This window comes from Malus sylvestris, chromosome 6 (assembly GCF_916048215.2).
Source record: "Malus sylvestris chromosome 6, drMalSylv7.2, whole genome shotgun sequence".
NCBI classification, from domain to species: Eukaryota; Viridiplantae; Streptophyta; class Magnoliopsida; order Rosales; family Rosaceae; genus Malus; species Malus sylvestris.
The window spans coordinates 1,777,849-2,061,328 of record NC_062265.1 but is presented as its reverse complement, the minus strand read 5'-3'; the positions used below and the strand labels follow the sequence as shown (position 1 = coordinate 2,061,328).

At 38.0% G+C, this 283,480-nt stretch overlaps 23 protein-coding genes, 3 long non-coding RNA genes and 4 pseudogenes across 59 annotated transcripts in view; 19 read left to right on the top strand and 11 right to left on the bottom strand.

The window, feature by feature from the left end:
* Window positions 1-4,538: 4,538 nt before the first annotated feature.
* On the top strand, window positions 4,539-7,963 carry LOC126626777 (uncharacterized). The gene is made up of 5 exons (XM_050296174.1): window positions 4,539-6,574; window positions 6,666-6,731; window positions 6,888-6,974; window positions 7,064-7,169; window positions 7,271-7,963. Exons 1-5 carry the CDS (start codon window positions 4,539-4,541, stop codon window positions 7,961-7,963), a joined length of 2,988 nt encoding a protein of 995 aa, XP_050152131.1.
* A 1,004-nt stretch (window positions 7,964-8,967) lies between these two features.
* LOC126625937 (uncharacterized) lies at window positions 8,968-10,281 on the top strand. Its single transcript, XM_050295064.1, has 5 exons — window positions 8,968-9,114; window positions 9,194-9,412; window positions 9,485-9,577; window positions 9,676-9,777; window positions 9,970-10,281. The coding sequence occupies exons 1-5, from the start codon at window positions 9,013-9,015 to the stop codon at window positions 10,009-10,011; spliced, it is 558 nt and encodes a 185-aa protein (XP_050151021.1). The 5' UTR covers window positions 8,968-9,012; the 3' UTR covers window positions 10,012-10,281.
* Window positions 10,282-12,399: 2,118 nt separating this feature from the next.
* Window positions 12,400-13,492, top strand: LOC126625938 (uncharacterized). Its single transcript, XR_007624526.1, has 2 exons — window positions 12,400-12,541; window positions 12,638-13,492. It is a non-coding gene; the product is annotated as an uncharacterized LOC126625938 (long non-coding RNA).
* A 3,998-nt stretch (window positions 13,493-17,490) lies between these two features.
* Window positions 17,491-18,965, bottom strand: LOC126625935 (F-box/kelch-repeat protein SKIP25-like). The gene has a single exon (XM_050295060.1). It carries the CDS (start codon window positions 18,789-18,791, stop codon window positions 17,637-17,639), a length of 1,155 nt encoding a protein of 384 aa, XP_050151017.1. The 5' UTR covers window positions 18,792-18,965; the 3' UTR covers window positions 17,491-17,636.
* Window positions 18,966-29,858: 10,893 nt separating this feature from the next.
* On the top strand, window positions 29,859-33,893 carry LOC126625933 (urea-proton symporter DUR3). Its single transcript, XM_050295059.1, has 9 exons — window positions 29,859-30,321; window positions 30,911-31,018; window positions 31,138-31,233; window positions 31,347-31,429; window positions 31,548-31,768; window positions 31,876-32,138; window positions 32,248-32,486; window positions 32,569-33,218; window positions 33,311-33,893. The coding sequence occupies exons 1-9, from the start codon at window positions 30,133-30,135 to the stop codon at window positions 33,616-33,618; spliced, it is 2,157 nt and encodes a 718-aa protein (XP_050151016.1). The 5' UTR covers window positions 29,859-30,132; the 3' UTR covers window positions 33,619-33,893.
* A 975-nt stretch (window positions 33,894-34,868) lies between these two features.
* LOC126625932 (formin-like protein 14) lies at window positions 34,869-45,285 on the bottom strand. 2 transcript variants are annotated; one of them, XM_050295058.1, is made up of 19 exons: window positions 45,129-45,285; window positions 44,684-44,821; window positions 43,877-44,577; window positions 43,523-43,744; window positions 42,186-43,173; window positions 41,492-42,131; window positions 41,053-41,179; window positions 40,252-40,323; window positions 39,118-39,216; window positions 38,731-38,772; window positions 38,575-38,655; window positions 38,446-38,496; window positions 38,284-38,365; window positions 38,070-38,164; window positions 37,648-37,719; window positions 37,425-37,541; window positions 36,813-36,881; window positions 36,644-36,710; window positions 34,869-35,479 (listed from the first exon to the last, which is right to left on the bottom strand). In XM_050295058.1, the coding sequence occupies exons 2-19, from the start codon at window positions 44,754-44,756 to the stop codon at window positions 35,325-35,327; spliced, it is 3,753 nt and encodes a 1,250-aa protein (XP_050151015.1). In that variant the 5' UTR covers window positions 44,757-44,821; window positions 45,129-45,285; the 3' UTR covers window positions 34,869-35,324. The 2 variants fall into 2 exon arrangements, with proteins under 2 accessions (XP_050151015.1, XP_050151014.1); XM_050295057.1 differs by having other exon boundaries at window positions 41,492-43,173.
* A 15,074-nt stretch (window positions 45,286-60,359) lies between these two features.
* On the bottom strand, window positions 60,360-61,315 carry LOC126625929 (uncharacterized; annotated as a pseudogene).
* Window positions 61,316-70,661: 9,346 nt separating this feature from the next.
* LOC126625925 (uncharacterized) lies at window positions 70,662-74,002 on the top strand (annotated as a pseudogene).
* Window positions 74,003-77,163: 3,161 nt separating this feature from the next.
* On the bottom strand, window positions 77,164-80,017 carry LOC126625930 (acyl-CoA-binding protein-like). The gene is made up of 4 exons (XM_050295056.1): window positions 79,844-80,017; window positions 77,707-77,824; window positions 77,539-77,601; window positions 77,164-77,411 (listed from the first exon to the last, which is right to left on the bottom strand). The coding sequence occupies exons 1-4, from the start codon at window positions 79,853-79,855 to the stop codon at window positions 77,332-77,334; spliced, it is 273 nt and encodes a 90-aa protein (XP_050151013.1). The 5' UTR covers window positions 79,856-80,017; the 3' UTR covers window positions 77,164-77,331.
* A 165-nt stretch (window positions 80,018-80,182) lies between these two features.
* LOC126625931 (uncharacterized) lies at window positions 80,183-83,300 on the top strand. Of its 5 annotated transcripts, none has more exons than XR_007624523.1 (5): window positions 80,183-80,401; window positions 80,637-80,729; window positions 81,242-81,294; window positions 82,095-82,199; window positions 82,784-83,300. It is a non-coding gene; the product is annotated as an uncharacterized LOC126625931 (long non-coding RNA). The 5 variants fall into 5 exon arrangements; XR_007624524.1 differs by lacking the exon at window positions 80,183-80,401 and adding an exon at window positions 80,429-80,523; XR_007624525.1 differs by lacking the exon at window positions 80,183-80,401 and adding an exon at window positions 81,874-82,008 and having other exon boundaries at window positions 80,429-80,729; window positions 82,106-82,199.
* A 13,450-nt stretch (window positions 83,301-96,750) lies between these two features.
* On the top strand, window positions 96,751-132,712 carry LOC126625923 (probable polyamine transporter At1g31830). 14 transcript variants are annotated; one of them, XR_007624518.1, is made up of 6 exons: window positions 96,751-97,065; window positions 101,145-102,622; window positions 105,929-106,007; window positions 106,122-106,170; window positions 131,579-131,708; window positions 132,404-132,475. XR_007624518.1 is itself a non-coding variant. In XM_050295052.1 (5 exons), the coding sequence occupies exons 1-4, from the start codon at window positions 129,841-129,843 to the stop codon at window positions 131,665-131,667; spliced, it is 603 nt and encodes a 200-aa protein (XP_050151009.1). In that variant the 5' UTR covers window positions 129,757-129,840; the 3' UTR covers window positions 131,668-131,708; window positions 132,404-132,712. The 14 variants fall into 14 exon arrangements, 2 of the variants coding, with proteins under 2 accessions (XP_050151008.1, XP_050151009.1); XR_007624509.1 differs by having other exon boundaries at window positions 105,929-106,024; XR_007624515.1 differs by lacking the exons at window positions 131,579-131,708; window positions 132,404-132,475 and adding exons at window positions 113,038-113,167; window positions 113,808-114,052.
* LOC126625926 (alcohol acyl transferase 2-like) lies at window positions 121,058-123,690 on the top strand. Its single transcript, XM_050295053.1, has 2 exons — window positions 121,058-121,637; window positions 122,575-123,690. Exons 1-2 carry the CDS (start codon window positions 121,197-121,199, stop codon window positions 123,511-123,513), a joined length of 1,380 nt encoding a protein of 459 aa, XP_050151010.1. The 5' UTR covers window positions 121,058-121,196; the 3' UTR covers window positions 123,514-123,690.
* On the top strand, window positions 128,060-129,293 carry LOC126625928 (probable polyamine transporter At1g31830; annotated as a pseudogene).
* Window positions 132,713-133,270: 558 nt separating the features above from the next.
* Window positions 133,271-134,738, bottom strand: LOC126625927 (uncharacterized). The gene is made up of 2 exons (XM_050295054.1): window positions 134,514-134,738; window positions 133,271-134,048 (listed from the first exon to the last, which is right to left on the bottom strand). The coding sequence occupies exons 1-2, from the start codon at window positions 134,627-134,629 to the stop codon at window positions 133,445-133,447; spliced, it is 720 nt and encodes a 239-aa protein (XP_050151011.1). The 5' UTR covers window positions 134,630-134,738; the 3' UTR covers window positions 133,271-133,444.
* Window positions 134,739-139,824: 5,086 nt separating this feature from the next.
* Window positions 139,825-160,535, bottom strand: LOC126627196 (protein CYCLOPS-like). 7 transcript variants are annotated; one of them, XM_050296639.1, is made up of 12 exons: window positions 160,055-160,535; window positions 159,676-159,932; window positions 159,334-159,383; window positions 159,028-159,168; window positions 158,860-158,908; window positions 158,725-158,777; window positions 157,901-158,577; window positions 157,419-157,462; window positions 157,264-157,312; window positions 156,909-156,957; window positions 156,315-156,443; window positions 139,825-140,315 (listed from the first exon to the last, which is right to left on the bottom strand). In XM_050296639.1, the coding sequence occupies exons 2-12, from the start codon at window positions 159,871-159,873 to the stop codon at window positions 140,192-140,194; spliced, it is 1,563 nt and encodes a 520-aa protein (XP_050152596.1). In that variant the 5' UTR covers window positions 159,874-159,932; window positions 160,055-160,535; the 3' UTR covers window positions 139,825-140,191. The 7 variants fall into 7 exon arrangements, with proteins under 7 accessions (XP_050152596.1, XP_050152589.1, XP_050152592.1 ...); XM_050296632.1 differs by lacking the exon at window positions 160,055-160,535 and adding an exon at window positions 155,719-155,858 and having other exon boundaries at window positions 139,825-140,157; window positions 159,676-160,036; XM_050296635.1 differs by lacking the exon at window positions 160,055-160,535 and adding an exon at window positions 155,719-155,858 and having other exon boundaries at window positions 139,825-140,157; window positions 156,909-156,954; window positions 159,676-160,036.
* Window positions 148,281-150,695, top strand: LOC126627199 (uncharacterized). Of its 2 annotated transcripts, none has more exons than XM_050296642.1 (4): window positions 148,281-148,674; window positions 149,046-149,150; window positions 149,509-149,875; window positions 150,566-150,695. In XM_050296642.1, the coding sequence occupies exons 1-3, from the start codon at window positions 148,653-148,655 to the stop codon at window positions 149,868-149,870; spliced, it is 489 nt and encodes a 162-aa protein (XP_050152599.1). In that variant the 5' UTR covers window positions 148,281-148,652; the 3' UTR covers window positions 149,871-149,875; window positions 150,566-150,695. The 2 variants fall into 2 exon arrangements, with proteins under 2 accessions (XP_050152599.1, XP_050152600.1); XM_050296643.1 differs by having other exon boundaries at window positions 149,509-149,915.
* On the top strand, window positions 150,557-155,061 carry LOC126627197 (uncharacterized). Its single transcript, XM_050296640.1, has 8 exons — window positions 150,557-151,209; window positions 151,448-151,971; window positions 152,501-152,551; window positions 152,660-152,767; window positions 154,113-154,208; window positions 154,329-154,427; window positions 154,511-154,570; window positions 154,652-155,061. The coding sequence occupies exons 1-8, from the start codon at window positions 150,708-150,710 to the stop codon at window positions 154,715-154,717; spliced, it is 1,506 nt and encodes a 501-aa protein (XP_050152597.1). The 5' UTR covers window positions 150,557-150,707; the 3' UTR covers window positions 154,718-155,061.
* Window positions 160,536-161,389: 854 nt separating the features above from the next.
* LOC126627200 (protein BUD31 homolog 1-like) lies at window positions 161,390-163,458 on the bottom strand. Its single transcript, XM_050296644.1, has 4 exons — window positions 163,295-163,458; window positions 162,661-162,761; window positions 162,370-162,557; window positions 161,390-161,822 (listed from the first exon to the last, which is right to left on the bottom strand). The coding sequence occupies exons 2-4, from the start codon at window positions 162,752-162,754 to the stop codon at window positions 161,667-161,669; spliced, it is 438 nt and encodes a 145-aa protein (XP_050152601.1). The 5' UTR covers window positions 162,755-162,761; window positions 163,295-163,458; the 3' UTR covers window positions 161,390-161,666.
* Window positions 163,459-164,356: 898 nt separating this feature from the next.
* Window positions 164,357-179,421, top strand: LOC126627194 (RINT1-like protein MAG2L). Its single transcript, XM_050296631.1, has 5 exons — window positions 164,357-164,931; window positions 165,011-165,109; window positions 166,201-166,310; window positions 166,421-168,281; window positions 178,689-179,421. Exons 1-4 carry the CDS (start codon window positions 164,637-164,639, stop codon window positions 168,269-168,271), a joined length of 2,355 nt encoding a protein of 784 aa, XP_050152588.1. The 5' UTR covers window positions 164,357-164,636; the 3' UTR covers window positions 168,272-168,281; window positions 178,689-179,421.
* A 473-nt stretch (window positions 179,422-179,894) lies between these two features.
* On the bottom strand, window positions 179,895-192,816 carry LOC126627198 (uncharacterized). The gene is made up of 5 exons (XM_050296641.1): window positions 192,392-192,816; window positions 191,902-192,032; window positions 191,284-191,409; window positions 190,981-191,108; window positions 179,895-180,558 (listed from the first exon to the last, which is right to left on the bottom strand). Exons 1-5 carry the CDS (start codon window positions 192,582-192,584, stop codon window positions 180,258-180,260), a joined length of 879 nt encoding a protein of 292 aa, XP_050152598.1. The 5' UTR covers window positions 192,585-192,816; the 3' UTR covers window positions 179,895-180,257.
* A 418-nt stretch (window positions 192,817-193,234) lies between these two features.
* Window positions 193,235-196,838, top strand: LOC126627193 (replication protein A 70 kDa DNA-binding subunit E). The gene is made up of 2 exons (XM_050296630.1): window positions 193,235-193,734; window positions 194,121-196,838. Exons 1-2 carry the CDS (start codon window positions 193,436-193,438, stop codon window positions 196,429-196,431), a joined length of 2,610 nt encoding a protein of 869 aa, XP_050152587.1. The 5' UTR covers window positions 193,235-193,435; the 3' UTR covers window positions 196,432-196,838.
* A 14,688-nt stretch (window positions 196,839-211,526) lies between these two features.
* Window positions 211,527-212,586, bottom strand: LOC126627524 (uncharacterized). 2 transcript variants are annotated; one of them, XR_007625034.1, is made up of 3 exons: window positions 212,467-212,586; window positions 212,211-212,332; window positions 211,527-211,830 (listed from the first exon to the last, which is right to left on the bottom strand). It is a non-coding gene; the product is annotated as an uncharacterized LOC126627524 (long non-coding RNA). The 2 variants fall into 2 exon arrangements; XR_007625035.1 differs by having other exon boundaries at window positions 211,527-211,815.
* A 2,516-nt stretch (window positions 212,587-215,102) lies between these two features.
* Window positions 215,103-216,439, top strand: LOC126625347 (uncharacterized). 3 transcript variants are annotated; one of them, XM_050294446.1, is made up of 2 exons: window positions 215,103-215,779; window positions 215,855-216,439. In XM_050294446.1, the coding sequence occupies exons 1-2, from the start codon at window positions 215,120-215,122 to the stop codon at window positions 216,077-216,079; spliced, it is 885 nt and encodes a 294-aa protein (XP_050150403.1). In that variant the 5' UTR covers window positions 215,103-215,119; the 3' UTR covers window positions 216,080-216,439. The 3 variants fall into 3 exon arrangements, with proteins under 3 accessions (XP_050150403.1, XP_050150401.1, XP_050150400.1); XM_050294444.1 differs by having other exon boundaries at window positions 215,103-215,968; window positions 216,055-216,439; XM_050294443.1 differs by having other exon boundaries at window positions 215,103-215,968; window positions 216,023-216,439.
* An 11,205-nt stretch (window positions 216,440-227,644) lies between these two features.
* On the top strand, window positions 227,645-232,875 carry LOC126625852 (probable methyltransferase PMT21). 3 transcript variants are annotated; one of them, XM_050294959.1, is made up of 8 exons: window positions 227,645-227,977; window positions 229,334-229,604; window positions 229,695-229,843; window positions 229,974-230,169; window positions 230,446-230,656; window positions 231,190-231,865; window positions 231,979-232,056; window positions 232,226-232,875. In XM_050294959.1, the coding sequence occupies exons 2-8, from the start codon at window positions 229,356-229,358 to the stop codon at window positions 232,446-232,448; spliced, it is 1,782 nt and encodes a 593-aa protein (XP_050150916.1). In that variant the 5' UTR covers window positions 227,645-227,977; window positions 229,334-229,355; the 3' UTR covers window positions 232,449-232,875. The 3 variants fall into 3 exon arrangements, with proteins under 3 accessions (XP_050150916.1, XP_050150915.1, XP_050150917.1); XM_050294958.1 differs by having other exon boundaries at window positions 227,645-228,029; XM_050294960.1 differs by lacking the exon at window positions 227,645-227,977 and adding an exon at window positions 228,902-229,112.
* Window positions 232,876-235,239: 2,364 nt separating this feature from the next.
* Window positions 235,240-241,710, top strand: LOC126625913 (cyclin-dependent kinase F-4). Of its 3 annotated transcripts, none has more exons than XM_050295038.1 (19): window positions 235,240-235,436; window positions 236,461-236,501; window positions 236,677-236,980; window positions 237,078-237,680; window positions 237,755-237,833; window positions 237,920-237,988; window positions 238,074-238,163; window positions 238,259-238,397; window positions 238,799-238,901; window positions 239,007-239,059; window positions 239,171-239,237; window positions 239,459-239,567; window positions 239,898-239,963; window positions 240,076-240,144; window positions 240,244-240,307; window positions 240,389-240,502; window positions 240,711-240,742; window positions 240,861-240,951; window positions 241,165-241,710. In XM_050295038.1, the coding sequence occupies exons 4-19, from the start codon at window positions 237,625-237,627 to the stop codon at window positions 241,386-241,388; spliced, it is 1,425 nt and encodes a 474-aa protein (XP_050150995.1). In that variant the 5' UTR covers window positions 235,240-235,436; window positions 236,461-236,501; window positions 236,677-236,980; window positions 237,078-237,624; the 3' UTR covers window positions 241,389-241,710. The 3 variants fall into 3 exon arrangements, with proteins under 3 accessions (XP_050150995.1, XP_050150996.1, XP_050150994.1); XM_050295039.1 differs by lacking the exon at window positions 236,461-236,501 and adding an exon at window positions 235,626-235,776; XM_050295037.1 differs by lacking the exon at window positions 236,461-236,501.
* A 4,213-nt stretch (window positions 241,711-245,923) lies between these two features.
* On the top strand, window positions 245,924-251,004 carry LOC126627484 (growth-regulating factor 5-like). 2 transcript variants are annotated; one of them, XM_050297049.1, is made up of 5 exons: window positions 245,924-246,082; window positions 246,193-246,398; window positions 246,560-246,914; window positions 250,206-250,630; window positions 250,725-251,004. In XM_050297049.1, the coding sequence occupies exons 2-5, from the start codon at window positions 246,206-246,208 to the stop codon at window positions 250,736-250,738; spliced, it is 987 nt and encodes a 328-aa protein (XP_050153006.1). In that variant the 5' UTR covers window positions 245,924-246,082; window positions 246,193-246,205; the 3' UTR covers window positions 250,739-251,004. The 2 variants fall into 2 exon arrangements, with proteins under 2 accessions (XP_050153006.1, XP_050153007.1); XM_050297050.1 differs by having other exon boundaries at window positions 245,960-246,082; window positions 246,200-246,398.
* A 9,682-nt stretch (window positions 251,005-260,686) lies between these two features.
* LOC126626773 (uncharacterized) lies at window positions 260,687-262,222 on the bottom strand (annotated as a pseudogene).
* An 8,964-nt stretch (window positions 262,223-271,186) lies between these two features.
* Window positions 271,187-273,692, bottom strand: LOC126627509 (cadmium-induced protein AS8). Its single transcript, XM_050297092.1, has 3 exons — window positions 273,323-273,692; window positions 272,900-273,181; window positions 271,187-271,453 (listed from the first exon to the last, which is right to left on the bottom strand). Exons 1-3 carry the CDS (start codon window positions 273,561-273,563, stop codon window positions 271,440-271,442), a joined length of 537 nt encoding a protein of 178 aa, XP_050153049.1. The 5' UTR covers window positions 273,564-273,692; the 3' UTR covers window positions 271,187-271,439.
* A 1,647-nt stretch (window positions 273,693-275,339) lies between these two features.
* Window positions 275,340-276,846, top strand: LOC126626769 (agamous-like MADS-box protein AGL103). Its single transcript, XM_050296165.1, has 2 exons — window positions 275,340-275,846; window positions 276,280-276,846. The coding sequence occupies exons 1-2, from the start codon at window positions 275,340-275,342 to the stop codon at window positions 276,844-276,846; spliced, it is 1,074 nt and encodes a 357-aa protein (XP_050152122.1).
* Window positions 276,847-282,418: 5,572 nt separating this feature from the next.
* Window positions 282,419-283,480, top strand: part of LOC126627476 (protein PAM68, chloroplastic) — a 1,350-nt gene continuing 288 nt past the window's right edge. Inside the window, exons 1-2 of the mRNA XM_050297038.1 lie at window positions 282,419-282,640; window positions 283,074-283,480. The exon at window positions 283,074-283,480 is cut by the window's right edge and continues 288 nt beyond it. Coding sequence (XP_050152995.1) covers window positions 282,542-282,640; window positions 283,074-283,480 — 506 coding nt within the window. The 5' untranslated portion in view covers window positions 282,419-282,541. The remainder of the gene's footprint in view (window positions 282,641-283,073) is intronic.

Below are 283,480 nucleotides of genomic sequence, written 5' to 3'. Positions count from 1 at the left end.
ATCAAGGCGTGCTGGCCGTCACGTGGGCGTGACGTAACCAAAAGTGCGATGCGGAAGCAAAAGATAAAGGAAATACGAAGGAATAAAAACCAACTACTAGCAATAATATCCAACTAACATGCTAGAGTGAGTTTAAGTGTGAAACACACAAATTCAAAGCATAAGTACTAGGTGCAGTCAAGTAGGACCATAACTAAATTACAACACCCGAATGTGAGTCCTACATTTATGTAGTCTGTCAGTATGCCGCGGAAATCCTCGTGGGCCACCAACGCTACTAACTAGAACCTGGAGGGGCGCAAAACAAAATTGAGTGGGTCAGTAAAATAAAGTTTTTCGAAAACATTTCATTTAATAACATTTCTAACCCCTCGCTGTAAAACATGTATACTTTCCCAGAAAATAACATAATATGCATATAATTCTTCAAATATCTCAAATCACCAATCTTTATCAAAAACCAGAAAGTATGCCATGTTATAAGCGTCAATAACAGAATAAGGATGCAACATTATAACAGGTGAAATAAGGAATCAACCGAAGACCCTGCAGTTGGTCATGTACGGTTAATTCTATAGCTCAATATCCAACCAACTGGAGTCACCACAGTGACCTGTACGGCGCTACTCTGCACATAAATCGGAACTACCTGAAGTAGTCTGTACGATAAGAAAGGTGTAAGAATACGCTCTAGTGCTTCTCTCATCAACAGCTGTATAATAATCTAAAATCACCTACAAGTCGGAACCACCTTTAATGGTCTGTACGACATGCACCTACTTGGATCCAAGGTGAGCGTGTGGTGCGGGTGAGTAATATAAGCACTAACACCAGGGGTGCATGTTATGAGCTCTCAACACAATTCACATCATCAATAATTCACATGAATAACATAAAACTCACCTGATACTCACCTGTGCGCCCACAGCACCATTTCATATATATATATGCATCAATTACTAACTCAGATATTTCATAATATGCATGCATGGCATTTTAAAACATACTTTCATTTAAATTCAATTTCTGGGAAAAAAATCAATAGTATATAGGTAAATACATAAAATACTGCCCACTCACTGGTAAGTCGATGAGTCGTAACCCCCGTGACGCCCTTGAATACGCTCGTCCTCGGGATAGGTATCACCTATATGCGAAACAACTATAAAATTGTTATTTAAAGCACATAACCAACAATACGTAATAACTTCTCATACGATGCTCAATTTGGGTATATGAATATACCACAATGACCTACTCGACGTCACGGACGTCGAGGTATTTTTAGAAAAAAATTTCAATGTTGCATGCGCCCCCACGCGCATCATCTTCTTCCTCCAGTCGCCGGACTAGTTTCGCCGGCGCCGAAAAACTGGAGATTTTTCAATCTCCTTGTTCTCCGTCATTTCTCAACCATTTCTTACAAAATTTATACCAAAATGAAACCCTAAACATGTAGAATCACGATGCACTACTTTAAGGCTAAAAAACACACGAAATCTCACAGGAGAAAATCCAAGAAAACCGGCCAACTTCGAACCCTACGATCCCGACATCCAAAACCTTCAAACTAAGTACACCGAGCTTCCTTGGGACCTCACTAAGCTCCCTGTAAGCTTAGAATTCCCTGAAAATCAACATTTCACGTGTGCATGAACAATGATTTCAAAATGGGTTACGGGTTCGATGTGATTTCGAAGGTTTCCAGTTCTAAAATGGTACCATTCAACTAAGGAGGTTGCAAGGATGAAGAAACTCACCTTTTTGGCGTCGATTCGTGAAGATTTGAGGGTTTGGTACCTTGTCCGTACGGTTTCAAGAGGAAGAGAGAGAATGAAACTGAGGGGGAAGAGAGAGAGGGCACAGGGTAAGGGAGAGGGCTTGTCCCGTGCGTGTGTGTGGTCAACCCAAAACAAATCAAAATTTCTTAAATCCCTAACCACACAAAAATGCATACCATTTTAAACCACTAAATTTCCAAAACTTAGGAATGTAGGTTTTATTCCAAATAACATGTCACACGTACCTTAGCAACCGTTAAGGCAAATCTGTCATTTCATACCCACGGATATGAAATTCCGGGACTGGCTGTGACAGCTCTCATAGAGAAAAATAAGTTTTTTTTATTGATGGATGGTGATTTTGAAGTTTTGAATCCTCCAATCAAGGTATGACTCAATTTATGAATTTTTTTTTCGTTTGATTTCAATTTTTTAGAGAGTAGAAGTTATTTACTGTAATTTTTTTTCAACAAATACAACGAAAGCATCCTACCTTCCGCTAAAACAACAACGAAAGCATCCAACCATGAAAAATGTCCGGTGTGAAAATACCCAGTAACTGGTTGAATTGGCAAACAACTAAGAGAAGTCAAACTCTATGCTCCTTTTCTTGCGGTTCTGAAGCGAAAACCACACACTACTACAATATTAGCTTTAGGTGTCGGATGATGGTGGCGGTTTATAAGTTATTCTGACGGATAAAGATATCCGACACGTATTTTATTTAGTGTCGGATAAAATCTCATTTCTGTCGGATTTTTCCGACAGAAATTTCTGTCGGATTTTTTCTGGTGGATTTAACCGCCAATAAATTTCTATAACCCTCAGTAATTTTGAATTATTTTTTTTAATATTTTTTTTACATGTTCTGGCGGTTTTGAAGTTAATAGTGGCGGTTATAACCGACAGAAATTAATTTTTTATTATTTTAGTATTCTGACGGTTTTTATTTTAATATTCTGACGGCTATAACCGACATAAATTAAATATTTTATAATTTTTCGCCTAAAGCTTTTCTATTTGTTGTTGATTCAGATATCTTTTGCTTCCATTTTCTCTTCTTCATCTTCAATCCTCATCTTCAATCTTCAATCTTCAATCTTCAATCCGTTTCTTCTCTTCATTTCTTTTGCTTCCATACTTTTCATCTTCTATTTTTTTCTTCATCAAGCACTTCATCTTTTTCTTCTCTTCATCTCACACAGTAAGTTTTTCATTTCTTTTGCTTCCATACTTTTCATCTTCTATTTCTTTTTTAATCAAGTGCTTTGTGACTTATTTTTATTTTATGATTTGATTTTGCAGGGGCTTTAATTAGTTAGCTGACTACGTAAAGAATAGATCGACAACGGAATTCTTCAATAGTTCAGGTTTTATTACTGAACTTATTGATGTTTAAATTGTTTGTTTAACACACAAGATTATTTATTTAGAGATTTTAATTTAATTAGTAAGATAAATTAGGAATATTTGTGTTCTATTAGTTTATTTTATTTACTTAAATTGTTATGAAGAAATTGAGATAAATATTTATGTTAAATTGATAATATTTAATATTTCATAAATTTGTAATATTTAGTAATATAGTTATATATTATGTTAATTAATTAAATATTTCACTCTAATTGCTATGAGGATAATAAAAACTTAAATTTAATAAATAATCAAGAGTATAGATAAACATATTTTGTTAACCTTTTATTGTAATTTTAATTTGTTTTACTATGATAGGTGTTGGAAATTAAATTTCTAATAGTTATGCCTACATGATAGGGATTAAATATTGTATTTTATTTACTTAAACTGTTATGAAGAAATTGAGATAAATATTATTTGGAAATATTTATGTTAAATTGACAATATTTAAATGCCATAAATTGGTAATATTTAGTAATATAGGTATATATTATGTTAATTAATTAAATATTTCACTCTAATTGATATGAGGATAATAAAAACTTAAATTTAATAAATAATCAAGAGTATAGATAAACATATTTTTGTTAGCCTTTTATTGTATTTTTAATTTGTTTTACTATGATAGGTGTTGGAAATTAAATTTCTAATAGTTATGCCTACATGATAGGGATTAAAATATTGTATTTTATTTACTTAAACTGTTATGAAGAAATTGAGATAAATATTATTTGGAAATATTTATGTTAAATTGACAATATTTAAATGCCATAAATTGGTAATATTTAGTAATATAGGTATATATTATGTTAATTAATTAAATATTTCACTCTAATTGATATGAGGATAATAAAAACTTAAATTTAATAAATAATCAAGAGTGTAGATAAACATATTTTTGTTAACCTTTTATTGTTTTTTTTATTTGTTTTACTGTTATAGGTGTTGGAAATTAAATTGCAATTGTGATAGTTCGAGGTTGAAAAATAGAGATTGAAATTTCTAATAGTTATGCCTACATGATAGGGATTGAAAGATTGTAGGCATCTTAGTTTCAACGTAATATTTGCTCTCGTACAGTGGTAAAACATGGAAAAGAATTGGTTGACACTACCGCGAAATTTGGAAGCGTATACAGATGGAATTAATTTATTTTTGGATCAAGCAGTTGCGAATGGTGCTGGCCCCGATAAGTTTAGATGTCCTTGCAAAAGATGTTGTAATCGATATATTTTTGTTAGAAAAACTATTGTCGAACATCTTGTGTTGTATGATATGGATAAAGATTACAAAAATACTTCATGGCGACATCATGGGGAGCCTTTAATTGGAGAGTAAAATATGGAGATTGGAGAAGAAGGTGTTGGGCCATCTACTGAAACAGGAGATCGGTTGACTGGTATGCATGATGTTCTTAATGATGTATTTGTCCAACCATTAACTGAAGAAGGTGTTGGGCCGTCTACTGAACCCCTTTCTGGGGAAGGGCGTCCAGAAGAGGTCGAGACTTTTTTTAAGTTGCTTGAAGAGGCAGATCAAGATTTGTGGCCAGGTTGTAAGGAATTTAAAAAATTAGAGGCAGTTGTAAGATTGTATCAGATCAAGTGTTTAGCAAGAATGTCGGACGGGATCTTTACCACGTTACTTGAGTTAATTAAAAAAATGCTGCCTGATGGAAATTGTTTGCTTGAATCTTGTTATAAGGCAAAAAAACTTATAAATGACTTGGGTCTGACGTATGTAAAGATTGATGCGTGTCCCAATAATTGCATGATCTATTGGAAAGACACTGCAGAGTTGACCGTATGCTCAGTTTGTGGTGAATCAAGATATAAAAATGTCAATGAAGATGATGGCTCTAGAAAAAAAATCGCAGCTAAGGTTATGTGGTATTTTCCTTTAAAACCACGATTGCAGCGGTTGTATATGTCGAAGCATACAGCTGAACATATGAGGTGGCACGCAACTGAATGTCCTAAGGATGGGTTTATGAGACATCCTTCAGATTCTCCAGCATGGAAGCATTTGGATAATTTATATCCGGAGTTTGGATCAGAAATTCGAAATGTCCGATTAGGGTTGGCCAGTGATGGATTTAATCCTTTTGGAAAAATGAGGCAAGACTATAGCACATGGCCTGTGGTGCTTTCAGTTTACAATTTACCGCCCTGGATGTGTATGAAGCAACCGAATTTGTTGTTATCTCTGTTAATACCAGGACCGCGTAGTCCCGGCAAAGAGATTGATGTGTACATGCGTCCATTGATTGATGAGTTGAATGAGTTGTGGGAGGTGGGCACTCCTACTTATGATGCGTATTCCAACCAAACTTTTACGATGAAAGCTGTCGTTTTATGGACTATAAGTGATTTTCCGGCTTATGGAATGTTATCAGGATGGAGTACACATGGATATAAAGCTTGTCCACATTGCATGCATGATAAAGAATCTATTTACTTGCCGGTGAGTCGTAAGATTTCCTATTTGGGGCATCGACGCTTTCTTCCTGTTGATCATAGGTTTCGAAGACAAACCACATCTTTTAATGGTCGGCGAGAGCATCATAGTGCACCAAGGCAGTGGACTGGTTTACAATGTCTTGAAGAACTTTCTACTTTGAGATTTACTTTTGGAAAGCCAAAGAAGGATGCTTCGGTTGGGCAACGCAGAAAACGAACTGAGAGCAGTACAAGTAGTAAGAGTCAGTGGAAGAAGAAATCTATTTTTTATGAACTACCTTATTGGAGGCATCTATTGATTAGACACAATCTTGATGTTATGCATATTGAAAAAAATATATGTGACAATGTAGTTGGAACATTGTTAGATATAGATAAAAAGTCCAAGGATGGATTGGCCGCACGTGCAGATCTTGAAATCTTGAATATAAGACCTAGACAACATCCGCGTAGGAAAGGAAATAGAACATTTCGACCTCCAGCATTGTTCACGTTGAAAAGAGAAGAAAAAACTGCATTTTGTGAAGTGTTGTCTACTATTCGGGTTCCCGATGGATATTCATCAAATTTGTCGCGATGTGTGCATGTGAATGAAAGAAAAATACATGGATTGAAAAGCCACGATTGTCATGTTTTAATGCAGCAGTTACTCCCGCTTGCAGTACGTGCGGTTTTGCCTAAATCCGTTACTATGATATTATTAGAGTTAAGTGCCATTTTCAGACAATTGTGTAGCAAGAAGGAGTCCGAGGAAGGTTTCAAGCAATTGAATTCAAGAATTGCCTTGACATTATGTCAATTGGAGAAGATATTCCCGCCGGCATTTTTTGATGTAATGATGCACCTCCCAATTCACTTGGCAGATGAAGCAGCTATTGCAGGCCCTGTTCCATATAGATGGATGTATCCAATTGAACGGCAATTAACAAATCTTTATAAAATTTGTTAATTTATAATGATAATTTTTATTAGCAATTATAATAATTTGTGTTTTGTATTATAATTATAGGTTTTTACAAACACTGAAGCGATATGTTCGTAATATGGGTCATCCTGAAGGTTCTATTGCTGAAGCGTATTTGGTGGATGAGTGTTTGTCCTTTTGTTCCATGTATCTTAGAGATGTTGAGTCTCGTCGCACTCGTAGAGGTCGAAATGAAGATGGTATTGGACGTGGAGTATCTGGTGGGTTATCAATTTTTGACTCTAAATGATGTTATATGGGTTCAAGAGAAAATGTGGAGCTCAAGTTAAATGTTCTTGATCAGTGCCACAGATACATTCTAAATAATTGTGATGAGGTTAACCCATTTAGAAGGTAAAATCATTTAGTCATACGTCTTAATGTTTTATCAATTTTCTTTACTTTGAAAAAAAAGTTAAGCATATTTGGACCTGATTGGCTAGGCAACATGAGGAATTCTTGAAAAATCAACATCGTCGAGCAAGGCTAACTGTGCGACAAATCAAGGAGCTAAGCAAGAAGGAATTTCCAGAATGGTTCAAGCAACATGTGAGTTAATATAACAGTCACATTAGTATTTTTTTTTTTACATTTTAATTATGACGTGGTTATATTTGTCGTGTCAATTTTTATCATTTTACTTATTACAGATTAATTCAATATGTCATGCTAATGACATCTTGATATCTGAAGACTTGCATTGGCTAGCCAATTATCCTAGTAGGGTTGTGACGAAATATAAAAGTCACATTATTCATGGGTTCAGATTTCGTACAAAATATGTGGACGATAAGCATAAGAATCAAAATTGTGGTGTCTTTGTACCTGCAAATGTCCCTGGTGCAATTGGGCAAGTGAATTGTTATGGTAGAGTCATAGACATGTTTGAGGTTAGATATTGTGGCCCTACTGAAGCAGGAGACAGGGGTCGAGCTGTGATGTTGTTTAAATGCGAATGGGTTAACAGTGAAAGTCCAAGAGGTATGAAGACCGATCAATATGGATTTACTTTAGTAAACTTCAATCAATTGAGATTTAAAGAGGATCCTTTCATATTAGCTTCACAAGCATTACAAGCATTTTATGTGGAGGACACAATTGAAAAAGATTGGCATGTTGTTGTTCGAACGCAGCCAAGAGATTTGTTTGACGTATTAGAGGATAATGATGCTCTTGATGATTATGCCATACCTGATTTGGATGATCGTGTACTTGACAATGAAAATCTGCATACAAGGGTTGGCGTGGAAGAGACTCATTTTCACGAAGTATTACCATTGCCTACCCAGTTTCCTGTTTTTGTTAATGCCGATGATGACCTAACAGAAGATGAAATGGAGTAGTTTTATTATTTACTTTATGTTTTTTAAGTATTAATTAAACTATCTTTCAATTTGTGTGGCCTTTAGTTTGTGTGGTAAAATTTAAAATGTTATAATGGTTAAAAAAATAAAAAAAAACACTTTATTTAATTTTTTTATATTTTGTGTGGTGACTTTTATTTAAAATGTTATAATGGTAAAAAAAAAAAAACACATGGTTTATTTTATATTTTTTTTGGTTGGGTGACTTTTATTTAAAATATTTTATTTTGTGTGGTAAAATTTAAAATGTTATAATGTTAAAAAACAAATCAAAACAAATTTTTTTTTTTTCGTTAACATCCCTGTCGAATATAACCGACACAAACTGACCAAAATTTTGAGCGGGAATTTTCCCGCTCGTTAACTTCGAAAAAAATTAATGAAGCACAAAAATGTAACTGAGGAGAAATTCCTGGCGGTTTTTGGAAATTTTCTGACGGTTTTATATAATTTCTGTCGGATTTTACCAACACTACACTGACACATTTTCAATATTTTAATTTACTGGCGCTTTTATTGGCGGTTTTAATGGAGTTTCTGTCGGTTATAACCGACAATATATATTTCCCTCAACCACCCTATCTACTAACTGACATTAACCTGTCATTATAATACGTTATGACATAATAAATATCTTACTGACCGTTGTTAGTTCCTGACGGTTTTAGATAATATCTGTCGGATTTTACCGACAATACACTGACACATTTTCAATATTTTAATTGACTGGCGGTTTTATTGGAGTTTCTGTCGGTTATAACCGACAATATTTATTTCCCTCAGCTACTTCACCCGTTCCTCTTCTTCACGCATTTTTACTCTTCCTAATCTGACAACCATTTTCACTCTTCCTCTTCTTCACCTTCTCATTTTCACTTTCACTCTTCATTTTTCACCTTCTCATCATGGAGGAACAAAGTGAACGTAGGACACGTGGAACTTGTATTCCGAAGTGGAAAGGGAAGCAAGTTTGTCTATTTGACTCGACAGGGAAATGTGTAAGTGAAAATTCCTCTGATTTTTCGAAAATGGTAGCCTCAGAGGTTAAGGATCCAAGACATATTCCACTGAAGAAGGATTGGCGTGGGGTTCCTGCAAATGCTAAGGAACTTATGTGGGAAAGAATTAAGGTATATATTTTCGTTTTGGGCCTTGTAATTTTCGATGTATATATTCCAAATACTAACATGTATATATATGTGGATATAGGGTAATATCTTGTTTCTTGATGAAGATCAAGATAGAATGCCAATTATTCGCAACATGACTCTCCATGTTGCGGATCATGCATACAAGGAATATCGTAATTGGTTGAAAGCAGAGTATTACACCAAAAGGCAAGAGCATGAGCGCTCAGAACCTCCCCCTGGTGTGGATGGTGGTCAGTGGGCCGAGATGTTAGCGTATTGGGATGATCCTAAAACAAAGGTAAACAATTAATGGTTTGATATTTGGTATTGAAATATGTCCTTATAAGCGTTTTTTTTTTCAAATTTTCAGGAGGTGGCAGAGAAAAACAAGATTAATCGTGTGTCAAAAAAGATGAACCATACTACTGGTTCAAAAACATTTGCTCGGGTTCGTGAGGAGCTTGTAAGTGTTGCTATATTCTTTTATTTGAAGTGTTTTAATTTTTTTTATTTATAATGAGGGGTTAATATGTATTTGTTGTTCTTTTAACATGTTTAAAGAAGAAAAAGCATGGGAAGGAACCAGATCCTATCACCTTTTTTCGAGCTACCCATACCCGGAAAGACAACACTTGGATTGATGAATCGTCACAACAGAGAGGGGTAAATGATTTATAACTTTATTCAGATTATGACTGTTTTCAAGTTTTATTTGTCTTTGGATTGTTGAATCTTTGTTGAATCTGTGTTGTGACAATCTAATTTTGTGAAACTTGATGAAACATTGAATTTCAAGATTCTGTATTTTTTTCTCTTAATAATTTTTATTGTTTTGTTTTTATATTATATTGCAAGATATCTATGGAGAGCCAAGTTCAGTCAATTGTTGAGTCCTGAGAAGAGGACACGTCTGAGATTAGAACACATATTTATGTTGAGCAGATGGGGTCTGAGACTAGAAATAGAGTTCGTGGTTATGGTCATGGGGTGATTCCGGATATGGTGTCATATGCAAGTTCTTCAGATGCTAGAGCTTCTAGGAAATCATCCAAGGGTGCATTGGCCAGGATGGTAGATGAGAACAACGAATTGAGGAGGAGGGAGGAAGAAGCCTCTAAGCTGTTGGCGGCGGTAACGGTTGAGCTTCAGCAATCAAAGGAATCGTAGAACCAGGTGAACCAGCAACAGCAGGCAATGATGCAGCAACAACAATTATTTATGATGCTAATTCCACAACATCTGCAGCGGCCACCACTTAGCCCTCCGGCATCACAGCATTCGGCTCCCAATCAGCCACCTGTGTCTGCCTATCCCATGCAATATATGTCTTTTCAGCCGCAGTATCCAACGCCAGTATATCGACCTCAGATGGCTTTTCCCGGTGATCACTCATATATTTATCCTGGTGTTTTTAATGCCGGATTATCCCCGGGTTTACTTTCTGGAATGATGTCGGGTAGCCTTGATGGCGATTTGCTGAGGTATTTGGGAGCCCATGCAGGATTGGCAGAAGGCACAGGAGCACAGGGAGGGCCGGCCGAAGGCTCGGGTTCAGTTGAATAGCTTGTTGGTATTCAAGACGACTATGTCTGACGTCTTATTTATATTTTTTGTTTAGTTATGTATTATGGCGGATGCAGATGACCGTGTTGTAGGTTAGTTTATATTTAACGTTAACTTTATGTGTTATGATAGATTCATAAGACAGTATTCTAGTAAGTTAATTAATATTTGAATGAATGTTATGTTTGTTATAAGCTTTATTCACTCATTGATTTTTTTTTTTTTATTCATTCTCTAAAGTAAGAAAGTAAAAAAAAAATTCCTATTTTTTTTAATTATTAAATTTTTGTTTTATTCAGTCAGTAAAAGAAAAAAGGAAAAAAATGGTTTTTTAAAATACTAATATTTTCCTGTCGGTTATAACCGACGGAAAATAATTGAATTAATTTTTTAATATTTTTCTGTCGGTTAGGACGGACAGAAATATATTGATATTCGACAGTTTTTTTATATTTTCTGGCGGTCATGATCGACAGAATGTGGATAATATCCGACAGTAATTATCCGACAGAATATCCGTCGGTTTTAGGGCCTAAACCGACAGAAACTTCATTTCCTGACGCCAGCAATGCTGTCGGTTCATATATCCGTCACTGCATAAGATTCCTGTCGGATTTTACTAAATTTCCGACAGAAATATATGTTTTTTGTCGGTTATTATAGCGACACCAATAATCTATTTTGTAGTAGTGACATTCCCTTCCCTTTTCAAGTCTGTTACGAAAACCCACTGGGCTCGAAGGTCACACGAATTCGTAAGGAAGCATTTCCTGCGAGCTTCGATACAGAGCTTCTATGGAAACAAATATTGATCATGTCATTCAATCTCATATTCTCCCAAGAGGAGACTCATCCGCGTGATCATACCAGCCATAGATCATAATCATAGAAGCGTTTTATCTTCTTCTCAAAACCCAGGATATAATTATTGTGAATTATAACATGCATCCCTTTAGTTTCTCGCACCCACATCTTGTTCTTAAAGTATAATCCTCCAATTGGGAATGCTGCATGTGGCAGCAGGTAGAGATCCACTTTGTTAACGAGCTTGTTGTCTAATGCCTAGTTAAAAGCAGGTTGATCATTTGCTTTTTTCTCCCTGGACCATGGTTGATCTTTAAGTTCCTCGATCCACTTCTTAATAACCATCTTTAAGTTCATGCAGGTAACAAATGAATTGTCAGCTTTTGTGTTGTGGAAAACCATGCAAAGAACTTAGGTCTAAACACATCAAATTTAGCTTCTAAAAATCAAATGGGTGTAAAAATAAATCCACATATTGAATTGGGTTTATGAGGATATATTAGGTATTAAATTTGGGTTTAAAGAGATATTAATAGTTTAGTTAAAAATCAAATTGGTTCAAAGAGTAAGTTAAGTGTAGAAATATGTTAGATGGGTTTAAATAAAATTTCTCTTACAAAAATGTGTGTCAAAAATATGTGGGCGCCAAATCCTATATATATCGTTGCTATATAAGAGCAAAGAAAAAACCTAGCAACGGTATTTCCATGCTAAGCCGGATGAATGACATTTATGACGAATAATTTTGTTGAAAAATTATTATTTTTGCTCTAAAAGCAAAGAAAGTTCACTTTGGCTTTACAACTTTGTTTTGGTTTGTTTATGTGAAGGATACATAAAGAAAGAAAGGACTTGTCAAACTCTAACTGACCTTGTTCCTGTTCTGGTTATCGTGTTTGCTGGCGACAGCGGCAGTGAGGACGACAATGGTGGCGCATCTACCAGCGACCAGGTGGGGGTGTCGCGTACGGCGGCGTGCAGCGACGAGTGATTGTCTGTACAACAGCGTGTGGAGACCTGAGATGTTACTACAAGGTCATTCGAATTCCCAAATCATGTGGTATCCTCCATTTTCACTAATTTGAAGTCTTTTCTCACGTGCGACTTAGAAAATCTTAAATTTGCTTGGAAAAGTTACTAAAGGTGTTAATTATAGGTGCAAGCTTGACTAGCGTTGACAAGGGCAAGGCGCCTGTTGTGGAATCACGATCCGAATTTCTATGAATGGATCCGTTGAAATGTTTGATAAAAAAAATTTGATAAACTTACATGCCGTAGATATTATTCTTTTGTGGAGTCACGAGATGCAAGTTGTTAGATGTCATGGAAGCAAAGGTATTTGTCAGAAAAAGGAACAAAATAGAGATCACAATCTACAATAAATTCAAGATAGCCATCTGATATCATTGAAGGACAAGGATTCTCTTTCCCCACTTTTTTCCCTTCCTTTTCATGTCTTCTTGATCAAGATTTCATCTTTGTGGAGAAAGAAAAGGGAAAAAAAGTAGAAGGAGAAAGAAGTAAAACAAATTGTGAGAGGGGAGGGGGGAGGGAAGGGAAAAAAGGAGGGGGAGAACTTATTCCTCATTGAATTAAACTTTGTCCCTCGATTTGATTCGACGGCGACTCCGCCCCTTGTGCCGTCGGAAGTTGGAAGGCTGGGTTGCGAATTTATCATGCTAGGCTGGGAATTATCAAATTATGGATCATTTTTTTTCCGAGCGATCGTGAATTTCGTCTTCTTGGTCTTCTTCGTGGATTTCATCGTCTTCTACAACGTAGTCAGGAATATGAAAAAGATCTGAATCAACGGTCCAGATGGTGATTTTGGAGGCTCCGGTTCAAAAGATCCAAAGAAGATATGAATCCCTTTTATTACCTTCAAAATTTATCTTGTGGCATTCTATTTAGGATTTGACAACTCGTTGGAAATGCTGGCTATAGTTGCATAACTTGCATTGATATCTGAACATCTCCCACGTGACCCTATCAAAATTGGAAGGGCCAAAAATTGTTTCCAGTGTTATGCCAATTTCCAAGCACTAGTTCTTTCAAAAGTAGACAATTCGCGCTTTCAGCGTTTAAGAGCAATTAAAACATCTCTCTCCTTTTCTCCACCAAAAGGATTCGTTGCCTCACAAATGTTAAAAAACAAGGAAATGAATCCTCTCTGGATCCTTTCCTCTTAATCCATCAAATCAGAAAATTCGTATCGTTGAAATTTGATCAAACGGCTGAAGTTATCATATCTTTTATCGTGAGCCCCTGTTTGTAGCCGTTGAATCAAAATTCAACAGTACAGATTCCCTGATTTGGTGGATTAGGAGTAAGGAATCCGGAAAGGATCGATCCCTTTCCAAAAAACAAAACAACAAAATAAAAGGTTAAAAATACATAAATAAATAATCAATTCGCGTTGCTCATTCAAGGCAAGATATGGATCGCTACCGCCTCTAGCCGATATTTTGCCGTCTAAATTGCATAAAAGATTTGGATTCTAGTAGATAGGGTGAAGTACATCCGGTATTTTTTTTTACAGAAAGTTAAATTATCACATAAGTCATCAAATTCACTCTTTTAAATTGGGTCATGAGAGTTCTTAGCTTGAAAACCCAACATAGTATAGATCAATTGCGACTGCTCTTCAGTGCTTGACTTGATCAAAAGAAGATCTACTTTTGTTGTTAATTTGGTTTGTCAGATCATGCATTCTACAGGGAACCTCATTTTCAAGTTGTGAGGAGGTGCGACCGTGAGCGAACGTGTTTTGGACTCATAACGTGCGACCGTAAGCGAACGTGTTTTGGACTCATAACTAATGTCAATCGACAAGTTATGAAACTTGTGCTATTCTGGACTTGATTTCGAAATAAAAAAATCAGTCCATGATGCTATTTATGCATCAAACAATGATATGGGACTTGAATCATTTTAATGATTCATAGCATGTCCCTTCCGGCTTACCAAACGGGCCCCTTCTTGATCAATTGGAGTAGTAAAAGACTTCCATTGTTGCTCCATCTTCAACATAGGCAGAGTATAGATCCCTTGCCAGCTAATTATGTATGTAGCTAATATTAGGGCTTGTTGGAAAAAAAAAAAAACAAAGATTAGGGCTTGCTTGGGATGAATTAAAAAATAGACCATGAGGTTTAAATTTATCATATTACACCCTTACATATTGAAATTATACAAATTTGTTGTGCATTCGATGTGATTGACTATATGATCATTCATTAAAGTGTACCCTTTTGTGTTCTAACGTGCAAGTAATATTTGCACTTTATTGAAGAAAAAAAAATTACTCATCAATTTAATGGAGGATTAGACATTCAAAGAGACAAAAAAAATTTTAATTTATGCAATTTCAAAACCCCAGGTGCAATGTGATAAAATTGGAACTTCATGACTCATTTGAAAACCACCTTAAACGTGGAGATTGTAAAATATTGTTAGCAGTTAAGATTAATTCCCGGAAGATATTCATACCAAGTCATTGTCCAAATCTCGATTTCTATGAAAAATGCTAATTAGGAGAATTTCTCAAAAGTGAAACTCTATGAATTCTCTGTCATCTTACAGTTTAACATCAATTCTCATGTCAACATTATAAAACATTGTACCAAAGACAGGAGGTGGCAAAGAATCCATGAAAATCTCATTTTGAGAGAGTCTCCTTAACGTTCTCCAATTTATATTAAGGATTATATGATTTTATTAGTTTGTTAATAAGTTGACTTTGTACTCCGGTCTAATGATATTCCTATTCACTTGTAAGTGAGACGTCTTAAGTTCGATTCTCGTCAAAGGCGAAGTTGAACCACATTAGCCCTCTCTCACACTCCCTTAGTGTAAATACTATCGTGTTAAATAATAATAATAATAATAATAATAATAATAAAGGTTGACTTTTTCTGATTAATAGGATGACTTTGTTAACCAAATTTCCTATAAATATATTGTTAAGGTTAATATATTTTTATTTTTTTTCAAAAGAAATTTGGGGACTCCTAGAGGTGGATTGGGAGGAGTTGGATTGGATTGTTAAAGGAATGCTGTTTTGTTCTCTTGTATTAATAATTGCTCCATCATGCTCCAGGGAAGAAATTTTTAGTTATGACAGGAACACAAGTGGTACACCATGTGTTTTAATAGGAATGGTAAGAAATTTTATTTTTTAAGTTATTAACCTTTTAGCACACATATCTCACCATTTGTTTAGCGACATGTTGTGTATTATCCCGTGTACCGGTCACACTGAAAAATCTCTCGCTCCAGAGACCAACATGCGACTTTATGTTCTTTCGAGGTGGAAATTAGATAGTCTCATGCTCACAACTCAATGATACAACTAATGGGTTCTAGGTGAACAACCTGATTGAGTCTAAAAGTTTTGGTCTTGTCTACGGGTTTGTCTTCGGTAGTCAAACTTATCAAGTAGTCCGACTTAAAAATAAAATTATTGTACGATCATTTAGAGTCAATCTTTTATCGTTCATTTTTCGAGTTTTGAAGAATATTTTTTTACAAAGGAGTACTCCCCAGTGATGAAACTTACGTTTTTTAAAGGTCCGCACAACCTACTAAATCTTAGGTCGAACACTTAATTTTTCGAGCATGTTCATGTTATGTTATCAAATTGTTTTATGAGTTGGCCAAAGTATAATGTAGTACTAGAATCTAGTCATTATCCAAAGAAAGCAACTTCTAAAAATGATGACACTGTATTGAGAAATTTTTTCATGCACCTGAAACACAAGCCAATGTCCTTTCACTTGTGTTATGACACGTACTGGCCTAAGCTCTGGATATACTAAAAAAATAAACAATACTTGGTTACTTAAGGATGAGTAAAAGCTCATACTTAAAATTCTCTACGTTTCAATCATAGAGTTTTGTGCTTATAATCAAAACCGTTCATATTATGAATTACTCTGTTAATATCATCTTTGCAACAAAAATGAATTAAAACTAAGAAAAACTAATGAAAAATGGCTTAAAAACTTTGAGTTTTAACATTAAGAACAAAATAAAGGGTAAAGTGAATAGTGCCAATTTTGACTTTTTAGTGTAAAAATGTGATTTTTTGTTAAAATGAACAATACCAAGAGCTTTTCGTTAAAGTTTCCTTAAAACTAAGGTTGTTTGGTCCATCTATTGTAGCACAATATTCATAGGACAGTTCGTAATGTTTTTACTAATTTCGTTCATATGTTTTTATATAGTTTCATGACTAAATTACCTTTATTTTAATTAATTTTATGCAGAGCCGATCTTTAAAGAGTTATTTATAATATAACCGATTCTAGCCATAAACACAAAATTCTATGAATCGATGATGAACAATTTTGAATTATTCGATCTTTGAATAGCCAAGTATTATTCTTCAAAACTTTTGCATTACAATCCATTAAATTCGTTACACTTCTCTTTTAAGGATTTGGATCCCATCCGGATCCAAATTGTGGGAATTCTGTAGATCCTTACATCTTAATCATTCATCGTACATCGTGTGGTTATAAATTATTTGATTTTGTTTATTTAAAATTAAACATAAATAATACCTGACGAAAACTGATCGCACGATGTATAATGAACGGTTAGGATGTGAGGATTCCTAGGATTCCCACAAAGAAGATCATCATCCCTCTTTTAATACCATTATTTTGAAAAGCCACCTCACAAGTTGGCTAACATGGACATGGATCCAGATCCATTGGTCCTAATCCACCAAGTTACATCATTTGGACCATTGAAATTTAATCCAACGGTTACAAAAAGGGATCCATTTTAAAAGTTATAATAATTTTAACCGTTAGATTAAATTTCAATGGTTCGGATAATGTGACTCGATGGATTAGAACCAATGGATCCGGAGAGGATCCATGTCCGGCTAACATCTCCCACGTGACATTATCAAAATTGGAAGGGCCAGAAATAATATCGATTCAACGAACTGTATCCAGTTCTATTCCAACCACTAGTTTTCAAAAGTAGACAAATTCTAACTTTCACCTTTTAAAGAACAATAAATTAATTAATTAAATATTCAATTGGAACATATCTCTTCTTTCCTCAACCAAGAAGATTCGTAGCCTCACAAAAGTTACAGAACAGAACAACGAAATAAAAAGTAAAATAAATAAATAAAATAATCAATCCGCGTGGCTCATTCTGGGCAAGATATGGATCGCCACCGCCTCTAGTCCCGGAGGCGTTTCCACAGCCCAAAGCCTCGGCGTCGCCGCCGACACGTCAACCACAAATATCCCACCACCACAAACAACGCAAACTCTTCCGCCTCCGGCAGCGATCTGATCAGCTCCTCTCAGCCTCTCGGACTCGAAAACCTCTTCCCACACATCCTTGTTGGGATCGTATCTTCTCAAGGCACCCTTGGCCTCGTCCACCACGTACATCACGTCCTCATCCATGGCTGCCACCGGTCCTCTCCACCCTGCAATCATCCCTTCCGGCATGTCTTGCCACGTGCCCTTCTCCACATCGTAGACAGCTCCCTCTTTTGCAGTGTCTCCCTTAACATTGACCATGCAGAGCATTCCTCTCCATCCCACTGCGTCGATCGCATCTCTGCTGAATCTCCCATCTCGAAGCCCGCTCACTTTTTCCCAACCATTCGAATTAACTTGATACTTTTTCCATTTGCTTAAGTCCCACTTCTCAACTGAACGCGCAACATCGATCGAGAAATGGGACCCGATCCCACTCGCCACGTAGACAACGCCGCTCAGCGCTCCGACTGCACACCAGCGGCGTGGGGTGGTGAGTGGAGGACCGAAGGCCCAGTCTCTGGCAGCTGGGTCGAAGACCAGAGGGCGAGGGAGAGCGGGGAAAAAGTTGTGGGTAGTGGCGGCGAGGAGGATTAGTTTTCCAGACGCGGAGACGGATTGGATGGGTAGGTTGCGGGAGATGAAAGAGGGGTGGCTTCGGAAGAGGAGGAGAGGCGGGTCGGGAGGGGTTGAGGGGAGGGGATGCCAGTTGGACGAGATCGGGTCAAAGTTGTAGAAATGAATGGAATTAGAGGAAGAGGAGGCGGAGGCGGAGGTGGAGGAGGAGGAGGAGGAGAAGAGGGCGTAGAGAGAGAGAAAAGGAGGGAAGGAGGACGAGTAGATAAGGCGGCGCCATGAGGTGCAAACGGAGAACAAAACGGAAGGGTGGACGAGGGAGAGGCATACTTGAGCTATGTGGTCCGGCAGACCAGGCAGGAGGGGCTGATGTTGGTCGTCTTTTTGGCTCTGTTTTGTGCGCTTTGAGGGAGATCTGGATGTCTCTGCCTCCGCCATTGCCATTTTTGTACCAAGAGGAAAGAAGGTTATCCTTTTTTTGCCTTTTCCAAATTACAACTTCGTTCTAGTTTGTTTGCGTGAAGGATGCAAAAATAAAGAAAAGGCTCGTCAAACTTAACTGACCTAATTGTGGTCGGCAGTCCCACACAAGAGGAAGTGGGGAGTCATAATAGTGTCAGTACCCGATATGATAATAAAAGACAAAAGCGGATGAGAGTATGACAATACGCTACTTTTTGTGTGTGTTTACTTGGTCCACCCAAAAGCCAAAATAGCAAAACCCTAAAACGCCTAATTATTTGGATAATGATCTTTCTAAACTAAGGGGGTGTATTCAATTGGGATTTTAAAGTATTTTAATTCTTTTAATGAATATAGGGGTATTCAATCAGGATTTTAAGTGATTCTCTGAAATTCTAGGTGTATTCAATTAGAATTTTAAAATAGTTTATTAAAATCCTTAGAAATCCAGGTGTATTCAATTAAGATTTTAAAGAAGTTTATAACATTCCAGGTGTATTCAATTAGAAATTGATTTTAAAGAATTTGAGAAAGTTAAGGAATTAGAGGGAATTGGAGAGATTTCGTAGTGTATTTTAAGTATCCACAAATCTCACCTCTTCCCATGAGATTTCGAGGGAATTGAATCAAAATTTTATATGGAATCTCTACAAATCAATTAAACTCCATAAAAATCCATGGATTTATAAATCCATTAAAATCTCTCACATTCTCAATTGAATACACCCCCCTAAATGATGTACCATCTTATATTAATAGGTCTAACAACAACTCCCAATATTTAACAAGACACAATTACACGGATTTGGATCCTCTCCTGAGCTAATGGAGAGGATCCTCCTGACCACTAATCATGGGCCGTTGGATTTTTATCCAACAGCTACAAACGGGGGCTCCCTTTAAAGTTATAATAATTATCTCTTTAAAGTTATAATAATTATAGTCGTTGGATAAAAATTCAACGGTCCATGATTAGTGGTCAGGAGGATCCTCTCCATTAGCTCAGGAGAGGATCCAAGTCCCAATTACACAATACAAAATAACATGAAAAAATTAAGTGTATAATTTGAAACTTAACGAGTGAACCCATTAGTAGTCTATTAATTAACAGGTATGCTCGAATCACCCAACATGTATTTGTTTCAACTCCTTAAGAGTAGGATTAATTTAGCAATTTTATTCGAGAATTCAATCTCATATATTTAGTTACTATTTCATTTCAATTTCATACAACCATTAGAAAATCTGCTAAATCAGTCATTAAGTGGTGACGTGTCAAGCGTGAAACCTACAATTTGCTGATTTAGAGTTCAAATTTGTGCCATGTGGTAAAAAAATTAGAGGAAACTTGATATAACTCCAATTTTTTGAGCCAATAGTAGGAATAGTCCAATTTATTAGAATAGGTCCAATTCTTTAAATTTAATTATTTTATTATCAATAATTATCTCTTAAATGAAAAAATTTATTGTAAAAATCAAATTTCTTCCTAATTATCTCTTTGATTATTTCTTTTTATTTATTTATTTGTTATTTCTTGTTCTTCCTCGTGCTTTAACCCATTTATAAATTTTATTTTAATTCTTATAATCAACCTATATCACAGGTTAATTGTATTTATCTACCTATATAACAAATTCTTTTTCATAGTCAATCTGTCACAAATGAATGTGTCTTACTTGTAGGTATATTATGTTTTTTCTACCTTTTAGTTAGGTTTCATATCTCACTTATAGGTATAATATACATTCATATATTTGCTACTTGAGTTAGGGTATAGTGTTTTGTAGATAGATTTATGTTAGTATATTATTATTTTTTTTGTTATAAGATATTAATTAGATATTTTGGAGTTGAAAAATGCATAATATTAAAAGATTTTAATTGATTTTTAATATTTTTAGAAAATATAAAATGAGTATAAAAGAAATAAAAACATATAATTTATTAACTGGACTCACTCCTAAAAACTCTCTGACACACCCCGATCGAGATCAAGACATGTTGGCCGTCACGTGAGAGTGACGTAGCCATGTGCACAGTGCGGAAGCAATAGAGATAAGAAATATACGAATAATTAAAAACTGAATTACTATAGTACACTACTAAACAGGAAGTGATAGGAGTTAGTTACAAAAGTAAACACTCCTAATCAGAGCATAATAAGTCTAGGTGCAGTCCAGTAGGACAAGTACTAGTTATACAGTACCAGGAATGTCCTACTATTATTTAGATAGGTCAGAACTGCCGACGTCCTCAAGCCACCAATAGCAAGCTTACTTAAAACCTGGAGGGGCGCAAAACAGAAAACTTGAGTGGGCAAAAACAAATGTTTTACAAAATCATTTCATTTATCAACATATCTAACCTCTCGCTGTAAAACATGTATAATTTTTCCCAGAATCAAGATATAAGCATGTACATATATATAGATATGAAATCATATCAATTCAATTCATACTTCACATAATCATTTTCATATGTATGCCATGCCAAGATATAATAGAGTAAACAATTCAGGTAAAATTAATTTCATAGGAATATAACATGTGAGCCGAAACCCCTAAGGTAGTCTGTACGGCTGAATTCATAGCTCAAAGTTACTCTAGCCGGAGTCACTACAATGACCTATACGGCAACATACTGCACAAGAGTCGGAACCAAACAAACAGGTCTATACGACAATAATGGGTGTAATACAATCATGCTCAAATCTACTCTCATATAATAGCTGAGCGATAAATCGCTAGTCACCTACAAGTTGGAACCATAAATAAAGTCTGTACGACAAGACTGTGCACTTAAATTGGATCAAATATGAGCATATGGTGTGGGAGGTGACATAATAAACAAGCATATGCCGTATCTATGGCTAAATCACAATCACCCTAAGTGCAGTTTTATGAGCTGATAGGAGTATATTTATGCGACTGAGTTAGCTTGTTCTCATGCATTTATGTTGTTATTTCTTAGTTAATTATGTATTTTAAGCTATTTTCGTATGTTTGTAGGTCCATAGGCCTTATGAAGCAATAAGATCCATTTTGGTGCATTTTGGAGCAGTTTTGGGCTTGGAATGAATAGCACATGCATGGAGCAAGGTGGATGGACGAAATTGAAGACTAAAGAGGCTAGGAATGTGTTAAAGAGAAAGAAGAATTAATGTAAAAAGGACAAAGAGCTCAGCCACAAAGGGGTGTCACTCCACCATTCACATTTCCATCATTGCCGTGCACCACCATTGCACTCTCTTTGGATTCCTATGCCGTGCTACACCATTCCTTGTTCCCTCCATCATTTCAGATTTCATGCATCATTACATTGAATCATTGCACTCAATTGCTACACTATTCCTTGTTACCATTCCTTATTCCCTCCATCATTTCAGATTCATGCATCATTGCACTTAATTGCTACACCATTCCTTGTTCCCTCCATCATTTCATATTTCATGCATCATTGCTCTCAATTGCCACACCACTCCATGTTTCCCTCCATTGCCATGCACTTCCTCTATAAAAGGAAGTGTGTGTAACATAAATTGAGTTTATACTTGGTTAGATCATTCACTCCCATTTCAACACAACCTTCATCCAAACACATCCATTCATCTTCACATCCATTCCTCCATACAAACAAACCTTCAAACACTCACCAACACCTTGTGCCGTAGCAAAGGAAGGGAATGAAAGTGCTTGGACGTGCTTGCTGTCCAACTTGGATCGTTGGAGCGTTTAGGTGTTTTCTTTCTTTTGTTTCTAATGTTTAAATTCATTTCCTTTCGTTTTGTTGTAAATATGAGTGGCTAAACCCCTATTGGCTAGGGGTGATTTCAAAGCCATGATTATGTGTGCAATATAATTTGATAAATTCCAGTTATGAACTCTTGAATCGTGAATGCAATTGGCTTAACTATTTGATTGATAACTTATTTGTATTTGTTAATTAAGGGTCGACACTTAATTAGCATGCATAAATCTGTTGCTAGAATATAAGGAAGTTTCACATAATCGTTACAAACTTATATTCACATGTAGTGAAGGTCGCTTATAAACGATCGGGTCCTAGCATGAGTGACATGATGTCATAGTTGCAAGTGCTTTGTCAACGTTTATGATTTTCATTAAACGTAATGATCTTTGATTGTATCTCTATTATGATGTCATGTAGGGAACTTTAGAAGAATGTTTTGGGTTGTCGAATGATGTCATCCAATCCAATAAAACAAGGAAAATCTGAAAGTTAACTAGTGATATCACGGCTAATTTGGAGCATTGTCGTTCATAATTCAATGAAGTAGTAACTGGAAATCAAATTATTTGCATACATGTCATGTGTGGAGAAAAAGCCTCTAGCTATCCCATCCATCATCTTATTTCTCAAATTTGTTTTACAATCTGTCTAGTTTTTCATACTTGTTTGTTTGTTTCAACTTCATCCCAATCAAACCCCCCCCTTTTAGTTTCTTGTTTCAAAGTGTTTCAAATCTGTTTTAGTTTGTGTTTTGAAGTGTTTTGATTCAAGTAAAGTCAATTTTCATCCAAAGTCATTCCTAGTGTCAAGTTTAAGTTTATTTGGTTGTTTTAAGCTGTTTTGAGTATTTTAAGTTTGCTTTGAGTCTTGTGAATCTTGTTAAGTGTTTTTAAGTTTAATTTTATGTTTTTGAGTCAGTTTAAAGGTTATTAGCAATCCCTCCTAATCCCCGGTCCAGAACGATCCCTACTTATACTTGTACTACAATTGTCAAAAGAGGGTTAAATTTGTGTGTTAAGATAATTTTCACATCATGAGCTCAACATTATTCAATCACATATCACATCATCGATGATTCACATAACTAAACATAACTTACCTGAGCTTACCTGAGCCTCCACAACACCACATTTATACATATAAAGTATCACACACCAATTCATAAACGAATTATAATATACTAAAAACCAAAAGTCCACTCACTGGCATAATATAATTCACAACACCACATTCATATGCATGGCATTCAAGGCATAATCATTTAAACATATTTTTCTGGGAAAATATCAAGTATATAATATATACTGAAAACCAAAAGCCCACTCACTGGTATGTCGAAGGGTCATAGCCCCCGAGTCGCCCTTGGATACGCTCGTCCTCGGGATAAGTCTCACCTATATGCAAATTAACTATAAAAACGTTATTTTAAAGCACATACACAAAACTAGCTAATAACTTCTCATACAAAGCTCAATTTTCCTATATGAATATGCCACAGTGACCTACACAACCTCAGGATCATCCCCAAATTTTTAGATAAATTTTTGGAAGCCTCACGTGCCCCCACGCGTCAACAATGGCACGGCCAGACGCGCTCCCCACGCGCGGCCATGTGCCAGGCACACTGATGGCGTCAGTTAACGCCATCAGGAATATTCTAGGAATATTCCGTTTAATCCTAACGATAACTATCCAAACTAACTGACAACGTCAGTATATTTCGTCCAAACTGACAGAATATTCTATCTTCGTCTCCGACGAGTCGTCGATTGCCAGAAAACTGGGTAAAACTTTAAAACCTTTGTTCTCACTCGATTCTTCACCAAAACTTATGAAATTTGAACCATTGGAAAGCTAACAACATGTAGAATCACATTATACCATTTTTAAGCCTTGAAATCCACTAGAATTTACCTAAGGAAGCTCGATAATCCGGTCAACTTTGAAAAACTTCGATCTCGGCTCTCCGACGTCCAAACTCTTCCAATGAACCACCCCGAGCTTCCTTAGGACCTCCTAAAGCTCCCTATGAGAGCTTCAAATTCCCTGAAACAAGTAGTTTTACGTCCATGTGAACAATGCATGAAACTTTGTTTCTCGGGTTCTCGAGGTGTCAAAAGTATCCTTACCTGAAATGGATATCAATCAACTCATAGCACCACGAGGAACACAATGGTGCACTCAAAACCTTCAATCTGCGAAGTTTGCGGTGTTCTTGCCCTTGTCCGTACGTATAGCAAGGAGAGAGAGTGAAACCGAGAGAGAGAGTATGGGAGAGAAGAGAGAGAAAGGGTAGGGATGTGTGTATGGTCCCAAAATGCACACCAATCTCAACTAAGGGAACTCTTAGTTCTAATTGGATCCACTAAAAGAGGAATATAACTAATTGGTCCAAAAAGTTTAAACCACAACATCCCATAATAATTCTCAACGTCCAAGGATATTTAGGTAATTTCACACCGTCAATAACATAATTAACGTACATCTCCAGGACAGGCTGTGACACTCTCTATGTTTTTTGACCTGGATCTAAAAGCCCCAAAAAATTAAAAAAAATGTCCCAATTTGCAATTTATGCAAATAGACTGAAGTACAAAAAAAAATCAACTTTTTTGGTGTGAAGGGTTCAATGACGTCGTTTCTATGGGTAGCTCCTCATCTTAGACGCGCATTGATTAGACGCCTCTACAACCCAAACGGCATCCATAGCGCCATAATTTCCGATTAAATAACTTATGCATCTGGAATCAAGGACATTCCGATTGATATTTCCAATTTCAATTTAATGGTCACAATTTTTTGGGCGAAATCACCGATATGGGTGGAAGATATACCTTCATCCCCTATTTATGTCAGACCTAAACATTCTGACCATACATGCGGGTTGCGGCCATCTCAAAGAGAGGGCAGCTCTCGCATCCATTTTCTTTAAACTTATCGTAGGTTTTGACGATCCGGCAATGGAGGCAAGGCCTAACCTCGTGGACAAAACTCATCGAAATCTAGCCAATTCCGACTGTGCGTTTATCATCTTCTTCACTGCACTTTAACACTTGTGATTCTTTATTTTAATTATTGCGTATCACAACGTGGATCCCCGAATCCTAGTCTATATATATACATATATATATATTCATTGCTCTGTATAAACTCAGAAAAAAACTTTATTGGTATTTCCCTGCTACAAACCGGATGTATAGTGTCCAATTACAATACAATATGAGAGTGGAGATACAGCCTCAATATCGTTTTATTAACAAAACATGGAATTAAAAGGGAGAGAGCACCATCCATCCCATTCTTCTCCCAAAATACCCGAATACAAGTGGATTGCCTTTGTGAGTGAAGTACTATCTTCAATTATCAACCAATTGCATTCCGGTTTAAATCAACCGCTTCCTTTAGTGTTGCTTATAATCATAACAAAGCTTTTGTAACGAAAACTGTAGAAACAAAAGTTTAACAAGACGGCCAAGGAATGTGTTTTTGTAGGCTACAGCTTAATACTTGTCTTTATGGTCGTATGGTCGTCTTCCTACTATTATCTCTCTTTGTACATTTGGGTGTATGTGTTATCCATATCTAGAGGCTTATACCGCTAACAAATTGCCATCTCGTTCCAAAGAATGTGTTTTTGTAGGCTACAGCTTGCAGTACGAAGGCTACGATCCTCATACTATTCGTGGATACATCTCTTGTCATGTGGTATTTGACGAAAGAACTTTTTCCTATGCTCGGCCTCCTCCGTCTGGCACTGTTCCAGCCACAATTCCTGTGGAAATTCAGACCCCAAACCATGCCTTGGAATCTGCACCAGCCACCAGTGCATAGCGCACCATCCTTAGCTCCTGGACCCTTGCTATTGGCCAATCTTCCAGATTACCAGACTCTGGGCCCGTGCATCCTATTCTACCTGCGCCGGGGCCCACGCCTCCCACTCTGTCTGTATCTGGACCCAAAGGTAGTGGGCCTTCTTCCACGCCTGATCCATCAGGCCTCGGCCCCACGGTCTCCTCTTCTGCTCAACCCTCTGAGCCCATTTTTGCAGCAACAACATTGGAGCATGTTGTTGCTGCTCCTCCCGTCTCCAGCCACACCATGGTGACCAGATCACAAACTGGGCACTCTCGGCCCAAAATTCGAACCAATAGAACAGTACGCTACCCTTTACCTCATGCTCTTACTGTTGCTCTCATTGCTCCTATGAAGCCTACTTGTCATGTGCTGGCAGTTCGTATTCCTGAGTGGCGTGTTGCTATGATGGAGGAATTCAATACCTTACTTAAAAATCAGACTTGGACACTTGTGTCACCTTCTCCTCATCACAATGTTGTTGGTTGTAAATGGGTCTTCAAGATCAAACGACTTGCCGATGATTCCATTGAAGGGTACAAAGTCCATCTAGTGGTCAAGGGATTTCATCAGCAGCAGTGGGTTCAATTATGATGAGACCTTTAGAAACCTGCTACAATCCATATAGTTCTAGCCTAGCTGTCACTCATGGTTGGTCCCTTCGTCAGCTGGATATCAAAAATACCTTTCTGCAAGGCTTTCTGCTTGAGGATGTCTATATGGTGCAGCCACCCGGTTTTGTTAATCCAAAAAGGCCACACCATGTCTGCAAACTTCACAAAGCTATTTATGGTCTCATGCAGGTGTCTGGTTTCAACAATTCAATTCCTTTGTTATTCGTCAAGGGTTTGTTCAGAGTCCAGTTGATTCTTCCTTGTTCATTTTTCATCGGTGTACTTGTACCTTGGTATTATTGCTTCATGTTGATGATATAGTTTTGACTGGTGATAATAAGGATCCTCTTACTCGGTTCATTGCTCTGTTGGCCAAGGAATTTGATATAAAGGATCTTGGGCCGCTCCACCACTATTTTCTTGGCCTCCTTGAGGTGCTCCCACATGCTCCTTATGGCCTTCATTTATCTAAGACCAAATATGTCGTGGATATTCTCAAGTGGACTAACATCGTTGATTGCAATCCGTGCTCCACACGCATTGCTAGCTGTGCCCAGCTTTCCAATCAGGGTGACTCCCTGCCCACTGACTCCATAGAGTTTCCTCAATTGGTTGGTTCCCATCATTATCTCACTTTGACACGCCCTGACATTGATTTTGCGGTTAATCATGTTGCTCAGTTCATGGCTAATCCTCGTGCATTACATCTCATTACTGCTAAGCGTATTCATCGTATATTAAGGGCACTCTCGAACTTGGGATTCAGTTTCGGCCTTCCACTGGCCCTCCACTGTTACGAGGGTTCTTTAATGCTGATTGGGGTAGATGTCTTGATACGCGTCATTCTACATCTGGGTACTTAATTTTTCATGGTCCTGATCTTCTAACTTGAAGCTCGTCGAAACAACCGACACTTTCTCGTTCGATTGCGGAATCAGAATACATGGCTCTTGCTCGTGCTTGTGCGGAATCGATTTGGTTGTCTTATGTTCTTCGCGAACTTCATAGTCAGCTCCTGGACCTATTCTTCTCTTTTGTGATAACTTAAGCACTACTTGTATGGCTGCTAATCTGGTTTTTCATAGTCGCACCAAACATATTGAATTAAAATATCATTTTGTTCATGAGCGTGTTCAGTTGGGCTTTCACAAGGTCCAATTTATACCATATGTGGATCAACCCGCTGGTGTCCTTCTCCTTCCCTTTAGGAATTATTTTTTGTTTAAATTTCCTGATTCTGTATTTATAATTCTTGTATCAAAAAGAAATGTTACTTGTACTTCAAGTCAATGACTTGTATATATTTACTCTACCCATATCAATGAAATCATCCAGTGTAAACTTTCTACAAAAATATATTTTTCCATCCCTACGTTAGTTAGAACCGATCGTATCATAATTCTTCATCACTACGTATTACTTCCATCTACATAGTATACTCTCAACAAGGATAAGGTGCTTTTTCCTCTTTAGCCTTTTTAAGGCTCTAGTTTCAGTTTCTTCTTCTTCTTTAACCTCGTCAGGCTGCGCCCGAATCTGCATGCATTGTTGCTTGTTCAAGGATTCTACTTCTGTATTTCTCCGTCTTCACTTTTCGAAATATATTCTCCCACCGCAAAGAAATTAAGTATCTTTTATGCATCAATTCAGGCTGACACCTAGCCCTTGTTTGCATAGCAACAACACAGTTATTGCATAAGATACACTGCACTGAATTGTTCAGCGCTTCATCCCCCCGCGTCCCTTGCTAGATTTTCAAATCAGACATAGATAATGTACAAAATCTGAAATAGCAGCATAGAAATATGAATACATTTCTTTGACAGACAACTACGTCGGGAACAAGCTCCCACCAGAAGCTGAATATTTTTGTTATGTATCTTGAATGGAAGAGTAATGTTAATAAAACTAACCAGTTCCATTGAATTTGGCTTCTGGGCACTTATCATGCTGATTTGTTGAGTAGACAGAGCAGAATGCTGAAATATTCCTCCATGATCTGACGAGAGCTCCTTCCTCAGCTCGTCAAGCTTCAACTCCAAAATAGAGGAAGTTCGACTGTTTTTCACTGATCTTATACCGGCTACATTCCTTCATCCACTAGTCATTTCAAGCTTGGAGTATAATGTTGTGAAATCGACAGTATGCGTGCAATGAAATATAAGGTAAATAAGCCACAATATTTACAAGGTTCGGCAAGTGTGCCTACATCCTCGGGGCAGTAGTTGTTTATCATATTATCTTAATTACAGGAGTACAAAGATAAATCTCACTATTTTTCTCTCTATCTTTCTAGGCTTGACATAGCTTACATGAATTTCTCTATTTTGTGTTGTGTTCTTCAATGATAAAATATACCTCTTTATATAGAGGTTTTCGTTCTTTCTTGGTCATACTTAGTTGCTCGTGCCTTTCAATCCAACAAACTTACAAAGCCACTTTTTTTGAAAATTTTGTAGAAAAATGGTCATTCGTAGTTGGTCACATTTACATGGCATTCACACATTACAACATATAAAACTTTCTTTCCTAAAGGTTACCATGGGTTTTGGTAGTTTTACCGATGAATATTACTGAGTTAGGAGATCCAAAGTCAACGGAATAAGCAATCATTGGTGGAACGATGATTCTTTCAATATTCAATGAAACTTAAAAATAATAATAATTTGATTCTTTCTATAGCGTTTCATGCTTGTTAACATGTCTAGCTATCCTATCAACATTAGCAAATTACATGAATCTCCTCATACTCCAAGACAAATTACATCTACTCAATAATATCCATACAAAGACTTGGAACAGTTGTGAATTGTGATTGGGATAAACTATAACGCCATTGGACAGACAGCTTCCTTGTTTGACTCACACTTCACACGCACTTGCATTGCTTAGAACTCAGGACAAGAAGAAAGCAATATCTCAGCCCTCTCTACATATCCGTTGTTTGTTAGTTTCTAGTCTGTGGGTTTTGTCTTTGATGACGAACAAAGGATAAACCGGTAGCCAACCAAACAAGTGATTAAGTAGTAGCTGGAGTCTGGAGTGGGAGGAGGACTAATTTCCTGCATCCCTGGTACGCCACCACCGGCCTTCTGACCATCTTCATGGCTAGCTCTTGGTCTCAGTGTCCGCCTTTCGAGTTTTCGAGCAAGTACTATCACGTGGCCGGAGACGGAGGTGGCTGTGTGAGGCAAAGCAGCTTCTTTGGAGGCAAACCAGTGCTTAATCAGGGCGTAGGGTATTCTGTTATTCTTGGCTTTGGAGCCTTCTTTGCTGTCTTCACATCTTTCTTGGTTTGTGTTCCTTAACTTTTTATTCCCATCTTTTTTGGATGAGTAAAAATTTGTCATTGGTTACCCTTTTAATCCATTTACTCTAATAAATTGTCGCATCTCAATATGTTTACTACAATATTTCTCCACCTTTTAGATGGGCTAACTGCTATACTGCACAGTTCTTAGATTAATCTAGTAATCCCGTTTTGAAGCACCCCAAATATGAGCTTAATTAGAGCACGAATATTTGCATTTCTGGTGTTAATTAGTGCAAGAACTTTTACCTTTCTTGTTTACTTATAAATTTGGCAAATTGGCAATGACTGCAATCTGAAGAGATGTACAAAGGCGATTGAAAGAATTTGAAAATCGATGAAAGTACCCGTTATCTATATTTGTTATCGCAGTTCCAGATTGCAAGTAAATGCTTGATATATTTCCAGATGCGTTGCTCCAATGCCGACACTAGTTTGTTGTGGTTCTGTTCAAGGGGAAGAATGAGAAAGCATTATATATTTGTATTTTGTAAGGAACTAGATAACTAGACGGTTAATTGCTTAATTGTTTTTATCAACAATTGCTGATTGTATGTTTATCTTTCGGTCAGGTATGGTTGGAGAAGCGATATGTTGGTTCCAAGCACACATCTGAATGGTTCAACACTGCAGGAAGAAGTGTTAAAACAGGACTCATTGCCAGTGTGATTGTCTCCCAGGTACAGTACAGTCCCTAACTAGAATCGGATGCAACCGTTCACAAATTCTTAGGGGAAAATTCTGTGTTTAGAGGCAACTTTGATGAACTCGTTGCTCTCCTTTGCGAAAACTTGTACAGTGGACTTGGGCTGCTACAATCTTGCAAAGTTCAAATGTTGCTTGGGAGTATGGAGTAAGTGGACCTTTCTGGTATGCTAGCGGCGCTACTATTCAGGCATGTCGAATCTGTTTCCTTTCTGTCAATTGCTTGCTACAGTACTTACAGTCTAATTATATCACGGAAAACCAAGGCATGCCAGATTAATAATTTAACGTTTCTAAACATAGGTACTCTTGTTTGGTATAATAGCCATAGAGATCAAGAGAAAGGCTCCTCATGCTCACACTGTATGCGAAATCGTGAAAGCTCGGTAAGTGTATAGTTCAATAAACTAAATTATATGATTCATTGAGTTCCATCCTTTACTATGATTGGTTTCCTAAAGCTCATAGTTTACTAATATATTGAATAATGTTCCTCTTCTTCAGCTGGGGCACAGCGGCACACATTGTCTTCCTCAGTTTCTGCTTTTTGACAAATATTATTGTAACTGCAATGCTGCTGCTCGGAGGTTCTGCTGTCGTAAATGCACTTACAGGAGTAAACATTTATGCTGCTAGCTTCCTTATCCCTCTTGGAGTAATCGTCTACACATTAGCTGGAGGACTAAAAGCGACGTTCTTGGCAAGCTACATCCATTCTGTTATTGGTAGTCACTTGAATTTCTTTCACATTTTCCCTTGATGTTATTTATTATGTTTTCGTCCTTTCATGTCAGCCTACGATACATTTTGTTCTTCGTGTATTTGGTTTCAGTTCACGTGGTACTAGTCATATTTGTATACCTTGTGTATACGGCAAGCAGTGAGCTTGGTAGCCCTAGCATCGTGTACAACCGCCTTGTAGAGGTAGCGAGTAAATCAAGGATTTGTAAGGAGCCAATTTCTCATCACGGCCAGTCTTGTGGTCCTGCGAGTGGGAATTACAAAGGGTCGTACCTAACAATGTTGAGTTCTGGAGGACTAGTCTTTGGGATTATCAACATCGTCGGAAACTTTGGCACTGTTTTTGTTGATAATGTAAGATGATCAAAAGATTAGAATTGCAACTTATTAGCGGACATCTTTTATATGTTTCAATTCAGAACTTTATTTGTCACATTTGACAAATTAACATTGAAAACTTCAGGGATACTGGGTAAGCGCCATAGCTGCACGGCCTTCGTCAACTCACAAGGGCTACTTGTTAGGTGGGCTTGTCTGGTTTGCAGTCCCATTTTCTTTGGCGACATCATTGGGACTGGGAGCACTGGCCCTTGATTTACCACTAACCGAAAGTGAAGCAAGTCGGGGACTTGTTCCTCCTGCCACCGCTATAGCTTTGATGGGAAAAGGAGGATCTGTTCTTCTTCTTACCATGCTTTTCATGTAAGTTCTTGCCTATATGTTTTGGTGCAAAACAACATATAACGTGCTTTTCGATCATTCAACTTTGTTATTTATTGAGCAGGGCAGTGACTTCTGCTGGTTCATCAGAGCTTATAGCAGTATCCTCATTATGCACGTATGATATCTACCGCACGTACGTAGATCCAAATGCAGACGGAAAGAAAATCCTCAAGGTATCAAGGGGTGTGATCCTTGCTTTCGGTTGTTTTATGGGGCTGCTAGCAGTGATACTGAATAAAGCTGGAGTTTCATTAGGTTGGATGTATCTGGCAATGGGAGTGCTCATCGGTTCAGCAGTTATTCCCATCGCGTTCATGCTTCTATGGAGAAAGGCAAACGCAATCGGTGCAATCCTAGGAGCAACTGTTGGCTGCGTTCTTGGGATCATCACATGGCTATCGGTCACGAAAATTGAGTATGGCCGCATAAATCTGGACACAACAGGTCGAAATGCACCAATGCTTGCAGGAAACCTCGTCTCTATACTTAGTGGTGGAGCCATACATGCTATCTGCAGCTTCTTGTCACCACAAAACTACGACTGGGGTACCACTAAGAAGATCACCGTGGTTGAGAAGGCAACGAGTGATCTTCCGGCAGAAGAGTACAAGGAAGAAAAATTACAGAGAGCAAAGGCATGGATAGTGAAATGGGGTGTTGGCTTTACTGTTGTGATCGTTTTACTGTGGCCCCTTCTCTCTCTTCCAGCAGGTAAATCCAGCAACTTAGCGAACTTAAACGTCGGTAGGAAGATGAACCTTTCTTGTTGCTTATCTCATGTTTGGGTTGTGAATGCAATGCAGGTGATTTCGGTATAGGGTACTTCACATTCTGGGCGGTCATTGCAATAGCATGGGGCACAATCGGTTCAGTTGCAATCATCGCTTTACCGGTAATAGAAAGCTGGGAAACAATCCAGAGCGTAATTCTGGGAATGTTTACAAATGACAGGCTCATGGAGAAGGTTGAAGAAATGAATCTGAAGCTGCACACAATCATGTTGGCCATACCGGAATCGGAGAAGATTTACTTGCTTGAGAAGGAGAAGGCTAAAAAGAAAGAAGCATTGGAGCAAGGAAGCCACTCTCTTTCTGCTGTGGAACAACCATGAGAAACTGAGAATTGGGTTGCACACCCCTCTTAATCGTGGCCCTTAATTTTCTTTGATTTGTTTCAATCGAATGGCTCAGAAAAGAGAGGGTTGTGCAGGAGGTGAAAAAGGGTGTACAAATATCGTTTCCTGACATGTAATCACACGCCACTTAATGTCTCTGTGTTCTCAACATATTTGCATTTGATAGGATGATTGAAGTGTAACTTATTATACGTAGAATCTTTTTACACGTAAAAAGAACGAGAAGAATGGCAGCCCAATTCAACCGGGAAGTGGTCGAGGATAACAGCTACTCACTCTTTCTTTAACAGAGTGTAGGACTAGGCCTGGCATTTTGGACCTAACCCGTTAATATTTGTATTTGGGTGGATGCTTAACAGGTCGGGTCGCTAACGGGTGAACCCGTTAACAACCCGTTAAATAACGGGTCACTTTGGGTCAACCCGTTAGACCCGTTAGGACCCGTTAACATCCGTTAGCAACCGTTAGTTGAGGATATTTTAGTAATTTTAGTAAGGTCTTAATAACAAAAAATAAACTTTATGCAAAAATAATAATAATAATAATTGTTAACGGGTGAAACGGGTGACCCGTTAGCTTAACGGGTTGGGTTCGGGTGACCCGTTAACTTAACGGGTCGGGTTGAACCCGACCCAAACCCAATAAACCCGACCCGTTTACAGGTCTATGTAGGACACAGCTAAAAGCCACTTACCAGGAATTACAGTCACGATCAACACCACATGATTGATCTACCGTTGTTCCAGCTCAGCGATAAGTTTCGATTTTGGTTGAAGAGTTCAAACCAAATTATTATATCAGATCCGTTGTGTGGCTTATTATGATCCCTAACCTCTTTAGTGTAACTATATATCGTTGAAAAAATGCATCTTTGATCCAAAATTCCAATTCTTCCTATCTGATAGAGAGTTTAATGGAGAAAATGTTGATACTGGGGTCTTTGAATTACATGCTGCTTAAGTTCGATTCGCGTCGATGACGAGTTCAAAACTACAAACCAAACTCTACTATAGTTGGGTCATTGTATAGTCCAACTCCAAGTGCCCTATAACCTCTTAGTGTTAATATATCGTATGGTCTTCAACAATTCCTGAGTAGAGTTCAAACCAAAACATGTTGCCCAAGTGATCAAATCTAAGATATGAAATAGCTCAGTAGCTTTTGCTCATGTGACTCAAGATGTTTGATGGATAATTCATCAAATATCATCCAAAGCCAAAAAGAAATATTCACAAAACGTAACCCTTTCCGATGAGATGGTACAAAACCTTTCGACATTAGTGACGAAAAGATTACAGTGCTAGCATCTAGCATATCTAGTTATAATATTTACAGCTCGAATACAATTGAGCAAGTTGTATTTAACCATACGCATAATTTATCCCTCTGAAGAGGATGTACCTGAACAAGAAAATGTCAAGTTGCCGTCGAGTTTCCAGTTTCTTCAAAAACAGAGCTTAAGGGTAGACAGATCTTGACCTGTACGGCAGGCTTCTGAGAAAGTAAAACCTGCCTCGAAACGAATTTTGGGCATAAGGTTTTGAGTTCGAAGCAGGGGTAATTTGCGTTAACTTGGTCGAATTAGGGCGTGAAGTAGAAAATGATTCTTAAATCGACCACCAGTTTCTGGCAACAAATGACCCACCAAAACATCAACTGTATGATGTAGATTTCATGGTGCTCTATTTAACATCATCTTTCCTTGCAGATGAATTGGTTACTGTCCGGTCTTTAATGGCTTCCCTTTCAAGCTTCTTTTTTTCGGCCTCAGCAAGTCTTTCATTTTCCTCTCGTGACTTTTTGAACATCTTGACAAAAACGAACAAGACCTGTGTCACTGCAAGGCCAAGAAACATTATATACGATACATCAAAATGTTATTTGATTCTACATGAAAATTAAATAGTTAAAACATAAATCAACAATAAAAATAAAAAAAGAATTATAACCCGCATATCTGTAATTTGCTTCACCTTGAATATTTAAGTTTGTACTAGGAAAAGAAAAACTAAAGAGGTGGAACAAAAATTTACAGAAATTGAAATACTTATAAGGTCTTCCACATGGTTTATGTGAGTTTGATTCGCATATATAGAAATCAAACTCATGAGACCCATATGTTACACTCAACAATTGAACTCCCCCCATTAGAATTTACCGGCCCAGCATGTAAGTTTGATTCCAATTTATGGGCATCACTCAAAATTTTTGGCCCACTATGAAGGTTAGGCTTTGATATCTGAGAGGACAAAAACATATGAACTACAGATAATCGAAGATAAAGATTCAAGAGAACAGTTTCTAGATGTTAAGAGAATAAGTGACAGAATCATAGCAGTAAAATTGGGAGCAAGAAAATAATTGAAAAGCTAGCTGAAACCAAGAAACATAAAAATAAGATGTGAAGTAACTAAATTAGTCTGTGAAGACTCCAATCATACAAATGGGAAACTTTTTCAACTTTGGTCTCACTCTTTCATTACCGTCTCATAGGCTACCTCACACATAATTGGCATTTATATTCCATCTAGAGAAATAAAACACATGGAAGCAAACAAATAAAGTTTCTTGTTGTACCAAACTCATTTTCTAGCCTTCTATAATTATCTAATTATTTTGTAAACTACTGCAGAAAGACTAGGTTCATACAAATGGAAGATAAGTCTTTAACAGGTTGGACATGTCAAGTTACGATAGAAAAAAAAAAGAAGAAGAAAAAAGAAGAGTGGGGTTTTCAAGAACTTGATCCCTAGTCACTCTAGTCTCAACGGGCTTTCAGCTTTTCCAAATAATAGGTTAAGAAAAGTGAGACGAATTCCCATAAGTTGAGGTGGGCCAATAATGACCTCTTTGTCCACAATTCAAGATTCAAGAATGCACATAAGTTTTTTTTTCTAATTCTTTCATTCAAAAATCGTTGTCCATAAGATTTGAACACATGGCCTCCTCTAACAAAATGGAGACTCTGTGGTGTATTCATGAGGTAAATAAAGTAGCAGACCTTGTTCAAAAGGACACCGAGCTGGATCCTCCCCGAAGTATTGAGACAAAGAATCTGCATTTCTTCCCTGCAAGAAGAAGAATTAAGCCATTAGACCTGTAAGCTACACAGTACAAACTACAAAGATATCTACCAACAAGATAAAAACTGTGATATGGACTGCACTCACCACTTCAGAGTACAAGGAGATTAACGACCTTACATCAGCTTCAGCAGTATCAAGAAAATTCTTCAGCACCTGCAGAGGAGGAAGTTTTTTTTTTTTTATGTAAATGCAGAACCACATCTTAATCATCACCCATGTTTCTTTATCTGAAAAATATACTAATTAAAAAATATATATCTTCAAAGAAGCAGTCATGAATGAAAAAGCATGGGCATAAAGAAATTCATTATGTTTGCTAATAGTACTTTGTAGAACATGCATTTTCAAGCACCAGAAAGAGGTCTTAAAGGAAAATCAATAAGATCCCTCCTACGCATAAGGATAATGCTCGGGCCCAAACTAGTTAGGACCTCTACATCACTACTGTGTGCTCAGATTATAACATCTACCAACAGAACATCTTTTGTAGATTGTGAAACATTTTGTCTCACGACATTCTTTTTTCACTTCAAAGTTTCAAACAAAAAAATATGATATAACTGAAACATTTAAGAAGTGTGACTAGTTTTCAAGAGGAAATTGCAAACAGCAATTAATTAATTAATGTTATCCTTATAAGTGGAAAGTAGTATATATCGTTTAGTTAAGGAACCAAATATCATCGGTATTTCTCACTTTTTGGAAACCAACAGAGATTGCTCCATCGTTTTCTGAAGCAGCAAGTTCTTGCTCAACCTTTTCCAGACCTTTACTCACAGCTTGCATTTCTTCAGCCAAAGCTTTCAATTGAATCTGGTTATTTGACGTTATGATCAAATTGAATGAGCTCTGAATTAGTTACGAACACAAGTTACAGTACCATCAGAAAGAACCAATTCTAGCAACATAATCAGCTTACCTTAGAAGCAGCTTCTAAATGAATCAGATCTTTATCAAAATCCAGCAACTCTGGCATTTTCTCAGCAAGGAGCTAATGGAGAAAAAAGTTGATTAAGACTACATAAATATCCTAAAACTAACACCAACTACAGAATGTGAAAGATAAAGCAAGACATTTGTGCAGATATAATATTCACATCAACAACTTTGACAATGTTGTAGATGGAACAAACTTAACAAACAATAAATAACACCGACACAAGTTGATGTTTAAGGAAAGACCACAAAAGAATTCAGGTGATATTTTAGTATCTATCTATATAACACCCTTTTATTTATATGTGAGGATCTCATAAAAGAAGTAACAGTCAGTCCTAGCATTATTGTCTTTCTTTTTCTTTTTAGTTTTTAAGAGTAAGGTTTAAATTTCAAATATTATACCTTACACAAATAATGCATTAAAGTCATTTTATTGTTTCTTGCACGGGTATCAGACAATTTAAGAAGGCTGTCCAATTTGAATCCTACAGCAGATCCTGCAAAATAAAAAATAAATTGTAGGCTAAAAAACATAATGGTAATAATATTAATACCAAGAAATAAAACGGCAAAATAAATCATAAGAATAAATAAAACACGCATTAGACAGTGGTACCTCGAGCAGTGCCTTGATTCAAGGCATTTCCCAAAGTAAGGATTGTCTGCATTATCTGTCGCAATTTCACAGATTCCTTCACCTGTACATACAAGTGGCTTTAGATGAGCGTAAAAATATGCTCATATACACTAATTTAATAACCATTAATTATCATGATACCTCATTAGCAGCACCATTGATTGTATTCAGATTAGATCTTAAATCATTCACCTGATTAAATTCAAGCACCAAAATGCTGTTAAGCTTGTACCACGAAAAATCAAATAAAGAAAACAAGCTAGAACTTACCTGACTAGAGAAGGTAATTTTGAAAGCAAATACTCGTAACTTGGATTCTACTCGTGGAACCTTCATTAGCTCTACGAAAAACTGAAGATAAACACACTGTTAGTAGGAAATCCGAGAGAGCACACATACATCTAAGATGACGGCATCAGAAAGAACCTGTTCACACTTCCCTAGCATTTCCTTGTCGCCTGCATAGTTCTGGGAGTCAAAAAAAGCAAAATCAGCACTCTTAAAGAATTAACCCTCTAAACTAGACAACCTCCGGAAAAACAAAAAGTATATAATTTGGGCGTAACTCTTGATTCTTCTTAGAAACAAAATTAATCAATTAATCTTGTATGCATTACTAATTAGAACATCAAGAAGAAGAAAAAATTATCTGCCATGAGACTGCAATCCTTTTTTTTTTCTTTTTTCTTTTTTAATTTCTATTATTATTTTTTCTGAGAAAAGAAAATTCTATTTAACAGCTAAAATAGTGATACGAAACTTAGTGAACTAATAATGAAGAGTGACTTATAGTGGAAAGGAAGAGTGACTTACCTTCAAAGTTTCCATTTCTTCTTTGGTAGGACAAAATTTAATGAGATTCTCAACCTGATCAATGTCAAGAACAGAAGAATCCAGAGCTAGAACTGCATTCTGGAAGCACACGTATCTAGTTTCAGCACCATACTCCAATAAACAAATAGCATCTATGTACTAACCACTGCCAAAATTGCCAAAGTTTACTTTTTTTCATTTTATCTTTTTTTAGAAGATAATAACGAAAGAAAACAGAGGGCGAGCTTTGGCGCAACGGAAAGGTTGCTCCTTTGTAAGGTCATCGGTTCAAGCCGTGGAAACAGCCTCTTTGCAAAGCAAGGGTAAGGCTGTGTCGATAGATGTTCCCCCCCCAAAAAAAAAAAAAAAACCCACAAAACCGTCGCAAAGTGGGGAGCTTTGTTGCTTGGGGTTGCCCTTTTTTTAGTAATGAAAGAAAACAAGTACAGCTACATAATATTTGAGGAAGGATATCCAGCCTATTTAGCATAACAGAATGCCCTATTACTGTCATACAAGGTCATACAGTTTCTGGCAGATCTACTCAACGTTGTTATGGTGATAATAAAGGACGAAGTGGGGCTGGTCATGCTGGTGACTGTAGTCCCAGGAGGTGTTTGTGAAGTCTGACTCTGCAAATACTCTGGTTAAAGATGGTAAAGCACGGACTATGCACGTTGATATTCCATCCAAGCATGATATTTCTAGCCTCGCTTTTACGATGCACTTGCTAATCGGATATGCAAAACTAGTTTAAACAACAATACATGTGCCTTCTGGTTATGTAAGACGCATGACAATTGATTGTCTTACAATCTACAATATAGCAATTGTAGCTTGATTCTACAGTTACAGGTCCAGAATTCTATCGTCAATCCAATTATAAAATGTCATATTACATCAGAACAACAGAATGGTTTCCACACCTGAATGAGACAAAATGTCACCAGACATGAGGACATCAATGCTAAAGCATTGATGTGCTCAAGAGTAAACAAAAAGACTAGACCTAGAGAGTTTATTTGTCTATCCACATTCCCCCAAGGCATGATAAAGGAGGCCCACAAAACCAGAGGGAAACAGATTTTTCTGGTGATATATATGAAATGTACATGAGTAGGAGGAAGAACTTACAATCATATCTGGCAAGGGGATCTTTACTTTTGAAAGCATAATTTCACAGTTATACGCACGTCGCAAGTCAATCTGATAAATAGAGAGAAACATAGCAATAAATTTAGTTTCATATATCTCCATGGAGCATAAAGCATAAGTTTACTCAAAATCTGCACAAAGTTGGTCTCATACATCTCTATTGAAAGCATTGGTCTGCTCAAGAGTAAACAAAAGAGAGAGACAAAGCAACAAACTTAGTCTCATACATCTTTATGTCTAGATAAACCATAAAGCATAAGGACCCTATGGAGCATTATATTCATCTTTTCTCAAAGTCTACACAAGTTTCAGCTTTGCAAACTTATAAGTGTTGAATCAGGAATCATAATTTGAAGAACTCTTATCTTTTACTAGGTTTTTCAAATCAACAAACGAAAACAAGTAACACTTGATCTTAGCTTAGGTTATCAACTCCCATTGCTTAGGCAAGTTTTAGTATGCAAATAAATGCCTACAGCACCCCATCCTCCCACTACTTCGGTGCTTACATATGATTGAAAAATTGGCATACAGAAAATGTGCGTTCAAATGAAAAACTAGAAGATCCCGTTTCCCTATCCTCCTATAACTTGGTGCTGTTACCAAGTACACATATATCACTGAAACAAATTATAATCACGAATCAATTTATCAATTTACCACATACATACATGTCACTGAAACAAATTATAATTATGAATGCCAATGACAAAGCATTGAGCACGGTAACATTCTAAAGGAGACCATAACCTACTACATGGACAAAGAAAGAGAGCTAACCAGTTGCACTTTCTCAGGTTTGGTAATGTTAGGACCACGTCGACCAGCAGTCTTACTGCCATGCACATCTGAAGCAGCGGCTGCTGAGAACAGACTTTCAAGTTCTGATATATCTATTTCAGGAGCCCTGAGAAGAACTTCCATAATGTTACATCAGAAGACAAAACGGAGAAAACAAATTGGGCAAAAATAGAGAAAGAAAGCCACGAGGAGAAAGAACATACACAGAAGCAAAAACCAACACAAGTCAAATTAGCACCACATGTGAAATAAAACGAAAAATACTGTGACACTTTACAATGACTCCACTTAATTCATCACAATAAATATCATGTTCCTGCAAAACCATTCATTTAACTAAAGTGACTTTTCTTAGTGCTAGTGATCTTTTTCATTCAGTGAAAGTTAATTGTCTAGAACAAGTTCTATAAGAATGCACCTTGGCTGATTGCCTTGTTTCTGAAAATCCTCCCATAAACTCTCTTTCATTGCTCGATTAACTTTCACCCAGTGTAAGGGCTTTAAGGAAGTTTTCTTTGGGGCAATAGAAGTAGCACGGCCTTTTCCAACAATCCCCAGCCCAGAAGACGCTTTGCCCCTTCCAACTGATGGTGGCGGTGGTGGTGGTGCACTAGAGCCCTTTGGTCCAGGTGGTGGAGGCACAGATGTTGTTGCACCGCGACTTGGTGGCATTGGTGCTGGTGGTGGAGGAGGTGGGGTTGGCCTTGTAGGTCCTGAAGGAGGTGGAGGTGGGGGTGGTGGCCTAGTATAATTACCAACACTACCACTCATAGGAGGAGGAGGTGGAGGTGGGGGTGCTCCAACCCCAGAACTAGAAATGGGCGGTGGAGGAGGAGGAGGTGGGGGCGGTGCCCTACTATTAGTACCAAGGCTACCACTCATAGGAGGAGGTGGTGAAGCTGGCGGTGCTCCAAAAACAGAACTAGAAGTGGATGGTGGAGGAGGAGGTGGCGGGGGTGGTGCCCTATTATTAGTACTAAGGCTACCACTCATAGGAGAAGGAGGTGGAGCTGGAGGTGCTCTAAAAACAGAACTAGAAGTGGACAGTGGAGGAGGAGGTGGCCGAGGTGCCAATATCGGTTGTAGATTGTTACTTACAGGAGGAGGGGGAGGCGGCGGTGGCGGTGGCGGTGGTGGCGGTAGCTTGTTAGTTGTACTTCCCAAAAACGGAGGAGGTGGAGGTGGTGGTGGTGGTGGTGGTGACGGCAAAGGCTGCTGACTAGACTTAAAGGGAGGAGTCGGTGGGGTCGGCGGTGGCACTGTAGAAGAAGTTGGTGGAGGTGGGGGAGGAGGTGGCAGTGGGCTTTTGCTAGAGACAGAATGAGATGGAACAAGGGGTGGTGGTGGTGGCGGCGGTGGCGGCGGTGGTGGACTTCTTGTAGTAGCCAAATGTAAGCGGTTCACAGAATCTTTACTGGATATGCTAAGGGGTGGAAGTGGTGGGGATGGTGAAGACCCTCTACTAACACCAATAAAAGGAAGTGGTGGCGGTGGTGGCGGTGGTGGCGGCGGCGGTGGAGGTGATGGTAGAGTGTGAAGAGCAGGACGTAATGGTTCTGTTGATAGGGATTTTGGTGCCAATGATTCAGGGAATGAACAAGGTGGAGGTCCTTTACTTGTATCTAATGATTGCTGATGAAGAGAATCCAGGACGGGTCCAAATGACTCTTGATCAGGAGGCTCTGAAGTAAAGTTCGCATCAGGTGGGCCATCATTCTCATATGATAAGGGGACAGAATCAAAACTGTCCAGCATCAATGCTTTTGTTGAATCTGCTGAAGCCTTGGAAACAGTGTCAAATGCTTCATCAGCACTGTCAGCAGTGCTAGATGCATTATTTTCTTCTTCAGAGTCAGCAGGTGATGAATATAAACTCATTTTGTTTTGAAACCTTGACAATTCTTTTGCATCACTTAGGACAGAGAGCTGTTTAAGAAACCACAAGGCCGCATCATCATTGCTATCAATCCACTCAACTCCATTGAAAAGTTCTTGAACCCTAGAAAAAGTATCATGGGGCAATCCACCTTTCTCCTCACCATTCAAAGTTGTAGTCGGAGCTCTCGGAGGAGAAATGCTCTCAAACTCCCCAAACAATACCTGAATAGATGAGTTCATTTATGGTCAGATGGAAGGATAACTGATATGAGTATAAATACATAAAAATAAGGAGTAATGTTTTCTTGCCATTCTAATTATCTAGACCATTGATTAGGATGATTGTTGCTATAATGTGTCGTCCAGATTCACAGTCTGGCAACAAAGCATTTGTCTAGCAAATATGAGTACAAGTCTAGCACCCTCAAGTCAGACCAAAGCATCAGCCACTACTTGTAACTTAGAGAGAAAACTAAAATGAAGTGCACTTAGTTTCTTGACAAACCTAACGTCTCAGGCACGTTTAATCTTATTTCTAATAAGCTAAAACAAAGGACTCAATAATGGTCACCTCAGCTCGGAAGCCCTTTGGATAGCGCTCCTTTGCATCCCATAGAATGTCCAAGTTATCAGAATTCAGCATCAGTATGTTGGAACGAATAAATGCAGTGTTGAACATAATACGGAACATCATAACTTCCCTCTCTGGATCCAAATCCAAGTGGACACACTCCAATACAACATCTCCTTGCACTAAACACTGAATGTCAATTTTGATGACATCACAGTCTGCCTGCAAAGAAGGAACACTCATAACAGAAGTAGTTGATATAACTTATAAGGAGTATTGACTAATGCGAAAATGTAGAGTAATAAAAATCAAGTGGGATTATGCTGAGAACAGTAGTTACAGTACAAATCTTACTTGACGGTAGTTCCGAAGTGTCTTCTTCCTAGGCATGGAGAATATCATCTGGGTTGAAAGCCCGCCCTTACTAAGGAGATTCCGACCAAAAATTCTGATAACTGGAGTGCAGCCTTTTTGGGTATCAAAGTTTGGAATGGCTCTAAGTATAACACAGTCTAAAGAAAGTGCCCGCTCAGGTGGTGGCCACTCTGGAGCTATATTTCTCCTTGCCACGTACTGAAGGTACCGCAGCTGAGATGGGAGAGGATTTAAAGGCGACAAAAGCTGCAATAAACCTTTAGGAGCTTCTCGATGTACAATTTCAAGCGTCTTGCGTTCCCCACTATGCAGTTTTCTGAAAATGAGAAAGCTAGCTAAAAGGAAAGCCAAGAGTGGCCAACCTCCCCTCTCACAATGGAGAAGAATAACATTTTGTTGCTTGTCATTCAAGAGCCAACTCTCACAAACACGAAGAAAATGTTGAATAAGAGATAATGGAAGGAGTGGACAACCCTCGTACTGTCGCGGATAATCCATAACTGTAACATCATATTCGCATAATATCTCAGCAAATTGGCTACGTTTCTCACCCTCCCGAAAGTTGAATGCAAGGAAGGACGAGTCGGGGAATTCTTCATGTAACTCAGTAATGATTTCATGTAGATATATTTGGTACATTTCATCAGGCAAGACTTCAGTGGAAAAACAGGAATCAAATACTGCACATATTTTCATGAAAAGAAAAATACCGAATTCAGCCAAGTCACACACAATGCCATAGAAATAATAGCAACACAAGATTAAAGAACGAAAAAAGAATGTTACCGTATACTCTCTCTACGAATTCGAGCAACCCATCTGGGGGTCTTTTGTAAAAGAATCTACTCAGAAGTGACATTTTCCTCTTATTTTCTTTAATTTTCCCAACAGAAATGCATGTGTGAGTTTGCCAATTAGCTAAACCTGAAAAACCAAAATTATACAGAAAAAAGGCACTAATCACTGATACATTAAAACAAAACACAACAAATATATCAAATCACCGATTGGTAACAGGAAAATTGATTGAATTGAGTTAAAAATTTGGAAACTTTCCGCATTAACTCAAGAAATTCCAGCAGTCAAGCTAATATAACCCTAATTACAGAAACCCTTGCCCGAAAATTCATCATTTTCTTTCATTTTCTCAGCAACCAAACAGGGAGTGAACTTTACGCGGTATCGGTGCAAACCCAGATAAAAAGCAAGACGTCGGAACCAACGAGCTAACCTGAGATAACAAAAGCGCGAACCGGAGAGCGGCGATTCCGGCGGTGGAAGTCGAACCAGTTCCCCCCACTTACCGGCTGCTATGAATAATGAGAGTTCAGGATTTCAATTTTGAATTCCTTTTTCTCGCCAAAGTTTCAAACTTTAAAAAGCAGGTGGTTTTTTTGCATACTTCATATTTTCCCCCAACGGGGACCCAAAAAAATCAAAAATTAAATTTTATTTATGATATTTTCCTTATGTAATTTTTGCATCAAGACACGTAGGGTGTTTGTTTGGACTAAGGTCTAAAATATTGATGATATTGGAAATATCAGTAGTTCAAAAACAAGAAAATTTCAATGAAAATATCGGGATATTATCGATATCGATAAAAATTGAATAAAAACCACAGAAATTGTAAGAAAAACTTGGAAATTTGTATTGAAACTTTGCAGGATGTTTATTTAGTTAATTATCTATTAGTTTATCACAAAAAATTGAAAGGAAATGCATTGCATGATGGATTTAACTGATTTAAGTTGATTATATAGCGAGCTGGCAAACATTGTGAGTGTAGAAAATATGTAGTAATTAATGAAAAAAGTTTAAACACACTATAATCATTTATATATAATGAATTAGTACAATATTTTACACTTTATACATTGTATGGTAAGATACATGAGTGACTTAGTACCACATAAAGCTCCTATCAAGGTCTAAAATATCGATGATATCAGAAATATGAATAGTCCAAAAACATAGAAATTTCAATAGAAATATCGAAATAATATCGATATTTTAGACCATGGTTTGGACTCACCGTTTTTTACTAGATTAGACTGGACTAAGTTTTAGTCCAGTCTTGTGCTTGTTCCCTACCCAGACTAAGTTTAGTGGGATTAGCAAGGACTCTCCTCGACTGAGTCCTTCGCTAACAGGTATCCCAATTCGTATAGGACAGTTAAGCCGCCCTCTAATCCCGTCATCTCCCTTCTCTTTCGCACCTTCGTACATCAACCGTAGCAACTGCAGCTTGCTCCGCCGTCCCCTTCACACCTTCGCCTTTTCCCTTCTCCTTACTTGTCGCATCACCTCGTAGCTGTCCAACATATAAACAATCAACGACGGACCTGTATCGCTAGCAATGGTCTTCGTTCGGTGCTTTTTGATGCGTCGTGAAATCATAGCCCCAACAGCATAAGGAAAAGAAGACAAACAAGTCTACGTTGGATTTAGGTGGCCTAGCTTTCTAATTTCTAATTTCATTTGGATTTTCTAGTCTTTCATGTCGATCTCTGTTGAATTGTAGTTGGGTAGAGATGCTTAACGAACTCAAAGGTGTTTGAACTCTAAATACCTTTTTTCTACATAATATTGATTTCTTAATTTTCATTTGCTAGGTTAGTGGATTGGATTGTCATCTTAGTTTGTGTAATTTAGATTTGCTTCATTTGAAATTTACAACTCTGATTGGGGTTGGATTTTAGGAATATCTTCCGTTTCCGTTTTTTCGTGTTGAATTTCGGTGAATTTCCTTCAGATTTGGGAAATTTCCATCTTGTCATTCATTTCTTTGATATTTGAAGGTTTTTTTTCCTGATATGATGCTGATATGAATCTTTGAAGCATAAAAGTTTGTGTGAATTCATTGATTTTGATGTTGAAATAGATCTTTCAAGGATTTTTTCTGATAACATACTTATGTTGGTTTTTTGGTAAGAGCTAATTCGTAATTCTGATCTGGTCGATAAATACTTATGCTGGCATTCAATTAACATAATCATATTATTTGTTATGTGTTTGTGTACAATATGAAGAATATATTTAGGTTTCGATATGACCGATACATACATAGGTATAGTCATTTTCTCCAACCAAACTGTATAGTGTCTATTATATAAATAATGGGTATTTTGCAATTTAGGATTTGATTGTGGGTTAGTTAATACACCATATTGGTGTATAGAATTCCTTTTTTGTGATTGTTCAAGTCCATTTTTACTGATTTTCATTATCTTACTTCTTAGTTCGACACTGCACTAAACGCTTCACTAAGTCAGTGGCCGACATCCAATCCCCAACTTTTGCTCATTGACATCCAATCCCCACTTCTTATGTTGCGCCGTCACGAGGGTGTCGCGATGCTTGCTCTTTTGTGGCCCAAGTCGGGGGGGGGGGATTTGGCAACTATAGCTCACAGCCTAGGCGACGCCACTATCGGTGGACATCACGGCCAAAATCGGCGTGTTGGTGGAGAACATGCTCACATTACAAGCCGAGAAGCGAATTTCGAGTCCCTGGTTGAAAAATTGCATTGAATTTGAAGAACTCAAATGAGCGGCAAGTCTTCAAGCTCTATGGAAATTTCAGTGCTTTCTCCCTCTTTTCTAGAAAGTAGATGTTTGGCTTCATGTTGCCCTGAGAAATTTGCAGGTTGGGTTGGATATTAAAATTGGGAAAAACGAAAAGGGGTTGAGTTTTTGGGGCATATTTGACAGTTTGAGGGGGGAGGGGGAGAGAGAGAGAAGTGGAGTTTGAAAAAGGGGTAATTTGGAAAATGAGGAAAGATTGAAAATCAATGGAAAGATGAGTTTGAAAGTTCGAAAAATCAAGTTCTTCTAATTCATATGAGTGGTAATTCAATAGAAAGATGAGTTCCCAATTGAAAAATTCCAAGGGTTTTCAGTTGGGCTTTTGGGTTCCATTGATTTATTGGAAAGTTTTGTTTTTGGGTTGAGAGAAAGTAAAATTTGAGGGTTCAAATCACATTTTTTAGAGAATGTAAAATTTGGTTGCTAGGTGTAGTTGGATTCTGTAGAAAATTTTGATGTTGGGTTCAGTTTCTTTGCATTAGAAAATTCTGGAGAAAGTATTGTTAACAAATTTTTTTTTTGTCCTTTTTGTCCTTAATTCTGCTTCTTAGTCCGACTCTGCACCAAACTCTTCACTAAGTCAATCCAGCTTAGTCTAGTCTAAGCCAATCCAACTTAGTCTATAAAGCTAATCCAGTTAGAGATAGTCCGGTGCAACAAACGCACCCCAAGATGCAAATTGGATTAGAAATTTTGATTCCTACCACTTTAAGAAAAAAGTTTGTTTCCAACTTTTAAAAACCCAATTTAAATCCGAAAATTTTGAAATTCCAAAGAATGTTGAAATGAAATTGAAATCTATATTAAATCTAAATTCTACAAAATACTGGAATTTTTATAAGCAATTAAGATGTAATTATTTGGTCATAGCCGTCTCGACAATCTCGTTTACTAAGGTAATGATCATAATTGTATTTTTTTTGTCGCAATTTTTCAGGATTTAATCTTCTTTTTTTCGGTATCAGTTTGTCTATCTTGTTATTTTGTTATTTTTTCTAGTTTTAATTCGTGGTTTTTTTTATTGGAGTTTCAACCTTGAATTATCGAGAATGACTAAGTTCAACCAAATATTGTTTCGATCGGATCAAAGATGACGTAGATGTCGATGCAAATTTCCGCCGTCTTTAGTCTTGACAAAAATGCACCTGCAAAACAATTAAGGACCTAAGCCTCGCCCACGAGGTGGGGAGGGGGTTAGGGCAATGGATCTCCAATGCTATGCCTAAGTTAGTTTCTCTGAGAGAGTAAAGTGTTTAGGGTTTTTTTAGGGTAGCAAAAACTTATGAAATTTGGTAGAATATGGCGTATATACAAGGGAGAGGGTCGGTCATAGTGTTAGGGTTTTACCCTACACATGGCGACATCCTATTAGCCAATGTTTATGGAGAAATATTCTCAAGATATTAAATAGAAATAATATATTGAGATAATAGAGTAATTATCCCTAATTGATTTAAATTGAGATTACTTACTTGATTGAAGTCAATCTTCAATTGGGAATATATAAAAAATAGGATTTGGGTAATTAATCATTATCTTTAATGCTTTGACTTTTCCTTGCTAATGGCAGGTGAGTTGTGGGTAGTCGTATTCAACTGCTGAGACCTTCAGGAGTGTGAGTTGCACGTGAGAATATATGAAGGGTCCGCCTAGTTACTGAGGGCAATCTTATTTTTCTTGAACAAAAGTCCACGTGTCGCCTCTAGAATTTTTGGAATTATTTTGGGCTCCACAGTAGACGTAGAATTAATAAATAGTACTGTAATTTTCAGGATATGGAATCCCTAAACTAAGGAAAACTAACGAAAAGTTTAAAAAAAACTTTAGTTTTAATGAAAAATGACAAATAAATGTGTAGTGAATAGTATTAGGAAAAGGTAAAAATACGGTTTTTCGTTAAAAGTGAACAATAGCAAAAGTGTTTCGTTAAAACTCTCAATAAACTAATCATGGATAAATTCAAATGAATCTTTCTTAAATCCAAGCGATCTTTTCATACATGTTTGCATGCTCGTATATGATGGTTTATTTATGTTTCTAGTGTGGATATCAATCTTAACCTTGTTATTGGTAATTTGGTAGACATATTAAACATTCTAGTTAATCTTTTTTAATTTTTCATTTTAAAAGAATTTGAAATAGAAAGTTTTAACGAAAAATCCGTGGTACTGTTCACTTTAACGAAAAACCATATTTTTACACTAAAAAATCAAATCTGGTACTATTCATTTTACCCTTTATTTTGTTATTATCGTTAAAACTCAAAGTTTTCAAGCCATTTTCATTAGTTTTTCTTTTGAAATATTGAGTTCCATGAAATTGCTTGAAAAATTTTAAAATTTTGAAATTTTCGAAATTGAAATGGATGTTAATAAACCAAAACTCTTTGGAATTAATTGTAAGTCATTTCTCATCCAGAAGATTGGAATGGGACCCCTTAATTTCCATCCCATCCGTTCAAACATCAGACTTCAGCTCCTTTAAACTGATCAAATCTAATTTATCATGTCATTATTTTTTTTTAGTCGTGTCATTTTCTTATTGGTTATCACAATGCAACTTTATAATTTTCAAGATCAAATCTTTTGTACCTAAAATGAGTGTGACCTCTTTATGGCTCCAATCAATGATTGAAATATATTAAGTTTCTGACAACAAAGTTAAAAAAAATTAAATTTGTAAAAAAGTGTTAATCACTGATTGGAACTGCAGAGATGTCGCACACATTTTAGATGTAGAAGATTTGATCTCTAATTTTTCTAACTACACAGCACTCTTATCTGATTTGACCCACATTTTATAACCTTTTTTGTTGTGTAAAATGACTTTCAGAACAAATTGTTAGATTTTTTTTGTGTTAGGACAAATTATTTGGAATCTAGGATAGCATTTCTATCTACACCCATCACAAGCTATCGTGTCACGCCTCAGATTTGGTCCAAACAAAATCCAAGTAAGTGACTTTTCACATCATTTTCAAGAATTAATTTTTGTGTTAGGGAAAAGAGATAGCTACAAAGTTTAATATTTGAATATCTTTTTTCTTTTGATATTACTCTTTAGTAATATTTAATGTAGAAATAAACTTTTTTTTATATATTTAGCGAAGTAATTTTTATACATATCAATGTATAAAGGGTTGAGGGTCAGAAAACTCTGAAGCCCCACTTCAAAGGTAACCTTGGGCGCCTAAATTTATACAGCCGGCCCTAATGTGGTGGAACACTCGGTGAGAGTCTGGCTGCAAAAACCAAAGGTACAATTAGCCTATGAAATAATGTTTCGTGCACAAACTTCTTGACATTAGGTTTATATCCCTAATTGTTGCTGTTTAGCTATATCGCATCCGAGTTCATGCACTGATGTATTTACTTACTTAAAAAATGAAATGCACTTGATTTATAAAAATCAATGGTATAAGTTGTAATTTAAACATTAACTATGATATTTTTGATAAACGCAACTGAAAAATCATAGTTGATAGAGAGATTTTCTAGTCTGTTGAGAAATGGCTTGATGAACTAAGCGTAACAAAAAATAAAAAGACGATTTCAAGATAACAAGGCTTATCACTTAGTATTAGGGGTGGGCACTTGGAACCGAAAACCGAAACTGAAACACGAATCGAATCAAACCGCACCGAATGGTTTGGTTTTACGGTTTTGAAACGGTTTCGATTTCGAAACCAAACCGCGGCAAAGAAACCGGTTTGGTTTCGGTTTTGGGTTTTCAAAGACGCACCGAAACCGCACCATATAATAAAATTAATAAATAAATGTTATATTTTAAACTTTTAATTAGTTCAACTAGGTTACTAGACTATCATTATCATCTAGTTTTGAATCTTTAATATGGGGCGAGATGAAACATGTTCTTTGACCTTTTTTTTGTCGGTTGGGGAACCCTTATAGACAAGCTGTTACATTTTATAAATATGTGTTTATTGGGTTGGGAATCATACAAGTTTCATCATGGAGAATACACTAACTCAATGATAGGATTAAATGCACACCATAAAGTAGCACACAAATGTCCTATTGATTTTCCTTATTAACAAAAAGATTTGTCAATTGTAGCATATGAAAATAAGGGTATTTCCCGCAGAAGATTGTTTTATCTAACTACTTAAAATGTCACAAAAACTGGTTGTTGTCCTTACTGACCAGCCACCGAAAAATAATTATTAGACCGACTTACACTTATCTAAATTCTACGAAATTTTATATGCAGATACTAGACACAAGGAGCTATACTCACACAAATGTTTGGGATTTTTGGAGTTGATTTGTTATTTAAATTAAATCAAACAAAAACAGGACAGAAACATATATTAAGTAGTTCACAAATTAAGAAAAACGAGTTAGGGGAATTGCTATCCACCACCAAATAATCATGCAAACATGTTATGTTTCATTCAAATTCCTTTTATTTCCGGATGAAGATGCTCAAGTTGGCTCAATGTTAGAACTCAACCTATTACTCTTTCTTACGTAGTATGTTAAGAGAATGACGTTTTCAACTTAACTTAGTCCCTAGCATGTAATCTAGAATGACGTGTTCATAGATTTAACAAGTAGAAATCATTAAGAACAAAAAGAGTTTGAGTCATCACAAGGCATCGTAAGTACTGGCGTTGTCTTACTTATCCTAGAAATTGGTTCACATGTTAATCGCAATTAACAAGTACTACTCTAGAATATATGTAGGTCCTCATTCGACAAGGGCATGCACACACATATTCATAGCATTAGAATCCTATATATGCTTACTACGTATGCATCCATAGAAAACAAATAAAGAATTCATCAATGAGACAAGTAGTGAACCAATTTTTATCCATTCATAAAAGTAATTCAACGAAATGTCATAACAAACTTGCAATCATATTCGGGGCTTCAAAATAGCCCCTAACTACTAAAAATTTAGTTACACACAATCCTTAAGTTAAAACAAAAGATAGACATGAGTTTGAGAAGATAGAACCGAAAGAAATCGACCGAGGCCTCCTCCCCTCTTCCTTCCTTCCCTAATGCTGCTTTTAAACTAATTCTTGCTGCATCATTTTCTTCTCCTTAACTCACCCACTAATAGCCATTTAGTGATGACAATAAGTGAGAGGAAATGTGGTAAAACAATTGTAACACTTTAGGTAGCCTTTGTGCCAATTACTCCCTCTTAATCCTCATTTTTAATTCCATTTTCGGCTGACTTGTTCTTGGCTGCATCAGTTTTGGCTGCTAGTTTTATTGGATTTATTGCCTTCAATGCAGTTACAAACTGTTCAGCGTCTTGGAAACCTTTAAGTGTTAAAACGGCCATAACTTCTTCTAGAAAAATGATATTAACAATCCGCGAAATGCTCCAGAAAATAGACATCCGTAGCTTTCCAAGAATATAAGGCTCATTCTCTAATTCATTCTGAGTTGTTCGCAACTTGCTTCCAAAGTCAGCTGATCTGCACAGGCAGTTTTGACGAATTTGTTACTTAATATCCAACTTGTGATATTTTTCTTTTCTTTGCTTGACAAATCCTAGAAAACACAAAAACAAAGTAAATAACTCAAAAATATAAGGAACTAACTAAGAAAAGACAAGTGAATTTGATGTAAAATATATATAAATATGAGCTTATCACTCAAACAAATATTTACTGGATATGTGATTCAAATAAGCAACTCACTTTGAGCCTAAATAAACAAATATTTACTGGATATGTTTATTTCTGTTGTAAGCACTGAGTAATGACAATGAGCATTGGTCATATTGAATTTGAGGGGGCTGGAATAACAAAATAACATAAACACTTTCTTTCTTCGTTTGTTTATTTCTGTTTTGTTGTTCTCTAGTAGATTATGGCATTGAATTATTTTGTTATGTTCTATTTTGGAGCACTGGTGGATTATGGTATTGAATTCAACATGCCAATCTGACAAAAAAAAACTCATTAATATTATGGCATTGAAATTCAAAGTTAGGATAGTACTTTAGTAAGTATTAATATTAATCAAAGTTAGGACATAAGACCGTCTTAATTAATATATGAGGAAAATAAGACCGTCTTATGCATAAATAAGTGTATATTTTAAATTGTATATTTTTTTCTCAAAAACCAAACCGAAACCGTTTGAAACCGCACCGAACCGAACCAAACGGTTTGGTTTCATTTCGGTTTTGGCTTCAAAATCGCACCGCACAAAATTTCAGTTTCGGTTGTGGTTTCACTCGAAACCGTACCGAACCGCACCGCGCCCACCCCTTCTTAGTATGCGGTATCGTGTTAGACTGATAATTTGCCTGTGGGACCCTATAACCGCACTAACAAAAGGGTATTTAGGTCTTTTCGAACATCATGCAAGAAAAACGATAGAAACTTGCATTTTCTCGTGAAGAAGAAACGCCATGTGCGTTTGCTCACTACCCTTCAAAATAGTTCATGTTCCACCTGATGAAATTGAGGTTTCACCATAAAACCAATTGGCAATATGGAGAGTAGCCCAAGACTATATAAGCATATAGCAAACCTTGTCCCTCACCAATGTGAGACAACTCTCAACACGCCCCCGCACGTGTGGCGGATTTTCAAGCCTACACGTGGACAACAACTGGGTGACGTGGAGCGCATGTGGCCGTTTGGCTTCACACGAGGGCAACCCGCTCTGATACCATGATGAAATTGAGGTTCCACCATAAAACCAATTGACAATATAGGAAGTAGCCCAATACCATATAAGCACATAGCAAACTTTGTCCCTCACTAACCTGGGACAACTCTAACACCACCACCGCCTCCAACTCCCCTCTCTCTCCCTCATTTCTCGTGAAGAAGAGGCACCAAGAGCTACCTTCCACCACCGCCTCCAAACTCATCTCTAAAGAAACTCACGCATCACATCTTAGTCTGACTTGAAAAGAAAACGAAGCTCGCTCTGTTTTTTGGAAACTGAGTTTTGGACAATCCTCTATCTCTATTTTTCGAAACAGATTTTGAGAATATTTTCTGAGAGAGAATCGATAAGAGGTATCAATGGCGTCAGAACCAAGCAGAACACTGGCGTTGTCGCTGTTCTCGCTTCCTTCCCAGCCACTGGGGCCGCCGTGGATGCTAACTACACCGCTACAAACCTCCGCCTTGGTTCCATTCCAGTAGGAGAAAGCTCCGGGAAAGCCGAGGAACTACGGCAGCATCGCAGAATCCAAACCCATGTGCGCGACATCCTTGGAGCTGCCTCCGTCTAGTGGCGGCGGTGGCGGTGGTGAAACAAAGTTGATGATCATAAGAGTGAGGAGGAGAGCTAGTTTCTGTAATGTTTCCAACAAGATCACATCTCACATATGTGGGTAAGTAACCAAGTATCCAACTATCCATTATTGACTAGCTCCCACACGCTGAATTATTAAATTTGATTAAGTTTTTGCTTGAAATAAATAATTGTACTATTAAGGAGGTTAATTCTCAACCAAAATAACTTATTTTCATACAACAACATTAGGAAATTTTTTCTGAATCCAATCAATCATTCATAATCTAAACAACCTATTAATAAAACTCTGTTTATCAACCCAAATATCATAAAATTACTATTCTAACCCTCTCATCAAAACTACGCAAATAAAAAAACATGAACAATTTAGTAATTACATATATATATATATATATATAAGAAGTCTTTAAGGAAAGGGATCCCCATTTTTCAAAAAAAAAAAATGAGGACAACTCTTGATCGTTAGACTTGGTTTTAATGAAATTCTGTGGTTGAGATTCTATGACCTATGATTTAATCTCAACCACATAATTCCATTAACATTAAAGTCAAATCTAATGGTTAAGAGGGTGTACCCATTTAAAAAAAAAATGGAGATCCCTTCCCTTAAATTAAAAAAAAAAAAAAATATATATATATATATAATTGAAGTTGTACTTGTTTTATAAGTTTGTACCAATATTTAACTTTCAGTCCAATACAAGAAACATCGAGGACATAGCACCCTCGTCGTCGATCAATTAAAATCACTTAGCGTTGGCCTATTTCCTTCAATTTGGTCAATATCTACCATCGCCAACGCAACTAGTTCATAGTGTCTCACTCACCAATCTACACTCATTGAAAAATTACTCAGAAAACTAATTGATAATTGAAAATTCAAGTCAAAAACAAAATTTGCAACATCAAACACACCAAAACTGCATGTATCCTTCTCCGTGGTCTCATCATCATCATCTTTCTCTGGGGTTTCACCGTCCACACCCTCCGCCGTGGTCTCAGCATCCCACAATACCCTTCAAGGCGAATCGTTTCATCTGTCTGTGACTTTCCACTATTCAAGGCGAATCATTTCATCAGTCTGTGACTTTCCACTAGGATGCGAACTGATTTCTCAGAGGAAAGTGTTTGGGTTAAAATTGGAATTTGGGCTCAAGGATGGAGTCGGCCCAACAGAAGGCCCGGACAAAACTTAGGGGGGCAGGAAAAAGGCCACTTGCTTACCTACCCCAAGGACCAAGTGGTGTAGACTAATCAGACTGTACAGCCCATAAAGTACTTTAGGGTGGCATTTATGTAATAAAGCTGATGAGTCATCACTTTCAAACCGTATTCGGGCAAAGCTGCTGCTACAGGAAGCCAAACCAAGTCCTCTATAAAAGGAGGAAGAGAAGACAGGATTAAACACACTCAAACAAACAAACAAATGCAAGCCAAAACTCTGCTCAAAAGCCATATTTGCCTCCAAACGAAGCTGTAGTCAGCCCAAGCCTTCATCCCATTCGGGACAAGCCTTTATCCCCCGCGGGATAACCTTTTCTTCTAACCTCTGTAATAGCTCTGCTACCTTGTTCAAAACTTGCTGTAATATCGATTCACCTTTTGTATTCTCCTTTCCTCCCTCCCTCTAAGCTTTCAGACCTTTGACAGAAACACAAAGATAGGGACTTGCAAGAAGACCAGCCTTAACTGATAAGGTTTAATCTTGCCCGACCTGCTTTGTTCTGTCTTTGTCTCTTCTTTCTTTAAAAGTCTAGCAATATGTTGTATACTTCCAGTTATATGCAAGTTACTTCTAGCAAAATCATGATGATAAAACTTTTTCAGTACTTGAACCCGATTTGAATATATCTTCAGTATTCAAATCAGATCCAAGTCCTAAGCCCTCGGGCATGTAAATCTGATCAGTTTAAAAGTCCTTGGCCTCAAGGCATAAAAAAGAACTTTATGTGGACTTAACCCATCCACGACAATCCTTGATAAACGAGAAGTCCGAAGTTACTTGGGGCGCAATTAATCGACCTACCTCTTGGTTTTGTTTCTATTATATCATGATTATCATAGAACGCTCAAGTATGGAATGAATTCTGATAGGAAGCCTCAAGGCCTACACCTAAGGCCCCACAAAGGCACTTATTTGGATTCATTCTATTCTGCGGTCTAGTTGGTTTGAGTATAAGAACGGACTCTAATGGGAAGCCTCAAGGCCTACACCTAAGGCCCCACAAAGGCACCTATTTGGGTTCGCTCTACCTCTCAGACTCGGATAATCTGAAATATAATAGTTATAAGACTCCGACAAACATGAATTCAAATATGATATGTTCAAGTACTGGTTTAGTTTAACAGGAAGCCTCAAGGCCTACACCTAAGGCCCCACAAAGGCACTTGTTATATCTAAACACGGTTTCTCGGGCATATGCGTATTCGCAACTAAAACTTGACATCTATTCAACATCTGCCATACTGAAGATGGCAGTGGCACGCCTGAGCACCTACAAAGTTAATCTTGACTGTGAGCCTCAAGGCCTATACCTAAGGCCCCACAAAGGCACCTTTCAAATTAACTTTGTCATTCTCTTTCAGCACAGCCCGACGAGCCTTGCCCGAAGAGTCTTGCCCGATCAAGACCTGCCCGACTAAGCCCGATAAGAAAGCAGAAGCCCGACAGCAGCCCTCAACCGGCGCCGACCTCCCAGGGGAGCTGTGTGCTCGTTGGCCAGGAAGTCATCCCCGACGGAAACTCCTGCGACGAACATAGTTTTGGCACACCCGGTGGGATTTATACTATTGCATGTCCAAAAAGAAAAACCATAAACTTGCCAAGAAAGAATTCAAGAAAGGTCTTCTCCAAATGGCTGAACATTCGGAAAATCCTTCTTCCCCATCCGGACAGATGGTCTCAGACAGCCCGACTGCATCTGAAAAATCACAAGGAAAGGGAACTAATGAAAAGCTGTAAGCTACGATGATTCAAGTGTTAAAGAGCATGGAAAGAATCTCCCTGGAGACGAAGGGAGAAGTGAGCAGACTCTGTATGCTTACAGGGAATCTACAAAGAAGGCTGGATTTGGAGTTCTCTACTCCAAAGGATGCTCAAGGAAGTGGAATGAGTCAGGTTATCACGAGAAATGAGCCAATCATTCCCTTATTCCCATTACTAGAAGAAGAAAGGGATAGGGGAAAGAAGAAGGCGATTCCTGAAGAAAGTCAACCAGTGATAGAGCCAGTTCCGGAGAAGGAGTTTCCCAGCTTCCCATTATTATCATTTAATAATAGGAGGCAGAACGAACAAGAAAGAATAAGGTTCGGACTGCCAGTGATGATGGGAGAAACTAGTGGGAAGGGTACTACTACTACTACTTCAGATAAACCTCCACCCTATAGGCCAACCCCGATGGTCAATAAAGGTGGAGGATCTAACTGGAGAAAGCCCGAACCTAGGAGGGAAGTGAATGCAGGCAATGACCGAAGCCCGAAGATTGAATCAGCTATCATCGGTCATAATGATAATTTAGCCACTCAACAACAAAGGGAAGAATTGGCTGAGTTAAGAAGAACGGTGACTCAAAACGCCCAGCCGCGGGCTCGCCCAGTATTTAGGATTACTTATCAGAAGCCATATCCTGAATATATCGACGAGTTGAATCCATTCCCTCTCAATTTCAAGATGCCCGCATTCCCAACCTTCACAGGTGAATACAGCAGTGTGTCTTCCAGAGACCATATTTTCAAATTCTCTAATCATTGTGTGGCGTATGAAGACAATCCAAACTACAAATTGAGGTTGTTTGGAAATTCATTAGCAGGGTTGGCATCTCAATGGTATTCTCTATTGCCCCCCAACTCTATTGCCAACTAGGGGCAAATGGAGATGGCTTTCCATGAACAGTTCTATAGAATAAAGCCAGAATTGACCATCAATGATTTGGTGGAAGTAAAACAGTATGATCATGAGTCCACTGAAGACTTCATGATGAGGTTCAGGAGGACAAGGATGAGATGTCAATTCCCTATCAACCAAGCACAACTCATATCCATTGCTTAAAGGGCTTTAAAATTACCTTTGAGAAAAAGGTTTTATGATGCACAGTTTAATGAGCTGCAAGAACTCGTGATTGCTGCCACGAAGTATGAAAGGCTGTTGCAAGAAGAACAGCAAGTGAAACATACTTCCAAAGTCCCCCTTCTACAAAAGCAAGGCTACTATTCACCATGTGGAGGTGGGAGAAACCAGGCCCGAACGCGAGGATGGTCATGAGGAAGAAAATATAGATGTATGTGCTGCTGAGATGACCACACCTTTCAAACCATTGACGATCAAAGGGTTAGTCCAACCTGTCAAGGATCAGAAGATTGTAATGAATGATGGTGGTTTCGTCCCCATGAAACCCCCAAAGTATCAGAGTTATTCGTTCGATTTAACCAAGGCACCGGAGATCTACGAAGAACTGGTGTGGGCAAGAGTAATTTTTGCCCGACAGTGCCAAAAAGATGCCCAAACCCGAAGAACTCAGGGGGAAGAAGTATTGCAAACTGCATTATACCTTCAACCACTCTATAGTTAATTGTGTCCAGTTTAGAGATTGGGTACAAGATCTTATAGTGAAGGGGAAACTGCTACTTGATTCACCCCAGACCAGTATGATGGTGGACACTAACCCTTTCCCGGAGGCTCCTATCAATATGATCAACCTCATTTTTTAAGGAGCCAGGGTTATCGGCTGAGTAAAAGTGCCATGAAGGGACCAGGGGACCAGGGTCAGATTCTAAGGTCGCCAACAATAAAGGTGGAGAAGAAAAACAAGTAGACAAGGGGGCAAAGAATTGCCCGAAGCCAGTTCAAACAGAGCAAAGCAGGGAGCAAATTACATATCCATTCCAATACAAATCATTCTTACAAATCATTCTATTCTAAAAACTTTACATCTTCACATAGAGTGATTATTCTAGAATGATATGTCCGCATGATGGCAAAAATCCTATTAGGTTCGGCCAAGATAGTATGGCTATTTACAAGTTCGGACTTAGCCTGCTCTAACTCCGAAGTTGCTTCTTCTACCCCTTCGATTTGGTGTTCAAGGGTATCTAGAAGAGTTGCTTGTTCTGCCTTAAGGGCAATCAATTGCTCTTCTAACTTCTGGATTTCAAAAGAAACCACTTTAACCCTTTCTTTGGTCTGCATACTTTCTTCCATTAGCCAGTTAACTTGGGTAGAAGAGTTTGATTCCTTCTCCATAAAGCATTTTGCTCGGTTAGCCTGTCTATCCGCTCTCTGGTATTGTTCCCTAAAAGCCCTCGAGTTCTCGAAGAATGAGAGAAAAGAATCGTGCTGAGGCTTGGACAAACGACCAGTTTTGAAAAATTTGGTTATGACCTTCTCAAGATCACAAAGAGCCTTGAGACTGAATGATGCAGTGAATTCTTTCTTTGCCCATTCCTGAAGGATTTGCCGTTGCTCTGAGGATATGGAGGTTGCCGAAGGCTACTTTGAAGATTTCAACCGCGTCTCAAGTCGCCCGAGCACTTCAAAGAGTTTGGGCAACTTAGCAGGGTCAGAGGATGGGAAAGGAGGAGGGTCCGGCGTGACAGTTCCCTCCGATGAGATAATGCCTATTGAGGGGGCAATATCTGTCTGTTTAGTCTGCTCAACTCCAGAGGGGGAAGTATCAATACCTCCAGAAGATGAATGAGGATGAGAGCGCTTTGATTTACGGGCCAATGGAAGAGGGGAAGTTTCTTTTGGAGCTTGCTGCAAAAACCAAAGGATCAGGTCGAGATAAACTGAACACAAGTCAAAGAAAGAAATGGGCTCTGGAGAGAAGAAACCTACTTGACTCAGCCCCGGAGTTTCAACAGAGAATATACTAACTCTTTGTTGAGGAGGAGATCCTTCACCACCAACAGGAGAGGAGAGAGCTGCGCCTGAACCTGTACCAGCGTCCTAGAAATATCCAAAGAAGGCAGTAATTGTCAGTAAAAAGGTTACCAGAGGAAAAAGCAAGAAGAAAAATATTCCAATACCTGAGCCTGATCATGAGAAGGAGAAAGAGGTTCATCAACAGCCGGGCAAGCGAACGTTTACGGAATTGCTGCATCTGAAGTAACAGGGATCTCAGGAACTATGGGTTCCTTATCCGAAACAACTAGTGAGGGAGGTGGCTCATATACTGGAGACGGCTGCAGGAAACATGAATAGGAGTTAATTGGGTAGCCATGTGCAGAGTTTCAATAAGGAAATAATAACTTACCAAGGTATCATCCTCATCCACAAAATGCAACATAACTCATGTGGATGGATCAAATTGAGAAGACGGGGTCGCATCCAGAGCAGTAGAAGAAGTCATAGATCTCAGAGGAGGTCCATGACTAGGCAAGGAGGCAGATGCACCAGCCTAGGAAAACAAAATAGAAGGAGAGAAAATACCTTAGCCGTTAGATCCATAAATTGGAGAGATATCCAAAAAGTAGAGAAAATACCTCAGCAGGATTGGTATGGGAGGAGGAAAGGTTTTTCTCTCGGGCAGGTTGTGGAGAAGCCTCGGGTGAAGAGAGTCTTTCCTCTCTTGCAACCTGAGTTAGAGTAATCAAATTTAGAGTTGTATGAAAGTAAGGAAGTATATAATAATATCAGCCATACCTCGAGTTCCCGGAGGGTGGTGTTTCGCAATTCTTCGGCCTTTTTAAGCATAGCGGCCCTTAGTGGTTCCTCCTTAGAAGCAAGGATTGGCCTTTTAGATGCTTGAGGTCCTGTTGATCGATAAAAGGGACAATTAGATAAAGGAGAAAGGTAGCAGTTTGATATAGAAAAAGAAACTCACTTGATGATTGTTGCTTATTTCTGCCTGCCTCAGGAACTGGAGCAGATGGGACTGATGATTCAAGAGGAATAGTAATCCTTGCCCGCTTACTCTTTCTAGTGAGGGTTGGTCTTGTGGTTGTTGGAAGAGGTGTAGAATCAGGGTTTGAATCTTTAGTCATGGCCGCTTTCTTTCGCTTGGGGGCTTTGGTGATTGCCTTGGGCGTTCCTTTGGCTCCTGAATCCCCAATGGATTCTGAGACATCCGTCCCCTCCCCGGCTTCTCGTCTCTCAGCCTCTGCGGCAGCACCATGAAGAACTACAGCATCAGCGGAGTCATTCTCTGATTCAATGGCTTCAGATTCAATATCCACTAGAGCTGCAGAATCAAGCAAAAGTAAGGAAAGATAGACATCAGAGGAGAAACAAAATCAGATGGAAGGAGATATACCTATCAGAAGTAACCGGTTTTTCTCTTTGATCATCTCCTTCCAATTTGCAAGCTCGCCCGAGCCAGGATATGATTTAAGAGAAAGCTGGTTAAAGATACGATCGTGAGCCGCATTCAAGTCTTCTCCATACTTTCTAGTCCATTTATCCTCCCACCAAGAAGAGAACAGCGAGGTATATTCAAAATTAAGAATGACGGAATTTCGGGTTGCTTGACTCATTACATCAAGGCTGCGTCGGGCGGCTAGGAATGTCACTTCAGTTAGGGTTTGTAACCGGAATGAGGTGCCACAATGGACAGAGTCGAAGAATGGGACAAGTATGGCTTGCCTAAATCCTAACTGCCTGCTGCAGAAGTTAGGATGGTACACTTCCAAGCCTCGATCATATCTATTGCCTCGAACCCCCCAGGCCAAGTCTCTCGGTTGAATGCAGCTGATAAACTTTTCCCTGCAAAAGGGTGTAGCATCTTCACCAGGGGCATCTTGGAGGGCTTGGTCAGAGAACCAAGGATATCTTCTCAAGACTGACGCACCCCATTCCAAGTCTGATCGAGTCCTGCAGACTCTGAAAAAGTAAAAGCAGGCAAAGGTAGAATGATCTACAGGGGGAGTTCCAGCCAGAATTCGGGCAGGAGCCACACCCTCTGGGAACTCCACATTAGCAGCCCGAAATTCTGGAAAATACCATTGCAGCCAGATTTGTATCATCCAGATAGGTCCATTCAAGTTGGTCTCGAATGGCTCATCTCGAGTCATTTCAAAAAGAAGGTGATAGAGATGGGAAAGAAGGAATGGACCTGTGGCTACATCATTAAAATTGTGAAGAACCTCTACCAAGGGGATCCATTCTACCCTCACTCCTTTAGATTTATTGGGGAAGACGTGCTTGTTGAGGCAGTATAGAAGAAAGTACATATGCTCTTGATCTTTGTCAGCCCGAGGGGAGCCTGCCCCAAAATTTTCCTTTACGAAAGGAATGAATCCTTTAAAGGAGGTCCCATAACTCTTGAAAGTGGCGGAGTTATAGCTCAGAGGAAGGAAGGGAGAGGATGAACTCGAGCTCCCGGTGGTAGGGGACGGAACCCAGTCTTGAGTAACGTCCACTATCCTGCCCGATGGCCTTAAACCGAAGACCTGGGCCATATCAAGAATGGTGGGAGACATGGGGCCCATACGGAAATCGAAGGTATTTGTGCCCGTATTCCAAAAGAGGAGGGCAGAAGTAAGCAATTCGGGCTTGGAGACAACGGAAGTCTTCGAAAGCATAATTAGTTCATAAATACCGTTACTCATCCATTTCTGCTTGAAGGAAGGCTCTAATTCGTCAACCCACTGGGTCCAGGTAGGATCATTCATCAAGGGAAAGCCTCGACGATGCAATGACCATTTAGAGGAAGAGATGCTCGACCCGGCCAAATAGGGATTTGGGGTAAACCAGTTCTCCCTAGGCATGTTGCTTTCCACTACTGAGGGGACCCGAGAAATCCAGGCGGGACCCAATGACTGTACCCCATGCGTCTCAAAGAATAACTCAGAATGCAAACCTGCCCGCGGGCGATGCAGCCCATTAAGTAGACGGCGTAGAGTGGCGATTCCGTCGCCGGACTCGTAAGATGGTAAGGTTTGGCTGGATCCTGAAGCCATTTGATGAAGGTCGAGAGAGAGAAAAACAAGAAAGAAGAAGATGCAACCTTGTCGGGCAACAGAGAGGAATGGTAGGGAGAAGTAGGAAAGTTTTTAATCGCAGAAGGATTTCTTTCTACGGAACACGGAAAAATAAGAAGTTCAATCGCGAGGGATTCGTGGGTTTAATAAGGAGTCTCTTTCAATTAATATTGGCGCCTGGAATTCCAGGTTTAATATCAATTGAAGGGGGCACTGTTTGGGTTAAAACTGGAATTTGGGCTCAAGGATGGAGTCGGCCCAACAGAAGGCCCGGACGAAACTTAGGGGGGCAGGAAAAAGGCTACTTGCTTACCTACCCCAAGGACCAAGTGGTGTAGACTAATCAGACTGTACAGCCCATAAAGTACTTTAGGGTGGCATTTATGTAATAAAGCTGATGAGTCATCACTCTCAAACCGCATTCGGGCAAAGCTGCTGCTACAGGAAGCCAAACCAAGTCCTCTATAAAAGGAGGAAGAGAAGACAGGATTAAACACACTCAAACAAACAAACAAATGCAAGCCAAAACTCTGCTCAAAAGCCATATTTGCCTCCAAACGAAGCTGTAGTCAGCCCAAGCCTTCATCCCATTCGGGACAAGCCTTTATCCCCCGCGGGATAACCTTTTCTTCTAACCTCTGTAATAGCTCTGCTACCTTGTTCAAAACTTGTTGTAGTATCGATTCACCTTTTGTATTCTCCTTTCCTCCCTCCCTCTAAGCTTTCAGACCTTTGACAGAAACACAAAGATAGGGACTTGCAAGAAGACCAGCCTTAACTGATAAGGTTTAATCTTGCCCGACCTGCTTTGTTCTGTCTTTGTCTCTTCTTTCCTTAAAAGTCTAGCAATATGTTGTATACTTCCAGTTATATGCAAGTTACTTCTAGCAAAATCATGATGATAAAGCTTTTTCAGTACTTGAACCCGATTTGAATATATCTTCAGTATTCAAATCAGATCCAAGTCCTAAGCCCTCGGGCATGTAAATCTGATCAGTTTAAAAGTCCTTGGCCTCAAGGCATAAAAAAGAACTTTATGTGGACTTAACCCATCCACGACAATCCTTGATAAACGAGAAGTCCGAAGTTACTTGGGGCGCAAGTAATCGACCTACCTCTTGGTTTTGTTTCTATTATATCATGATTATCATAGAACGCTTAAGTATGGAATGAATTCTGATAGGAAGCCTCAAGGCCTACACCTAAGGCCCCACAAAGGCACTTATTTGGATTCATTCTATTCTGCGGTCTAGTTGGTTTGAGTATAAGAACGGACTCTAATGGGAAGCCTTAAGGCCTACACCTAAGGCCCCACAAAGGCACCTATTTGGGTTCGCTCTACCTCTCAGACTCGGATAATCTGAAATATAATAGTTATAAGACTCCGACAAACATGAATTCAAATATGATATGTTCAAGTACTGGTTTAGTTTAACAGGAAGCCTCAAGGCCTACACCTAAGGCCCCACAAAGGCACTTGTTATATCTAAACACGGTTTCTCGGGCATATGCGTATTCGCAACTAAAACTTGACATCTATTCAACATCTGCCATACTGAAGATGGCAGTGGCACGCCTGAGCACCTACAAAGTTAATCTTGACTGTGAGCCTCAAGGCCTATACCTAAGGCCCCACAAAGGCACCTTTCAAATTAACTCTGTCCTTCTCTTTCAGCACAGCCCGACGAGCCTTGCCCGAAGAGTCTTGCCCGATCAAGACCTGCCCAACGAGACTTGCCCGACTAAGCCCGATAAGAAAGCAGAAGCCCGACAGCAGCCCTCAACCGGCGCCGACCTCCCAGGGGAGCTGTGTGCTCGTTGGCCAGGAAGTCATCCCCGACGGAAACTCCTGCGACGAACAGAAAGAAAGTGACAAGACACACCAATTTGCAAGGATTTCGTTCGAAATCCAGAAAAGAATTCGTCGCGTTTATATGACAACCAAATTCTTTCTTAGAATTCAAACAAAATCATTACAAATTGGTGTTTGATTCCTGTTTGCCACTTTCCTTCCTCTGAGAAATTGGTATGTTGCTTGGTGGAAAACCACTTACGGCTGAAAAACGATTCGCCTTGGAGGGTAAGACTGTTGTATGCGATGACTCTGCAGGATGCGACGGTAGACCACAGCAGAAAGTGTGAGCGGCGAAACACCGGAGTAGGATGCAGACAATGAAACCACGGACGAGGATGCAGACGGCGATTCTGGTGAGCTTGATATTGCAGATTCTAATTTTAAATTGAATTTTCAATTATGAATCAGCTTTCTGGGTAATTTTTCAGTGGGTTTAGAATGCGTGGGTGTAGATTGGTGAGTGAAGAATTGTGAACTAGTTGTTTTGGCGATGGTAGATATTTCGGATCCGGCGACCAAATTGAAGAAAATGGGGCAACTCTGGGGATCCAATTGGTCAACAGTGATGCTGCGATGCCGTCAAACGTTTCTCATATTGGGGTGAAATTTGAATTACATTTTTGGTTAATCTCTGTTTACCATCCTCATGTTTCGTGGTTTTCAATATTTTGTACATCAAGTTTTTTTTGTTCCAAAATCATATCTAAAGTCTTAATTTTGGGACAATTTCATACATCTGTTAGTCAAACTATTAATTCTCTCTTTCAGTAATGACGTGGCGCCCATGTAGACAATGACTAGACGCCATGTGTCATTAAAAAAATGAATTAAGTAAAAGTTAAAATAAAACCACATCTTTTCTCCCCCTGCCCCCCAACCCAGAAGAAGAAGAAGAAGGAAAAAAAAACCCAGTCCCGCACCCAACCCAGAAGAAGAAGAAGGAAAAACACAAACCCAATACGTCCCACCCCCCCCCCCCAAAAAAAAACCCAAAAGAAGTAGAAGAAGAAGGAAAAAAAAAAGAAAAACAAAATAACAAAACTCAGTTCGTCCTTAAAAAACCAAACCCAGTTCGTCCTTTTACCCCCCCCCCCAACCCAGAAAAAGAAGAAGAATAAGAAGAAGAAGAAGAAGAAGGAAAAAAAAAAGAGATGGAGATCGAAAACCAAACTCAGTTGAGAATTTCAAATATTTGATCAGGAACAAATAGAACTACTTCTGGAATTGGGGAAAGAAAAGAGGACCCAGATAACAATTACATGAGAAGAAGGGGGAACCCAAGTCACAACGGCGGGAGGGAGACTTGGCGAACGGATTGCAGAAGAGGATGGAAGAGAGAAGGAAGGGAACGGGTGCAGGTTGAAGAATAGAGAAGGGAGGGAGAGGGTGCGCCGGGGGGGGGGGGGGTGGGGGGGGGTGTTGGCGTTGCAGAGTAAAGAAATGGGAAAGGTAGAATACGGGGAAGCTTTTAGGGTTTTTATTGTTTATTTATTATTTATAATGAATTAATTTTTAATTTTTTTTGAATTTTTAATTTCCACGTGGCGTCCAGTCATTGTCCAAATGAGCGCCATATCATCAGTTAACTGGGGACTTAACGGTTTGATTAACGGATGTATGAGAATGTCCCAAAATTTACACTTTAGGTATGACTCTGGGACGAAAATAACTTGATGTACTAAATGTTGAAAACCACGAAACATGAAGGTAGTAAAAAGAGATTAACCCTACTTTTTTAATTTTGAAAATTGAATTTAGGCATCGACTCAGGACGAATTGGAACGATGAATTGGCGCAAATTTCAGACGGTCCTTTATTCTCTGGCAATTGAACTAGTGCAAATGAGGGAACAAGTTTCAAAATGGGTTAATTCAGCCTGAGTTTACACGGATTGTAGGATGAGATTTCAAATAGTCTGTAATGTTTGAACAATTTGGTGTTCGCGGTAGTTTTGGGTTATGCAGGAAAGTTCTCCGATTCCGACTCCAAACTCTTGATCAAAATGTTGGTTCAATATTCTCCTTATCCACCCTAATTTCTTTTCAAGGTAAAAATCAGTAATAGCGTTGTTGGATTCGTCACTTGACGAAGAGGAAGTCTCAAATGTACTATGAGACATTCTTGGAAAATTGGGCGAATTGTTACGATTCACGAAAAAACTAGCTTTGAGGCCAATGATGAAAATAGGGTAGTGAACAAGATTGCGAGACTGATCGATCACAATATGATATGAGGATATGAATAAGAGAGTGAGAACATTTATACATTGAAATTGAATGCTTTGACAAAAAAAGAATTTGGTGAATATATAAATATGAAGTACCATTTTTGGAGGAGTGGTAACTTCTCTCCGTTGAATGCCACTATTCAGTTATATCAAATAATCATATCCCTTAGAATGAACTAATTAAAAATATAATTTAACTAGAATCAAACGTATATTGGTAAACCATAACAATACACCAATATTGTTATGGTGTACTTTCACACATGATTATACATACTGTAGAAACCATGTCATCATAATTATATTCCAACAGCAACATGCACTCCAAGAGCAGCACAACCTTCCCCGCTACAGAGACTTGGTGTGTGTTGAGTAATTAGAAGGGTTGAGGGTTAGGTTGATAAAAGAGCAGATGAGATCGAGGGAGTAAGGGAGCGGGTAAGTGATTAATTTTTTTTTCTTCCAAAAATCATGTTTGCATAATTAAACCTGCTTCCAAACATAAAAGAGCAGATGAGATCGAGGGAGTAAGGGAGCAGGTAGGTGATTAATTTTTTTTTTTTTTCCAAAAATCATGTTTGCATAATTAAACCTGCTTCCAAACATACTGTTTGCATGATTATGCTTCCTTCCAAAGACCAAACAGTAAATCTTACACTAAAAAAATTTCTGATGGAACCTTCCGGAGTTTTCGATATTTTGAATTTTTTTGTTTCTAAGTGGCGAAATATTGAGATACTTTTCATTTGTGCGAGTTTAAGAATTTACTTTTCCGACTATTCGACTTTTGTGAGTTCTTATTCCGACAAAATCTCTTTAACTTAAACATACTCTATCTTGGAGTCTATCTCCGTAACTACTCGATTTTTTTTGAACAAACGATATTATCTACACTAAAGGGAAAAGTGGGCTTAACCTCAATTGACTAGTAATAATGTATTTTAAATTCATTTTTGGCGAAATTCTAACCTAAAACTAGACCATAGTAAAGTGACAAATAGATGAGGCTTTTAAGTTAAGGAGATTTTGTAGGGATAAAAACTCACAAAAGTCGAGTAGTCGCAGAAGTAAGTTCTCAGACTCGCACAAGTGAAAAGTATCTAGAAATTTCGTCACTTTGTAACTCAAAATATTAAAAAAATTCAGCGCCCTTTTCTCCAGAAGGTTAGCCCAAAAAATTTTAGCGTCGGATTTATGAGTTTGGTCTTGAGAAGGAAGTGTAATCATGCAAATCGGATGTTAAGAAAGTTTTAAGATTGGGAATATGGCGAGGCTTTTTTTTTTTTGGCGAGGCCAAGGCTTATTTCTTTCTAGGATAAATTACACTTTATCACCTCAGATTTGAGGTCTATTATAACCTCATACAACATCTTCAAAGCATTTCACTTTCATACCTCACATACTATTTTATTTCAATATAATACATCTGTTACATTTTTCATCTATTGATCCGTTAAGAGCTGACGTGGCAGCCACATTTGTGCCACGTGGCAAATTTTTTTTTATTCATTAAAAATATTATACTAATTTACCCTTAAAAAAAAAAAACACACACACACACAAAAAAAAATTGAAACCCACCTCCCCACAACCCCTCACCCCCGTAAACAAACCCAGAAACCTTCCCCCCGACCCGCCTCCTTCTCCTCCACTCTCTTCACCACCCCTCCCATCCAAAAACCCACCCCATCCCACCCCACCCCCACCTCCCCTGCTACCATTACATTACAAAAATACAATCCCAAGTCAAATGTCAGAAAACCCTAATTCAAAATTTCCAGGCAAAATCCAATGTCTTCTGCCTAGTTCACAGAACCCTCGAAAGAACAAATTTAACAACCAGAACCCCAAAATTTGAGCACAAATCAGATAAAAAAAACCCACTGCCACTGCCGTTGGTGCGTCTTCTCCGAAAAGGTGGGGTGGGCTTTTGGATGGGAAGGGAGGTGAAGAGAGTGGAGGAAAGGGAGGTGGGTCGGGGAGGGGGAGGGGGGGAAGGTTTCTGGGTTTGTTTGCGGGGAGGTGGGTTTCAGTTTGTTTTTTTTTTTTTTTTTAAGGATAAATTAGTATAATATTTTTAATGAATAAATATTTTTTTTTGCCACGTGGCACAAATGTGGCTGCCACAGCTCTTAACAGATCAATGGATGAAAAATGTAACAGATGTATTATATTAAGATAAAATAGTACGGTATGAAAGTGAAATGTTTTGAAGATATTGTATGAGGTTGTAATAAATCTCAAATCTGAGGTGATAAAATGTAATTTCCTCTGATTTCTATTTTGCTTAACAATGTGTTATATCCAACTTTGAAGCTTGTTTTAATTCCCGTCATTTGCTACTTGCATCATCCTCTCTGCAAATACACTTGTTTTTACATGTCCCACTCAAAACTTATGGTTGTCAAAAATTAGAATAAGGGTAGGCCAAAAATGGAGGAGAAGACGAGATTAGCAGTCCTTTGTTTTTCAGGGATCTCGTTAAGACATTCTTTTTAATCTCAGTGAACTAAGTTCAAGCACGTAACAAACATAAGACTACACTAATATGTAGTCCGGTCTAATAAAAGTTAGTGATGTTAAACAAAAGCACCTAATCTTTGTTTTTGTTATGAGATAAGTCAAAAATAGGCTGAGAGAATAAAAAATACGTCAACAAGACGGAGACAGCTCTCTTTGAAGCAGGTGGCTTTTCCAAATTACAATGTAGAGCAATATAAATATTATCCTTTCAAACATGAAAAGATGAAAGAGTAAAGCTACTTACATTTACCACATTTTTCATATATCGTTTATACCATTTTTCTAATAAAAATGGGGCCGATAACATACGTGGATTAGCAGTAGTGTTGACTAAACTTGAAAGAATGAACTAAGTTTTATAATGAAGTAGCAATAATATGATTCAATTTGGAAGATAAAAAGTTTAGAAAGGTGAAGACATTACATGACATGTCCTATGCAGCTATGCCCAATCCCAGAACAGCTGAGTAGTGACAAAAGCAAAAAGCTTCCTCTCTTCCAAACCCACACAACCCCAGACCCCAGACCCCAAAAGCTGCTTTTCTTTTGGTACCCTCTCCCTCTCTGAGCTCTCACCTCTGTTACCCACATTACCAGAGTCTTCCTCTCAGTCACAAACACGCACGGACACCCAAAAGCGACTCACTTACCGGTCCAACACAATCCCAAAACCCAAAAGCGACTCACTTACCGGTCCAACACAATCCCAAAACCCAAAAGCTCTCTCTCTCTCGATCCCTCTCCAGTCAGTCATGGCTGAAAACGGGCACAAACTACAACAGCAGCCAGAAGAAGAAGATGACACGAAGAAGCTATTGTGCTCCTACCTTGGCCTGAGCCTGGGCATTTTCCTGGCTTTAGCTCCCGACAACTTCCAGGAGCTCCAGACCCAAGTGGGCGAGCTCTCTGCCCGGCTGTGGCAGGCGGAAGAGCAAGTCAGGCTCATGACTTCCCGCCGGAAAGAGGACTCCAAAGCCAACGCCAGGGTCGTCGAGATCTTCGCCAGCCACCGCAACGCTTGGCAAGCCGAGGAGAAGCGGCTGCTACACCAGATCGACGCCGCCCATCAAGAAATTGGCCACCTCCATGCCAGGATTCTGGAGCTGGAGAAAACCCAGGACGATTCCAGCGCCAGAATTCGGGATTTGGAGAGGGAGGTTGGGGAGAGGGACGACATGATTGGCTTCATGGCCACCAGAGGCGGAGGAGGAGCTGACGCTGAGGCTGTTGACGCCGACCACCACTGTCACCGCCACCAAGGCAAGGAGGAAGTCAATGTCTACGACAATGCCGTCGCCTTCGGCTTCGACTCCCACTTGGTAGCCGATGCTTCCAAGCTCTGGCAGGTTTGCCTCCATTACTTGCACACATTGGGGCTTCGATTTCGTATGGATTTAGACTTTTAACAGTTTGATTTTATGTTGTTAATTTAGCACTTGCATGAACAAAGACAGCAGTTGACTAACTCTTAAGCCATTATTATTAGGCTGTTTTTAGTCATGACACTCGAATTCGATTTTAATCTCAATTTGTTACTTATAACTCAAAAGTTATCTCTTTACTCCTTGAAACTCAAAATTCGCTTCACTTTGCCCTTGAAACTCGATTTTGATCCTATTTGCCACTTGAAACTTAAAAGTCGTCTCTATGAAACTCAAAATTTGCTCAACATTAGATCTGTTAATTTCTTATGTGGGTTTGATTTGGGTGAGCAAGCTAATCAATTTCTTTTTTATTTTTTTCATCTCTTCAATTTCTTTTAAACCTGATTGTTGAATGTTGATGCATGATGGAGATTTATAATTAAATTTATTATACATGTGGCATAGTCTTATTGGGTGTTAGGTCCCACATATGCTTTAGGAGGCGACCTATTAGTTCCAGGAAGAAGAGAGTTCACGAGTCAAAGTGGAATGAATTTTGCGTTTCAGGGAGTAAAATGGTGACTTTTAAGTTACATTGTAGAAATAGAGTTCTAGGGGGCGTAGCTAATAAGCTTTATTATCATTAGCATCCTATATTAGCAAACAAGTTACAATTTAGAGGTGCATTGTCTCCTTCATCACTACCAAACAAGTTGCAATACGGAGGTGCATTGTCTCCTTCATCACTACCAAACAAGTTGCAATTTTGGATTTGGAAGGCATGTGTTTGCTTCCATATGGAAAGCGAATCGGCTTCCATATGGAAAGCGAATCGTTATCCCGAAATTATGTAACTTGGCATCTCAAGTTCACCACTTTTTTGGCACTCATCGCTGTAGTAAAGTTCCAACACCAATATTCTCTGCAATGATTTGATCAATTGTTCTAGCTTTTTGGAGAAATGAAAGAAAAAAGAGAAGAAAGCTTGTCCTTTTCTTTTCCCTCATGTCTCCTCAAATTTGTTTCTTTGTTCGTACTTCCTGTTTTCTGAAGTGAAAGTTTAACTTAAATTGCTTTTTAAGAGATTCCATCTGAGCAATCAAACGTCAAACACAATTGGAAACTATTAAAACGCAATCCAGTGTGGTCTTCTTTCACCGCGTTGATGGTTTAGTTCTTTGAAGTTTTTCTTACTAAGGTTATGTTGTATATGTTCTCTTTTCCGAATTTATCAAATTGGAAAGGTATGTAGCTTGATTTTATCCTTTGTCCTCCTTATGCAGGATGTACAGTATGAATCCCTTGAACCGTTGTATCACATGAAGCATTTTGTACCAAGGTATGGATTTGACAGCCTATTTACTGATCATTTCAAAGGTGGCTAGTTAATGTTCTGCAGCTAATTAAAGATCAACACGTCTTTATTTCATAGGGAGTCGCCTTGGAAGCTAGATGGTGAGTGGACCAGAATATCCTCGAAGCTAAAATTACTTGAACAGGAATTACTGAATTTGGAAACTATTGGAAAGAGTGATCTTTCCAAGGTACCTTCATTGATGAGGAAGCAAACCAAGAGGTATCAAGCTCTTGCGGGGAAGATAGACGATCTGTGCAGAAGAATGGTAGTGTTTTATGTTCCTTGTTTTACTTTTTCCATGCTATTTTACGTCTGCTAATAAGAATTAACGGAAGAATTAGTTAACCATAGACATCTTTTAGTTGATTTCACTTAGTTATCGCTGCACCCCGTGTGTAGGATGAACTAATTCTTCGTTGGGCAAGTACAAGTTCTGCAGTCGCCCCATATTCTACATTTTCTTTATCTGTTTTGAATTGTGGCATTTTCGGTACTTGTCTCCGGGGATGCTTGACAGGCTACAATTTGGGTTGTGTTGCTGGCTAAATTTTCTTGTTTTTACAGCAAGGTAGTGATCCCTCCGAACCCACACTCAGTCCAGAGTTTCGTACACAAAGACAAACAGAATTTTTACTCGAATCATTTAGACTTCAACAGCGTGCAACGGAAACCGGACAGAAGCTGATGGCAGTACAAACGGAGATTGGGAAGAGTTCTTATGGGGACGAGCTGGGGAACCAGGCCAAACACAACACACGACGGTCTTTGGATTCAGTCAGAAACAACTTGAAAGAAATACAAAGAAATTTGGAGATATGGCTGGCCCGAATCATCGGAGATCTTGAAGGTATTCTGGCTAGAGATGGCGCTTCTCGTGTAGGGGAATATTGTATCTCTAGATATCCTTTTGTTCAGTAGATCTGTGGATATGAACTTAAATATTTCTCCCAAATTGTTTTACACTTTGTAATTATCCTGGTTCCTGGTGCAAATGTAATCATTCCACTTTGTTTATGATAGCATCTGTGCATGCCCACGTCCAATGCGCCTCTACCACTATTACTGTTGCCACCAACCCTATTTACCACCATCATCTCCGCCGTCACCATCACATGGCCAAGACAGTGAAACCATTGTTGTCGTTGTCGTCGTCACCTAGCCATGACCATGAGCACCGCCATCATTCTCATCGCAACCGCCACCACCCAACAACCATCACTGTCTTCATCATGACTCCCACCACCTCCACTTCCACTAGCATGAAAGCCAATTACCATAATTCATTTATAGATGGATGAATCTAAATACGCATTATACTTTGTATTAGCTCATTTCTATATTCGAGTTAGCTTAATAAGAAATTTCACAAATTCTAAAAAAAATAACTTCAATATTTGAAATTCCTTATTATAAATCACTCTGTGATATCATTTTTGTAAAAAATAAATAAAATATGAGATCTTTTAGCCTTCGGATTGTATAAAAACACGTCGAAATCGGTAAAAGTATAACAAACTCTCTCTATTATTACAGTTCATTCTAAACGACATTTGTTTTAGTTTTTTTTTATATTTTTTATTTGTAGAGATAATATGTTCAAAATGATATACAATAGTAACAAGTCTGATCACCAACACAGAATTTTGTGAATAAGTAAAAAAGCGCTTTGAGGAGGAACTTCTCATTCTTAGCGAAACATCATTCATAACATTATCTATCTATCTATTTATTAGTCATTGATTAAAAAACATATTTTAATTAATTTTTGGCAAAAATTAATTTTACATGATGATATACAAAAGGGATTTTTGAACTTTAATCCTTCAAGAAGATTAAAATTTAAAAAAAACCTGGTGTTAGATTAAATATTGATTTTAGTCCCTAATGTGTCCTTAATTCAAAATAATTAATGTGCATTTGATTTAATGTCTCCTATTAAATATTTAAATTTATTAATACACAAATTTTAATTTATTTTTTGACCAAAAAAGAGTTTTTTAATTTATTAATTTTATTTAACATTCTTCAAACTTGAATGACTCAATTAATGTACCTAAATGTTAGTACTGAAATGTATCTACCTAAATATATGCACCGAAATGTATTAATATTAAATTAATTTACCTAAATATGTGTACCGAAATGTTAGTACCAAAAATGTATTATATTGAATTAATGTACCTAAATGTTTGTATCGAAATGTATGTACCGAAATGTGTGTATCTAAATGTATGTACCGAAATGTATTATAATGAATTTAATATACCTAAATGAAGAAGATGAATTACATCGAAATATATTGTATAACAAAAATTAGTTTATCTAAATGTTCACAACAAAATATATTACGATGAATGAAATGAAAATAAAAATTATAATGAAATAAAATTAATACATTAAAAATTAGAAAGAAAAAGATAAATAATTAAAAAAATCAAAATATAATTAATAAATGAGGTTATTAATGGGGACTAAAATTAGATTTTGATCTTACTCATGGTTTTAATAAAAAAGTCATCTTTGCCAATGATTAAAATGAAGTTTTCTATATACAAAATTAACAATTTCTATCATAAGCACAAAATTCTATTAATCGAACGAGTAATGCTATTCATATCATGTTGTTGTACCACATTTTCATACTATGTTAGGTGACATTTGATGTGAACAGTTATATTATTTGAATTAATCAGATTTTTAAATTTAGTTCATTATTTAATAAATTAATAATTAAGAAAAGCTAGTTAATTTCCTTGTGTTTTGCAAATTCTTCAAATGATATGTTTGTTCACATCAGATATCACCTATTGTAGTATAGAAATATAGTATAAAAACATGGTATGAATAACATTACTTTAATAAACCTTCTCGTTCGATTTACCCAGTAGGAAATGTGGACCACTACCCTGTTTCCCAGTTTTCGTTATCTTCGAAACAGTTATCAGTTGGATGGATGTTGACCCGTCAATCCTATCTTTCCCTTGGGAATCGACCAGTCCAACTACCTTCTTCCGGTTCAAGCTCTGTTATCTTTTTGGTAGCTGCGTAGCAATTATTAACAGTGCTTAACATTATCCTTCGCGGATCACTTATTACTATGATCTAATAATATTTTTCTTCACTTGTAAGTGAGAGGTTTAAAAAAAAAAAAAAAATCCTCTGAAAAAAATTAACCAAAAATACAAATATCCTCTGGACTGTGGAGAATGAAACCCTTCATTTCTCCTTACCCTAAACATGTCATTTGTGGTTTTTATACGTATCAAACTACGATTTACACAAAAAAATATGTAAGAGGGAAGAAATGACTCGTTATAAGGAAGGATCAAAGTAATGTTCGTTTTGTATTAGTGTACTTTCACCCGTTTTGCCAATGTGATAAGCAAGTTAAGAACAATGTCAGCTACTATTCGCTCTGAAGAGTTGCCCTGATCAACCCAACGTGGCAATCTTGATATTTTAGAACTTGGAAGCTGCCTTCAGCCAGTGTTTAAAATATCGATGAAAGTATAAGTGAAAATATCGATATGCAATTTTATGAAAATATCGATGGATATCGGTTGCTTTTGATGAAAATTAGAAAAAAATGCAATTGAACGGGTATATCAACTCATTCAAATTTAGATAAAATTAGAAGAAAAATAATAAAAAAATTAGAAGTTTGAAATTTGCAATGAGTTTGGCAAAGTTTTTGGAGTGAATCGGTAAATATCATTAATTTTTATTTATTTTCCTATATCTTGCCGATATAGGGTGAAGTTTGTACACTTCCCCCTTTCCATATCAATCCTTGCTTTTTTGGATATTTTGACGAAAATATTGAACACTACCTACAACATGATAGAATTTCACCTTAGTTACAAAGATGCAGCAATATTGATGGACGTGCAGGTTAATGTAATTGTGTGTATAAACAACCTAAAAGACAACTTTTTTCTGTTTAATTAAATACAGAGCGGAGATTCGAACTTATCTCTTCCAAAACTGGGAAGAGTCCAAAAGCTAGTCCGTTACAAAACTAAGCATACTTAGAAGCATAGTAAAAGGCGCCTGGCCTTTACCATAGTGGTGGAAAGGTGTTGAGTTCTTACATGACGGCGTGAGTTCAAACCAACAAAATTTATTGTTTAACAAAAAAACAAATGCATTAGTAAAAGCAATTTGGGCAACTAAAATTCACTAGCACTGCAAACTCCTTCAAGCATTGTAAACCAACAATAAGTAAAACCATTCTACCGAAAGTATCTCGTAGATTTAACATTCACACACATTTAGATATAAGAGAGTACCAGTACGAAAGAGTACAATGTTTATTTTGATTCAAACACCATCTAACAAAAGCATCAAGTAGAAGCTCCGGCCTCTCCAAGCAGGTGCTTCACCTTCGTGATGTAGTCGCCCATAGCTTCCTCCTTGGATCTCCCTGCCAAAACGAAAAATTATACGTTAGAATTATTCTAGAACACACGGAAAATTATACCTTAGAATTATGCTAGATTATACGACGAAGATTTACATATAATAGAAAATGATATGCTCAGAAGTATCACCTTCAACAGCCTTCCATGCATCCCACATTACTCTGTCCTTCATATTGAACATTCCCGGGCGGCCTGCAAGTCAGCCACAAAGAAACTCATAAATGAAAAATTTGTATTGCAAGTGAGAGAACGAAAAATAGCAGATTCTCAAAATTTTCAAGGGAGCATTATACTAACTGGTGCTCACTGCTCCAACAGTGGCTTGCTTGTAGAGTCCATAGAGATTGAGCTTGTTCTCATTGGTTGTTGACTTTGGAAGGGTCTTGGCTTTCTCAGCATGTTCATCAAACTCCTCCTGCATGACCCCCAAATCATCAAATGTCATACAAAACAAAAACTTTCATCGTTGTTCCGATTAAAAGCATATAGAACAAAGTCATAGAGAAACTTTATAAACACGGATGCTAAGAACGCCAAAAACTGTGGAACTTCAGTTGACTAACAAGTAACCATCCATCATTGACAAAAGAAATCGGAGGATGAGCAAATGAAAATAAACGCTACGCATTCAACAAGTGGAGATTTTATCACCTAGAAGGTAGATATGCATTCCACATGTGCACATTGTGTTCAACTTTACTGTCAATGTAATACTAGTCAAAACAATGAAATTCTCTTGTAATTGATTACATTAGGAAGCAGATCATACATTCAGACTATCGTGAAGTGACAATTTATTGCCGCAAAAGCAAGCTTATAACTAGCCAGATCTATAACTGGACGTGTTTAACTGAACACAATACGCTTTACTTCCACGATAAATTTAGACAGTGTTCCAGATTTAGACAGGTATAACTAACTCACAATTCCCAAATCAATAAACATAAAAGGACCCGACCATATACCGAGCTTCTTTACTCTCTAGCCTTAAGAGTGTTCCAAAGTCGAAGCTGCCTACATTTGACACTAAAACTTGCTCGGCTTCCTCAAGCAATTTGGGATATGCAAACCCCATTCATTACGATAATTTTGAAAGTCATAGACATGCTAATGCAACACGAAGTATATGGAATTATGAATAATAACGTTATAGGTTTAATGTTTTAAAAGGTGAAGGCGAAGTCAAGGAGTTTCATGGATAGCCCCGCCTAAGTGAAAGCATTGAGGTGTGAGACGAAGTCACACGGAACCTAAAGTTATATATATATATATATACAAAATATATTATAATCAACAATAAAGTCAAAATCAAACATTATGGAACAATAATAAACAGTTGAATTATGAATAATAACGTTATAGGTTTAATGTTTTAAAAGGTGAAAGCGAAGTCAAGGAGTTTCATGGATAGCTCCGCCTAAGTGAAAGCATTGAGGCGTGATGCGAAGTCACAAGGAACCCAAAGTTATATATATATACGTTATAATCAACAATAAAGTCAAAATCAAACATTATAGAACAATAATAAACAATTGAATTATGAATAATAACGTTATAGGTTTAATGTTTTAAAAGGTGAATGCGAAGTCAAGGAGTTTAACGTTATATATATATATATATATATAATATATATTATAATCAACAATAAAGTCAAAATCAAACATTATAGAACAATAATAAACAATCAAATAAAAAATTTATTCACTGTAGGTGAGATACCCTAACAAATAATAAAAAAGCCCCAGCTGACGCTTGAGGCTCCTCAGGGGCTTAGGCGCGCCTCGACCAAGCCAAGGCAAGTTTAAGCCTACTTCAGCTGGGCAGATGCGTTTTCCTCACCGTCCCCCGCCTCGAAGGCCGCCTAGGCACGCCTCAAGACTCCTTTTTTTTAAAACACTTATCAAATGATGGCTTTTGATAAATATTGTTTGGGAAGCTCATTGGAAACTAGTAGATTGGACTTTAGATTTCAACCTGCTTATCACAGATCTTAGACACTGCGTCATTTCACATTCAGTTCAAGAAATCAAGCAAGCAGTAAGGAGGGAAAATAGTCGAAAACCCTCATTAGACGGCTATCTGTACGTTAATAACATCCGGATTTGAACTAATTGGTGTCACAGTGATAAACACTAGTTACAACTTACAAGAGCTCTGATCTACTATACCAGGATCAAAATCTTGATCCCAAATAAACGCAAAACAAGTAAAATACATAAATTAAAGAGAACCCACGATAATTAACTATAATTCTGGCTGCTTTACCTTGACCAATTCATAAAATTCAAAACAAACAAAGTAGAACACAGATCTGAACTAATCACACCACTGAAACCCAAGAAAAGTAGCAAATTTAACGACAAATGGATGATCTTTCATTGATAATATGAGATTGAATCGATGTTTATGGGAAGGGGAGAGAATGAGAGCATACCTTCAAACCCATCTGGTTGATCTGCAAGACGAATTCTGGTTCGCTTGGATAAACGTTGGAGTGTGAGTGGCGTGTGTGATGGGGAAGGAGGTGGTAAGCTGTAATATATAAGCATTCAGATTCTCCCTTCACGTTCTCCTACTATTTAATTAAGCGTAAAAGTAGATGAAAATTTTAAAATAAATCTGCAAATTACTTTAGTCTAAAGTAGGAGGGAAATTTGCACTATTTATATGAACAGTGTTTTGGACCACATTTCAGTTTATTTACAAGATAGCCACTCGGATGCTTTTAACCCACTTTCACTTAATTTACAAAATTGCCACATTTCATGTTTGACTCGGCGAGAGAGAGGGGAGGGGAACATCACGCCTGACAAATTGGAGAGAGACAATTGCTCTCATTTTTTACTCGGAGACAGTTGGGTGTGCCGCTGGCGAGCGGAGAGAGGGGGACAGAGCAAATAAATTATCTACTCTATTTATTTCTACTAAGCAATATATCTTTGCACCTAGTAGGCTTTCATTTCGATATAGCCTTTCATTTTGTTTTATATAGGTTAGGCTTCTTTTTCACCATTAGCTATCTTCTGAGCATTGATAGTTTAATAGCACTTGGGAATTCAGCGCAAATAAATTATCTACTCTATTTATTTCTACTGAGCAATATATCTTTGCCGAGTAATATAGTTGCCCGTTTCTCTGTTTCGATTTTATCTGATAAGAACTCATAAGTTGCCTATGTTTAAAGCTACTTCATTTGATTGGTGCTTTGGTTTGTGTGGTTTACCCAGAAGGAATCTACATTGTAAGAAGTTGGATTCTGGTGGAAATTGGACAACTTTGTGGGGATTTCAAGGTCTTTCTGAGAGGTGAATGTTTGGAAGGTAATATATTGTGTGTGTTTATATATTCTCATTGCCATGTAATATTTTGTGTTTAATACTTTTTATTCTCCTTTATTTTTTAGTTGATTCTTACCCACTATCACTCTGCCCCAAACTTAAAATGCCTAAAATCAAGTCAAAACTTACGAAAACTCACATATATCACTATCTTTTTTGCTATGTTAATACCAATCTATGAGCATTTAACAAATACCTTCCTCGCTGCCAGTTTTGATTGTTGTTCACTTTTTGCACCAGTGCATACCAAAAGTACTATAGAGATTAAAATTTAAATATCTTAACCAAAGGCATCCAAGGTATGATGGGTGCATAACTCAAAGATTTAAAATCATAAATGTGAGCTTTTTCAGTAGGTGTGTTTTGTAATTCATCATATTTGTAAATTTCCTTTGTTTTTTGGTCTATCTTTGGTCATTTAGCTAAAATTTCTTTAGATTTGCTCTTTAAATTTGAAAGTCTCTAAGTTGCTAACAAATCTACATTGTTTGCAGATTTTATAAATTTGGATCATTCAAGAAAGAAGTTGGTTTCATCCTGTTTTGAGGTATATAATTATACGCCATCATTTTTGTTCAAAGCCTATTTAGCTATCTACCTTTTTTAATTTATATTTGTGAAGCTTTGATGCTTAGATTTTAAATATATAATTCAATTTTTGTCGTTTGAGCTTACATTGGAACTGAGTTTCTTTCTATTTAGTGTGCGTATCTGTATCTGTTTATTAATGTCAAGGCTGAGATAACTAAGCATCCATTGAAGTTTAACGAATGCTTATATATACATTTAAGATTTGAAAGGAATGAAATTGTTTTCTTATTTAGTAATCGCTATATATATATATATACACACACACACACTTTTGGTAGTGTGTCATTACCATATGCTTTTGGTCCAACGATTCTAACCTATATTATATCATTTATATACTTTTGGTAGTCTGTCATTGCCATTTACTTTTGCTGGAAATGATGTATCCCTCCTTGCTTTTACTTCAACTACTAAAATCATCTGCTACCCCATAATTTTCACCAACCGTACTCCACATTGAACCATTATTTGCTCTATTTAACCTATTCCTTCTGAAACCAACGTTCTCACACTCTTAACCCCTGTACTAATTCAGAACCGACTGGGATACCTCATGCTTGCTTTGGGCCTTTAAATTAATATGGTGACAGATGATGCATTCCCATTGTTAGCAGCTTTTCTTTCGTGAAATGTAAATTTGTCGTACATTAAGTCCGTTGAACTGTCACAGGTAGAGTCCATTGCACTATCGCAGATTGGGTTACTTTTTCTGTGTCCATTTGGTTGCGCTTCAAATTCTGACTCTCAGTCTCACAGATTTGTTGTAGCTTAGATCAAAGTCTCATTACAACGTCGTGATCTGCTCTTCTTGGTGCCTTTGATCTAGGGGTTCGGACCTATTGCATTTGAATCAAGGCTTTGGTATGTCACCTAAACTAAGATGCATTGCTTCCCCATGCTTTCTGTTTGAGATAATGCAGATTTATAATTTTTCAATTGATTGTTTCATTTTATCAGCTTATGTCATTCGTTTGCTCTTTGCTTTGTTTCTCATTCTTGGTTATCTCTGTGATCCTTTGATACTTCTCGAGTTCATTGGTTTCTTTGTTTTTGTTGGTTTTAATTTAGTCTCAACCGTTCTATTATTGTTCAAAGGTGCATTGGTGTCATTTGTGATTTTGCTTTAACCAGGTGTTCCTAATTCTTAGTCAAATGTTGTTAGCCATTTTATATGTTTTTTTGTCAATTGCTTTCTTGGTTGGTGTTGTTGGTGTTTTCGTTAGGTTTTCCTAAGAGTCAACCCTCTCATCCCTCCCAAAGTACTTTAATGAGTGCTATTAATAACTTCTCTCTCCGAACAAACCTAACTTATATCCAAAAAACTCATAGCTTCTATATTTGAGTTTTAAAAATCTTTTACAATGTTATTTTAAGACCTACAAGCTAACTATATTTTTCTTTCTAAAATACATAAATATTAACATTCTATTTAATTTGTCATTCAGGGTTAATAAAATGGTGAAAGAGATTGATCGAAGCGAACAACAAATTCTAGGAGGCGTTTTGGTAAAAAATTCAAGGGAATTGATTAAGGCTCGACACGATGAAAATAATAAAGGAACGATAAAGAAATATTCCGATACTACCCCAAGACCCAATTTGCTTCAACACCTCATGTTCTTTGCTTTGCATGTTTGTGCTTGGAAACTTAGATGCTAGAATGAGAACAAAACAGTCTTTATCTTTTTGGTCAACTACTCAAACATGTACCTAACCGAGAAGATATATATTTTGTCACCTTGGCTACAAGGGCAACATGTCTGTGAACTATATGTTACTTCTGTTTCTTCTATATATTAGGGAACTAAAATGTTTCATTTCGTCCTGTTAATTGTACAATGCAGTTCAAGGTGATGCATTCAAGCCCCGCAGCATTGCGCGGGCATTTTTTCTAGTTGATACTAATAGAATAAGCACGTGACTAATTTAATAAAATCTATCGTTTAACAAAAAAAAAAAAAATCAACACTTAAGCAATAATTTATTTATTAACAATCACATTGTCAAGTTGCTACCCCACGACATAAATCCAATTTTGACATTTTCAATATTTGATGTTGGAAAAAAAAAAGAAAAGAAAATATTTTGTCTTCAGTTTTCTAAGCAATAATAGAAAGGAAAGTAAGAACTGATTTAAGGTGATGGAAAAAAGTTTTTTATTTTATTTATTTTATATATTTTTAAAAATGGAAAAAGCATATTCCGTGTGATATTGATGGATAGATTTGAGGGATTCATGAATGGGTTTGGGAATTGCTATCTACTTTCTCAGGGTTTGGCATCCTTTGAGATGTGGTGGTGATATATGTTTGGTTTATGCCGCTTCAAATTAGGATTTTTCTTTTATATTTTTTTTTTTGCTACCTTCGTGCCTATGTATGGGATTCTCATTGTATCTAGAGTTGCAATTCTCTTTTTGCTTGAGCGTTTACTTTATCGATTGTTTATGAGAAATCTTTTGGTCTATCTCTTGCTTGTGCTAGTTTTTTAATGTAAGTAATACAAGTACGTTATTGACCAAAGTTACTTTTTTAATTGTAGCTACTAACTACTACCTCTAAATTAATACAAGTACGTTATTGACCAAAATCATGACAGATTGGCCCCCATATTTAATACAAGTACGTTATTGACCAAAGTTACGTTTTTAGTTGTAGCTACTAACTACTACCTCTAAATGCCGATCCATCTACCAAAGATATTGCACATTGTTTTTAATTTAATTAATAAATAAAACAAAAAGGTATTGCATGTTTGACAAGTTTTTGCATACGTGTCTTGTTGGATCTAAATTTCTGCATTTTTACGTGTGAATGATAAATTTATTTTCTCACCGAATTTAAATATATCATCGTCTAAAAAAATATAAAATAGAAAAACTTGTCTCCATCTAAATCCAAATGTGATTGATATTTTTGGGAAAATTTGTTTGCATAAATTCCGCATTGGTGCGTCTGCGTCCCTAACCTAATGACTATTTTAAGAGCATAATGTGTGCACGCATCAGATTCCCCGTACAACTAAAGCACCTGTACTGTGCTTTACACCACTAATTCACACTGATTTAATGCTGTATAACAACCACCTGAAATTCGGTATCTACTTTTTGAGGTTTACTAATACGAAAGATAAAGGGAAATGTTATTGGTATTTTAAAAATTTCACTCTACATTTCTCACACATGTATTTTTTAATTCTAAATATAGAAAGTTTAGAGTGTAGAATGAGAATTTTGGAATGCCAATAACAATTCCCAAGATAAATGATGAGTGAATTCTCTTAAAACGGGATTTTTTTATGAATTTTTTTACCGTTTACAGTTTAACGTCAATTATTGTGTTAATATTATAAAATATTGTGTTAAAAATATGAAGTGACAGAGAGATTAAAGAGTTCAATTTTTTAGAAAGTCTCTTAACATTTTTCAGAAAAAATTAGAGGTCATTAGGTTTTAGAGTTAGACCAATTGAAGGTTTGGTATGTGGACTAAAATTCGTGGTATTGGTTTATGAATTCATTAAAACATGAAGTATGATATACTTTCGGGTGCTAACACTAAAATTTTCGTCTAAAATAAAGAGTTTAATGGGCAAATAAGATAGGGAAGTTTTTAAACCAAAAAGACTATTGTTTAACACCATGTCGAGTTCATAGACCAGTACTTAATGATTTTAGTGAAATGATTAAAGCTCTAATTGGATAAAATCAATGTAATAATGCTCCAATTTTCTCTTTCTAGTAGTATGGGTGTATACCATACATCAACACATTCGTGTTTGTTAGGGTTTTTAACGAACATACAAAATGTTTCATTAATTCGATTATGCTGTACAACAAAAAATAGTAGAATTTTCATTGTTTTGTTGGAGCTGACTTTGTTATTTTCCTATTGGATGACAGAGCGAGTATATTTTTTTTTCTCAAACAACGTATTGCTATTAGTACATTTCAAATTTTGTTTGTTATGTTAAAACTTTTATTTATTTATTTATTTATTTATTTTTATTTTTATTTTTATAACAATAATACTATTTGTAAGCAAAAAATTGACACATTTTAACACATCCTCTATATAGATGAACACTCTCGTTGAAACGTGTATCAACATGTATATTGATTTTGTGTGTATAATTAGCGTTGTCGTTATGATAAATATAGGTTCTTTTACACACAAAATTGAGTCGATATTCTCTTTGGATCTTTGTATCTGGTGTCGAAGAACTTAGAGATCTAAACCATTGAAGAGAGAGAAAGAGATATCCAGACCCTTGATTTGTGTGAAGTGGGCATTATTTAAATTTTAGAATGAGTAATTTAGATCTCCGAATCCTTCGGCTCCAGACATAGAAATCCAAAATGGATCTCAATTCCACAAAATTGTCTTCAAAATGAAAAGTAGAGTTAATGGCCCTAATGACTGTATCTATAAGATTTCAAACTTAAGTTGAAATCTAAACGCTTTAGGGTTGCTTTTGTTTAAGGGAATTGTTATTGGCACTCCAAAAATCTCATTTTACACTCCAAATTTTCTATATTTAGAAAGAAAAATACATTTATGAGAAATGTAGAATAAGATTTTTAGAATGTTAATAACACTTCTCTTAAATAAAAGCAGCCCTAAAGCATCATCCTCCACAACCCCCAGCCAATTTGTTCCTCAGAAAAAAGAAAACTTACTAAAACCTTGAGTTGCACGACAAAGTATATAAATTGATAAACAAACAAAGTCTTCCTACTCATTTAACTAAAAAGTTATTCCACTCTCTGCCCTGGTCAAATCCCACCGCCACCTGCCTCCACAACCCCCAGCCAATTTGTTCCTCAGAAAAAAGAAAACTTACTAAAACCTTGAGTTGCACGACAAAGTATATAAATTGATAAACAAACAAAGTCTTTCCACTCATTTAACTAAAAAGTTATTCCACTCTCTGCCCTTGTCAAATCCCACCGCCACTGCTGACTTGTCGGCTGTCTCCGCTGATGTGTAAAAATTGGAGCTTCCTTTGTTCTTCAATGGTGGAAATTAGCAACCCCAACCCACCTGGAATTCAATGGCGTAGCCAGGAATGACTTGATTGGTGGGTTAAGCTAAAATTATTACTATGAAATCAGTTTTTCAATCTTTTGTTATCTATATAAAATTATATAATAGTAAACCTGAAAGTAACAATTGAAGCAAGAAATTTATACTATGTTTTCTAAGCTTCTAGCCTCAAAACTTTCAAGTGAAAAAAATAAGGAACAATTTGTAGTATAAAAGTTTTAACTTATTACTTTTAAATTATAATATTGGTTAAAGTGATGAATTTATTTAACATTTATTAGCTCTTATTTTCCTCAACAGTAGCATTCAAAATTTTAATTTCCCAAGTAAAATAACCAAAAGATTAATATTTAACATTGACAATGCTTTGTATCCGGTTCTGTTTCTGGACTATTTGAAGTCGGCAATCCCAATGTTAGGTGGTGGCGTTCCAAGAGTTGCAGCGGTCTTAGTTTTGACATTGTTGCTCACTTACATGAACTATAGGTGTCTGACCATCGTGGGTTGGGTTGCTGTTCTTTTAGGAATTTTCTCAATTATTCCTTTTGTGGTTATGGAAATGCTTGATTAGATGTTGAACTATCTGTAACATTAATTGACTAGGGAATTATGTGAATTTGGTTTAAAAAATATCATGCTTGAAGGACATTTGCAGAAACTTTGAAATGTAAGATGCATGTTGTATTAAACTTAGTATTCAATAATGTTTTATTATCTATCTCTTGCTGCAATGGACAGCAGAGTTTATATACACTGTTACATACACGCATGCAATAAACAAATGCAATACAAGTGGTGTCCTTGCTGCCCACGATGCAGCAACCAGAACACAGGTGTAGAAACCATGTGGTAGTCTAGCTGTCAAGGAATGTTGTATCCATGTGCAACATTCCTTCTGTCCAGGCTGTACAACTAGTGAATTCTTTTTCCTTTAACACTCCCCCTCAAGTCGGAGCGTGAATGTCAACAACGCCCAACTTGCCTAGATGTGTATGAAAAATAGGCACACGAAGTGGCTTAGTAAACAAGTCTGGGACTTGTTCTCCTATTCTGACATAGGAAGTTTTCATTTCTCCCTTTTCAATCCTTTCACGAACAGTGTGGCAATCGATCTCAATATGCTTTGTGCGTTCGTGATACACAGGGTTTGCAGCTATGTGTAAAGCCGCTTGGTTGTCACAAAATAACCTTGCCGGTTGGGGATGCTTAACACGTAAATTTGGCAGTAAATATTGCAGCCAACTTAATTCACAAGTAAGTGCAGCCATAGATCGATACTCCGCTTCAGCGGAGGAATGAGCTATTGTAACTTGCTTTTTTGCTTTTCCAGGACACCAGTGACTTTCCAAGGAAGATACAATAACCAGTAACTGATCGACAGGTAATGGGGCAACGTGCCCAATCTGCATCACAGTAACCAATTAAATGCAATTCACTTTAGGAAGAGAACATTAAGCCTTGTCCAGGGGCTCATTTGAGGTATCGAAGAAGTCGATACGCTGCATCGAGATGGTGTTGTTGTGGATCTTGCATGAACTGACTTAACGTGTTGACAGTGTATGCTATCTCTGGTCTTGTGATGGTCAAATAAATTAATTTTCCAACCAAGCGCCTATACCTTGCAGGTTCATGTATTGAAGTGCTACCTACGGGAATTAGGACCAAATCGGCCTCCATTGGGACCTTCGTGGGTTTGGCGCCAAGAAGGCCAGCCTCCTCCAATATGTCCAATGTATATTTTCATTGACAGATTGTGACTCCAGCTTTCAACCGTGCGACCTTAACTCCAAGGAAATATTTCAGAGGTCTAAGATCTTTAATTCGAAATTGACTGATGAGGAAGGCCTTTAGGTTCTTGATTTATGCCTCATTGTTGCCTGTAATCACCATGTCGTCAACGTATAATAATACAATAGTGAGTGAAGTACCCTTGACTTGAGTGAACAGAGAATAATCTGCCTTGGATTGGCAGAAACCAATGGTACATATGGCTTTAGAGAATTCTCGAAACCAACTTCTGGATGCGTGTTTAAGACCATATAGAGATTTGTGGAGTTGACATACGACATTCTCCCCCTGTCGATGACAACTCGGAGGAGGCAACATGTAGACGGCCTCATGAAGTTCACTATGAAGGAAGGCATTTTAAACGTTCATTTGATGTAAGGGCCAATTGCAGACAACAGCCACAGTCAAGAGGCAACGCACAGTAATGAGTTTGGCTACTGGTGCGAAGGTCTCCTTGTAGTCGATACCTTCATGTTGGGTGAAACCTTTGGCAACAAGACGTGCCTTGTAACATTCAAGAGTGCCATCAAATTAGTACTTGAGTTTGTAAACCCATTTGCAGCCGATGGGTCGTTGTCCTGACGGAAGAGGGACAAAACTCCAGGTTTTATTGTCTTCTAGAGCAGTGAGTTCGGCCTTCATTGCTGCAACCCAGTGAGGATTTTGACAAGCTTGCTCATAGGTAGTAGGCTCCACCAAGTGTGAAATATGAGAAATAAAACGCTGATATCCAAGAGATAAGCAGGAATAGGAAACGTATTGATGCAGTAGGTATCGCGTGTTGGACATGGACCGAGAGAGGGATTCTGAGGGCGTGAGCAAGGTGGAGTGATGAGCCACATAATCTTTGAAGTGAGCAGGTGGTTTGGTAGGACGAGTGGAGTGACGTATTGGAAGAGAGTTGCGGCAAGTGATAAGTGGCAGGTTCATGTGGTGTGTCGGTGGTGTCAGATTCATGTGGTGTGTCGATGTTGGCAGGTGTCACGGGGAGGCTTAAGTGGGGTCGATAAGCTTCAAGGTTGGTCGGTGGGAAATACTCAGGTTCATTATGATGGAATGTTTGAGTAAGCACCGTGGGATGTGGGATTAATGATGAGTTGGTGTCATGTGTGGGATGAATAATGGGAGTAACGTGCTCATGAATAATGGGAGTTGGTGTCATGTCGGTTTGGTCTATGATTGATGAGGAATTGTAAAGGAAAACGTGCTCATGAAATACTACATCTCGTGAGATAAGAAATTTTTGTGTGGCTAGATCATATACCTTATAACCCTTTTGGCCAATAGGATAACCAAGGAAAACACAACGACGAGCACGGATGTCAAACTTATTGGTGGGTGTGAGATTGGTCGCATAGCTTAGACATCCAAAAACGCATGAGCAAGGGTGTAGGTAAACGATTGATTAGATAACAAGCGGTTTGAATACTTTCCCCCCAAAACTCTAAAGGTAAATTGGCTTGAAAGCGTAATGCACGACCAACATTCAAAAGGTGCCTATGTTTGCGCTCAACGACCCCGTTTTGTTGAGGAGTGTGGGCACAAGTATGTTGAAAAATGGTGCCATGAGTGTCTAAAAATGCATGCATTGATACAAATTCACCCCCATTGTCAGCACGTAAAGCTTTAATTTCTCGATTAAATTGTGTTTTGACCCAAGAAAAAAATGATTTCAACAAGGCTTGTGTATCGGATTTAAAACGTATGAGATGAACCCATGTGAAGCGAGTAAAATCATCTACAATAGTTAGGAAATAATGTGCTCCGGTGTGTGTATGAACTCTGTGTGGTCCCCAAATGTCACAATGAATCAAATTGAAGGGTGCAACCAATTTTATGGAACTTGAAACAAAAAATAAGTGAGTTTGCTTTGCTAAAGGACGAACCTCACAAACATGTTTGGAATCAAATATGATTTTTGGGATGACTTGGGATAAAGAGTGAAGAGGGGCTGATGATGGGTGTCCAAGGCGTTGATGCCAAAGTCCTGAGGTGCGGTTAACATGATTAACTAGGTGAGGATTTTGGCTTGATGTGAGGTAGTAAAGCCCATCAAAATGCTTGCCCAGGCCAATCACCCTCTTCGTCTCCATGTCCTGCATAACACAAAAATTGGGATAGAATGTCACTTTACAATGCAAAGCTCTTGTCAATTTACTAACAGACAATAAATTGACACGAAACTTTGGTACGTGAAGAACTTTATCAAGAGAGAGATCATGCGACAATTTCATGGAACCGATATGTTTGATTTCTGCTTGCTCCCCATTTGGTAAGCCAACGTACTCATGCTGAGCATTAATGATGCTGTGTGTTGGTAGTGAATGCGATATATGGTCGATTGCTCCTCTATCAACAATCCAATATATAGTCGAGTGTGGATCTGTTTGTGCTATGTTGAATTTGGGTGAGAAAATACCTGTTGCATTTGCATGTGGTTGATCTTTATCGTTCTTATTATGAAGGAGAGCCATGAGTTGACTGTATTCCTTGGTTGTGAATATTGGATTGTTGGCGGTTTGTGATTGAGGTGCTCGCTGACCATAGCCTTATGGAGTGCTAGGTGACTGAGCGGTTTGTCCATAAACTGCAGGATTTGCAAGAGTCTTTCTTGTTGGAGGTGCTCCATATTCAGTGCCATATGCAGGCTGAGCCAATGGTTGGCTTCCATAACCAGTTTAAGCAGTTGGCTGCCCAGTTCTCTTGTTGTTCATGATGGATGTGATTTCTTGATATTGGGTATCAGAAAGTGATCTACGCCAAGTAGAATGATTATCTCAATTGGAGACGAGAATGTGAATAGAAAAATGGATTGGATGCTTTTGGCTTGTATCAATCTTGTAAAGCTGATTTGGTTGCTGCCTGCTTCCTCCTTTATTTTCTGCTTCGGTGGCACTGGTTTGAGTGAAGCTGAGTCGGCGGAGCAATGACGTAATGAATGCGTAGCAGGTAATGCAGCGACGATGACTGTGTAGTAGCTGTGCGATGGCAAGGCAGTGAGTGTGCAGCTTGCAGTGCAATGGTTGTGCAATAGCAGGTGTCCCTGTGCATAGTATAGTAGCGGAAGAGTGAAGGCAGAGCAGAGCAAAGGATTAATCCTGCTCTGATACCATATTAAACTTAGTATTCAATAATGTTTTATTATCTATCTCTTGCTGCAATGGACAGCAGAGTTTATATACACTGTTACATACACGCATGCAATAAACAAATGCAACACAAGTGGTGTCCTTGCTGCCCACGATGCAGCAACCAGAACACAGGTGCAGAAACCATGTGGTAGTCTAGCTGTCAAGGAATGTTGTATCCATGTGCAACATTCCTTCTGTCCAGGCTGTACAACTAGTGGAATTCTTTTTCCTTTAACATGTTGTGACTTGTGGGAGGGATGTACATTGCATGTCCTTCCTTGGAAATGACATACAAAAATAAGAAATTTCACAACTCCTATAACTTCTGAGTTCTAATTTTATAATTTCATCATTTAAAATTTCATGTTTAAATCCATCAATATGATTCAAACGTCTTGAATCAATATATTAAAGGGGTGTGCTATCCACACACCCCAAATTACTTCTCACACACCCCCTTGTTAATTTCTGTCCGTTGATCTTCTTTAATTCATTCGATCTGACGGTCGAAAATTAAAAGGGTGTGTGAGAAGTAAAATGGGGTGTGTGGATATCACAACCCTATATTAAACTCATATAAGAATCATATTTCTATCGTAGGTTATAAAATTTGAGTGGTTGTTAACGCCAAAATCTAGTGGAGTTGACAAACAATGATTTTAGGGGATAAGGTGGTTTTAGGGGGTTGTTGCCTAGTTTGATAGAGGGCTTGACGGGTTGGCATGTGGGTGCCCCAACTTGCGGAAGCTTGTGGTGATTGAATTGCACAAGTACAGCAACAATGTGCTGCGTGGGATTGTGGCGTGTGAGAATTTGCAGGTGTTGAAGCTGGTTGCAAATGTAGAAGGGTTTAGGTTTGGTGCTTCGATTCTTCTGGTTCTGTCTTGGGTAGTGAGGAGAGAGAGAAGCAAGGAGATTTTTTTTTTCATTAAGTTTAATTTTGTTCAGATAAAAAATTTCTTAATTTATAATATTTAATGAATTTTTCAATCTAGTTGGCCAGGGGCTTTGTCCCTGCCACCTTAGCAGCTAACATATAAATTGATAGACAATGAGATAAAGGTCTAACATTGCAACAAATTCGTAAGTTAATATATGACATTCTAATGTTAAAAAATAGTGTATGAGTTTGCTATGTGACAAACATTGAAGTAGTAAGATGTAATTTTATCCAAAATTAAACAAAGAGCAGAAAATAAGAGAGAAAATAAGGAAATACTCAACTGCATGCCAAATTTGTGAGTGCTTTATTACTGTCTCCTTGTCCTTAGTGCATGGCCTAGAGAAGGGAACAATGGACGAATTAACTAAGCACCCCGTGGCGGTTGGGTGACTCAGCGGTTGCAGACGAATTTTAGACTTGTGTTTTATACGGCACGTTTTGAGTTCGTTTTCTGACGCTGGCGAATCGCACAATAGTGATCAAAGGAGGCTCAAATGTCTCAGTGAGTCTTTTCGACCTCTAAAAGGGTGGACTACCTAGCTCGTCCCTTTTTTTTTTTTTTTTTTAAGTGCAATAGCAAAACGACAAATTCATGCCAAAACAAGATGGAGAGAGAGAGAGAGAGAGAGAACAAAACAAGTCCATCAACTTCCTTATATAAGTTGACAAAAATTTTTACTTGAAAGTCTCAAATCTGTGAGCATATAGCTTCAATTCCTACTGATGCTCATCATGATGCTGCACAAAGAGAAGGAGAAGCCTAGAAGGAATCTGATTCCTGCTCATGCTCCTGCTCAAGCAGAAGCAGAAGTTTGTCCTCCATCTCATGATTCTCATCCTAATTCACACCCTAAGACTACCGAGTGTAACTCTGACGCCACACTTGAGACCTAACCAGGTATGAGTCTTATATTTTTACTTTTCATACATTATTCTGAAATTTTGGTCGTCAAATTGAAGGAATTGAAGAAGATCAATGACCAAAAATCAACAAAAGTGTGTTAGAGATAAAAATGAGTGTGAGAATAGCACTACCTAAGAATAACTTAACATAAGCATTACATTGGACCATGCTTTGCTATTGAAAGAAAAGTAGCACTTGCTGCTGCTGAAAAACCAATCACAAACGGGCACGTATTTGAATAATTAAAATTAAAAACTATGATTTTGTTCAAACAAAAATTAAAAACTATGATTGGACACTTTGTGAAACCCCGTCCTCGATTTATCGTATTTTTTACTATCAGATTTATGAAATTACCATTGTACCTTTGAGTTGACTTTCGTTGACCATCTCATCAAAACATGTAGTTTTAATTTAATTAATTTATTTGTATCGTACTCATCATCATGAATGCATAGGCGTGAATAGATTCGAATTCTGATGTATAACGAAGATTCTACGTTCAAACCGTCAAACGTTTTCAGATATTTTGTGTTTTGTCTTATGCATTCTTAAATTACGAACCAAGGAGACCCACTTGGGATTCTTGTCCCCTTAACCTTACCCAATCCAGATACTTCTCCCCTACGTTTCAGATTTTCTTACTTTCTTATCTCTCTCATCCTCACTTTCTCTCCCTTCCCTTTTAACTCTCCTCGTGCCTTCTCTCTCCGATCTCCTTTCCTTTCTCTCTCTGAGTTCACTCTCATAACAACAACAACAACCCCAAGACTTAAGGCTTGGATGTTGGACCTCAAAACCCTAGGCCAAACTCGATACTTCAGCCGTGACAATCACGGTGCACCATTCCCCGACAAATTCCAATGACTTTTGTGAATTTTCCGACATGGTTAAATTCCTAGAAACCCTTGGGATATGTTTTAAGGTTAGATCGAGGCTTGTTGTAAGTTGTTTAAGCTTGTTAAACGCATAAATAGCTCAGAGTGAGTTTTTCGACTAGCACTGCCACTTTCGAGGCATTTTCTGGCAAATCCACGGTGAGTTAGCCATCGTGAAATGTACCATTCTCTTCATCCTATTAAGAACTACAACTTTCATTTTTTGTATCACTTGATTTGGTTGAGCATTGAAGAAGTTATGAGCGCTTGAAAGTTTGCCCAGAAATTGGCCGATCCACGGCCTGAAATCGGGTCGACCTGACCCGATAACCCTAAAACTCAGATCCAAACCCAACTGCTACCCGGCCTAAACCTTTGGGCCATGCTACTGGCCTAACCCAAAGACCCAGTCCACTGAGCCAAGCCCAAACCCAAACCCTTGACCTAAGCCCATAAACCAAGCCTAACCCAAATTCCAGTCCGCACGTAGGCCTGCGCGTGGAGCACACGCGCCTCTACAAGAAGTACTGTGCTCTGCAGCCTTCCACGACGGCGCCGGCGACCCAACTCGGCGGGTAGCGGTGAGTGGCGGTCTAGGCTGCTGCTCCATGGCGACGCGTGGAGGTACCCGAGGTTCCCCCTTAGGTTTTTTGACATCCTAAATCCATTTATGAAGTTAGTTTTCCAAAATTCAATCGTTTTAGTATAGTTTTATTAATTGGTCCCTTTATGTGCTTAGATGTGTTTTTTAGTGGCGTTTCCGTCTTCCTTAGTTCGCAAGGTTCTTCAACGACGGAGTATCTGTGGGTGGACCCCTTCTAAAATGCATGATTTTACTATTAGAAATGCATACATGAAAAACATGATTTTTATGGATACGTTTTATGAAATGTTTATGAGAAAATTGGATTCATGCTTCACTAAATTTATGCTTATTTAGATATTCACGAATATGATTTAAGATATGATGTTTGAGCTATTGAGTTCCGTTGATATATATATATATATATATATATATATATATTTTTGGAAATATTATGTTCATGTTTTTATTGTGCTTATTAAGTGGTTACTTATACTATGTGCCTAAGGGCAAATGATATCTATATACGGCTTCGGTCGGGTGCTGTAGGGGCCTACGGGCAAATGATATCTATATATGGTTGCGATCGGATGATGTAGGGGCCCACAGACGAATGAGGGCCTATGGGCAAATGATATCTATATATGGCTTCGGTCGAGTGATGTAGGGACCTATGGACGAATGAAAATATTTATATGGCTTCAGTCGGGTGATGTAGGGGCCTACGGGCGAATGAAGGCCTTCAGGCGATTCTAATACCACTATTAAGCACACTATATATGATATATGTTTATGAAGTTTTATGGCATGCTAGGGTTTTCGGAAAACCTATTACCTATTATACTATTGAGTTTTCATAAACTTTGGGGGTTAGTATATTGATGAATAACTGTTTTAGTATTACTTATATATTAACTTGATCCACTCATGTTTTGTTTTGCGCCCCCTCAGGACCTAGGAATGAGGCATACGATCCGAGCTACGAGGCATTCCCATATTAGTGATTTTGTGTCCTTCTCTCCGCTTGGACATTCTTCTTTTAATAGCACCTTCTGTTACACCTTCCACTTGTATTTTGAATTAGTAGTATGCTCTGATCATGTCGTGCATTATCACTATTATTTTGTTGGCAGTTGAACTTATTATATTATTTTGTGAAGGTTGTATTTGAATATTATATTGCGTAGTTTGAAATTTTTATGCATGTTTCACATGTCCTCGACATATGCATTCATAAAATCGCTTGCGTCACCTCCGGTGTCGACCAACACATGGCCATCCCGTTGTCCTTCAGACACCGGAATCGGGGCATGTCATACTTAGTCCATTTGTGACTGGAATCATGGTTCCATTACAATTGGTATAATATGGCTTACCTTGTTCTTGCTGAGCTTGGTACTCGGTAGAGGTCCAAAGGAAATTGGCTTAGCAAATTACACCCCACATTTACATTCGTTTTATTTCACCATTGTAGAGTAAACTTTATGATGAAAATTCTCTCCACACACTTTTTTTTTCATGCGTGAACAATTGAGATTTAAGTAATTAAAATTTAATTAAATTTCAATTGTAACACAATTAAAAAAAATGCGCTGTTGAGCAAAATCGATTCTCTTATACACACATTAAATTAAGGCTTTTTAGCCAAAATAGTCACCGAGATTGGCATAACTCCTCACTTTGGTCCCTAACATAGAACTGGTTCCTAAGTTTGTCTACCATCAATCATTTTGGTCATTATGTGAAAAATCTCCGTTAAATAAAGAAAAAATAACAAAGTCCATTGTTTATTAAATTGATGGTATTTTAATCATTTTGATCTTTATTTAACAAAATTTTTTCACGAAATACCAAAATGATTGATGGTGTGTAAAGTTAGGGACCACTCCTATTAATTTCAAATCTCAGTAATCAAAGTGACGAGTTATGTCATTCTCAAAAATCATTTTAGAAAAGAAAAAAAAAACTTAAATTAAAGTCCGTAAAGATCAGTAACGTTATTCATGTTCACAAATATTATAGCACTTTCATTCAGTCTCTTTAATAAATTGGATTTGATTCATAATATCGTATGTCAAACTCATCAGTATTATATAGTGCGATGATGAATGAAATAAACGTGTCTTTCCAACAAAAAAGGTAGAAAAAGTGGGAAATTTTAAGGGAAAACTTTGGATAGCATGCCAATTTCGACTTCTTAAAAGTTGATTTGGAAATATGTACTTATATATATACATGTATATCGATCAGATAGGCAATTAACCAAAGTAGTCTTGTTCCTACTGCTGCCGCTGCTTATGATGGTGCTGCACAAGGAGGAGGAGAAGGAGCAGAGCAGCGGCAGCAACTCTCTCTCTACAAGTATTATTCCCACTGCTGCTGGAGAAGGAGAAGATGCTGCTGCTTCACACAATCAGACTACCGATCACCGTAACTCTGACGCCAGCCATGACCAGGTATATATGAGATTAATTGTTTAATTAATTCTGGGAAAATGTGTTTACCTTATCGTTTCCGTTTACAAAACAATTTTTCTGTCTTTCTGTGTGGACAGTCGTTCCTCTTCAGCATACTGCGTTGCTGTGCCATCATTTTCCATGGTGTCTCTCTTTTTCTTTTTTTTTTTTTTTTTTTTTTTTTTTTTTTTTCTTCTGGTCAATTTCAATTTTCTGAATTTCTTGGCTCATCTTCTTTGCCAAATGAGATAATGTGATCATTTTAATTTAATACAAATTCTGAATAAATCCAAATGGAAAGGATACGTTTGGGTGAAATAAATAATAAATACACACATTTTTTGTTTTTGTTTTTGGCATTCACTTTAAATAAAACAAATGAAATCAATCGACAATATTAATAATAACACCGTGTGAAGGGTGATAAAAGGAGTGTAGTTATCGGTTCCCTATAAAAAATCTGCTTGCACTTTACCCTACTTGATGTTTTTTACCTTTACCGACAAAAACTATTTATTTTCGGCATGGATTTTTCTGATCTAAGTTTCTCTTGTTTTTACCATTTATAATTTTCCTTGGTTAATAGTTGTATCAATATTCGCGGGTTCCCTTATTTTCTTTCTCTCTCATAGAGGAAATATGATAATTAGGTGGTATACTATAGGTATATGCATAATAGAACTCCTTCTAACATAAATGCAAAAGGATAATACTTGCACGTATTCAACCATTTACAAATAACATAAATTTATTGTATAAATATTATAATTCAGATTTTAATAATTTTTGTAAATAATATTCAAATAATAATTATAAAAATTAAACTGTTCGAATTAATAAATTTATTAAGTAAATATACATTATTCGTAAAGGCTGGAATACACCCCATTTCTCATGAGATGAAAGTATGTGTCATACCCTGATGACTATTTTAAGAGCATAGTGGTGTGGATGCATCAGATTCCGCGTACAAACTAGGGCATAAGCTAATTCATAAAGATTTATGCTGTTCGGCAAACAGATGCTGAATTGGGCATCTATTTTTGAGATGGAAATTGATTTTCACGTCTATTTTAGCCTCTTGTACATTCTTGTTTAATTTTGGCTGTTAATTTTGTTTGATTGATTCGGACGATGACAATATATAAAGAGGTGTGTGTAAGAAGTTAAAAAGTATGTGTAAAAATCACTTCCTCTTTTGAGATTTTAAAAAAATATCTGTGTATACTATATAACAACATCTGTAACTATTAAATTACAGTTTGACTCTAGTCCACACATACAACGCTTTATATAAGAATTTTCGCTATCCTTGTTGAAATGACGTTTGTGACTACTAATAGAATTTTCGCTATCTTTGTGTTTGGGCCCAAAATAATAGTTTGGGCCGAAGGTAGGATCATCCTCGGCCCGGGAGGCCGTGCGGCGAGAGGGCCATGAATCGTTCAACTCGTGGGCTTCCAAGCCTAGGTCGGATAGATCATAACGCAAGTCGAGTCCTAGTACAATGAGGAGTCTCGGTGGGATCAGTAACCTAGAAAGCGACTCCGGCTCAGTTAAGGACTAGGTTCACAATCCTAGTGAAGATAGGACTGGTCGAGGTGGTGTTGATCCGGAGAGGAAGACCTAGTCCGAGTAGGATTTTAACTCGGATTCAAGATACATCGCTATAAATAGGGGAAGCTGTGCGTCAGAGAAACCCCTGCAAATCAATACAAAATTGCCCTGCGCAAATTCTCACAACTTGTGATTTTTCTTTTTCCTTTTTCGCTGACACATCTTCCGTTGGCATCAACAGTACTGTGGAAGCAATTGGTGATATCTTAAGTCGGCATAGATAGCTCTGTCACCGTAGAATCAGTCGGTCTCGCAGTATCTTCCGTTGGCATCAACAGCACTGCAGCGAGAACGATTGATTACCTATCCAAGTCTCGGTCGAGAAGGATTTCTGAATCCTTGTTGGTCGAGGTCATCTCATCAGCCTTCTCGGCGAAGTGAGGTGTCACAAGTAATTACATTCGGCACGTTGAAAGCCGAATTTGATATTGAACTTCGTAAAAATAGTAACCTTGTCTTCAGGTTCGAGAGCCCAAGAGGCCGAGACGTGTTCCTTTCTCGGCCGCAATCGCAAGACGCAGAGGTCAGCCGCGCACCCAACGCAACATCAATAAATTTACTCCTCGGCCATACTCGGCCGACGAGTTGGCACGCCCCGCAATCACCGAAGGACGTAGTTAGCTTATAGATTACTCGGCCTGCGCGCCACGTAGGTTTTGTAGTTTCTAGGGTCAACACTTTGTTAAAGCTTTTACATGTTTAACGCTTACACTCAATCCACTACAATAGAATTTTCCCTATCTATGTTAGTGCTTTTACATATTATGTTCCACAAAAGCGTCATACAAAATGAAGTCCTTAAAAAGTTAGCTGACGTGTTGAAGTAAATGAGTTTAGACTCCTTAGAGTTGAAGAATATCTACATTGAAGACGATTGGATTTTAGCCAAAGCAATATAGTTTAAAAAAAAAAAAAAACCACTGTGAAAAAAACATGTGGGTGTTTAGTAAACTGCTTAAAGTATTTTTAGCAAAAAAAAAAAAAAAAAAAAAAAAAAAAAAAAGAGGGTAGTATTCACAATATAAAATTTTCATTAAATAATACCATTCTCCTATCTTCTATAAAAAAATTAAAAAAAAGTTTTTTTTTTTTTTGAAAAGTATAGGCAGAGCCGCTTTTATTTTCAGCCGATATACATCCATGATTTTGAAAAAAAAAGAGAGTTTTTTTCCATCTACCAAACAATTTTCTTTTAAAAAAATTTGAGCAATCTCAAACCAATCCCGGATCTGCCACAATAATTTGTATTGAACTTCTCATTTCTATTCATTAATGAAACCTTTTTGTTAACCAAAACATGATGAAAAGATGGTGAAAAGACTACTTAGTCTTTTATCACACAAAAAAAAAGATGGGCAATAATGTAATTTCATAGATCCAAAATTTTTTTTATTGAAACCTCATCTACAGATGATTTTAAAATACCTCAAATATTAAAAAAATATAACCAAAAACAAAAACCTCCCACTTCCCCACGTTCTATCTCTCACTCTCTCATTCTCATTTTCTAAAAAAATATGTTCATACATACAAAATGTGTAAGCAAATGCTAGTTAATTACTAATTAAAATCAAATAAAAAATGCCTAACTTACAAGTGAAATAAACTTTTTTTTTTTTTTAAGAAAGTGAAATAAACTTTTTGGTAACTGAAACTAGCACGTGGAAAAGCATTAAAAGGTTGCATTTTCTCTTCTATCCCCCTTTTCTCATGAATTTAAAAAGGACTAAAATTTAAGACCTTGAGTTGCACGCACAATAATTTATATGCCTTCACTCGAAGCCTACCGCCACTGCTGACTTATCGGCTGTCTCTCCTCCCTGGGCCGCTGATGTGTAAAACCTGGAGCTTTCTTTCTTTCTTCTTCAATGGCGGAGATTGTCTACCCCAACCCAGCTGAAATCGTTGCCTTGTTTTCCTACTCCTGGTTTGTTTATTTTTCTTTCTTATGATCATGTATAATTATTTTTTTCTGTTCAAACATCTAATTTTGTTGCACTTTGTAAGCGACTCTTCCAACTTGGTTGTGTATTTTCATGTTACTGTAATTACCCATTTTTTTTATTTTGATTTATGTTGCTAATTAATTTCTTTAAATTGAAAACAACTCCAGAGTTGATTAATCTGTGAGTTCAAATTGGTAGATTAGGCAGAAGTTAGTGTTGAGAGAATGAATCTCATGTATTGATGGGACGTACTCTCCATATTACCGATTGGTTTTACGGTGAAACATCAAGTTACTTCAGTTAGTGTCACCAGATTTTGAACCCCCGTCCTCTTAGTTTACTGTTATATAATTTACTGTAGAATATCGCTTTTCAAAATTGGAACTTTGGTTTTGAACTTTTGATTGACGAGGATAGTTAATTAATGTACTTGCTCTTGTATATATAAACACCTTCAAAGTATGCCAGTGAAAACCGAATTAATATTGTTATGTTGAAAAATTATGAAAAATGCAGAAACTGAGGACCACAGAAGAAAATAGGCAATCTTCCATTGAAATGGGAGAGTCCAACGGCAACGGCAACGGTGCTGAATTTGTTTCAGTTGGTGAAGTACATTCCCCTAGGCCTCGGGTAGACAACTTCAAAAAACTCTCACTTCTGCCTCTTGTCTTCATCATCTTCTATGAGGTATCTGGGGGTCCATTTGGGGTTGAGGATAGCGTCCAGGCCGCTGGTCCGCTTCTAGCCCTCCTCGGGTTCTTGGTCTTTCCACTCATTTGGAGTGTTCCGGAGGCCTTAATTACCGCGGAGATGGGTACCATGTTCCCTGAGGCTGGGGGTTATGTTGTTTGGGTTTCGTCGGCTTTGGGTCCCTACTGGGGGTTTCAGCAGGGTTGGATGAAATGGCTAAGCGGGGTTATTGACAATGCTTTGTATCCGGTTCTGTTTCTGGACTATTTGAAGTCGGCAATTCCAGCGTTAGATGGTGGCGTTCCAAGAGTTGCAGCGGTCTTAGTTTTGACATTGTTGCTCACTTACATGAACTATAGGGGTCTAACCATTGTGGGTTGGGTTGCTGTTCTTTTAGGAATTTTCTCAATCGTTCCTTTTGTGGTTATGGGACTCGTGGCAATCCCCAAGCTGAAGCCTTCGAGATGGCTAGTCGTAAATCTACACAATGTGGATTGGAATTTATATCTGAACACTCTCTTTTGGAATCTAAACTATTGGGACTCGATAAGTACACTTGCCGGAGAGGTAGAAAACCCAAAGAAAACTCTCCCAAAGGCTCTGTTTTATGCTTTGATATTAGTTGTTCTTGGATATTTCTTCCCGCTCTTAATGGGTACTGGGGCTGTTCCACTCGACCGTGAGTTGTGGACAGATGGATATTTCTCAGATATCGCTAAACTTATTGGGGGAGTTTGGTTGAGATGGTGGATCCAAGCGGCTGCAGCAGTGTCGAATATGGGGATGTTTGTTGCTGAAATGAGCAGCGACTCCTTCCAACTTCTTGGGATGGCAGAACGAGGGATGCTCCCTAAGTTTTTTGGTAAGCGGTCTCGTCATGGAACCCCAGTGATTGGCATTTTGTTCTCAGCTTCTGGAGTCCTTTTGCTATCTTGGTTGAGCTTCCAAGAGATTGTAGCTGCAGAAAACTTCTTGTACTGTTTTGGAATGATTTTGGAGTTTATATCATTCATACGGTTAAGGGTGAAGTACCCAGCTACATCTCGTCCTTACAAGATACCCGTTGGAACAGTTGGAGCCATTCTTATGTGTATTCCTCCAACCATACTGATTTGTGTAGTTTTGGCTCTTTCGACACTTAAGATCGTGGTTGTGAGCCTTGTCGCTATATTGATCGGCCTTGTGATGCAGCCCTGTCTCACTTACGTCGAGAGAAAGAGGTGGATGAAGTTCTCCGTCAGTGCTGACCTCCCAGATCTTCACGGTGCTAATCAGGAGGGTGTTGGCTCCATAAGACATTAGTAAGTCCTCAATATACATGCAAACCCATTGTATACTGACTACTGCAGTCTACAGGACGTTGGTGTTGAAGCGATGACTGCTCGCTATGGTATACAATTGCATTGCTCGAACACAGATCCAGAGAGGACATTTGCAGAAACTTTGAAATGTAGGATGCATGTTGTGACTCGTAGGAGGGATGTATATTGCATGTCCTTCCCTGGAGGTGACATACAAAAATAAGAAATTTCACCAACTCCTAGTCTCCTATAACTTCTGAGTTCTAGTTTTATAATTCCATCATTTCAAAATTCATGTTTTAATGCATCATTTGATTCAAAGATCTTGAAATTACATTGAATTCAGAATTGCCAAATCTTTCTTGCAATCAAGGTCTAAAATATCGATGATATCGGAAATATCGATAGTCCAAAAACACGGAAATTTTGATAGAAATATCAGGATATTATTGATATCGATAAAAATTGAATAAAAACCACGGAAATTATAAGAAAAACTTGGAAATTTTTATTGAAACTGTGCAGGATGTTTATTTAGTCAATTATCTATTAGTTTATCACAAAAAATTGGAAGGAAATGCATTGCATGATGGATTTAACTGATTTAAGTTGATTATATAGCGAGCTGGCAAACATTGTGAGTGTAGAAAATATGTAGTAATTAATGAAAGAAGTGTAAACACACCATAATCATTTATATATAATGAATTAGTACAATATTTTACAATTTATACATTGCATGATAACATACAAGACTGACTTAGTACCACATAGAGTTGTTATGAGGTTTAAAATTTTCACTATCTTCATCATCTCTATGTGTAGAGTATGTGTATTTTAGCATATTTCCACAAAAACATAAGTGATATGGTGGTCAAGGTGTTGAAGGAGTAAAATGGGAGGGGTTCGAATCCCCTTGGTGTTTTTTTAAATATAGAAATTTATCCTAGATAATAAATATTAGCTTGCAAGCCTTGCAGACATCTTAACGACCATATAAATATTACAGGTTGAATATGTAATCACAAACACATCTGTAGCGAGTTGGATAATCCCAAGTGTAGGGAAGTTTTTTTATTGTATTTTTAATTTTTTTAATTTTTCATTTCACTTGTATAATGACATATGACGTATGTGCTCATATTCCGAGCACACCAAAAAACATCTTTGTATTGAGAAAGGAACAAATAAAAACGAAAAAATCATTCACATTTAGAGTCGTAAATCAATATACCAGCACTTGAGACAGAGATTAGCGAATCCACCAAATCGCAAAAGCCCAACCGTGTTGTGCCTTGGCATTTTCTAGCTAGAGCAAACCATCAACTTTCTGAAAGATATCAAACTAGTGCAGATTGAGATGGTTCCGGCATGTTTCACCACAACAATGATTGGCATTCAGCAATCTCTTCAACGATTTAGAAGCATAAACTTGTCAAGGAACATAAAGCTTTTGCAGATCCCACTTCCCCATTCAATTTCTTGTTTCGAGCTCTGTCCTTCAAACCGAGTTAGGGAGGAAACTGAAAGATGATGCAGCCAGAAAGAGGACGAGAAAATAGGATAGGTTGATCTCATGTATCAATCCCATGGCATGTTAAATTCCTGGTTGTTGGTGATAAGATGTAGTTTTGTGGTTTGATAGCTATAAGATGTCGTTACCTTAAAGTACGAAGTCAGAAACAGCACTGCAACTCTGCAAGAAAGCACAATTCTAGTCCCACATCAGCCAGCTGAAGAATGTAGGAGAGTTAAGACGTGTACAAAACTGAAAGCCCAACACTACCACAGGCATAGCTTAATCGGTCTACGAGGGCCAATGGTCCACACGATATTATTGATAATATTGATAATATCGTGATATATTGACGATAATTAGATGGATAATTGTAAAAATATCATCTTCTCACAAAAACGATATTATCGGTGAAATATTGCCGATAATATCAATATTTTGTACCTTGCTTGCAATTGAAAAACTCCGTAGTTCTTTGAATTTGCAACACATTTTTCTTTTTGACAAAGCGATATTCCTTATGTAGGAGAAATTTGAACTCAGGTGAAGGAGCAGACAAATTGAGTTCCCTCCAAATATGCACAAAACACATCTTTATGGTGTATCATTATGGTGTTTCAAGTACCTTCACTGTTATTAAAACGATATACCAAATACAATGTTACTTATGATGCACTGAAATAATAATAAAGATTGTTGAAGATATAATGTGATTCGTTAAATATCATCTGTACATTTTACTTTGCATCAAATGTAACGTTCTAGTGTAGATTTTGCAACTTCACCTTTTAGTTAGCAAATAATATCCAACAAAAGAAAATGATAAAATTCAATGAAGGTTGATACAATTATTATTTTTTATTTCTGTATTTTGTTAGCCCAAAATTTGCATATAAAATCCCGTACATATAAATAGACACCTGTCAAGGCGCCAACTCCATTTTCTTAGAAAATTTGAAATTTTCAAAACACAGAGCCGAGAGAGGAAAAACTGAAAGAAGACGAGTAAGCGACCGGAGAGATGAAGAAAAGCAGCGGAAGCGGAAGCAGAAGCGGAAGTCGAACCCGGAGATGCTTAACCGCGAACTTTCTGGAAACGCGGTTACAATTTCCAGTGGTTTCTTCCCCTGCAAACCAACCGTCACCGAAATCGCCAACTTTCAATACCAGCAGCAAGCGCAAGAGGGCGGCCGTCGCTGCCGGAGGAGGAGCCTTGGCCTCTGTTGCTGCAGCGCTCATGGAATCCCCCAAAAGTAACGCTTTAGCTTCGATTCCTGATCTCAGGCTCCTCGCCTCCTCTCGTCTCCACGATCTCAAGCTGCATGTCGACCGCTCCCACTCTGAGATCCTCAAGGATGTTGATTCCTCTCAATCTCGCCTCCACAAGCGATTCAAGGTCTCTCTCTCTCTCTCATATTGATTCTCTGTTGTCGTACTTTTGCATTATTTAGTCTCGGAGTTGGTGGATTAGTGTCTGTTTGGTTGCCGAGAAAATACCTGAGAAAACAGAAATTTGAATTTTCGCCAAATAATAACATTATGTTGATTTAATCTCACTTTCATATCATAATTAAATCTCATTACTGTTATAAGGTCTGCTAAAGCAAAATAAATGTAAATCCAATTAATTCTTAATTATAATTGAAACTTAATGTCTATTTAATATAAGGTTTTGTCTGCTGTATGATGAACTAGTACTCAGGGGTAGTAATAGTTAGGGAAGAGGAGCATTAGAATTCAGTCTAGGGCACGATTTTTTCACCTAATTATACGTCTCTTTGTGCCGTCAGATCCAGAGCCAGGCATGCCAACAAGTGTTGGATGAAGCAGATAAGGAATACAAGAAGATGACCCAAAGGATTACTGAAAGTCGGGAAGCAATGGCGGTATATTAATCTAGTCTTTCTTTGTTTCGTTTACTTACTTCTGATTGTATGTTTGTAGTGCTTATTCATCAAGTGCATCCTACTGCTTTTTTATCAGGCTTCATATGCAGAGTTCATGGCAGATGCACAGACCACCGCTTCTCGTGGTATGTCTTCAGTTTAAAACCTCTCTGACATGCTTAAAATATGTGGATTTTTTGTAAGTTATGTCTGTTGGATTTATCCAATATAAATCAACCTTTAAGTGGTCTACTACATGTAGGAATGTAATATTGGAGAATAATGTTAATTGTGATTTGATCTCTTAAAGATATCAGTCCTATATAAGGTGTCTTATATTGGAAATAGGATTGATGGAATCCTTAATTGAATATGATTATGATACTTGACTTGGAGGCTAATAAAGTAAGTTTAGGTTTCCTTTATGGATGGAAACCCTAGCTTTTAGCCTATATAAAAACACCGGTCCCTATAAGCCCTAGAACACACAACATTATGCTTCCCATAAAGTAGTTGTATTCGGCTAGGAGTTTATAGAAGATCATGGTGTTGCCGTGCTCTGCTACTTTTGTGCTCAACTTCCATGGCCGCCATTGGAATTAGGTTAGTCACTCTTTCGTTTGTGTTTTAATTGTATAACCTTATAAGGCTAACAATTGGTATCAGAGCCACTAGTTATATGATTAAAACCTATTAGGTTTGAAGTTTGATTATATAATATCTTTTCTTTTGGACTGCGGTTTTTTAAATCCAAATTGTGATTGCATTCGGCAACATCACCATGTTGGACCTGCTTGAAAACTGCATAGTACGGTTCTGCATATAATTGTATATACTTGGCATATTAGTATGATATGCACGGCACATATTTTACATCAATTCCTATTTGGTCTTAGAGACCGAAATTATCAGTTAAATTAAACAATTACATAATTGGATAATCTGTTTTTGCGAGTGGTGCCAGTTGAGTTCAAGTTTTCTTCCACTGCCACCACCCTTCAATTCCAAATGTGGGCTTTTCTAATTGAAGCACTAAATGATGATATTGAATTAACTATAAAAAAGGAAGATTAAAATAGTTGGTTCATTATTTCATGGAATTGTATAATTGGAATTACCATGGTGCTTAACGTTTTCTATTTCAATGTTCATATTAATGTTTTGGTTCAATTGAAATAGTCATTTTGTTCTAACCATGCACCGGAGAATTTGAGTTGATCAGCAAAGCCAAATAAGGAGGTTCATATATGCATCGCATATGAGATCCTGATGGAGGTCGGTTCTAACCTTGCACTGGAGAATTTTGAGATATATCACTCATAAATTGGTAAACTAATAATTGTTGAATGGTAGGTTTTCAAGCACTTCAAGCTTCCTTTCTTGTATTCAGTTCTCATAAAGAAAGATTGGAACAGTTTGCTTTGCTCATCTTTACTGAATTAATTATGACTGGAAGAAGATGGCATGCTTTAAGCTTTCTTTCGATATTCATGCCAATGTTTTGGTTGAATTGATTTAGTGGTAGATACAACTTTTTGGCTAACGTTGTTGTCAATTTTGTAAGCATATAGAAATATGTACTTCTGTACTAATCTTGCCAAGGAAGACTATGAAGCATCTCAAGTCAACAAGCTCGGTAAAGTCTCCTATCAAAGCAAACAATATTGATCATTATATGTGTCAATTGCGAATTAATTAGTTGATCATGCATATGGTTAGTTTTGACTATTAAGTTTTAAACTTGGTTATCAAAACAAAGAGAAAATATATGTTGTGAACATGATTAATTCTGCATACAAGTGGCATATAGAACGAGGGAAAAGTAGATTTTTTAAGATATGCCAAGATGCATGCATATAAAAGTGCATATATATCTTGCTTGTTCGTGGCTTTTCGTTAGTAATATGCATGAGTGAGCCTATTGGCTGGTCCCAGCAGCTCCAGTCACTGCTTCCAGGGTGGAAAGGCAACAAGGGGACACTAAGCACCCCTCAAAATATAATTACATACCTTATAAGGTTTTTGGAATTACTTCTTAAACTCCAAATCTTTATTGCCTTTGTTATCCATTTGAATAAGGACTAATATTGTTTGCCATGAATTGCAATTGCATAAGTGCCAGCAATTGTTTGATCAAGCTAAGTATACGTAATTTTCTAAAGCCAATTATGTATCTAGAAGTTCACATTGCATGTGTAAAATTATCATGACACCAGTATCTAAATGGTATGTATATGGTAAACATGCGGAGAAGCATATGTAAAAATGCATAAATTATTTTATTGTTTGAGACTATATTTTGTACAAATAGTCTGGGTGTTTCGGCATTAGTACAAGAGTAAGTCTATTGCTCTGTTTTTCATGGGTAATAACTAAAATGGACATATGGCATGTTTTATTAAAGGGATTGGGTTGTCCTAACACAAATGTTTTGATTAGTAATGCAATATACTAAGCATGATGGGGGATTAATTCAAGTACGGTTTATAATGATATTAACTCCATGCGGAATTTGCATGACTAATCAAATTAGTTTTGTCTACAATTTTGCTTTCCTATCTCAGTATAGTCATTTAATTGTTCATGACTAATGCATAACTTATGGATTGACTGAGAATGACAGAAAGCATCCAATGACAAGAATAAGGGTATAATACAAGTGAATAAGGTTTGTAGTAATTATGTGACAATTCTCATTTGTATTTTAGCTATTTATTTGAGAATTGTGGTTGGTCATGTGATTATAAATATGTTTATAAAGAAGTGGTGAACATATGAAGGCATAAGGTATGTATTTCATTCAGAGCATGTGACTAAATTGATAAGCATAAGTCTTCAAACTTGTATATAGTTTATTAGTTTTTCCCATGCCTAAAGAATTTAAACAATGCTTTAATCAATCAATTTTTATGTGCCATAAGGGGAGAAGAAAAGAAATTAATCAAGGCTAATGTATGGCATGTATTGGAGATGTTTCTTTTGGAAGAAAAGAATTTTGGTAGTTCCTTTATTTAATTTGGTATTTACAAGGCTAATGCACGATTTTGATGCTAATGTTTTAGGAGCCTTGTATTACGGAAAGAAAGGTACAAAAGAAAAGGAACCCGTTTGACTTAAGAAAACATTTGAGCAATTTAGTTTTTAAATTAAAGGAATGTATTGTTCTTTTGCATTACATAAAGTATTTCTATTTCAAACAATTGACTCCATAATGATAAGTATTGACATTCTTTTGGTGGAATAAAATTTGTTCTATATGTGATTAATCTCTTTCAAGTATGTTGTTAGGTTTCTTGAGATTAATTTAATGTCAAAGAGAGTCATGAAGGAATTAGTGCCATTTGTTGGCAAGACTCAAAACTCGAATCAGGTTATCATAATTTTGTCACTTACAGTTAATTAATCCATGTGACTTCTTGTATCGTTTCAGGGCGGAGTTGATCAATGCCCTTTCAACTAAGCAAGCCGCAACGGCTTAGTTGATGATGAAACTGTGTTTTTGAGTTACTTCGGTCAATTTTGCATCTTAATTAGAATAAAAGGGATAATCTTCTTGCCTACAGGTGTGGATTACTTCTTTTAGTTTAATTGAGATGGCATAGTATGAGTTTTATTTCACAGAAGTTGTGAAAACCTTCATCTTGCCTACAGGTGTTGAAGTTTTTCATGAAGGAACTTTTGTGACATAAAATCTAGTACTAGAAACTAGTTAATTTTCTTGCCCACAGGTGTAAATTAATTTAGTTTCATGAAGTTAATTGGGATAAAGTTCCATGCCATTAGGGACAAATATTTCCACAATGAGCCCCATAAAAGGTTGTTGTTTGAAGGCATGGAAATCGGTTGCATCATGATGTATTTTGTATCTCTTTACGAGACTAGTTGATGCAAAGTATTGGACCCATGAGGGTTAATCAAGGATTGCTAAGGTACGCATTGTTTAAGTCTTATGCTTGTAAATCTTTTCAATTTGAACTATGATGTCTGTTTAGAGGATGAAATTTGACTACTAAAGTTTCCTTTGGACATTGAAATTGAAATGATATGAAATTGAATTTGTTATGGATGCATAAATTCACGATAGATGCACATAATTGTTTCTGGCAGATTGCGTGTCTTGATTTAAATCGGATGAATGACATGTCTAATGGTCACCAAATGACCTGAATTTTGGATATGTTCAACAGATAAATGTCTACTATGTGTCTGCGAATTTTCGTAATTTTCTGCCATGTATGTTAATTATGGTGAATTTACTAGTAACCCATGATCGTATAGACAGTTTTACTGGCAGATTGTGTTGGTCTTTTTGAGACGTGACTTTAGACTACTATTTTGACCCAAAACGGCTCTATAATTTTATTTTATGAAGATTAGTATGTCTATTTTGATTAGTATAAATTTGGTAGCAATCAAGCTTATAAATTAATTATGATTAATTCTAAAGTAAGTGTAACTCGTTGCTGAAATTCTGTTTGACAACTTTATGTTGGTTGAGATGTCTATTTTATTATGTCTAAAATATAGAGCAATTTTCTTTAGGAACATCTTTGAAAGAATATATTAACGAGTGTTTGCCCAAGTGGGAGAATTAGTGAACGAAAACTCTGAAAACTTAGTGGGAGTTGTTCTAAAATTTTGAGCACTAAGTGGACTTGCATGAATCTATTAAAGCATTATTCTATCTTCCATGAATTTGTGTTACTTGAATGTCTATAATATGTTTAAGTTGCACGAATGGATACTTGGTATATGCGTACATTTTCTATTACTTGCAATCATTTGGATTTCTTGGTTGATCATTTATTTTGGGGCTCATAAGGACTTAGCATAAATGTGGACTTATTAATACATATAAGATGGTTGTTGGATACATGTTTTGTGTAACAGCAGTGAATGCTTTCAAGCTTAGTTGTACCTTTCATTGAGGTAATACGCATTCATTGACTAAGTAAGGCTACTCCCAAAGGCATATTTTCAAAAGTATGATTTAAGTATTGATTTGCAAATTAAGTAACGATGTTGCAGATCAGTGGGAGTTTGAGTTTCGTGTTAGTAATGCCTTACAGTTGCAGATGACCTATAAGGTATGTATAGAATCCATATATTCATTTTAATCTCCAGTTGGATTCATTAAGTCACATTTTTTCGTGTGCTAGTCAATCATCTGATAAAATATATATAAGATATCAAATTGTTATCAAATTGCATATTAAATGGCATGACATGGTTTATGTACTACCTCAGTTGTGAGGATTTTCATCTTGCCCGCAGGTGTTGGAAATCACTATGAAAGTAACTGGTATGGTGCATAGATCAGTGTCAGAAACATATTAATTCATCTTGCTCACAAGTGTTGAATTAATTTGTTTTATGAAGTTTTTGGGATATTTTAGTTGGACATGTGCCTATTTGGTATTTTCAGTTGTGTTCGTTGGCTACAAACATTGTTTGTATTATTACTGATCTAATGAAAGTGATGCATGATTGTTTTGGAGATGTATTCAGACCTGCAGGTTATGGTGGTTTCATTAGATGAAGGATATCTGCATTGGCAGATTTAAGGCTTCGAAGAAGCATAAAGTGTAACTTGTGAGTTACAATAAAGTGGACCTGAGATGATATAAAGTAAGACATTTTGGTTAATTTAAAGTTTATTTAAAGTTTCATCTCTTGATCATAATTTGTGTTTCATGTGAATGAGGATCTTAGCATGTGTGATTATGAAGGTTCTGGGTTGTGTCAACCCTACAACCTTGTTAGTTCCATGTTAAGAAATGCATTTGACAGAAATTGCATTAAGGACGAGATGTAATCACTCTTACATGGCCACTAAAGTGACATTAGTCTCCAATCTCAAGTATAAACGTGAATATTACATTTTGTAGACCAAGTGGGAGAATGTTGGATTTATCCAATATAAATCAACCTTTAAGTGGTCTACTACATGTAATAGGAATGTAATATTGGAGAATAATGTTAATTGTGATTTGATCTCTTAAAGATATCAGTCCTATATAAGGTGTCTTATATTGGAAATAGGATTGATGGAATCCTTAATTGAATATGATTATGATACTTGACTTGGAGGCTAATAAAGTAAGTTTAGGTTTCCTTTATGGATGGAAACCCTAGCTTTTAGCCTATATAAAAACACCGGTCCCTATAAGCCCTAGAACACACAACATAATGCTTCCCATAAAGTAGTTGTATTCGGCTAGGAGTTTATAGAAGATCATGGTGTTGCCGTGCTCTGCTACTTTTGTGCTCAACTTCCATGGCCGCCATTGGAATTAGGTTAGTCACTCTTTCGTTTGTGTTTTAATTGTATAACCTTATAAGGCTAACAATGTCTTGGTAATAATGTCGTACTGATGGAGTCTGGATTCAATCATCTCTACTAACCAACATTCTATGTTGCATTATCATCAAAACATTTGAGAGACGTCGTTCATTTTGAGGGTTTGACGAGTGATTATTGTGTCCATATGTGGAAATCGTTTCTAATCTCATGTTCGAAGTGATACAGGTTGGATAACATTTCTTTATCTGTTAAGTTTCACATTGCTATTAAAACTATTGGGGCGATAATGGCTAACTATTTAGTGTGCTAACTTAGGTTCTTCAGTTTGTTAGCTGTTTTGTTTTCCGTTTAGTGTCTGGCTTTCCGTTCTCTTCGCTGCTCCCTTTTAATTAGTTCCTGGCCCTACGCTGGAGCTTGTTCAGGTGGGGTTTTAGGCTGTCCCATTTGAGTTTTCTTGTTTGCCTAGTTGCCTTTGTTATAAGAAGTGAATCATTGATCAAAAACAAGATATTGTATAACTGCGGAGAAGAGAAAGAAGATTGAACAAACAAGAAAAGAGTGACAAATAATAAATTGCCTCCTATGAGTCATTAATAAGATTTATAAGTGCTTGGTAACAAACTAACAATCTAACTTGAGCCAACAATGTATAAACTACTGTTATTCATTCTGAGTACTTTTTCTCTGGGTTGTATTTCATACTTTTCAGGTTGCAAAACATGAATCGCTGAGCTTTCGCAGTCCTTTGAGAAACAAATTGATGCTTTTCGCAGCTGTTATGGCATTTCAACAAATTAGCAATCAATTGTCCATGCAATATTATCTACTGAAAACCTTAGGTGAGTGTTCTACTTTTTAAAACTGTTTACTGCTGGTGGGATAATTCAGTTTTATGTGTTTTTAAGCCTCTGATTACGCTGTTTTGTTTTGCTGCATATACTATACATAAATTTACATTCATTACAACCTGAACTAGATTTGAGAAAGAACAAAAGAGGAGAGAAAGTAGGTTGTCAGTCTTAGAGTATCAGATGGATGCTCGTGAATGGATATTAATAAATTGCTAGAACAAGGAGACATCTTTTAATAGATTCAAAGGAGTTCAGATGCTTGTGCTAATTCATCTATTTTGGTGGAACATTGGTGGATCAATTAATCTTCAGACCCGTAAATGTTGACCTAACAAGCAAATATAACACTTAATAAACAGCCGCACAATTCATATCTCCAAGTTCGAGTGAGAAATACGACATTACTTGCATATCTCCACCTATGTTTGAGTAAGAAGTATGACAATACTTGCGTGTCTCCAAACTAGACGGAGACAAGCGATTTGGGGAGGGGAATCGAATTCAGTTTCTATTTCAATATAACCAGCAAAAGTATTTATATGAATTATGATACGCTGTGCTCGTTCATAGTTTATTGCCCTCGTACCTTCATACGCAGGTTTTTTACATTGTTGGTTTGTGTTTTCAGGCATGTATAGTGGTGACGATAGCAATCGAGACTCCGACGAATCTTGAACAAGAACGACTGATTGGATCAAAAGGGATTTGAAACCATAGCTTGTTGCGGTTTCATTACTAAACAGAAAACTGCATTTCAAAGTATATTTGTGGTTACATGATGAAACACAAAGTCATTGGGTTGTGAACTTGTGAATGAGTGGTTGAATGTTACGCTAGTAAATAATTTAGACCAGTGCTTAGCTTTGTGCCTAATGTGCCTATCGAGTTAAGCCCTAAATAATTAATTAGTTCACAAAGTTTCCTCCCAGGGCCCGCGTGCCAGCGAGAGGCCTGGCCCGAGCTGGCCTCTCCTACTCTCCCTCGCTCCTCTCGCCTGCACGGGCTGTGCCCAGCGGCCTTGAAGACCCGACCCAAGCCGGCCTCCCTGCGCCCCAACACGCCGATCCCCTTGGCCCAGGCCAGCTGACCCTCTTGCCGCACCACCAGCAGTCCCATGGCATCCTTGCCACGTCACTCATGCCTTCTCGGCCCTTGCCAAGCCAATTTTTCAAATCCCAAGACTTCCAAAAGATTTCAAAAAGAAAATTCAATTTTTTCTTACTTTGGTGTGGCATAGAGAAGAAGAACAACAACCAGAGAGGATTCTTTGCAAGCGCAAGAGAAGAAGAAAGCTTGGGGAGGGGGAAGAAATTTTTCCTTTGGCTTGTTTTCCTTGTTGGAATAATGATTGCTCTCCAAATTTATTTAATCCCCTGCTTCAGGCAAAATTAAATAGGTATTGGGGGCAATTGATTTCCTTTTCCTAGAAGAAGTCTATTTGCAAAACCAAAAAGGAGATCAAGTTCAAATTGGGAAACAACTTTACAAGCCCAAGCGGTTTGGGATTTCTACGCCTACTATCCTTTTCCTGCGTGCAGCTTAGTAGGTGGGGGGGGGGGCATTTGTTGTGAAATCATATGCCTGGATTTCACTGTTATAATCTACGTGTTTATATTATTGAGATTTTATACTATTTTTTAGGAATTTATATTAATTTATTTGAATTTAGATTTTAATTAAACCAGTTACGAAGTTTGAAGTTTGGAAATTAATTATTTAAAATTCGTTGACCTTTCGAGGTCATAATTAATGTTTTCAAATAGATCTTGAAACCACGAGAGCAGAGGTGAAAGCTGTTTGCAATTCCGGATTATAATGGTATAGTTATGGACATTTGAAATCGTTCACTAAACTATAGTTTTTAAATAAATAATTCCCACTTTGTGGGAAAGAGGTCAATCATGTAAGAGTTAGTGTGTACCAATCAGAAAAAAAATGGAAGGGACCAATTAGAATAAAGGTGGGGGCAGCTAATCAGGAGGAGGACCTCCCTTTTCCCGTCGACCACACCCACAACAAAACCAGTTTCGACCCGGTTCTAATTGCAGCCAATTTCTACCATTTTTCAGGCGAAATTCACCAATCCAACACCTATAAACTAGTCCATAACCTCCCCTCTACCACCTCTACCCAAATTTGAGGGTTTTTAGGCCCAAAATCGTGAGGAACTCCACCGGAGCATTGGAGGTGCTCGACGGTGATTCCGCCGTTCCAGCGAGTTACACCACCCATCACCACTCTTAATCAACTCCCCTTAGACCTAGGAACAAGACCCAATCAGTTGTAGGGGCGTTGGAACACCGAGGAAGGAGAATCGAAGCTCACTCATTCTAGGGTTCCAACAGGTGCGAGCCAAATTAGGGCCTTTCCCGGCCAAATTGGACTTGGCCACAGGTATAAAACTTGCTTTACTCATTGAGATTTTCATTTCTATAAAATTTGGTAATTTTTGGAATTAGTTGAATTTTTTGGTGATTTGGGACGGCCGGCCGATGTGTGCGGCAGCGCATGGAGGCGCGTGGGCCGAGGCATCCCTGACCTTTTTAGGCTAAATTTGATATTCCAATTTCATATGTGAAGTCCAAATGCCGAAATCTCATCGTTTGAACATAGTTTTATTAGAGACCTCCAATTGATTATTATGTGAATCGATGATCCAACCGTTGGATTATCATCAAGCTTTAATATATTATAGAACATAATATTTGAGGATATTAGGAATTTACGGATTGGGAATCCGACGTACGGATCTTTCCAAATTGGGTTTGTAAGTTCGTAAAATAAAACGTCAACCGTCACCTAATTCTAGCAATTGGTGGAGATCCGACTGTCGGATTGCAATGAGAATTTAATATGTTGTTCTATGAGCATAATGTGGACCTTTAGAAGTTACGGATCTGAAATCCAACATACAGATCTTCCGGATCGAATTATGTAGGATTGTGGACCTTACCGTTGACCGAGAGTCAGACTTTTGGTCAACATGTCTCGAAAAGTTCTAAATACTAACATGAGTACTACGGGAGACTTTAAGTGAAGTCTAGTGGGCCTACATTGGTTAGAGAGTGACTTGAACATATGTGATATGGCTATTACCTTGATTTCTTATATTAGTATTATTTGTGAATATGACTTGGTTTTATAATGTGATTTCTATTGAAATGTGATTTTATATATTTAGCCATAGACCTATGTTTATTAAACATGATTTGGCTTGTGTACTAATGATGATTATGATATGTGATTTGACATGCATATTTGAAATGTGATTGATTTGCATAGATGGTATGATACGATGAAATGTGAGGGCTAGTAATGGGCCGTTAACCCATTGCCATGGGGTTTGTTGCTCCGAAACTTCTTTCATATCCCATTTCATTATTTCATTTCTCACTTTGTTGACCATTCTAATTTAATACTTGTGATTTGTTTCATTTCGTTGAGCCATTGTAAATTGAGCACTTAATTCATGAGTTGTTTCTTTGAGTCGTTGATCTGTTCCTTGGTCCTCCGCAATTCTGTTGAGTGATGGTTTGAAATCTTATCCACTTGGATTCCGTTGAGTGATGGTTTAGGATCCCTTCTACTCCGCGATTATGTTGAGTGATGGTTCAGAATCGTATCCACTTGGATTCCGTTGAGTGATGGTTTAAAATCCCTTCTACTCTACGATTCTGTTGAGTGATGATCCGGAATCATATCCTCTTGGATTCCGTTAAGTGATGGTCCGTAATCCCTTTTACTCTGCAATTCCATTGAGTGATGGTCCGAAATCGTATCCACTGACTTGTTGGTTCTTGGGATTTGATATCAGTTTCAGAGATGTAGGCTTTGGTCGAACTGTGTCGTTCTAGTCCTGCATTTCAGCGTATGGTATGTGTTAGTGATTGGGGTGATTATTGGATGATGTTAGAATTCATAGGTATGGGTGAATGGCAAAATGATTAGAGAATATGATTGTGCTTCGTCGTTTGTTCTTTGACATATTGCATGATATGCATTGTGGTATATTGTTGAGACATAACGATTTATGTGATGATTGTTAGAGTATAGTGAAGGATGAACTACGAATGACTTGATCCCTGTTTAGGGTACGTAGGCAGTCTAACGAGGAGGTTAGATGCAGCCATAAAGTGTACGAAAAATTACTATGCGATTTGATTCTCGAGTTGTGATTTGCCATATCTCGGAGGCGAGGTATGTTGAGATACGGATATTTGGTGACGTCATGTGTTGATCATGGACGTATGTCGGGATCGGGGAGTGACATTTGTGGAGCCTAAAATAATCTCAAAAATTCTAAAGGCGACACGTGGACTTTTTTTCTCAAGAAAGACAAGATTGCCCTCAATAAATGTGTAGGCTTCTCAGATGCTCCCACGCGTAGCTCACACCACTGAAGGTCTCAGCAGCTGAATTCGACTGCCCACAGCTCACCTGCCCTTGGCAAGGAATTAAAGATAAGGATTAATTACCTAAATCCTATCTTTAATACATTCCCAATTGAAAATTGACTCAAATCAAGTAAGTAATCCCAATTTAAATAAATTAGGGATAATTACTCTATTATCTCAAGATATTACCTCCTATTTAATATCTTGAGAATATTTTGAGAATATTTCTCCATAAACACCTTGGCTAATACGATGCCGTCATGTGTAGGGTAAAACCCTAACACTATGGCTGGCCTATAAATACCCCATATTCTACCAAATTTTCAGAGCTTTTGCTACCCTAAAAAAGCCCTAAACATTTTATTCTCCTTAGAGAAACTGACTTAGGCATCAGAGATCCATTGGCCTAACTCCCCCCCCCCCCCCCACCTCATGGGCGTGTGAGGCTTAGGTGTTTGATCAAAGGTGTTGATTGTTTTGCAGATGCATTTTCGTCAAGACTGAAGACGGCGGAAATTTGCATCGACAATGTGCATTCATATAGGAAACGAGAATCACATCATTGCATATCTTGAAGATTATAATATCAATTTACTTGCCTAGTTTTAAGAAATAAACCCAATTTGATTTTATTCTAGTAATTCCAGTTTCCTTTATTCTAGGCTGTTGGTTTCATAGGAAATAAGGCCTATCATTCATCTTTGCTTGGCTATAAGATGTAAGCATTAAAGGTTTAAAGCAAAGTTCTTAAGTGCTAGGTTAGAAGAGTGATCTTAGTGAAACACTTCATACCTTTCATATTATTCATCATATTCATTTGTGTGAAGAAGTTGTGTCCATCTATGTGACGAAGTTGAGTGCAATCTCTTGAGTCGTGAGAAGAACCTGCTGAGTGAGTCGTGTTCATCCAAAAGAGAGCAAAAGAAAGATTGTGTGCTATAAGATTAAAAGTACCATAGAAAACTTCAAGTTTAGTAGATGTCGGTCTTGTTGAGTCTTGTAAAAGTACTTATTTCTTAATGGTTCTTTAATCGGTTGTGTGCCCATGAATTATATTGTTAGTCTTTTGTTCTTTTTTCTCTATTTCATTTTGTTCTTCACTGTTACGTAGTATGATTGAAATCGTACTTAAATCCTCGTTTGGAATTTTACTTGAGATTATTTATCTATTGGGTTTGGGTTCCTCGACCCAGCTATGTTTTCAAAGTAGATGCTATATCACTAAAATTCAACAACACCTTTGTAATTGCCATAACAAGATATCATCTGATTCACTAAAAAACAAAACATGTCAAGAGGAACCATCACTTTATTAGAGATCATTTGTACGTTAGATAATGTGATTGAATTACTCTATTGCAAATATGAGGATCAAACAGTTGATATATTTACTAAGGGTACGCTAAAAGAGAGTTTTGTATACCTCAGGGATTTGCAGGTGTCAAAACTAGAAACAATTTGAAGGAGAGTGTTGATGCCTAGACTGATTTCTAGCTTCCAATTTTTTGTATTAAACAAAAGTAATGGCTTAGTTTTTTCTGAATTTGTAACGGCCAAATATGTTGACTCAGTCCAAAATTACAAGTGTAGGGCTGAGATAGGTTTGCTTTGGTGTGAGGTTTAGAGTTGCTTTGGTGTGGGTCTTGAAGGCTTTTGTTAGCTAGCTAATTTAAATGAGATGTAAGGTGATATTGTGACCAAAACCTAAATCATTAAGGTATGTAAGTGACGTTTAAGCTGCAATGTTCTGCCTTAAGCCGTCACTTTTCTCTGAACTCCTCGTGGGTTTGTTTCTATTTTCTTCAATAAAATACAACAAGAATGAATCATGTATTTGAACATGCTGAACACGAAATTTGACAAGTTCAATGTTCAGAAGTTAAGCACCGAACATAAGAGTTGAGGATTAGCCGATAACCATGAACATGGAAATGGAGGTTCAATTAACCAATGCTAGCTGAACCCGCTTGCGATCTTCTCCTCCAAGTCGACTCCTGACCCTCATGATGCTGTTACAAAGTCTTGATACAATTTGGCTTCTTAGTGATGGAATTTTACATATTGTTGTATTCAACTCCAATGAATATAAGAACACTCGAGTCTCGTTTGGTTTGATTTCTTCTAAAAATTGATGGGGAGGAACAATTGGATGGCTAACCACCAACTTAAATGAACTCAAATAAAGACATAATTCACAAGAAGTTGCAAAGAGATGCTGGTTTCATGTATAATTAAGTTGAATTCTCAAAAGAGTGTGCATAGCTTGATGAATATTGGAGGAAAGTGGGTTCGGCAGCCCCATATTGAAGGGGAGGTTTTTGGATGAGAAGATATACCGTGTAAGATGGAGAATGATTTGGAAGGGGTAATTTTGGGAGATTTGGTGAGTGCGGAGAGTAGATGTTAAGTTTTTTAAATCTTGTAGAGTAAAAAGAGTTCCTTGGGTGAGGAGATAAAAGTTGGGTGTAATCAGAAGCTCCAATTCCATTTTAACAAACATAATATTGTCTTTGACTCATATCTTTAACAAACATAATATTGTCTTCAGTGAGTTCTATTTTGTCAAGTGATCGAATTATTTGTTCCATTTTGTTTTTGTACATATTTGCTTAACAGTGAAATGTTGAGAGTATGGATCTCATATTAGGTAAGGAAGGACCTTACATGTGCTTATAAGTAATTGAGTTGCTCTTCATATTGTCAATTAGTTTTATGATGAAATCTCAACTATTTTTTTTTTAACAAACGACATTATTTACACTGAGGGAAAAATGATGGGCTTATACTCACAATGGACTAACAATAATGTGGTTTAAATTTGCATTTGGCGAGAATTGAACCTAAAATCTCACTTACAAGTGAAGAGGAATATCACCAAACCATAGTACTAAGTGGCGATGGAATGTCAACTTTTGTCATGGTACAGACCAAATTGTCTCATGTGTAAAGCCCAACACTTGCTTCATCATAACAAACTTTTATCATGAGATAATTGAGGAGTACAAATCCTCTCTAGATTTAAAAAAACTAAGCCTAAGGATCAAATGATCCTAAATGTTGAAATTTAATCAAATGATTACAATTATTATAACTTTTAAAGAGGTTTTTTATTTGTAACTGTTGGATCAAATTTCAACGGTCCAGATTATTTGATTCTTAAACTTAATTTTTTTAGATCCAAAAAGAATCTGTACTCATAATTAAGACGTCTCATCGATGTTTTACAATAATGATAGATTGGGGCACGTACGTACTACGATGTTGGCCTTTTTCCTTCCATCCGTATCAAAGGTTTCGTTCCATCCCTATCAAAGGTTTTGTACCGCACACCTGTCCTCCTATCCCTGTGGTGTGACTGTTAAACGGTCCCATGCACAACGGGCGGAAACTTGGACGGAATCTCTCAACAACATGATTTTCTTTGCAACGAACAACATTTTTAATAGAAACGAAAAGAATCACATTCACAACTGGTGGAAACTTGGACGGAATATTCGGGAACCCTAGAGCGTCTGCATAACGCTATATAAGTACTGACCATCAACTTTTAGTTAGCATGTATACCACAAAATAAAAGTTCCAAATCCTTTGATCTTTTGCTGGTTCTTAAGCTCGTTACTGAAATGATGCCACCCTCAGTACTTCAGGTGAAACGATTGCAGCCGGAACTTATAACTCCAGTAAAGCCAACGCCTCAGGAAACAAAGTTTCTCTCAGATATTGACGATCAAGAAGGTTTGAGATTTCAGGTTCCAATCATCATGTGTTACAAAGACAACCCTTCACTTAATAAAAATCGTAATCCCGTTAAGGTGATTAGGGAAGCCTTAAGTAGAGCATTAGTGTATTACTACCCTTTAGCTGGAAGGCTTAGGGAAGGGCCTAACAGAAAGCTCATGGTTGATTGCAATGGTGAAGGTATCTTGTTTGTCGAGGCTTTTGCTAATGTCACACTTGAGCAACTAGGAGATAAAATTCTACCCCCTTGTCCACTCTTAGAGGAGTTCTTATTTAATTTTCCAAGCTCTAATGGAATTATTGGTTGTCCGTTGCTGCTGGTTCAGGTGAGTCAGAGTCAATTAATTATCAATTACATGTTATTTAGTTTTTCGTTTTCATATTTGGTCATAGCCATTAATTCTTTACAAAAAATTGGAAGTAGGTTAAGGGTATGAGTAGTGTTTTTTGCGTTAAGGTCGCATACACACGCAGAAGACTTTTTGTAAGAAATTAGTGCAATCAACAACATATGAAAATTTTAATGACAAATAAGGACATAAACAAGAAAGCACTAACAATATTGTAAATAAGTTGAAGTTTGGTTGCACCGCAACTGTTTTTAACTTTTTTCATAAAATTGACAACCCTTTTCATAAACGAAAATTTATCATACTGCCACCACACCCAAACTTGAACTTATCTATGATACTACCACACCTCTTTGTTCTTATGATTAAAGAAAGTCATTAGGTGGTTTTGGAAAGAAAAGATTATGAGACGCTTTTTCTTATTTTTCAAAACTAATTTTTCTTCGACAATCCTTATGTTTAACCCTATACATTCCAAAATTTGTATACACACCGAATAGAGGAAATTATATTTCTACATGGTATCTGCCTAATTAGGTCCTAGGTTTTCTACCAATCTCACATCACGTTTATTGTGTAGGTTTTCCTTTGCCGTTCTTCTTCTAGGTCTTTTGCCTGTCGTCATGTCGTCCTCTTTGTCTTATGTCTAAATTTTTCTCTTCTATAAGCGTTTTGTCTAATTCCTCTATATTTAAAGACTCTTTCAAGTAACCATAACATGCACAAGACTCTTTCAAAGAGACTCCATCTTTCTTGAATTTTATTCCTAATTTTTATGAAATTTTTGTTTCCTAATTAGATCATCTAATTTAGATGGTGTTTTTTTTTTTTTTTTTTTTTTTAAAGAATTGTTAACTAGCATGAATATGATGATCAAGAAAAAAGTCTAGTAACTAACTTTTGCAATATACAGGTGACCTGTCTTATATGTGGAGGTTTCATACTTGCATTGCGCCTAAACCACACAATGTGTGATGCACCTGGATTGCTCCTGTTCCTGACTGCCATTGCGGAGATGGCAAGAGGCGCACATGCACCATCTATTCTACCAGTGTGGGAGAGAGAGCTCTTGTTCGCTCGAGATCCACCAAGAATTACATGTGCTCATCATGAATATGAAGACGTGATTGATCATTCTGATGGTTTATATGCATCCAGTAACCAGTCAAACATGGTTCAACGATCTTTCTACTTTGGTGCCAAAGAGATGAGAGTCCTTCGAAAACAGATTCCACCCCACCTAATTTCCACTTGCTCCACATTTGACTTGATCACAGCTTGTTTGTGGAAATGTCGCACTCTTGCACTTAAAATTAATCCAAACCAGGCTGTTCGCTTTTCATGTGTTGTCAATGCACGGGGAAAGCACCACAATGTACGTCTTCCCTTGGGATACTATGGCAATGCATTTGCATTTCCAGCTGCAGTTTCAAAGGCTGAAGCTCTATGCAAAAATCCACTGGGATATGCTTTGGAGTTGGTGAAGAAGGCTAAAGCTACCATGAATGAAGAATACTTAAGATCAGTGGCAGATCTTTTGGTACTAAGAGGGCGACCTCAATATTCATCGACAGGAAGTTATTTTATAGTTTCTGATACAACGCGTGCAGGTTTTGGAGATGTCAATTTTGGATGGGGACAACCGGTATTTGCTGGACCCGCCAAGGCCTTGGATTTGATTAGCTTCTACGTTCAACACAAAAACAACACTGAGGATGGAATATTGGTACCAATGTGTTTGCCATTCTCGGCCATGGAGAGATTTCAGGAGGAACTAGAGAGGATTACTCAGGAACCTAAGGAGGATATATGTAAGAACCTTAGATCAACTAGGATCATGTCAATGATGTAAGTGTTAAACGTAATGCAGTTTCTGTAATGTAGAGTTATGTCTCTTGGAACTAATCCAAGAGTTATAGCTGTTATCAAAAGGTCTGAATGTTATTAAAAAATAGCCAATAATAAGATGGCCTAGTGTTGTAATAAAAAATTGAAAGCAATAAAATTAAATTTCAGTCGCCGTTCAAAAGTCATCCTCCATATATATTCTCTTGTATTCTTCCTTTCTGCAGTATAACTGAAAATTGTTGATCTTTCCTCCAACAGTAAGAATCAAATTGCCCATTTGTTAGACAATTTAGTAAGTTTTCAATGGATTTTTTGAAGTATCATGAAAATGTCAGGAAGTTTGAGCCTTTATTTCCTCAAACCAATAAGAGCAAAATGATATATAAGCGATCGAGAACACAAAAGTAAACTAATCACACACAATGATAGAAGCCTTGCTTACTGTAGGATCATATGGAGCAACAATTACAACCACTCAAATATTCTTCCCGCCCACTCGTAATTTATGGTTTTGAGATCTCCTTGACTCGTTCATTCTAGTTAAAATTTTCAGCCCTATTTTGTTAAAAGTTTGTTGAACTTGAATTGAGTTGAGACTCAAATTAAAGTAAAAATCAATCACTACCACGTTTAACATTTAGCACGACGAACATAAATTGGTCGGGCAAAGCTTAATAGCATCGTACAAACGTATGCAAGACAAAAACTTCGTTGCGCAGAATCTGTCGTGCAAAGATCATGAAGAAAGACTTTGTGCGATGAACAAAAGCATTGGTCGCGGAAAATAAGGTGTGACGGTTCCTCATTCGTCGCACCAAAGTTTTAGGAACGAATATGTTCGTCGCACAAAATGCCAAGATACAAACCTGGGACGACTAATATCCGTGTCTAAAAAGTTTGTGCGACGACATATTCTTGTGTGACGAAAGTGAGTTATTGCAAAAAAGTATGCACGATGAAGCTATTCGTCCCGCAAAAAAAAAACATTTTTTTGTTCTGGCTTTAATTTTATAATAAAATAAAAAAAATAAAATAGAAATAAAAAAATGTAACGAATTTATTTAAAATAAAAATAAAATGTATGTACAAGGAAAATGTTTTAAAAGTTAGGGACTAAACAACTAAGAAAAAAAAGGTGGAATAATCTATAGGGTCGTCGTTCACATGTAGATGGAAAGATCGGGGCAAGAAGGGCTCGGGGTTCTGAGGTCGAAGGGGCGGAGTGCTTGGGTTGGAGGGGCTAGCACATTGACAAGGGACGAATATCTGGGAGTCTAATGCCGAACTACTGAGGGCCTGTATAATTAGTGACATCTGGCTCTTATACAAGGCGAGCTCAATCCTAAGGTCGGCCACCTCTGCTGTCAAAACTGTCACCTCACCCTTCGACTGGGAGGATGAAAAGGCTCAAGGTTCCCGCCGTCGAGCATTCCTCATCCCCCTACAATACGTCCTTAGCCTTCGTCCGAGAGTCTGATGCAAGGTGTCTGTAAGGATCTGAAACCCCGTATCCTCGGGGGGGGGGGGGATCCACAGACTCAAGCAGAGTCTTGAGAGGAAGCTGGGAGGCAGACTCCTGAAGAACCAATTACCTCTTCCCCATCATCGTCGCAAGTTTAATATAACATGAAATATTAATAATAACATTTACCTCTTCCCCATCATCGTCGCAAGTTTAATATAACATGAAATATTAATAATAACATTCAAATAATAACCATGATACTTGAATGCGTAAGATAGTAATTATAATTGAAGAATACTTGCATGAAGGGACTCGGCCAACTCATCCTTGGGTCGAACATAAACGTTTGCAAAGACATCGATCTCCGAGAATTTTGAACCCCCCCCCCCCCCCGCGCAAATAGAACAAGATAAGAAAAATGTTAGTATGAAAGAAAATTAATATTATTGACATATTAAAAATTGAATATGAAAAGTTTTATTATTACCTACTGCCGCGCCTCCATCCTATATGAGAAGGTCCTCGAACCCGAATGATGGAGAAGAGTCTTCTTCTCCAGATTGATCTTGTTGGCTTTCGTCTTCTTCTGTTATACAAAAAATAAATGTATTAGTTCTAATTTAAATGAAATATAAAAAAATCAATAAATATTAGTAAGAAAAGTATAATACTTTTAGACTTAATATAAAAAATGTACCACATAGCCGGGCTCCTAAAAATGATTGCAGAGCCACACCCAATTTTTTCCCGATCCTCAAACTCCTTTGGGCAACCCTCCTCAAGAGCGACTTGCGGATCATCAACTGTCTGAAAATATTGTTGCATGTCTCTTTTCCACTGCTTGTACCGTTCAGTGAAGAGCATGTTGACGTACGCCAACATATTGTCGTTGATGTCGTCGAAATTGTAATTCGTTTGCAATGTAACAAATTAATTACATACATTAAGTAATATAAATATATAAAATTTAAAGAAAAAGCAATAAAAAGGCATGATACTTATCGACAAATAAGTGTGCACCTTCATCCTCACCTCGTTTGACATTGCCTTCCAAGACTTCTATCGCATAGGGCAATAGGTCCAAACGACGTGACCAATGTCATGGGCCAATGCGTTATGTTTCTCCAGCGTTGGTGCAACATGATGCCAGTCATTGTGTCCGATCGTGATACGTCCGTTAGTCAGTTGGGTGACCTTCACCTTCTTCAACTAGCGACACGGTCCCCGGGTATTTTTCTTTGCTGAAAAAAATAAAAAAAAGTCAAACAAACACTACAAATTATACTAAAATTTCGGCAGAACCTCAAACTCCCTTAAAGGTATAACAATTCCCAAACCCTGGACATTGTAATAATAATATATGATATCCAACAACAATCACAATTAGGGGTGGACAAACGGGGCATGGACCCACTGGTAGGGGCGGGTTTAAGCGGTTCGAGGCGGGTCCAATTTTTTTTTAAATTTGAAACGGGACGGGGCAGGGCGAGTCCTAATTGCTGAGGAAACGAGTCCCCAACCTGGACCGTTTCCACCATCCAAAAATTTGTCTGTCTCTCAAACAATACTCTCAATCTCTCTCACTTACTCTCCCTCTCTTTCATATATATCCCTCACCTCTGCAACTCACTCTCTCGCCCCTCTGCAACTCACTCTATCGGGATTTCTATACTGAAATTGCAAAGTGTCAAGCAAATAAACATCAATAATTTGATAAACTGAAAATGGAGTGACAAAACTAAGAAAGAAGTAACTTTTACCGCTATAACAACAGCATCCGTCAGAAAATACATGAAGTCACCATCATATCAAGTTGCACACAGACTTGGTCAATATGCAAGTGACAAGTGAAAAAAAAAAATATCCCACCGGTGGGAACTGGACTCATGATTTGCAAATGGTGGGTGCAAAGTGTGAAATTCCAACCTGGCTTGCACCAAACAACGCCCTTATTGCTTTTCCATTAGTTGTAAGACTTTGTTCAATGATACGTGTGAAGTTTTTGATTTTCCTCTATTGATTTGAGTGAAAGGAATACATTATAAAGATGTACAATGACCCTTCATATTCCAAGGTATAGAGAATACTTCCAATTGCTAAATACAATGAATAAGAATAATTAAAGAACCATACAATTAATTACAATCATATAAACTGATAAATGGGAAAATTATCTTTAACTAACTGCCTTTACTAAGAGTGGCTCCATCGGGATGAGTTGCTCGAGGGACAGTGGGCGGAGCTGGGCTTGATTGCATGAGGGAGGAAGCCCAGCGTTGGCTGGCGAGGGAGCCCGAGCAGGCCCGAGGGAGAGGCCCGTGGATTCGTGCTGGCCCGAGTGCCTGAGGTGGGTCTGACGTCAGACGCCTTTTTAAAATTTTTTTTCGATTTGGGCGACATCAACCATCTCTCCTTTGCTTTTCTAGGCGACGTCTCTGGCCTCATCTCCACCTCCATCCGCTCCGCCCTCGACTGCCCCCTCAACTATGCTCGATCCTACCTCACCGAACTTCTCCCCCTCTGCGTCCGCCGCGTTGTCTACCTCAACTCCGACCTCATCCTCGTCGACGACATTGCCAAGCTCTCTGCCACTCCCCTCGGAGGCGGCGCCGTCCTGGCCGCCCCGGAGTACTACAACACCAACTTCACCTCCTACTTCACCTTTGCCTTCTGGTCCAACCCCTCCCTCTCCCTCACCTTCGCCGACCGCCACACCTGCTACTTTAACACTGGTGTGCTGCTCTGCTGTGTGTCGGAAGTGCAGCAAAAAAAAATGGTAGAAGTTTCTAGGAAGACATTTCAAAAGGAAGAGATAAATTAATAATATAATATTAATTTATACAAAATAAGTAATATAATATTAATTATAAATAAAAAAAATACTAATATTTTATTACCTATTGTCAGGGCTATTGAAGTGCAACGGTGGATATGCAAAAGGCGATTACTATTTATTAAGGGCAGTTACTGTTCACTGGGTGGATAACATAGTGTATTGCCTGGGGGGGGGCTTTCCCACGGTGGAACTGCTCTAACAATATGAGTAGCTACTTGAAGTGCAGCTTTACATTGTGGACCTGCAGACTCCAAGGTGAAGCCCTCGAGATGGCTAGTTGTAAATCTACGCAATGTGGACTGGAATTTGTATCTCAACACTCTCTTCTGGAATCTCAACTATTGGGACTCGATAAGTACACTTGCTGGAGAGGTAGAAAAACCAAAGAAAACTCTCCCAAAGGCTCTGTTTTATGCTTTGATATTAGTTGTTCTTGGATATTTCTTCCCGCTCTTAATGGGTACTAGGGCTGTTCCACTCGACCGTGAGTTGTGGACAAATGGATATTTCTCAGATATCGCTAAGATTAATGGGGGAGTTTGGTTGAGATGGTGGATCCAAGGAGCTGCAGCAGTGTCGAATATGGGGATGTTCGTTGCTGAAATGAGCAGCGACTCCTTCCAACTTCTTGGGATGGCAGAACAAGGGATGCTCCCTAAGTTTTTTGGTAAGCGGTCTCGTCATGGAACCTCAGTGATTGGCATTTTGTTCTCAGCTTCTGGAGTCCTTTAGTTATCTTGGTTGAGCTTCCAAGAGATTGTAGCTGAAGAAAACTTGTTGTACTGTTTTGGAATTATTTTGGAGTTTATATCATTCATACGGTTAAGGGTGAAGTACCCAGCTACATCTCGTCCTTACAAGATACCCGTTGGAACAGTTGGAGCCATTCTTATGTGTATTCCTCCAACCATACTGATTTGTGTAGTTTTGGCTCTTTCGACACTTAAGATCGTGGTTGTGAGCCTTGTCGCTATATTGATCGGCCTTGTGATGCAGCCCTGTCTCACTTACGTCGAGAGAAAGAGGTGGATGAAGTTCTCCGTCAGTGCTGACCTCCCAGATCTTCACGGTGCTAATCAGGAGGGTGTTGGTTCCATAAGACATTAGTAAGTCCTCAATATATATGCAAAGTCATTGTATACTGACTACTGCAGTCTGCAGGACGTTGGTGTTGAAGCAATGACTGCTCGCTACCGTATACAATTGCATTGCTCGAACACAGAGATCCGGAGAGGACATTTGCAGAAACTTTGAAATGTAGGATGCATGTTGTGACTTGTGGGAGGGATGTATATTGCATGTCCTTCCCTGGAGGTGACATACAAATATAAAAAAATTCACCAACTCCTAGTCTCCTATAACTTCGGCGTTCTAGTTTTATAATTCCATCATTTCAAAATTCATGTTTTAATGCATCATTTGATTCAAAGATCTTGAAATTACATTGAATTCAGAATTGCCAAATCTTTCTTGCAATTGAAAAGCTCCGTTGTTCTTTGAATTTGCAACAAATTTTTCTTTTTGACAAAGCGATATTCCTTATGTACGAGAAATTTGAACTCAGGTGTAAGGAGCGGACAAATTGAGTTCCCTCCAAATCTGCACAATACACATAATTATGGTGTTTCAAGTACCTTAACTGTTATTAAAACGATATACCAAATCCAACGTTACCCGTGATGCACTGAAATAATAATGAAGATTGTTGAAAATATAATATGTGTTTCATTAAATATCATCCGTACATTTTACTTTGCATCAAATGTAACGTTCTAGTGTAGATTTTGCAACTTCACCTTTTAGTTGGCAAATAATATCCAACAAAAGAAAATGATAAAATTCAATGAAGGTCGATACAATTATTATTTTTTGTTTCTGTATTTTGTTAGCCCAAAATTTGCATATAAAATCCCGTACATATAAATAGACACCTGTCAAGGCGCCAACTCCATTTTCTTAGAAAATTTGAAATTTTCAAAACACAGCCGAGAGAGGAAAAACTGAAAGAAGACGAGTAAGCGACCGGAGAGATGAAGAAAAGCGGCGGAAGCGGAAGCGGAAGTCGAACCCGGAGATGCTTAACCGCGAACTTTCTGGAAACTGGGTTACAATTTCCAGTGGCTTCTTCCCCTGCAAACCAACCGTCACCGAAATCGCCAATTTTCATTACCAGCAGCAGGCGCAAGAGGGCGGCCGACGCTGCCGGAGGAGAAGCCTCAGCCCCTGTTGCAGCGGCGCTCATGGAATCCCCCAAAAGTAACGCTTTAGCTTCGATTACTGATCTCAAGCACCTCGCCTCCTCTCGTCTCCGCGATCTCAAGCTCCACGTCGACAGATCCCACTCTGAGATCCTCAAGGATTTTGATTCCTCTCAATCTCGCCTCCACAAGCGATTCAAGGTCTCTCTCTCTCTCTCTCTCTCATATTGATTCTCTGTTGTCGTATTTTTGCATTATTTAGTCTCGGAGTTGGTGGATTAGTGTCTGTTTGGTTGCTGAGAAAATATCTGAGAAAACAGAAATTTGAATTTTCGCTAAATAATAACATTATGTTGATTTAATCTCACTTTCATATCATAATTAAATCTCATTACTGTTATAAGGTCTGCTAAAGCAAAATAAATGTAAATCTAATTAATTCTTAATTATAATTAAAACTCAATGTCTATTTAATGTAAGGTTTTGTCTGCTGAATGATGAACTAGTACTCAGTGGTAGTAATAGTTAGGGAAGAGGAGCATTAGAATTCAGTCTAGGGCACGATTTTTTCGCCTAATTATACGTCTCTTTGTGCCGTCAGATCCAGAGCCAGGCATGCCAACAAGTGTTGGATGAAGCAGATAAGGAATACAAGAAGATGACCCAAAGGATTACTGAAAGTCGGGAAGCAATGGCGGTATATTAATCTAGTCTTTCTTTGTTTCGTTTACTTACTTCTGATTGTATGTTTGTAGTGCTTATTCATCAAGTGCATCCTACTGCTTTTTTATCAGGCTTCATATGCAGAGTTCATGGCAGATGCACAGACCACCGCTTCTCGTGGTATGTCTTCAGTTTAAAACCTCTCTGACATGCTTAAAATATGTGGATTTTTTGTAAGTTATGTCTTGGTAATAATGTCGTACTGATGGAGTCTGGATTCAATCATCTCTACTAACCAACATTCTATGTTGCATTATCATCAAAACATTTGAGAGACGTCGTTCATTTTGAGGGTTTGACAAGTGATTATTGTGTCCATATGTGGAAATCGTTTTTAATCTCATGTTCGAAGTGATACAGGTTGGATAACATTTCTTTATCTGTTAAGTTTCACATTGCTATTAAAACTATTGGGACAATAATGGCTAACTATTTAGTGTGCTAACTTAGGTTCTTCAGTTTGTTAGCTGTTTTGTTTTCCGTTTAGCGTCTGTTTTTTCGTTCTCTTCACTGCTCCCTTTTAATTAGTTCCCGACCCTACGCTGGAGCTTGTTCAGGTGGGGTTTTAGGCTCTGTCCCTTTTGAGTTTTCTTGTTTGCCTTGTTGCCTTTGTTCTAAGAAGCGAATCATTGATAAAAAACAAGATATTGTATAACTGCGGAGAAGAGAAAGAAGATTGAACAAACAAGAAAAGAGTGACAAATAATAAATTGCTTCCTATGAATCATTAATAATGACTTATAAGTGCTTGGTAACAAATTAACAATCTAACTTGAGCCAACAATGTATAAACTACTGTTATTCATTCTGAGTACTTTTTCTCTGGGTTGTATTTCATACTTTTCAGCTTGCAAAACATCAATCGCTGAGCTTTCGCAGTCCTTTGAGAAACAAATCGATGCTCTTCGCAGCCGTTATGGCATGTCAACAAATTAGCAATCAATTGTCCTTGCAATATGATCTACTGAAAACCTTAGGTGAGTGTTCTACTTTTTAAAACTGTTTACTGCTGGTGGGATGATTCAGTTTTAAGTGTTTTTAAGTGTCTGATTACGCTGTTCTGTTTTACTGCATATGCTGTACATAAATTTACATTCATTACAACCTGTACTAGATTTGAGAAAGAAAAAGAGAGGAGAGAAAGTAGGTTGTCAGTTGTAGAGTATCGGATGGATGCTCGTGATGGGATATTAATGAATTGCTAGAACAAGGGAGACATCTTTTAATAGATTCAAAGGAGTTCAGATACTTGTGCTATTTCATCTATTTTGGTGGAACATTGTTGGATCAATTAATCTTCAGACTCGTAAATGTCGACCTAACAAGCAAATATAACACTTAATAAACAGCTGCACAATTCATATCTCCAAGTTTGAGTGAGAAATACGACATTACTTGCATATCTCCACCTATGTTTGAGTAAGAAATATGACAATACTTGCGTGTCTCCAACTATGTTTGCGTAAGTTCGAGTAAGAAATATGACAATACTTGCGTGTCTCCAAACTAGACGGAGACAAGCGATTTGGGGGGTGGGAATCGAATTCAGTTTCTATTTCAATATAACCTGCAAAAGTATTTATATGAATTATCATACCCTGAGCTCGTTCATAGTTTATAGCCCTCGTACCTTCATATGCAGGTTTTTTACGTTGTTGGTTTGTGTTTTCAGGCATGTATAGTGGTGACGATAGCAATCGAGACTCCAACGGATCTTGAACAAGAACGACTGATTGGATCAAAAGGGATTTGAAACCATAGCTTGTAGTGGTTTCATTACTAAACAGAAAACTGCATTTCAAAGTATATTTGTGGTAACATGATGAAACATAAAGTCATTGGGTTGTGCATGAGTGGCTGAATGTTACGCTAGTAAATAATTTAGACCAGTGCTTAGCTTTGTGCCTAATGTGTCTATTGAGTTAAGCCCTAAATAATTAATTAGTTCACAAAATTAAATCCGAATATGTTAAGATCTTAATTTCCTTCTTACCCTCTAATTTAAGATGTTAATTTCCTACTTGCATTGGATTTATTTTGATTTCCATGCCAATAAGAGTCCTTTTTCGAGGGTTGTGAGCGCGTTTCCACAAAGGTAACTGGTTACAAGTAAGAGGTCATAGCATGGACGATCCTTACCCGTGAAGTTAGTTTACTGAGAGCTTGTGATGGCCTCCTCGACATTAGACAGAAAAATGATACGCCAAATGAAAATCTGCGCCCAAGTCTTCAGTTTCATCAAGAATCCATGGTCTCTCATGTCCATTGCTAGGCACAGAATGGCGCCGAAACATACCCTTCTTATCTTCGACGGAGTGTCTCGGTTGCAAACTTGCAATTTTTGAGTGTGGCAAAAACAAGTGAGCATTCCAGACATTAAGCTATCTGCTGAGAAGAAAACAGTTGCCAAATGCAACCTTCGACATACAGAGCTTTTGCAAACCATGAAGGCATACATGACCAAGTAAACTCTGTATTAGCCTAGCTTAAACCAATTCGAGCCATTGCCCAACAACGAAAGTAAAAGGCAACAGAGAACGACTTTGAAACACAGTTTTATTTGGAAGACGGAGAAAAAAAGAACACACTTTCTAACAAGTCTTTAACCGTTGATACCCTATAAACGTAGTACAAAGAGCTACATGTTGCTTAGGCTACAGCAGTTAGCTGCTTGACTAAGGTCGTTCTACCACACTAGTCTCTTCTAGAAGCTTCATTCCTCCTCGTCTTGCATATCATCGGCAGTTAGAAGATGATTCAGTGCAACTTTGGCCTTTTTACGTTCCCCTGCGGCTTCCTCAGCGTCATTTTTGTCTCCCTTCCGCTTCAGACTTTCATCCTCAGCCTGTTTATTGTTCCCAGAGGTTGCAGCTCCACCTTCCGGTTTCACTTCTTCCTGCACGGATGTCTTTGGATCAGATTCTTTATCTGTCTGTTTACCATCCATATCTTCTGTCTTGGATGACCTTTCACACTCTTCTAAACAAGAGCGGACATCATCGCTGTTAGCAAGATCAAGAGGGGTCTTCCCAGCTTTTGTCTTCGCACTCAGATTGGCACCTTTCTTTACCAGATACTTGATAAGCTCGACATGGGACCCTTGAACAGCATAGTGCAGCGGAGTGAGGCCTTTGCGAGTGGAAGCTTTTACAGAAGCCCCAGACGAAAGCAGAGTGCGAACGACCTCCAAATGTCCCTTTTGGGCAGCAAAGTGTATAGCACCCATATCGTCCATAGCAGCAGCACCAACATCCGCCTTGTGGCTACAGAGAAAATTCACCACCTCCGTTTGGCCAGACCATGCCGCTAAATGTAGTCTTTGATCAAGACCACTTGTCAAGGAAACATAATTTGAATTCTACATTGTGGACACTGGACACTACAATACGAAGATTAAACTTGAACAGGGCACGAAACTTAGATCGAAAAGATTTCAGGAAACTAGGAAATTTAACGATGAATAAATACTCAGCACAAAAACCCGAGCCAGCTACTTTCTAAGTTGCCCGGAAAGTAAAGCAAGTCGAGTAACTAAGAACAAATCTTTACAATTTACATCCATATGAACAATGCGGTGACTAAATACATCTTTTTCGGATAATCGATGTAAAGGATTCGGCCATTTATTATCCTACAACGCCACTGCGCTCGGTTTATGCGATTCATAGCATCATGGCATTCAAAATTGAAGCAAATTCATTCATATATACATTCTCACAGGCAGTGAAGTGTGTGTAGAGAGAGAGAGAGAGAGAGAGAGAGAGAGAGAGAGAGAAGGATACGGAGTTCTGGAGTGCTTGTCTCTGGAATTGACGGCGAGAGGGTTGGAGGCGAGAATTGACTGCAGTGAAGGAAGATTACCGGACCTTGCAGCTGCGTGAACATTTTCGCTCGCCATGTGCCTTCTTCTCTCTTCAGCTACTGAAACACAACAACGAGGAAAAGGTGTAAATTGCAGTGTCTGAATTTATCAAAAACCCTAAAATCCTTCGACACTCAAACAGACCATCCTTCAAATTAATTTAAAATTTTAAAACTGAAAAAAAATTTAACATTTTTTTTATAAAAGCAAATAGATAATTATAAAATTATCTTTTGGAAAAAAAAAAGAGTAAATTGTAGCAATGGTCTCTCAACTTCAATCAAATTGAAGTAATAGTCCCTCAACTGCTATAATCATTTTTATCAATTTTGTCAAAATTTTGTCAAAATAAGTTATGTTGGAATAACTATTTATATAATTAGGATCCCTCAACTCATCAGAGTGTGTAATTATGGTCATTTTCGTCAACTACATCAAAAATTTTGTCAGAACGAGTTATGTTGGAAGGACCATTGCCACAATTTGGTTAAATTTAAGGGACCATTTCTTAAGTTGAATTAAAGTTAAGGGACCAATAATAATGAATTTTTACTTAAGGAACCATTACTCTAATTGAATTAAAGTTAAAGGATCGTAGCTACAATTTACTATTTGAGAAATATTCGAAGGCATCGAACCTTCGATGTGCCGTAGAGCTCTAGTACGAATTAGTAACTTAATGCAAGGCTAAACATTCAATTTTTATTTAAGCATTTGTCAAACGTTCGTCTTTACAACGATTAATCAAAATTCAAAATCGATTCAGTATTTAGCTATTATATAAGACTAGATTTAGAATAAAAAAAAGAGTCTGGAGATTCGCTGTTTGAATACGTAGTGCCATGCATCTCAAATCTTCACAAATTGCCGAAGATCAGTGTAATGGCACCATAAATTGCCACTTCTCGCCCTCTTTACATTCGTACGAGTGTGCTTGATGCATGCAAATTTTCTAATTACTATTTTAATCAGTTATTACCATTTCCTTCATTTGAACAAATCTAAAAAGTTCTTATCATTTAACGATCAATTCGGAAAATCTATGATTGAAATCTTTAATATTCTTTTAGTTATTTCTTGTATTTACACAATATAGTTACCCGCTAGTACTAAGAACATCCAAAATCCTAATGTGCTATGAAATAATTATTATCCTTTGATTACCTTTTGAAAAACCTATGAATGAAATCTTCAGTTGTGTTTGATATTTAAGCCCAATATTGTCACCCATTGTTACTATAAACTTAAAGAAACCTCATAAACGAAAGAAAGATGAGAAAGTGAGGAAGAAACCTATGTAGAATTAGAGACAACTTCCAAAACAAGGTGGAATAAACAAGAATCAGAGGTATCCTCCCGAAGAAGATCATTCCCTTCTCTTTTTTTCGAAGAAAATGATGATATTGACAAAATCGATGAAATAAAAAAGATCCAAGTCATGATCTTACACACGAAAAGTTTACATGCTGAATACTAAGTAATTTGTTTTCTAAACCTATTTCTTGTAGGATTTGCATATGTCATATTTTCTATTCTTACAGAGTTCGACTAAACTGCATTTTTAATGATAGGATTTTTACCACCTGTAAAAGTAGGGATAAAAATACTTAAAAATATTTGTAAGAGAACAAGGTAGTTGTAGTATAAACGACTCAAACAAGGTTGTTTCCACAGTGATTGATTGAATAATTTGTATTTAAACTAATTCTTAATTAACTATTTAAAACAAAGTTTCAAAAATGTTGATTTTATGACCTAGAATATTAAAAACGAATTTTAAATTAAAACAATTAAAGAAACCAATTTGAAAGGGAACAATCTTAGAAAATAATGATAGAAGGACACTAAGGTTCCGCCATCATCTTAACAATCTTATGTAGTTTTACCAATTACTTATGAATTACACGTGCAACTTTGAAGGTTAGGTTTTCTTAATGCATATTCTACTCGTGGTATTCAAGTTAGAACGTATATCAAACATGTAATCCATCTGTGGTATTCAGATCAAATATAAACATGCATGACTCATTACGTTTTGTGAAAACCCTTTGAAAAATCATGTAACCCCTACGACGCGGTATTCACCCTAGGTGAAATTACAACTATCAATTACTAGAAGCAATACTTAATCCCCCGGTGGTATTCTGACTGAATTGCATCCGATTACTTATCTAAACATCCTAATGGTCGCGAATCATTAAAATACAAAGACAGTTTAAACACAGTGATTAATAATTCAAAGTATGCATGCATAATATCATAAGTAATTAAATAAAAACTACATATTTAGCTCAAGGCATCACCCTAGCGAACGAAAATTAGTTACGAACAACCATAAAACAAAAGGAATTTGATTGAAATAGAAAAAGAATAGAAAACACCTTGAAATACAAATCGTCAAAGCCTAACTAAGTTCTCCAAATTGATGCATTCCCTTTTCTAATGGCTAAATAGCCTTATTTATACTACTACAAAATAAAATCCTTACTAGAAAAGGTCTTCTAAAAATTAGGAAACATGATAGAATAAGATAATTAGGAAAAAAAAGGTTTCCTATTTGAACTGAAATTTGGACTTCTCAGAAAATCAGACTTTTGACCGACTAAATCAACTCCGATTTGGTCCCAAAAGGTCTCTTATTAAAGCTTGAGACGTCCCCAACAAATCCTCATAAGGAATCTTCCTTAAAATATGTCATCTTGCCCTCAAAAATACCCAAAACGTCCAGAAATGTCAATTTGGAAAAGCTGTGCGGTGGGCCTTCTTTTTATAATCAAACGACTTGGTAGAAAAATATAGAATTTTGATACAACATCTTGAAAGACTCACGAACATCCTCCAATTAGAATCACTCCAAAATTCATCCGTTTGATCACTTTTTGCTCCAGATGAAGTCAAATATCCTACATTGAAAATACATAACAAAGTATCAAAGTTCTACCAAAATAACCAATAAATTATAACTAAGAATAGGATAAAATATATGGTATAATATGGACTCATCAGACAACAAAGAAAATGAGTTTAAATGGAATAAATCTAGAGATCTCAAAGAAAATGAGTATAGTAGGAATAGATTTAGAGACTCACCTTGAAGCAACTTAGGTTCTTGAGAGAAATGCCAAAAATTTGAAGACAAAGCAACTAAGGTGTTAAACTCATTCAAAGGGTTTAGCCCTCTATTCTCTCCCGTCCTGGTGAGAGTCCTTCTCTCTCTTTGAGAGTTTCTTCCATCGTCTATGCGCGTTTCACTTCCGATTCTGATCTCCCTCTCGGTGTCGGCCCTAGCTATGGCTAGGGTTGGTGGCAACCCCCTGTTTCCTTTTCTTTTTATTTTCTCCTACCTGCATTTTCCCTGCTTTTGTTCCCGATCTCTTGTCCTCTATACCTTCTTCCTGTCCAATTCCCTAATCTGAGCCTCAAATTCTGATTCCCTTTCACTCCTTCCATCTCCGTCTCTTCCCCCCTTCGTTTCTGTCCTTCCTTCTCAGACCACTTCACCCCTTCCCCTTACGCAACCACAATCTGCACTCCCATCTTCTTACCGCGGTGTGTCGCGACTTTATTGGAAGGTGAGTAGAGCTCTTGCTCGGGTGTTTGCACCACCTCCTTCCTTGTCTTTGCCTTTCTTGGTGCTCTCTCTGATGGGGGTGTTTTCCCATTGGGTTCCTTGATTTTGGGAGTCGATTTTGTGGTGTTGTTTGCAGGGTGCTGGTGCAATGGTTTCCTTCCTCACCGGGGTTTTGATTAGTTGGTTCGCTGGGCAACTAGTGATGGTGGCGTTGGAGATTTTCGACGACGGCGAGGACCTCAAGGTTCTAGGATGTTCTAGCTTTCTCTGTGCTTGTTCTAAGCCCCAAGCTTTGTTTTGGGCTATTTTGTGTGGCCTTTTGAGATCCAATGTTTTGATTTATACTTATGTTGTTGGTGGACCTCTTTGTATCTTAGTTTGGCCTTTGGCCCTGGAATAAAATGTCCAGTTTACCAAAAAAAAAAAAAAAGCAACTAAGGAGTTTTGAAAATCAATACCTGACTGTAGAGATCAAATTAAGTTAAAAAAAAAACAATATTATGAGATTAAGTTTATCTATACTATTATTAAGAGAACCTTCCTTGTCAACTTTTTGCCACATTTTTTTTTTCAATTTTGCCCTCACAATACTTACACAAGGAGGGCAAAATAGTAATTTTGTATCTTTTGATAAAATGACAATCATATCCCTATTTTTTCCATTTTACCCTCACTTTTGATATACAATATTTACATAAGGAGGATAAAACAGTAATTATGTAATATTAAGATAAAATATTCACTTATTAAGAGAAATTATCTCACCATCATTTTTTTATACTCTTTTTTAAATTTTAAAAACTAATCACACTCTTTAATAAAAAATAAAAAATAAAATTGTTCACACACAAAGTGTGTGCTGGTTGATTAGTTTATACATAAGACCATGTTCGGAACCAAAGCACAACTCTGGAGATTCGATCTTCCAATGTATGGTGTCATGTATCCCAAACCTCCATTAATAGCCAAGGGTCACTCCATGCGCACCATTAATTGCCACCTCGCTCTCACTATATTTGCACACCAAATGTTGTTTCTGTATGCAAAATGTCTAATTTTTTCTCTTTTTTAAAGCAATTACTAATTTATTGTTTTGTTTCCTTGCAAATAATAGGATAATCTACACTTAATTAACTTGTTTGAAATCGGGACGGAGTAGTTTTAACTTTGAAGAGGAATATCCTATCCATCAAGACAATTTTCTACTTGCAATCCATTAGTTCTCTATTTTACCCCTTGGTGTTTGGTGTTCCCTCTTTTTAATTTTTTTTTTTTTTCAGAAAACCAAATCAAGTTGTAAGTCTTGCATGCATTGCTTGAGAAATTTCGTATCTTATACCAGATTTTCACTAATTTAACTTCTTAATATAGGATTGTGGAGTTTAATTTAAGTTTCTTCGTTAACTTTTTATGGTTTAAAAGTGGTTTCGATCAAATCAACTCAAACACCCAATTAGACAAATGCCACGAAGAACTAGAAGGATTCTAAGTTATTAAAAGCATGTGTACTACACGTGATGATTCTCAGTTTCAACTCATAAATGACGAGAATGATTTAACATTTATATTAAATTCGATACTTAGTTGTAATTAGGTCATTGCGGCTTGGCCTAAGGCCACCTCGCCTTATCAGAATATCATTGTATAAGACGAAGTAACCTCCATTTGCCGTTGCCCAAATTATTTCATGCGGTATACATTTCAAATTGACCTTCGCACCTAATGCGACGTATCATGGAAGAAAAATTGAAACACAAGCAGCTTGGTCTTCCTTACTCTAGAATTTCCAAAGTTACGAATAAGCTTTACCGTTTTACCAAACCTTAGTTATATAAAAAGGGCAACCCTAAGCTAACAAGACTCCCCGCTTTGTGAAAGTCGGGAGGAACGTCTAAGTAGCTTAGTTATATATATAAATTTACTGTGCATCAAGCGTTGACATTTGTCTGCTTGCTTTGTCTTCCTCATTGAACCTGTATAAATTCTCAAGATCCTGAAGTTAACTGCAAACCAGAAGTTGATGAGTTTCAAACATTGCCAGTTTCTGAAAGGACTCTCTCTATCTCCTCTACGAGCCGTTCTTTTTCATCCATTAGATCTTCATTTTGCTTCTGCAACTCCTCTATCTGCTTAGTCTGCTCAGAATCCTTCCTGAAACAATGCAACACTTAGATAATCAATAAAATTTCAGATAGAACACCAAGGCGTGTTTCTAGCAGTCAAACCAAAGGCTTTCGTGCTCCCAAAAAGACCCTGTCAGTTGATTTGATCTAACTGGCAATACTTTCCAAAGACTTTGCTCGACAATTCACTAGCTCTAGCACTTAACCGAGAGGTTTAACTAAGTTTCGGACCAACGAAACCTATTAACAGAAGCTAGTTAGAAGCTCTAACGACAGCAAGTTTTCTGAACCATAAAAATCTTGATTAATACAACTAGAAAGTTTATGTCCTTTAGCAAACAACTGCACCATTCCGTCTTAGATACGGATATTCAACGGTTGTATGCATAATGTGACTTGAGTGAAAGAACAAAAAAGTTGCTTCATACGCGGAAACATCAAAGTAGAAAATTCTGAGGAAATGAAAGCTAATCTGTTTCGTTACCTATTCATGAAGGACAGGTTCAGTTTGAGTGATCGCACTTCCTTTTCAAGATTTTCGCACCGCTTCAAGACAGATTGCATATCAGATGGAATTACTGGAGTTGAGTTCCTTCCCTTTGCCTCCGCCATTCTACATTGACAAGAAACTTAACGTAAATATAACCTTCTCATCTCTAAAACACATGTAGCACTTTCTAGATAATTTCTATTGCCTCATGTTGCCTACAAAGATATGTTCCGGCATCACTGGAACCTGCTCACTGATTTTAACATAAAATCCTCCTAGAATTCCTAATAAAAGTCACAGTCTTCAATACGAAAAGTTCACTCTTCAATGCGATCAATTTGACGTCAGACAGTAAGTGAGATATGTATGCTGGTGTTTTTTCCGCTATCGTATCTTATGCGAACCCGTGTGCATAAAATAAAAAATATAAAATAAAAAATAAAACTGGAATTAAGATTCAATGGATAGCCAAATAAGTAAATCTGCTCCCATTTGTTAACAAAAAATATGGAAATAAAGAGAGGAAAATCTAAAATTCGAAGAAGAGAAGTTTTTTCGGGGGAAGACAATACTATCCCCCATTGTAGAGATCAAATTAAGTTTTAAAAAATAAAAAATAAAAACAATATTATGGGATTAAGTTTATCTATACTATTATTAAAAGAACCTTCCTTATCAACTTTTTACCACTTTTTTTTTTCAATTTTGCCCTCACAATACTTACATAAGGAGGGAAAAATAGTAATTTGCATCTTTTGATAAAATGACAATCATATCCCTATTTTTTCTATTTTACCCTCACTTTTGATATACAATATTTACATAATGAGGACAAAACAGTAATTATGTAATATTAAGATAAAATATGGACTTGCCCATTTTTTTCTTATTTTGCCCTCACTTTTGATACACAATACTTACATAAAGAGGGCAAAATAGTAATTTTGTATCTTTTGATAAAATGACAATCATATCCCTATTTTACCCTCACTTTTGATACACAATATTTACATAAGAAAGACAAAACAATAATTATGTAATATTAAGATAAAATATTCACTTATTAAGAGAAATTATCTAACCATTATTTTTTCATACTCTTTTTAAAATTTTAAAAACTAATCACACTCTTTCATAAAAATAAATAAAATGAAATTGTTCACACACAGAGTATGTGCTCATTGATTAGTTTACACATAAGACCAGGTTCGGAACCAAAGCACAACTCTGGAGATTGATCTTCCAATGTATGGTGTCATGTATCCCAAACCTCCATTAATAGCCAAGGGTCACTCCATGCGCACCATTAATTGCCACCTCACTCTCTCTATATTTGCACACCAAGTGTTTTTCTGTATGCAAAATGTCTAATTTTCTCTCTTTTTTAAAGCAATTACTAATTTATTATTTTGTTTCCTTGCAAATAATAGGATAATTTACACTTAATTAACTTGTTTGAAATCGGGACGGAGTAGTTTTAACTTTGAAGAGGAAGATCCTATCCACCAAGGCAATTTTCTACTTGCAATCCATTAGTTCTCTATTTTACCCCTTGGTGTTTAGTGTTCCCTCTTTTCAAATTTTTATTTATTTTTCTTCAGAAAACCAAATCAAGTTGTAAGTCTTGCATGCATTGCTCGAGAAATTTCGTATCTTATACTAATTTAACTTATTAATATAGGATTATGGAGTTTAATTTAAGTTTCTTCGTTAACTTTTTATGGTTTAAAAGTGGCTTCGATGAAATCAACTCAAGCACCCAATTAGACAAACGCCACGAAGAACTAGAAGAATTCTAAGTTATTAAAAGCATATGTACTACACGTGATGATTCTCAGTTTCAACTCACATAAATGACGAGAATGATTTAACATTTATATTAAATTCGATACTTAGTTGTAATTAATTAGGTCATTGTGGCTTGGCCTCAAGCCACCTCGCCTTATCAGAATATCATTGTATAAGACGAAGTAATATGAAGAGTGACAAAATGCCCCTACCTGCTAAATTGACACAAAAAATTATCCCATTTGCTGCTGAAACAACCTCATCTATTGAGAAGAATGAGGTTTCTCGTGCTGGCGGTCATAAGAAATCCACCAAGTCTATTTCTAGGAAAGTTGCTGAGATTTGTGTGCTTCTGAAATCATATTTGCTTGAGGACATGGATGTATGTGCTAAGTTTGTTGATGGTATCAAATGGATTGTTGGCCCGAGCTCATTTGCGAAGCATACGACCGAGTACAGAATGACTGCTTTACTAGCCATGATGCAAAAAACGACAATTCTGGCAGCCGAGTCTATGCTTCTTGATCAAGAAGATACCACAGCTGCCAATGAAGTGGCAAGAACTGTGGCAGCCGAAGCTTATTCCTCGACCGAGAAAGTCAAGAAATTGGAATATGAGCTTGCTGCTTTAAAAAGGTCTAATGTATCTGCCCCCACTTCTCTGCAGCTTGAGACTGTTTGCCAAGATATCGTGGATTTGAAGACTAGGCTTGACGCGATCCAAGTAAAGTATGAAAGTGCAGAGAAGAAGGTCGAGTGTTACATACCTCAAATTCAAGATCTTGAGCGATCCATCTCAGAATTCCGCTCGCTGCTTATGTAAAGGATGAAGAACTGATCGCTGTTTACAACCAAGTGATCCACTTCAAGAAGGTTATTGATAGGCTTGAGCCTCAAGTGTTGGAACTCCAAGGTGCCCTGAAGATCAACGACAATCTGAAGAAAGAAGTAGAGGAGTTGCAACAGGTTCGTGTTTGTCTGCTCGAGGAGAATGAGCAGCTGAAAGGTGAGAATGTTATGTTCGAGGCTTCGTTTACTTAGAATCAAGCCGATTTCTACAAGCTGGGTTACGTAGATCATCTCTTTGGGCAGCCGTCTGACTTTGAATTTTCTGGTAAAGACTTCGAGACCTTCTCTATTTCTCTAGAAGACTTGCTCATATTTACCTTTGAATCTTCTATTGGTGAAGTAGTTGGAGAGGTTAGTACCCAGGCTGGGGCAGCTGGGGGTGAAGCACCAGATGATGCCGCTGCTGAGGGTTTCACGGTTACTGAAGGTGTGGCGACCAAGTAGTCGTGGGATGTCCAAGCTGCTGAAGAGTAGTCTTCTAAGTTGCCTTTAGGATTTTCTTTGTTTTCCTTGTTGCTTTTGTTTTGCTTGAACTCATTCGATCTTTACTAGTTGTTTATCAATTTTGCTAGAAAATTTAATAAACTTGTTTCCTTCACTTTTCTCAATCTTTGCTTATTTTGTTCATGCCCTAACCTTTAGACTTTATAGACCATTAGCAAGCATTCTACTTTTTTATAAGCAAACAGGCTGCGTAGTCTATGCAGTCGTAGGTGCTGGTGTAGAATTTCACAAAGTTGTTAGCCATAGGGTCAGCAGCTAGATGTCTTACTTATAGAAGCAGACAAGTCCGTGTAACCACTAAGTTGTTAACCTTGGCTTTCTCCAATTCCGTAGGTTGCGTAGCAAGTATCACAACACTTTAGGACTTGGTGTAGATTGTTTCGTGCTTAGCAGAGGTGAAGTTTATCGCCTATGTAGCATATCGGCAATGGATAAAACTTCGTATATGCATGCTAGCTTGTTTAACCTTTCACAAGAATGTGCAGTTGTATAAGTCTAGCATGGCTTTATTGCTCGAAGGACAAGCCGTAGGCAGTCTTCCAAAAATCGTAGGCTACCTTAGTGCACTAGGTAGCAGCTTTAGGTTTCCAGGGCAGTTGTCCATTGGGCGTACTGCGTAACGTGCCCATTCTGTCTCTAGAGCCTGGTTCCACACGGATTAGGCCAAGAGACCAAAATCCTTAAGTTAGCTAAGCTTTGAAAAAGACCATTGTGGCTATTTCTAGGAATGCTGGCGCAAACCATTGTGTATCTAGTTATACTAGGGCTACCAGGCTCATCCACGTCTGGATATTCGGAGTGTAAAGTTTATCCTCCCACTTTGGAGAGCATGGTTGGTCCCTTAGGGGTGCAATTCCTGCATTGAGTCCCTAAGAAGGGCGCAATCTTCTTTTGAAGTGCAGGAGAGATAAGTTATTGTAAACATGTAGTCGAGCCAAGTTGTCAATTACTTCTGAATTCCTTATTGAAAAATGAGTGAAACGAACAAATAACTTAGCTGTAAAAGAATGCATAACAATTGGATAGCCCTCGACTTGCGAGGTATTGCCCATTGAGCTGCTTGAGTCGTCGGGTCTTGATATAGTAGGAGGTTACACCTGGTACTTCCTTAAGTTGTAGGCGTTCCATTGCTTCTCGATCTCTTTGTCGTTCATGGTGGCGATAGTGTAATTACCCTTGCCACCTACTATGCTGATCTTGTACGAACCTTCCCACATGGGATCCATCTTTGTAGAGCCTTCTCTACAGGCAGTGATGAAGGCCTTTCTTAGGAATATATCTCAGGGTTGGAATTGCCGGATCTTGGACTTTTTGTTATAGCTGGAGATGGGTTGTTGCTGGTAGGCTGCAATACGGGTGATGGTCTGCTCGCGCCTCTCCTCTGCTAGACCTAAGCTTGTGGCCATCTCCTTACTATTCTGCTCAATGCTTGGCAATAAAGTGCTGATGTTTGGCACGATGATGTTAGGATGAATAATTGCTTCCGAACCAAATGCCAAAGAGAAAAGAGTCTCACTGGTTGCTCGTCTTTTGGTGGTGCGATATGCCCATAGACACCCAGGGAGTTCATCTGGCCATTTTCCTTTCTTATCGATGAGGGATTTGTTGAGGCAGTCGATGATTGTATTGTTGGATGCTTCGGCCTGCCATTTGCCTTGAGGGTATCTCGGCGTGGACATGTGCTGCTTGATGCCTAAAAGAATCGAATGATATAAATTCAAAAACTTTTCGTCTCACATCCCGGCCAGGGCCCCCACCACATTCCGGGCTCGACTCCGCCGTAGCATGATATTGTTCGCTTTGGGCCCCAACCACACCCTCACGATTTTGTTTCTGGGAACTCAGACGAGAACTTCTCAGTGGGTCACCTATCATGGGATTGCTCTCGCGTAAACTCGCTAAACCGAAGCCAGTGAGCTCCTAAAAGTCTCGTGCTAGGTAGAGATGTGAATATACATATAAGGCTTACATGATCCACTTTCCTGGGCGATGTGGGATGTCACATTTCGCACACTTCTTTAATTTTTTTTGAAGCTATTCTCGTAAAACGGAAAACCTTATTGACACTTCAGAATATTTTAATGTCCTGCATCTCAAGTTCATATCAAAAAGAAAAAAAAAATTATCATGTACAAACTTAAGATGGCAGGGACATGATAATCCTTTATCCATCAAAGATATTATGGCTAACACCACCCGAGGAGATGAACATAAAATCCAACAATTGATAATGTATGGACATAGACTAGGTAAAGTTGTATAATTAAATATGCATTTGCATATTCCTTTTTCCTGCAAAATTTAAAGGCAAATAATGTATGAAACTCAAATTCTAATTAAGCAAACAAACAACCCCCTCTATTTCTATCATTTCAATTTCGTGGAGCTTAGAAAAAGGAAATAGACCAAATAAAGAGGACTCATATGAAAATTTCAATGTGATCGAATTGAAATGGTAAAATCCTAGAAATAAAATGAGTAAATTGTAACAATGGTCCCTCAACTTTAATCAAATTGAAACAATGATCCTTCAACTAAAAATCCATTACCATTGGTCAACTCATCAAAACGTGTAGCTATGTTCCTTTTCGTCAACTTCGTCAAAATTTTGTCAAAATGAGTTAGGTTGGAAGGATCATTACTACAATTAAGTTAAAGTTGAGAGACTATTTTTCCAATTGGATTAAAATTGAGGGCCATTAGTAATGAATTTTTAGTTAAGGGACAATTGCTTCACGTTTTGATGAGTTTATGGATCAATGGTAATGAATTCTTTGTTGATGGATCATTGTTTAAGTTAAAATTGAGGGATTGCCGCAATTTACTCGAAAAAAATCCTTAAGACCATCTCCAACCCTTAGCCTAAAACCTAAAATTTTTAGCCCATAAAATTTAGGTTTTAGCCCAGAAACAGCTTTTCTGCTCCAACCCTTCTAGCCTAAATTTTTTAGCCCGAGATTATTAAAGAATAAATTTAGGCTAATTTTGTCTTTTAAAGTAATTTAAAAAAAATTATGTACACTATCATAATTTAATTTTATAAACATTTTAATCTAAAAATATTTAAATTCCGATAAACATTAAAAAATCACTAAATTTGGGTGAATTTTGAGTTAAATAATATTTTTTTTATTTTTTTAATCGTTGGATTTAAATTTGGATCGTTAGATCTTTTTTTTTACTATTAGATTTTATTATATTCGATATCAGCCGTTGGATTCAATAAATTCTGTAGGACATGCCCATGTGGGTGGGTCCAGCTGGTGGTGCCCACACCATTTTTTGGGCTAAATTCTAGGGGGAATTTGGCCTTGGGATGAGTTTTAGGTTTTAAGTTAGTTTTAGGCCATGGGTTGAGTTGGGTTTTGGGAGAAAAAAAAGGGGAATTATAGGTTTTAGCCCAGGGTTGGAGTGCGTATAAAAGGATCTGACTTTACATGCAGATTTACCTGGAAGGGAGGCGGAGCAACCCATTGCGAGCATCTGGTGTTCTTATTGAATATGCAACTGTAAATTAGCGGCAGGCTCGGCCTAGGCCCAGTGCGGGTAGGGCGACCGTTCGGGGCCCAAAAAAATTGGGGGTGCCAAAATTATTAGGGTGGTATATTTATATATGTTTTTATAAGAGTATAAATTTATAAAATTTGGTTTAGTGACAAAGAAAATTAACTAGAACTGGTGGTTTTGTTGTTTAAAATGAATGAGGTGGTCTTAGGTTCAAAGCACTATGTGTGCTTATTTACATTCCAATTTTTAAAAATTTATTTTCATAACAATATAAATTTATAAAATCTGGCTAAATGATCAAGAAGTTTAATTAGAAGCAATGGTTATTTTTTTCAATTTTTACAAATTTTTGTTTGGTTGTTAATTTATTTACTAGCTAGTAGCTATGTGAGTTGCTATTTTTAAATATTCATTCCAATTCAAGTCTAATCTTCAGCAAAGAGTAATGTACATACTAAATTTTTAGACCAAATTTGCAAATAATATTACGTGTCATCAAAATGTTTAATTTAGTGTTCATTCATTACTTATACATATCCTTAAAGACTCAAAACATTAATATTTTTTTGGGTCTTATATTGACGAGGTTAGTAAATAAGAAAAAATAACTCACGATTTATACAAAAACACTTTAAAAGTTCAGATGAAAAATAAAACTCATAATCTATCTAGTTGTAAGCCCGAAGTTTTTTAGTTTCCTTCTCTTGATACAAAATAAATTAATTATTCTATATTTCTAAATTATTGAGTTTGAAGTATTTTTCTAAATATAATTTTATTGATATCTTATGTGTGAAAATAAATATTTTTTTATATGAAAGGAAGGCACATATTTTTACGTATTAGTGGTGTCCGTGAAATTGCATAGACCCCCGATCATTTCAGTTCCTCTTCTCCGAGCGGATAGGAGTTCTGTAACCAAACCCAAATGCCTCCGACCAAATTCTCACCGAAACTCCACCATGCAGCCACAGTGATGAGATCAACAATCCAGTCCTGACTCTAATCCTCCTATGGCGGACACTCTTGTCCTCCTATGACACATCCGCCTCCATTAATCCCGATTGCCTATCTACCATCCCCTCACAAAAAAATGTTCTCTTTCATTCCCTGGCTTTGGCTATCGAGTCCAGCATTGTATGGGACAGTGTCAACTTTGTTTGGATTGTAGAGTATGGCTACGAGTACGAGCAGACCTACGCTTTCTTTCCCCTTCTTCCTCTTTGCATGTCGTTCTTATCCCGCACAGGTTAGGCTCAGATTATCAGCTTTCGGTAATACCATTTGGGAAATTTGTTGGTTTCTATGGTTTCAAGCAATATCCAGTTTGCAATTTGTGAACTTTAAGCAATACCCAATTGGCAATTTGTGAACTTTGAACTTACCCAATTTGAAATTTGTGAAACTTGAGCTTACCAAAATGACATATTTTGAACTTTAAGCTTTTACCCAATTGGTAATTTGTGAACTTTGAGCTTGCCCAATTGGCAATTTGTGAACTTTGAGCTTACCCATTTGGCAATTTCCGAACTTCAAGCATACCCAATTGGTGTTTGTATCAGTTTGTTGAGTTTGAATAAGTGCTTTTTTTGTAATTAGCAGTTGTGCTTTGTGTTTCAGTTTTGACGCCATTGGTTCCAGTTATTGGGCAAAGAGCTATGTTGGGATTATCCGGCTATGCATTAATAACATTGGCTTCGTGTTTGCGGCAGTTTATTTGTAGAGGTGAGCTAGTTAGGATTTTCATAATTTCAATTCGATTCGGAAAAGCTTTATCCGGACTATAACTATTTGGCATCTTCAAGTGTGTTTCTTTCCAGCAGTAATTAGAGCTTGTCTGCCACCTTAATGTGGCCCTTATTCTCTGAAATAGGATTTTGTCACTAATTAAAAGGAAAGATTGTTTTACATTGACTTTTTGATTGGTTTAAAACTTTTGATTACTTAAGTCTTTCCCTTGTCACTTTAACAGGCGAACCGATTATTATATATATATTTATTTATTTATAATTTATAATTTTTAATTAGAAATTACTTGAACCATTGGATTTGTTAAAATATAATCCAACCGTCCATTAGTTAGGTCATTTTATTAGGTTGGTGATCAGATCTCTCGGACTCACTCACTCTCGGTCACTCTCTGCGCTCCGCTCTCGCTCACTCACAGTCTCAGTCTCTCCCTCACACACACTCTCACAAACAGTCTCGGCCATCAATAGCTTGATTGAGGACGCCATTGTTCAAGCTGAGAGAAAGGGTGCCAAAGTTATAACTTATAACTGTCCAACTCCAAGGCGTTTTCTGCAATCCGCCGCTTGTGCCAAGCGACCAAGCGACAGCAACGGAGAAGCACAGAGGAGGAGGATGGAGAGTAAAGTGGAAGTAGACGAAGCGCCGCAGCCGGAGCTCCAATCCACCGCCGCGCAGCCATCACCGGCCTCTTGAATCAGGCCAGTTTCTACCTACCAATATCTGAGTAAATTATATATGGTCATTGTCTCCTTAATTTTTTATCTGAATTCACTTTCTAGTCTTTAAGTCGAATTATTGTCCAGGAGGTCCACTCTATTATATATTCTGCAAAATAGATACATGAAACCCACCCCACCAATCTATTACTTTCTAATTTATGGATAATGTGTTTAAGTCTATTGGTGAGGGTTCTTTGTTCACATTTATATGCGGCACATGTTCTCTGGCTTACTAGTCATCTGTAGTGTTTTGAGTTCATTTGATACCTCCTCCGATGGAATGATGGTTTGTTTTTAACCAATCCCGAAGTATCCCGAAAATCCCGAAACACTTTCGGGAATCCCGAATTTCGGGAAATGCACATTTTCGGTTCGGTTTTGGGATATAAAATCCCATCCCGAAATGTTTTGGTTTGGGATTTGGGAAAGGAGTTTCGGTTCGGGATCCCGACCCGAACCACCCCTACCAATGACCCTATATTTCGGGCGAAGGCGGAAATGTTTTTGCTCACAATTTTGTTCATCCATTTATAAACATCATTAAGTGTCTCTGTCATGTCATGTCAGATAATGCAAATGCAACGCAAGTAAACAAATATCCATAGCTACAATTTACTTTATTATTATTTTTTTAATTAACAATTCATGTTTAAATGTGTATTTAAACAGGAGGCACTAGAGTAAATTTGCAACGCCAAAACCCTAATTGAAGACTTGTCTCATTTTCTCACTTTGGTAGTCTGGTTTGGTTTCCATCGAATCGAATATTTTCGGAAGGGAATTCTCCCATTTCGAACAAGCAGCAGCAGCAATGAGCAAATCACAAGGTTTCTCGTGGTCACGTCTCATCGTGAAACAAGGCATTAAGAAACCCAGCAAAGCCCCACTCCCCTTGGCCCGGAAAATCTCCACTCGGCCACACTTTCCCGCCACCCCTCAGCCACCGAAATGGTCGTTTTCTAGCAAGATCCCTTATTCAACAGTGTCATCCAGAGCGGCCCAAGACCTTCTGGCGGAGGTGGAGAGAGAAAAGCAGAGAGAACGAGAGCAGAGGAAGAGGGTGGGGCTGGACACCAAAGACATTGACCGAGAAGATGAGGAGGACTACATGGGCGTTATGCCATTGATCGAGAAGCTCGAGAAGGAGAAGCTCAAGGACACCGGAGACTTGAACTTGTACGAGGAGCCCACCGATTCCGATAGTGACGAAGACGATGAGAGGTTCACTCCTGATGCCGTCAAGAAGAGGTTTGATGAGTTTCAGAGGAAGTTCACACGCCACGAGGAGTTGCTCAACAACTTCACCGAGGCTGGTAATTTGCCCATTTCCCTGCTTTTTCAACAATGTGCTTTTTTTTTTTCTTTGGTATTAATTATTCCAATTGCTTTTGAAATAGAAAAAATAGAAATTGTGGGTGAAAATTTTCGACTCCAGGTACCCAAAAACATGACATAATGATGGTTTTTGTATGTATTTGTGTGCTAGTCTAGTCCAGGATATAATATTTGTTTACTTACGTTGCATTTGCATTCTCTGACATGACATGACAGAGACACTTGATGATGCTTATAAATGGATGAATAAAATTGACAAGTTTGAGCAAAAACATTTCCGCCTTCGCCCCGAATATAGGGTCATTGGTGAGTTGATGAACCGTCTCAAAGTAGCTGAGGGAAAGGACAAATTCATCCTCCAGCAGAAACTAAACAGGGCTATGAGATTGGTGCAGTGGAAGGAAGCCTACGATCCAAACAATCCTGCCAATTATGGAGTCATCCAACATGAGCAAGTGGAGCCCTCAGTTGATTTATTGGAACATGCTGGGTTTGAAAAACAAAAGCAAATTATACAAGGAGTTGACGACGACAACGAAGAAGAATTTAATGACATGAAGGAGAAAGATGACATACTGTTAGAGAAGCTTAATGCCATTGACAAAAAACTCGAAGAGAAGCTAGCAGAGTTAGATCATACATTCGGGAAGAAGGGTAAGGTTCTAGAGGAAGAGATCAGAGACCTAGCAGAGGAAAGAAATGATTTGACAGAGAAGAAGAGGAGACCTCTCTACAGGAAAGTAAGTGCATGTGTCATCAAGTTAGACTTTTTAATGTTTATAGTTCAGAATTCAGCGACAACTGACAAAATAATTGTCATAAGTATTTATAAGTTGAACAATTGTTCTGGGTTAGTTTTGATGCAACTTTCCCATTTTCTTTCCCATGTTTTTATGCTTGCTATAGTTTTTAAAAATATTTGTGCATCTTTCGTGGACTTGCCTTTTTTTTTTCCTTTGTTGCTGTTAGCTAATCTGTTCACTTTTGGTATAATATATCATCTGCTACGTATGATGTTTGTAGAAAGAGTATGAGTTATTTATTTGGTATATGGTTAGCCTTGTTATACTGCGAAGTTTGAGTGAAGTCTTCACAATTTTGTTTTTCCATATTTTCTAATCATTCTTACTAAAATTTGTCCTTTGAGGAGCTTTATATTATTTGTTTTGAACTTCATTGCAGCTTCCCATGCAGACATATAACATATTTCTTGTTTTTGGTGTGCAAACACCAATGTTTTTGACCATTTTATTCCTTACATGTTGGCAGGGGTTTGATGTTAAATTAATCAATGTGAACCGAACTTGTAAAGTAACAAAGGTACTCCACCTTGCGGTTTATTTTTTGTGTACATAACTTTTGCTTTGATTTCTCTTCAAGACTCCTAACAGAGATCAATGCTTTTACATTTCTGTTTATGCTCTATAGGGGGGGCAAGTGGTCAAGTACACTGCCATATTAGCTTGTGGCAATTATCATGGTGTTGTTGGTTATGCTAAAGCAAAAGGCCCAGCAGTCCCTATCGCTCTTCAGAAGGTATGTGTGGTCTATGAACACTGCAGAGTTCCAATGTCTTGCACAGTGTTAAACATATATTTTTTATATGTTGATTTATCATGATCTAGTTTGCACATCTATGCGTAATTGCTGTGTTACTTTTTTATAGTTTGAGTATATTAGATGTGACCGTTGTGATCAAAGTAATATCCATTGAACTGATTATTTTAGATGGATCTCATGTGGATAAGTTCATTGGTTGTTTTTGGATATATCTTGGTATAGTCTGATATTGCTATCTTACTATTATTACTATGATTATCATTATTGTTGTTATTTTTTTTTACAAGATAGGCTTAGTAAAGTTCAACTCTTACAACTTTATGTCTTAATGGTCACAGATAATAGAATAAAAATGCTTTTATTGGTGAAAAGACTATAAATAACAGATAATACACATTGAAGATATAAATGTGGGCAGTTCGCAATAACTGGCAGTGGTGTTTCTCACCCTTGTTGTCCAAGGGTCACATATACTCTAAAACCATATTCGAGACCGATACCACCATAATACGTGCTTATTGCCTTGTTGAATACTACCCTAAAAATGCTTATAAGTGATTTTAAACAGTGATGGAAATTATTTTTGGAATAAAATAGATCTAGTGGTAGTTTACAATGTGAAGGGCACGATGATCACATTCTAGTTTTTGATGTGCTGTCATGTCATTGTATTGTATTGTATCATATTATACATCTTGATTCTTGAATCTACATCCATGCAACATATGTCTTCCATTCCTATTTTGGTTAAGTACACCCATTTTTTGTTGGTTTTCATCTCTATTATGAAAATGCACCCCCATGAAAATGGCCATCTGTAAATGAAGATGTGTTGTTTAATAAAACAACTGAGGAAGTATGACCAGGTTTTCTGTTACTAGGACGACATGTGTAGCAATAACTATCCTTGTTAGATTGTTGATGATTTTCACTTTTGTTGCGTTCTTCCAGAATGATTGTAAAATTATGGACTGAAAAAATTTGAACAGTACCAATTGAGCTAAGTTCTTTGCCTCGCATGTCTGGATTATGAACTTACTGTAAATAGGTTTCCTTTTATTCTGAAGTAAGTTATTAAGGGTGCTTTATGTGTTTTTACCATTGAGCATAGATTGAACAAGTTTATCCATTTTTTCTCTGTACCGGCAATTGTCTTTGTGAAACATATGACCAGGGTTTGTTTTTCTTCTGATTGAAATAATTAAGGGTGTCGTAATTGTTTCTACTATTGAGCATAGACATGAACAAGTTTATCAATTTATTCTTCTTCTGTTTTTCTTTTCTTTTCTTGTCTATGTACTGATGATTTTACAACAATCAGGCATATGAGAAATGCTTTCAGAATCTCCACTACATTGAACGACACGAGGAGCATACAATTGCGCATGCAATACAAACAAGTTATAAAAAAACAAAGGTGATTGGCTCATTGTGGTGTACTGGTTTTTTGTCCTTGTAGTGGCATTCTTTCATTCTTGTGTTTTTCTTGTTTTTTCCCTTGATATAGAGCCTACGTTTAACCTGTAATTCGTATCAGGTGTATCTCTGGCCTGCACCCACTAGGACAGGTATGAAAGCAGGAAGAACTGTTGAAACCATTCTAAACTTAGCTGGTTTCAAAAATGTTAAGTCTAAGGTATTGACTTTGAAAGAAATCCATTTTAAGAGGGGTGGTTCCTGCAATTTGGTTTGTTGCTCTAACCTCCACACACTTGTCAGGTTGTAGGCTCAAGGAATCCTTATAACACAGTCAAGGCTCTCTTCAAATCCCTTAATGCGGTCAGTAGTCACTTTATCGGGTGTGTTGGATTTTCTTAAATTCATTGAGTTTAATTTGTGTCTCTGTATGTGAATTTTCAGATTGAAACTCGAAAGGATGTTCAAGATAAGTTTGGCCGCACTGTTGTTGAGAAGTACCTTCTGTGACAGATGTGCTTTATGGAATAATTCTTTAGGCCGTCTCAAAGTTTTGCACCCCTTTGGTTTCTCCTTTCACACTATTGGTAAAATAATGCTAGGGAGCTTAAATTTGTAGACAAAAGTTTGCACACTACATGTTATGGAAGTTAATGATTGGTTACTCGGTAAATCTTTTTGAAAAAGGAACATGAGTGGTTCTTTCAAGAGTCACTCAACATCCGTGGTTCTTTCAAGAGTCACTCGTCTGTTTAAGACCCACAAAGGAACACTTTACCTAGTGATTGTTGATTCGTCTTGGATGAAAAGTTTAAAATGTGAAAAATGATTTTCACATATTTTGTTTTCTTTCACTTACTCTTGTTTATTTCGGTTGCTTATGAGATGCAAAAATCCACTATCCCTCCCTCTAAATTCCAAAATGATTGTTAATATCCTGCCTCTTATGGAAATATACAAGATGTGGGTTTTACCTATTTGTAATAACACCAGCGAACGTGATACGGTCTGAAGCTGTTGTTTTTTGAACTGTTTTTGTTATATACTAGCGAAGGGTATACTGTAGGTGTATTAACTGAAGGGGTTTGTAATTAAAAGCTTAATACAAAGGTAGAATTTCGGGTTATGTGTAATTTCTTGCTGTTTGTGAATCATTATGTAGTTATATGATTATATACCTGCCACTAGGACTGGACTGTATAAATTAATTCTCTAGATTCAAGGCATGTTGAAGTAAGAAATGAAGTTGGAAGGAATGAGATGAATTAGTTACAAGTATCCTATCATTTTGTGGTGATTGGTCGGGACCATGTCCAACTCCACTTGGTTATATAAAAAGGGCAACCCTAAGCTAACAAGACTCCCCGCTTTGTGAAAGTCGGGAGGAACGTCTAAGTAGCTTAGTTATATATATAAATTTACTGTGCATCAAGCATTGGCATTTGTCTGCTTCCTTTGTCTTCCTCATTGAACCTGTATAAATTCTCAAGATCCTGAAGTTAACTGCAAACCAGAAGTTGATGAGTTTCAAACATTGCCAGTTTCTGAAAGGACTCTCTCTATCTCCTCTACGAGCCGTTCTTTTTCATCCATTAGATCTTCATTTTGCTTCTGCAGCTCCTCTATCTGCTTAGTCTGCTCAGAATCCTTCCTGAAACAATGCAACACTTAGATAATCAATAAAGTTTCAGATAGAACACGAAGGCGTGTTTCTAGCAGTCAAACCAAAAGCTTTCGTGCTCCCAAAAAGACCCTGTCAGTTGATTTGATCCAACTGGCAATACTTTCCAAAGACTTTGCTCGACAATTCACTAGCTCTAGCACTTAACCGAGAGGTTTAACTAAGTTTCGGACCAACGAAACCTATTAACAGAAGCTAGTTAGAAGCTCTAACGACAGCAAGTTTTCTGAACCATAAAAATCTTGATTAATACAACTAGAAAGTTTATGTCCTTTAGCAAACAACTGCACCATTCCGTCTTAGATACGGATATTCAACGGTTGTATGCATAATGTGACTTGAGTGAAAGAACAAAAAAGTTGCTTCATACGCGGAAACATCAAAGTAGAAAATTCTGAGGAAATGAAAGCTAATCTGTTTCGTTACCTATTCATGAAGGACAGGTTCAGTTTGAGTGATCGCACTTCCTTTTCAAGATTTTCGCACCGCTTCAAGACAGATTGCATATCAGATGGAATTACTGGAGTTGAGTTCCTTCCCTTTGCCTCCGCCATTCTACATTGACAAGAAACTTAACGTAAATATAACCTTCTCATCTCTAAGACACATGTAGCACTTTCTAGATAATTTCTATTGCTTCATGTTGCCTACAAAGATATGTTCCGGCATCACTGGAACCTGCTCACTGATTTTAACATAAAATCCTCCTAGAATTCCTAATAAAAGTCACAGTCTTCAATACGAAAAGTTCACTCTTCAATGCGATCAATTTGACGTCAGACAGTAAGTGAGATATGTATGCTGGTGTTTTTTCCGCTATCGTATCTTATGCGAACCCGTGTGCATAAAATAAAAAATAAAACTGGAATTAAGATTCAATGGATAGCCAAATAAGTAAATCTGCTCCCATTTGTTAACAAAAATATGGAAATAAAGAAAGGAAAATCTAAAATTCGAAGAAGAGAAGTTTTTCCGGGGGAAGACAATACTATCCCCCATTGTAGGTATTGCTGTACTTACTTCCGTGACCTCTCCACCCTGCGTTTTTTTGTTGCATCCTCCTTGTCTGCTGCATAACATTTTGTTTTGGTTAGAGAGAATACCATGAGGGAAAAAAATGTCAGGTAAGTCCAAAGGCTTCCTAGTTCACCTCGAACATAAGAACCTTCCGTTATATGTGTTGCACATCATAAGAAAAGAGTTTGGTTTTTCTTCTCCCATCAACCAGAGTACATTCCATTCTAAAATCTCATAAAGTTCAATTCATAAGTATGCTTTAAGAACCAAGAACATTCTGGTTTAATTTATTCATGGAGGTAACATTGACACGAAATCCATAACTCATTATGATGAAGTTTTAGTCATAATTGGATACCTGAAACAGCCGATGTCACTGATCCGTAGCGCTCTAAACGTTTCCCACTCTGTGAAATATGCCAAGTTAAAGAACAAAGAAAAATGAAACTTGGTAAATGTTTTAGATGTTTTCATAACAACATGCTATACTCAATATCCAAGAGTAGAGTATACCTTTTGGTCATCTTTCAAATTTCCAATTATCCGTTCTCTGACATCTGCAGTTCCACGGCAAGATATATAATTTAGTTACATGAAACGCTGACAGACGCTTACCAGAATTAACTTTTTATTAGTAGTGCTGATATGTCTTCATAAACATTTTTAATCACAAACGGAGAACGAAAGGTGTGCATCTGAAACGTCTGCACAGGCATACAGTTTTGTGCTGATAGTCTTTTAATTTTGTACAAATTTTCACTTACTCTGGTAAATGGAAACAAAAAGATAATTCCGATCATACTTCTTTCACAATTTTAAGATGTATCATGATGGTAGTTATGTATCTTGGGCTAATCGATTTATTTTGTATGTTGGTTCTCTGTTATCGAAACTTGCATAAGATAACTCAAAGGCTTCTAAAAGCTAAAGGGTCACCGATATGAGTCTGCAATACAATTTTCATAAGAAGGGAACAGTTACTTAAAAAGGATCACCTTTGGATCTAGAGCTTTCAGCTCGTTTGATTGAACTTTCACAAATGCTCAGGGTTTGACCTGAATTGCTGGGACCGTCCCATGCATCAAAACCAGATGAAACTACTGGTGCAGCAGCAGATGATTCACTTTGGGAACGTTCTTGAGAAGTCCTGCTTACGGGATTTGGGTTTGTGATATTTACAAAACCTTCCATCTGAAGATCCAGTGAACCTTCAACTTTTTGTGTAATTCTATGACCGTTAACTTGGATAGTGGATACTTCTGGAAATGTTCCAGCTGCCATACCATGAAGTTGATCCCTTTCCCCTTGATCAAAACCGGTGTTGACAATAACTTCTTGAACAGAGAAACGTCCATTGGATCTATCATCATCCACACTTTGTTTCTTGATCTGATTGCTAAGCTTTTTGCGCTCCAAGGTACCCTTTAGCATGCTCACCACAGATGAAACTTTATCCATTTCACTCATTTGTTGGGTGTTGAAAGTGGACGATGATGAATTCGATGGAGAAATGAAGGTCGCCAATTGGTTGCTGACCTCACAAATAGAAGGGTCATTGAAACCATTTGAAAACGCAAAATCCTGATTTGCTAGATTGCTATTCCCTGAAGCAGTCTGCATGACTTCCAGACCTGCTGGCATTTGAGCGTTTTGCATAGCGACATACCTCCTCCTGCATTTTAATATATACTCGTTGAATGAAATGAGATGATGACATGTGCCCTCCATACAAGTAAATAAGAAATTAAGGACTGCATCCACAGGACAGTTTAACAGAAATTCAGCGGTTATTATCTATTAACAAGTGTATAAAAATTACCGTAATTCAGAGGATCGGCTTCTTGTCATTGGTTGAGAACTGTGAAACCAGGCCTGCATTGATAGGAAAATATCAGATAGATACAAGATGAAGCTTCCTTGAAATGAATCCTGAAAGGAATCAATATTAACATGCCTTAGCCAAGTATAACTCGCTAGCTTGTATTCCTGGTTCAACACCATGCCTAAAAAAATTGAGACCAAATTAAATCAATGTAACTATCTTAGACAAATTGTTATCGTCACCGTGTAAAGAAACTCGTATATGCTACAAGACAGCTTATTAGAAGGGAGCAGTAGCCACCTGATTGAACTTTGATTGTTGTCACCTGAGATTTCATCAGGCATGGTATTAATTGGTGGATACAAACAGTCATTGCTTCTTTTCTTTTGAAGTATACCGACATGTTGCTGACCCGGCAAGCTAGCTATTTCAGTAGAAATCCTGTGATGCACAAAGCAATTATGAGCTTATAACTAGAAAGCAAAGAAGATCAAAGATCCGGAAGTCTGAAGGTAAAAAAAACTATGCAGTCTGGAAAATAACAATGTATTTAAGGCGTAGCACATGATTTCCATTTAAGGGTTGCTCGAGCTGCAGACTACTTACATCCGTGTTCTGGTACGATGTGCAATGCTTGATGAATTATAGCAATTGGTCTGGAAAAAGTTACATGTCAATCAAACAAAAAAGACGATCAGGAAAGGGACAGAGCACAGAACCCACAAGTCCATATATCATCCAGCTTCTAATGGATTTTGTGTATCTTATGTGAAACAATTATTTGAGCATCAGATTGTAGAGTTATCAAAGAGATCCGTAATAACTAGTAGGGAATTACGAGCCATTTTAACTGACTCAAACCTAGATAGATGTTCTATTGGACATTCAACGAATGATCAAACTTTCAAACAGAAAAACAAGTAAATGAGTATATAGGATAAGGATTACATGGCTGCTTGCCTCTCCATTTGTGAGCCAGCTTTTGAAGAGTTCCTCGCTATCAGTACGAAAGTTTTGAGACAAATTCTTAAAACCAAGTATCTCCATGGTTGGTAGAGGCATTGCAACTGGGCTCTCCATATAAGATCTCAGGATCAACTCCTCACTTGTATTCCTATAGAAGTCCGAAAGCCTTCTTCCTTCCATCTCCTGCCCCTCACTTCTTGGAATCGCCAATGCGTTTATCAACTTCTGCCGACTGCTTTCTGGTTTCACAAAAGAATCATTCACTGAGCTTCCCTTAATCCCTTCATCGACCATACTAAAAAACTTTTCCCACAAACAAAAAATTAGAAGCTGCCCGAAAAGGGTCAACTCTTATATATACCTGTGAGCGAGCTATAATCGAACTATGTACTCAAGCAGATGATGCTGATCCCTCTCAAACCAGCTACTTACGCGAGATGACTTTGAACCAGTTGACACAGCAACTGTTTCTTTCTCTGCAGTCTCAAGTCTGAACTGATCAACACTAACACCATCTGGGCAAGACTTCAAACATTAAAACCAACCAGTATATGACAAAGAAGACGTCTAAAGTACCAAGATTATAGTTTCATATGTCAGCGTTACGCGTGTTTATTTTTCCTTTGAACCATTTTACAAGCATATGCTGGTCTGCGGTCATCAAAACAAGATTATTATAAACAAAAACTGTGGTATCGTTGATTTCGGGCTATCTAAAGATTCCCTGCACCAAACATTGTCTCTTCTTTGTCATGAAACTTTCATTCTTGCAGCAGTAAATTACTTCAATTCTTCAACGGTCTGTCAAACGCAGGCAGATTAAAAAATGAATCAAACCTTATTAAGTTCAATGTAATCTCGGTAAGATATGCAAGAGGCCTGCAGCTCAAGAGGTTAAGAGTGTTTATTCCTGTACCCGAAGTTTGTGTTCGGTTTTCATCATACCAATTTGCTTATGGTAGAAACAGCTAAGCAATGATGGCAGCAAGAAAGGGACTTTGCTTGATCATGTTTATTTAAAAAGGGTAGCCGTTGGGAGGGCTTTGTATTAGTGTCGGGTAGGTACCATCTGACTCGTGGACTTTATATAATATGGTAAATTGGTAATGGTCGATTCAGAAATTTAATATCCACCAAGTGGGAATTTTTTAAGGACTATAAAAATCATAGGCTCCAAAACAAGCCAATTTAATTTTGTTTTTGCTAATCAATTTGAAGGCTTAAGACGTAGGAGGATTAATTTTTGGGTCATTTTGATTCCGGTGCCTAATCAACTTAATTGTTATATTGAAACTTTGTTTGTTTAAATATTTTGATCAGTTTCTTTACATCATTTAACGGGAGGACGGTTGTGGTAATTACACAATAGGTTTGACATAACTAAGTATCAAACTTAACATAAATATTGTACGTTATTGTCACCCAAGTGAGTCGAAAATGAGACATCTCATTTACAAATAAATGAATCTTCAAAATACCGATTTTACTGTACTCATCGACTGAATCTGTTTGGGTAACTAGAGCTTCGAACTGGAAAGACTGGGCAATACATCCATTTGGTTGCTACAAGCCACACTCTAAAATCAGCAAATTCCAGTGAGCATTCGAAACATAAATAACAATTCTTGTGTCTAATATAATGAGAGAAGTTTTTTCTTGAAGCGTTTAAGCAATTATCATCCTTTCTAAAACAAAATGACACGCTGCAAGTGCAATACTAATTAGAATCATTCATCAATACAAAGTTTCACTAAAACTCCAAAGTCTTTCAGCTTTCAAGATGCAGTTAGTCGAAAACACAATTAACTGTTGTTCAGATCAAAGAAACACATACTACTAATACCATTTAGAAAGGGGCGTCCCAGATTAAATTAGATCAGCTGAAAGTTACAAATTCCGACCAATCCACGGTACCAAGGATAATGCGGTTCAACATCCTCACGAGTATTACAATTTGAACGACATACCACTAATCAATCTCCACTGGCACAGCCCTTACAGCCACAATGCACACACTCTATAACCTTCTCCTCCCTCAGATGCTTGGGCACTCGGCAAACACATGTGGTGGCAAAGTTATGATCCCGAGGCTGCATGCATCTTAAACAACAGAGGCGTTCGTATCCAGGCTGCAATTCAAACACAAGCCTTATGTCATGATTTGTCATCACAGTTGACTTCTAAAAATATATTAATTCATAAATATTAGATGTAGATAAAAGGACGCAAGGTACATGAGTTTGCTATATTTTCCTTAACATTTGTGGTATCGTAATTGAAGTACAGAAGTTCCTTTTTAACTTACTAATGCAGCTGACAATGCAAAATCCGATACATATTACTTTGCCTTCATCGTCAGCATATCCATGTCATACTACCCATGTCATACTTTATGTATTTCCCCCTGAATTCGCTAATTTTCTAGCAATGCTAAGTTTACTCCAATTTTCTTATAATAAATATTCATGCTTATGTTCTTTCAACTTTATTTACAGGTTTTTCATGATTAAAAGGGCGACCCCAAGCCAACAAGGCTCTCAACTTCCAATTCAAAACTAGGCAACTTATTTCCAAGTTCGATATACCATGCAGTCAACTTCATACACATATAATCCAGACAAAGGAAAGAAAACGCCAACTAATAGCAAATAAGGGTAGAAGAGATCTGAGACAAACCTTTTTCCATTTTGCAATTAGATTGCGGTCAGCATAGCCTTGGTCCAGGCAGAACTCATATAGTTCCTTGGATATTTCCTTTCTTCGATGGTAAAGGTCGAAAATATAGCGGCTCTTTTGATGTGCAATTTTGAAAATAGGCCACAAGGTCTCACATTTTCTCTTACCATCGTGAGTATCATTCTCCGCTGTCCAAAAGATACAGGAAACATTCATTAGTATACTTTTGAATACGCATCGATTTTTAAAAGTTCAATGAACAATGTAATAAAAACACGGAAAAAATTAAACCTTCTCTCATCTTAGCTTGTAGGTCGCGAAGAGTAGGCTCAATCAGTTCCCATCCGTCTGGGTATTTGACCCGGTTAGTCTTTACCTTTGGCATTTTCTACCTGTCATCCGTGGCAACATATAAGCTCAAAAACTCAATCCGCAGCAGCAATAGAATCAACGAGAAAAGAAGCCGTGTCCAAGAATATATTAATTAGCAAAAATCGCAAAATGATGAGCACCAAGCCCGAACCCAGGATTTGAAACTGGATTGGGCTGAACTTTTAAGCCAATTTTCCGAAGTCATAAGTTCCTCTCCAAAATTTGGGCATAGTCTAATTTGTTTTTATGGAATTTCCCAACAAAATGATAAGCTAACAACAATACAATTATACAAAATCAACTAAAATTCGAAGACCGACGGCTGGAGCTCCAATCCAATCCCAAAATTCAACTAAACTAAAATCAGAAATTGGACATTAATTCAATAATCCCTAAATCCCTAGATGAGACATCCAATTAAAAGAACCCTAATTCCTAAATCCGTAAATCAGAATTTAGAAACAGTAATCAGAAGAAATTAGACTGGAATAAGAAGAAGAATTGAACAAGAAGAAGAAGAGAGAAATGGGCTTATTGATGAAGAAGGACTTACAGCTGAGGAGGGAGGAGCAGCGGAGCGGCTGCAATGCGGAGGAGGAAACACGCTGTCGGATCAAAATGGCCTTTCGCTTTGTTTTTTTGGTCAAATGTCAGATTACATAGCCGACAGAACAACACTCATATCCAATAATACTGTGGTAGGAAGCCGCTTACAAAAGAAAAAAAAAAAAAAAAAAAGCTTTTGTTAAATTAGTACAAATTTTTTTTAAAAACACTTTCAAACATTTTAAAAGCACAGTCAAACGAACAATAAGTAACTTACATTTTACTCAAAATCACATCATATAACTTGTCAAACTAAACTCGTGTGTCTCATACTGTGTACATACAAGTGCATGTCTACTTTTTTTTTTCTTTCTTAAAAATGGAATAAAGGTTGACAAGTCATGGCTATTCATTATTTGTTGAGATTTGAAAGACTTACAGAAGCATTTCAGCTTTTTTGGCTATAAGTTTGGCTTCCACATTGGCATTGGGATTTCAAACATGAGACCTTCAGTTTTTAGTTTGAATAAAATATCGCAATTCGTGTTTTACCATTAAACCACCAGCTCGTAGTTAAATGCATGTGTACTGAACATATACCTCCCACAATTCTTGTAACATAAATAATACGAATGTGTAAAGTGTTGAAAATACTCATGGGTTAATGAATGCCTACAGTGATATTGAAAACATTGGTAGATTTTTCAATACCCACACAAAGTGATATTGACTTGGGAACGAAGGGGGATCGTATTGTCAAAAGGTATGTTGTAAATTTCAATGTACAGTTAATACGTTTGTTTGGAGTTGTTCTATAAATAGAACGCTCCGTATGATTTCAAGATACATTGAGAAAAAATGAAAGATCAATAACATCAGTATATATTCCTTCCTCTTTTGTTTGTCATCCTCTTATATTATAGTTACAGTGTAATATTTTACACATGCTTAGCTTTTGTCACTAGTAAAGATTTCCCTCTAACTTTTACCCATAAAGTACTTTTTAGCCAGTACAACATATCTCAACAATCCTCATAATACAGATGCATGTTTTGTACAAGTAAAGATACAATATATTATGCATATTACAGATGCATTTTTAAGTTTCAAAAGTGCTTTCTGCAAAAGTACTTTCATAATGCCGTACTAGTTTCATTGTTCCAAAACCCCAGCGTACAACTCTCCTCCCGCCGGTCCAAACATCCACGGCGGCCTAACTTGTTCCCCCTCTCTCTCTTCCCTCTCCCTTTCTTTCTTCTATCTCTGCAACCTGCCGAACCATAACCAGAACCAGAACCACACGCGACCTTTCCATCTTCCCGATCGTTCGATTCGATTCCCAATTTCAGATGGAAGCTACCCCTTCCTCCACTCTCTCTCTGCCGAAACCCATCGACATCTCCTCTGACCAATTGAGGTTTTTGAACCACCATTTCCCAGCCCAGGAAGATGTTCTTCACAAAGCTCCTCCTCTTTTGGCAGCACTTCGCTCTCACTACTCTGATTTGAATTCTCATCTCCAAGCGCTCCAAACAGCTCTCACCCAACGCACCGTGTCCTGGATTCGCCTCTCGTCTTCGGCGAAAACCACCCTCCACAATCTTCACATCAGTCTTCAGAATCTCAGCCTCCTCACTTCCCAGTGTACGTGCATTCTTTTATCTCCATCTGGGTTTTCGAAATTTGGGTCATTTAATTTATCTCCTTCTTTTGGGCATTGCAGATGGGAGTGGCTTGAAGAAGTTGCAGCGAGTTTTGGGTACGGAACTGCCTCAGCTTGCTAGGGAAGTGTTGCGAATTGAGACCATTCGCAGTTATCTTGGTGAGTTAGGGAGTGACCATTTTGTAATGCATTCTTCAATTTCAGATATTTGTGTAATTTAGTGTATACGATTCGCCATTGAAGCCGTGCAGTTCTCAATAACTCAGTGCCACTTTATTGAATTAACTCAACCGTTGTTTAAAAGCTGTCAATTCTGAATTCCTCACATTCATGTTCTGTTCTTTTAAACTATGTAGTTTTGTTGAGTACACTTTGACAAAGCGATGCCAAAAAGACAGTATAGTAGAGTTATAATGCCAAACGTACCACATAATACATATGATTCTTATGTTAATTGCACGAGGTGGCTGCAAATGTGTAGCTCATCCATGTAACTCCTTTCAAACCTGCCCTTATTTTTACGAGTATCGCTGTACTATTTACTACTTTTTGGGCTCAAAATGCTTAGCATTCATAGATTACATGTAGGACGTATAATGCATAAGATGTCCCTGCCAAATTTCGTCCGGTAACCTAACCACAAAAACTTTTCACTTTTCTATTGCAAAGAGTGAAGCGGTAAAGGGTGTGATTGTTTATAATACTGTAGTTTTTGATATCTACATTGTACAGAAGATATTATTACTCGGAAGCAGTTTACCATGTTACCACGTTATGCATTAGGTACCATATTATATATTGCCAGCATTTGCTTTATACAAATTACTCCAAATATCTAGGTACATCCGACAAATCTTTGAATTACAAAATATTTACAAACCTTGTTAGATTGATTTTTGTAACTCAAATACATTGCTGTGTTTTATGGTGGAAAAGTTATCAAGTAAATCCCATATCTCATTTGTTACGAGGCTGAAATTTTTATTGAATGTGTGTTTTCTTCAAAATGCTTGTGATAGTGAGCTCCCAAATCTGAAATTGTGATGCTGCTGCTGCAGTATTTTCGCATGACAATTTCCATTTTCTCTTTTGTATCTTTTTTAATACATGTTTTTTTATATTTATAATTTATTTTCTCTTGATATCCAAACGTCTTATATTTCACTGCTGGATGTGACATGCATTTCATTCTTGATATTGCTTTCAGTGTTGTAGAAGTCTCAAGCTAAACTACCCTCTTAATATTTCAGAGACTACTCTACAGTTAGAAGCTCGGGTTGGAGATCTAGAAGATGCAGTTTTCTGTTTTGTGAATTTCCATGGTGGAAAAATGTTCTCTGGAATGCTTTCAAATTCATCTGTATCGACTGAAACAATTTTGTCATTTCTTCTTATTAATTTTCAATGCAGAGTTGAATGGTAGATTAATTCACAAGGGTCAGTTGATCATACCGTATCTTATGAATGCAGGATGCTGGAACAAAGCACGAAAAGTTGCTTCAAGCCATAAAAGCATTGAATGATTTGGAAGTGTTGGTTGATGTTATGAAACTTCAACCACAGTGGCATCATCTTTTGACATCTGTTGATGGGAGGGTGGATAAAACTTTGGCTATTCTTCGTCCACAAGTTTTTGCCGATCACAGATCTCTTCTTGCTTCTCTGGGATGGCCGCCAAAACTTTCAACATCACAAATAGAAAGTGAGAAAATCGCAGGTCTCCCAAACCCATTAGTTTTAATGCAGGGAGAAAAAAGAAAGAGTTATTCGAATAGCTTCTTAGCTCTCTGTGCTTTACAGCATCTACAAACAAGGCGTGAAAAACGACAGCTCAATCTCTTAGGACAAGAGGTGTGCATGATACAGCTTTGGGCTATCGATGAGTTGGTGTCTCCTATTGCCTCACGGTTGGAATACCACTTTTCCAAGTGGATTGACCAGCCTGAACTTATATTTGCTCTTGCACACAAAACTACAAGGGGTTTTATTGCAGGAGTTGATGATGTGTTGCAGCCTCTGATTGATAAAGCAAGATTGGTAAACTATAGTGCTAAAGAAGCTTGGGTTGCAGCCATGGTACAACTGCTCTCTGAATTTTTGGCGAAAAGCATTTTTACAGATCTTGCAGAAAGATACAAGGACAAACAAATGAAATCTGAAGTTATAGAATTATGGCTTCATCTGGTCGACCTTATAGTTTTATTTGATAAACAAATGCAGTCACTTGTAAGTTCAGATGTCACTCTGTTTCTGACAGAGTCAGAAAGGGTGGAAAGTCTTTCTGGAAGCATTTCAGCTTTGATGGTGTTTTGTAAAAGGCCGGATTGGCTGAAGATTTGGGGAAAGATAGAGCTTAAAAATGCCTGTAGGAAATTCAAAACAGATTTGAAATCTGAAAGAGCTTGGTTAGTTGATGAAAAACATCAAGATGCCTTGCAATTGGATACGGAATTTGAGCAGTTTCTTCTTTCAACTAGAGAAGACTACAGAGCTCCGTTAATTGCAGAATCTGCCCTTAGAATCACCTGGGAAATGGTTGAAAAATGCCAAACTATGCCTTCCACTTTAGCACGTATACAATTTGTTAGGTCAACTGCTGTCAGATTCCTCTGGTACTTTTTTAAAGTTTTGCTTCTACGGTGCAATAAAACTGAAATTTCTCCTGACAATCTTGATGATGATGCCTTAGTTAGACTATCTGGATCAGTTAATGCTTCCAAATATGTCGAATCCAAACTTCGACAGTGGAGTGATGATGTGAACTTCTTGGAGATGAAAGTTGCTGAAAATGATACTAGTGACCAGGAGAAAGATGACAGTACTGAGATCAGTTTCTTCAGAGAAGAAATAAAAAGCTTGTCGGAGCTTGCAACTAACTGGTTGTTGGAGATCATTTCTGTTCTCCTTCGTCAGTTTGAAACTCTTTCATGGGAATATGTGCAAAAGGTGAAACATTATGACCAACAACTAGAAGGCTCGACTCCAGTGGAAATATCAGCAGCCATGGATATAACTATATCAGTTGATTTCATTGAACCGTTAGATGTTTTGAGAAGTCATCTCATGCTTTTGAGAATGCGTCTTAATCCCAAAGACTTCTTAGATCTGTGGAGAAGTGTTTCTGAGGGACTTGACCATTTCATATCTTCCAGTGGTATCGGATGTGGTATTCAACCTTTTGATAATAGGATCAAACAGTTCGAAACGGATATGCAAGCATTGTTTTCTGTTTTCCAGCCTTTTTGTGTTCGGCCTGAAGCATTTTTTCCCCGTACTATAGAGACCATAAAGCTACTGAAAATGAACAAAGGAAGAAGGTGAAGCATTTCAGGTAATTTCTTAATTCTTAAAATGGTGACAATGAAACAAATTTTGTGCATTTATCTAGAATTTTACATGTATCTTTTGATGAAAGTGGAATTAGCTTGAGGGTATGAAAAGCAACAGAAACAAAGCGTGCAAGTTTCTCACAGAATAAGAAAATAAGAAAATAAGTGAAAATAGCTTGAGTAACACATGCAACAACAACAACAACAACAACAACAAAGCCTTTTCCCACTAAGTGGGGTCGGCTATATGAATCCTATAACGCCATTGCGCTCGGTTTTGTGTCATGTCCTCCGTTAGATCCAAGTACTCTAAGTCTTTTCTTAGAGTCTCTTCCAAAGTTGTCCTAGGTCTTCCTCTACCCCTTCGGCCCTGAACCTCTGTCCCGTAGTCACATCTTCGAACCGGAGCGTCAGTCGGCCTTCTTTGCACATGTTCAAAATCACCGGAGCCGATTTTTTCTCATCTTTCCTACAATTTCGGCTACTCCTACTTTACCTCGGATATCCTCATTCCCAATCTTATCCTTTCTCGTGTGCCCACACATCCCACGAAGCATCCTCATCTCCGCTACACCCATTTTGTGTACGTGTTGATGCTTCACCACCCAACATTCTGTGCCATACAACATCGCTAGCCTTATTGCCGTCCTATAAAATTTTCCCTTGAGCTTCAGTGGCCTACGACGGTCACACAACACGCCGGATGCACTCTTTCCATCCAGCTCGTATTCTATGGTTGAGATCTCCATCTAATTCTCCGTTCTCTTGCAAGATAGATCCTAGGTAGCGAAAACGATTGCTTTTTGTGATCTTCGCTAGATTGCTCCGGTCATTAGTGTGGATAAGTATATAAATGGATAGAGATAGGAAAGCAAACACAAGATGTACGTGGTTCACCCAGATTGGCTACGTCCACGGAATAGAAGAGTTCTCATTAATTGTGAAGGGTTTACACAAGTACATAGGTTCAAGCTCTCATTTAGTGAGTACAAGTGAATGATTTAGTACAAATGACATTAGGAAATATTGTGGGAGAATGATCTCGTAATCACGAAACTTCTAAGTATCGGAGTGTGGTGTCGTCTTGACTTGCCTTATCTGTCTCATAGGTAGATGTGGCATCTTCTCTGGAAGTACTCTTCCTCCATCCAGGGGTGGTATCTTTAACTGGTGGAGATGCACAAGGTAATGTATCAATTTCACTTGAAGCTTACTTGTAGTTTCAGGCTTGGTCAAGCGCGATACAAACCATGTAGTAGGAGTCCCCCAAGTCGCCGAGCTAGGGGGTCTGCTGAAAGAGGTGACAGACAAGGTAAGCAATCAGAGCTCCGACTGATTGTTCACCTTCTCCCCATCTTGCAGCAGCATGAAGGATAAAGAGAAGAAAAATGAGAAGAGATGATATGAGATACTTTTGCTTTTGAAGAAGTAACTTTCCACAGGCTTATTCTTGAACTGAGCTGGAGGGTTTTCTGGTTTCCTCCAGAGTATAAGGCCGACTGAAGAATTTGAGGGTCAAAACAAGTCCATCAAATCTAGAGTACGTTCCACCCTGCTGATATGGGATACTTTTGCTTTTGACAGAGTAATGAATGTATCGGCACGTGTGCTGTTACGTTTGTCTCCACATGCTTCCTTGTATCCTTCGCACTTGCCCTATCTGTTCCTCAAGCAGATGCGGAATCTTCCCTGGAAACATAAGATGTTGAAGATGAGTACTCGAGAGCAATGCCAGGTAAGTAATCAGGTAAGGGGTTCCAGGCAGTCAGTTCCTGGCTGGAAGCTTGATTCCAAGTGCTGACTGATTGTTCTCTTTCTCCTTGTCTTGCAGGTAAAAACAAGGCCAAAAGAAAAGACAGGGAAAAAGCATGATATGGGATACTCTTGCTTTTAACCCTGATGATATGAGATATTCTTGCTCTAGTATAGCTTGTTTGCAGAGGTATTATCGGGGGGAAAGAAAGCTGAATATTTCGAAAGGCTTCGTTGGGAGTGCCCTCTCAGATATGATGAAGGGTTGAGCATTTTTGCAGGTCTGCCTGTCCGTTGGGGATGGAGGTCGACATATATAGGAGTCTCCCTAACAACAAGTAGTAATGCTATTCCTTTACCCTGCTTGGTCATAGCACGGTAGTGGGAGCTGCCAGTTTCACATGTTTTAACTCTGTCAGAGCACTTTGAAAAAGTGGTCTGTGGTATCTGGCTCTCGAGATTCGGAGAACGATGCCTCTTCGATTTTTGAGAAAGCAATCATGCTGGGGGTATGACTCTCGAGATTCGGAGAGCAGTGTCTCTTCGATTTTTGAGGAAGTAATCATGTTGGGAGTCTGGCTCTCGAGATTCGGAGGGTGGTGCCTCTTCGATTTTGGAGCAAGCAATCTTGTTGGGAGTGTTGTCTCGAATGTGAGTAAAGGTTGGGCATGTTTGCTAGTCTACCTTGCCACGAAGCACAAAGGTTGACACACAGGGACTTTCCAATTATCCAGCAATGGTACTGTTCCTTTACCCTCTCTTCGATTTTGAGAAAGTAGTCATGTTGGGAGTCTGGCTCTCGAGATTCGGAGGACGGTGCCTCTTCGATTTTGGAGCAAGCAATCTTATTGGGAGTGTTTTCTCGAATGTGAGTAAAGGTTGGGCATGTTTGCTAGTCTACCTTGCCACGAAGCACAGAGGTTGACACACAGGGACTTTCCAATTATCCAGCAGTGGTACTGTTCCTTTACAGTTGTGGGTAATAATATGGTAGCTAGACCTTCAAAATTTATGTGTCTAAACTTTTGTTAGTGCTGTTTCTTTGCTATTCTTTTACCTTTCTTGGTCAGAGCGATGTAGTGGGAGCTGCAAGCTTCACGTGCTCAACTTTGGCAGAGAACTTTGGCAAAGTTATTTGTGGTACCCATGAGCTATTGTTGCGTGTGGGAAGTGGGTGATTGAACAGTAAGATTCATGTGCTTTCTACTTCACCAGAAGTCTTCGACAGAATGCCCATAATTTCTGCAAAGCTGAGTGTGCGTGTGACAGGTGTTGACAAGGCTAGAAAAGTAGGTGCCTCTTCGATTTCTGAGATCGGCCCTCGTGGTCTCTGAGCAGCCCAGCTTTTGAGAAAGCGAGCGCCTCTTCGATTGATTCGGAGAACGATGCCTCATCGATTTTTGAGAAAGCAATCATGCTGGGGGTCTGGCTCTCAAGATTCGGGGAGCAGTGTCTCTTCGATTTTTGAGAAAGTAATCATGTTGGGAGTCTGGCTCTCGAGATTCGGAGGGCGGTGCCTCTTCGATTTTGGAGCAAGCAATCTTGTTGGGAGTGTTTTCTCGAATGTGAGTAAAGGTTGGGCATGTTTGCTAGTCTACCTTGCCACGAAGCACAGAGGTTGACACACAGGGACTTTCCAATTATCCAGCAATGGTACTGTTCCTTTACCCTCTCTTCGATTTTTAAGAAAGTAGTCATGTTGGGAGTCTGGCTCTCGAGATTCGGAGGACGGTGCCTCTTCGATTTTGGAGCAAGCAATCTTATTGGGAGTGTTTTCTCGAATGTGAGTAAAGGTTGGGCATGTTTGCTAGTCTACCTTGCCACGAAGCACAGAGGTTGACACACAGGGACTTTCCAATTATCCAGCAGTGGTACTGTTCCTTTACCCTTGTGGGTAATAATATGGTAGCTAGACCTTCAAAATTTATGGGTCTAAACTTTGTTAGTGCTGTTTCTTTGCTATTCTTTTACCCTTCTTGGTCAGAGCGATGTAGTGGGAGCTGCAAGCTTCACGTGCTCAACTTTGGCAGAGAACTTTGGCAAAGTTATCTGTGGTACCCATGAGCTATTGTTGCGTGTGGGAAGTGGGTGATTGAACAGTAAGATTCATGTGTTTTCTACTTCCCCAGAAGTCTTTGACAGAATGCCCATAATTTCCGCAAAACTGAGTGTGCGTGTGACAGGTGCTGACAAGGCTGGAAAAGGCTGGAAAAGTAGGTGCCTCTTCGATTTCTGATATCGGCCCTCGTGGTCTCTGGGGAGCCCAGCTTTTGAGAAAGCGAGCGCCTCTTCGATTTTTGAGATCGGCCTTCGTGGTCTTTGAGCAGCCCAACTTTTGAGAAAGCAAACGCCTCTTCGATTTCTGAGATCAACCCTCGTGATCTCTAAGCAGCCCAGCTTTTGAGAAAGCAAACGCCTCTTCGATTTCTGAGCAGGCGCCTCTTCGATTTCTGAGCAGGCGCCTCTTCGATTTCTGAAGCTTCGTCGAGTGCAGATTTTTATAGGGGCTGGCATTAAGTTCCAAAGCACACTTGAATCTCCACCAGTAGAAGCTTCATTCTTGCACTACTAAGATCTTGATTTGTCCGACCTCTTCTCTCTTCAACACCTTTGAAAATGTCTGGCCCCTCCGACCGTCGTTTTGACTTGAACCTTGTTGAAGAGGCAGCCCCGCCTTCTCCAGACAACATATGGCGCCCATCCTTCGTCTCCCCTACTGGTCCTCTTACCGTTGGGGATTCCGTGATGAAGAATGATATGACCGCTGCGGTGGTGGCCAGGAACCTTCTCACTCCCAAAGATAACAGACTACTTTCCAAACGGTCTGATGAGTTAGCTGTTAAGGATTCGCTGGCTCTCAGTGTTCAGTGTGCAGGTTCTGTGTCTAATATGGCCCAACGCCTATTTGCTCGAACCCGCCAAGTTGAATCATTGGCGGCTGAAGTGATGAGTCTCAAACAGGAGATTAGAGGGCTCAAGCATGAGAATAAACAGTTGCACCGGCTCGCACATGACTATGCTACAAACATGAAGAGGAAGCTTGACCAGATGAAGGAAACTGATGGTCAGGTTTTACTTGATCATCAGAGATTTGTGGGTTTGTTCCAAAGGCATTTATTGCCTTCGTCTTCTGGGGCTGTACCGCGTAATGAAGCTCCAAATGATCAACCTCTGATGCCTCCTCCTTCTAGGGTTCTGTCCAGTACTGAGGCTCCAAATGATCCCCCTCCGGTGCCTTCTCTTTCTGGGGCTCTACCGACTGCTGAGACTTCTCCTAAGCAACCTTTGTGAAGGCTCCCTCTTGTGTGCTTATTTTGACTCATGTATATGTACATATTTGTAGCTTATCGGGGATATCAATAAATAAGCTTTCCTTCATTTCAACGTATTGTGTTAAATACACCAAAGCCTTCTTCGCTAAGTTCTTTGAATTTTCTTTTGTTAAAGCTTGTATGTTGAAGCTTTCTGAGTGGAGCATGTAGGTTGGGGTAGTGTTCTCTTAATTTCCCGAATGAGGAAAACTTCTCGGTTGGAGACTTGGAAAATCCAAGTCACTGAGTGGGATCGGCTATATGAATCTTAGAACGCCATTGTGCTCGATCCTGTGTCATGTCCTTCGTTAGATCCAAGTACTCTAAGTCTTTTCTTAGAGTCTCTTCCAAAGTTTTCCTAGGTCTTCCTCTACCCCTTCGGCCCTGAACCTCTGTCCCATAGTCGCATCTTCTAATCGGAACGTCAGTAGGCCTTCTTTGCACATGTCCAAACCACCGTAACCGATTTTCTCTCATCTTTCCTTCAATTTCAGCTACTCCTACTTTACCCCGGATATCCTCATTCCTAATCTTATCCTTTCTCGTGTGCCCACACATCCAACGAAGCATCCTCATCTCCGCTACACCCATTTTGTGTACGTGTTGATGTTTCACCGCCCAACATTCTGTGCCATACAGCATCGCCGGCCTTATTGCCGTCCTATAAAATTTTCCCTTGAGCTTCAGTGGCATACGGCGGTCACACAACACGCCGGATGCACTCTTCCACTTCATCCATCCAGCTTGTATTCTATGGTTGAGATCTCCATCTAATTCTCCGTTCTTTTGCAAGATAGATCCTAGGTAACGAAAACGGTCGCTCTTTGGTATTTCTTGATCTCCGATCCTCACCCCTAACTCGTTTTGGCCTCCATTTGCACTGAACTTGCACTCCATATATTCTGTCTTTGATCGGCTTAGGCGAAGACCTTTAGATTCCAACACTTCTCTCCAAAGGTTAAGCTTTGCATTTACCCCTTCCTGAGTTTCATCTATCAACACTATATCGTCTGCGAAAAGCATACACCAAGGAATATCATCTTGAATATGTCGTGTTAACTCATCCATTACCAACGCAAAAAGGTAAGGACTTAAGGATGAGCCTTGATGTAATCCTACAGTTATGGGAAAGCTTTCGGTTTGTCCTTCATGAGTTCTTACGGCAGTCTTTGCTCCTTCATACATATCCTTTATAGCTTGGATATATGCTACTCGTACTCCTTTCTTCTCTAAAATCCTCCAAAGAATGTCTCTTGGGACCCTAACATACGCTTTTTCCAAATCTATAAAGACCATGTGTAAATCCTTTTTCCAATCTCTATATCTTTCCATCAATCTTCGTAAGAGATAGATTGCCTCCATGGTTGAGCGCCCTGGCATGAACCCGAATTGGTTGTCCGAAACCCGTGTCTCTTGCCTCAATCTATGCTCAATGACTCTCTCCCAGAGCTTCATTGTATGACTCATTAGCTTAATACCCCTATAGTTCATGCAATTTTGTACGTCGCCCTTATTCTTGTAGATAGGCACCAAAGTGCTCATTCGCCACTCATTTGGCATCTTCTTCGTTTTCAAAATCCTATTGAAAAGGTCAGTGAGCCATGTTATACCTGTCTCTCCCAAAAGTTTCCACACTTCGATTGGTATATCGTCTGGGCCTATTGCTTTTTTATGCTTCATCTTCTTCAAAGCTACAACCACTTCTTCCTTCCGGATTCGACGATAAAAAGAGTAGTTTCTACACTCTTCTGAGTTACTCAACTCCCCTAAAGAAGCACTCATTTCATGTCCTTCATTGAAAAGATTATGAAAATAACCTCTCCATCTGTCTTTAACCGCGTTCTCTGTAGCAAGAACCTTTCCATCCTCATCCTTGATGCACCTCACTTGGTTTAGGTCCCTTGTCTTCTTTTCCCTTGCTCTAGATAGTTTATAGATATCCAACTCTCCTTCTTTGGTATCTAGTCGTTTATACATATCGTCGTAAGCCGCTAACTTAGCTTCTCTGACAGCTTTCTTCGCCTCTTGCTTCGCTTTTCTATACCTTTCACCATTTTCATCAGTCCTCTCCTTGTATAAGGCTTTACAACATTCCTTCTTAGCCTTCACCTTTGTTTGTACCTCCTCATTCCACCACCAAGATTCCTTTTGGTGTGGGGCAAAGCCCTTGGACTCTCCTAATACCTCTTTTGCTACTTTTCGGATACAACTAGCCATGGAATCCCACATTTGGCTAGCTTCCCCCTCTCTATCCCACACACATTGGGTGATTACCTTCTCTTTGAAAATGGCTTGTTTTTCTTCTTTTAGATTCCACCATCTAGTCCTTGGGCACTTCCAAGTCTTGTTCTTTTGTCTTACTCTTTTGATATGTACATCCATCACCAACAAGCGATGTTGATTAGCCACGCTCTCTCCTGGTATAACTTTGCAATCCTTACAAGTTATACGATCCCCTTTCCTCATTAGAAGAAAATCTATTTGTGTTTTTGACGACCCACTCTTGTAGGTGATCACATGTTCTTCTCTCTTCTTAAAGAAGGTGTTGGCTAAGAAGAGATCATATGCCATTGCAAAATCCAAGATAGCTTCCCCATCCTCGTTTCTCTCCCCAAAACCATGGCCACCATGAAAACCTCCATAGTTGCCTGTCTCCCTGCCCACGTGTCCATTTAAATCTCCTCCTATAAATAACTTCTCCGTCTGAGCAATTCCTTGCACCAAGTCTCCAAGATCTTCCCAAAATTTCTCCTTCGAACTCGTATCCAACCCTACTTGAGGTGCGTACGCACTAATCACATTGATAAGTTCTTGTCCTATTACAATCTTGATTGCCATGATTCTATCTCCTACCCTCTTGACATCTACAACATCTTGTACCAAGGTCTTGTCCACGATGATGCCAACACCGTTTCTCGTTCTATTTGTGCCCGAATACCAAAGTTTAAACCCTGAGTTTTCTAGATCCTTTGCCTTACTACCAACCCACTTAGTTTCTTGTAGGCACATAATATTTATCCTTCTCCTCACCATAACTTCCACTACTTCCATAGATTTTCCCGTTAAGGTTCCTATATTCCACGTTCCTAAACGCATTTTGCTCTCTTGAACTCTACCCTTCTGTCCTAGCTTCTTCACCCTCCCCCGTCTAATAGGATCAAAGTACTTCTTTTGTGTGTCCCGGGTAAAGTTGATAGGAGCATATGCTCCCAAACAACTTTGAGTGGAGTCGTTCGAAAAGAAGTTTCTATGGCCCCCTTGCTCATTTAACACTGCATCCGGGTGCCGATGGAGATACAGCGACCCTTGCTCACTTATCACTGTGCTCAGGCCACACAGCGCGCCACTTACGGGTGACGCCCTAGCTTTAGCGCGATTTTGTTCTGGATTCATTTTCATAAGGATTCGACGTGATCATGGAGTGCCGGCTGTCGACTACCTGACGCCCTCCCCCTCCTCCTTTATCCGGGCTTGGGACCGGCCATGTAAGACATAGGCGGAGTTTGAGTAACACATGCAAAAGCGTTTAAATTAGATACAAATTCTTGTTGCATCCAGGATCATTAGGATGCAAGTGTTAACAAGTTTTACTTTATTTACCTTTTTACCATAAGCTTTATCAAAATAAAGTAAGCAAAGTACAACATCATTGGTCAGGACTCAGGAGTGGACAAGTAGTTCACCAAATGAATAGTAAGTCTACCATCCACCAACTACACAGAAGTAACATAACAACACGTCTCGATAAACAGTTGCTACCCAATAGTTGGGGCAAAAGGTCAATGTTTTATGGGGTGTACTGGCGTTAGCTTTCTGAGTTATTTGGATGAAACACAAAATGGTTTTAAGATTGCAGTGGTGCAGTGGTGGATGAGGTCAGATTCTGGTCCTTGCTGTAGGCTTTTGATGTTTATAAAGTAACAAGTTCAAGGCCTTTCTCCTATTCTTTTAGATTGGAAGGCTGAAGAACCCTAGATATGTTGGAATTGGTTTTATTAGGGGTTGGATTTTGTTCTGGGAAGAAATTATTATATATCTATTACTTTTGAATTGGGTTCCTAGTCAACTCTATCTTATTTTGTTTAGATGAGTAGTAACATGTTTGTATTCATCAAAAAATATGAAGTTACCAACCTTATAGCGGAATAATGGAGTATGGGTAAAATACTTGCATATGCTACCTTCCCATAGCAACGCCCTCAATTAAGTTCCTATTTTCCTTTCTCACGAACAACCCATACTTAGGACATCAACCACTAACTTTTGTAGAAACAAAGACATGAATCCCTCTTGTTAGGCCTCCATATAGAAGTCCGAACCTCTCTGATGGCCTCCCATAGCTCAGGCAGCCAGTGATTTACAACCTCCACCATCTGCAGAAACGTTTCCTAGCCAACAAGGCAACAGATAATCTAAACAGGCCATTGATGAAGAATAATGTATTTATTGGTAATTCCATCAATGAAGAATCCCTGGAAAATCCTCAACAAAATGTCCTGACCACTTCCCAACGATCTTGAAAGCTCACCATTTCAAATCCATATTCCCCACCAAGGCAACTTCCTGCTGTCACAATTTTAATATTCAAAACTTTTATTCCTAGCTTGAAAAAATCCTGAAGCGTTTAGTTTCAGAGCAAAGTCCATCTTGTGAAGAAGCATTGGAACTTGGATGGTTTGTAAATCTGCATAACATCTACAGTTAATCACTATTGTCCTTTTATTCTGGAAGTTCGTTAGCCTCTTTTCCTCATACTGATGGACAGATTGACAAGACTGCCTTTTTAGATCTTAGAAACTTGTGTTGTGGTTTAAAGACATCCTGTTGTAGAATATCAACGTTGGAGTTTGCAGGTGTTTGAAAATTTGAATTAATAGGGATAATGAGGGGCTGGTCTTGAAGAAACTGGATGCTGCAATTGTGGAACAGATGCAGTTCACTCCAGAATTTTGGTGTTGTTTGGTCGTTTATTTTGGGCTGAAAGTGGTCGAAATTATATGCTTTAGGCATCGATTGTAAGAAAACATCAAGGATTGGGGCTGGTAAACAACTTGGGTTAATACTTTTTTTTATTTTAATTATAATTAGGGACTGATTATTCTTTTTTTTCATGAATAGAATATGAAATTGGTAATATATTTGATTATGAAGGTTTGCAAATGTATCAAATGTTCAAATTTCGATTGGCAATCATTATTTTTCAGAAGTCCTGGTCATGATAAATAATTTTGTTCTGCATCTTGGTTGTTGTCTTTTGTTATATTGTTTTTCTGGAAGTTGTTATTTTGGTTACTTCTTTTGTGATCGTATAAACTGTCTCACTTTTTGTCTGTTTAAATAAACTAGGTGTACCTTGGCCTAGTTGCCCATATACGAGTCCTTGGACCAGTGCAATGTGGGGAAACAGCAATATATCTGAAATGGGAGCAACCATAGTAGCATGTCCATGTTCCATGGTTCCCGCCACTCTAGTAGCTGTTGGACCTTGCTAGCAACAGAGGAAGTCTTGCAGACCCTTTTCGGCAGTCATCCATAAACCTCACTAGGCCCTAAAATGGCCAAAAATTGTGAAGGTGCTGGGTGCGGTGGTAGCTGCAGGCTGCATCCTCCCTATCATTGAGGCACATCAGTCAACAAGAATCCTGGTGGTGGCATTTGCGATTGTTATGCTGGCTTTTGCTCAACCATGGTGTGGCGTGCTGCATAACATAATGGTTGGCTGCAATTACGGTATCATTTGAAGATTATTGACTGCATATTTTAACCCGGTTATCAAGCTCAAAAACCGAAACGCCTGAGGATCAGATATGTGTCAAAAGCTGTAAAAGGAGCAATACATTTCGCAATGTTTAAAGAAGACAGGTTTTTTGTGTGTTAATTGATTTTTAAGGATTTTCCTTTTTTTTCTATTTAACCCTGTCTCAGCCAACTTCACTTAAGTGGGATAACGCTTGGTGGTTGTCTGTCTATTTAACCACTCTTGGTTAGGACCAAAATGTATGGATTGTAGCAGTAACACTCTTAAGAATACTGAATTCGAATGTGCGTTCGTGCTTCATTTACAGGCAATTTTTGTGAATATAGAGGATGTCATTTTATTTTTTTTCCTTTTTATGACAAGACAATATGTTATTCTAAACTAATTCACGGGAAAGAGGATTCGAACTTTGGTGGCCAGCTAGCCTCCTAATCGTATGTGCAACTGGTAACTCCTATTTGGGATGCAATTTGATTTTAACCCAAATAAGCAAAAGTAGTGGATTTCCCTGGTGGTTAGGGCATACCCTCTTCAACGCACTGCGTTCTGAGGTTCAAACCCTTCTCATAGTGTAGACGAGCATAGAATATCGCTAAAAAAAGGTCGTACCTAGTGCACAAGGCTCCCGCTTTACGTAGGGTCTGGGAGATATGAATATCGGCTAGCCTTACCCCCATTTATGGAGAGGCTGCTCCCAAGTCTCGAACCCGAGACCTACCGCTCATAGGCGAAGGCACTTGCCATCGCACCAAGTGAATATCGCTCATACTATAAAAACGAAGTAGAGAAATGAATTCCCGAAATCAACCACATCCATCACAATATAGCACAAATAAAACATTAGACAACCGATTATTCGAATTTCGGTGTAGAAAAATAGATGAAATTCAGTGAGATACTTGTACACAAATCATATATAAGATTATCACTCTTTTATCTCCAGGTAAGTTTGCCTATACAATCTCTATCTGAGCTCAATATATTCTATTCAACAAGATGATATTTAAGCACATTCGGTGCCCACTCAAATCGTATATCATTGTACAGGGGAATGATAAGCTCCGTTGCTGCAACTCCAAATTTGTAGAATCTAGGACCGAACACCTTGCAGACGAAAATGGAATTAGCACTTCTCAATAAACTCTGCTGCCTACTTCTCAAGAGTTCTTAAGAAGAACGATGATCTCCGGGAGGCCGAGCCTTTTCCCATACTGGATAGCCAGCCAACCCACAAAAGAGATGTATGCCACAAGTAAACAAGTGCGCCTGAAACTGATAGTACGCACTCTTGCAGCCAAAATCTGAGGCAACCGAAATTTCATTTGCTGCAGGAGTCTAACAAAGAATATGGAGATGATAGAAGTTGAAAACCCACTAATAACTCCAGCTATGGTTTCCCACCTGCAAAACACGCTTCGTTTCTGGCTGAAAATCCAGGCGTGTAAAATCTTCGTCGCCCTGAAATATAAGAGACACCATTACTAAGTAAGACCATACAAGTACAAAACACAAAACATACATGAACAGAGGATTTATTCAAAGGAAAACTAACGAAAAGTCCAAAAAAACTTTAGTTTTAATGAAAAAAGGACAAATAAAGGTGTAGTGAATAGTATCAGGAAAAAGTAAAGTACCGAAAGTGTTTACTTAAAACTCCCTTTATTCAAGTGTAAATTCACAACTGCTCCACTTAATTCTCTATATACACTGCACTTATTCATTATCAGGAGAAATTTTTCCTAAACAAAATGAAAATTCTCAATTGGTATGTTCGACACTACAACAACAACAACAACAACAACAAAGCCTTTTCCCACTAAGTGGGGTCGGCTATATGAATCCTATAACGCCATTGCGCTCGGTTTTGTGTCATGTCCTCCGTTAGATCCAAGTACTCTAAGTCTTTTCTTAGAGTCTCTTCCAAAGTTGTCCTAGGTCTTCCTCTACCCCTTCGGCCCTGAACCTCTGTCCCGTAGTCACATCTTCGAACCGGAGCGTCAGTAGGCCTTCTTTGCACATGTCCAAATCACCGGAACCGATTTTCTCTCATCTTTCCTTCAATTTTGGCTACTCCTACTTTACCTCGGATATCCTCATTCCCAATCTTATCCCTTCTCGTGTGCCCACACATCCAACGAAGCATCCTCATCTCCGCCACACCCATTTTGTGTACGTGTTGATGCTTCACCGCCCAACATTCTGTGCCATACAACATCGCTGGCCTTATTGCCGTCCTATAGAATTTTCCCTTGAGCTTCAGTGGCCTACGACGGTCACACAACACGCCGGATGCACTCTTACACTTCATCCATCCAGCTTGTATTCTATGGTTGAGATCTCCATCTAATTCTCCGTTCGCTTGCACGATAGATCGTAGGTAGCGAAAACGGTCGCTTTTTGTGATCTTCGCTAGATTGCTCCGGTCATTAGTGTGGATAAGTATATAAATGGATAGAGACAGGAAAGCAAACACAAGATGTACGTGGTTCACCCAGATTGGCTACGTCCACGGAATAGAGGAGTTCTCATTAATTGTGAAGGGTTTACACAAGTACATAGGTTCAAGCTCTCCTTTAGTGAGTACAAGTGAATGATTTAGTACAAATGACATTAGGAAATATTGTGGGAGAATGATCTCGTAATCACGAAACTTCTAAGTATCGGAGTGCGGTATCGTCTTGACTTGCTTTATCTGTCTCATAGGTAGATGTGGCATCTTCTTTGGAAGTACTCTTCCTCCATCCAGGGGTGGTATCTTTAACTGGTGGAGATGCACAAGGTAATGTATCAATTTCACTTGAAGCTTACTTGTAGTTTCAGGCTTGGTCAAGCGCGATATAAACCATGTAGTAGGAGTCCCCCAAGTCGTCGAGCTAGAGGATCTGCTGAAAGAGGTGGCAGACAAGGTAAGCAATCAGAGCTCTGGCTGATTGTTCACATTCACCCTATCTTGCAGGCAGCATGAAGGATAAAGAGAAGAACATGAGAAGAGATGATATGGGATACTTTTGCTTTTGAAGAAGTAACTTTCCACAGGCTTATTCTTGAACTGAGCTGGAGGGTTTTCTGGTCTCCTCCAGAGTATAAGGCCGACTGAAGAATTTGAGGGTCAAAACAAGTCCATCAAATCTAGAGTACGTTCGACCCTGCTGATATGTGATACTTTTGCTTTGACAGAGTAATGGATGTATCGGCACGTGTGCTGTTTCGCTTGTCTCCACATGCTTCCTTGTATCCTTCTCCCTTGCCCTATCTGTTCCTCAGGCAGATGCGGTATCTTCCCTGGAAGCATAAGATGTTGAAGATGAGTACTCGAGAGCAATGGCAGGTAAGTAATCAGGTAAGGGGTTCCAGGCAGTCAGTTCCTGGCTGGAAGCTTGATTCCAAGTGCTGACTGATTGCTCTCTTTCTCCTTGTCTTGCAGATAAGAACAAGGCCAAAGGAAAAGACAGGGAAAAAGCATGATATGGGATACTCTTGCTTTTAACCCTGATGATATGAGATATTCTTGCTCTAGTATAGCTTGTTTGCAGAGATATTATCGGGGGGAAAGAAAGCTGAATATTTCGAAAGGCTTCGTTGGGAGAGCCCTCTCAGATATGAGGAAGGGTTGAGCATTTTTGCAGGTCTGCCTGTCCGTTGGGGATGGAGGTCGACATATATAGGAGTCTCCTTAACAACAAGTAGTAATGCTATTCCTTTACCCTACTTGGTCATAGCACGGTAGTGGGAGCTGCCAGCTTCACATGTTTTAACTCTGTCAGAGCACTTTGAAAAAGTGGTCTGTGGTATCTGGAAAGGTGATGTTGCGTGTGAAGATTACAGACAACTTTATCCAAGGAGATCCGGCTCTTGAAGTTGGGAAAGTGTTGCCTCTTCGGTTTTCGAACAAGCAATCCTATCGGGGATCTGGCTCTCGAGATTCGGAGAACGATGCCTCTTCGATTTTTGAGAAAGCAATCATGCTGGGGGTCTGTCTCTCGAGATTCGGAGAGCGGTGTCTCTTCGATTTTTTAGAAAGTAATCATGTTGGGAGTCTGGCTCTCGAGATTCGGAGGGCGGTGCCTCTTCGATTTTGGAGCAAGCAAACTTGTTGGGAGTATTTTCTCGAATGTGAGTAAAGGTTGGGCATGTTTGCTAGTCTACCTTGCCACGAAGCACAGAGGTTGACACATAGGGATTTTCCAATTATCCAGCAATGGTACTGTTCCTTTACCCTCTCTTCGATTTTTGAGAAAGTAGTCATGTTGGGAGTCTGGCTCTCGAGATTCGGAGGACGGTGCCTCTTCGATTTTGGAGCAAGCATTCTTGTTGGGAGTGTTTTCTCGAATGTGAGTAAAGGTTGGGCATGTTTGCTAGTCTACCTTGCCACGAAGCACAAAGGTTGACACACAGGGACTTTCCAATTATCCAGCAGTGGTACTGTTCCTTTACCCTTGTGGGTAATAATATGGTAGTTAGACCTTCAAAATTTATGTGTCTAAACTTTGTTAGTGCTGTTTCTTTGCTATTCTTTTACCCTTCTTGGTCAGAGCGATGTAGTGGGAGCTGCAAGCTTCACGTGCTCGACTTTGGCAGAGAACTTTGGCAAAGTTATCTGTGGTACCCATGAGCTACTGTTGCGTGTGGGAAGTGGGTGATTGAACAGTAGGACTCATGTGCTTTCTACTTCACCAGAAGTCTTCGACAGAATGCCCATAATTTCCGCAAAGCTGAGTGTGTGTGTGACAGGTGCTGACAAGGCTGGAAAAGTAGGTGCCACTTCGATTTCTGAGATCGGCCCTCGTGGTCTCTGAGCAGCCCAGCTTTTGAGAAAGCAAACGCCTCTTCGATTTCTAAGATCAGCCTTCGTGGTCTTTGAGCAACCCAGCTTTTGAGAAAGCAAACGCCTCTTCGATTTCTGAGATCGACCCTCGTGGTTTCTGAGCAGCCCAGCTTTTGAGAAAGCAAACGCCTCTTCGATTTTTGAGCAGGCACCTCTTCGATTTCTGAAGCTCTGTCGAGTGCAGATTTTTATAGGGGCTGGCATTAAGTTCCAAAGCACACTTGAATCTCCACCAGTAGAAGCTCCATTCTTGCACTTCTAAGATCTTGATTTGTCCGACCTCTTCTCTCTTCAACACCTTTGAAAATGTCTGGCCCCTCCGACCGTCGTTTTGACTTGAACATTGTTGAAGAGGCAGCTCCGCCTTCTCCAGACAACATATGGCGCCCATCCTTCGTCTCCCCTACTGGTCCTCTTACCGTTGGGGATTCCGTGATGAAGAATGATATGACCGCTGCGGTGGTGGCCAGGAACCTTCTCACTCCCAAAGATAACAGACTACTTTCCAAACGGTCTGATGAGTTAGCTGTTAAGGATTCTCTGGCTCTCAGTGTTCAGTGTGCAGGTTCTGTGTCTAATATGGCCCAACGCCTATTTGCTCGAACCCGCCAAGTTGAATCATTGGCGGCTGAAGTGATGAATCTCAAACAGGAGATTAGAGGGCTCAAGCATGAGAATAAACAGTTGCACCGGCTCGCACATGACTATGCTACAATCATGAAGAGGAAGCTTGACCAGATGAAGGAATCTGATGGTCAGGTTTTACTTGATCATCAGAGATTTGTGGGTTTATTCCAAAGGCATTTATTGCCTTCGTCTTCTGGAGCTGTACCTCGTAATGAAGCTCCAAATGATCAACCTCTTATGCCTCCTCCTTCTAGGGTTCTGTCCAGTACTGAGGCTCCGAATGATCCCCCTCCGATGCCTTCTCTTTCTAGGGCTCTACCGACTGCTGAGACTTCTCCTAAGCAACCTTTGTGAAGGCTCCCTCTTGTTTGTTTATTTTGACTTATGTATATGTACATATTTGTAGCTTATCAGGGATATCAATAAATAAGCTTTCCTTCATTTCAACGTATTGTGTTAATTACACCAAAGCCTTCTTCGCTAAGTTCTTTGAATTTTCTTTTGTTGAAGCTTTGTGAGTGGAGCATGTAGGTTGAGGTAGTGTTTCCTTAATTTCCTGAGTGATGAAAACTTCTCGGTTGGAGACTTGGAAAATCCAAGTCACTGAGCGGGATCGGCTATATGAATCTTAGAGAGCCATTGTGCTCGGTCCTGTGTCATGTCCTTCGTTAGATCCAAGTACTCTAAGTCTTTTCTTAGAGTCTCTTCCAAAGTTTTCCTAGGTCTTCCTCTACCCCTTCGGCCCTGAACCTCTGTCCCATAGTCGCATCTTCTAATCGGAGCGTCAGTAGGCCTTCTTTGCACATGTCCAAACCACCGTAACCGATTTTCTCTCATCTTTCCTTCAATTTCGGCTACTCCTACTTTACCCCGAATATCCTCATTCCTAATCTTATCCTTTCTCGTGTGCCCACACATCCAACGAAGCATCCTCATCTCCGCTACACCCATTTTGTGTACGTGTTGATGCTTCACCGCCCAACATTCTGTGCCATACAGCATCGCCGGCCTTATTGCCGTCCTATAAAATTTTCCCTTGAGCTTCAGTGGCATACGGCGGTCACACAACACGCCGGATGCACTCTTCCACTTCATCCATCCAGCTTGTATTCTATGGTTGAGATCTCCATCTAATTCTCCGTTCTTTTGCAAGATAGATCCTAGGTAACGAAAACGGTCGCTCTTTGGTATTTCTTGATCTCCGATCCTCACCCCTAACTCGTTTTGGCCTCCATTTGCACTGAACTTGCACTCCATATATTCTGTCTTTGATCGGCTTAGGCGAAGACCTTTAGATTCCAACACTTCTCTCCAAAGGTTAAGCTTTGCATTTACCCCTTCCTGAGTTTCATCTATCAACACTATATCGTCTGCGAAAAGCATACACCAAGGAATATCATCTTGAATATGTCCTGTTAACTCATCCATTACCAACGCAAAAAGGTAAGGACTTAAGGATGAGCCTTGATGTAATCCTACAGTTATGGGAAAGCTTTCAGTTTGTCCTTCATGAGTTCTTACGGCAGTCTTTGCTCCTTCATACATATCCTTTATAGCTTGGATATATGCTACTCGTACTCCTTTCTTCTCTAAAATCCTCCAAAGAATGTCTCTTGGGACCCTATCATACGCTTTCTCCAAATCTATAAAGACCATGTGTAAATCCTTTTTCCCATCTCTATATCTTTCCATCAATCTTCGTAAGAGATAGATTGCCTCCATGGTTGAGCGCCCTAGCATAAACCCGAATTGGTTGTCCGAAACCCGTGTCTCTTGCCTCAATCTATGCTCAACGACTCTCTCCCAGAGCTTCATTGTATGACTCATTAGCTTAATACCCCTATAGTTCATGCAATTTTGTACGTCGCCCTTATTCTTGTAGATAGGCACCAAAGTGCTCGTTCGCCACTCATTTGGCATCTTCTTCGTTTTCAAAATCCTATTGAAAAGGTCAGTGAGCCATGTTATACCTGTCTCTCCCAAAACTTTCCACACTTCGATTGGTATATCGTCTGGGCCTATTGCTTTTCTATGCTTCATCTTCTTCAAATCTACAACCACTTCTTCCTTCCGGATTCGACGATAAAAAGAGTAGTTTCTACACTCTTCTGAGTTACTCAACTCCCCTAAAGAAGCACTCCTTTCATATCCTTCATTGAAAAGATTATGAAAATAACCTCTCCATCTGTCTTTAACCGCGTTCTCTGTAGCAAGAACCTTTCCATCCTCATCCTTGATGCACCTCACTTGGTTTAGGTCCCTTGTCTTTTTTTCCCTTGCTCTAGCTAGTTTATAGATATCCAACTCTCCTTCTTTGGTATCTAGTCGTTTATACATATCGTCGTAAGCCGCTAACTTAGCTTCTCTCACAGCTTTCTTCGCCTCTTGCTTCGCTTTTCTATACCTTTCACCATTTTCATCAGTCCTATCCTTGTATAAGGTTTTACAACATTCCTTCTTAGCCTTCACCTTTGTTTGTACCTCCTCATTCCACCACCAAGATTCCTTTTGGTGTGGGGCAAAGCCCTTGGACTCTCCTAATACCTCTTTTGCTACTTTTCGAATACAACTAGCCATGGAATCCCACATTTGGCTAGCTTCCCCCTCTCTATCCCACACACACTGGGTGATTACTTTCTCTTTGAAAATGGCTTGTTTTTCTTCTTTTAGATTCCACCATCTAGTCCTTGGGCACTTCCAAGTCTTGTTCTTTTGTCTCACTCTTTTGATATGTACATCCATCACCAACAAGCGATGTTGATTAGCCACGCTCTCTCCTGGTATAACTTTGCAATCCTTACAAGTTATACGATCCCCTTTCTTCATTAGAAGAAAATCTATTTGTGTTTTTGACGACCCACTCTTGTAGGTGATCACATGTTCTTCTCTCTTCTTAAAGAAGGTGTTGGCTAAGAAAAGATCATATGCCATTGCAAAATCCAAGATAGCTTCCCCATCCTCGTTTCTCTCCCCAAAACCATGGCCACCATGAAAACCTCCATAGTTGCCTGTCTCCCTGCCCACGTGTCCATTTAAATCTCCTCCTATAAATAACTTCTCCGTCTGAGCAATTCCTTGCACCAAGTCTCCAAGGTCTTCCCAAAATTTCTCCTTCGAACTCGTATCCAACCCTACTTGAGGTGCGTACGCACTAATCACATTGATAAGTTCTTGTCCTATTACAATCTTGATTGCCATGATTCTATCTCCTACCCTCTTGACATCTACAACATCTTGTGTCAAGGTCTTGTCCACGATGATGCCAACACCGTTTCTCGTTCTATTTGTGCCCGAATACCAAAGTTTAAACCCTGAGTTTTCTAGATCCTTTGCCTTACTACCAACCCACTTAGTTTCTTGTAGGCACATAATATTTATCCTTCTCCTTACCATAACTTCCACTACTTCCATAGATTTTCCCGTTAAGGTTCCTATATTCCACGTTCCTAAACGCATTTTGCTCTCTTGAGCTCTACCCTTCTGTCCTAGCTTCTTCACCCTCCCCCGTTTAATAGGATCAAAGTACTTCTTTTGTGTGTCCCGTGTAAAGTTGATAGGAGCATATGCTCCCAAACAACTTTGAGTGGAGTCGTTCGAAAAGAAGTTTCTATGGCCCCCTTGCTCATTTAACACTGCATCCGGGTGCCGATGGAGATACAGCGACCCTTGCTCACTTATCTCCATAAACACGCCGCTAAAACAGCTCGCTGCCTGCCTGTAAAGGTCGTAGGTCGTACCCAGTGCACAAGGCTCCAGCTTTATGCAGGGTCTGGGAGAGGTGAATGTCGGCTAGCCTTACCCCCATTTATGGAGAGGCTGCTCCCAAGTCTCGAACCCGAGACCTACCGCTCATGGGCGAAGGCCTGCCTGTAGAAGAAAAAAAATGCACATGCAATAGGTTGACATGGAAAAAAAGGGTGCCGAGACAAAGTCTTTTGCAGTGAACCATGATGAGAGAGTCCTTTCTCAGATTTTCCCACAAATACTCTCTCCAATCCTTCAGAACCTTTTGGTACAAAGCCCATGCAATAGGTTGACATGGAAAAAAAGGGTGCCAAGACAAACTCTTTTGCAGTGAACCATGATGAGATAGTCCTTTCTCAGATTTGCACACAAATACTCTCTCCATTCCTTCAGAACCTTTTGGTACAAAGCCCATGGTTTACATGCATGCAGCATCAGATCCAAGAGTTTCTTTTGATAAGAAAGCTGTGGCTTATATGTATTTAAAATCCAAGTAATCATATGCATACCATATTTCCTTCACCTAAACCACCTCACCGATCACAATCAAATGTATTGTGGGATGAAGCCAACTACTTACTCATGAAAACAGATGATTACAGTTAGGGATGAAGTTAATCAGTGCCACGTTCTTGCTATAACTACCACCAGAAACAAACTCAACCAACAAAAGCTCCATATACCTGGTTTATTAACGATTTCATGCAAATTAGCATGAAGAGTATTATTTGATAACTATTCCTCACTATACGCCACCTCCTCTTAATGATATGTGCAGTTGTTTATCAATTTATTCCAGAAATCAAATTAAAGAGCTTTTCTTAGGTCTCTTTCCTAGAACTCTTTTTTTTTTTAAAGGATGATAATGGATAGGTGAGTCGAGCTATACATAAGGCTTGGTCATTGGTCTACCATAGTAGCCACTCTCTAAACCCGCACAAGACGGTCAGCAAGAACCAAGAACTCAGGATTTAGCCATCGACTACAAAGTAGGCTACTTCCTTCCAACTCAAGGTGATTAGAAAGGGATAACTCCCTGATAGAACGACCACCCTGGTGCCCTATCTCTGAATTTTGTTAAAGACAAAAAGCGATAAAAAATACAAGTGCGGGGACGAAGCCAAAACCGCAAAGGAAAAACAATGCATCACCCACCTGGAACCCTCTTAGGTCTCCTTCCTAGAACTCAATTGTCTTCATTTCCAGCTTTGGTTCTATAGTTTTATCTCCAAATGTTTTTCTGTTGCTTACAACAGGGATTCTGCTTTTTATTTTGATTCGTCACAGTTAAAACTAGTCCACCAATCTACAATAAAGCAACAAAAATAAGAAACAAAGAACAGAAGACCATTCACTACAAACAGAACCCCATCAAAAATTGATTTTCTATCTCAAGTAGGCTAGAGCTACGTGCTTCCCCCTTTGTAGTCTGCACTCAAGTTTGAATTTCCCTCCCTGTAGTTTAGATTGATTTAGTGTAGACTATTGATCGAATAAAAATAGAAAAACAGCTGCTCGCCAATCTTCAATATAAAAGAAAGCGGCATATCTCAAAATGCAGATGAAACAGTAAGTCGCAACCCAAAGGGAAGTAAAAAATAATACTCTATCCCATAACACTTCCTCCAACCACTCTCCAACCAAATTACCGGAAAAAAAATGCTAATTGGAACCCTAAAATTCCTTTGCCTTTGTTTCACTACCAAACACTTTCTGTCTTTCACAATAGAGAGAAAAGCAACCACCAGGAATTGCCGAACTAACCTCAACCAAAAATATGAAGTTAGAGGATAGTTAAGGAAAAGATGATCTTTAATTTCACCCTTTCCTTTAAAACATACTGCACCACTGGGAAGAACAATAAGAATTAGGTCTCTCCTTTGGGCCAAAGCACAGGGATTAGCCCACGCACAGGGAATTATCCAAGCAAAAAGTTCACCTTAGGAGGTATCATAGCCTTTCAAGAAAACTGGGAAGAGATGGATACACAAGTAACTCTCTAAGTATGCATGAACAAACAAACCCACTACCTTCTAGCATCTGATCTACCATGAAAAGAAGCTAGGATTCTTCAATATAGACAACCTAGAAGCGAGCTCCAAAATTCCAGTTCGCTTGGATACCTTTTTTAGTATAAAATGTTTATACCCCTAAGAACTCTAAGTAGTACTAATTGCTTGTCAAACTCAGCATGCAAAGTATACAGTGCAAACAATTGTCTTAAATTATTATAAAACTAAGATTTTGAAATATATGCAGTCAAATTCAATTGAGCATAAAAAACTTTTCAGTAATGATGTCTCTCAGCAAGCTCTCTATGTACACTAAATAATGCAAACCTACAATGCAACTAAGTTTTTCTATAGCTTTTTAATCAAATAGTAGATTGGAGTTTCATTCAGAATTTTCATGTATCGTTTTTTGAATTTTATGATATTATTTCCATGTTTTTGGAACCAATATATCCAGCTACGCTGATGTATTACCTTGCTTATGAGACAAGCAATCTATCTAGAAAGGCTATCCTAATGTACTTATGTAATTAAGTGAAGTTATCGAAAAACTCACATTCTTTGGAACTAATTTGGTCCCATGAAATAATATCCATAAAAATAGAACAAAACTGATTAGCTAAAAAGGAATAAGAAAAAAGTCCAAAGAAATAAGGAAGTCAGTTTGCTCACAAGATGCAATATCTTCTAATCATCTCAAATGTAGACGGATCTTTAGCTTGGCAACTGAAGAAACCATCATGATATAAGCTTACTTTGGAAATGCCATATGTGTACCAGCAGTCATAAGTTTCATTGACCTAACAAACATGAGAAATTAAAAAGAATTCTATCAAGGAGTTGAGAACCATAATGTTCAGCCATGACGTTATCTTCATAGTAAATGTGGAATTCATACAAATTAATTTTAACCAAAAATGCAATAATAATTAAGCTGACCGCAGCGTATGCAAATGTAAAGGCCTTCCAACATACCTTGAATTTGTCTTTGGTCAGCCATGCAGCACCAAAATTAGGTCTGCAATTAAGAGGAAGGGCCTCATCTGGAGCCTCAGCTAATGCAAGCTGAGTCTGACCAGAAGACTGATCTTTGTATTCCACCTGCAGTCAGGAAACAGAAGAATTAATATTTGAATGATCAGAACATGCCAAACAGATACTACCACATACCATTCTCAATTCATGTGGTATGAAATTAGCTAGAAACCAATATGACTAGTGTTAATGTTTCGTGGTTTGACTCGTGTCAAGTTTATCAAGGGTTACAGGAAACATCATAGCATGACCATAAAGCATAATTTCTTCAAACTAAAAAACAGTGACGTTACCAGTTTACTACAACACCCACTTGCCAAATGCCATTCTATCATCCACATAGAATCTTTCATAGTGCTCTTTTGGTTCACGGATGAACTGCATTTACCTCAAACTTGAAGAAAAAACTAACAGAGACACACTCGAATCCAAATCTCTAATAACACAAAGTTCCAACTACAAATTACATGTGGAAGGTAAAGCTATGCAATCAGAAATTGCTATTACTAGTTGCCTATAATTAGCATACTGCATGCCAAGAAGGATTGTTATAGTAACCTTAAAAATTGAAGCCCAGTAGTAATCATAACGGCAACGAAATCTTCTTCCCTCAAAAGGATAAAACACATGCTTGGCTTTATAATTGAACAATCCAAGCTCACACACCTTAGATGACTTAAGATCAACACCTGCAAAAACGAAAAACCGCTCCAACTCGATTATTATGATTTCGTGATAGATAATAAACTAACTAGCAACAGATCCTTGTCTTCCGAAAACCGAACATATATCTGCGTAATTTTAACAGAAAAAAGGTGATTGTAATTAGCAAATTTGGTTGAAAAAATGTATTAAAACTATATGCATATACAAGTTTTTCAGTACTCTAACCAGAGGAAAACAGCTATATTTGTTACAGCTAAACAATCAAAAGCAGATTGCAAAAACCCTAATCTGCTAATTCGAATTCTCATTTCGAAGTCAACAAACAGTGACATTCAAGAATATCATAGTTATTAAAATAAATTAAATAAATAAATAAACTCACTGCTTGAGACGATCCTGCACTGAGAGGGCACGGAAATTGGGCTCGGAATTGAGGAATCGGCGACGAAAACGGCGACGAAAGCGACGAAAAGCGATAGTGAAAAGAAAGCAAGGATAGGGAGAAGGAGACACAGAGACCACCGGAGTATTAAATTGGCCACGCTGCCCTTCGCAGAGGCCTCCTCAGAATCCATTAAGCTTGGTATATCGCGTAAATTAAAGGGAATTCGTGGGTTTTTCTGCAAAAGGTCCGGCCACCGGAACCATTTATCCGGTGATCGGAATACCCAGTCCCCAAGAGCACTGAACAGAAGGAAGAAGAGGAATTATTGATTTGTTTTTCTTTTTCTTTGTCGTTTCTGCGAAAGATTCAAATCAACTATTTGGTCGCTTCGCTTCTTTTCTCTCTTTTTTTTTTTTCAATCCTGTTTTTCCCTCTTAATTTGTTTATATATTCTGCTCAATTTTAAGATTTCCTCAGGTAATTTTATTTTAAATTAATAAAATTTATAATATTAATAAAAATAATATTAACTATTAATTAACATGCTTATATTTCATGAACTTTATTAAAACAATTTGGATAAAATGAATATTTAAATTTGAAAATATTTAAATTTCGATAAAATATAGACAATCACACAATACATACGAACCACATTTCAACCAAAAGCCAATTTACCAAATGTACTCACAATTTGTGTGTCTCTGACGTGGCCGAAATGCAAGTGCACCGTGTGCCGTGCGGCATACCTTTGTTTCGGAGTGGCGTACATGGCAATCCGTGCACCCGCGCGTAATACTAGGGGATATATCCGGCATTTTCACAGAAGCTGTACCCTTTAAACAAACGCCTTCTCATTTTCCCTCTCAAATTATTACACTTTCTAGCGCTTTCGGTTCGATTTCGATTCGTCAGTTTTTTAGGGTTTCGGTTTTCCCTCTCTATACACTCCAAAGCCCCAATCTTTGCACTATCTCTCTCTATTCTCCCAAATCGATCAACTTTCTCGGCTACCAAACGGCCAGTTACCCTGTTTCGACGATGGATGTGAGGTTAACAGAAGGGGCGATAATGAAGATGTGCACAGAGGAGCTCAACGACGGGAGCTTTCAGCCCATCCTGCAAGTGATGGACGTGAAGCTGGTCCATACGGCGGCGCGAAATGGAGCTCAGCCGGGCCAAGATAAGGAGAGATACAGGGTTGTGATCTCCGACGGGTCGCACTACCAGCAGGGGATGCTGGGCACCCAGAAGAACACACTGGTTCGGCAAGGTATGCTTCAGAGCGGCTCCATCGTCTGCCTCAAACAGTTCACCTGCAACGCAATCCAAAACCGCCTGTAAGTATTCTTATACTATTTCATCCCTTTCCAATTTCACTCCTTTTTTTTCGATTCGTTTGCGAAATTTTACAGATGGGGTATTATTTATTTATTTTTGTTTTGACTCGATTCGGTTTGAAGTTTTTGTTTTCTGTTTGGGAATTTTCTAGGGAACGGAGAGAAAAAGGGTTATCGAATTTACGGGTTTAGTTGATTAAGAATTTAGTACTCTAGTGATTTGGTTTCAGTTAGTACGCTATTTGCAGTCTGGTGAGAAGCATTGATGATGGTTTGGTTGGTTAACATTTTGTTTCGTTATATCTGTAATTGTTTGTTCTTTCCGATTGTGCAATTACTTTTGTTATGTTAAATGGAATTATTCATATTTGGGTTACGGTTTGCAGGATTATCATTATAATTGAATTGGATTTGGTGCTTGACAAATGTGATTTCATTGGCAATCCTGTACCGGGACCTAAGTATTCGAATGCACAGTCGTCAGGGACGTCACCTGGAAATTCTCAATCTCTTGGTGGCACTGCAAATTCTGGCAGCACAGTTCATCAAACTGGCACGGGGGCTACTCCAGAACAGCCTAGAGTAAATCAATCATTTGGTAGTGCAGCTAGTGCTTACTCTAGTAATGCTGAGCCAGGAAGAAATGCTACTATGAATACACCTTCCAATTACCCTAAACCAGAGTCTGGATTTGGTTTTCCTGGATCAGCACCATCAAGTGGGTCATATGGCAATCAGAGCATAGGTTTTCACAACCCTAGATCTGAAGTTCCTCAGCCACCACCAAATTCATATGCCCGCCCACCTCAGCCCGCATATCAGCAGCCACCTCCGGTGTATACTAATAGAGGACCAGTTGCCAAAAATGATGCTCCTCCAAGAATAATGCCAATTGCTGCTCTGAATCCATATCAAGGAAGGTGGACAATCAAGGCTAGAGTGACAGCTAAAGGAGAACTTAGGCGCTATAACAATACTCGTGGCGATGGGAAAGTATTTTCTTTTGATCTTCTTGATGCTCATAATGGAGAAATTCGAGCAACCTGTTTTAATGCTGTGGCTGATCAATTCTACAACCAGATTGAAGTTGGTAAGATTTATTTGGTCTCCAGGGGTAGTTTAAAACCAGCTCAAAAGAATTTCAACCACCTCAACAATGACCATGAAATTCTTTTAGATAACTCATCAGTAATACAGTCATGTTTTGAGGATGATGGTTCGATTCCACATCATAATTTCAATTTCAGTCCAATAAATCTTGTTGAAGGCTTGGAGAACAACACTATTGTGGATGTAATAGGTGTGGTATCATTTATCAGTCCCCCTGCCTCTATAATGAGGAAAAATGGTGTTGAGACTCAGAAGAGAACCCTCCACTTGAAGGACATGTCTGGTCGTAGTGTTGAAGTAACTCTTTGGGGAAATTTGTGCAATGCAGAAGGACAAAGACTGCAGGTTATGTGTGATTCTGGTCTATTCCCGGTGCTTGCTGTAAAAGGTGCTAGAGTCAATGACTTCAATGGGAAGGCGGTGGGGACCATTTCCACAAGTCAGCTTCTGATAGAGCCTAATATCGAGAAGGCTCAGGAGGTGAGGAACTGGTTTGAGAAGGAAGGAAAGAATACCTCATGTATCTCTATTTCCAGGGAAACGGCAGGTGTGGGTAGAACAGAGAACCGAAAGACGTTATCCCAAATTAAAGATGAGAAGCTAGGGACTTCCGAGAAGCCAGATTGGATCACAGTTGGTGCAACCATTTCATTTATAAAGGTTGATAGTTTTTGCTATTCAGCATGCCCACTCATGATTGGTGATCGACAATGCAGCAAAAAGGTTACAAATAATGGAGATGGGACTTGGAGGTGTGAAAGATGCAATGAGTCCGTAGAAGCATGTGACTACAGATATATACTCCAGTTTCAGATACAGGACCATACTGACTCAACATGGGTAACTGCATTTCAGGAGGGTGGTGAGGAAATCATGGGAATACCTGCAAAAGATTTGTATTTTATCAAATTTGAAGAGCAAGATGATGAGAAGTTTGCAGAAATCATTCAGAAGGTTCTCTTTACCAAATTCATTTTCAAGTTGAAAGTAAAGGAGGAGACTTTTAGTGATGAGCAACGTGTAAAATCAACAGTTATCAAAGCCGAGAAAGTGAACCATTCATCGCATGCTAGATTTCATTTGGAATTGATGGATAAACTTAAGATGGAAAATATTAGTTCTTCTGCCTCCAAAGGGGACAATCTAATGCCTAGCGCCGGAATGAATGTTGCTGGAGTCGGGAACACTGCAATTAGACAGCCCACCCCTGCTGTGAATGTTGGTTATAGTAACAATGCTGGTAGAGAATTTGGAGCACCAGAAAATCAAGCGGGTCACCATGGGAATCAGTATGGCGGTACGTTTCTTTCAGGGGGTTCTGCTGGTTCATATCAAATATGTAAGAGTTGCGGGGATGCTGGCCATAGCTCAATGAACTGCCCAACTGTAATGAATGGCGCAGGACAGTCATCAGGAGTGGGCTATAACAATAGAGTGTCTTCTAGGCCAGGTATCAGCAATACTTCTGGTGAATGCTACAAATGCCACCAACCTGGACACTGGGCAAGAGACTGTCCTGGGTTAAACACTACTCCAGCTTATGGAAGCAGCGGAATCAACCGTGGGACATATGGTGTTTCAAATTAAGAGGTCGGTCGCTTTTGAGGTTTGCTTGGACAAGGTTTGTATAATAGATGGACACTTGATCAGCGTCCTTTGCTGGGCGTCGGATGTGCTTCTTGGTTATGGGATTTTGAGTAGGTGAACTTTTCCCTTGTAGCAGCAGAGGGTTGAACCATGGTTAGGTTGGAGCTGAACCGAACTTTTAGCCTTTATTTGAATCAATCCTTCCAACTTCAGAATCATGTTTTGAAAGAGAAGCTTTGGTGAGAACGCCTCAGACTCTTTGTTATTACCTAATATGTTTTTATGTCTTAATTTCATGGATCTTGGTTTTATTTTACTCTTTTGTAAAGGTATTGCTTATACTGGTTAGAAAAGCTTAATGAAATCCCATGCTATAAGGGTCTGCGTACGGTTGCCCAATTTAAGTATGTGTTGGTTCATCTCTCCATTTCTAACCATTTAATTATGTGTTGGTTTATTTATCTCACCATTTCTAACCATTTTGAGCATGCATGGGTTGTTTCCCATCAAGAAATGCATTTTGTAAAGCCCTTTCAGTTGAGGCTGAAGTAGCCAAATTTGCAGATACAGGTTGCATTTTATTTGGGTTTTCAATTTCTCCTCCTACAGGCTACAATAGATGCATGTCTTGTCGGATTGGCAGCGCGTCATTGTTGATTGTACATTCTATTTCTCTTCTACCATCCAATGTTGATTTGACGCCATTGCGGAAAGTGCAGTTTGGTTGAAGTTTGAGTTGAGTACGGTCTCTTTCTCTCAAACAATTTTATTCTCATTTCTTCTTGCTTATTTCTCGACGACTTTGCCGTCCTCGTAAGATTTCAGTACTCATGTCATGCATTTGACTGGACTCTTCAAATCCAAGTTCATGCTGCTGAAGACCTCTAAGTTTCGAATGCTTGGAGGACTTAAAAGTTGGTTGGGAGTGGCAACCGGCAATAGTGTCACTCGTGCAATTTCAAGGAATTTTTGTTGATTTTATCGACCCAACCGGTTGCAAGCCATACGCACAAAAAGTTGTGGGCAGGAGAGAAAATCTGTTTAGCGGTATTGAGCCCAAAATTGCTCAAACGAAATTTGGGCCCATCTGAGAGCTAGAGCCAGTCCATGCTGGAGCATAATGTTAGGGAAAAGTAACCACCCAATTTAGTGTTAGTTTCGAATTGCTTTTTTTTTTATTTTTAAAATTCTACTCAGAAGCATTTTTAATAAAAGTGCTTCTATTAGAAGCCTAGTGAATTTCTAATAAAAATGCGAGTGCTATCTGGAAACAAGTTTTTCCCCTTCAAGTGCTTTTTGGAACCTAGAAGCACTTCTTTTTCTTTAAATCATATTCATAAGCACTTTTGGTGATCTGAAAGTATTTTTAGTTAATTTAAAAGAACTTGCCTAATCATATATGTTGTTTTTATTTCATTTATTTAGTCAGATCATTGGAAACAGAATAGAATGTGTGTACAAGAAGAAAAATGTGTGATTACAATTTCTCTAATTACTAGATTCCTTGTTTACTACTAATAATTTACCCCTCCCCTTGAAAAATCCATGATTCTGCCGTGCGAAAGAGACCAGGGAAGATTCTATGGAACAAATAGCTAAAGAAATTATCATTGTTTTTGGAGTGCATCGCTCGGAAGTTCATAAGTATGCGCATAAAATGCTCAAAGGGTTATATGTTTTTATTTTGGTTAATTTCCAAGAGGATATGTTGGTCGGCCTTGTACATTAGCGTATGGGAGGGAGCTTATATACAATAAGAAGATCCAGAATGCCGTCCGTAACATGGTCACACACACACTGTTGGCATTTGTCCTAAAAGTAGATTAATGTTTGGAGAGAGAACATGAGTACGATGTAGTATATTACGTGTTATAATATAAGGAGTAACGTTTCACTAATCATATATTTGTACCATCATTTTAATAGAGGTATGACCCACCAATACATGTGAGTTTCATTTCTATTAGAGAGATTATATAAATATATAGTACGGGTAACATTTTTGTAATATAAGTAGACGGTTCTAGCTTTTAACACACTCTTCCTTATTTATGATCATCAGATTGAATAAATTATTCGAGTTTCACAACCAGAATTAAACAGAAAATGTAAGAAGTTAAAAATAGTGTGTGAAAGTCGCTTCCCTTTTCAAAAATCCTCTCTTCACTTCTATTATAAAATACAGTGTACAATCTTATATTATAAAATACAATGTACAATTTTATAATATAAAATAGTATACACTCTTGTGTTGCAGATACATAGAAAAATCTCTCCAGGGCGAAAAGGCCTTTCTCTTTCGTTGCCACACACAAACACATGCAGATGCACATGCAAATGCCGTATGGAGTGCGAGATTTGATGGATGCCAAAAATAAGCATGTTCCCTCCCACTTTCTCTCTTCCGTAAAGTGATCTCTCCGGATCTCTTTCCTCCAAAACCATCAAATTAAGTGATTTGGACTCTTGAAATTTGATCTAACAATTAAAGATTATTATAATTTTTAAAAGTTTTTACTAACTTCTTTGTTTCTAATCATTTGATCAAATTTCAAATGCTCGATAACTTGATTTGGTGACTTTGAAGGAATCTCTTCCATCTATAATTTATTTTTATAATATTATATATAATAAGTCAATTTACTCAAAATAGCGACATGTCGTGTTAATAGACACACTGAATCAGTCCGCGTTGAGTTCATCAAGCTGCATCACCGACTCTTTGTCCTTACTTTCTCCTTCTAATCCTTTTAAGCCTTGATTTTCAATTTGGAGGGCCCCATACCATGTGACCAGGTTTCTTCTATCTTTTTCTCTATCATTTTTGGTGATAATGTACAACTCTAATCTTTTGAAAGACCCATGTTATACGTTGTAATTTAATAATTTATAGCCAAATTTCTGTTAAGATTTCATAGTCGAGTCAGTGGTCCATTCTTAGTCACATCTATATTGTCTTAGCTTAATAACATGCACAGCCTAACAAGTTTTGCGTTTCATTATAAAATTCCTCAGTGTTAAGATTTCATAGTCGAGTCAGTGGTCCACTACTAATTACATCAAGGAAGTGAAGTCTTGCTTCATAGTTTAAATAACTCTTGTCCTCTCCCTCATATTGCCGATTGGTTTTAGGAGTGATGCTCACATTCCAAAACAATTGAGTTGACAAACTATACCTACTTCCCCAAGTAGGGAACATCAAACGAATAGCTATACGATTTATCTTAAAGGTTAGTGTTATTCACATATTTCTTTTTACTTCTCACACACTCTTGTTAATTTTTATTCATCAATCTTCTTCCATCCATTTGATCTGATAGTCGAAAATTAAGAGATGTGTGTAAGAAGTAAAAATAGGTGTGTAAATAACACCGCTTTATATTAAAATATACCATTAGGTTTCTCAAGCTTTACATTTACTCTTTTTTTTTTTTTTTTTGGGTAGAACAACAAACAAATTGTAAATAACTTATTTGGTTTGCTAGTTTTGGAGTGGCCAACTTTTTTCATTAGGCAATTGGGTTGGCGACAAGCATAAATTTATAGCTAGTTGTGTTGGGCAAGTTGTAAATTAATCTGGTAGTTAGGATCTTTCTCTTTAACCGCTACAATTTTGATTTAAACTCTTCACTTTTTTCTTAGCGTAGATTAATATAAAATATTGATTGTAATAGTAGTGCTCGAGTTGCTAATACAATTTGTGTTTTAGCACAAAATAACATAGGAATTTGTGTAGCTGTGTAGGCAAATGTGAACCTACTTGCTAGACTGGAGTTCTAATATTATTCCCAAAGGAGAAGGATTGTCTGCCCTCCACTTTCGGTGCCCTCCTATTTTGTATGGTCACGGTTAAATTACGCAACATTTTATATTGTTTTTTTATAGATATAATAAGACAAAAATGAATAGTAATATAAAATGTTGACGTGGCTTAACCGTGATCACACAAACAGGAGGGCACCGGAAGTGGAGGGCAGACAATTCTTGTCCATTCCCAAATAGATAGGATAGTCCTTTTTTACGAGCAACTAGGATTCTCTCCCCTCATTTTTCCATCATCTTTCATCCTCTTCTCTCACATTCTTTTATTTTGTATTTCTCTTGCTATAAAAAATTAATATAAGATGTTGACGTGGCCAACCGTGACCATTCAAATAGGAGGGAAGGGAAAAAAAGAGGGAAGATAATCCTACTCCTTTTACGAGTAGTGTCCATATATGAAATTTTTGAGTTTTGGTTTAGACAATGCCCTCTTGTTTATGCGCTATTACGTTGGAAAATATGTAATTACGTAGGGGTGAATCCACTTTGTAGAAAGGTGTGTTAGTTGACACCTTCAAGTTTATAATTTTTTTTATAAAAGAGCGAGCTGCCTTTTTGACAATCTGAGATGTCACTGAAAGCTGATGTCCAGCTGTTCGATAAATTGCCTTTATGGGCACTGAATAGGGTAGCTGCTAGTGCCTTTGCATGCGTAGCTATGAGCATCTTTCCAATATGCTCACTCGGCATATGTTGAAATGCTCACTCAAAAGCTATCGACAACAGTCGACATGACATTATTTATAGTTAGATCATGAACATCTTATTCAGTATAGACATAAGTTATTATTAAGGAATGTCATGAAATTACACAATATTATAACGTTATAATTATTTAGACATAGTAACGCTTGTATTCCAATACGAAAGTTTACCTTTATATTATAGAGTGTGAACGATATAATAACAATATAAAAGTATGATATTATATTTGAACGTGTTTATATTACACTAATAAAATGATACCAATGAATTTTTATTAAATTAACCCAAAAAAGTTAAAAATTAGTTTTCTAAGTTCAAAAACCTGATACGGAAGATTCAGATACTCAATTCGAGATACAAACCTTAATCATATCATTTTTCATTCTATTTAGTTGCCTTGCTGCAGGCGGGAGACTCAGACCAAAATATAAAATTTGGAATCGGTCATTCACTGTAATATTTTACGATGTCAATTAACGAACTTCGTGGCCGAGTCAATGTTACTCATTTAAATGGGACAATAATTTAGTTTATAATAAGATGAAGTTCTCATCCTCCTTTTTGTATCTAAAGCTCAAAGACTTAGAAATTCGGGTCATTGAAGAAAGAGAAAGAAAGATTTAAAGCCATATTTTATGTGAGATGAGTCATAACATGAGCTATTAAGGATTGCATAATTTAAATTAAGTGATACGAAACTCAGAATCCATTGATTCCAGGCACAGAGAAGGAAAAGAATCTCATTTCCTCAGAATATGGTCCAAGGAATTGGTACGGCAATAAAGTTCTCACTACTTGCCTGAATGACCTTTTCTTTATTCTTCTTTATTTATCCCCAAATTAAGGATAATTCTATAAGCAAAGTATAACAAATACCAACGCAAGGAAAAAGGTCAGATCCCATCCAAACCAATGAACATAAAAGGGAAAAGAAAAGGTCAAAAAGGAGACTAACATGTCGGTGGTGTATTTTATATTTATTTGTTTGTTATAAGAAAAATAGAAATAAGTAGTTTAAGCTTTTAAAAGTTTGAGACTCGACTATAATTCATGCAATACATTCACTATATAACGGTTATACATACAATTAAACTGAGATAATACCATATATGACTGTGACATAATAACTATATTGCACAAATGCATGTATTGTAGCTAGTAACTAAAATTTGAAATCCCTAGCGCAATCCAAACTAACTAAATCAAAGAAAAATATAGCAATGGAGGGAATATTATATCCTCGAAGTGAAGTTTATTGACACTGAGCTCGATAATTTTTTCTAAAAAAGGATCAGATAGTGGTCAAGTTACGATAGTTTACCTTTTTTAGAACTAAAAAACACACATGGGTATTTTAACATCTCCAACTATCATCGTTTGATTCACTAACGACGAAAAAGAAAATAGAAGTGATGTTCACTACTTTTTATACCTTTTGTGTTCACGTTTTAGCTGTAAAAAGAAAATTAAATAAAGGAAACGTAATGTACATTCCACGTTTACAGCTAATTTAAACTGTCACTATTGCCTATTAAAGCTAGTGTCAAGCTGGAAGGTGGCATGTTTTATACAATCATTGGAGTGTAGCATAAACATAACTCGTCGAAAAGAGAATTATATAATACACACATATGTCGATGATTGGAGCAATAGTACCTGAATTTAAGTCTAAATGAATTTTTGGTTCTTGAACTGAAAATTTGTAAGTATTGATTTGTGAACATGTTATAATGTTTATCAACGATTCTTTTGCGTAACTATGTTAGAACTATACGTCTCTCTTTTATCCCTTTAAACTACGTATTTTCGATAGGATATTTAACGATGTGACTCAAAAAGACCATTGCCATATATTGTGACAAATTCAATGACCAGTATTCATGAATTTTTAGTTCAAGCATCGAAACTTAAGAACTCTCAAATTCATGTTAATTGAAATCTTATATATTGTAGTCAGTGTCCCCTTATCACAGAGGTAGAAAAATGTTGAGTCATTGCATTACGATGTGAGTTCGAGCTTCATTGACTCCTAATCTGACCAAATCGATCATTTGACCAAAAAAAAAAAATCTTATGGATCAAAGTTGTTTATCAATAAAAAAAATCCTAATGGTCCCAAACCAAATAATAGAAAAAGATCCCTTCGAGTAGAAGCAGGAATGGTATGGTCCCAAACATAATTAACTTTCAAGAATGGCCAAATATTAGTGATAAGAGTCGACCACAAATTCACTTCCTTAAACAACATGTTTCTAATATAAAAAAATATTGTCAAACAAGTTTATGGTTCGTTTGGAAATGGTTTTAAAATAGTTAAAAACGTTTTTTGTGAAAATATTTTTGATACAATTCTTAGTAAAAATGTAAGTGAATCTTGAAAAGAACTTCAATTGCTTTTAGAACTCAAAAATATTTTCTTTAAAAGCACTTTTAGTTAAGTGATAATGGATTATGATTAAGATAGTGTCCAAGTGTTGGATTTCATTCAATGTAAAAAAAATTGGGACATACCTAAGTAAAATCACCTAGGAAAAACTCGGGGAAGAAAAAATACGCTGCTCATGCCACAATACAACCTACATTATTGTCCTCAATTGCTTAATCATGAAAGGTAAAATTTACATAAAATGTGAGATCCATAGATACCCTTATAGACCGGAGAGATTTTTCAATGTGATTGGTACACGAGGTGGTACATCACGTGTCACTAAACAAATTATGGGATATGTGTGCTAAATAGTTAATAACTTAAAAAATAAAATTTCTCACAATTCCTATTAAAACATGTGGTGTACCACTTGTGTTCCCGTCACAACTAAAAATTTCTCTATAGACAAACACCTTGTAGACTCATTCTGCATTTACAAATCTAATTATGTTGTTAATCAAACTTTATATATTAATAAAGAGTAATTTGATTAACCCGTTATAGATTCGAATAGTGTCAAGTGTTCGATTTTTCATTCAATTTAGTAGAAAAATCAGTAACATAATTTGTATGAAAGGCACCGGATAAAAGATATCTAGAACTTTTGGTCGAGTCATATCTGGTGGGAGATCTAAGATCTTCGTCAAACGTATTTGATTATAAACCAGGGTGAGGGAACCAGCGGCGAAGTTATGCCTAAATATTCACCCTAGTCAAAATTTCATATTATTACTTCCCATTCTTAGTTACATCCGCCTAAGTATCACTATGACTAGTATCTTATGAAGTTTATTAGGGGTATTATACATTTTTAAAAGTTTCACTTATAAGTGAGAGTGGTGACGAGTGGCGGATCCAGGAATCTTACCCCAAGGGGTCGCAGTGTAAAAGTTCAAATAAAAATTTAGGATGGAAAAACATATTGAAAATGAAATCATAGTACTTTCATTCATAATTCATAATGGAAACAATATTACAAACTATAATTGTCCACGACGAGGTTTCATATTTTGAAAACGAAGCATTATAGCTTCATTTTCAATACAAGCAAAAATATCTCTCTCAATATAAACAAGCAAACTATCACTCAACCATTGATCTCCCATTTTGTTCCTAAGTGGACCCTTAACAATATTCATGACAGAAAATGCTCTCTCCACTGAAGCAGTTGCAAAACTAAAGACAATGTAATGAGCAAATATACATAATTGAATACTTGATGCATCCTTGTCTCCACCATTTTTTTGCAAGATCACCAATCCCTTCCAATTGAGAGAAATCACTACTGGAACACACATAATGAATATAAATCTCAAGTTGATCTTCAAGTGCCAAACGATCTTCATCCGAAAAGTCTTGAGGATAAAATTGAGCAAGACGAAGTAACTTTGATTTATCAAAAGCTACAAATGAATCTTTCGGACTCAAACATGCCATACAAATAAGCAACTCGGTATTTACCTCATTAAAGCGATCCTCTAACTCCGTAATTTGCTCATCAATGACATAAATAAAGAGCTCCACACGATAATGATGACGATTTGTCTTTATTGGAGCATAACGCCTTGACCTCCCTGGAAGTATAAATGCCTCTTCCATGTTAGGAACATCAATATGATGTTTTTCACAAAAAGAAGATACTTCATCAACCAATGCATCGAACCCATTATTCCTCATCCAATATAGCTTTTCCTTGAATGATTTCACTAAAGCCATTGCATTCACAATTTCTTGATCTTTCCTTTGCAATGCTTGTGACAAATCATTTGTGAGTCCCAATATGACTTTCATCAAGAAAAGGTGAAACACAAACTCAAAACTAAGTATCACTCTCATTAACTTATTTGCTTCAGCCGCACTGTCATTGGGATTATCATCAATAACCATTTGAAGCACATGAACCACGGATGAAAACATAGAAATGATGCTAATCAAGGTACCATAGTGTGAGTTCCATCGTGTGTCACCGGCACGTTTGAGACTTGTTTCTTGATTTAAGCCTCGCCCCGTTATAAGACAATCATTTTCAAAAGCTATCACAAGTTTCGAATGAGTTTTCAGTGTTAAAGTACAAGTTTTTTTTGGATAGAAATAGAATGTGAAGCGTGCAAATTTTGTATAAATTTATTCACCAAGGCATTTTGTCAAACACTTGGTGGGCTTGTTGTCGTCAACTAAACCACGCACATGTCAACATATGTCGACATCGAAGCAATCTGATGAGTGATATTGAGAGAATTTGATGAGTGGTGTCGAGGCAATCTATCGAGATATGCCTAACATACATTACATCTGACACTTGGTAGGCATAAAAGAAACCTCATAAGATCTTCACAAGCATATCTCCCAGACTCTAAATGGTCCTGGAACCACCTTTGTCCCCTTGTACATCCTCCCCTGAGTGAGAGGTCTTAGATCACGGTCAAGGGCGGAACCAAGTGCAAGACTACCTACAAATCAATTATTCCCTAAATTTTTTCATGTATTTTTCATTTTTATTTCAACTATATACAAATACACTAAAATCCGACTGTGAAAATTGAAATGAGGCATATTTTGAAGGGAGTTTTAACGAAAAGTCCACGGTATTGTTCACTTTAACGAAAAACCATATTTTTACACTAAAAAGTCAAACTTGATACTATTCACTTTACCCTTTATTTTGTTCTTATCATTAAAACTCAAAGTTTTCAAATCTTTTTCATTAGTTTTCATTATTTTGAATGGTATGATACATGGATGCCCATACATACAAGAATTTCTCATTAGAAATAATTCCTTAACGTTGTAATAATTGGTTTATTTTATATATATTTGTCTTGTTAAAGCTCGGTAAGCATAGAATGATTGAATGAGTTCTGCTGATAAGATTTAATGTAATCGTCAGAAACGAAAAATGATCCTTAACTTTCCAGCTAGCCAGCCTACTAGCCAAAAATTTCTCTAGCTCTATACCCGTCTACAGTCGACTCTCATAGATAATAAGTTTGATATCAAATTATTATCATTTATCTCATTGTATGACTAACTCAATTATCCACGTCTTTAATATAAATATTTCGTTGTATTAAAAAAATTCAGTTATAAATTTACATTTTGGAGCACATCTCTAACATTATCGTTGAGGGTCAACAACAAATCTCCATATCAAAACATTTGTTTAAGATTTTGTGAAACCGGATATTTTAAACAATGCATGCAAACAGCGTACGTAATAGTTTGGATGCATCTCCGACGAGGGATGGTATTTACCATCCGGTTTTGGAATATTTTGGTCTTGTAAGTTGTGAGTGCATATTTGCCAAAACACCATACTCTTTGATGCTAAAATACCAAACTTCAATAATAACTTCTTCAGAAAAGAAAAAATAATTAAGGTTGACGGTGAATAACACTTGCCTACTCAAAAGATAAATAGGCATTCTTACTTGAAAATGTTCGTTGTTGATTCGTAGAATTTCATGTTTGTGGTTATAGTTGTTCATATTATAAATCACTTTATAAATATCATATTTGCAAAAAAATAATTAATTAAAACTAAAGTGACCAATAAAAACAAATGAATTAAATTGGTAAAAGAATTATGAACAATTTATGCATTTGCTACAATGTAACGACCCGTTCCCAATTTTTACAGTTTATATAATTTTAATAAGTGAATTTACAAAAATACCCTTTGAGGCAAAGACGTTGACTCTTGTTGACTGCCTTGTCATTTCACGTCAGACTCCTTTTCTTAGCATATTCTCGTAGTACTCATCGTTACGAACGCGTGGGCGCAAACAGAACGCAATTTGGAGTTATAACGAAGTAGATATTAACGTTTAAAGTCGGACGCATTTTAGTAAAATAATTATTTCTAGAAAGCTCTTTTTTTAGCTTAATCTGGAAAGCCACTTGTGTGGCCCAGATTTAAAGGCAGAAAGGATAAGCCACTTGTCCCTCTCATATCTCATTCGTACGAACTCCGTTTTGGGTGATTTAGTGTCCATGGAAAGCCCTTGACAAGCCTTACATCTCTGGAGTGTTAGATTTCCAAATTTCTTACCCAAATTCACAAATCGAAGCCACAAAACCCATGGGGGCATCCGACGATTTTATCCTTTTTCCGGTGACTCCAGCGAGTTTCACCTTCGATGATCACCACCAAAAGACTCCTTTCAACCCCAAGAGCAAGGCCCAAGCTTTAGTGGAGGCATCGAAGTTCGTTCTGGTGGCGAATCAACAACTACCCAATTTTATGGGTTTCTAGCAGATTTTCATGAAATTGAGGCTTTTTTAGGCCAAATTGGCCTTAGTCACAGGTATGAAAATTGCTTCAATCATTGAGATCATAAAATTTGGTAATTTTTAGAAATAGTTGAATTTTCTGGCGAGTTGAGGCGACTGACCGCCACCTGCGGCGGCGCGTGGCCAGTGGACCACCAATGCTATTTGTACACTAAATTGATATCCTAATCTCATATTTGATATCCATATGATGTGATTTGAGTGTTGTGAATCTAGTTTGATTAAAGTGCGTTACTTGATAATTATATGAATTGACGATTCGACCGTTGGATCGTCACCAAACTTTGATATGTTATAATACGTAATATTTGAGGATATTAGAAACTTACGGATCTTCCCAAATAGGATATGTAAGTTATATGTTCTATTGATAAGAATTCTAAGACACGATTTGATAATTGTTTTAGGCGTCGATCGTTCGTGACGCCTTGATGTTTGTGCTAGGGAGTTGTAGCGCAGACTCCAGGTGAGTGGGCTTTTGGTTTTCTATATATACGTATATATGTTTTCTATTTTTCCCAGAAATTGTTTTAAATGGATTTACGTTTTTAAATGCCATGTCAATTACATTACATTTTAGTATATGCATTAGTATAGATATGCATATTATTGCATGATGCTGAGGACGACCAGGTAAGCTTCAGGTGAGTACATATTGATGATAGTGATTGCAATATGTATGGTTATGTTTAGATGCATTTAGTGCTCATTATCCTGCACCCCGGTGTTAGTGCTTCACTAGAGGCTTAGTACTTCACCAGAGGTCAGGGCCAGCCTTCACGTGATCGTTCACCTCTCGTACCATACGCTCACCTTGGATCTAAGGCAGGTGTCAGCTTGTCTTACAAACCACATTAGGTGGTTCCGAATCGTAAGTGACATGCGATACTTCGCATAGCCTTCACGTGATCATATCACTTGAACGTATTTATTTACACCCAGCTTGTTGTACATACCACATTAGGTGGTTCCGACTCGTGTGCAGGAATTGGTTAATGAGCTATAGGTTCAGCCATACAGGTCACGCTAGGTGACTCCAGCTGGCATATCATTTTACATTGATTTATTTCACCTGGCTTACTTATTTTATTTCTGAGATACTTGACATGGCATATACTTGGTTTTCACTACTCTCAAGCATGATTTCTATATACATATGTATTATTATTTTTCGAGAAATTATACGAGTTTTACGCTGAGGGGTTATAATGTTTTCAAAAGGTTTTTACTGAAAAATTTATTTTCAGGCCCACTCACCCTTGTTTTTGCGCCCTTCCAGGTTTTAGCTGCCAAAAGTTCGTATCGACGAGGATTCTTGGCAAATCTCAGTATAGGTGGCTACCTCTGAGTGTATGATCCTTATCCACACTACTGTACTTTACTTATGCTCTGACGTCACGTGTGAAATGGGTTCATCTCTGCTTACAGCGCACTCTTGTCTTTAGGTACTTTAGGTTTAAATTTATTCACATTTTCCACAACATTATCCTTTATGGTTTCGTCACCTTCCAGGTGTTGGCCAGCACAACTTGATTCGGAGTCCTAGTGGACATTCCGGGTCAGGGTGTGTCATACAACAAAATGACTAAATGACCTTAATTTTATTTATTTTATGTAGAGATGACCTACAACTACAAGGTGATCATATGAATGTTTTAGTCATAAGCAAAAAGTTTTGTGATTCAAACATGAAAAGTTTTAAATAAGAGTCCATACTTATTGTTAAGTAGTCAAGCATTGTTCATCGACAATGGTGCTTACTGGTGTGGACATATGAAGATTTTCAGCAAAAAATGAGGATAATTGGTGGCAAGTTACGATTATCCACCTCTTATGGCCACATAGAGATTAAGAAAAATTTCACTATGTCTGCAAACACAGTCAAGGAGAATTTTGTTGAAAAGCTTCGCATGAAGATTAATTGATGGAAAGAATAAATTAATATGAAAATTATCAGAAAAGTTGTGATACTCTGACTCATGGCTGTCTTTGAGATTCGGGGGTCATATGCGAAATTTGTAAAATAAGCCCTCCTTAAGATAGTTTTAAGTTTTTTTGAAAAATATGACAATGTATTGATACTAGAAAACATTCACTTAAATCTAAACAAAGCCACTTTGTACTACGGTCTAGTGATATTCCTTTTCACTTGTAAGTAAGAGGTCTTAGATTCAATTATCGTCAAAGGTGAATTTGAACTACATTATTGTTAGCCCATTGTGAGGCTTAACCCACTCTCCTACCCTCTTAATGTAGATACTATCGTTTGTTAAAAAAAAAATCAAAACAAACTTTAGTACTCACTGATTGCATGTTTGCAAATGTCTTTAATGATAAGTAAAAAGAGTTACAAACATAACATTCACTAAATAATCAAAAGCAATTTTATCTTAAACAACCAAACCTGAAAAAAAAAAAAAAAAACTTCAAACCTCTAACTTTAAAGTTTCACTTGAATACATAACATTGTTGTATAATAAAATTAAGAAACTGTCATTTTTAAGGATGCTATTATTAACACTCAAAATATCTCATTGTACTCCAAGTTTTTATATTTAGAAAAAAAAAACTTTTATAAAGAATGCACAATGTAGTTTTAAAACGCTAACAAAATCAATTTTTGGATATAGAATATCATTACATAATGTTAGAGGGCAAAAATTTAGGGGCTCCTTCAAATTTGGGGCCCTGTGAGACTGCACATTTCGCTCCCCTCAACGCCCCCTCTGGTCTGACTTCGTGCCTTTGAGTGGAGGGGGGCTTCAACTCCCCACCGCACCTAGTATTACACTAGTCAATAAAGTAATGCCAACTCTTCTCCACAACACACCAACAAAATTAGAAAATGAGTTCAAGTGTTCGACAATGAAAACACAGCAAAAGGAAATTTATAAAAATTAAACCAGTCAATTTTTTTTTATTTTAAAATTTCAAAATTTTAAATTTAGTGACACACTCCGATCCGGAGGATCCAGGTGTGCTGGCCGTCACGTGGACGTGACGTAACCATAGGTGCGACACGGAAGCGAAACAACCACAAAAGTAAGCAGGAATTCAAACCAAACTCAAACATATCAACCTACGAACATAACCGGACGAGTTATAAAGTAAACACATGAGTTCAAAGCATAGGTTAATTGCAGTCAAGTAGGACTAAAATAAAGATACATCACCCTAAGGTGAGTCCTACATGTCGAGAGTCTGTCAGAAAGCCGGAATAAGACCTCGAGAGCCACCAACCGCTAAACTAGAACATGGAGGGGCGCAAAACAAAATGAGTGGGTCAGTAAAATCAAATAGTTTTCCAAAACAGTTCATTAAAAACAATTTTAACCCCTCGCCGTAAAACCTGTATACTTTCCCAGAAAATAGTATATATACATATATATATATATATACGCAACATCATAACTCAGCATAAAACCATCATCATAATATCTCAGAAATGATATGCCATGCCCAAACTGTAATCAGAATGCATCAATAATAGTCAGGTGAATAATAAATCAACCGGAGACCCTATAATGGTCCTGTACGGCTGATTCTAAAGCTCAACATCCAAACCAACCGGAGTCACCTCGATGACCTGTACAGTTCAACTCTGCACGTTACTCGGAACTACATATAGTAGTCTGTACGATGACAGGTGTATGAATACGCTCTAGTGCTTCTCACATCAATCATCAGCGCGTATAACTAAGGTCACCCACTAGTTGGAATCACATCTAGTGATCTGTACAACTAGCATGTCGGAACCCTCACATAGTCTGTACGACATCCACCTACTTGGATCCAAGACGAGCGTACGGTGTGGTGAATAATAATATAAGCACTATCATCTAGGTGCAGGTTATGAGCTTTCAATGCAATTCAATATAAATAACTCAGCTGAAAAATAAATAAACTCACCTGAGCGTCCACCGCGTCATTTCACATATATATGCATCAATACTCAAGCTAGATATCGCAATAATTTCATGCATGGCAATTAATTTCATAACTTTCATAAAAACGTATTTTCTGGGAAAATAAATGTATATAGGTAAATACGAAATCAAAACTGCCCACTCACTGATAAGTCGACGGGTCGTAACCCCCGTGGCGTCCCTGGATGCGCTCGTCCTCGGGATATGTGTCACCTATATGCGAAACAACTATAAAAACGTTAATTTTAAACACATCACCAATTTTTCGAAATAACTTCTCATACGATGCTCAATTTGGGTATATGAATATACCACATCGACCTACTCGACGTCACGAGCGTCGGGAAATTTTTAGAAATTTTTTTTGTAGGTCTCACGCGCCCCCACGCGCCGCGCGTGGCACGGGTCCATGCGCCCCCCACGCGCATCTCCTTCTTCCTTGGCTCGCCGGACTGGTTTTTCCGGCGGCCGTTTTCCGGCGAGTTTTAAAACTCTTCGTTCTCCTTCGTTTTTCACCCATTTTCTTCGTATTTTATATCAAATTGAAGCCCCAAACATGTAGAATCACGATAGACTAGTTTAAAGCTCTAAAAATCAAGAAATCTCACCGGAAAATTCCCAAGAAATTCGGCCAAAATGGAACCACGTGATCCCGACGTCCAAATCCTTCAAACGAAATACTCCGAGCCTCCTTAGGACTTCACTAAGCTCACTACAAGCTTAGAATTTCCTGAAACACAACATTTTACGTTTGCATGAACAGTGACCAAAAATGGAGGTTCGGGTTTCACGTGATTCCGAAGGTTTCACTTCCTAAAACTAGTACCAATGAACTCAGAACGTCAAAATGATGAAGATGCATACCTTGGTTGCCTCGATCCGTCGAGTTTTTGGAGGATTTGGGTGTGTTCCGTACGTTTTGGGTGAGAGAGAGTGAGAGAGGGTCGTGAGGGAGGAGAGAGAGAGAGCCACAGGTAGGGAGAGAGAGAGAGAGCAGGAGAGTTGTGATGTCCCAAAAACAATCTCCACCCTCAATTTTCTAATTCCCTAATCAACTTAACAAAAAATCAAATCAATAAACCAACTCATCTTATAATTTCTTCCAACACATATGTAATATTAAACCAAATAATGTCACACACCCACGTACCTTAATACCCGTCAAGGGTAATCCCGTCATTTCACATTCCCGTCAAAAGTACCTCCGGGACGGGCTGTGACATTTAGAGTAACACCATCAAGATGTCGGCAAGTTAAACTACGAAAATACAGTCACAAAATAATAAATTAAAATCTACAAATGTTAACCTTTTTTTTTATGATGAGAATAAGTTTCTATAATTTGTGAATAATAACTTAATATATAAATGAGAAGTAATAGTTAGCAAATGGCGATGGCGGTGGTAGCAGCAATTGTAAGAGTGCGTCTTATGGCTATGAAAATGTGGTGATAAGGTGTTGGTGGCAGGGGTGATGGTGGTGGAGGAATGGTGATTGCGATTATGGTGTGGTTTATGGTATGAAAATATGGTAGTGACGATAGTGGTGGGGTTGGTGGCGGTGGCAATATACATGTATAATGTATTAGTACTAAGATTGTGTCACATCTCGACCCGGGCTCCACCACACCCCGGGCTCGACTCTGCCGTAACACAATATTGTCCGCTTTGAGCATCAACCACACCCTCACGATTTTGTTTCTGGAAACTTATGCGAGCAGAATTTCCTAGTGGGTCACCCATCCTGGGAATTCTTTGGCCCCTTTCTTGCTTAACTTCGGAGTTCCTACGGAACCCGAAGCCAATGAGCTCCCAAAAGGCCTTGTGTTATATGGAGGTGAGCATGCGGTCTCGACTCCGCCGTAGCACGATGTTGTCCGCTTTGGGTCCCGACCACGCCTTCACGATTTTGTTTATGGGAACTCATGCGAGCATAACTTCCCAATGTGTTACCCATCCTGGGAATACTCTAGCCCCTTTCTAACTTAACTTTAGAGTTCCTACGGAATTCGAAGCCAGTGAGCTCCCAGAAGGCTTCGTGCTATAAGGAGGTGAACATGTACATATAAGGCATAGAAGATTCACTCCCCTGGGCGATGTGGGATCTAACAATTCACCCCCCTTAGGGGCTCGACGTCCTCGTCAACACACTTTCGGCTAGGGATTGGCTCTGATACCAAATTGTCACATCCTAGTCCCGGCTCTGTCGTAGCACAATATTGTCAGCTTTGAGACCCGACCACACCCTCATGGTTTTGTTTTTGGGAACTCATGTGAGCATAACTTCCCAGTGGGTCACCCATCCTGGGAATGCTCTGGCCCCTTTCTCGCTTAACTTCGAAGTTTTTACGAAACCCGAAGCCAGTGAGCTCCCAAAAGGCATCGTGCTATATGGAGGTGAGCATTTACATATAAGGCATAGATGATCCACTCCCCTGGGCGATGTGGGATCTAACAGGTTGGGCATTTTTAACCACCAAACAAAGAAATCGAGCTAATTAGACTAAGTTTAAGTGAATAGGTTAAACCTTTTTGTTATGGATTTTACAATGTGAGATTACCTGTTTAATCAAACCAAATCAATCATCTAATTTTTTAAATTTTATTTTGGGTTTTAGTTGAGGTTTTTTAATACAAGGTAAAGTTTTGAGGGCTAAACCACCGAAAGAGTAGTGTATCATAGTACAACCACCTAGTCACCTTTTAAAAAAATAAAAAGGAATATGTTATTGCTTGGTGAGAGAAAAAGAAAATAAAAAGCAACAAAGTAAAAGACAAAATTACTTGCTTATCTCCTCAAATTGGAGATTCTGACGCAATGTATGGACATGAATATTTCTAAGGTAAGTCATACTTCTTAAAGCATAAAATAGAAAAGTACATTGAATAAAAAAATAACCAAGGCTTGATTTGCATGTTCCAAATCTAGCTAGGGATACAAACTTAAAAATAAACACTTGAAAGAATGCATTCCTAATTTTGTTTTTTATTTGAAAGAAGACAATGACTTACAAAGAGAACCTAACTATATGATACTAAACTAGTGTACCAAAATGTCGATACCTAAATATATTATATTAAACTAGTGTACTTAAATGTCCGTATCTAAACATAGTATACTAACCCAGTGTACCAAAATGTTCGTACCTAAATATATTGTAATGAATTAGTGGCACATAAGAAAATATGCAAAAACATAAGAGTACCGAAAAATCTCTACGAAAATATTTTCTTATATATAAGATACTCACCATAATGAGAATTAAAATTTATAATATTTTCATAAAATTTAATTTATGAACACTATAAAATTATAAATAAAAAAGAGAGACATTGAATACATATGTTGGCATTTAATAGAGTCTAGGGACTAAAAATAAAAACACCTTATATACAAAACCATTAGTGTGAACACATAATGTGAATAGAGAAAAATGGTGTGCGCTCATCCTTGATTATAAATAGGATAGCAGTTTTGGAAGCTATGGAGCAAGTAAAACACATGAGAAAGAGAGAAGATGGAGGAGAGAAAAAAGAAGAAGAGAGTGATCATACCATTTAACATTGTAACATCACCATCACCATCATCACCATCATCATCATCATCATCATCATCATCATCATCATCATCATCATCAACAACAACAACAACAACAACCACAACAACGACGACAACAACAACAACAACCAATGACAACAACAACAACAACAACAACAACAAGAACAATAACAACAACAATAACAACAACAACAACAACAACAACATCGACAACAAATGGATTTTCAAAGTTTCGAAGGCAACCCTTTCCAAAGACAAGGCAAACCCTGACCTTGAAGAAGATAAGGCAAACTGTGGCCTTAAAGAAGACAAGGTAAACCCTGGCCATGAAGAAGACAAGGCAAACCTTGACCCTGGAGAAGACAAGGCAAACCCTGGCCCTGAAAAAGACAACGCAAACCCTGACCTTGAAAAAGACAAGGCAACATCAACATCAACAACATCAACATCAACATCAACATCAACATCAACGACAACAACAACAACAACCAATGACGGCAACAACAACAACAACAACAAGAACAACAATAACAACAACAATAACAACAACAATAACAACAACAACAACAAAAACATCACCATCGACAACAAAAGGGTTGTCGAAGTTTCAAAGGCAACCCTCTCTGAAGACAAGGTAAACCCTGACCCTGAAGAAGACAAAGCAAACCCTGGCCCTGAAGAAGACAAGGCAAACCCTAACCCTAAAGAAGACAAAGCAAACCCTGGCCCTGAAGAAGACAAGGTAAACCCTGACCTTGGCTCTGAAGAAGACAAGGCAAACCCTGACCCTGAAGAAGACAAGGAAAACCTTGGCCTTGAAGAAGACAAGGCAAACCCTGACCCTGAAGAAGACAACGAAAACCTTGGCCTTGAAGAAGAGAAGACAAAGAAAACCTTGGCCTTCTCTGGCCTCGAATAAGACAATGCAAAGCCGGACCCTGAAGAAAATGATCTCTCTACAACCACTTGGCATTCATGATCATAACTATCACATGATGTTTGTGGGTAACGTCTCTGGAAACCCTCACGAGACTTCACTCGTCCCATTAGGGTCACTTATGGGTTTAAAAGGCTTGTTGCATGCGCTCAATGCAATCGAGTTCCCTGCGAAAGTGGCATTAGTTTTCATCACTAGTTTTTCTTATTTTTAGTTTCTAAGTATTTCAGTTTCACTGTATTGTGTGTGTGTTAAACCAATAAACACTGATCATATAAGCTCTGTGGTTATGTTCTTTATGTAGTAGCTAGTATGTTCAATAAAAGTTGTGTTTCTTGGAAATTCTTGCTTTTAATGACGTCCGTATCACTTTAATTCCACATTCCAGTAGCTTTAAGTACTAATTAAATTAATTAAGAAACTGAGAAGGAACTACAAACTTGCTACTCTATTCTAAATAAGTGAGAAGGGAGGATTGGTACCTTGCATCAACTTAGGGTTCTATCCGGTGGAGGATTAGTATTACAATGCAATCTATTTTCATGCATCTTAAACCAAACAATATGACAGGCCTCAGAAAATTTTGAATATAAAAGTATAAACCTTCCGGAATTGTGTCCGTAGTTTTCAATTTTCCGCAAACTACGTTGTCCAAATTTTTTTTCTTTTCAAATCAACCTAAGGGGTCATAACTCATTAATAACTAACTAGATGAAAATCTTCCTTAGTCAATTTCAAGAACTTCCAATAATTTTAGAACAACGTCTCTAATGGGAGATGTATAAGCATCAACAATGGAAAGATAAATTCTAATTTGAGATGCGAAAATCATATTTACATCACAATATACATTTCTGGAAGATGTAAATATGAGTTGCATTTCCAATGAGAAATGTGCAAGTTTGAGATCTCATTTATTTTTCTTTATTTGATTGGCAGGACCCATCACCAAACGATGTAAAATTAGGTTCTGAATTACATACTCTAGCCAAGGTGAATATTTTACATCTCTCTTTTTTAGATGCTCTACAATGCCTTGAAATTGGCATTTTACATTTCTTGTTGGCCGAAAATCTCTCCGTGGAATGATGTAAAAATTCATCTTCGGCAGAAAATGTAAATATACACTTATTTTACATCTTTAGAACATGGACAAAGTTATAGAGAGAAACAAAATAAGGTCCCATTTTACTTCTCTTCCATTGGATTAGAATCTACATTCACATCTCTTGGAGATACTAAATGAGAAGTAAATGTGTTTTGGCATCTCATATTTGCATCTTTCCACTAGAGATGCCGATGTACTTTTACAGCTCTATATATTTTTTTCTTAATTTTCTCTAGAAGTAGGCCAAGATGGGAGGGGATTGTTCGAACTCTTGGCATGGAGGAGGGAATGCTCGAACTCTTGACTAAGTACAAAACTCACTAAGCCAATTCCACGAATTCAAATAATTTTCAAGTGAAGTTCGCAAATTTAGAATTGTTTCAGCAAATCTCTATTTTTGTTTCTCTTCTGTGGAATGGAGGCCAAAATGGGAGGTGAATGTTTGAAACTCTTTGCTCAGGTGTGGGATACATTTTACCCAATTATGAAAAGATTCTCACAACCGACCAGTGACTGATTGAGCGCTTGAATGTATTAAAGCAAAAAAAGAAGAGGAAAAATGATGAGGATCGAAAAGCATAGACTTATAATTGATGAATAGGGGTTTGCTCGACGCACCACTCATTATGGCAAGTACATGGAAAATGTCGAACAAAGGTTGTGTCGGTGGATATTTATTACACGTCATTGTGGGCCTTTGACCACCTATCGTAGAACTTACCCAACAAACATTGTTGTTGGGAAAATCCAACCTTGCCGACGAATACTGAATTTGTCGGGCAAACATCTAGATATTGCGCGCCATTTTTTTCCTCTTCGCACCAAAATTTTGGTGGACTAACTGTGACTTGCCCTACGATAGACTTCCGGTTCGTAAAGGTTTTGAGTAAACCCTAAATGTTGTGAAGGGCACTTGGGTTAATGACAACGGCTAACCCAAGTGCCCTTCACAATTAATTTTTTTCAAAACTATTTGTTTTTCTTGCTGCCGAGTTTTACAAAAACCATCTTTAATTTTCTTTTTATTTATTTATTTTAATTTACAACATAACTCACGTTGGATTATTGGTTCAGGTAAAAAAGTTTTTTTTGGCATGCCAATTTGTTGGATAAATTCTTAATTGAAGTTTTAAACATTCCAAAGGCTTTAAGTAAAACTTTGCATGCACGGGTCTCCAATTTTATTATTGATGGGAACTGGATTTGTCCTGCCTCTCTCCTTGATAGTTTACATCTTATTTGCAGTCATTGTTGAGCAAAAATTGTACACAATACGTAAACTAGTAATTCACTCTACACAATTTCACCCTCGTTCATTTTTCTGAAGAGGGTTTTATTAATTTGAGTTTGACTCATTCTAGACTATGCGTCTATTAATTACAATCCTTCATTAATTAAAAGGAAAACCCCTTTGATTCCATTATGAATAAATCGTAACTTGAGGATTTGGGTGTTTAGTTGATTTTGCGACTACACCTAGGTCGAGCCCTAGATTGGTTACGTACCCTTTTAAGGGGTCAAGTTACTCGTAGTTCCTTTGATTTGGTTTAAGATTTTTAGTGAGTGAATGACCCACTAAAGAAATATTTTTTATTCGGTGAATTTGGTTGAATGAACCTGGGATTCAGTTTGGATTTTGTGGTGAATTTGGTTGAGGTGAACCAAGGATTCGATTTTGGATTTTTGTCCTTGTGCGGTTGCATCTAGATTGAATCTCTAGATTACCTACGTATCCTTGGCGAAATAAAACCAGCGTAGTTCAAAATGTATTTGTTTGTATTTGATGCCTTGTGTAGTTTCAGCTTGTGTAGGCAAGGACTTTGTGCCACTTGGAGCGTTTGATGCGTTGTACAATTTTAGCTCGTGCAGGCGATGAGCATTTTGAAATTTGATGCACCTTTGTGCCATTTGGTATTTGATACGGCTTCGTGCCAGTTGAATTGACTTTGTGCCATTTGTCGCGGATTTGTGCCATTTGGAATTTTATACTGCATATATTTGAGTTTTGGTTCAAACAATGCCCTCTTGTTTATGCGCAATTACGTTGAAAAATACGTAATCACGTATGGGTGATTCCACATTTTAGAAAGGTGCATCAGCTGACACCTCCAAGTTTATAAGCTTTTTATAAAAGAGTCGGGCTGCCTTTTTGACAATCTGAGATGTCACTAAAAGCTGCTCTTTAGTTGTTTGACGAATTGCCTTTATGGGCACTGAATAGGGTAGTTGCTAGTGCCTTTGCATGCGTAGCTATGAGCATACTTCCGATATGCTCACTTGGCATATGTTGAAATGTTCACTCAAAATTTATTGACAACAGTCGACATGACATTATTAATAGTTAGATCATGAACATCGTATTCAGTATAGACGAAAGTTATTATTAAAGGACGTCATGGAATTACACAATACTGTAATTCACTTATGACCCTTATATCTTAAAGTATAATGGGCATGTTAACCACAAGAAAGGTAAGGTTGCAGTACAACCGTTCGAATTTGCACTCCAAAATTTAATAATAATTGTAACGTTATAATTATTTAGACACGGTAACGTTTGTATTCCAGTACAAAAGTTTGCCTTTACATTTTGGAGTGTGAACGATATAATAACAATATAAAAGTACGATATTATATTTAAACGTGTTTATATTACACTAATCAAAATGATACCAATGAATTTTTATTAAAAGGTAACGCAAATTAACCCAAAAATGTTAAAAATTAGTTTTCTAAGTTCAAAAACCTGATACGGAAGATTCAGTTACTCAATTCGAGATACAAACCTTAGTCAAATCATTTTTCCTTTTATGTAATTGTCTTGCTGCAGGCAGGAGACTCAGACCAAAAATATAAAATTTGGACTCGGTCAGTCACTGTAATATTTTTCGATATCAATTAACGAACTTCGTGGTCGAGTCAATGTTACTCATTTAAAGGGACAATAATTTAGTTTATAATAAGATGAAGTTCTCATCCTCTTTGGGTTTCTGTATACGGAATTCAAATATGTAGAAATTCAAGTCCTTGAAGAAAGAGAAAAAAAGATCTAGAGCCATATTTTGTGTGAGGTGAGTCATAAAATGGACTATTGAGGATCGCACAATTTAAAATGAACGATCCGAAACTTAGAATTCACTTGTTCCAGACACAGAGATTGGAAAAGAATCTCAATTCCTCATAATATGGTCTAAGGAATTGGTACGGCAGTAAAGTTCTCACCATTTACCTGGATGACCTTTTCTTTATTCTTCATTATTTATCCCCAAATTAAGGATAATTCTATAAGCAAAGTATAACAAATACCAACGCAAAGAAAAAGGTCAGATCCCATCCAAACCACTGAACATAAAAGGGAAAAGAAAAAGAGTCAAAAAGGAGACTAACATGTCGGTGGTGTATTTTATATTTATTTGTTTGTTATAATAAAAATAGAAAGTAATTTAAGCTTTTAGGGTGAGTTTGTTACACCGAACTAATGCAGATTGGACTAGTTTTAGAGACTAAGCTGAACTTGTTTAGACTAGACTAAACTAGACGAACTTAGTTAAACATTTGGTGCAGTGTCGGACTAAAATTCAAGATAATTAAGGAATTATAATATTATATTAATTAATGCATATATAGTAATATTTTATATTATTTAATGTATATAATAATATTTTATATTATTTATTATTTATCATCCTTTTACTTTTTTACTCCTAAAAGACTACCCTTCTTGAAGCATCTTTTCTTTTATTCTCCCTCTGGCTCCACCCTAGTTCTTTTTTCCTCCCTCTTTTTCCTGCAAAACACAGGCGTAAAGCTCATCGCAAATTCTTCAAAACAAGCTCATCCTCTTCACCCTCTTGTAGCTGTTAAGCATCTCCACCTTCCTCATCCTTTTATTCCTAAAAATTTTTGGATCTCTCATACATGCGTTGGCTTCTCCGCCTACAAAGCCATCTCATAATTTTCTAGCAATGAGTGGATTTTGAATTTTGGGGTTGGATTTTGTTGTTGTTATTTTTTTCGTGTTATTATTTTTTTTTTAATTTTGGTGGTTGAATTTTGAGGTTTGGGCAATGGGTGAGACTTTGTTTCAGATCTGGGCGGTGATTAAAGGGTGTTGCAGAGGAACGCTTTTAGACGATGCATCGTGTAGATGATGCAACGGGCAAACAGAGCAGGTTTGGGGATGAGACTAGCAATCCCATACATATTGGGGGTCCTCACTAAGACTACCTAGTGTAAGACTTAGTCGGTGCGAGTCCGACTTAGTCTCATTAATGGTAATCCCTGTTTGCATCAAACACCAGCTAGCAATCCCAGCTAAGCCAGTCCAATCCAAGGAAGTTTAGTGAGGGAAAACAAATGCCCCCTTAAAGTTTGAGACTCGACTATAATACATGCAATACATTCACTATATAACAGTTACACATACAACTAAAATGAGATAATATCATATCTGACTGTGACATAATAACTATATTACATAAATGCATATATTGTAGCTAGTAACTAAAATTTGAAACCCCTAGCGCAATCCAAATTAGCTAAATCAAAGAAAAATAAAGCAATTCTAGCAATGGAGGGAATATTATATCCTAGAAGTGAAGTTTATTGACACTGAGCTCGATAATTCTTTTTAAAAAAGAACTATCTAGTGGTCAAGTTACGATAGTTTACCTTTTTGAGAACTAAAAAACACACATAAACATTTTAGCCTCTTCCTAACTATCATCGTGTGATTCATCAACGACAGAAAAAAAAATAGAATTGATGTTCACTACTTTTTATACATTTTGTGTTCACGTTTTAGCTGTAACAAGAAAATTAAATAAAGGAAACGTAATGTACATTCCACGTTTACAGCTAATTAAACTCTCAATAATATTGCCCATTAAAGCTAGCATTGCGTTCAAGCTGGAAGGTGGCATGTTTTATACAATCATTGGACTGTAGCATAAACATAACTCATCTAAAAGAGAATTATAAAATACACATATCTCGATGATTGGAGCCATAGTACCTGAATTTTAGTCTAAATGAATTTTTGGTTCTTAAACTGAAAATTTGTAAGTATGGATTCGTGAACTTGTTATAATGTTTATCAATGATTCTTTTGTGTAATTTCTTTAGAATTATACATTTCTCTTTTGCTCTTTTAAACTATTTATTTTCGATAGAATATTTAACGATGTTATTTAAAATGACTATTGCTATATATTGTGACCAAATTCAATGACCAGTATTGATGGATTTTTGGTTCAAGGATTGAAGCTTAAGGACTCTCAAATTTAATGTTAACTGAAATCTTGTATATTGTAACTAGTGGCCCCTATCATAGAGGTAGAAAAGTGTTGAGTCTTTGCATTACGACGTGAGTTCGAACCTCGTCGGCTCCTAGTTTAACATTTAATCTGACCAAATCAATCGTTTGATAAAAAAACATCTTATAGATTGAAGTTGTTTATCAATAAAAAAAATAGGAAAACTAATTAAAATAGTTTGAAATTTTTGAGTTTTAATGACAAGAACAAAATAAATGGTAAAGTGAATAGTACCATAATTGATTTTTTTGTGTAAAAATGTGGTTTTTCATTAAAATGAACAGTACCGAAAGCTTTTCATTAAAATTCCCTAAAAAAAATCCTAATGGTCCGAAACCAATAATAGAAAAAGATCCCTTCGAGTAGAAGCAGGAATGGTATGGTCCCAAACATAAGTAAGTTTCATTAGAGAATGGCCAATATTAGTGACAAGAGTCGACCACAAAATTCACTTCCTTAAACAACATGCTTCTAATAAAAAATATTGTCAAACAAGTCTACGGTTCATTTGGAAATACTTTTAAAAGAGTTGAAAACGCTTTTAGTGAAAATATTTTTGGTACTATCCTTAGCAAAAATGTAAGTGAATTTTGAAAAGAACTTCAATTGCTTTTAGAACTCAAAAATATTTTCTTTAAAAACGCTTTCAGTCAAGTGATAATGGATTATGATTAAGATAGTGTCCCCAAGTGTTGGATTTCATTCAATGTAAAAAAAATGGGACATACCTACGTAAAATCACCTAGGAAAAACTCCGGTGAAGAAAAAATACGCTGCTCATGCCACAATACAACCTACATTATTGTCATCAATTGCATAATCATGAAAGGTAAAATTTACATTTAACGTGAGATCCATAAATACTCTTATAGACAGACACTTTGTAGACTCACTTTACATTTACTTTAACGATTCGAACTATTTATTTCTAAGTTAATATTCATAATCATTCTTATGTGTATATTTTACAAATCTAATTATGTAGTTTAATTATGCTTTATATATTAAAAAAAGAGTAGTTTGATTAACCAGTTATAGATTCAAATAGTGTCAAGTGTTCGATATTTCATTCAATTTAGTAAAAATATCACCGGGTAAGAGATATCTAGAAGTTTTGGTCGAGTCATATCTGGTGGGAGATCTAGGATCTTCGTCAAACGTATTTGATTATAAACCAGGGTGAGGGAACCAGCGGCGAAGTTATGCCTAAATATTCACCCTATTCAAAATCTCATATTATTACTTCCCATTCTTAGTTACATCCGCCTAAGTATCACTATGACTAGTATCCTATGGAGTTTATTAGGGTTATTATACATTTTTAAAAGTTTCACTTATATTTCACTTATAAGTGAGAGCGGTGGCAGATTCAGGAGTGGCGGATATTTAGATTCAAATGAGTTTTCAATGTTAAAGTACAAGCTTTTTGGATAGAAATAGAATGGGAAGAGTGCAATTTTTTTTTAAATTTATTCACCAGGGTATTTTGTCAAACACTTGGTAGACTTGTTGTCGTCAACCAAACCATGTTACACACATATCAACAGATGTCAACATCGAAGCAATCTGATAAGTGATATCAAGAGAATTTGTCGAGTAGCATACATTACATCGGACACTTAGTAGGCATAGAAGAGACCTCAGAAGATCTTCACAAGCATATCTCCTAGACAGATGATCCTGAAACCACCTTTATCCCATTGTACATTCTTCCCTGAGTGAGAAGTCTTAGGTCACAGTCAAGGGCAGAAACCAAGTGCAAGACTACCTACAAATCAATTATTGCCTTTTTTTTTTTTTTTTTTTTTTTGTATTTTTCAGTTTTATTTCAACTATAGACAAATACACTAAAGTCCGACGGTGTGAAAATTGAAATGAGGCATATTTTGAATGGTACGATACATGGATGATGTAGTACATCCCATACATACAAGAATTTCTCATTAAAAATGGTTCCTTAACGTTGTAATAATTTCTCTATTTTATATATATTTGTTTTGTTAAAGCTCGGTGAGCATGTGGAATGAATAAGTTCTACTGATAAGATTTAACATTTATCGTCAGAAACGAAAAATGATCCTTAACTTTTTAGCTAGCCAGCCAGCCTACTAGCCAAAAATTTCTTTGGCTCCACACTTGTCTCCAGTCTGCTCTTATAGATGATAAGTTTAATACCAAATTATTATCGTTTATCTTATTGTGTGACTTTAACTCAATTATCCACACATTTAGTATAAATATATCGTTGTATTAAAAAAATTCAGTTATAAATTTACGTTTTGGAGCACATCTCTAACATTATCGTCAAGGGTCAACGACAAATCTCGATATCAAAACATTTTTTTAAGTTTTTGTGAAACCGGATATTTTAAACCGTGCATGCAAACAGCGTAGGTAATATTTTGGATGCATCTCCGACAAAGGATGGTATGAAACCATCCGGCTCTGGAATATTTTGGTCTTGTAAATTGTGAGCGTGTATTTGCCAAAACACCAAACTCTTTGATGCTAAAATACCAAACTTCAATAATAACTTATTCAGAAAATAAAAAATAATTAAGGTTGACGGTGAATAACACTTGCCCACTCAAAAGATAAATAAGAATTCTTACTTGAAATTATTCGTTGTCGATTCGTAGAACTTCGTGTTTGTGGTTATAGTTGTTTATATTATAAATCACTTTATAAAGATCGTTTCCGCAAAAAAGAATAATTAAAACTAAAGTTGACCAATAAAAAACAGATGAATTGAATTGGTAAAAGAACTATGAAAATCTATGCATGTGCTACAATAAAATGACTAAACGACTTTAGTTTTATTTATTTTATGTAGAGATGATCTACAACTATAAGGTGATCCTTAATATGAATGGTTTTAGTCATAAGCAAAAAGTTTTGTGATTCAAACACGAAAAGTCTTAAATAAGAATCCATACTTATTATTAAGTAGTCAAGCATTGTTTGTCGACGACAGTACTTATTGGTGTGGACACATGAAGATTTTTAGCCAAAAAAGGTAACAATTGGTGATAAGCCATAATTATTCACCTTTTTTTGGCCCGAAAAATTAAGAAAATTTTAACTCTATCTATAAACACAGTCAAACAGAATTTTGCTGAAAATCTTCACATGAAAATTAATTGATGGAAGGAATAAATTAATATGAAAATTGTCAGAAAACTTGTGATACCATGACTTCGTGCCTTTGAGTGGAGGGGTGCTTCAATACCCCACCGCACTTAGTATTACACCAGTCAATAAAGTAATACCAACTCTTCTCCACAAACAAACCAACAAAATTAGAAAATGAGAGTTCAAGTGTTTGACAAAGAAAACACAGCAACGAAAGGAAATTGATAAAAATAAAATTTAAACCAGTCAACTTTTTTTATTTTCAAAATTTTAAATTGGTAGTAGCACCGTCAAGATGTCGGCAAGTTGAACAATGAAAATACAGTCACAAAATAATAAATTAAAATCTACAAATGCTAAAAAAAATTTATGATGAAATTTCAAAAAGAATTAATTTTCTACTAAAAAAAATAAGTTTTCTATACTTTGTGAATAATAACTTAATATATAAATGAGAAGTAATAGTTAGCAAATGACGACGGCTGTGGTGGCAGCAATTGTAAGAGTGTTTCCTTTGGCTATGAAAATGTGGTGATAAGGTGTTGGTGGCAGAAGTGATGGTGGTGGAGGAATGGTGACTACAATTGTGGTGTGGTCTATGGTTATGAAAATATGGTAGTGACAATAGTGGTGAGGTTGATGGCGGTGGCAATATACATGTATAATGTATTAGTACTAAGATTGGGCATTTTTAACCACCAAACAAAGAAATCAAGCTAATCAGACTGAGTTTAAGTGAATAGGTTAAACCTTTTTGTTATGGATTTCACAATATGAGATTAGCTGTTTAATCAAACCAAATCAATCATCTAATTTTTTTTTTTATTTTGGGTTTTAGTTGAGGTTTTTAAATACAAGGTAAAGTTTTGAGAGCAAAACCACCGAAAAAGTAGCGTGTCGTAATACAACCACCAGCTAGTCACCTTTTAAAAAAATAAAAATGAATATGTTATTGCTTGGTGAGAGAAAAAGAAAATAAAAAGCAACAAAGTAAAAGACAAAATTACTTGCTTATCTCCTCAAATTGGAGATTCTGACGCAATGTATTGACATGCATATTTCTTAGGTAAGTCGTACTTCTTAAAGCATAAAATAGAAAAGTACACTGAATAAAAAAAAAACCAAGGCTTGATTTGGATGTTCCAAATCTAGCTAGGGATGCAAACTTAAAAATAAACACTTGAAAGAAAGTATTCCTAATTTTGTTTTTTATTTGAAAGAAGACAATGACTTGCAAAGAGAATCCTCGACCGATTTTAATTTCCAAATTTATTAAATAGTAACTTATGAACTATTTCAAGAGAAAAATTATCAAAATAATTACATGTCAAATAAACAAAATCATCAGCCACCATGTTTGCTTTCTCTGAAAACATAATTAAACGTGTATTGAGGGACTTGCTCCAATAAATACTAAACATGATTAAAGGGTCGAAATTGATGGACATTTGGAAAAATAAACGATAAGCCCCCTTAGTTGGTCATTTTTATAGTTTAGAGGATAAATTGGTTGAAAAAATAATTTAAGAGGTAAATTAATAATTAGGTGATAGTTCATAACGGTAAACAAGAGTTTACACAAAAATAACTACCATATGCACACACATCAAAGTGTGCGTGAACATTTTTTATTTTTGTTTTTTAAATAGAAGGAGAGGAAGAGAGCAAGCGAGAGAGAATGTGAAAGTGAAGAGAGATGGGAGAAAGATTTTTTTTTAATATTAGAAATATATGAGAATCACGTGTACGTGAGGTTAAAAAAAACAGTAAAATTTGAAATTACATTACTGTTTTTTTGTTTTTGTTCCTTTTTTATTAGAAGAATAAAATGATAATTTTACGAGATTTTAATTGACGATTAGGGTTTAAGATATTAGAATGATGCATGTGAAAATGAAATAGTTTGAAAGAGAGAGAATGTAGTTATGAGTTATGACTTTTACCACAGAAAAAACAAAGAGAAAGAAGGAGGTGGGAAGTAGATGAGTCTGAAGAAACACAACGCAATCTTGTGTGTATGCTGTTATATAACGAGCGTCCCTTCCCGTGCTTAAAGCTCTGTGAGAGAGAGAGAGGAGAGAGAGCTCCCACTGTTCTTCCCATATCCCTTTACCCTTGCTAGCCCACCTCAGGAATCTCTCTTCCTCTTCTCTGTTTCTTCTCTTAAAACAGAGAGATTTTCACCCACAAAATTAAAATCCCATTTAATTTTCGGTTTCCATTTGGGTTTTGTGGGGTTCAATTCATGAAACAAAGATTAATTGCAGAGATATTGTAAAGAGAGAGATACACACTCACTGTACGCAGAAAGAGAAGGAGATAAAGGTGCTAGTTTATCTCTCTGCGCTGTGTCAACTTCTTCTTCTTCTGTTACTCAGTAAGTACTTTTCTCCGTCAGATCTCATGCTTTTCTTCTTTGTGTAATTTTGTCGAACACATTGCGATCATATTGTTAATGGGTTAATTGGTTTCTTTCTTCTGCACATTAGATCTGGTTTTTGACAGCACCCCATCTGTTTTTCTGTTGTAATTTCCTATTTTTGGACGGCGGTGATCACACGCGGTTGTTCACCTTTTTCCAATTGCCAGATGCTTAATTAGTTAATTTATCTCCTGGTTTTTCACAAATTGGGTTTCTTTCGTTTTTCTTGTTGTCTTGATTTTCCTTTTTTATAGGTAAATCTTTTTGGCAAGATGGGTAGTTTTGATCTGTCTTTCTTTTTCTTTTGTATAAATGTGAAGCACTCAGAGGCCTGCAATCAGCATTCAACACTTACTTTTGCAGGTTTCTTTGGCTTCGTTTCGAATAAATTTAGGTGCATTTCTTGGTACGATTTTGTGGGTTTGTTTGCTTGTTTCTTTTTATATGAGGTCGATAATATATCAATTTGATGATTGAGAAGGGAAGCAGCAGCTGATTGGCAAGCAGTGACTACGTGAATCATGCATAAAAAGCTTTTCTTAAGCTTCAAACAAAATGATGATGTTATTGAATTATTTGCTTTTCTTGGTTTCCATGGTTTGATTGATGTCCCATGTTTGTTTGTTTGCCCTTTCTGGCTTAGTGGGGAGTGAAAAAAATAGAGGGAAGGTGGAGTTTGATGGAGTTAGGACCCATTGCCATGTGCGGGACATAAAAGGAGGTTGACATGGAAAGTCGAAAGTGTCGGCAGTTGCCATGAGATCTTGTAGTTTACGGCTTATTCAAGTCGTTTATGTATTTTGCCTTACTTTCTTTGGGTGGACTGAATGCATATGCTAGATCTGGATCTGGATCTATCCCAGGAATTCAGTTTCAGTTTTCCTGTGTGTGATCCCATGTTTAGTAATTGATTGATATATGTTTTTTTATGTCGAAGTTTATGGTTGGCTGATGGGTTTTCTTTAATTAAACATGTGTTTCTTTAGTATAAGAAGTCACTTTTGAGGAACGAAAGAAATCCGTTGTAGCTTGTGACTGGTATGGTTTGAGTAAGCTGCCTGATTTAAGTTTTAGTACTGTTCTGTGCTTCTACTACATGTTAGTATTGGAAAGAGGACAGGTTTATGCGTTATATGGTTATTACATGAATAAATTGCGTGTGCTTTTTGCGGTAAATTGTGCCTGGTAGCAGATCGGTATTATTTAATATCAGATATGACCAACGATGAAGATATCTAATATGCCTTGTATGTGTGCAGGTAGTTAATACTTTCTGAGATCATGAAACATAAGGATGGAAAACCAGGCCCCCAGGGTACCAGGGTTTTCCCCATGACAATCTTGTTTGTTTTGCTATGCGGGTTTTCATTCTATCTTGGTGGAATCTTCTGTTCTGAAAAGAACAAAATTGAGCCTGTCAAGGTCGAAGATGTCACAGAGGCAGTTCAATCATCTCTCCAGTTAAAACCCGTTACCTTTGCTGAATGCAGCAGTGACTATCAAGACTACACCCCGTGCACGGATCCAAGGGTATCTCCTTAATCATTTTTATGTACTTTATCCTTTCCGGAATTTACGCACTGCTAGATGCTTATCAGATTGTGGCTGCTTATTGTACAGAGGTGGAGAAAGTATGGTGTTCATCGGCTTACTTTCATGGAACGGCACTGCCCTCCAGTATTGGAGAGGAAAGAATGCTTAGTTCCACCTCCAGATGGCTACAAGCCACCAATCAGATGGCCAAATAGCAGGGACGAATGTTGGTACAGGTAAATATGTGACAGCCTGATGCCTAAAGCCTATTTACAGTCAAAAGTTTCTAGTTTTTAGTCTCTATTTGTTTTTTACCTAAAAAATGTTAAAAGTTTCACTGAATTTACCATGGGGATCTGGTTTCAGGAATGTGCCATATGATTGGATTAATAAACAAAAGTCCAATCAGAATTGGCTGAGAAAAGAAGGGGAGAAGTTTCTCTTTCCCGGTGGGGGAACTATGTTTCCAAGAGGCGTTTCTGCATATGTCGATTTGATGCAAGATCTTATTCCAGAAATGAAAGATGGGACCGTTCGAACTGCCATTGATACTGGGTGTGGGGTGAGCCCATCTTTCATCCTCTTTTACATTTTCCCGATTTCTCATGTTGAACTTTAGCTGAAAATTTCTGGTGGGTGAATGCATGTTGCCTTTTTGATCTAGTTAAAAATGCAAGTTTAAATTTCATCTGCACCTTTCTTTCCCTATTTAATTGTTGAAATTTATTTACTATGTAATAATCTATTTCCTTATTATCCTTGAAGCAGCACAAACTGCTAAGTAATTAAATTCGTGAGAATCTACATAAGTTAACCTCTTTAATTGGTTAATTTCTAGGTTGCAAGCTGGGGAGGTGATTTGTTAGATCGTGGGATTTTAACTGTTTCTCTCGCTCCAAGAGATAATCATGAAGCTCAGGTTCAGTTTGCTTTGGAACGTGGAATTCCAGCAATTCTTGGCATCATTTCTACACAGAGACTTCCTTTCCCTTCTAACTCGTTTGATATGGCTCACTGCTCAAGATGCCTCATCCCATGGACGGAATTTGGTACTTATTCTATCAAATTGTTTTAAAAAAAATTCTGTTCTAGAGAATTTAATTCAGTTTATTGAGCTTAATGTCCAGCTGCTGGAACCAGTTTTCAAATTAGCAATAGCATAGTGGGGATGCATGGGTCATATAAGCAGTGCTGCATTTTGCATTTTACCTGATTGCTCCAGGAACTTGGAGATTTCTCTCTCTTAAGTGCGGTAGTAATGGTAGATAGGACCAACTTAGACAATTTGCCTCCACTAAATTCCTGTGTTCCAGTTATCATTTGTAGGGAAAAATTCCACGGCTCAGTTATGAACTGTAATTTCTTGCATAAGATTGGAACTTCCTTTCTTCCTTTGTAGGACATCATATTTGATATCAGTTATCATTTTTAGGGAAAAATTCCACGGCCCAGTTGTGAACTTGTGTAATTTTTTTGCATAAGTTGGAAATGGTTTCTTCTCCTTTCTCTCCTCTCGTTTTATCATTTTTATTTATCTTTTAAAGTTTACCACTTCTTCTGATGGGTACTTTCTTGATGTCAGGTGGAATTTACCTCCTTGAAGTTCATCGTATACTCCGTCCTGGAGGTTTTTGGGTCCTGTCTGGTCCACCTGTCAACTACGAAAACCGCTGGCGTGGGTGGAACACCACCATAGAAGACCAGAAATCAGATTATGAAAAGTTGCAAGACCTGCTAACTTCATTGTGCTTCAAATTGTACAACAAAAAGGATGATATTGCTGTTTGGCAGAAACTGTCAGACAGCAGTTGCTACAATAAACTTTCTGAGCCAGACACCTATCCTGCAAAGTGTGATGATAGCCTTGAACCAGATTCAGGATGGTACACTCCATTACGCTCTTGTGTCGTAGTTCCAGACCCAAAGCTAAAAAAGTCAGCTTTGAAATCCATCCCTCAATGGCCAGAGCGGTTGCATGTTGCACCGGAGCGTATTTCTGATGTACATGGCGGAAGTGCTAGTGCTTTCAAGCATGATGACAGCAAGTGGAGGGTACGATTGAAGCATTACAAAAAGTTGCTCCCAGCAATTGGAACAGATAAGATCAGAAATGTTATGGACATGAATACGGTATATGGAGGTTTTGCCGCAGCCACGATTGATTATCCCTTGTGGGTCATGAATGTGGTCTCTTCCTATGCTGTAAATACACTACCTGTGGTCTATGATCGAGGCCTTATCGGAACTTACCATGATTGGTAATTTGAAACTCCTTTCTGCATGAATAGCATACTTTTGATGCACTTCTCATTTGGTCATTGTAATGAAATCAAGTGGTTTTTGTGTTGATTTATCTGTTCTCTTTTGGCAGGTGTGAGGCGTTTTCTACTTATCCTCGTACTTACGATCTTCTACATCTTGATGGCCTCTTTACTGCAGAAAGCCACAGGTAAAAAACGGGTTTCTCTTTATCTGGGGAGATGAATATATTTTGAAAGCTTATATTATCATGGCATGTTGAATTAACTACTTAAATCTTAGATGTAAGTTTTCTGTGCACTCTTGCCTAATTTATCATTCTTTGTATAAATGGTTCTAATGATCGTAAACTTGGGCAGATGCGAAATGAAAAATGTGCTCTTAGAGATGGACCGAATCCTGCGCCCTAATGGCTACGCAATAGTTCGAGAATCCAGCTACTTTGTGGACGCTGTTGCGATTATTGCCAAAGGGATGAGATGGGGATGCCGCAAAGAAGACACTGAGTATGGCGTTGAGAAGGAGAAAATACTGATATGCCAGAAAAAACTCTGGTATTCATCGAACCGGACTTCCAGATGATGGCCATCCATAGAAAAACCCAAAACCAAGTCGATTTCTTGGAGGGACGGAAATAGGAATAGAAGCAAAAGAAGCAAGTTCAATACCATTCACAGAGAATTAGTTCATTGTTTAAGAAGCCAAGAATACTCAAATTTGTCGTTGAAGGAGACTCAGTTACCCAATAAGGTGGTTTAATCAACTGATAGGGCGTTGCGTATAGATATATTCTTTATAAGGTTTCAACGTGTACTCGGTGTAATTTCTTTTTCGTTTTCCCTGTTTCCCGATTTTCATAATTTGCTCTCTTTTCGTGTCAAGCTGTAATCGGATGATTTGAATATATGCAAGGAAGTGTATGTACCAAAAGAAGAAGAAAGAAACAGAAAGGGAACAAAGATTTCTTTGTTTCTTAAATGAAAATCTTCTGCTTCTGTTTAAGCTGCAATTGTAGTTTGTCTTTGATGCTTACTGGTTCAAGTGAAGGAAAAAAAGGATGCTTATGTTGCCTTTGGTCCATGTTTGATGTGTTGAGCATGTGGTCCTTTTTAATTTTGGCTCAAAATTTTCATGCATCTTTCTGGTGATGGTGAAACCAACAGGGTCCTCTTCCAATCGTTTTGGTGAGGATCCTAAGAGATCCGTGAATCGTGTCTATTCATCGTATATTGTGCGGTCTGTTCTTATCAAGTACTGTTTGTGTTTAATCTTAAATAAGAATATTTAAAATGATTTCTGACGGCACGATGTACGAGGAACAGATACGATTCACGGATCCTCATAATCCTCACAAAGAAGATCCGGATTCAAGCAGTAAAGGTCAAATCTCCCACTCAAAAAAGTATTGAATTCAGCCCAAGCACGTGTTACTTGAGCCTGGTAAATTTTGAAGTTTTGTCGCACGGTGGGCCGCTTTTCATCGAGTGCGTTGAGCTATGCTAGTTTGACTCTTTCATTCTCGTCTGGAATTGTTAGTTTTGTGGCTGCTTGGCCGTTATATATCAGTTTGTAACGTCCATGACAAGATTCTAGAGAGATTGATGTATGAAATCGCCATGTAAACGACATGATTTACATGAATATTGAGTACTACATTGCATCACGGAGACTAGTAGGCGAGTAACATTCTAGTCTGTTCAATTGAGTTGCGAATTCCGAAGCTAGGAAAACTGAAAATCTCCCTCCTCATCACCCACCACAACTCCATAATCCGGCCCCCACCCCACTGCTGTCCACCCATGTTCCATCAAAATTGCATTTCAACCATGGTTGACAAAGAGAGGGGGTCTTTGTCCACTCTCTCCCTCGTGCTTCTCTCTCTTCCTCCCACTCCCGTTGCTTTTTTTACTTTCCTCTCCCGTTCTTCTCTCTTCCCAAAGGAGACGCCGCGAAGCAAGTGTTAAAGGTTTTGGTTGCTGACGGGAGTGGTGACGTTTTGAGGGGGTTGGTTCGCCTAGGGTGATGGCATTTTGATAAACTAAAATAGAATGAGTTCAGATATAAATTAGAGGATGTTCGAGGAATAATAGTGAGTGAAGAAATAACATTTTAATTTTTTAACTTTTTATAGTGGGTTAAATTATAAGGTAGGTGAGGAAATAAGACCATAAGATAGGTCTAGTACCTTTTTTTTTAAAGAATTGGTGAGAATTAATTTATCGTTTGAGGTTTATAGGAGGATGGCCAAATGACGTTGCAAACAGTAAAGCACTCGGTTTTGATGGAGTCTTCGTCACCCTCTGCATGTGCAGAAAGAGCGAACAATGGGTTGCCTCAAAAGCAGACATAGCAGTAAAAAGATTGAAATTATGACTGAATGAGCATACCATGTTGAAGATCTATGACCAAAATCCATAAAAAAAAAATAAAAAAATAAAGTGGGACTCTTCATCGATTTTCTGTCACCTTATGTTTTTGGCATAATATTTTATAATGTTGACATGAAAATTATGCAAAAAACATAAGGTTGTGAAGAATGCATGGAGAGCACCACTTTTAAAAGAGTCGTTAGCATTTCTCAAAAAATTAAGTAGAAGAACCCCAAAAAAGGGGTAGAACGGTAATCAAGTTCACAATCCAACAACATTAACATACAATCCCAACTACGGTTTAGCCAAAATAGAGCATATAATAAAGATTGCTTGATAGCAAGAGATTGATTATTGAGTGTGAGTTTATTGATAAACTTTAGTTTTATTGTTAATTTCATCTTGTACTTTGATAATAATTATACAATAAGTTAAAAAAGAAAATTCACATTTAAAGTTTAAATTGTGTGTAGAATAAAGTTATACAGATTCAAATATAATTTTCCTATTTGTAATCATTATATAAATTTATGATCTGATTGCACTCCCTGAAAACTTAATTCTAACATGATATATAATTGTATAAAAATAAAAAATTAGTAGACATAATCTGCCTTTAATATCTGAATGCAAGAAAATTGGAGTATGAAATGAAAAACTTGCTGTAATTCCATTATCTACTTAAAATAGACACGAGAAAAGAAAATTGGTATCAAATTCGTCGTCTATTTAGACTTCTCACTTTTAAATGAAGATGAATAACACTGAACAACAAAAAAGTCAAAACATAAAAATAACAAAAAAGAATTCGAAGTAAATTAATTATATTTGTCGGAAATAAATTCATTTGAAAAAAACGAACACAAAAAAGGAAAAATCCAACCGATCATAATAGTAGCCAAAAAGATCACGCAGTTGGGTCAAATGACAAGGATATCCTTATCTTCGTGAGAACGTGGAGTGGGGCTATAAATACCGGAAACGTAAGAAATTAGGTAAATTCCTTGGTTGGCACGAAGGCTTTTATTCTCTCTCATCCTCCCCCCCCCTCTCTCTCTCTCTCTCTCTCTAGCTCTCTTTCTCTCTCTGGCAGCAGATCAGAATTCGGTGGGTTCAATCGAAGTCGGTTTTACATAACAGAAACTCTGGATTCCACCTTCTCCCGTCCTTGGCGACGGTTGTTATGCCGCTTGGCTTTCAGGTTCGATTCCCTTTCTTCCGATCTGATCCTCAATCAATTTTTTGTCCTTTTTGTTTAGATTTACTTCTGAATTCGATTTTATTCGATTTTGTTTTGTAATTGATTTTATTCGATTTGTTTTGGGATAATTTGATTTCTTTCGTTGTGAATTGTATCTCGATTTTATTCGATCTGTGTTTTGGGATTTAGGATTAGGGTTAGCTTTTTTCATGTGCTCGTCTGGACGTGGTTCTTCGGGTCCGTTCAAAGTTTGTTATGTTGCTGAGAAATTCTGGGAAATGGAAGGGTTTCGGAGTTTGCAAATTTGGGGCTCGATTTTTGTAGGGTTTCTTCTTCTGGGGTAAGGTTTGGTGAAATTTTTCTTATTTGGAATTACATCTCTGGGTTATGTAATTGGGATATTCGCGGCTTATGGTGGTGATTTTTATGAATCATAACTCCAATTGGTAATTTGAGGCTTTTTGTTTATTTATTTGTTTGCAAATATTTCATTGGTTGTATTCTGTTTGTCTTACATAAATTGCTAATGTTATTGATCACTCAGGTTATAGATTTAGCTTGGTGTGTCGCACGTGAGGCTAAAACCGTAATTTGCTACACCATAAAGTCTAACTGCAACCATTTTTTGTATAAACTTGTTTCTGGTTATGGTTCCTCTTCTTTCCTTTCCTACATTCCAGTTTTGTGCTGAAGGTCATTTGGTGGGAATTATTGTTGAAATTCATGACGTCATGAGGATCTATATAATTTGTCCCTGATGTTCTTTTGTAAGTTTAGGTTATCCTTTTACACAATTTTTTGTGATTTGTGGCATGTGGTTTAGCATCGGAAATCATTTGTTGGCCTGCAAATGAGTAAGAACAAAGAAATAACAAAGAATGCGTGCATCACATTAAGTTTTTTAGTTGTGTCTCTATGATGCATAATACAGCTTAGGTGCCCAAAGTTTGTTGTATATTGACGTTGTCACCATTATATGGTTTGTGGTATTTGTTTTGTCTGAACTTCGTTCTGAATTGTGCAGCAAGTATTGTAATTTTATGTGAGAGCTATTCTGAAGCTGTGGTAAGGATTAAATGTTATTTTGTTTTAGTGTTTGGATTTGCATCATTATGTGTCATATTATGTGAGATTTTGTTTAAATGGCCATTAAAATCAGTAAATTGTACCTTCGTATCTTGTCTGCATGATTGGTCTTATGTTCTTGCAATGCATTCATTTATTGTAATCTTAATTTCAGGTTGTGCCGGGTTTAGATTTAAAGGGGTTTCATATATATTTCAAGACATGGAGCAAATGCGCCTCTGGTCAAATTGCCACCAGTACCGGGTCTTTTCTTTCCAGGAAGTGCTTGACTGGAGATTTCTTGTCCTTGGAGATTTTCTTCTGGTTTCTTTTGTTAATTGCACTTAGTGGTCGGTTTCTCTTAAATGATCAATACGGGAGACGTGATGCTAGTTTCTGAGTCAGGTGTTGGATCTTTAGTGCGTAGTGCATTGCTGATACAACATCCTCTTGAAATTTCTGGGAAAACTTCTTCAGGGGTACAGCATATACAACTCAGATCTATTTTATACTTCTACTTTTTTAGTCTATGCCTGCTTAGTATTCCTAAACTTTATTCTTTCATTATCATGACAGGGTTAAATTCTGGCAATCTGTGACTGAAGATCTCTGCATACTTAATATTAGATAATCAGTTACGTCAAACCAAACCAGTGCAAACTGTTTATTTCAGAGTTATTATTTCATCGTTGCTCCTGATGGTTGCTATGAGAAGTGGCAAGATCTTTGTTAACTGAAGATTCCTCACTGATCTCTGCATAATTCAGATGAGATAGCTATTAGTTAAGTTTATTAAGCCTTGGGTGACACTATCTTGAGCTCTAAGTATTTCGTTTGGCGGGATAAATCATTTTGGTTGGTTTTTTTAATTGGCATCGATATGTTCGGTGATACTTGTCCTTTTTTGCCAACGATGTCATGCTTTAGCCCTGATGCCCTGGAGTTAGTAATAAATAAGGCCGTGCAGCCCATCCATCATATGAATTCTGGTTTTGTGCTCGTCCGTATTGCCTCAGAAGATTAATGGTTTGATTCTGCTGGACCAGCAAGGCAGTTGTTTATATCCTACAGTGTATTTGAAGGATCATCTCAGATAAATTCGTTTTATCTTTTACGAGTCTTTATGCTTTCACTGAATAAAGAACGGGCTGCTTTGTGTTCCACTGGAAGAATGGAGAGGTGAGTGTTTACTGTGTGATTTTAGGGTTATCTGTTTGTGTTCATACTAATGCATAAGTATGTGGTTACTCTAGATACAAGTTAATAAAGGAAGTTGGTGATGGCACATTTGGGAGTGTCTGGCGAGCTATTAATAAGCAGACTGGTGAAGTCGTAAGTGGTTTTTGTCCCCATTCCTTTTAGAATGTATGTAGTGCTGTACATTTGTTCTGTTCATAGTCATTTGGACAATATTACAGGTTGCTATTAAAAAAATGAAGAAAAGATATTATTCATGGGAGGAGTGCGTAAGTCTACGGGAAGTTAAGGTGGTTCAACTTACTGTCTCCTCTTTATTAATATCCTGATCTGATTTATATTTTTAATTATATCACGGGTTTCTTCTCCATGCAGTCATTGCGTAGAATGAATCATCCAAATATTGTGAAGCTCAAGGAAGTCATCAGAGAAAATGACATATTGTACTTCGTGTTTGAATACATGGTAAGTGGTATAGTTGCTAAACTTGATATTATTTGCTATTATGTCGTTCATGAGTGTCATAACTGATATTTGGTGTTGTCATATGGACATTGCAGGACTTCAACTTGTATCAACTCATGAAAGATAAGGAAAAGCTTTTCCCTGAAGCTGAAGTCAGAAATTGGTGTTTTCAAGTTTTTCAGGGCCTTGCTTACATGCATCAGCGTGGATATTTTCATCGTGACCTTAAGCCAGGTATCTGCTACAATTGTTGTGGATAACCTTAGTTGAGTAGGTAAAATGTTCGTTAGAGAATCTGAAGGGATAAAAAAGACGTCATACGATGTTCTGAATGTCCAATGTGTTCTATACTTGTTTTGTATTTTTGGATCTTTAATTACTGCTGCTTGCATTCCCTTGCTATGCTTTCTTGCATTTTTTGTTTCCTTTTTTCTCTTTTGTATTCTGAATCCTCAAGTGGCCAAATCATCTCAAATTTTGTTTCCACTTTCGTTGTGGGGTTATTTTCTTTCCTCAATCAATTTCTTTGCTTATATGGTTTGTCATTAAGCCGATCAGGCTGTCATCTGTTTTCTTTGTTTTTTCTTGTGCTTCCAGACTGACATATTTGTACCTGTACTTTCACTTCCTTGCAGAGAACATATTGGTTACCAAAGATGTCATCAAAATTGCTGATTTTGGACTTGCTCGGGAAATAAATTCACAACCACCATATACAGAATACGTGTCGACACGGTGGTGGGTGTTATTCTAATTTTTCTTATTCAATTTTTGTTACGAATTATCTCTGCTTGGGTGTTAATATATTGCCAAGTTACTTACTCTAGAATGTGGATGTGCTAGGTATCGAGCGCCTGAAGTGCTGCTTCAGTCATACCTGTATAGCTCAAAAGTTGGTGAGTGTTTTTTTAATGAAGTTATGTTAAAAGTTTTGATTTTTGTTCTTTGTGAGTATATATTTACAATGATTGCTTTTGTAAATTAATAATTTTTATTATAACTGTCAGATATGTGGGCAATGGGTGCAATCATGGCTGAGTTGTTTTCTCTCCGTCCTTTATTTCCAGGTGTTAGGTATGTATTCTGTGCCTCAATCATTGTTTGTTTCCCACAGGGAAATATTGCTATAATTATCGGACAGGATAGAATTTTGAATCTGTGCAGTAATTGTTTAATTAACCTCAATTCTTTTTGGAAGATATTAGTGCCATTTTTACTAATAATTTAACGACTAATATCAGTTTGTTTGTGTTAATTGTTCTCACCTTCACCTTCTTCTTCCACCATTCTTGCAGTGAAGCAGATGAGATACACAAAATTTGCAGTGTGATTGGAAGCCCAACCAAGGATTCATGGGCTGACGGGCTTCGCCTTGCAAGGGATATCAACTACCAATTTCCTCAGGTCAGTTATTTTTAGTTTTGCATAATGCAATTCCTCATTTGTTTTGTTCAATTTTATTCATGCGTTTTAGTTTGTTCTCTGAGGTGCATAGACTTGTACAGAAATCTCATGGGGAATGGTTTTTACATTCTCACTTTTATCGGACTGCTGTCATTGCTGCATCTTATTTTATGTGAGAGATTTATTACAGTTTAAAGCTGCATGCTAATTTGGGATGTATTTTTTGTGCGTAGTTTTTTTAGTATTAGTAGAAATATGAGATATGCTGTTCCCATACTTGAAAAAACAACCTTGTATATTAAGTTGGTTTTGTACCTTTTAATATGGCAGTTTGCTGGTGTTGATCTTTCTTCACTGATCCCATCAGCTAGTGACAGTGCAATCAGCCTTATTACAGTAAGTCCTATATAGTATTGCTGTCCCCTCAACTCAGCCCATGTGTGGCTAAATCGTTTAAAGAATGTCTACTACTGCGGAATTCATGTATTTCCTTTTCCTTTTGCTGTAGTCACTTTGTTCTTGGGACCCTTCCAAGAGGCCAACAGCTGCAGAGGCCCTCCAGCATCCTTTCTTCCAGGTAGTGTATTGGAATATAGTATAGTTAGTGCAACTTCCTATGATGAATGGGGTCTGTAAATGTTGTGTATTCTAAGATGTACTTCCTTTTATTTTGCAGAGTTGCTATTATGTTCCGCCATCCCTTCGTTCCAGATCAACTGTTGGCAGGACACCACCAATAGGTTTGTTCATCTGATAATTTATGGAATTGCATCAGCTTTGATATCTTTGTTTAGATATCCAATATTTGTATTGTTACACAGCTGGAGCAAGGGGAGCCGAGCAGCAAAGTGCTAGAAGACTTTCTGGAACTGTATCACATTCAAAGCTTGCTAACAGCTTCCCTTCCCCAAAGTTGCATGCTTCTGTAGGCACAGGTTGGTTTATATTGTTCTGTTGAGTTTATTTAAACTTTCAATTCTGACCTTTTCTATTTATCCCAAAGGAGAGCATCGTATATAATTTAACTTTTTGCCTATAAAAGAAGTGGGTTTATAGCTCATAGTTAAGGAAACATTGACATCTTGTCTAATGAACTGGTAGTTTTCTAGATTTATTCTCATTCTGTGATAACTATTTTTGCAGCTGTGCAGCGGAAACTGGACATGGCTAACCAGGTGAGAGCACATGTTATTACTTTTATCTGTTTAATTTGATTGTGCGCTTATGCCAAACATGCACATACCTCAATTGCTTTTACTTTTATTAATTAATTCCTCATCTTTATGATTGAAGGATGCGAAAAAGAATGATAAATATTTGAAAAGCTCTCCAAAGCAGCAGCAGCAGCAGCAGAAATATCGACCTCCTGGAAAGAGCAGTCCTAGTAAGTTCCATGGGTAGAAGGATGTTTGATTGCGTTGCTTTCTTCAACCGATTTGGATTTATTATCAATCTACTTTGCTCTTCACATTTATGAACCACAAGAATGCGTGAATGTTGGCTTTTTCTTGGGATTTTAGTTACTTATATTTCTCAAGCCCCTGGTGCTTGTTCATATGACCTTCTATTTAACTGAGAAAACTATGTCGGTTGGCAGCCGCTGTGAACAAGGGAAGGGTTGCACGTGGAGTTTCAGATACATCTGAGAAGCTGGCAAATATGACAATTGGTCATCGCAGGCAGACTGTCGGGCAGCTGCAGATGCGCCCTCCTCCCATGAAGGCCGGTGTCCAGTGGATTGGTGAGTCTGGAAACTTGTACCTCAGGCCTGTTCAAGAGATTCAACCTGGTAGAACCTATTCAAGGAAAGTTGCGGGATGAAGAAGATGAGCTTCTTTAACAGGTGTTATATATACATCGTTTGCGTTATCACTGGCTGCAGAGTTATGCATGCAGATTTGTCTGTCTCGTGTCTTGTTTAGTACCGAACCCTAAGACTTGCCCTCTGGTATTTGGTTTGTAAGCTTGTGAAGGAGTGGTATGACCAAACGGGCATCTTCTGCCCGGTCTTCTCTATTATTATTCATGTAAGCGGTATTGGATGAGTTCCAACAGTATGGCGTTTCCTCTCGCTTTCTAAACAATGACCTGGATTTTCAGAGTAAATAAATGAAAGCTAAAGGCACCCTATGTTTTTGTACAAGGTTGTATATTTGTTCCTTCATATTTTGCCCCCTCCCTGGTGGTGAGAGTGGTTTTGGCACGCCCCGGATGTAGCCCAAAGTAGACCCGACCATGTTACTTTTGACCATCTTCAAAAGAAATATCATATTACAAGTCAAATTACAATTTATGGATGATGTGTCGATTTGAAGTCTTCTGTCAAATTTTGTGTATTTTTAACAGAATTGTCAAATGTTATTTCTTATTAATATAGAGCTTTAAATGGGTGTATTTATTAAAAAAAATGTGGAAACAAAATTTTTATTAGTCGGAAAGTTTAGTGGATTAAGGGATCCGTTATTAAAATTAATTAAAAACAAATTTGACACAACGTCAAATTTGACTCTTAATTACAAAGACTTCAAATTTAATCAGCTAATAACATTTCAGTTAGAAGGATTTTTGCTGATTAGATTGACATCTCTTTTAAAGATGCTATCATCAGCTAATAACATTTCGGTTTTAAGGATTTTTAGGAGCAAAAAAGTCTCCAAAACTGAACATAAACATAATTCGTTACTATTTCTTACAAACATGAAGTAGAAAAGCTCCAGAATTCCGAACAAAGAACAAAACATGTAATGAACAGTGTTGTCTGAACAGCTAAAAAAACATGTAATGTCTTTCAAAATGAATATAAGCCTTCAAAAGCTCTTCAAGTACATTCAAGACATGTCAACTTGTCACCCAAGTTGATCTGAAAGTGAAGGGAAAAAGGGTGAGCTACAAAGCTCAGTAAGTAACAATAAACAAAATGTTGGAGTTTTGAGACTCCTTGTCCCACATCGGGGAACATAGGCTTACCTTTATATATGTTTTGTTTTCTATACCAATTGTTAGGATTTGGATCACTTGGAAATGGATTGAAGATTTGGATCTTATAGTTGTGTGGATTAGATTTGTAAAATATAGTCTAATACCATTAATATTAATTAAATTAAGACAAGGACCTTGGCCTTACAAGTTAAAATTAATTAGATTCATTAATTTTAATTTCGGATTAAATTTTTTAATTAACATATTAATTAAAAAATGTTTTGATTAAGAGACACAGCTCTTAGAAAGAGTAGATTAAAATTAATTAGATTCATTAATTTTAATTTCGGATTATGTTTTTTAATTAATATATTAATTTAAAAACGTTTTGATTAAGAGACACAACTCTTGGAAAGAGTGGTGTGTTTTCAAATACGCTCAACATGTATTTGAAATGGTGTGAAACAACCTATATATTTGCAATCACAGTTTCCAAATAGAATAATCTTTTCTTCCTTCCTTCTTCTCTTCCGCACAAAATTTCCAGAGAGTAAACACACAAAACAATTCGCTGGAATTCTATAATCTAGTGCAGGTTGTAGAATTAGGTAGTTGTATCCTAATCGAGCAGACGTTGTAGAACCACAAGCATAAGAGTGGGACGGAAATACTATTCGAAGGACATAGCTTTTGCGCTAGCCTCGACCTGTGGTTAATCAAGTTACTACTATTTTAATTTCTATATTTCATTCTGTATAACAAGTATTTTTGGTTAATAAAGTATTAGAATTTCAAGTTCTGTTATTTTCATTTATTTCTGAATTGTTCTCCAACATAAAATAATTCGAATGTACAATTGAAGGAGTTGGATTCAAGAGCTGCAATACAACGAACGCTCTTATTCAATGATTCAATGCCAATATCAAAGAAGTTAAGACTTAAGAGGTTTGAAGGATTGGGACAGAGACCAAGAATCCGGATCCTCTTTGTGAGGATCCTTGGAATCCGTGAATCGTGTCCGTTCATCGTACATCATGTGGTCAGAAATCATTTTAAATATTTTTATTTAAAATTAAATACAAACAATACTTGACAAAAACTGATCGCATTATATACGATTCACAAATACGATTCACGAATCCTTATGATCCTCACCAAAAGGATCCGGAGAGGATCCTGTTGGAAAGACCAAGGCTAATCTCATAGTAGAAACTTCAGTTGTGGGTTTGCCTATCAAGAGGTGGCACCTTACTTCAACTGAGGGTTTGCTTCAAACAAACAGACAGCTTCACTTTACATATGGTTGTTCTTAATCTGTCATTTTCCACCCAAAAAGTTAGACAAATTACACTAGGGCCTCAAAAGAGTTGGGCTGTTGCAGGTTTCACCAGGTTTCGGCCACGAGGGTTTTGTGGGTTTGTCATGGCTCCATGCATGCGTCTCGTTTGTCATGAGACCTTTATAATCGTCGAGTTTGCGTGTGTACAGTATTAAATCGGAATGTCAAGTGTGGTAATTTTAAATTTTGGTTGACGATATAGGTCTTAACCACCATGGCAATTCACTGATTTTAAGGGTAAGCGCCCTTGGATTGCATTGTTTGATAAATTACAGTCAAAATTGGCATAAGAAACTACAAAACTGAAGCGGAACTTGGAGTCACAGACCAAAAGTGAAAGCTTGGCCTAAGTTTAAGCTTCAATTACAACCGTTGCCACTTAGTACTACGATCTAATAGTATTCATCTTCACTTGTAAGTAAGAGGTCTTATATTCGATTCTCGCCAAAAGTGAATTTGAACCACATTATTGCTAGCTCATTGTGAGGCTAAGCCCATCCTCTCTACCTTAGTGTAGATACTATCGTTTGTTAAAAAAAAAAAAAACATAAATTTCATCAAGTCAACTGGGAGTCTAGGAGTCCGGATCCTCACCGGATCCGTGAATCATGTCTATTCATCATACATCGTGTGGTCAGAAATCATTTTAAATATTTTTATTTAAAAATAAACATAAATAGTACTTGACAAAAACTGACCGCACGATGTACGATAAACGGACATGATTCACGGATCCTCAAGATCCTCACTAAAAGGATCCGGAGAGGATCCTGTTGGGGAGTTTGGGACTAAGTTGAACCATGTGTCAAAGTGAATGCAACCTCAACCAGAAGAGATCTTTCAATGTGATCGGTACACGGAGTGATACACTACGTATCATTATACAAATTGTGAGATATGCGTGTTAAAAAATTAATAACTTAAAAAATAAAATTTGTCACTACTTATGTAAAAACACGTAATATACTATCCATATTTCCGTCAAAATAAAAAATTTCTCCTCAACCAGAGAGCGGCACCTGAAGATATGGGCGTAGCGTAGGGCAATATGGACAAAATCGTACTGCAACAAGCATCCTCGCGGAGATGGCCCCTTGGCCCCTTTCCCCTCTCTCATGTTAGCAGACAATCTATGGTTCGTTTTGATTTTGGACGCTTTGTAAAGTATCAAAACCGAATCAAAGAAACCTAAAATCAGTTTAGTCAAGATTTTTAAACCATGTAACTTTTTTTCATGGCCAAAAACCATACTAAATCGACAAAACAATTTGATTTGGTCGGTTTGGATGGTTTGGTCAGTTTGCTACTTACCGAACAAACGATATTATTTACAGTAAGAGGTGGGAGAGTGAGTTAAGACCTCTTACATATAAATGGAGATGGATATCACTAGATTGTAGTACTAAGTGGTCTAATTTTCACAATGGCAGAACTAGGATTAAATAAAGAGGAGCGCTAACTTTTTGTATGTTGTATGCCTTTTTTTTTAAACATACAAACAAAGAAACTTGATACTGTATCTTTCACAATATCAGCTAGCTTAAGAGAATTTTCAGAATTTTCATTATTAAACAAATATGTGTTGAAATTCAAACAAGCGATGAGAAAAAAAGATGTAAGAAAAATAGATGGTATGTAAACTGTATTATATATAATTTTATATAACCAAATTGAGAGAATTTGAATCGGTGACTAAATTTATAACAAGCTATATTTGAAAATCAATAAAAATTACATGTAATATTTTATTTTTCATTGAAAGCTACCTAGGTTATAGCCCATGGTAGCCCTTAATGTGGCTCCGCCAGTGGATACCCACCTCTACTTTTAATTAAAGTTATATCAAATATGACCTTAATTTAATAAACAATGAGACAACAAGATTCGACAAAAATGTAGGATATTTTTGTTATTTTCTTCTTATTTAATAGAGATTTTTAATGAAAAAATTTGAATGATTGATGATAAACAAATAATAAACGAGTCCTATCAATTTTAAATCTCAGACCAAAGTAAGGAATCATCCTAATTTGAAGGAACATTTTAACTTAAAAAAGGCATTGCACGGTGCTTTGAGAATAAGATTTGAGTTACGCAATCCAAAAAGAAATTGGGTAAAAATAAAAAACCATTCTTGGACTGAACTTTAAGTGTCTGCCTCTCTCGAGTACAAAACACAGACCAGATACTCTCATTTCCTCGCTTCCCGACGAATTTGGCAAAACCCTTCTTCTCCACCACCGTCTCCAACTCCAAGGTAACCTCATCCTCTCCCCTCTCTCTCTCTCTCTCTCTCTCTCTCTCTCTCTCTCTCTCTCTCTCTCTCTGTAAGAGTATGACTAATTGAGATTTGGATGTTTTTGTTAGCATTTAGTCTGAAATGAGCGGGTCGTCGGTGGGCGCTGGAGGTCACGCGCCGCTCTTCACAGTGGCGCAATGGGCTGAGATGGAGCATCAAGCTTTGATATTCAAGTATCTCAAGGCAGGAGTCCCTGTTCCTTCTGAGCTCCTTGCCCCTATTCGCACCAGTTTCAACCTCATTTCCCCCAATTTCTTACCTCACCACCCCACCTGTAATTCTCTCCTTCAAATTTCCACTCTTTTTGTTCTTATATTATCGATTTGATTGTTTATAGTTCCGGAATTTAACGGGCAATTGTTGTTGTGATATGCATGTTGTATTGTTATCTTTTGGGTTTTTGGTATAAATAGATGTTTTTTTTCAATATGTTAGGGGGTTATGCTTCCTATTGCGGGAAGAAGATAGACCCGGAGCCGGGGCGGTGCCGGAGGACGGATGGCAAGAAATGGAGGTGCTCCAAAGATGCATATCAGGACTCCAAGTATTGCGAGCGGCACATGAACCGCGGCCGCAATCGTTCAAGAAAGCTTGTGGAATCACAAACTGCCTCTCAATCTTTGTCAACTGTGACGTCAGACAGTGTGATCGGGGGCTCCAGCCACAGTGCGAGCTTCCAGAGCATGCCCTTACACTCAATTGGAAATAGTGGAGGCCTATGCTTTGGAGGCAATGGATCCGAGTTGAAGATGGAGGCTATACCGTATGGGGTGTCTAACAGGGGAACCAGGTATATCCGTTAGGTTACTTTTGTATTGGTAGAATTGTAATGTCTCATGAATTTGCGCTGCATTCCTATTATTTCTCTAGGACGAGAAGTCTTTCTCATGCATAATCTATGAATTGCTTATTTCCCGAACATCACTGACAAGGCCTAAGATGGGAAAGAGGTTATCCAATACATTTGTAGCTGCAGGTGGGGATTTAGATGGAGAGCATTTATAATAATCACCTTAGAGATGTAGAAAGTAGAAATAGAGGACCAGGAAAGCCTTATATGCTTATTTGGGGAGTGATGGGTTGTATATTTGATTGTTAGGGGCTTTACTTGTTAGTTATTAACCTCAAATTTATGCTTGAAAATTGTAAGAAGGTTAAGGTCCGTTTGATCACCGTTTGGTTTCGCCTTTTTCACTTTTTGTGCTTGAGATATGAGGAAAGTATATATATGGGGGAAATGAGTGATGAAGAAGGATGGAGTGAGGAAGGGGAAGAAATAACGAAAGAAGGATGAAAACAAAATCTTGAAAGTGAAAACAACTTAAAAATAGCTTTTGATTTTGTTTCCTTTTCTTTTACATTTCTTTACATTCTTCCCTACTCTTCCTCAACTCCACCATATACTTTCCTCACACCTTAAGCACAAGAAGTAAAAACTGAAAACTAAGAACCAAATGGTTATTAAATGGGCGCTTACTTTTTACCATGTTTTTAGCCACGTACATTTGCATTTGTTTTTTATTTGTTACATGTCTCTCCACACATTAGCAAGATAGAAGCGTTGAAGAATGATGTGTGCATGCGAAGTGAGGAACGAGGATATTTAAAGTGTGTTTGGGTTAGGAAATTTTCATCCTCTGAATTGCAAAATGAATGGATTTAAATTGGGTGATTTTTAAAGTTGTTTTGGTTAGCCCTTTACCAAATGGCATACTTTGGCAGCTCTTGGGTGATATTGGGTGACTGTAACAGCAACTGACTTGTTTTGTGATGTTTGTACCATTTACACCTGCTTTAACACTAATGCATCTCCAAATTGAATTCCACCGGGAAGTCATTATCCATATTATACAGAATGATTTACCCATTAGTTTCTTTCCTGTTATTTGAATGAAAATCTAGAAAGTGGAGAAGCATCCATATTTTCGTTGATACACTGATTATTAGTAATATGTTCAATGGTTGATTATTAAGGAGTTTAGCCTAACTTAGGTCTGTTAGCTTAAATTAAGGTCTAATTGTTCAATTTGCTAATATGAGGTTTGTTGTTGAATAGCTAAATTCTGCATGATTAACTCAGTTCGAGGCGAATCTTTAGGACAGATTTATGTCTTGGTGTCTTATAAACACCCATGTACTCTATTGATAACGAGTGCAATGCAATGTGTTTATCTTCTATTTTTCAGTTTCTTGTTACACGAACTTTCCTATCCTACATCAATATATCCATCAATACAAAGATGTCGTCAAGGTGACTTGGACTACGTTCGTAGTATGTTAGAATATGTATTACTACTGGATTCATGCGAGGAACTCATGGGTACATTATAAATTTACCTACAGCACTATCGGCATAAAGCATCTAGTGAGGTAGATTAGTTTAACTACAAGCTGACTATACATCTGAGGATCATCCACTAAGTAACCGTTATCATACTATAGAGGCCACTCCATTGGATGAGGAGAGCTTATCTAAGATAGCCTGTGCCTCTAGAATGCCGAGGACATATTTCCTTTGAGACAAGTAAAATACTTGTTAAACTGCATAAAACTCTGTACAAATCCTCATAAGAGAGTATATACACTATGGTTGCGCAGCCCTAGCATCCTAGGCCATGATTACCTAAGTAACTGTTAAATTCTATCCCTCCAAAGTACTTAAATGATCATCTACGAAACCGAATGACCAAAAAATAGAAGGAAAATAGGGGAACAACTAAGGCCGTAAACTAGCTAGAAGCGGAGCTAAGAGCCAAGTTGGTTATCTGACCTACTCTCTGAGAGCTTTGTAGAAGCTCCTGAACCAATTTGTTGAAGGTAGACAGATGTTGGATGCAGTGTCACTTGCAAATAAATGGCAATGATAGTGATTGGGATTCTTACATGTTTTTGGCAAGCAAAGGTTTTGGGAGTAGCTAGAGAAAATGTTTCTGAAATCCATCTACTTTCAGGATGTTTCTTGTAGAGATGCTAAGAGTTATCATCATGTCTTTTTTAATCGTCTTTTAGCTCATATTTTTGAGGGATGTTTAATGCGGTTGGTGCCGGGTGTACTTCGAGATTATTGTTCCCTGTTGGCAGGTTCTGTAGGAGTTGGTGCACGGAAGGCTGCCACTTTTTGGTGCTGTGAATTTTTGGCAATAGTTTGTTTAGGCAGAATGAAACAGTAGGACTTTTGAGATAAGTGGCAGGAGAAGAATTTTTCTATTGAGCAGCAACAGATTTTGGGTCCATCTTGATTTGGGAGTGTGTGCTTGTGATGTATTTCTTGTTGGGTTCTTCTGTTTTTCTGTTATATGACGATAAATATTCTTTTATCCAGAATCAGAAGTGCAATTATGATGGACAAGCTGTCCACTAACAGCAAAGAGAGACCGGTCCGTATTTTTCCACAGTATAATCCAGTAGAATTTGGTCACAATACATTCTGGCAATGGCATAATATGGTCCTTTGCCTTCTTTTCCTTTTTCTGAGATGAACAAATTCGTTGTTTACTCTACCTTTTTCCATTCTTAAGTTTTGTTTCTTATGCAGATAAAATTTATTGAATCAAAACAACAAAATCATTTAATTGAATATGTGATTAAAAGTAAGATTTTTGCATCATTGTGGTGATTGATGCATATGAAAGGTTTGTGATGGTCATCTTAGGGATTTGAGGAAAGGAATTGAAAGAAATTTAGAAGATTTGAGTTTAGTTGAAATGGGCCAATGGGCTAGTCCAGACCCACAAGTGGGCTGGTCAATGCCCAATGACTCATGGCCATGGACCTTTTGGTGATGGTGCTTTTTGGCAATGACTGCGGGCATCGTGTAATTCAGTTGCTGATGGGTAATTTTATTTAGACCTGAGCTTGATTATTTCTGAAATTGCATCCATGACATTACTTTAGGAGACCTGAGCTTGATTATTTCTTAAATTGCATCCATCACATTACTTTATGTTTTGATGCACCATGATTGGTTATGATTTTTAATCGTCATTTTTTTGTTAGAACTTAAGAATAGTAGTTTTTGATATGCAGTTAGAGACAGATTTCTTAGAAACCAAAAGGGTGTGCTAATTTTATGCAAATGCAGGGGGTGCAATACAGCTGGATCAGAAGAACACAATTTCATGTCAGAAGCTAAGAGGTGTGTTCAGGCGCACAGTACTGTAGACAGTCCGTGGCGTCTAATGGAGCCTCATGTTCCCTTAAAATCAGAACTGAGAAATAGTTCTCTTTGGCTAAACAACAGCTCTCAGCTACAGACATTACAAACTATGGAGTCATTGAGTGATGCTGCTGCAATCACCAAACAGGAGTATGTTGGTGGAGAATTTGGCTTACCAGGGTCTCAAAAACACGAACAAAATTCTCTTCAGCCTTTATTTGATGAGTGGCCTAAGTCGAGGGATCTGGGTTTCCATCTGAATGATCATAGATCAAACACGACTGAGCTGTCAATGTCTAATGCAGGGGCCACCCCTAAATATTGCACAAGGAGTGCTGAGTCACCCAATGGTACGTTATTTTCATCTAGAACGTCTTGCAGATACCCTCCTCCATCCCCATGACCAAGGAAAAGTTTGATCGTTTGATTTATGTGTTGATGCAGATGCCTATACTTGAACCTGGGAGCTGATATACATGCGCTTTCTCGTGCATGTCCGTGTAGTGTACTTTGCCGAGTTCCTGCTTCCCTGTAATCTAGACGTCACCATTTCTGGGGTTTCTTAGGTTTGTATTTTCCACTCGACCATTTTGGTTATACGATTCCTGGAGTGTAATAATGTCTGTGCTATCCACTCTTATATGTCAGCATAGCACACTCCGGAGATATTGCCTTTGTTTGCTGTTGCACTTATGACTGCTATGGATTTCTTGTGATGCTTGGACATGCGCTTTGTCACCCACTATGTTATTTGCTATTGTTGTTCTCTTGCAAATCAAGACTTGCTAACTTGGTTAAGTTGGTAACCATCGGAAATAGGGAACTAGCTTCATAAGCGCCCGGCTCGGCCGGTGAGAAACCGGTTGCCAACTTCTTTCCATTCTAACATTTTCCTTGGCTGGCTTGTCGTTCCATTTTGAGCACTTTCCGTGAGAGGAACCTGACTACGTACTCTCCCTAGTTTGAATCAGTTTCCCATCTCTCCTCACTGTTATGCATGCCATTGCCAGGCTCCTTTGAAAGTTGAAACACACACCAACTTCATTCCCACCCCATGCTTCGAATTCAAAGCATTGATCGATCAAAACAAAAATCAGAATATCGCTGTTGTTTGTTAAAAAAAACAAAGGAAAAAAAGAGAAACGATCCAAAAAATAAGGCAAGAGAGAAGGAAACAGTAGAAAATTAGTGTGGAGGACCGACCGCAATGAATAGCATTGCGTTCTGTCGCATGAACCGCGTGTATTATTAATTTATAGTAATGTACGGCAGACTAATTGTTTAGGTATAATTTTATAAATTATATGATGTGATTGTTGACGATTAAATTATTATTTAAATGTCGATAAACGTGCTTATTTTGTATTAGTGATATATCACATGATTTACAAACTTGGTTTAAAAAGTTACTCTACCTAGCATTACGCTTAATTTATCATTAATTATGTACTATGCTTAATGATATAACTGGTTTTATTTTTATTTTTATTTATTTATTTAATTTTTCAAACGATAGAAATTTTGATTAAATTTGAAGTGAAACGTTTACATCAGATGCCAGAGTGTTGAACAACTACTCTGGTTCAAACTCATTCCAACTATGAAACCCACCTTCCTTAAACATAAAAGATGCCACTAGATGCACTGCCCTATTACAAACACGAGGAGTAAAACGAAATTCTACTGACCTCAATTGCTGTTGTAATTGTCTAATATCAAATAGGATACCTTCAATCATTACCTCCGGTTGCAAAGTACCATTAATCATCCCTATAAGTTTTTTTTGAGTTAGATTCGACCTGTTGTTGGGGCCTAAAAGTGTCACACACCAACCAACCAAGTCTCAAGGCCCAATTGTCATGCAAAGCCTACATTCAAGCCCAAACACGCGCCAAGGCACGAGATCAACAAGGAATATATTCACAAACATGTCATGCCACGCCATGCTCATGCATATTCATCATGCCATGCTTCCTTAGCCACAAATCATGCTAAGCCCAAGTCACATGCCAAGTGGATTATGGTGTGGATGGTTATACAAGGTTATCGGGCCTATGTGAAATCAGGGTCGTGGAAGACTTTGGGTTGGTCAGGAGCCCAAAGATCCAAGCTCATACCCTTTGTATTTCATACAAGCATCATTGAAAGAGAATTAACCTAGTTTATCCCTTTCCCTAGCAGGCAAACTCCCTTAGTTAGGATTAAACTAGATTGTTGCATTAAATGCATGATAAGCCCAGCAAGCTAGGCATTTATGCTGACTTTCCCTTCCCAGCCTGCACAGACAACCAACACACAAAAGTCGTGAAGCGCACTACCAGATTTAGCACCTGCGGAAGACAGTCCCGGAAAAATCACTTCTCAAGAAGAAGCAATTTGCAGGTCTCAACAATGCATTTAGTTTACACCAAAAGGGGATAATAGGATAACTAGAAAGAAAGGGAGGGAATACCAAGCCACAAAGGGATATTCCCTTGAAATCTAAAAAAGAACCCTTCACCTATATAAGGAGGGAGAGAAGCCACTAAAGAGGGATTCAAAGGAACATATAGAGAGAAATAGAGAAAACGTAGTAAGATAGAACCACTTAGGAAGAAGCCCAAAAAGTTCCATTTTAGTCTAAAGGCTTACTCCAAGCCTTAAACATCACCATCCATGCAACCTTAGTAATTCCCACAACATTCCATCAAACATCTCAACCATTAAAAGCCTTACTATCACCCTACGAAAGCCCAAATCATGCAGCTAAGAATGCCATGCAACCATGTAAACCTTTTCTTTCATGTAAACTGATAATCTTCTAGCTTCCATACCATGCTTCACTTGAGCAAGTCATTATCTTGATCTTTCATGCTATATTCGAGCCATTGATGTTACTGGGGTATTTCCTAAGACAAGCTATCTCTTTCGAGATATCTTGAGACTTGTTGCAAACCCGCACCAAGGGAGACAAGAGGACGTTCTCAAAGCCTAAGTCCACCTCGACCTAAAAGTCCCCCAACATAAATTGGTGACTTTGTTGGGGACAGGTCGCAGTATTCATTTAATGGCTCTGAGATCCAGAAGAAACACTACCAGGAATGACAACGCTTTAGATACAGGCTAGGCTGCTTCCCGGCTTGACGAGTCTGAACACAAAGGCCAACGCCAGGAAAGGCAAGAAAACTTGGGCTAATATGACATGCCGGACATTATTGCAGCCATTCATGCCTTGGGTGAAGCCCAAAAGGAAATTGATGCATCTGTGAGAAAGAGTTGAAAAGCTCAATCCCAAAGCCAAGCGAAAAGGCCAGTGACAAGGACTACACGCCTATGGAAATGGCTTCTTAGGAGGAGTCAGCTGTTGCTGCTGGCAAGGGTTTTGAGAAAACACCATCCTTTGTCACTCAGGAAGACATTATAGTTATGCTCGAAAATGAGCTGCATAGAAGCTCGGATGATTGGAAATAAGTTCCTGAGCCACCATATCCAACCATTGTTCTCCACATGCCATATCCTAAGGGATACGAGACTCTTAACCTTGTTTTCTTTGACGGGAAGAATGGTAGCCTTAAAGAACATATAAGTTGTTTCATTGATGCTTTGGGTCCTCATGCCGACGACTGCAACCTACGTCTCAGGGAGTTCTTAAAAACCATAACTGATTGTGCTTATACTTGGTACACCACCCTTGCACCAGGATCCATCCAGACCTGGAAAGAGCTGGCATGCAAGTTCTGTAAAAAGTACTTCAAGCATGAAGAAATGGTCATGACAACTCAACTCAACAATACACGCCAAAAGTACAGGGAAGATTTGGTGACTTTTGTAAAACATTTTCGAGACCTCGCCCTTGACTACTATGGCGAGAATGACGAGGAAGCTCTTGTGGAGATCTGCATCAACAACATTGTAGTTGACTACAGGGTGTACTTGAAGAACATCAGTATCAGCCAGTTCTTGAGGCTTTTAGAAGCAGTAAAGAATACCAGCTTGTCAATTAAGCCTTCCACGGGGAAATCTTAGAAGACCTACAAGAAAGAAGCTCATCATACCCTAGCCATGAATGATAGATTTGACTACAACCCAAGAAAAATGAAGGAAATAAAGAGTGATAGGGAAACCTGTCCTCCACTAGCATGCAATAATGAGGAATTCCAAGCCATCCTCGATACCATGCTTGCAGATGGGGCCATCAAGGTGCCTCGGTCGTATAAATCCCCTTCCAGGGAAGATAGAAAGGATCCCAAGTACTGTCGTTACCATCAGTATGTGGGACATCCCTCTATTGTATGCCAAACTTTGCGAAGAATTCTCCATGCAAAATCTGTGAAGGAACGCTAGAGCTGTCATGTAAGACGCAAGCTATAAACACTGACCCTTTGCTAAAGCGTTGAGGGAAAGAGATAGCAGCTGTCATCACGTGCTCCGAAGATGATGATATCTACCACCCATGGATCAACAACCCCAAATAACCGGAGGCCATTTGGGAACCTTTTGGGAACATGGAGAAAGCTTACTGGTGCAAATACTTCAAGCCACATAGTTATGATACCCCGTGGCCTCAAGTTGAAGGATGGGGATATGAGGATGCAAATCTCATGGATTTTGCCCCAAGCCTAAGTGACGAGGTCTTCACCATCGACATGCTAGAAGAATACAACGAGGAAGCCTCGGAAAGGCAACTGGTCAGCCAGGAAATGACGACTGTGACTTTGTATAACCTTCCCGACATGGAAGCTGATGTGATTGAGCATTACCTTTCCCAAGGGCAAGGGCCTACAACAGCGCATGTCCTCCAAGAAAATTCGAAGTCCAAATCCCTTTTCGACCAGCTTGAATACGACCCAGAAGCAAGGACTGCTACTACTGAAGCTCTCATGTATGTTTCCGAAGACTATGGCTCTCAATGCTATGCTGCCCAGCTGTAGAAGGCCATCATTGAGAACAACAATGCCATCATCTTCACTGACGAAGACATGGAAATGGCTTTCCCTGACCACCGAAGGCCACTGTACCTGGAAGGATAGATCAATGACGTCTTCATCAAGCGAGCTTTGGTTAACACTGGTTCCTCCATCAACATTTTACCCTTGGCAGTACTAACTGCAGTAAGCATCCCAATGTCAAAGGTAGTAAGGTCTCAAATCTCTATCAATGGGTTTGAGAATAGCAGTGAGGAAACTATTGGATATATCGAGATCGACTTGAAGATCGGCCCTATCAGATCCTTCACTAAGTTTTATGTAATGGACATCAATGTGGCTTACCATACTCTGCTTGGAAGGCCAAGGATAAACAAGCACAGACTCGTAGTCTCCACCTACCACCAGTGCTTCAAGGGAAGGATAGGTCTGAAGCCTATTGGCATCCTAGGAAACCAGATGCCATTCAACCTAGATGAAGTTCATTATTCTGATGCTGAGTTCTATAATGATTTCTCAAGTCCCGAAAGTGGATATCACAGCCCTCAGGGATACCTTTACCTTCTTGGGAAGAAGTCCAAGATCTCAGTGACCAAGAATTTATAGCCACTGCGGGAAAAGGAAAACGCATATAGCGAGATACCAATTTTCTTGCCTACACTCCACCTTAATGTTCCAAGGTCGTGTTTCTCGATTGCCCGTCATCTACCACTTATGACGGGTTGGGGGGCCTAACCACATTGTGTGGGAAAGCCCCAAGTATGAAGGCATTGCACGCCAAGCAAGTGAAGTTCCCAAGGAAACTGAAGGCATGCATGCACCTGTTGCCGAAGATGAACCCCTGCAGAAAATCATGCCTGCACCAAAATGCATGCAGGATGGATCCATTGCGGTGGCGGAAAAACTTGAAAAAGTATACCTAAGTGATGATTCATCTGTGCAAAAATTGATTTCTATTAGTGTTTACTTAACTGTTGAGGAAAAGAAAGAACTAGTCAGCCTGCTAAAGGAGTTCAATGATGTCTTTGCCTAGAGCTATGAAGAGATACTAGGCCTTAATCCGAACTTAATGTGTCACATGCTAAATACACAGCCTGGGATCAAGTCTATTGTACAACAAATGAGGAATTTCCATCTGGAAATAGAAGCTAAAATCAAAGTTGAAATAGAAAAGCTTATCACAGTCGGATTCATCAAGCACCCTCTTTGGCTAGCCAACATTGTCTTAGTAAAGAAGAAGAACACTGTTCGAATCTAGATATGCATCGACTATAGAGATCTTAATGTAGCATGCCCAAAAAATGAATTTCCATTGCCTAACTTGGACATCATGATCCATTTAACCTCAGGGCAAGGCCTAATGTCGTTCATGGATGGCTTCAGCGGGTACAATCAAATCAAGATGTTTGCCAAAGATGCTGAGAAGACGGCTTTCTGTACGCCGTTTGGAAACTTTTACTACACTGTTATGCCATTTAGACTTAAAAAAGCTGGTGCCACCCATCAATGAGCAATGACAGTAGTCTTTCACAACATGATAGGGAATGAGGTGGAAGACTATGTGGACGATCTCGTAATGAAATCCAAGACCAGGGAGGGGCATTAGGAAGTGTTAAGAAAAATGCTGGGAAGATACCGAGCATATGGGTTGAAGATGAACCCCAAGAAATGCACTTTTTGTGTTTCATTTGGCAAGTTCCTGGGCTTCCTGGTGCATCAGCGTGGCATCGATGTAGATTCAGACAAAGTGCACACCATTAAAATGCTCATGTCCCCCGACCAACACAAATGAGCTGAAACGTTTGATGGGGAAACTGTCCTACATTTGGCGCTTCATCCAAGGATTAGTAGCAAGAACAGGAGCCTTCGCCCCACTGCTCAGGAAAGGGAAAAAATTGGTGTGGACCAAGGAATGCACATAAGCCTATCAACGAGTCTAGCAGCTAGTCACCAACCTTCCTACCATGAAGTCCCCAATCTATTCTGTTCAAGCTTTACCTGGCCGCAACAAGCATAGTCGTAGGGGCCCTGCTTGCCCAAGACAGTCCAACCAGAGAAGAACTACCAATCTACTATGTCAGCAGACAACTAAGAGGCATCAAAACCCACTATGAGAAGACGAAGCGCCTCTACCTAGCTATTGTTTATGCATCACAGCGACTGCACCATTATTTCCTAGCACATAAACTACACCTTATGGTAAAGTTTAACCTAGTAAGGTACTTGCTCACTAGACCCATATTGTCTGGCCGTTTGGCTCGTTGGTTGCTCCAACTTTTTTAATTTAATATTATATGTGTGACGCCTAAAGCTATCAAAGGCTAAGCTGTGATAGACATACTAGCATTATTCCCCGAAGAAGAAGATAGTGCACTGCCAGAGATAGCTGCCATCATTGTGGAAGATGAGCCATGGGTTATGCATTTCGATGGTTCTTCCACAACCACATGAGGAGGAGTTGGCGTTGTATTTGTCAATCTAAAGGGCCAACATACCGCCCTAGCCTTCAAGCTAAGCTTTTCATGTACAAACAATGTAGTTGAGTATGAGGCTTTCATCATAGGCCTTTCCACAGTCGAGGAAATGGGTGCAAGGAAGATGCGAGTCGTAGTTGACTCGAATTTGGTCATGAGCCAGGTCCAAAGAAGCTTCGCGGTGAAGGAAATAACCTTGGCACCATATCGCAATATGGCCAAGAAATTCATGGCAAGCTTTAAGCAAGTGGTGTTGGAACACATTCTCGGCACAACCAACAGATATGCGGATGCCCTAGTGACATTTGGTTACAAGCTTTCCTTTGTCGAAGAACAACCCAACATTGTTGTAATTAGAAGAGAGGTTTAAGTCATTGATGCACCTTTCCCTGAGGAAGCTCTAGAAGATGACGACTAGAGAGAAACTGTCAGAAGGGAACTTTTCAAGTCAAGAGGAGAGCTCAACATCAAATACCTTAAGGAGTACATCAATGTTACTAGGACACTTTACAAGCGTCTACCCGGGTGAGTGCTAACCTGATGCCTCAGACCAAAAGAAGCACAAAAAAGGTTGCATAAGATTCATGAGACTACATGCGGAGTTAACCAAGTTGTGAGTCTCAACAGCCGACTACAAAGAAAATGACACTACTGGCCAAAGATGAAGCAACAAGCCACATGCATCCAAGCCGACTGTCCAAAATGCAGTAGAACATTTTCCCTAAGGGAGGCATTTGCAGTTTCCATCACTGATGATTGGAGGTCCCTATACCTGACCTTCTTCATCGATGGAACACTACCAAGCAATGTTAAAGACACACACAAGTTAAAAGGGACAGCCAAGATGTACTTCATGGATGAGGCAATTCTATACCAAAAGGGATTCAACGGGGAACTATTGAGATTCCTTGGGCCATCCGAATAATCACAAGTCAGGCAGAAGGTACATGCTAGAGAGTGCGGTAAGCACCAAGGAAGGAAGAAGCTACACAAGCAACTGCTGAGCCTAGGATAATATTAGCCAACCATGAGGAAAGACACGCACAACATGGTCAAGAGATGCCATGCATGCTAAGTTCATGGAAACTTAATCTATAAGCCTTTAACCCTACTGTAAGACATGTGCACCCCATGACCATTCCACACTTGGATGCTTGATTTAGTAGGAACAATCAATCCAGCTTCCGAAGGCCATATATGGATCCTAGTAGACATTGAGTAATTCATGAAGTGGGTAGAAACAATCCCTCTTAGGAAAGCAACATGAGCAACAATGTCCAATTTCATCAGGGAATGCTTCGTTTGCCAATTTAGGATACCTTACAAGATAGTGAGTGACAACGACACACCTTTTGTGAACAAACATGTAAGTTCCACACTTGATGCTTACAAGATTAAGCATCGTTGCTCCAAGTCGTACTATTCTCAGGGAAACGGTCAAGCTGAAGCCACAAACAAAACACTGCTAAGAATCCTAAGCAAGATGGTACACAATTACGTTGGGGGTTGGAGCATACCTTCGAGACGTTCTATGTGCCTATCGCACATCTCTAAGGAACGCTACGGGTTTCTCTCCTTACTCATTGGTGTATTGGTCATAAGTTATTTCCCTTATGGAAATAATGATGCCCATGGCGAGAGTTTCGACATTCAACAACGTGGACTGAGATGTTGCAGCATACGCAAGCTGGAGATGGAAAGACCTTGAGTTACTCGAGGAAAAGAGGGTAGAAGCAGCTAGGAAAACAACCCTATACCACAACAAGTTACCAAAGCCTAAAACCGCACAGTCAAGCCACGCAACTTCAGGGAAGAGTATCTCCTCATCGGGACAGTCGAGCACATAAGGAGGTAGATCTACGAACCTTCGAAGTTCACCTCATATTGGGAATGACCTTTTGTGATTCAGGAAGCCTATCAGAATGGCTACTACTACTTGACCTCGGTCAAGGAAGGTACACTAACGGAACCTGTTAATGCAAAGTGGCTAAAGCTATATTACTGCTAAAAAGCTCATGCTTATTTTAGAAGAACAAGCTCATTCTATGCAATGATCATTTTTCTTACTCTATAAGGCCTTGTAAAGCCATGCAACGATTGATTTACCCTAAATTTTAATGAAATGAGGGAGCATTTTGTCAAAATCTTTGGTACATTCGTTTCTTTACATTGGTAAGGGTACTGGAAGGATTTCTTCTAAACAAGCTATAGCAGCAATCATGCCAAAGCTTTAATAAAAGCCCATGCCAAGCCTATCAATGCCATGCAAGCTGCTCAATGGTTCAATGCTCATGTAACATGCCAAGCCAACACGCCATGCAAAGCCATTGAGTTAAGCAACTAAAGCTTTTTCAAAAGCTATACTTATGCAATAAGCCAAAGCTTATTGATGCAAAGCAAGCTGCTCAATGGTTCAATACTTATGCAATATGCCAAGCCAACACGCCATGCAAAACCATTGAGTCAAGCAACTAAAGCTTTTCCAAAAGCTATACTTATGCAATATGCCAAAGCTTATCGATTCAAAACAGTGTTAAGCCTATGCCTACTAATGCAAATCAATGCTTAGCAAGTCAAGCTTTCTTAACATGTTTTGCTTCCCTACAGAAGCTGTGACATCTTTTCCATCTTTCATCAGGAAAACTCACTCGCAAAGTGTCAAGCGATAGGATCAGTTATTTCCCCCAGGAAAGCAAGCAAAAGCTTAAACCTATGTTTCAAAGGCTAAACAGAATTTCATCCAGCAAATTCTCATGCACTCGAAGTAGGAGAAAGCCAATGTCATTGCAAGATTAAATGCATCATGCTAAATTCAATGTCAGTAGCTAAAGTCTAAGGCAAATAAGCTAAATACAAAGCAAAGTGGCCCTATGGCCATTGTTCAAAAAGCAGTAAGTTAGTTGTTCAAATGGAAATTACAACTAAAAGTAAAAGTGGAGTGAGGAAAACGACTTTCTTCATGGTTCGCTACTTTGATATCTCAAGGTTCATGCTCTGCCAAGAAAAAAAAGTCGATGGTTAAAAAACTTCAAACAATTATGCAAAGCGCGCAGCTGAGGGAAAGTGATGAGTTAAGCTCAGAACACCACCTTTCAGAGGAATTGCTAGAGGTATCAGTGTGCAATTGATCTGCTGCAAGTTGAAGACAAGCTGTTATTTCCTTGGAGCTCTCGTGGACCAACTTTTTCAACTTGAGCTTCTTAACCTCTAGTTCCTTACTCTGTAATTTGAGAGCACGCGTCAGTTTGCTAACTTTAACAAATTGACCCATGACACGTTTCTCATTCTCAAGTCGAAGCTTAAACATGGTATCGCGTAACTCTCCCAGTTTCTCGACTAAGGAACCCACTGGCACACCCAAAGCTGCCATATCGCTAATCATATCCTGCCAACATAGCAGCATGTGCTTTGTGATTTCCAATGGGGAAATATGCTCTATGTTATAAAGCAGGGTCCTCAGCTCCTCAAAAATCATTCCAAGCATGAAGGGAGATAAACCTATCAAGCTCACATCTGCATCACCGGCACGCTAAAAAAACTTGCCCAATGCCTCAGCTAGTCCGGAGCGGACCTTTACTCCCATGAAGTCAACCTAGAAAGAGAAAGCTTCGCTTGAAGGGATCAGTTCCTCAATCGAATTTAATACCCTGGCTTTATTAGTGATATTATGCTTAAGCTTCATGAGCGCCTTATGCCACGAGGCCCACTCTTCAACCAAAGCCTGCTCCTCAGGGGAAAAAACCTCCTCAGGAAAAGTTGTAGGCTCGAGAAGAACGCCATCAGGGGCTTTAACACCTACTGCGGCCCCTACAACACCATCATTCACATACAAGGAAAGTACAAAAATATGCACAAGTGAGGAGACAAATCAACAAGCGGAGACACGAAGCAACACATCCCGCAAAAGCTATCAAATACAGAATTCCAACAGACCAACATGCTTATGTATGCACATGCAAAAACACGAAGAAAACATGCTACACGAAATTAGCTACTTCCTACATGCACATGCAAGCCTAAACAAGATTCAAAGACTCAAGGATAAGGTTGACAATAGCAAATTCACGCAAGGGCAAGCATCGAAAAAGAAACGTACCTCTGTATCTTCACCTTCTGTATCCTTCCCTAGGGAAGCATGAGGATGTCCTCTACTTCTATGGTCAAACTCGGCACTTGTATTGCTGCTTTCCTTAGCGACTAAGCCTTATCTAGCTGCCTCATCGCCATCAGCTTCTCCATGCTCCGTTCTTCCTCACTTGCTTCAGTGATATTGAGGAACTCATGAGGCTTGGGAGTGCCAGAAGAAGCAGACACTCGGGCACTCATAGTCCTACAGACAAGGCCAGTATGAGCTACTTTTTTGGCAGAAGTCTTAGCTGTAACAAAGTTATAATTAGCATACAGCCACAAAGTGAGATGAGTAATAAACCAAGGAACAAGGTATATTACTAGTCTTTGGCTTCACTGTGAAACCTTTACTCTTTGATTTCTTCGGAGTATGGGAAGAGTCAGGCTTGCTGCTAGGTGGACCATCATTCACCACCTGAGGCCTAAAGTGTTTCATTATGTCATCTGAGGCACAACATGTAAAGCACTTAGGAAAAGCATGCAAGAGGAAAGTTAACAAGAGAAGTCAAGTTAAGAAAATATACTCGAAGCCGTCTTCTTCCATCAACTTGTAGGTTTCCCTTCATCGACACTAGACTCCCTATTCTTCTTCGTGCTCTAGGAAGAATCATCGGAAACATTGCTTTCCTTAGCTGCGGTAGGGCATCAGCGCTTCAAACCGGAAAGGGCCGCTATGAGCTCTAGCACCAGTCGGGGATGGCTGACAACACTAGGAGACAACCACGGCTGTTTGTCACCATGAAACTTGGCGATGGTAGAGAAACACTTCAACCAGTAAGTAGCATAACCTTTAGAGATGCCACTTACTCGGGTTCGATTGGTAATGTATTGGAAAAGATGAAAACATGTTGGAAGCTCATACACATAACTCCAAAACAAATTGTTGAAAGAGGCCTCAAACAGGGAAAAATATTGGCACACCTTGAACAAAACCTAGTTGTCGTCGCACCTGGAAATGAGAGTAAACTACACTCATTTCCTCACTATCTTCCCCTTGAAAGGGACTGAGAGAGCCAACAAAGCTAATGATTTTTCCAGTAAACGAGGGAAAATCCAGATTCTCGAAGAGAGGAATTAACGTCACACTTGCATCATCATCACAAGTAAGCAAGTGAGAGCTTCTTAGGTCAATAAGAGGTGGAGTCAATAATGTAACGGTTCTTCGCTGCGCCGAAGGGGTAGGGAGTTATCTTCAAACCCTTGATACACTCCTACAAGAAAATTTGAAGAAAGCTAACACAGACAAAACTTTTCAACGGGGCACTACCGGTGACTTGCTCCTTCAAGGTGTGAAGTTAGTCTAATTCATGGTAGATGAGCCCGAGGAACAACGAAGCCAGGGGAACCACTTGGCCACGTGCGATTTCCATGGCCCAAGGAACCACTTGGCGACTGAAGGTATCATTGCTATCACAAAAAATGAAGCGACCTAGCCACAAACATAACATGGCCTTGAACCCGCAGTTTAGCTCTTGTTTATTCTTCGAAAAGTGTTTGATCCATTCGTTGAAGTGAGAAGCCTTGCTCGAAGAGGTAGGAGCATCATTCTTCAAAACATAAAAAATGTTGGTGTCTGCCAAATGAATGACGTAATGGAAGGGATTCACGTTACCCGCAATTGGAAGATGCATAATATTAGCAACATCTTCCAAAGTGGAGGTGAATTCTCCTCAAGCACAAACAAGGGTATGGGTCTCTGTACTCCACCTCGTGATCACGTGGTGAAGAAATTCAGGCTCGAGGTGAACAACCTGCTTCTTGGTCATGAAGACAACGTCCAAAACCTTGGCCCTTGTCAAGGTCATTCATTGGTTCGCAAAGTTGAGCTCAGTATCTACCCAATCCGCCCAGCCAGTAGCCTCACCACAGGAGAACTCGAAATGGATCGGCACGGCAAGAAACAACTCACTCTCGATGCTGCATTGAGAAATAAGTTTGGGATCAATAGGAGGCAGCGAATCGAATGAAGGTTCTTCATCCTTGAAGGCTTTGCTCTTAGAACCAATAGAAGGCGGCAATTGCCTTATCGAAGACGGTCCTTAGTAGTGAAAGACCCATCAACGACAGTAAGACACTTCGGTGATTCCGCGGCCGTAATGCACCTATAGAAAGAAAGCATCAAGCCATAGACATTACAAGGCAGTGCAACCATGCAAGAAGGAACGTGCAAACATACAAGGCAAAATGCGATAAGGGATGTACCCCGAAAAACAAGCAAGAGCATCCTGGGAAAGCAGGCAAATACGCCCCAAGAAAGCAAAAGGGTACGTGCATAAAAAAATAAAAAATAAAAAATTTTCAAGGCCTTTCATCTAGCCAAGGAAGGTGTGATATATGTGTACTCCAAGCAAAAGCAGGTTATATGCAGTGAAGATAATCATGCCAAGTAGATCAACGTAATTGACCAATTGATCCCGTTCAAGTGCGCACCAACATGCAAAAAATCGAGGCTAAATGACAATTGCACAACATGTATAGAAAGCAAGAGAGAAATCGCAGATGGCAAACACACATAATTTCGAAGCAGCAGGGTTACCCAAGAAGTGGAGTTTGATTTCCTGAAGGAAAGATTCACACCCCTTGCTCGTCCATGTTGAAACCCCAAAATCTTTGGTATGCATAATCAAGAAGGGATGATGCATGCCTAATTTCATCACCATGGCAAACATAGAAGACAAAAAGGAGAAGAAAAATTAAAAAGGGGTTAAGGGAAGAATTTCCTTACCTGAACAATGCAAAACTTGAAGAATATGAACGGGCGAACATAACCCAGCGTAAAATGAAGAGAAGAATTTAGGGAGAAAAATAGTTATGAAAACTTGAAGAAGGAAGGAGAATTAAAAGAAGAGAGGAAGAGCAAGGACAAATTAAATACTTGTATTAGGGAGAATACCCCAGAGTTTCTCTATATGATTGGACGTGCACGAGAAGCAAGGCAGCACAATGACAATGAGTGATCAACTACCACGCGGGAAGAGGAAGAGTCCCATCAGAAAACCCACATTCCAAAAAGAAAAAAAAAAAAAAAGAGGCAAAGAAATCCCTTGGGCCTGGGGTTGATTATTTAGCCCACTCAAAGTATCTCATAGCCCAAATAATCAAGGGGGCTAATGTTAGGGCCTAAAAATGTCACACACTAAGCCCACCAAATCTCAAGGCCCAATTGTCCTGCAAAGCCTACATGCAAGTCCAAACACGCGCCAAGGCACGTCCGAGGAATGTATTCACAAACATGCCATGCCACACCATGCTCATGCCTATTCATCACGCCATGCTTCCTTAGCCACAAATCATGATAAGCCCAAGTCACATAATTGGGGGTTGCCAAGTGGATTGTGGTGTGGATGGTTACAGAAGGTTATCGAGGCTATGTGAAATCGGGGTCATGGAAGACCTTGGGTTGCTTGGGAGCCCGAAGATCCAAGCCCATACCCTTTGTATTTCATACAGGCATCATTGAGACAGAATTAGCCTAGTTTATCTCATTCCCTAGCATGCCAACTCCCTTAGTTAGGATTAAACTGGACTCTTGCATTAAATGCATTATAAGCCCAGCAAGTTAGGCATTTAATGTTGACTTTCTCTTCTTAGCTTGCACAGACAACCAACGTGCAAAAGCCGTGAAGTGTGCTACCAGATTTAGTGTATGCGGAAGGCCGTCCCGGGAAATCCGTGTCTCAGGAATAAACAATCTCTCAACAGTGCATCTAGTTTACACCAAAAGGGGAATAATAGGATAGCTAAGGAGAAAGGGAGGGAAGACCATGCCATAAAGGGATATTCCCTTGAAATCTAGAGAAGAACCCTTCACCTACATAAGGAGGGAGAGAAGCCATTAGAGAAGGATTCAGATGAACATAGAGAGAGAAATAGAGAAAACGCAGTAAGATAAAACCACCTAGGAAGAAACCCAGAAAGCTTACTCCAAGCCTCAAGCATCACCATTCATGCAACCTTAGTAATTCCCATAGCTTTCCATCAAACACCTCATGTGAAATTCCATCCCCGAAATTTCACCAATTATTACGTATCTCGTATTTTAAAACTCGTATTTCACGCTTATGTTAACTTTATTAGTTAATTTTAATTCCATTAATTTTAAGTTTAGTAATTGTTTAGTTATCGAGTTGGAAATTTCATAATCAATCTTTATCTTTCGTTGATATTTCGAAGTTACAACTAGTGTTTTTAAATAGATCTCAAACCCCTGAACGCATAGGCGAAAGCCGTTTACGAGTCCGAATTATAACGGTATAGTTACGAACGTTTGAAGTGGTGAAAATATAGATTGTGGGAATTATTCTAATTTCCACTTATGGGGAAAAGGCCCAAACTTTTTTTTGATTAATGGACCGGCTACTATAAGTGAAATTGGGCATTTTATGTGGTGGAAAAAGATTAGTCAGCAACCTTAAAAGGGGACACATCAGATTTTTTTAAGAAGGAGAAAGGACCATAGGAAGGAAGGACCAAAAAGAGGGAAAAGAGGATTTTACCCTCCATTTCCGTCGACCCATTTACACATGCCCACCGGAGTGGGTTTCGGCCATTTCCACCATTTTTTCAGGAGAAATTCTACCATCCATCACCTGCAACCTCTTCCACCATCTTCCATCTCCACTCAAATTTGAGGGTTTTTAGGTCCAAAATAGTGTAAAACCGTGCGGGTGACCCAAGGAGTCTTGACGGCGATTCTGCCACTCCGGCTAGTCTCACCACCCACCACCACCCTTAATCAACTTCCCTTGGACCCAAGAACAAGACCCAACTGGTGATTGGGGCGTTGGAACACCAAGGAAGCCGAATTGAAGGACACCCACCTTAGGGTTTCATTGGGTGCGAGCCAATTTGAGGGCCTTCCTGGCCAAATTGGACTCGGCCATAGATATAAAATTTACTCTACTTGTTGAAATCTTTATTCCTGTAAAATTTGAGAATTTTTGGAGAAAGTCAAATTTTCCGGTGTGTGACATTCGATTTATAAAAATGTTGTTGATTGAGTATTTAATCGATAAGCTCCGCTACTTGATTATTCTAGCGATTGATGATCTTACCATTGAATTGACACCACTTTTAGTATACTATGGTAGATAATGTTTAAGGACCTTAGGGACTTATAAGTGAAAATCTAGTGATTGGATTTTACGAAGCAAATGACATAAGGTCATGGACTCTACATTAGAATGACGGTTCGATTCCTCATTAAATGTTGTTGTGGGAAATATATAAGAGTTTTAAGTATGTGAATTATCGAAGGAAATCTAAATGTGGTTTGTACCTTGTTAGGTGGTGATAGAACGTGATGCCTTTACTCTCGTGTTTGAGTGCGTTAGTGTGGATCTCAGGTGAGTGATTCTAATCTATGTGTTATGGTATTGCTTTGAAATCCTTTGTGCTAATAAACTTTGTGGTTACACTATGGATTCTTAAAATAGTTCTAATGTTAAATAATTGTTGCTAGTACGTTCTCGTCGATCTACTTATGAAACATTAGGTGACTTGGATATTTGAACTGTGATGGATTGTGTTTTGGGATATATATGTGATGGTTGATAAAAATGATGGATTGTGTTTTGGGATATATATGTGATGGATGATGTGTTTTGGGATATATATGTGATGGATGATAAAAATAATGGATTGTGTTTTGGGATATATATGTGATGGATGATAAAAATGATGGATTGTGAAGGACCATTACCCTAGTGTCATGGGGTTAGGTGACACTAACACTATGTTTGGATGAGGGAAATAAACTTGGAATTTTGGTAAAAGTCAGAATTTATAAATTGACATGCTAGTGCATAAATTCATAAACATAGAAATTTAGAATTTCCGCGTGGAAAAAAAACTTGGGATTTGGGACCTCCAATTCCCAAGTTCAAATTCCATGTAAATAGGTGTCATTTCCCAATTTCTATGATTTAAAGTTTAAAAATAACAAATTCAGTATTCAATTTCAGTGTTCTTTTAGATGAACCAAACAAGAAAATTTACAAATTCTAGAATATAAAATCTTGTCATTTCAATTTCCGTCATTTTAAAATTCCTTAGTAATCTTAAATTTCTTCATCCAAACATAGTGTAAGTCTACACCACGTAGAAATGGTCCTGCTTGGTTTATCCACGTTAGGGGACCATACTATTTGTGGATCGCGCTTGGTTAATCCGCGTTGGGCGATCCTTATAGCCTAGGTATGGCCATACACATTTAAAGGTGATCATGCTTGGTTAATCTGCATTGGATGATCACCTTCCAATAGTTATAGGAGTGATTGTGCTTGGTTAATCCGCATTGGGGGTCACTACCTATTTGGTTATTTTCTTAGGGGTGACTCTGCTTGGTTAATCCGCATTGGGGGGTCACTATCTATTTGGTTATATTCTTAGGGGGGTCACTACCTATTTGGTTATTTTCTTAGGGGTGACTCTACTTGGTTAATCCGCATTGGGGGGTCACTACCTATTTGGTTATTTAATAAGGGTGACTCTGCTTGGTTAATCTGCATTTGGGGGTCACTACCTATTTGGTTACTTTCTTAGGGGTGGCTTTGCTTGGTTGATCTGTTTTGGGGGGCCACTTCCTAATTGGTCATTTGCGTAGGCTTCTGCCGAACGACGTCTCTCATAATCTAGTTTTGAATATATCTGTGAATGTGGCTTTGAGAACTCTGAGTTTTGATTTAGAAAACTCGTTGGATGTATGTGTGACCTCTTCGGAGGTTGCAAGGTTTGGTAGCGATTTCTTATAAATGATTTATATTCAAGGTTTATAATTGTGAATGATGGTTGGTTTTATTATTAGTATCATATACTTGTATTATTTATCGCTCACACAAGCTTTGTAGCTTATCTGGGTTCTTGTTTGCCCGGTGCACCATTTCGATGGTGTAGGCACTGATCTTACAGGTAACAAGTTTGAGTAGCTTCGAAAGGTTTGTAGGTGGGGTAGCAGTACCGTTATCAGAGATTTGGAGTACTAGGTTACCCCTATATCCTATCTTGTACTTTATCTTTGGGGCTTTCTTTTGAGCACCTCAATCTTGTTCTTAGTAAAGCAAAGATTATGCTTCTTTTTGGGATGTACATATTTGTAAATATTTAGTGGAGAATTTAGCCACCTTCATATTATTTTGGTTTATCAGTTAAAGTATTTTATTCCTTAACTTATACCGTATTCAACGGACGTTATTTTCCTTATCACGTGTCGATTCTCAACGTATGTTGGGATCGGGACGTGACACCTCAACCATTAGAAGCCTTACTATCACCCTAGGTAACACACCCCGACCTAAATCAAGGCGTGACGGCCAGCACGCCTTGATTTAGTTCAGGGTGTGTCACACCTTGATTTAGGTCGGGGTGTGTCATGCCTTGATTTAGGTCAGGGTGTGTCACTAGGAAAGCCCAAATCATGTAGCTAAGAATGCCATGCAACCATGCAAACCTTATCTCTCATGTAAATTGATAATCTTCTAACTTCCACACCACACTTCACTTGAGCAAGTCATTATCTTGATCTTTCATGCTATCTTCGAGCCGTTGATGTTACCAGAGTATTTCTTAAGACAAGCTATCTCTTTCAAGATATCCCGGGACTTGTTGCGAACCCGCTCCAAGAGAGACAAGAGGACGTTCTCAAAGCGTAAGTCCACCTCGACCTAAAAGTCCCCCAATACTTGTACATCCAAAAAACCTTTCTCCATAACAGCTACAAGGGCCGCCCTAACTACATCCACTTCTGCCATCAAATTAGATGTGCAAGGATAGTTTCCAATCCCACCAGCAGCACGGAAAATTCTGGCAAAGTTCCTTGCCACCCACCCAAAACCACATTTTTCCTTCCTCCATGCACCATCACAATTTATCTTAACAATACGGAAAGGAAGGCGCTCCCACGAGGACTCCGCAACAGCCATGGGAGTGGTCATAGGCCGCCGCTGCTCATCAACACTTGCCTCTACCCATTCCTCCATCTCCCCATACTCTCATCGTTATTGACGCAGCAACGCCACAGCCTCAATCAGATGTATTTATTTTATTTTTTTCTTAAACACCATGGCATTCCTACATTTTCAAAGCCTCCAAGTTGGCCCAAACACTAGCCACCTACTAATCTCATCAGAGTCCAAGCTTCCAAATAGATTCCCACGACTTCACTACCTCTCTGCCCCCACTAGCCTCCCCCATACCTTTTCGTCCAAGTTCCCCATTTTTACCTGGTTCTTGTGCAACCTTATATCCCGATTGGACCGAAAGAACCATTCTTCGAGTAATGCCATATTAATTTATCTTCGCATCCAAATATGCTTAACGGCATGCTCCAAATCTGAGAAGCTTCATCCTGGCCAAAGCAACATTCAACCACACTCCTTCTCCACGCACCGGTATTAGTATCAATTAAATCCACTACCTTCCCCGGCATCTCGTCATGACAAGAGATGGGCTTAAACGTCCATGGAGTTGGCAGCCCCGGGTTTTGTTTAATGATATAACAGATTAATCAGATATGTATTTTTTGTTAATTACCCTACGCTACGCCAAGTTTACTTGTACAATAGGTATCCTATCAATATGTCTTAATATAATCTGATTAGCCTGCCCGATGAACAATAACACCGTAATTAGAGAGTGAGATCCTCAAATCACATCCGTTCATCGTACATCATGCAGCTAGTTTTTGTCAGGTACTGTATTCAATTTTAAATAAAAAAATTTACAATGATTTCTGATCGCACAGAGGATCCGGCTAGGATCCTCTCTCGTAATTAGCCTCCCTTTCTTTGGACTCCAAATCCAACTCCAACTATGCTTCCAATTATTGTTAACTATATACATTTATAGATATACGTATATGTATACAAGAGCAAGAGCAAGAGCGCCTAATTAGGTATATAGTTAGTTAACATGGCGATCGCTGAGGCGGAGCCTGAGGGTCTATTGAATCTCCAGTCGTGATTTTGTGAGGAAGCACCTCTGCCTAGCAGTGAACACAGACGTTGACGCCGCCAACAGCGCCTTCAGGTTCCTTCTCTTAAGACGCCCATGTTATTCTCCGGAGTTGAATCCCTCCTCATGTCAAATCATAGACTACCAAGCATCCTTCCCAGGTTTCACTGACAAAGGCTAGTCTTTTCATTGTTTCAGACTGCTGATACGCGTAAGAAATGCATCAAGAGAGACTAGCATTGCTTAGTCAACCTAAAGAGGTTTAAGCGATAGAACTCCATGATCGGCTTCAAACGTATTGAGTTTCATAAACCCATAAACAGAGCTATTATTGGAACACCAAAATAATCATCTCGTGCTCCTCCCTAAAAAAAGAGTAAGGGAAGGAGTGCAAGATGACTATTTCGGAGTGCTAAACTGAAAATGAAGTTCGCAAGAAGAGTTAAACTCGTGTTGGAACTATTGGAGGTACATTATCACAGGTAATAAAACAAGGTCTTCTGCACATCTACTGAAACAAAGGCTTTCTCAGTACTATAGAAGCGCTGCTCCTCTAAAGGCTGCAACCCAAGTATCCTTATATGGAACCTTCCTCCAAAGTTTCTCACTTACATCAAGGATGATAATAAAAAGAGATGAATTCAGTGTATGAATGCTTACAACCCTTATGGTGTATCCACCAGACAATCAAACTCTCCACGCTGTTAATCTTTTGTACCTGAAAGCAAAGGAACGCAGATGCATTATTTTGTTTTTCTTCCTAGAGTGAACAAATGAAACAGAAAGAGGAACAAGCAAATCAAAATCAGGTCTAACGAGACATTTACTGGGCCTACATAAGATACCAAAGTCATCAGTGATTGAATGAGAACTACATCACAAAGGACAGCTAAATGCAAACGCCATCACTCTGATTTCGAGACTTTGTGATTGAAGTGCAGGTGGGAAAATAAGGGGTGTAGAAATCGGAAAAGGGGTGGGCGATTATGGCACTCTTAGCAGCCTTACTATTAATCCATGGACATGCTTCGGAAAAATCTTTAAAACTTCTCAAGCATTCAGAATAATCTAAGCTGCAGTATCATGGAGGGAACCTAAAGGAAAGAATGAGGCAAGAACAATTTGTTATCGACAACGTTTGTGTATCGGGCATATCTCAGTTTTCTTTGTACGAGAAAAAGCTGATAATGTTTTATCTTAGCTGTCTAAATTCTTACAAGTAAGATGGTTGAAAATGTCTCGAGAGACTATCATTTCCACCCTCTCATGTGACTTATGTAATTCTGTTCCACAATCAAATATGGTTGTCGTTTAGAAATCATCAGGAATTAGCCAAACAGAGGACAGATATTAAGTCCACTCACTCCTATAAAATGTGGTTCAACCAATACCTAACACACATTTTCAAATAAAATACCAGTCTGCAAGCAGATCAAACATCCATAACAGGCCATTCTGGTTTATGAGAAAATGGCGTTGCCTGCTGGCCAGCTAACGAGTAAAATGACTAGGCATCAAGCAGCCAATCATCAATTTACCAATTTTCGGGTTTGTTTGTTTGAACTTAAATCAGTGTGGTTAAATAAAACTTCAGGCTACGGCATGACCGCAAGCTGGATTATTAGAACCCAAGAATTCATGCTCCAATTTGCAAATGTACTTACTGAGATACTTAGAGAATTTGTACTGACTAAGGTACGATGACAGAGAGAATTTGTTCCTTTTAGAATTTGACAAAACCAATCCTTAGGAGAATATATGGTCGCGTATGGTATAGATGATTGATTGGAATGGATAAGATATTATTTTCAAGGTATGTTGAAGGAAGACCAAGTTGGAGGTAGGAGATGGATTGCTCGAGATGAAAACTCATCCATCCCAATCCTTCCCAAAATGGTAGGATCAAGGGAGAAGTTTCATTCATGTCAAATACCCTTCTAAATTTCTATCCCCTAAAATTGGAAAATCATTTTCCTCTAACTTTAATATGCCTTGAATTAGAGGCTTGTCCATTCCAATCCAACCCTTGATACCAAACAACGCCTATAGGTATTGGAGGTTTAACAAAAGAACTACTGCAATGAAGGCATTAATTAAACCAATAACAGAGAGTTACATGTTAACCGTTAACTACAATGCAAGTTGTGTGTGTGGGCATATATACCTTTGGGAAAGTGGAAGAAGCGTCCGCGAAATGCTTCGACACCTTGGGAAAGAGACCTAGTACCAACGCTTAGGCGGCTCTTCAAGTCAGATAAATCAACCCCCTTCTCCAAGACCAAGAGATGCTGGTCCTTAAAGCTAGAGAATCTTCCACCGGCTTCCCTTTGCAGGTTTGTGATGCAAGGTGCAATGCTGTTCCAGCCCTCCCTTGCAATGCTTTTGGAGAAAGGAAAGCCACTAGATTGGCCAATCTCCAGTGCACTACTTCTTGCCGCCATAACAGCTGAAAAAATAAATAAAAAGCTATATCAGTACTGAATCCCGCTCCTCGAAGTTTAGATTAGATTAAATTAGAATATCGTTCGAATCATAAAACTGCACTCAAAAGAAAAAGTAGAGATTGAAAATAAAAGGAGATGCCAACCACTATACGGAAGGTGAAAGAGCCAATTGGCAGGGAGACCGATTCCGGCACCCAGCAGAGTGAAACCGACGGAGAAGCCAAGACCGCAGCCAGCTCCGACATAACCAATTACCTCAGGCCCGAAACCAGGACCCCATCCAACCCCACAACCAATGCCTACTCCCAATCCCCAAAATGCTCCACTCGTTGGATGCACTGGGTTCCATCTTTCGTACCTCCTGAACACTCCTTTTATGATCATTACCACCCAATTTTCTGGGTATTTTTCTGAATTTCTGGGTATTTATGGGTCTCTCTCTCTCATCTGCCAGAGAGACTGAGCTCTGAGACTGAGATAGATATGGAGGCTCTCTCGAAATAAGCTACATGTTCTTGTAGTTAACTGCAAATATGGACTTATATTTGTCAATTTTTAAAATAAAAAGTTTTCAATTAATTTTCGATGATCTAACTTTATCTGTGGCTAAATTCGTTTAGTTGAATATCAGAGTGCGCAACGAGCAAAATTAATAAAATAATAGGAATATTATTAAACTAACGAGAATGCCAAAACGACTACAAAACTCCAAGAGATTACATTATGAATGACTTATTTCTCAAACTAAATTACAAGCAATATTTATAGAGAACTAAACCTAAAAAACTCTAACTCGGATGGACTAAGCTCAATTCCTAAACTAACAAGGAAAATCTAAATACTAAAATAAACATAAATACTAATATTTTCCAATAAATTCTTCATATCATACCAGGTAGAGGTGTTTTTAAATTTTCTTTTTTTTTTTTGGTCAAAGACTAGTTTTAGTTTTTTTTCTTTTTCAAACAATAGAAATATTAGATTAGATATTAGATTAAAGAGCATGCAGGATTTGAATCCAAGTCATGGTGCAATAATAACATTTTAAAGAAGGGTTTTAAAAGATTTAGAAATCATGTTCTAGTTTAACATCTAATTTAACAAAATCTATTATTTGACCAAAAAAACAAATCATATTCTAGTCAAATTAGGATTTTCAGATCTTTCTACACCTAGAATCTTGATTGGCGTATCTATGACCTATTTCATATTGGATTTTAACAAAGAGTAATGCAAGAAAGATAAAATTTGCAAACTAAATTATATGTTACCAATAAAAAATGAGCTTGCACGGAAAGCGCCTCCCTAATAAATAAAAAAATGTGAGAGGTTCCAAGTTTGATACTTCGAACTAATGAGTCTGTTTGATTGTGATCATAGATAGGATAAAATTCTAGATAATTTCTCTGAGCTCGAAAATGGTGGATAATCGTAACTTGCTAATTGTTGTCCTCCTTTTTGCACAAAATCGTTTATCAGAACACCTTCGTCAAAAAGGAAAGAGAAAAAACAATATAAAAACTTTCTTCTTAATTAATGCTGGCTGAAAATAGGAAAGAATGGAGATTCGGCATCTCTAATTAGATTTTTTGTGGTGATTCTGATCAATTAACAATGTATCAGTAAAGAAAGTAAAACAAAAAAAATCATCTGTACGATTTTGTTACCTCTTTTTGATAAGATGAAAGCGCTGTCTCTTCTCTTATATAAAGAACCATAATCCTCCTTTTTATCTGCATTCGATCTAACCTAATCTAAAGAACCCTAAACCTCCCTTTTTCCTGAATCGGTTCTAAGTTCTAACCCTAAATAGTGAGAAGAGACGCCATCAAGATTTCAAGACTAATTAAGGTATTATTCATCCTTAAATGTAGTTATTAGTTCAGTTGATACATAGTGTCTTAGTATTGTAATTTTTTTCCTAAACTTGATTAAGGGATAATAAGAAGGAAGACTAATCGGTTATGAGATTGGTACTAAACTTGATTCACGGCTTACTGTTCATATTGACTTTATATGTGTCAACCTAAACTTGTTTACTGTTCTTACTTTGATCTTATCGTTTAGTTTTTTTTTTGTTCTTTACTCTATTGTATGAAAATAAATCTTATTTTCTCGGATTAACTCTTTATCCCAACAGGTTTGAAAAATTACACTATTATGGGTAGACGCAAATCAAAGTTACCGTTAGAGCTAATACCAAACGAAAGTTCGCGCAAGGTTACTTTTCGAAAGAGAAGAAATGGATTGTTGAAGAAGGCAGGAGATTTGAAAACACTTTGTGATGTGAAGGTGTGTACTATCGTTTACGAGAAGAAAACCAAGGGAAAACTGAGCACAGCAGCAACTTTTCCTAAGGAATTTAAAGATGTCAAGGAAATAATTGATAAGTACAAATCGAATTCATCGAAAGTAAAGAGAGTTCAAAGTTTGGGTGACTTCTATGCCACGCAAACGGTTCAAGTGAAGAAAGAGATTGGGAAACTGCGTAGTAAGATTTGTGAAGAGAAGTATCCTGCATGGGATGATCGTTTCAATGCGTTTTCAGCAGAGCAAATGCTTGACCTTTTGAGAAATTTGGAGAACAAAATTGTAGCTGCTCATGAGATGCATAGCACGATGAAGGAATCAAAGCAAATTGTTGTGCAAGAGACTATACCACCAATGGTGAGTGCCTCTAATTGCCATATGTCTAACTATTTTCTTTAGGTAATTTTCGACGAATTTTTTTTTTATATATATATATAGTGATTAGGGCAACATCTGGTGTTTAGGATTCAATGAATTTAATTCATGTATTTATTAAATTTAATGTATGCATTGTCGTTAATTTTTGAATTTTGTATGAGTTCAAGGCGTAAGATGGATTAGCCACAAAGGAAATTATCATCCTACCAATTGTGTGTACATTGGAAGGGTTTCATGACTAATCCACCTTCGACCTCCAACTTATACAAATTTTGAAAGTTGACATCTATTTATCCGTGAAATGTCATACGTTTAAATCTATTGTTATCAAATCCAAACCCATCTAATCCTTGGCACCAATGCCTAAGAGTTACTAATCAAAGCTAGCTCTACCTTCCTCAATAATGTGTAGGCCATGTTTCAAAGCAACCAAGAGTATTCCCAGATGCTTGGATTATCTGATCAAAAACCCAGTTATTGTTCGATGATGATGAATGATGATTGGACTCAATTTGCAAGCACATCACAGACCAACAACATTCAGTACACTCCTCCAGTTATTGCTTCGAACTCCATCTGCAAAATATCTACGTGGGAGCATGATCAGATCTTTAACGATAATTATATTTCTGCGGCATATGGAAATACGGACGAGAATGCAACTTTCTATAATCCCATGCAGCAGCAACCATGCATGTATGACTCAATATTTTCAAGTGCTGCATTTCAACAACAGCAACAACAAGCAGTTGTTCCAAGTTTTGAAAACCCTAAGCCTATCGACGCGCTTCCTCTGAGAACCGTTTTGTATGAGTACGATCATCCCCTCTCTGTGACAATGCAGCCGAGTTATCTGGAGTGTCCAAATTCAGCAACTTCTGCTTCATCATCCGAATACGATCAGAAGTTTGCTGCATCTCACCCACAGAACATGTTCTATGATGACGTATTCTATGATAACTTGTGGCATTTCGAATAAAACAACATTTGGAGGGCTCAGGATACTTGATCGATTTATGTTTAGGGTTGTAAAGTTGATTCATGTTTATACGCTACTTGGAATCTGATTTCCTGAACGTGTGGCTTTCTTATTCCTTTGGTGAATTGACTCTTTTATATGTAAGTGGTTTCGTGGACACTAAATAAATGCTTTGGTTTTCAAAAAGGATAATGTAGATTTTCTGGTTTAAAGTTTCAATGTATATTTCATGTATATTTGTACAAGAGTGAGTCCAGGTATATATGAGAATAGAGAGGGAAAAGAGATGGGAATGATGGCTGTAGTAAGCAGCAGATAAGAAAGAAGAAGGCGTGTTGCCTACCTAATCTAAACCTTACACAAAGACATTACCCCAATCAGTCTCCTCTCTTAAATCAAGGGGAAGGTGATTTACATACCCTTACCCTAAAGATTACAATGAGCCTTACCCTAGAGATTTACCCTAGGGGTCACCTTGGTAGTAGACTCCATATGCAGCATCACTGATGCAACATCACAACACTCCCCATCAAGCTGGATTGAGGAGGTTAATCAAGCCAAGCTTGCCCAGAAAACGATGGAATGGAGCAGAGGCCAGAGCCTTGGTAAAGAGATCTGCTAGTTGATCATGACTTCGCGTGAAGATGGTCCGTATGACTTGAGTTTGCACTTGCGCTCTAACAAAATGACAGTCCACTTCAATGTGTTTCGTTCTTTCATGGAACACAGGGTTAGCAACAATGTGCATGGCTACTTGATTATCACACTTAAGAGACATGGGAGTAGTACTAGTAAACCCCAAGTCTGAAGGAAGCCCTTTAAGCCATATAAGTTCACATGTAGTGGCTGCCATGGCTCGATATTCAACCTCTGCGCTAGAGCGAGCAATGACATGTTGCTTCTTGCTCTTCCAAGTGACAAGATTTCCACCAACAAACGTGCAATAGCCCATGGTAAATTTCCTATCAAGTGCATTCCCTGCCCAATCTGCATCAGTGTAGCCACTGATGGCAGTGGAATTGTTGTTATGCATGATGATTCCTTGTCCTATCAAACCCTTGAGATAATGCAGGACTCTCTTAACCATGTTAAGATGATCAACCATAGGAGAATGCATAAATTGGCTTGCTAAGCTCACTGCATATGTGATATCAGGACGTGTGATGGTGAGATATATAAGTTTGCCCACCAATCGTTGATAGTAGCTCACATTATACATGGCTTCTCCATCTATGTTGAGCTTTAGTTTAGAGTCCACGGGAGTGATGGCAGGTTTGCAGTCAAGCATTTTTCCTTCCTGAATAAGATCCAATACATATTTTCGTTGATGTAGAAATAATCCCTTTGAAGATCTTGCCATTTTGATGCCCAAAAAATACTTCAGCTTTCCCAGGTCTTTGATAGCAAAGGTTTGGCGTAGTGAGAGTTTTAGTGCCTCAATTTCAGCAGCACTATCTCCTGTGATGATGAGATCATCCACATAGATAAGCACCACCAATTTCCACTAGTGCCAGTTCTTACAAACAATAAGGAGTCAGCATTACTTCGTAGGAATCCAGCCTTCTCTAAAACTGAGCTAAGCTTGGCATACCAAGTTTTTGGGATTGTTTCAATCCATAAATTACCTTGTGTAGAACCATCATAACCTGAGGAGGCTGCATGTACACTTCTTCTTGTAACTCTCCGTGAAGGAAAGAATTCTTCACATCCATTTGATACAGAGTCCACCCACAAGTGATTGCAACTGAAAGTAGAACCCTCATTGAATTCATCTTGGCCACAAGTGCAAATGTTTCCTTGTAATCTACCTCAAAGGTTTAAGTGAACCCTCGAGCAACAAGCCTGGCCTTGTGTCTCTCGATAGAACCATTAGCCTTGAATTTAATCTTGTAAATCCAACGACTTCCAACAGCCTTTTTTCCTGGTGGTAGTTAAACCAAGCTCTAAGTTTTATTTTCTTCTAGAGCATGAAACTCATCTGCCATGGCTTGATTCCATTGTGGGAGGAAAGATGCCTCTTGAAAGCTTATAGATTCACTGTGTTTATCAATTTCACAAAGAAATGCAGTATGAGATGCTGAGAACTCACCAAGGCTGATACTTTCACTGATAGGATATTGTGAGGCATAAGTAACATAGTCTTGCAGCCTAGTTGGAGGTTTTTTGGTTCAAGGAGGATTTCTTCTAAGCCATTGAGACTCTGTAGGAGATTGTGAATGACCAAAACAAGATTCTCGTCTCCCTCATTGGCAGGGATACGATGATCAGAGATTGAGTCAGGTTGTATTTCTTCAATATCTGGTGTCACAGTAACTGAGCTTTCTTCAAACACTGGATTATTAATGACCGGAGGAAGTGGAAACATTTCAAACAGTTCCTCCGCCTGACCTACAATATTCCCTTTATGAGTAAAATAAGGGCAATCTTCTTCAAATTTCACATTCCTTGACACAACACACTTCTTAGTGGCTGGATTATAGCTCCTTTTATCCCTTTGGGTGGAAGAATACCCCACAAATACACACTTGGTTGCCCTGGCATCTAATTTGTCACCGTTCAAGGCTTGAATGTGAACAAAGCAAACACATACCTTAAGGTGTGTCAAATCAATTTTTCTACCCTTGAGTACTTCATAGGGAGATTTAAACCGTAGTACATGACTTGGGAGTCGGTTAATGAGGTAAGTGGCAGTGAGGATGGCTAATGACCAAAATTTCTTTGGAACATGTATATGAAGCATAAGAGCACGAGTCTTTTCCAATAGATCTTTATTTTTTCTCTTGGCTACTCCATTTTGTTAGGGAGCCCCTACACATATGGTTTGATGTATTTTGCCTTGAGAACTTATGTATTGAAGCATGTTGTTGGATAGAAATTCAATGCCATTATCTGATCTCAACACCTTAATGTCTGATTGAAATTGTATTTTAACATGCATATGAAAATCTTTGAAAATAGTTTGGACTTCACTTTTTGGTTTCATAAGATACACAAAACTCATTCAAGAGAAGTCATCAACAAATAAGACAAAGTACCTAAACCCTTCTATTGATTCAATTGCTGGTCCCCATACATCGGTGTGCACCATTTCAAAATATTTACTTGTCCTAGGCATTGAGTTACCAAAAGGTAATCTAGTAAACTTAGAAAATTGACAAGTATCACAAGTAAAATGTGATTCACAGAAATTTGGAAACAGTTTAGACAAGATAACTTCAGAGGGGTGAGCTAATCTCTTATGCCAAAGTTGGTTTTCATCTATGGACTTCAATTGAGCTTGAAAAGCCTGAGTAAAACAGGCGTTCTTGCACAAGTAGTAAAGTTCATTTATGACGACCCCTTCACCAATCATCTTCATGGTGAGAACATCTTGAAACATCACGTTATTTGGTGAGAAAATGGCACGGCAGTTTAGGGTGTTTGTGATCTTTCCAATTGACAAAAGTTGGAAAGGAAAGGTTGGGACATATAAGGCAGTGGAAGGTGTTTTGTGTGAGAGTAAGTTTATTTCTCCTTTTCCCAAAACTAAAACAGTTTTTCCATTTGCAACAGACACATGTGAGAGATTTGAAAAACGTTTAAAATGATGCAAATTTGTGATTTTGTTTGTCATATGATATGTGGCTCCTGAATCAATTATCCAATAATCATTTTCAATACTAGTTAATAAAGTAGTAGTGAATGCTTTGAGTATACCTAGTGCTTCATCCCGTGAAACTTTCTCATTTCCAACAAGAAAGCCAGCAAACTGTCCTAACATGGCTGCATGATTGTTCTCTTCATTTCCTTGAGCTTGCGAACCTCTTCCGTGTCCCTTGCTTTGAAGATAAGCTGCAAACTCATTGATAAGAGATAATGAATTGGCAGCGAACTCTATGGATTCTTGTGAGACAATAGAGGGATGAGCATTAGCAAGTTGGGCCTTGTACTAAGGTTGAAATTGCTGTGAGGACCTTGGTATCATTTTTCCATCTTTGTTATACTTAGGCTTGAGTTCAAGATGAAGTTCCCAACACTTGTTTTCCACATGACCAACACCATTGCAATATTTGCATTTCAGGTGTGAATTTCTACCCTTGTACACCTTAGCCTTTGAGATCTTGTAATTTGAGGCATATGCCTGAGTCTCAGTCAATCTCGAGTTGTGCTCAACATTCATCACTTTCTTCCTTGCTTCTTCTCATTGGATAGTTGCATAGACATTCTTGAAGGTGGGAATCTTTGACTCATCAAGACGTGACTCCTTAGATCCTTGTACTCGGAGTTCAAACTCCCCAACAGCTGGTAGATTTTGTCTTCCTCAGCTCGTTTCAAGAGAATGGCAAGATCTGTGGTATGTGGAAGGTATACATCCAACGCATTCCACATAGCCTTGAGGCGTCCAAGGTGTTGAACAAATGTTTTCCCTTCTTGTTGGGCACTGGCAATGTCATTCTTAAGTTGAAAGACATGTGCATAGTTGTTTTGATTTCCATACATATCCTGCAAGGCTTTCCAAAGCTCACATGAAGAATTGTAGTAGCTAAAAATCTCAACAACATGTTTCTCCATGGTGTTGAGCAGCAAGGACATGACAAGTTAATCCTTGCAAAGCCATGCACCATATGTAGAGGAAGAGATGTCTAGAGCTTCCACACTTCCATTTACAAACCCTAATTTCCCTTTGCTTCCGAGAGCAAGAGACACAGCTCGAGACCAAGGAAGATAATTAAACTCGTTCAAGAGAACTGAACACAAACGTTGATTGGTGTTAACCTCGATGTCTGAGAAATTTGAAGGAGAGGTATGCGAGATGTCACCCTCTATGTTTACTGAATCTTCTTCAACCATGGCTTAAGATTGAAGGAAAATGCACCGGAAAAAATTGGCCAGAGGCAGGTTACAAAACCTGCTCTGATACCATGTAGAGTTTCTAGTTTAAAGTTTCAATGTATATTTCATGTATATTTGTACAATAGTGAGTTCGGGTATATATGAGAAGAGAGAGGGAAAAGAGATGGGAAGGATGGCTGCAGCAAGTAGCCAACAAGAAAGAAGAATGCGTGTTGCCTACCTAATCTAAATCTTACCAAAGACATTACCCCAATTAGTCTCATTTCTTAAATCAAGGGTTTACATACCCTTACCCTAAAGATTACAATGAGTCATACCCTAGAGATTTACCCTAGAGGTCACCTTGGTAGTAGACTCTATATGCAGCATCAGTAGATGCAACATCAGTCATATTCAGCATCAGTAGATGCAGCATCACAACAGATGACAAAATTTTAAATTAAATTTACAAATCAAATTATGTGTTACCAATAAAAGATAAGCACGTAAACCGGCACTTAGTTAAATAGCTTACCCTAATAAAAACTTAACGAAAAACAATAGAATTTTATTAAGGAAAATAAAGGAAGTGACATCGTCGTAAATAAACTGAAGTCCGTAAAGAAAAAACGATGACATTTTTTAAAAGAAGTTGAACTTTCATGGCACTGTGTCTGTTTTTATCATAAAACAAAAAACCCATCAATGTATTAGATGTTATGTGCGGAATCCAACGGCCTTCAAATCACCACGGACCCGCAAGTAGCTAACCTTATCCCTTGTCCGCAAACCAACAACTTGTAATCCCTTCGTGGCCCTTCAAATCTCCGCCATGGTAAATGCTTTTTGCTGTTTCTAAACCAGAGCTTCAATTACCAATCCCATGGCTGCAATTGCAGCAGGGCTATCTTCATGGTCATCATCCAAGCCCTCCCTGATTCCTTCCCAGCACCAAATATCATCACCATCATCATCTAATAAGGTATCACCAACTCTCTCTCTCTCTCTCTCTCTCTCTCTTGTGTAGGTACATAATATCTGTTCACTTGATTCACAAAGAAAAAGAATAAGTGCGGCAGATTATCTAGGTTTTTTCTTGAATTGTTTGAGGTTCTTATCACTGAAAAATGACAGTAAATGTTTTATTTTTATGTGCCCCCAACCCCTAATCACTGAAAAATATTAGTAAAAATGAAATAAACAGAGAATAAAATAGGAAATGGGAAACTTGCGTTTGTATTTCAAAAATATGGAAATTGCAGCTTGTTTTTGTGTAATTTAACTTAATTATAATAGATTTGTCACTCGCACCTAAGTTTGAATCTTTTTCTGCAATTTATACTGAATTAGACTATCGCTCGAATAAAAGAAATCTTTTGCTTGTAAAGTTTTTATCTTTAAAATTTCCCTTGCAGGTTGACGCTAAGCCTTGGAGCCTCTCCATCACCAGCAGTTTAAAAGAAGATATAAAAATCCAGTACCCAATCTCCACAACAAAACAATGGCCAAATACTCAGAAACACTTGAATGCCACCTTGAGAAGCCCAAGAGGCTTTGGACCCTCCCCAAGGAAGAAGAAAAAGATCACCGAGAAGCCGAAGAAGACCCGAAACAATGACAGCGACGATGACGACGACGACGATGATGAAGATGAAGATGAGGAGGAAGGAGAGGAAGGAGTGATACCGGAGATCGTGACCAACAGGATGATTGGAAGGATGGGATTCACAGTTGGGCTTCCATTATTTTTGGGCCTCTTGTTTTTCCCTTTCTTTTACTATTTGAAAGTTGGCCTGAAAATTGATGTGCCCACGTGGGTGCC

What these genes read in the sequence shown, in the direction of transcription:
- LOC126626777 (XM_050296174.1), top strand. Translation starts at nt 4,539, where the DNA reads ATGGAGATTGGAGAAGAAGGTGTTGGGCCATCTACTGAAACAGGAGAT. An exon ending in TGGATGTATCCAATTGAACG is followed by an intron (nt 6,575 to 6,665) that starts GCAATTAACAAA and finishes TTATAATTATAG; the next exon opens with GTTTTTACAAACACTGAAGC. An exon ending in GAAGGTTCTATTGCTGAAGC is followed by an intron (nt 6,732 to 6,887) that starts GTATTTGGTGGA and finishes TATGGGTTCAAG; the next exon opens with AGAAAATGTGGAGCTCAAGT.
- LOC126625937 (XM_050295064.1), top strand. Translation starts at nt 9,013, where the DNA reads ATGGTAGCCTCAGAGGTTAAGGATCCAAGACATATTCCACTGAAGAAG. An exon ending in TTATGTGGGAAAGAATTAAG is followed by an intron (nt 9,115 to 9,193) that starts GTATATATTTTC and finishes ATGTGGATATAG; the next exon opens with GGTAATATCTTGTTTCTTGA. An exon ending in CTCGGGTTCGTGAGGAGCTT is followed by an intron (nt 9,578 to 9,675) that starts GTAAGTGTTGCT and finishes ACATGTTTAAAG; the next exon opens with AAGAAAAAGCATGGGAAGGA.
- LOC126625935 (XM_050295060.1), bottom strand. Translation starts at nt 18,791, where the DNA reads ATGGCAATGGCGGAGGCAGAGACATCCAGATCTCCCTCAAAGCGCACA.
- LOC126625933 (XM_050295059.1), top strand. Translation starts at nt 30,133, where the DNA reads ATGGCTAGCTCTTGGTCTCAGTGTCCGCCTTTCGAGTTTTCGAGCAAG. An exon ending in CTGTCTTCACATCTTTCTTG is followed by an intron (nt 30,322 to 30,910) that starts GTTTGTGTTCCT and finishes TCTTTCGGTCAG; the next exon opens with GTATGGTTGGAGAAGCGATA. An exon ending in TGCGAAATCGTGAAAGCTCG is followed by an intron (nt 31,430 to 31,547) that starts GTAAGTGTATAG and finishes CCTCTTCTTCAG; the next exon opens with CTGGGGCACAGCGGCACACA.
- LOC126625932 (XM_050295057.1), bottom strand. Translation starts at nt 44,756, where the DNA reads ATGTCACTTCTGAGTAGATTCTTTTACAAAAGACCCCCAGATGGGTTG. An exon ending in GAATCAAGGCACTGCTCGAG is followed by an intron (nt 38,165 to 38,283) that starts GTACCACTGTCT and finishes TTTATTTTGCAG; the next exon opens with GATCTGCTGTAGGATTCAAA. An exon ending in TCGGTGTCCTTTTGAACAAG is followed by an intron (nt 35,480 to 36,643) that starts GTCTGCTACTTT and finishes TTGGCCTTGCAG; the next exon opens with TGACACAGGTCTTGTTCGTT.
- LOC126625930 (XM_050295056.1), bottom strand. An exon ending in TGTTGGAGCAGTGAGCACCA is followed by an intron (nt 77,602 to 77,706) that starts GTTAGTATAATG and finishes GCTGACTTGCAG; the next exon opens with GCCGCCCGGGAATGTTCAAT. An exon ending in TGCATGGAAGGCTGTTGAAG is followed by an intron (nt 77,412 to 77,538) that starts GTGATACTTCTG and finishes TCGTTTTGGCAG; the next exon opens with GGAGATCCAAGGAGGAAGCT.
- LOC126625923 (XM_050295051.1), top strand. Translation starts at nt 96,907, where the DNA reads ATGATGGTGCTGCACAAGGAGGAGGAGAAGGAGCAGAGCAGCGGCAGC. An exon ending in CTGACGCCAGCCATGACCAG is followed by an intron (nt 97,066 to 101,144) that starts GTATATATGAGA and finishes TGAAAAATGCAG; the next exon opens with AAACTGAGGACCACAGAAGA.
- LOC126625926 (XM_050295053.1), top strand. Translation starts at nt 121,197, where the DNA reads ATGATGCCACCCTCAGTACTTCAGGTGAAACGATTGCAGCCGGAACTT. An exon ending in GTCCGTTGCTGCTGGTTCAG is followed by an intron (nt 121,638 to 122,574) that starts GTGAGTCAGAGT and finishes TGCAATATACAG; the next exon opens with GTGACCTGTCTTATATGTGG.
- LOC126625927 (XM_050295054.1), bottom strand. Translation starts at nt 134,629, where the DNA reads ATGGCGAGCGAAAATGTTCACGCAGCTGCAAGGTCCGGTAATCTTCCT. An exon ending in GACAAGCACTCCAGAACTCC is followed by an intron (nt 134,049 to 134,513) that starts GTATCCTTCTCT and finishes TCTTGATCAAAG; the next exon opens with ACTACATTTAGCGGCATGGT.
- LOC126627199 (XM_050296642.1), top strand. Translation starts at nt 148,653, where the DNA reads ATGTCGTTCTTATCCCGCACAG. An exon ending in GTCGTTCTTATCCCGCACAG is followed by an intron (nt 148,675 to 149,045) that starts GTTAGGCTCAGA and finishes TTTGTGTTTCAG; the next exon opens with TTTTGACGCCATTGGTTCCA. An exon ending in GCGGCAGTTTATTTGTAGAG is followed by an intron (nt 149,151 to 149,508) that starts GTGAGCTAGTTA and finishes TCCATTAGTTAG; the next exon opens with GTCATTTTATTAGGTTGGTG.
- LOC126627197 (XM_050296640.1), top strand. Translation starts at nt 150,708, where the DNA reads ATGAGCAAATCACAAGGTTTCTCGTGGTCACGTCTCATCGTGAAACAA. An exon ending in GGAGACCTCTCTACAGGAAA is followed by an intron (nt 151,972 to 152,500) that starts GTAAGTGCATGT and finishes ACATGTTGGCAG; the next exon opens with GGGTTTGATGTTAAATTAAT. An exon ending in TCAAAAATGTTAAGTCTAAG is followed by an intron (nt 154,428 to 154,510) that starts GTATTGACTTTG and finishes CACACTTGTCAG; the next exon opens with GTTGTAGGCTCAAGGAATCC.
- LOC126627196 (XM_050296632.1), bottom strand. Translation starts at nt 159,987, where the DNA reads ATGGTCGATGAAGGGATTAAGGGAAGCTCAGTGAATGATTCTTTTGTG. An exon ending in TGAAAGCTCTAGATCCAAAG is followed by an intron (nt 157,463 to 157,900) that starts GTGATCCTTTTT and finishes GTGGAACTGCAG; the next exon opens with ATGTCAGAGAACGGATAATT. An exon ending in ATTTGAAAGATGACCAAAAG is followed by an intron (nt 157,313 to 157,418) that starts GTATACTCTACT and finishes CATATTTCACAG; the next exon opens with AGTGGGAAACGTTTAGAGCG.
- LOC126627200 (XM_050296644.1), bottom strand. Translation starts at nt 162,754, where the DNA reads ATGCCAAAGGTAAAGACTAACCGGGTCAAATACCCAGACGGATGGGAA. An exon ending in ACAAGCTAAGATGAGAGAAG is followed by an intron (nt 162,558 to 162,660) that starts GTTTAATTTTTT and finishes TCTTTTGGACAG; the next exon opens with CGGAGAATGATACTCACGAT. An exon ending in TAATTGCAAAATGGAAAAAG is followed by an intron (nt 161,823 to 162,369) that starts GTTTGTCTCAGA and finishes TTTGAATTGCAG; the next exon opens with CCTGGATACGAACGCCTCTG.
- LOC126627194 (XM_050296631.1), top strand. Translation starts at nt 164,637, where the DNA reads ATGGAAGCTACCCCTTCCTCCACTCTCTCTCTGCCGAAACCCATCGAC. An exon ending in CAGCCTCCTCACTTCCCAGT is followed by an intron (nt 164,932 to 165,010) that starts GTACGTGCATTC and finishes TGGGCATTGCAG; the next exon opens with ATGGGAGTGGCTTGAAGAAG. An exon ending in GAATGCTTTCAAATTCATCT is followed by an intron (nt 166,311 to 166,420) that starts GTATCGACTGAA and finishes TTATGAATGCAG; the next exon opens with GATGCTGGAACAAAGCACGA.
- LOC126627198 (XM_050296641.1), bottom strand. Translation starts at nt 192,584, where the DNA reads ATGGATTCTGAGGAGGCCTCTGCGAAGGGCAGCGTGGCCAATTTAATA. An exon ending in ACTGGGCTTCAATTTTTAAG is followed by an intron (nt 191,410 to 191,901) that starts GTTACTATAACA and finishes TCCTGACTGCAG; the next exon opens with GTGGAATACAAAGATCAGTC. An exon ending in ATTAGAAGATATTGCATCTT is followed by an intron (nt 180,559 to 190,980) that starts GTGAGCAAACTG and finishes CTTATATTTCAG; the next exon opens with GGCGACGAAGATTTTACACG.
- LOC126627193 (XM_050296630.1), top strand. Translation starts at nt 193,436, where the DNA reads ATGGATGTGAGGTTAACAGAAGGGGCGATAATGAAGATGTGCACAGAG. An exon ending in AACGCAATCCAAAACCGCCT is followed by an intron (nt 193,735 to 194,120) that starts GTAAGTATTCTT and finishes TACGGTTTGCAG; the next exon opens with GATTATCATTATAATTGAAT.
- LOC126625347 (XM_050294443.1), top strand. Translation starts at nt 215,120, where the DNA reads ATGGAGGAGAGAAAAAAGAAGAAGAGAGTGATCATACCATTTAACATT. An exon ending in CTGAAGAAGACAAGGAAAAC is followed by an intron (nt 215,969 to 216,022) that starts CTTGGCCTTGAA and finishes GACAACGAAAAC; the next exon opens with CTTGGCCTTGAAGAAGAGAA.
- LOC126625852 (XM_050294959.1), top strand. Translation starts at nt 229,356, where the DNA reads ATGAAACATAAGGATGGAAAACCAGGCCCCCAGGGTACCAGGGTTTTC. An exon ending in CCCCGTGCACGGATCCAAGG is followed by an intron (nt 229,605 to 229,694) that starts GTATCTCCTTAA and finishes CTTATTGTACAG; the next exon opens with AGGTGGAGAAAGTATGGTGT. An exon ending in TTTACTGCAGAAAGCCACAG is followed by an intron (nt 232,057 to 232,225) that starts GTAAAAAACGGG and finishes AAACTTGGGCAG; the next exon opens with ATGCGAAATGAAAAATGTGC.
- LOC126625913 (XM_050295037.1), top strand. Translation starts at nt 237,625, where the DNA reads ATGCTTTCACTGAATAAAGAACGGGCTGCTTTGTGTTCCACTGGAAGA. An exon ending in ATAAGCAGACTGGTGAAGTC is followed by an intron (nt 237,834 to 237,919) that starts GTAAGTGGTTTT and finishes ACAATATTACAG; the next exon opens with GTTGCTATTAAAAAAATGAA. An exon ending in TCAACTACCAATTTCCTCAG is followed by an intron (nt 239,568 to 239,897) that starts GTCAGTTATTTT and finishes TTAATATGGCAG; the next exon opens with TTTGCTGGTGTTGATCTTTC.
- LOC126627484 (XM_050297049.1), top strand. Translation starts at nt 246,206, where the DNA reads ATGAGCGGGTCGTCGGTGGGCGCTGGAGGTCACGCGCCGCTCTTCACA. An exon ending in CTTACCTCACCACCCCACCT is followed by an intron (nt 246,399 to 246,559) that starts GTAATTCTCTCC and finishes TCAATATGTTAG; the next exon opens with GGGGTTATGCTTCCTATTGC. An exon ending in GTGTCTAACAGGGGAACCAG is followed by an intron (nt 246,915 to 250,205) that starts GTATATCCGTTA and finishes ATGCAAATGCAG; the next exon opens with GGGGTGCAATACAGCTGGAT.
- LOC126627509 (XM_050297092.1), bottom strand. Translation starts at nt 273,563, where the DNA reads ATGATCATAAAAGGAGTGTTCAGGAGGTACGAAAGATGGAACCCAGTG. An exon ending in CTTTCACCTTCCGTATAGTG is followed by an intron (nt 273,182 to 273,322) that starts GTTGGCATCTCC and finishes TTATTTTTTCAG; the next exon opens with CTGTTATGGCGGCAAGAAGT.
- LOC126626769 (XM_050296165.1), top strand. Translation starts at nt 275,340, where the DNA reads ATGGGTAGACGCAAATCAAAGTTACCGTTAGAGCTAATACCAAACGAA. An exon ending in AAGAGACTATACCACCAATG is followed by an intron (nt 275,847 to 276,279) that starts GTGAGTGCCTCT and finishes AATAATGTGTAG; the next exon opens with GCCATGTTTCAAAGCAACCA.